General features: G+C 43.7%; 1 protein-coding gene across 2 annotated transcripts; it reads right to left on the bottom strand.

Moving 5' to 3' along the window:
• Positions 1 to 49,642: 49,642 nt before the first annotated feature.
• PREX1 (phosphatidylinositol-3,4,5-trisphosphate dependent Rac exchange factor 1) lies at positions 49,643 to 272,779 on the bottom strand. 2 transcript variants are annotated; one of them, XM_073309488.1, is made up of 40 exons: positions 272,388 to 272,779; positions 178,834 to 178,905; positions 173,149 to 173,271; positions 166,597 to 166,701; positions 162,922 to 163,023; positions 146,557 to 146,718; positions 141,413 to 141,546; positions 137,700 to 137,815; positions 136,075 to 136,224; positions 131,619 to 131,766; positions 123,838 to 123,938; positions 118,976 to 119,079; positions 117,746 to 117,795; positions 113,866 to 113,941; positions 109,566 to 109,638; positions 106,620 to 106,762; positions 98,060 to 98,152; positions 90,148 to 90,296; positions 87,321 to 87,406; positions 83,292 to 83,428; positions 82,449 to 82,620; positions 79,488 to 79,654; positions 78,470 to 78,631; positions 77,646 to 77,856; positions 76,061 to 76,340; positions 74,123 to 74,323; positions 68,871 to 68,959; positions 68,277 to 68,359; positions 67,462 to 67,552; positions 65,343 to 65,471; positions 63,923 to 63,964; positions 61,154 to 61,371; positions 59,792 to 59,891; positions 58,448 to 58,591; positions 57,567 to 57,681; positions 56,964 to 57,030; positions 56,115 to 56,299; positions 55,282 to 55,384; positions 54,554 to 54,621; positions 49,643 to 51,938 (listed from the first exon to the last, which is right to left on the bottom strand). In XM_073309488.1, the coding sequence occupies exons 1-40, from the start codon at positions 272,538 to 272,540 to the stop codon at positions 51,896 to 51,898; spliced, it is 4,947 nt and encodes a 1,648-aa protein (XP_073165589.1). In that variant the 5' UTR covers positions 272,541 to 272,779; the 3' UTR covers positions 49,643 to 51,895. The 2 variants fall into 2 exon arrangements, with proteins under 2 accessions (XP_073165589.1, XP_073165591.1); XM_073309490.1 differs by having other exon boundaries at positions 76,061 to 76,337.
• Positions 272,780 to 288,358: the final 15,579 nt, after the last annotated feature.

Raw genomic sequence — 288,358 nt, 5'->3', positions numbered from 1 at the left:
TAGAGGCTAAAGTGTTCTATATATCTACACAGTAGTACAGTGCTGGCAACTGTAATGTAAGCGTCCCATGCATTACCTGCATATCTGCTTCATATCCTCACATGGATGCAATACCTCTAGGGATATTAGAGACAGAAAAATACGAGGACTTTACTATCACTCACTATTTTGTATCCATCTGTTGCCTCTTGTCTTATATTTAGAGTATGAACACTTTGGGACAGGGACTGTCTTTTTGCTCTGTGTTGGTACAGCACCTAGCTCAAGGGCCCTGGTCCATGCCTGCGGTTTCTAGATGTTACTGCAGTACAAATAAATAATAATAATCGTTTGTAGTGGATTTTAATTTTTACAGGTGGGCATGGGGGCCAGATCATCAGCTGGTATAAATCAGCCTAGCTCCATTGACTTCAGCATTTTCCAGCTGATGATTCTGATTCTGTACCAGTTTTATTGCAGCATAAATCCACTAACTTCAGTGGAGTTGCTCCCGATCCTCACCTGTGTAAGGGAGCATAGAATCAGACCCCTGCCCACTAGGAGCTGGATTGAGTCTCACCAGTTTCATTTCACAGAGGTCCTCAAGCAAGTATCGCGAGGAAATAATGTTCCGTCACTGCTGTCTTGGCCTGGGTTCAACCAGCCAGCTAGCACCGAATGAGCACCATTCAGCAGAGCCACTCACTCAGTTTTCATCCTGCCCATTCTTTATTCCAAATGACAGCACCTAGGGGACCTGCACATTTCTTATATTATTTTCTGGGCTAAAGAAATATTGCTGGTTTCTTCAAATCAATTTATATTAATTGTTTTGGGCAATTACAATGATAGAAAAATCATGCTTTCCTTTCTAAACATAATCACCTTTTTATCCCAGCAGTGGGAATATGGTTGGTGTGAATAAATTCTATCTGCCATATATCAATTCTCAAAATGATCAGCTCCAATCTTACAGCTGGATCTGCCCCCGCGCCCCCCGGTCAAATCCCCCTTCCCCTCTAAAGCCCCAGACCTACCTGTCTCAGGGGTGCCCAAACATCTTTTCTCCATTAGCACAGACCCAAGAGTAGTAACTCGTATTCTGCTAGGGAAATGCCTGTTTGCTATATATATCCGTGCACTCTCTGAGCCAAATTATTGCTGGACTTGAATGAGTGTCCTCAAATGGGGAGAGGACAAGGCACCCTTCCTCCCAATACATCTGTGGAGGGGGCTTGGGAAAGCAGCAGGAATACTTTGGCTGGCTGCACTGAGGGTCTATAAGGGAGGTTAACATAGCTGGCAGCATTAGAAAGGGGGTGTCTCTGCAGTGTGTATGGCCATGGCCTTGCCGCCCTACCTCCCACACACTGCCAAGCACCAGGGGTGAGGACAGTCTACACTTGTCCAAACATTTCAGCTCAACTCTACCACACTCCTGATCTGCAGGAGCCCCACCTCTTCCAGTGTGGCAATCCTGCATAGCTCCATCACTGTATTCAAACCCAAGCTAGAGCACACAATGCTGTTCTACTCTTGGGGGTTGAACCCTGCACCAATGTTAATGTACCTCACACTTAGCCAGCAGCATCCCCTGCTAATCCAGTCCCAAGAGCCCTCACAATGTAAGTCTAGTGGAATTTGAGCTGGTGATGAATACAAGCTCTCTTCACACTCACTCTGGTTTTGCACCCGTGCAACTCCATTGACTGTGGTGGAGTTACTCCTGATTTGCACTGATGTAAGTGAAAGGAGACTCAGTCCTGAGAGAAATAGAAGTGCCACTGAACACTGTGCTCCCCCTGGGATCCTTAGAGGCATTTACCATTTAAGGTGTGACCTCCCTATTCAGTGCCACTCCCCATGCTGCTGGGGACCATCGGGTGTTCACCCATCCCCAGCATGACTCAGTGCACAAAAGCAAAATTCAGGCCTATAACATTTTTGTGTTTCATGTAAATGTTTCCAAGAGCAAAGAACTACTTAAAATGTATGCTACTGATACAATATTGGTTCTAAATAGAAGTCTAGATTTACCGAACTATATGTCACCGTACATGGCAGCTGCACTTGTATTCCCCTTTTGTGGGCACTTCTCTGTAATTATTCTACACTACCTGACAGTCCAATTTAGGCTCGACTGATACCGTAATTCATCAGTGCTGGGGACACTGGAAGCTCTTGAAGAGTTGCTGGGAATTTGTATACTTTCATGGCATATAGCCTGGGAGACCTCCACTGTTTTCCTGTTGAATAAGAAAACTCCTGGTAAGCAGAGCAAGCTGACACAGGAAATAATGTGTGTGCTGGCTTTCTTGCTATGTGCCATGCATTAAATTACAAATCTCCTTCTTAAAGAAATTGAAAAGTTATCTTACCCAGTAGGTTCACCCCTGCCTAAACTTACAATGGCCCATATGAAAGGAAATGAAAGCCCAAGCAAATATTTCAGAAGGAGGTTGACAGAGATTGATGATGGTCACGAGGTGATAATAGGTAGATTTATAGTGATGTGATATTGGAGGTCAAAGAAGGGTGGAGCTGGATCTTCCAATTCCTGACAGAGGAATTGGACATGGAGGAAATTTGGATTGAGGAGCAGCGGTATTGGGGTGACTATATAGCCAAAGTTCAACAGTACTAGAAGCTCAGAAGAAGAAAAAACTAGAGAGTCCTCCTATTGTTGCAAGGGACGGAGATCTGGAGGATCAAATAGTTGGCCTGACTCATCAAAGGCAGGAGGACTCAGCAAGCCGTGAATGTGTACACTGCTACATACATTTATATACTTAATTTATTACAGGTACTTGCTTTTCATTAAGGGGTTTTTAAACTTTGTCTTTTTACATGGCATATAGTCTTTGCATCAAGTTCATCCCTGGGGTTATTCTGCTGGTGTGTTGTTTTTTGCGTCCGTAAAGATGTTGGGAACATGAGTAAAAAGGTGACCAAATTATTGGCAACACTGCTGTCCTCTGGGAACTAGGCTGAGACCACCATCTCATTTCAAATATGTCTCCAAAGAACCATCAGATGGTTCTGACTTTGGTCGCTATTGACCTGAGACTAAGTTCAATCAGTGGTCTACAGTAGAAGTAAAAGTCTCTGTGTCCCATTGCCAACCCCAGAGTCCTCCACTCCCATATAAATTCTTGTGGAGTCACAAAAAGCTGAAAAACAACAGCTGTCATATTTCTGATTATGGTGACAAAAATTCTGTAGTTTATTTTTCTTTTTTTTTAAAGTCCAATGCCCCTAAAGTAATCAGATGAATGAGAGTCTTTAATGGCTGATGATTGGAGGAAAGCTTCACTGATTAAAGACCAAACCTGACAGAGTATCAATCACTGCTCTTTTTGATTAAGTACTAGACTAATCTCTGTCACTGTATAATGACTACCCTGGCAAACAGTCTGATTGCTGCAGGTAAATCATTTACATTAATCAAATAAAGTCAGACAGATAGTGATGAACTTCACTGTACAAGACAAGATGCTGGATATCTCATTGCTAAAGAAGCAGGCTGGATAAGCATGCCCTTTATGTATTGTAGAACTCTTTAGATGAACAAAAACCTCCAGCTGAAAGATATTGTAATGCTCCTTTGTTCCAAAAGCAGAATATAGGAGTCCTGACTTTTGCTTTCACCCACCCAGAGTGATTCTATAAACAATTCATCAGCAAAGCAAATTTTAATAGGGAAGGAATTCCAAATATAAATAGCAATTAGCAGGAAATTAATATTAAAAAGAAATCATGTTTTTTTCACAGTGCTAGATTTAATATAAGGACAACCCATTAGAAGACCAGTCCAAAGGAACAGCATTATCCAGTAGATTTCTGTGCACTGTCATGATTTTTGAGAGTCACTTACTTAAGATAGTAATTGTAGTAGGGGAGTATAATAGGAAATTAATAGCTTTTGTACTTGGTTAAACACCAAAATAAAACTATAGCTCCACTCCACAAACATTATTCCTATCACACTGTGCTATTATCCCCATTTTAAAGATGGGATGAGGCACAGTGAGACTAACAGTACATCTACACCACAAATTAAGGGGTAATTGTAGAGCAGGTAGGCATACCCAAGCTAACTTTAATCTAGCTACAGGGGTAACAATCATAGTGAAGGCCTGGAGCAACAAGTTTCAGTGAAGGCTCACTGACCTAGTACAAGCTCACGAGGGACCATGAATATGAACTTGGGTTGCTAGCCTGCAACAGAGTCTGTGCAGTAGAGACTTATCCTAAGTAACTTGCCTAAGCTCATGTAGGAAGTCTGTGCCAGATCACAGAATTGAACCAAGGTCTTCCAATTACCAGGCTAGCATTTAGGCTTGAAATTAGATGAAGGTTTCTAACCATCAGAGAAGAGAAGTTCTGGAACAGCTTCCAAGGAAAGCAGAAGGACTAAAACCTAACTGGCTTCAAGACTGAGCTTAATAAGTTTATGTAGGGGTTGGTATGATGAGACTGCCTACAATGGCATGTAGCCAATCTGCAACTGCTAGTAGCAAATATCCCCAGTGACTGGACACTAGATGGTGGGGAGGGAAGGCTCTGAGTTACTAGTGAGAATTCTTTCCCAGTGTCTGGTTGTTGGGTCTTGCCAAAATGCTCAGGGTCTAACTGACTGCCATGTTTTGGGTTGGGAAGGAATTTTCTCTTGGGTCAGATTGGCAGAGACCCTGGGGTTGGGTTTTTTTGCCTTCCTCTACAGCATGGAGCACGGGTCACTTGCAGGTTTAAACTAGTGTAAATGGTGGATTCTGTGTAACTTGAAGTCTTTAAATCATGAGTTGAGGATTTCGGTAACTCAGCCAGAGGTCACGGGTCTATTACAAGAGGGGATGGGTGAGGTTCTGTGGCCTGCAATGTGCAGGAGGTCAGACTAGCAGATGATCATGATGGTTCCTTCTGGCCTTGAAGTCTCTGAGTCTATCCTAAGTGCTGTACCATCCTTCTTCTCATGGCATTGGCCATGAAGTTGTGATGGCTAATTGTGAAAGGGCAGAAATAAACAGTGAATAATTCTTTGAGAAAGTGGTCTGTGTGAAAAAGGAATGGTGGTATTTGGGCACATAATTCATCCCTGTTGTAAAGCCATTGAAATCAATGTAGTTGTGATGCTGGTAGACCAGGTGCCAACCCATGCCAAGGCTGCAAGCCTTTCTGATCTCTAACAAATGTACAGCTGAAATTAGTCTTGCTTGCCTGTGTGTTAACATTTAATATCTATCTATTTGATAATGCTAAGTTAATAAGAATGTGTTTAGTGTTTAGACTAAACAAAATGCTTGTAGGATGCTATATGTATTGATTTCACTTATAATCTCTATAACCCAAGATATAAAGTCATATTGAGTGTTTGCATTGTAAACCTCTGTAATTGTGTAACTCACCAAATAGAAAAAGAAACATTAGTTAAGGTAACGTGGTCAAGCTGGTCCATTGAAGGCAAATGAGGTATTGTGTAGCATCAAAGGAGAGAGGCCCTGTTGATTGCATTCCTAACTCTCTACAGGAAGGAGAGACCTATGGATGAATTCATCCCATCAGTTTGGACTCTGGAGTGGAGGGGATAAAAATCCCTGTTTGGACTCTGACCATGGCTGGAGCTAAGAAACAAGAAGTAGAGATTCCCCAGGGTCAACCTGGGTTAGCCCTGAAAAGACATTCAGTGCTGACAGATTACTACATCTCTGTCACCTTTTGGAACCATGGACTGAGCTCATTTTTGTATATATGTTGCCTGCTTTAACCTGTAAATACTTCTTTCATTTATATTACCTAGTTATTAAATTCTTAATTAGTTTACTGTAGGATTGGCTACCAGTGTTGTCTTTGGTGCGAGATCTAAGGTACAAATTGATCTGGGATAAGCAACTAGTCTCTTGGGACTGGAAGCAATCTGAATATTTTGTGACCATTTATAACTAAGTCCAGCTTGCCTGGGTAGCAAGATAGACGGGAATGTCCAAGAGGACAGTCTGTGATGCCATTATAAGACTATTGTAGTACTTTGGAAGTTCACATTTGTTACTGGGTTGGTGAAATCTAATGATAGAACATATGACCGGTTTGGTGCGTCTGCCCTGCTTTTTGACAGTCTGGCTTGAGGTTGGCACTCACAGTCATGAACCACTCCAGATAGTGTGACTGTAGTTATGCCAGGAATGAATTCAGCCCAATGCTAATAAATATATCCACTTTTGTTGGAGCAATGGCATTTTTGTTCTGGGCTGTGATTGACTGAAATCTTTCTCCTGTCATATAATTGGTGATTGTAAGTTGTTATGTACATTGATGGCTCTATAGAAATAATAAATTACTGCTGAACAAATGATATATGGGTAGAGACTATGAGAAACCAGTGGCTTATTTGAAAGAGCAATACCTTATTAGTTTTTAAATTAACAACACAAGAAAAATGGGTTCCATGTATTATGTGACAGACCTACTACAAATATAATACATAACATGCTTTCGTGGCCAAAGATGCTTTGTCAGAGGGAATAAACCACAGCAAGGAGCTCAGATAGAAACTTGAATTTAAAATCAAAGGCCTTGATTTTCATCACATCTCATGCCAATGGCTGCATGCAATTGTGTGCTTAATTTGCAAACACAGTTACTGCACCTGTATGAGCAAACTGGGCAGTTACACATGCAACTGGATATTCAATTGGCCACTTAGTGTGCACAAATCAACACCCAATTTGGGTATGCCATTGCCATAATTGTGTGCAGCCCTGTGTTTGTAACATTTTCAAAATCAGATCCCTGTAAGTGGAGAGGGGAATTGGAAGAATGAAAAGTGCAGAAAAGAAGAGGTCCAATAAATATCCTCATTTTTAAGGGGCATAGTCAAACATTTGAGGTTTGCCCACTAGTAGCTATTATGGATTTTGCCCAGGGCTTCCAGGCAAATGTAAGGAAGCCAAGCAAGCCACTAAAACAAAGTATAAAATGTATTGCGAGATAAACATTGATAGTGGTAACAAAATTACAGCTCATTACCAAAATTACATATTGGTAAATTTCAGGTGTGGAATTAAGATGAATATATAGGAGACCTAAGTCATAATCAAATAATAAAATCATAATTTGAAGGAGTCTGGGTGGGATTTTCAAAGCATCTGAATGATTTAGGAACATTTTGGACATTCCATCCTGTGTCAACTTGGCCCAATTGATACATACTGCACCCCACCACGAAAAAGAAATGAAAGAAAGAACAGGAGGTGAATAAATGGAGAGCCTCTGAAAGACTGAACAGCACCACCAAGAGCAAATTTATTTTCCACTTTTAAAAAAGCATTTGTCCAACCAGCTGTGAAAGTTGGAACTTATGGCAAAGGATAAAAGGCTCCACCATCTCTAGAGGGTTGTGACAGCCAACTTTTAAAACAGTCTGTGTTCAGTTTGTTTCTGTATAGTTTTCAGTATGCCCGTGAAATAGAATATTATAGGTGCTGCTGTTGTCATAATAATATACTTTGGGAACAAGACGATACCTGTGATTACGCACTCATGAAATAACGCATTTTTATAACACTGATTATAACAAGAACAAAAAACTCTACCGAGAAATCCATTGTTTTGACAGTTTCTCCATTTTGATGGCAAAGATTTAACAAGCATAGGAAAGGGTATAAAAAGAATATTGATGTTGTGAGATTCAAGATTTAATGTCATTGCTCTCAGTAGAGGCTGCAGAAAGGACTGGGGGAAAGCAATTGATGAACTTACACTACAAAGAAAACCATAGAGACAACAGCACAGTTCTTCAAAGCTAAACTGGGCCAGTATCCATCATCTTAAACTGTGCCTTCCTCATATTTATGCAATTAAAACAGGAGGTGATTTTTGACTAACTAGTAACATAGAGTTAAAATAATGAAATAAACAAAAGTCACAACCCAATCTCCAAAAAAATACCTGTTTCTTTAATATCACCTGAATCCCAGTTTTCCTTGGTTTTTTTTATGTTCTATGTTAGTATGTCTTGCAGTTAATGTTTCAAGTCCTCATTACCATCTTATTACAACTTCAAACATAGGAACATGAAACCATAGCAATTACCAGACTGGATCAGACCCGTAGTCCAACTGTCTCCAACAGTTGCCAGCTACGGGGGACAGTTCAAGAAACTGTGAAACAGTCAGATGTGGGATAATCTGCCACAATAGGATCCCTAATAATTAGAGATTAGCATAAACTTGGAAGTATGAGGTTTTATATCCCTTCTAAAAATTTTAGCATTAACTATTTATAACGCTGCATAGTCTAGTTTTCCAAATTTATATGGAATCTTTAATCTTGCTAAATTCTTAGCCTCAACAATATCCTGTGACAATGAGTTCACTGTCTAATTACATATAATGTAAAAAGGTAGTTGCTTTCATCAGTATTGAATGTCATTTCTCATTTTCATTGAATAACCCCTTTTTCTGTCCATCAAAGTGCCAGATTAATTTCTTCAACCTTGCCTAAAATAAATAAACATTAAAAAAGTTCTCACATAATTTTCCCTCTAGAGAAGGTAGAAAGAGAGAACCAGATGTGAGAGATGCTAGTCACATTGCTTAATGCATTTTTGGAAAATGCTTAGATACCATGGAGATGGCCATGGCTTAAGAAGGAGAATAGAATAGAGTTATACTCATTTGTTCTGTTTTTATAGTGAATTCTATACTTCTGGATTACATTTGTTGTTTGTCTTCTCAACAAATATCTGGGCAAGATGGCCTTCTTACTATAAAGGAATACATTTCCAAAGGGTCTCCAAAGAGGCACCTGGGTCATTTTCAAGCATTCCTGTCAGCATACATGCTATCACACATTTGAGTATTTGTATATATAAATGTCACCTTTTCAAAATTACAAAGTCTGCGTCTCATAAAACTAATTTGTCATAAGGGGACCAGATCTATTTACAAACGTCACACTGAAAAAGTTCATTCAGTTTTGAAAGATTCTACACATTTGAGTGACATGTCCTAAACTTAACACAGGGAATCTTGTTGAAACCAGAAACATCTCTAACAACAGAACCAACCTTTAAGTGTGACCCAGATGAGTACCTGAGGATTGCTGACCCAAACTCACAGTAAGCAATAAATTTGGTGTGCAAGGCTGGCCCTGTTCATTCCACACTGATTAATTATGATCCCAGCTATAAGATTTATACTCTGATACAGGTGGACCCATTAGATAAGTGGGTATACTTAGACTACCCAGTTTTTTCTCAGAGTAGCAGCCGTGTTAGTCTGTATTCGCAAAAAGAAAAGGAGTACTAGTGGCACCTTAGAGACTAACCAATTTATTTGAGCATAAGCTTTCGTGAGCTACAGAAAGCTTATGCTCAAATAAATTGGTTAGTCTCTAAGGTGCCACTAGTACTCCTTTTCTTTTTCCAGATTGTTCTGTCATTGAGCTGAGAGGCTGAAACTGAGACTGTATGGCAAATCTTAAGGAAATCACCTTTTTAGCATATATAACATTCAGCTTCTAATAGTTTGGGAATATTGCAGGGTGACCTTCAGAATGGTCAAGTGAGTATGATACTGGGTGCATAAATGCAAAAACTGAAATGCTGTTGACAATTAAGTGGGAGAAACTCATCTAATGCCGTATAACATAGCTTTCAAGACCCAGTGATCTAGGAAGAGTTTTAGCTTGTGTATGGTACACATTCCAAATCCCCCAAATTATATTTTAAGAAGCTTCTATAAGCTGATCTGACTATAGCAGACCCTGTTGTTAGTGCTTCATAGTTGTTAATGTTGCTAGTGCAGCTTTTCTTGACCCTCCAGCGTTAGCTACACTAGCGGAGAGTGCAGCATGTTGATTAAGCAGCCCTCAATGTTAATCATAAAGAAAGATTCCAGGCTCAATTCAGTGGTGAAGGCACTCAGCCAGGTTTATTACAGGTTTAATCACTAGGACCCTGTTCCCAGACTAGTACAAAGATGCCCCTCCTATGATTTCTCCTTTTATTCATTGATACAAACAAGTTATGTATTACACTCCAGATGTTGTTAGTTACCACCCTTATCCTTGTGCCTGGTAGTTTGAACAAAACATCCTCATCCATTATCCTGTCATTCCTCTCTTTATCATCATGAGGGGTCGGTATGTTCTTGTCTCATCTTTTGAGAATGTGTTTACGTAATTATCTGAGAACTCTGTGTGTCTCTGCACCATCCTCTCAGGTCAGGAATGTGCTTACTTGCTTAGCTGACATCCAGCATTACTATTCTAACAAGGCCTACCCTAATGTAAGGGGACTGTTGCCCCCTTACTAATATTCAGTGGAGGTGTTTTGGTTGGCTAGCTCCCAGTACTAAAAGGGGGAAGGGTCGATGGGGAATCAGGACCCTGAGACTGACCGCCCCCAGGTACAATGGGGAGAGGCCAATGCTCCAGGTCAGCCTGAATGACAGGGCGAGCAGGCTAATCAGAGAGTCAGGAGGCCAGGGAGGCCCTGTCCTCTGTGTGAGCTGGATTTGCCTGGGTCAGACAGAGGGGGGCCCAAGCTAAGCTGGGGAGCAGAGCTGGGCCAGATCCAGAGGGACCAGAAAAGCAGCTGAGAGAGAGCAGACCCTGTCCTGGGAGCAGAGCTGCAGCCCCAAAGCCAGAGGCACAGCCCAGAGAGAACAGACTTCCCCTGGGAGGAGAGCTGCAGCAACCAGAGCCAGAGGGACCAGAAAAACAGCCCAGGAAGCAGGTCAGTGCTGGGAGCAGAGTCACAGAAGCAGCCTGCAGAGCAGACCTGTCCTGGGAGCAGAGCTGCAGCAACCAGAGCCAGAGGGGCCAAAGAAGCAGCCCAGGGAGCTTGGAGGCAGAGCAGTGCAGAGACCGAGTGGTGGAGCTGGGGCTGGAGCGGGCTGGAGCTGGGTGCGGTGAGCAGCTGGGGAGACCGAGGGGGACCCTGGGCAGCAGGCCCAGCACAGGGAGACGCCTCAGCCAAGAGGCTCTGCAGGCCAGTCTTGGATCATAACCCCGACAGGGCGGGGGCGACACTGGGAAGAAGGGTCCTACCACTTAGAGCCTGAGAGCGTGTGGCCACCACCAGAGCAAGTGTCCAACCCACAGCATCCCTGCAGCACAGCCAGGGCCTGAGAAGAAGGCCTGGGACTTACAAGGAACAGACTGTGAACTGCCCTGACATTCCAGAGACACTGTTTGTGATGTTCCCTGCCACAGAGCGGGGTGATGTGTTTCCTTTAACCTTTCCCATTTTTCCTTATTCTTTTTAAAATTAATGGTTGATTAAATAACTTGCATTTGCTTTAACTTGTACATAATGGTCAATGGGTCAGAGAAGTGCCAATTGCAGAGAGAGTACCGCGGGAGTGGGGACACCCTAGCCCCTGTCCTAGGTGACCACAGCAGGGTTGGGGGTGGAACCCCCCAGGAATCCTGGGCCCAGCCTTGTTGGGATTACGAGGACTCTGCCGGACAGGAGAGTGGAAGGGGAGTCCTCAAGGGCAGGGAGGCCACTGGGTAAAGGAAGTGGGAGCGAGGACTCAGATCCTTTCGCTAGCCCACTTCACCAGGGTAGTGCAGAAGCCAGGAAAGTTCCCCACAAGAGCAGGACTATTCCCCCGCTTACACTAATACACAGCCATGCCTAGAGCTCCAGCAAAGCCTACGACCCTATTACGTCCACCCTGTAAATTTTCAATATTGCAGTAGTTTTTCTTTCTTTCATATCATACCTGACTTTGTGGCAGTCTCCAACTAGTCTAGAAAATGAAGTGCCAGAGCAGAAGTCTGAAAGTCTTAATTCTGCAGATAATGCATTTTCCCCCACCGATAGTGAGACATCCTGCTCAGACACACAGAACTGGGAGCACTGTGTTACCCCTCTACCTTAACAAGAGTGAGAGCATTGCTGCTGGGAAGGTTCTCTGACACACCAGCCTATCTGCCGTGCTCACAAACTCTTCAAGACTCTGCAAGTCTAAACTTTGCCTTGCAGACAACCAGTGAACCCCAGTTCCTGAGTTCCCCAGAAACATCCCCTTGCAGTGTCCAGTCCCTCTTACTGGACACACACAGAGAAACTGTTAAGTTTGCTGCCTCCAAGCTCACAAAGGGCACATCAGCCTGTTTGGTTAGCTGAAAACTCACACTTTAAGACACAGCACTGAGATGGTTTTGTAATGGAAGAATAAGTTTATTAACAAAGAACAGAGAGTTAAGTGATACTAAGCAAGAGAAAAGGAGAGAGTTATGGTTACAAACAAAATAAAACATGCTTTCTAAAACTTAATCTTAGCAAGTTACAGGCTTTGCCCAAGCAGTTTTTGTACATTGTTATCCGCATCTCCAGCCCAGGAGACCCAATGTTTTTGGAATCAAAGGGTGCTGGCCCCTTTGTTCGCTAAGTGAGGGATAAAAATAATGTCTCTCTGCTCCCCTTATATTACTCAAAGTCCATTGTGTCTGCCTCAAGACCCTGGAGGGATTCCTGGCTTCCAGACTCTGACCCCACCCCCCCAGTGTTCTTGCTAAACTGCTGCTTCTTAACTTGATAGCTTTATTTACCATATGTGTAAATGTACTTTCCTTGTCCTCTGCCAGTAATCAAGCTAGTCAGACAGCTAAATACACATTCCTTTGCCTAGGGCAGGCTGGGTTTATGTGCTGCCTCCGAAGCACATTTTAAGAACATATTTCCAGCCCACATATATAACTCTTTGTACTCAACCTATACATACATCATGCAATGATTTTTCGGGACCAGTGTATCACCAGTTGACATATGATACCTTACAAGACACCTTTAAGATATGTATTATTAGGGTGACCAGATGTTCCAATTTTATAGGGCTTTGCCTTATATAGGTGTCAATTCCCCCCCACTCCCTGTCCCGATTTTGCACACTTGCTATCTGGTCACCCTACGTATTATGACAACAGTGTGTTGAGACTAATGAGTGTGTCAAGCCTCATATGAGCTACAATATGTTGGGCCCTCTGTCAGGTAGCACCAAGTGGCTCTTAAGGACACAGCTACGTCCCCAAGGTTCATTACTCCCAAGTTCACCTTGAAATGATCCTGCACCATTTGCTTCAGTGTATTGGCCACATTTCCCCACATCTCTGGCACATGTATGTCACACAGCACTGATGAAAAGCAATCTAGTCATGAGGTCTCGGGTTGTCTTAATTAGGTGCAATGCAATATACCCCAATGTATGATTCATGTCAGGAATAGCCTTCATCTGCTTTCAGAGTAAAGCATAGGCAGGCTGTGGCTTGTGACCAACAACTGTTGGTGCCAGTGTTAGGTGCCAAAGGGTGTAGTTCATTGCAGGCCAACTGTTTCAGGCACCTAACGGGTCTGCACACTCTGCAGTTTAGAAATATAATCAAGTTATTTATTAAGCTAAGCAAAGTCAAAATTAGGCTCCAGTGATTGTATGTTTGGGGTCTCCTTGTCTTGAATCGTTTTGCATGCTGAGATGGCTGTGGTGTGTTATGCTTCTCATCAGTCATGGGCTCTGTTGTTGCTTTCAGTCTCTGGGAGTATTTTACAAAAAATGTCTATTGGCAGCAGATAGTATTATATGATCAGCTGCACTTTCCTCATTGGTACTGGCATATGTTTTCCATAGGTTTCTTACAGGCAAAGACGCTGATTTATTAGATAGCTTATTAATAATAAGAAAGCCCCAAAGCACATGAAAAAGAGCCCTTTCCTGCACTTCTTCAATTTGTGTGATGTGTTTACAATATCAGTTTTTTGCAGGGGAAACCACAGTCCCTTAGCTCAGTTCTTTAACGGTAACAGCTAACTGTCGAAGGAAATGGTTTTCAAATGTCCTGTTCAGAAAAGGCAGGGGTCTGACTCAAAACTGTGGATCCAGATATCCATGGACTTTGAGAAAGTTTCTATATTAAATGTTGGAAGATCTCTATCTCTAAACTAGGTCAAACCAGAATCCCAGATCCAGATGCCCCCAAAGTAGAGAAAAGTTCACATCTTGTTGGGACCATCTCTAATTTTGTGCAATTAATTAAATGTGTGTGTCTAATGAAAATACAATTATTACTATTTTAATTCTAAACCATGATTTTAAGGAATTCACACACAAAACTCCATTCATTTGCACATATAAGTTGTATATGCAATAATCATAATTGTGTTTGCAATGTAAAAATCTGGGCCTTACAGTCAGGACATCCCCTGACTCTTCTCCCCAAAATATCAGCTTTACTCTGCTGCAATTTCATTGATTTTAGTAAAGTTAATTCTAATTTACTCTGCTGTAAGTGAGAGTAAAATCAGGTCCATGGTCTGTTCAGGCTCAAATGTGCCTTGAAGCACAACTGTGAGCAAGAGGTGGTGGCTGAGCTGCTGAGAAACTGAGTCACAGTTCCCTCCCTGTTTCCCTTTTGCTCTGGTGGCCGTAAGCTGTAGCTGGCCTATATCATATGTGACACCACCCATGCTGATTCAGCTGTGCTGGCTTGCAAGTTGCAGAAGAAAAAGCTCTGCCCACTCCCTGCTCCTCCCTGACCACTCCCACCTGTTCTGGGCAAGGCGCAGAGCAGTGGGCCTGGATTGCTGACTTACTACTGAACGGCTGGACCCATGGTCAGGGTAGCTCACACAGAGGTGTAAGGGTGTTCTGATTTTTCCTTGCACCCCTTTGCAGTTGGATAGTCTTAGTCAGAGTCTAGCCCTTATATTATGCTAAAATTAAATTTATTTTATTCAAAAAATTTTAAATTAATGCTATTCCAGTCATGTTTAACATGCCTGGGATTACAGATTGAACATAGCAGTGGCATTATGTTAATGTTTGAATCTGCCAAACAGAATCTGGAAGAAAATACCACTCAGGGTCTGAACAGCAGCAGTATGATGGTAATAGAGACTTTCCAGTTCTTTGTGCAATCAAGATCTATTCCAGCTTTCTGCTTTCATGCAAAGATCAAAGGCTGCACAGCAGAGTGTCTCACATGTATGTCCCTTTTCATGCTTTCTCCCCAGAAATGCTCTCTCACTAGAGACACAGTGATCAGATAATCAAAAACAAACAAACTCCAAACCCAATGAAGCAACCTGTTATTGTCTCCTTCTGTTCCTTAGCCATACCTGTACATGGCTTGATTAATTAAAAACAGTTTGCAGGAGATGCACAGTGCTACCAATGACTATTCACACATGCGTAGAATTTGTATTGTACGTTACTGAATTATAAAAAGGAAAGGACTTATGTGGATACCTTCTGAACTCTCCAGGCATGAACTAGGTTTCAGGAATCTGCATTGATGAGAGAAATACCCGTGTGAGCCAGGGAAATAAATTATTTCTGGACATAATAAATAATTGGCCATTTCTAGCTAACATCAAAAGATTCCCAAAGCAATCGTCTGCAGAGGAGCTGACATGCAGGATACTGCAATTGTGTATGTGCTTGGAGTAGAAGAACATAATAGATACGTTTTTCCTCTCAATGAGTGACATGCCTGCTAAACCAAAAAGGTGCTGCCTGTCAATCTCTCCTTCCCAAGATGGTTTTGGATCTCCCAGCGGTCTCTACAGATGTGACTGCTGCATTTCAAAGAGAAAACAGACAGATTGTTGCATATGTACATGGACTGTAAAGGGAAGCAGCAGACTATAATTAGCAGAAGGGGGAGGGCAGGGGAGCAAGAAACCATTTGGCAAACAAAGTAGTAATAGAAACCACTTTAATCAATTAATAATTCCACAATGGTATGGGCCGCAGCCCCTGGTTAACTGAAGAAAAAGAGTCTTAGAAACAAAGAATATTAGGATGGGCATACCAGGGATCCATAATGTGTATCTTCCTACTTTGCCCAGATTATGGGATGCTAAACACACTTTACTTTGAACACATTTATTCTACCTGTTTTCACTTCTTCCAAATTCCAAGGATCCTTCCAGAGAGGAACATCCTTCCTAATTTCTATAGCCTTTTCTTATTATCTAAGTAGGAAGAGAATGGGGGGAAATCTTGCCAAGAGCCAGGAGTTGATAGAAGGATATAATAATTTTCAAATACCATTTTCCCCTGAGATAAAAAACACAATCCACTCTAAAGTTAAGAGATCCCAGTTCTCCCTAAGTAACTTAATTCCTTTATGGTGTCTGGCTTGGCATTGAGGTCCATCAAGACTATAGGACATCATGCAGTTTGACCTGGCTACTGGAACAAGATGGAGAACTGCATGCTGGTCACTGAAGTCTTCAGGGGACACAAATTGATTTGAAGGATGAAAGGAGCTGCAGGCTGCACTGTATAGCTCCCTAAAAAAAATAGTTTCTGGGCCAAACTGTGACCATCCCTGCAATAAAATCTCTTCTGATTTTTGCACACAGGTTAATGCTGGTACCAGGGACAGCTGCAAATGATTTCTCTCCTCTCAGCTAAGGTTTCCAGCTGCTTTTAATAAACATGAGTACTTACTGCAAGTCATGCTATATCTCTGTCTGACGCACTTCCTAGTTTCATACTGAACACCTGTCTGGTGTGGAACAGATAAGTAGTTATGGGAACAATAACAATTAAGGCAAGGGCCTTCCTTTCGGATTAATGACCAGCTGGGAGAGTCTTTAAATACTGCCATTTCCAGCAGAAATATATGGTACCTTTTTTTTTTTTACATAAAGGAAAATATTCAAAGTCTCTTACCTTTTTGTGAAAAGTGCTGCAGGGAGACAGAGTTTGAAAGCCACTATAAGGATGTTGCCCTACAGGAATCATGTCTCCTACAATAGCACCTAGACATAAAAGGTGTAGGAATTCCTTAAGCTTCTGAAGGGCTATACTAGCTGACACAGAGGGTTTTGGTTATCGCAGTCTGCTGCATTGTAAAGCTATGTAATATGGGGTGCTGGATTCATTCAAGAGCTTTGGGCAAACCTAAACAGAGACTGTAGGGTGATCACTTTCACACCTGAATAGCTAGAGTTAGGGACCTAAAACATATGTTGGCACCTATATTTAAGTGGAATTTTTTTAGGGATGCTGAATGTTAGCAGTTTCCACTGACTTCAGGGCTTGAAAATGGAAGTCACCCAAAAATGAATTCATTAGGAACTGTGGGTTTTCAGTGCCTCTGAAAATGAGGCTGCTTTTATTTAGGTGCCTAACTATGCATGTAAGTGTTTAACTAAGATGGCAAAAATGTGGATCTGGATTTAAAATCCCCATAGTTCAGGAACGGTTGGTTTGAAACACTTTAATGGCAGGATCATAGAATATCATAGAATATCAGGGTTGGAAGGGACCCCTGAAGGTCATCTAGTCCAACCCCCTCATCTAGTCCAACCCCCAGGATGTGGTTGTAAATTTCATATGTGGCATTCACATTGGGGTAGATCAGATCTGAGGTTCTAGCTTGGGTCCATTTCTCACTTCCTAGGCCTGGCTCCATAAAAGTCAATGCAATGTCTGTACATTTCTATGCTAAGTCTCTTGAGGATTGCTCTTGAATCTGGTTCAGCAATACAGCTCTTCATTTATTTGCATGGGAAAAGCTACAGTGCACCTTAAGTGCCTGCAGAGATCGTCTGACTTTTAATATTTTTGTAAATTTCAAAAACATAAACTTCAGTGAGTCATTTAAATATCCACTAATTAACTGACGTTCAGTTAACGTATGTATTCCTCTAACAATTAACAGATGTACATCAGTGCCAGTGTCAAAAACTGGAAAGGAGCCAGTCTGGGGCTCATTATCCCACCAGAAATCCTTGGTCGCTAATCAGTACTTGATAAAGATTAGACAGTTCCCCGCTGACGCTTGGCTATTAAATTCCATTTATACTGTTGCCCCATAAATACTATAAATTCTCTTGCATTAGTACACTGCTCGCAAAACCCTTTGAAAATGGAAGTTTCATTTGAGGATGACTGAACAAAATGGAATTTAATTAGGCCAGAAGACCCCCAAACCACCATCGTTTCTTAGTGTGTAGTAACTCCTCAGTAATTCTTTTAAAGCTGTTCTGCTACAGTATTTCAAAATAAACGTGTGGCATTAAATCAGTAGGGCTTAGCAAGCTGGGACACACAAAGGTTTTGGTCTAAAGGACATGGATTTACAGATACCCATGAAGAGAGTTGGGATTTTCTAAGTTGAATTGCGCCCATTCCACACTGCTATTGTGGGAAACAACCAGTTTTGCTTCACAGAATCCTGATGAAAGTCAATTTTCCAGCTGTAGAAACTATGTCTGTGTTTTTGCACACAAATAACTTGAGGGGCATTAGAAATTTAGAACTGAAGGACATAATGCATTGATCTAGAATCTGAAGGGTTGTGTTGTTATGAGTTCTGGATGCTCCTCCTTTCCTATTGGGTAGATGGGCTCCTATTGGGAGCAATATCTTGTATATTATGTTATTTTATAATTTGGTTGGAGAATAAGAACATAAGAACGGCCATACTGGGTCAGACCAAAGGTCCATCCAGCCCACTATCCTGTCTACTGACAGTGGCCAATGCCAGGTGCCCCAGAGGGAGTGAACCTAACAGGTAATGATCAAGTGATCTCTCTCCTGCCATCCGTCTCCACCCTCTGACAAACAGAGGCTAGGGACACCATTTCTTACTCCATCCTGGCTAATAGCCCTTAATGGACTTAACCTCCATGAATTTATCCAGTTCTCTCTTAAACCCTGTTATAGTCCTAGCTTTCACAACCTCCTCAGGCAAGGAGTTCCACAGGTTGACTGTGCGCTGAGTGAAGAAGAACTTTCTTTTATTTGTTTTAAACCTGCTACCCATTAATTTCATTTGGTGGCCCCTATTTTTTTTGTGGGAACAAGTAAATAATTTTTCCTTATTCACTTTCTCCACACCACTCATGATTTTATATACCTCTATCATATCCCCCCTTAATCTCCTCTTTTCCAAGCTGAAAAGTCCTAGCCTCTTTAATCTCTCCTCATATGGGACCTGTTCCAAACCCCTAATCATTTTAGTTGTCCTTCTCTGAACCTTTTCTAATGCCAGTATATCTTTTTAGAGATGAAGGGACCACATCTGTATGCAGTATTCAAGATGTGCGCATACCGTGGATTTATATAAGGGCAATAAGATATTCTCCGTCTTATTCTCTATCCCTTTTTTAATTATTCCTAACATCCCGTTTGCTTTTTTGACTGCTGCTGCACACTGCGTGGATGTCTGCAGAGAACTATCCATGATGACGCCAAGATCTTTCTCCTGATGAGTTGTAGCTAAATTATCCCCCATCATATTGCATGTATAATTGGCGTTATTTTTTCCAATATGCATTACTTTACATTTATCCACATTAAATTTATTTGCCATTTTGTTGCCCAATCACTTAGAATGAGCTTGCAAAGACCAACTTGAAAGCCCACTAAAAATAATGTTGTTGCTCCTAAGCTTGTTAGACAGCTGTATTAAAGTCCAAACTCGGTGCCACCAAGCCAGCCTGTCCTTTGTGAGCCATTTACACATCAGCAATGGAAACCTGCGTGGTTGGTGAGAAATAATATTTCAGGATCTTGCATGCCAAGACAGACTGACTCTCCTTAGGGTTACTCTACAGCTGATGTTATGAATGATCATTGTGGTCAGGGATACGCACTATCGATGCCCTAAGGTTTTTTGTAGAACACATGGGGCCTTAATAATGCTGGTAATCTTTAAGTATTTTTTCTGCCTTTCCATCCCTTACCGTGTACCCATCTTACTCGGCCACCAAGCTACCTATAAGTTCTTCAGGTCCCCTTCCCCATTTTGACCTATTGGTGAGCCTTTAATTGATTTTAAAATGTCTTACATTTGGTTTCAATCCAAACTGACTTGGTGAAAATATGGCAGCTATGCCAATGACATAAATTTTAATTTCTCTGAGGGCAGCATTTGTTTGTTCATCAGGTCTTTTATCAACTTGCTGCTAAATCTCTCTGATAACTGCACCCACTGTGCTAGTGTGTATGATGGCAGGTCTATCTTGGGAAATTATAGGTATATATTGCAGGCTGTGGAAAATGCATGGGCCAATAAACCTAAATATTATTAACTGTACCATGCATCTAGGTACTACCAGTCACTAGGTTCATCTACTACACTGATATTACTGATTAATAGCAGCCTTGAAACAGACAACTCTCCTGCTTATTTCAGTCTGCGTGAAGGCTACTCATTACTGGTAAAAGAACTTAATGCCTATATGTTTGTGATTTAAGAAATTTCAAGTAATGGGGCAATAGAATCAGAGAGACAAGGGACACCTACACAGTCTGGTCTCCCACCCAGGAGCATTTAAATTTTTGTAGTACCTTGATATTTGGAAGTACTTAGAAGACATATTTAAAAAACAAAAGGGTGAGGTGGGAAGTTGCACCACACAAGTGTGTTAATTATGTGTGCAGATGTGCCCACTTAAGTAGATGATCCAATAAGTCTTTTCTATCTCTGACCTCCATAGAGAGTCAGGTAGAAAGGGATTCAGCCAATCAGAATGACTATCTTTAGCAGAAGAAAGGTGAGCTTGATGGGGATGCATTTATGCGGTGTAACTAACTTTAAAAAAGGACAGCAGCTTCCTGTTTGGGGTTGCAATGTCAGAAGATGGAGAACTTTATGAAATGATCTGAAAAAAACCCGATACTAATCTTTTCCTACCTTGCCCCATTGCATTATTGCATTAGCAAGAACCCTTTCTGAATCAAACTTGACATCATTAGTCACCTGCTGCCATCTTCTGTGGTTGTAAACAGTGTAGCAAATAGAAAATGAAATTTCATTGTGCCTTTTCCTCTCGGCAGATGATGGTCCCCTCCACCCTTCTTGAAATGAGCTCTGGGCAAGTGGTTCGGCTGGAGGAACTATTTTGTTGACAACATCTGGAGTGTGTTTCACCCCCAAACGACTAGACCTTGTCAGAGCCATTAAACTCTAGATTACCAGAAAATAACCTCTTGCAGGTTCTTTCCTCTCCATTTCTTCAGCAGCAGCAGATTCCTAGCAGTGCAGCTTTATCACTCAGTGTTACATGTACACTGAAACCTGCCATTGCCATAGAGTTTATCACATGCCTTAGAGACAGAACAGTTCTGATAGCAGATAACCCCTACAGATGTTAGAAATATAAAAAGACCTATTGTATTACCCAGTCTCTTACCTACGGTGTGTTTTCTAGTGTTTGGTGCAGTCTAGTGCTGGTATGAGATGGAAACCAGATTGAAATATCTTATCAAACATGTTGTAATAAATCTGTAGTCACCAGGGACTGCTGCACACTATGGTAGACTGACCTTCACATTGGCAGAAGTGACCAAATTCTTATTCTTCTGCACCAAGAGCACAAGCCCCTATCACTTGAACTAGGGGAGAACTTCCATTAGCCCTTCATCTGGTCCTGATTTGGCTTCCAATTAAGTCAATAGGAGTTTTGACAGCAAACAGACTCAGGCCCTCTATTGCTCTCTATCTATCTATGGGTACAGTATGTTATAATACATATGGTACATAGAAAAGCTTATTTTTATATGACGGGAATTGGTCATTTTAACTTTCATTGATTTCAGATTCTTAAATGACTTTTTATTTTGTTGCCTTGCTCCCACCTGGGGTTGGTATTTTTATACCAAAACACCATTTGCTTTTATTTTACCAGCCTGTAGACTATCACAAAAGTAATAAATAAGTCTGTTCTATTAAAAACCCATATTTCTTAATGATAGTGTCAGGAATAAGAGCGCTGCTTTGAGAACTATAGATTACACTAACAGGATCTCAATATCCATTGCACTTACAGTGAAATATATGGCAGATAGTGACAATGGAACATCACATTCCAGTGCCTCATAATGATAATGGCGCAAGTGGGCAATCCCAGCAGGGCCTGGAAGTAAGCTGGTATCTTTCACAAAAGCAGACTAAGCCTGAAATTGTACTTTTCAGATCTGTTTTTTTCCCTTTTCTTGTTCTGTAGGGAGAGGGGGGAAAAGGGTCATGGAAAGTTGCATCCTCCCTTCTCCATGCAGCTCTTTAAAATCCAAGATGGCTTGTGTTGTTAGAAACGCCAGAATATTGTTGAATAATAGGTAGCCTTTCCCAGCCATTCAGAGATATTGTGAGTTTTGTCTGAGTAATTACCTCCTGTTTCGTGTGTCTGCTACATACGTGTCCAACTGACTAATGGAGGAGGAGAAGGGATTCTGACTTTCCTGGCCTGTTTTATATGGATCATATGTCGAGCTGCCCCAATATTTGGGGTGTTTTTTGTGATTTTTAAAAAAAAAACAGTTTTTGTTTAGCTCAAAATGTTTCACTTTTAATTCATCTTTCAACAACAACAAAAAATCAAAATGGAAATTTTCAAAATGTAACTTTTTTTTATTTTTTAGAAAATTTCATTTAATTTAGAAATATTTCTTTTTAAAATGTCAGGGATTTTTCTCCTTTCTCTCACTTCTTATTTTTTCTGCTGGAAAAGTGTGAATAAATTTGAAAAAAGGGAGCCAAAGAGTTACTTTCTCTTACTATTACAAAAAACTGCTTTCACATTTTTCCAGTAGAATAAAGGGGACAAGAGAAAAATAAAAGTGAGAGAAAATGGGTTTTTTCCAATTCATTTCCAATGTTTACATTTTCCATCATTCCTAGTGGGAAAAAGTCAACAAGGAAAAGAAAAAGTAGAATTTTTTCCTTCACTTTCTCTAACATTTTTACCGCCCACCCCCAGTGGGAAAAAAGTGTGTGTTTAAAAACAGATCGGTGGGTAGTGATTGATCTGTCGGGGATCGATTTATCGCGTCTCGTCTAGACGTGATCAGTTGATCCCCGAATCGATGCCTGTACTCCACCTTGGCAGGAGGAGTAAGCGGAGTCGATGGGGGAGCCACCACAGTTGATTTGCCGCCATGAGGACAGCCAGGTAACTTGAACTAAGATACTTCGACTTCAGCTCCGTGAATAGCATAGCGGAAGTTGAGTATCTTAGTTCGAAACCCCCCGCCCCCGGCAGTGTAGCCCAGGCCTAAGAGTGGGAATTTCCCCACTCATTTGAAATGGAAAATTCATAAAAATTCAAAACCATTTTGAAATTTGTCACTTTTTTGTGAAATTTTTTGAAAGCCGAACTATCGTAACATTTTTTATTTTTTGTGAAAAAAATTATTTTCAGTAAAACTCCATTTTTTGTCAAAAACACTTTTCATCAGAATAATTTTGACCAGCCCTAATCTTACCATTAGCCAGCAAAGACAAATCTTTGTTTGAATTTTTTAAAAAAAGACGTTTACTGATTTCACAGTCTGATGTGAAGAAACTATGTTCACTTGCATGATACTGTTACTCTAGAACCCATTCATCCAGGCAGATAGGCGTGACTCCATAGAGGGCTAAATCCTGGTCCAACTGAAGTCAGTGTGAGTTTTGCCATTGACATCAATGGAACTATGTGTTGTGTGTTCTTCAAATCACTCTTATTCCAGCTGTGTGTCTGATCTGTCTCAATGAGATACCCATGCAGATACACTGATACGAGTACAATTGTTTGGAGCACACTGATGTCTGTGTGGAACTTGCAGTGACATCAGTGAGATATACCACAGAGAGCCATCCAGATACACTCAGAAAAATAACTACAGAAATATGGAAGAAAACGAAAGCTTTCCCATAACAGGGAAGAGTTCCATGCCAACGATTGCTGTGTGTGAATGAACTGGATGTGGGTGCTGGCTGTGTGGGTCAAGGGTATAGGTATCAAATACATGGCAATTGGTGCAAGAGCTCAGGTACATGGAGGTATTGGGTCCATGGGTCATGACTGAGTAGCCTGGGTGTGGGTAAAGTCAGCAGGATTTAACCTTTTGGGTTGGGAAATTAAAGCCTCTAGGTCCTTCACCAGGATAGGGCTTAGATCTTGCTCACTGTACCCATCAATTCAAGATGACCGTGGGGGTAGTTCTTAAAAACTTGCTGTAGAGAAAGCACCACATAATACCGCTTAAATGCTTACATTTGCTTCTCCAAAGCAATCTTCAAAGCAGCCACTAAATCCATCCCACATGGCTAACAAAAGGCTTACATACCCTGCTTAGAAGAGGAATATGCAGAACTTTTAAAGCAGTGTGATGAATTTGGTGACTCAGAGATAGCAAAGCACCTCACTGATGGACTCAGTGCCTATTGCAGGGAATGTTGGGAAGAAGTTACATCAAATATGGACATGACAAGATCTAGAAAGAAAGCATGGTCACTTATAAGGAAGATGGGAGCAGCACAGAAGTCACCACCTATATATCAGTTTAAAGTGTCACCAAAAAGCATTGCCACACAGCTAACATGGCAAAAGTCAACAAGGACAAGTTTTTTGAGGCATCAGTATACAGAGAATGGTGCAGATATAGATTGGGCCCACCTTGGAGTGAAGAAGACATCTTCTAGCCTTTCTCCAGTGAGGACGTGGAGAGAGTACTGAGTCACATGAAAGCAGGAAAAGCAGGCAACTTTATCAAGATTTTGCCAGAAATGCTACTACACCTTGGTAAGGAGATCATAAAATGGCTGTCAATTTTTATATCCCAGGTCATCCAAGAGAACAAGATGCCTAAGATATGGCAGAAAGCCAGAGTGGTAGCTATAACAAAACTATGAAAAAATTACACCCTTCCAGCTAGCTACTTTCCAATATCACTTCTGAGCTGTGTTTACAAACTTCTGGAGTGACTAATTCCACAATGAATCATGCCTACAGTAGAGTATTCTCTGAGTGTTGCCCAGAGAGGCTTCAGACCTAATAGGAACACTTGTGACCAAGTTCTTGCTCTTACCCCCTTTACAGAAAATTGTTTTCAACAGAAGAAGATGGGGGCTGTGTTTCTTGACTTGACAGCAGCATATGATACTGTATGACACACTGGTCTGCTGGTCAAGATGTCAAAGATGTTACCTTGATGGGTTATTATGGCTATGGAAATGATACTTTGAAACAGACAATCCCAAGTGATGCTAGGCAGTAAACTGAGCACGTGGAAGATCCAGAAGAACAAACGCCCTCAGGGAGCTGTTTGTGCTCCAACTTCTTTCAATGTATTTATGAATGATCTGTCTCCAACATTTCAAGACCAATCAAGTATACAGGAGATATTGGCTGAGCTTCAAGAGTCAGACTTCAAAAAAAATGGAGAAAAACCCGAACCAAGACATGGCAGCTATCAGTGGCTATTTCAAGAAGTGGAGACTTAAGCCCAGTGACATGTTTCCATCTCAATCTCAATCATGCCAGTACTTCATGAGAACTCAATATCTTCTTGAATGAAGAATGACTGGCAGAAAACCCAAAGCCAGTGTATCCAGGGGTAATTCTAGCTCACACGTTACCTGCAAAAACCACCTCACCAATGTAGCTCAGGCGCTTAAAAGCAGAAATGGCCTTTTAAATAAGGATGCAGGCCCAACTTGGGGAGTTAGTGCACAAACACTGCACAGCTTGGCACCCTATCTTTACTACTCTGGTGAAGAATACTGCCCTCCTGTGTGGTTAAACGCTTCCCACATAAAAGCTAATTCCTATAAAATGGAATCAAATGAAGAGAATAATAACAGGGACTATGAGACTGACAAACATCAAGTGGCTACCAGTCCTCTCTAATATCCCATCTCCTAACATCAGATGCTATATTGCAGCAAAGAGCCCCCTTGAGAAATTCTGGGAGATGCCACAACTGTCACTTTTCAAAGATATATATAGGAAACACTTCGCCACTGACTCATCAGTAGAAAGCCAGTTTGTATTATGTTACTGTCCACCTCTATGGCGGATGATACCATATTGTGGCGAGCAGTATGGGAACGAGCTGCTCCCTCTGTAAGGAACTCCTTCCTCATCACTCTGATGAGAGACCACCTGGCTTCACCTGAGGTGTGCTGCAAATGACCACACCTGGGGACTCAGGAACAGCTCTCTGTGTAGCTACAATGTGACTGAAGATGCTACGCATCAACTGAATGGCTGCTCTTCTCATGCTGGTCTATCAGGAGGACTTTCCAGACTCCACACTGTTGACTCCCCTTTGACACTTTTGAGTTTTTCACTCCTGTTTTATTTCGCTACTTTATATTTTGTGTTTTGAACTTTTTTCCATCTTTATTGCACTACTTGTGCATTCTCCCATAATAATAATAATTAATAATAATGAGTTATATCAGGGTCACAGCTGATACAGGTGTTCCACTGCATGCCTAATAGCTGATTTCATAAGGAGGATAAGATTAAGCCTCCAACAGCTCCCTCCCTTCTGTTATTCTACATGCCTGACTCCTTCTGCTCCCAATCCTGTGTAAAGCTGTACTTACATGCTTAACCTTACTTCCATTGAAATCAGTGGCAGTACTCACATGTACTTGTATAAGTCTTTGCAGGATTGGAGCCAATGTGAGCACAGGGTGACGTGAGCACTCAGTGCATTATTTTCAATATGTTAATTTCACTTGTTCTTTGTGAAAAGCTTAAAGGCTCTGACTTCCTCTGTTCGCACTTTCAGGTTTCCAAGTAATTAAAATAGTGGCAGACATCATTTTACTACATGAGCAATGAGACCAATCAGATCATATGTCATTTGTGATATATGTGGTTAGTCATGTGTGAACTACTGTCTCACTACTTTATGAAGTGGTTCAGTCCAGGAGCATTTCTGAGTCTTATAGAGAAACCCAGGCATCTTTCTCATATGCCCTGCAGAATCAGGCTGGTGCATAGTTTGAAATCAGTGCACCAGTTAAAAATACTGGTGACCATATGTTTCCTTAACTGGTGCATTGATCTAAGCCTGTAGTCATAACCAGAAAGAAGAATAACTTTTTCATATTGGGTGGTTAAATTTTCAGCTATTTGGGGCAATCCAGGAATAATCAGTATATTTTCTGACATCTTCAGTACTGAAATTCTGAAGCTAACCCCAAAGGATTTGAGATGTTGTATGTAATGAATGGTCCATTTTCTTTCTTTCTTTCTCTCTCTCTCTCTCTCTCTCTCTAAAAGTTCCCACCCCCAGATATCACTGGAGAAAACAACTGGTTATTTTTTCTCAGAAAAAATTCCTTGCCCTTGACTTGAATAACAGCCCAGCATCTTGCGCTGCTAGTGCCTTTCCCATCTCACAGAGATGTGGATCACTTTTGCATTTCACCATTATGATGTCATCTAAAGAGACAGCAAATATTGCAGATGAATCCTGCCGAAACTGAAGTAATTATTCTGTGAAAAGTGACAGGCGTGTTATTAAGGCCATATGGCATTACACGTAGTTGGTATAATCACTAACTGGAAAGAGCAGTATTTCTAGGACATAAATGTTTGGCAACATAAACTTGACTAATAATCTTAGTATTAAACATATGTGCACTTCTTGCCAGGAAACCAAGGAACCATCTATTCTTAGGGGAGTAAGCGCATCTTCTGGGTAGCAACACAAATTATTTCTGGGACTCAAGATAAAAATGATACTTGCCATCTATTTTCTGGTCAATTAAGATTGAAGATGGCCATCATAACCCTTAGGGCAGGCTGGCTAATCCTTTCTATTAGCATTTTTTGTTGTGGTTGTTGATAGTGAATGCACTTTGTGTATAGGTGATTCAAAATGTTCCTTTATCATGTCTGACCTCCTGGGCAGCTGGTGGTCATCGTCAGTCTCCTTCCCACCCCCCACCCCACCCCAACTGGAGTGGTGAAATCAGCTAGAAGGACAGTACCAGTTTCTGCTGGAAATAGTTTGTTTTCCTGGTCTGGCTCTAGGATTTACAGAATAAATATAAAATGACACTGGAGAGTCTCATTTGGCTCAGGTGGGCCTTGCATAGTTCTTAATAGCCTGCTGGTTCTGGGAGTGTTTTGTTGCCACAGTAATGATGGGAGAGGAGTACAGCAGTAATAGTTCCTCTGTTACTGCTGGAAATGTAACCGTGCAGATCAACATTAGGCAGGTTTTGCTAGAGCTAAGGAAAGCATGTCTGAGTGCTCGGTTTTGCCAGGAAACTCTTTACATAAAGTCTGATCCAGGCACCCTCCAGTTGATAGGAATATTGCTCTGAACATCAATAGACATGGGTCAGGCCCTGGTGAAGAAAGCTGGGTCAACTGAAAACTGACGAAAGCCTCTAGGTTGAAGCTAGCTGGCACGGGGGTGGCACTCACGTTCATGAAGAGATATTCCGTAATGCTCTATGGTGAGGTGAGGATCATATTACAGAGGCCTAGAGGCCCCAAAACCTCAGGGGCCCATTGTGCTAGACACTGTGTGTACACAGTTCTGATATGGCACTGGGAACAGTCAAAGGGAATGGTAGGGCATTGGTATACTGTTCTCCAGAATTATACTGCTCACCTTTGCCTGCTCCATTAATGATGGTAGTTGGACAGTGCAATAATAGTAAACTACAGACTTGCATGGCCTCCACTTTTTGAATTTGACTCCCCTATGCTCAGGAGATACCTGCTGATTGATCAACAAGAATGTATAATATTTTTGCTGTTGCATTATGGGTTTCATAATACACTTTGCAGATGCTGAGACCAATTCATCCCCAATGTAATTCCACTGATCTCAGTGGCATCACACCAGGGATGAATTGGGTATATTGTATTACAAAAAATAGCTTGGTAATGGTTCTGATAATGATAGTTGAAATCCATGGAATGGCTCATTATTCTGAATATATTGAAACTCCTCCCCCACTGATGGTAGTTGTGAATTCTCAGTGCCTCTGGCCCTATGTGTGTCAAGGTGGGTACTCTAAATTGACGAACATCTTTGAAAATATTGGCCTTAATTTCTCTGGCCCAGATCCTCAAAGGTTCACATCTATGGGACTTAGGCATCTAAACACCTTTGAGGATCTGGGCCTCTTGGCCTCTATTTCACCATCTGTAAAATGGGGCTAGTAATACTTCCCAGGATTGTTGTGAGGATCAGGTAGGTACTCTTAGTACAGCAAAGAAGAGCCAAGTATTATAATGAATGAGGCATATATTTGTTCATTGGACCCATAAACTTCTCTCCAAGCCCATAAATGGATGAGACTTTTCTGGAGCAGATAGCACTTAGCCTTTAAAAAAAATTATTTTTAGTAAAATATTTGTCGTAATAAATCTTCTTTAATGTTTTTATTTTGAATGCCAGTTTCTAAGTGGTTACATTTAAGCTCTCCGAGAGCTCCAAAATATTTTCTTGTTCCCACAGAAATGCCACAGTGAAAAGCCTCTGGTGTTACTTTGATATTTATCTCACGGTTCTGTTGCTTTATGGTGTTCAGTTGCAGAGTGTTTTTTGTATTTTCTCATGTTTATAACATATATGGCTCTCAGTATCCCATTAACTGGTACATAGGCATTTTAAATACAGACTGTCCTTAATTTTGTAAGTTCAGAAAAAGGGAACAAACATGGATTCACCATTGTTAAGAAGATACAGAAGGCTAAATTAATCTCTGGTGACACTTTATGATTTCAGTGAAGTAACATCAGGGATGTAGTTAACCCATAGTAATTGACATGGTGAACTTCAAACATGCACAGAGAATATGCTTTTTCTTTCATTGACCTTTGTGTGCACTTGAGTGTGATTTTACTTCTTTTAACATGTCCCGAGGATCAAAATGGTGCTTTATCTGAGGAGGAAGGAAATACATACTCTGGCTGGGAAAGTCTGTGAGCGGGATACTGTCTCTTTTAGTTTAGAGTCTAAGACTGCAGTATATTACTCAGGATTGAGGCAGAGTAAACAGAGAGGAAGGCAGGGAGAAAAGCAAATCCTCCTGTCCTTGATAGGGGTAGAACTAGGCAATGAAAGTCTCCACTCTGAGGAAGGAACTTTTAATCCTCTGTGTAATGAGTGCCACTGGTGTTCTGCTTGAATAGGCTGTCGGGTTGAATATGCTTCTGGAATGAAGCTCCTGGCACAGCCTGTTTAATGCATAAGTAATGTATGTATTCAGTGGAAATAAAATGAAATTAAATGTGCATTAAAAACACTTATGCCATTTTTATTGCTAAGGTTGATGAGCTTATGCATAAAGCAGCATCCCCTAGAGCTGGGCGAGAAGCCCTGGGGCACCTAGGGTTGCAGTGCACAAGGACCTTATGTTTGTTGTTCTGGGAGATGCAAAACAGAAAATGTGAGATGAATTGTACGATTCCTCCTTCGTGGGTAAAGGGCTAAGTGGCAAATAGGCTATAGCTGTCACAGGGCCAGCACGCAGTGGTCTTCATGCAGTTGCAAACATGCCCATTCAAAGCAAAGGCAGCCCTACATGGACAGGCATGTCATTACGGGCCTGATCCAGGCAGGGCCGGCTCTACAGTTTTTGACGCCCCAAGCAGTGAAAAAACTTGCCGCCGTGGTCAGCAAAAGGGAGAAGCTGCCCCCGATCTGCTGCCGCAGCCAGCGAAACAAAGAAGCTGCAGCCGAATTGCCACCACAGCCGGCAGGACAGAGGAATTGCTGCCGCAGCGGAAACACTGCTGCCCCTTTCTAACTGCCACCCCAAGCGCCTGCTTGGAACGCTGGGGCCTGGAGCCGGCCCTGGATCCAGAGCCCACTGAAGTCCTTGGGAATCTTTCCATTGACTTCAATGGGTTTTGGATTGTGCCCTATATAAGTACTCTGAGGCACTGTCTGTGCTGGGGTTTAGCCCCTTCTTCAGTTCGTGGTGGCCAGTCACCAGTGTAGTTACCCTGGTGGAATTCCATAGTGTAGATAAGAAAACTTGCAATTTGCACTAGTGGAGTTTACCTTGATCTCAAGCAGGGGGAAACTTCTGGTATGGAAACTCTCTGAATAAGGCAGACTAACTGCTGTCACTTCCCAGAAGGTGAAAAATTTGAGTGCTGGCTGCGCATGATAGGACAGGGAAGATGAAAAAACCCCCAGCAAACAAGATTGCAAAAGTGAGGGCACCTGCCGTTTAAGGACAAATCTGGTGTAATTGGAGTAGTTGAAATGTGGCTGAATCAGGAAATAGGCTGTAATATTACATTACTAAGACTCACAGTGCACAGACAGGCTAAGTTCAATGAGAGGGGCAGGAGGAGATATGATAATATAAACAAGGAAGGACATTATGTTTGAAGAAAGAAATAACATTCACACTGGATGGTAAATTGAAGACACCTTGAGCTCAAGGCTAAACACTGACATGGGAAAACAATGATAATAGAAAACAATTACTGATCTCCCAGGGCAAGGTGAGAAGACAGATCAGGAAATATTTATGCAGATAGAGGACTGTACCAGGGTTAGACCATTGATCATAGGAGAGTGCAATTACTCTGACTGGAATGAGAATTATGGAGGGATTTAGGAAGCAGAGGGTATATTTATTGACAGATTTCCTTATCCTGCGTTCTCAGCAGCCAACAAAATCAGAGGCCCTTTGGAAAAAATTGCAATAGATAGGTGAAGGGAAGCATCTGCTGACTGAAATAATCAGATTCGAAGTGAGTCAGTCAGCGGTTAGGACAAAAGGAAATTGGTATTGAATTAGAGTCTGCCTCTGATTTACAAATGCACGAGGACATTGGAGGACCTTGTTATTTCATTTTACTTTTATTGTAGCCTTTGGATGAGCTGAGCATCATTCAAAGGACAATACATCCTCTTTCAGGGCTCTCTGTCCTGCCCTTGACTGGAAAAGGACTCCGTGACCCAGGTGGGTCTTTTTGCATCTTCAATTATCCTAAACAAGTGCTGGCACGAACACTGGTGATAAACTCATCTTCAGGAGAGAAGTCAGAGAGGGAAGTGTGTAGTTAAGAGCCTCATCTGCAAAACCAGTAGCACACTGAGGCCTCTACGTCTTCACTCTTCAGAAACGCCCATTCTCTGCCCATGCTCCATCCCTTTTATACCTTGCATTGCTGAGAGGAAGGGAGCAGGTGCATATGGGTCTTGGGACTTATCTCTCCTCACCCTCGTAAAGCACAATTTTTAACCTTGCCTGCTCCCACTTGCAGTATCCATTCAGCCTTACGCTCGAGCACAGCAGCCTTACATTCCCTGCTGGGCATCCATACAAGGATGTGCAGGATCTCCTATAACTCTGAACAAAGTGAGTCCCAGCAGCACTATCTCACAGCTGGGCCCCAATCCTGGGCCTGGAATTCCAGATCACCCTTTGACTTCAGTGCAGTGTGGGTGCTTTGCAGGGCATAAACTTGTCTATTGGACAATGCAACCACTTGAGTCCTGGTGTGATGGCTAATATCTTGGCTGAAATTTTAGGGTCCTCCAGAACTAAAATCTTGAACTAATTTTTCTAGATGGGGCTGTAAGAGACTGACATAGAATGGGTTGGGTATAGAAGAAGAGCTGTAACACACACTCACCAGTTAGTTACAAAAGCCTTTCCTTTTGTGAGATCTTAGAAGCACCTGCTGTCAACATTCTTTTTACTATAAAGCCATGATGAAAATAGCATCCATGGTTCACTAATGTAAAATAAATTTTCACCAGTTTACCAGCTCCTTTGTTTTCCCATCCCACATTCTTTGCTGCGAGGACGGAGCCAGCTTTAAAAGAAAAACTAAGGAGAAGAAAAACCTGTGTTCATTCAAACAAAATTAAACTGTCAAAAATGACAACAAAAGCCCAGTGGGAGGAAGAAAATAAGCAAGGAGCAGTATTAAATATATACAAAAAGATTGTAAAAGCTATTGAAAAAAATTCCCTGAAAACAGGCAGAATAGGTAAATACAGGCTAATGGCAGAAAAAATATGAGCACTAGATATTCACCAAATAATGTACAATAACACTTTTTAAAGTGCATAGAATACACTATACACCAGATAAATATTAATGCAAACTCTGGCATTTCTCTCACTGAATTCTAATGAGACAGGAGGCTATAAATCCAGCAGAGAGCTAATGTGGACTCCATTCATGCTGTTTTATTAAGGTCATGGCAGCATACGTTTGAAGTCAGGTGACACATGCAAAAGTGCCCAACCCAGGGGTTCATTTTCAAATTGCCAGGGGACTAGGGGCTGGCACCAAATTTGTATAGCAAGCTGTAGCTGCCCTCATACTTAGTACCAAATTGTTCAACACTTACATAGACTCATAGAAGTCATTGGGATTACTCACATGCTCACTACTACAGGGGTCACACAATTTGGTCCTTAAACCCTAATCTAATCCTCCCCCCTTCCTCAGACATTCTTGTCAACTGCTGGAAATGGCCCACCTTGATTATCACTACAAAAGCCTCCCTCCCCCTCTCCCCCCCCCCCCCCCCGCTGGTAATAGCTCACCTTACCTGATCACTCTCTTTACAGTGTGTATGGTAACACCAATTGCTTCATGTTCTCTGTGAATATAAATCTCCCCACTGTATTTTCCACTGAATGCATCCGATGAAGTGAGCTATAGCTCACGAAAGCTCATGCTCAAATAAATTTGTTAGTCTCTAAGGTGCCACAAGTACTCCTTTTCTTTTTGCAAATACAGACTAACACGGCTGCTACTCTGAAACTTTTCTTTTTGCTAATTCCCCTTGGAGTCAATGGGAGTCCGTTCCCCCCACCCCCCATTTACTTCAATGGGAGCTGGATTGTGGCCTTAAAACTGAGCTGCTCAGCCTGCTGAAAGGAAGGGGGCGCATTGGTTGCTGAGACCTGTTGTCTCTGTAGGTTGCACCTTCATGGCTCAGGTGTGGCCAGCCATTGTACAACTCCAAGGGCCACAGCTAGACAAGCAACTCCTGATGTTCACTCCCTGGCGATTTCCACTCACTGGATCAGATTCTCAGCCAGTGTAAACTGGCATAACTCTACTGGCCTGAGGTCCATGGAACGATGACAATTTACACCAGCTTAGGATCTGTCCCTGTGACTGAACGTTTCTGACACAAATACGAATTTGAAATATGCTTTCTGTGAACACGCTCTAATAGTCACAGAGTGTTCGCTGTTTCTGTGAACAGCCCTGCCTGGTTTCTCCTTCACTAGAGTATTGTGGACATGGAACAAAAAAGGGGAAGATGGGTAAACACAGAAATTCAAAAGAATGTTTATGTGTCTGTGCACATGTGTGTGTGTGTGCATACATACACACACACAAATATATATACAGTAGTTGCAGCATGTGCTCAGGGCATAAGGGCTATGGATTGGGCCCAATATTCCTACTGGTTGTTTTAGAAGATAAGTAGTGCAGGAGGGATCCAAGAAGGATGGGTAACGCTGTAGTAGAGATAAGACAGCATATCACAGGCTCACATATGAGGATCACGCAATAATTGACCCTGTCTATTCCAGGTAAATGAGAAAAGGCAACCACTGAAAAATGTCCAGCTAGGAAAAATAAATTCATGTTTGTTTAAAAAGCTCAGCTACTCATATGAAGTCAAATCACTTTGAGACAAGGTGGGTGAGGTAATATCTTTTATTGGACCCACCTTGCCTCTCTGATATCCTGGGACTGACATGGCTATAACTGCACTGCATATAACAGTATTAAATAAGTTTCAGTTCCTGAGGTAAATCTGCTTATGGGGAGGGGTTGTGATGTCTGAACACCCCAATGGATTCAAGCAACTAGATCCAGGGCTCTCACTGTGCTGTATAGCATGTATCCCTACATGCTGTATTACCATGAAAGCACTACAGCTAGCCATAGCCACAACACAAAAACCATTGTTCTTTCCGTACTGTGAAAGTGTGATTAGTGCTTATGAGAAATCCTGACTTGACAGCCCTGGTGAATCTTGTATCTATCCACCAATTTGTCTCTTTCTTAGACACAAAGAGAAAGTAAAAGAACACCAAGAAAAAGAGTATAGCTATGTCTCTTTAATTGCATGGAATTTAATTCTCTTAATGTGGCTATAATATGCTGTATTTCCTGCACACCGCACAACTAAAATGGCTCGATACCATACTGGTGGCCATTATTTCAAGAAACTTTCACATGCAAAGAGACTTAGCACCATCTACTGGCCATATGAAAAATACATCCATTCGTTCGGTACAGCAAACCTTCCCTCCCATGGAAGGAAGCACACTTCAGCATTGTTCCTCCTTTTCACACTGCAGGCTGTTCAAGCATGTGAGTAGCTGTAGTACAGGCTATTCACTTTGACACTTGGATAACAAGGTGATATTCACTTTATAGAGGGGAGGCAGCATGGTCCAGCAGATAGGGCCCCAGACTAGAAATGTGAGTGCTGTATCTGGCTCTGTGATCGGCTCAGTGTGTGACTGTGGGCAAGGCATTCGCCCTCGCTTTGCCTCCGCTTCTCCTTCTATAAAATAGAGATGACAATACCTATGCTCCTTTTTACTGTATATTGAGATCTCTGGATGGAAAGTACTGTGTAGGAGCTAATCATTATTACATGTCTAAAATAGATAGATTAAAATAGACAGAAATGGTCCTTACAGACCAAGTGCAACTGCATCACCCCCTTACAAAATCTGTCTTTTCATGTCCAGCTCATCCCACCAATCACAACCTCAGCACACGACATCCTGGAGTTCAGAGACCAAATGGGGTTAACAGCTGGAGGAACAGCTGAGGGTCGTCAGCCCTTTTCAGCTAATCATTTATTGCCCGTAAATGCCTTGTGCTGTCATTACTGCTTAAGTAACATCCCTGCCACTGCATATGAAAGGGGATAAAGAGATGGCCTTTGATTTATAGGATATGATCATTTCTATAAGGTATTTATGTGTCCCTCAAGAGTATGATCTCTGGTAGCATTAGTTCTGTGATTGTTCTTTATCAGAATGATTTGCCATGGCCAGCTGAAATAATTTGTTTCAAAATATGTTTGAATATTTTCACAAAAATTTATTTTCAAAAAAATGAAGTATCATATATTTTAACCCTTCAACATCTTTCATTCACTGTGATCTCAAAGCTCTTATACAGCAATTATTTCAGCTACTGCTTAAATGCAGCCACCTCTGGGGTGGAATGTGTCAGCTTTTCAATAGCACACAGCATTGCTGCAAAAATATTTAGGCCAATGCACAGTGAAGAATTCAGTATCTAGTTGAAATTGCAGGGGGAATTTAGGGAATGTGGATGTCTTTACCCCAAGTGGAATTTAACCAAAGCCCTGGGGCTAGTACTTTCAGTCCACTGAAAAATGTTGCAGTAATAATTAAAATAAATAATGGTTGATTGTCTACAGTGCAGGTGTGGAATGTTGCATATCTAAGTACATGGAACAGAGTAATGGACAGGAAGGAGAATGCAGGGGACACCAATTCTGTGTTATGAGAGTGTGACTTGTATCTCATTACAGGAGTGAGTCCAGAGAGGGAAGTATATAGCTAGCACCTTGTTAGCCTAATGAGGATCATGCTTAAATCCATGTCCTCTATAGATGCATCAGTTCGGTGCCCAGATCTCACCTCTTTCTTGACCCACCCCACATGCAAGTAGCAGTGGTCATTCAGGGTTTTGAGAGTTCTGCTCAGCACACAGGATTAAGCCTAGTGCTTAATTTTACTCATGCTTACATGTAGCCTCTATGTACATTTGCACTGAAGTGCAACAGTCCTTTGCACCATGCTGTGCACTGAGCTAGGACTTGCAGGGTACAGGGGTTTGCCTTTAATATTTTTTTCATATTCCTACCACTTTACAAGCAGTGAGTAATTAATGGGAGTTCTTTCTACTTTGTATTAGATGGGACTTCATGCCATTTTACTTCTTGACCTTCAATAGAAAAGATAAACCCAGTTTAGAGTTTTGATTCTTTTTAGGAACAAAGCCTGCTGAAGGTAAACAGGAAAGCAAAAAAGGCAGTGGAGTTAAACATGGGTTTATGTACTGAACATCTGTGCTCCACAGGCCGGGGTAGGCACTCAGCTCAGAAATAAGCTTTCTTCTTACGTGATTATTTACCCCCCTCTGTGAAATCCACTTGCTACTTCCTGGTTCCCTGAAAACATCTAAAGAACGCATTATGTGACACCACAATTGAAACTCAGGGTATCAGAGAGGTGCTTAAGGTTTCATTTTAGCTTTGTAGTTCACCTTCCACCTCTCTTCACATGAGTTGTTGACCTCTGTCAGGTGGGAAGCAGTGAAGGATTACTCTAGTCGTTTGGCTTACTTCATTCAAAAGTACCCTGCTTCTGTTTGACAACAGCTCTGAAAGGTGAGAGAATCACGCTGTTATCATTGGCTTCATCCATTGGCTATGTTATATTTATCTGAATCTCTAAACATGCTGGGAGTCATCACGTCTACAACAGGACTCAAAGAAGGTGCTTTTTGGCTGAAAAATAGCATTGTTGTTATCACCCTTACAAGAAGTCCTTCTCAGGGGTTTTAGCCAAAAGAACTGAGATGGGCAAAATCTAAGACTAGCATCCATGAGCTGATAACAGGTAGGCTCTCGATTTTAGTGTAATTCCAGGTTATATAGGACCAGATTTACAAAGGTAGCCTAGGGGATTTTCAAAAGCACCTAAGTGAGTTAGGCACCTAACTCACATTTGACTTTCAATTAGCAAAACGTTTCAGTTGACCTGAATGCATATTTTGACGAAAAGAAGTTAAGCCAAAAAATGTAGCCAAGCTCTATGTTTGTGTCAACTGGTGATTCCTTCTGGGAGAACACTTGGTTAGAGAGGCAAAGAGGACATCCAGAGAGAAACCAATAAAGCAATCGCCTCTTGTTGTGGTTTCAAACAGGAAATGAAAGAGCTGCTCAAGCTTCACTCTAACTTTTCCAAACTCTCCACTATGTGCAACCACAGTAAAGAAAAAAAAATCAAGGTGATTAAAACATAGCGTGGCTTTTAGACTCTGTTCTTGCTGAGGCTTTTAACATTCTCATTTTTTATTACAAGCAGTGACGACCTGTTAGTGATTGGTAAGAGGGAGGATGGATTGTGCACTTAGCTTTACCATCTGACTTGGTTAATCTTCCAAGATGCAATTTATTCTCAGTGAATGTAATGGAACACAGAATTAAAATTAGAAACCTGAAAAGCAAATATGGTCTATTGAGAAGCCAATCAATAACTGAACAATCTGACTCTCCAAGACCTGAGCCATCTTAATTTAATTGGAATGTATGGAAAAGTCATTACATTCCAGGGCCTACTAGCATCAACTTCCATTACTGGTGACACTGCTCTAAATATACACACGCCTTTCACATGCAATAATGTGAAAGGAGTGGGATTGGGGGGTTGTGCTATGTATTTTAAATCTATTTTGAGTGATTTTTGTGGTTTTGTAAAGAATGCACTTTCCTGCACATGTGGAACTTCTCAGCATGTCTGAAAATTTTTATGGACTACAGTCTACCTAAAACTAACAAGGCTAAACATCTTTGAAACTAGTTACACTGAGTCACAAGAGTAATCCATCAGCTGTGGTTCCCCCAGATGAGCAAGAGTGGAACAAAAGTAATATTACCATAATGGTATTGTACAACAAATCACATGAATGACATCACATACAGAAAGTTATATACAGTGAAATTTGTTTTAATAATCACCTTTAATACTGATCATTCAGCTGTTTTGATCAAAAATTGCTTTCCAAAAGCCAGTCCCTGCAAGTGCTGATATTTTGCTTCCTGCTCATACTAAAACTGGGGTACTCAGAAGGAGCAGAGTGGAAGTGATCCCTTTAATTTTCTTTGACTTTCAAAGATAAACACTTTCAGACCAGTTTGAGGGTCATACAGGTAAAGAATGTAACAGTTTGTGGGAGAACCAGTTTAAGGTAGCTGCAACTAACTCACCTTGCTTTGGTATTAAAATGCCTGCCAGGTCTCATTCTACCTTTGCTGGGAAGAGGTTTTGGTGCTGTATGTGTTCAGTTGAGAAAGTTCACCCTTTTATAACTCTGGCTGTGTATGTATAGGGATGATTCCACGTATATAATGGACCAGATCCAGAGCAGGTGTAAATTGAAATCAAGAGCTGATTTATACCCACTGAAGAGTTGGCCCAATATTTACATTATTGCTGTGGCCCATTAAAATCAATAAGAATTGGGGATTCATATTCATAGCCAAAATATAAGGCAGAATTGCTAATGCACCCATCATTGTGTTATGCACGGGCACCATTATTGTAAAGCTATTTCCATGCATATTTTTCAGGAGATAACTGAAAAGTCTTTGCTGAACAATTATTTAGGTTCAGGGTCTCCCCTCTCTTCCCCTCCCCCCCCCCATTTGGAAGAGCAGAGAATGTGTGGTTTGGGGTCAACGTACACACCCTGTTATCACTTTAAATCAACCCTTCCTTGGAGATGAGTCCAGCAGTATAAACTTAACAGTAAGGAATAAGTAGAAAAATATGAATATCAGATAATATTCAAGTGCACAGCACTATGGAGACAAAGCACCCGCCACATGAACTGTGTGATGGAAGATATGGGCTTTAATGGGATCTATAAGGAGGGAGCAAGGGGACAGTGCACCATGCTAGGAGGAAATATGGGGTATGTTCCAGCCTCTGCCATTGACATACACAAATCACTTACCTTCTCTGCACTGTTTAGCTGCCTGCAGATGCAAAGCACTATTTGGTTGCTAAGGATTATTAATAGAGAGTTCTCATGAAATTACAGCTGTGCAGCGGTTACTGACTGGGAAGTGTAGCCAGTATGTTTCCAGAATCTTTATTGAGAAGGGTCATAAAAAAATGGGATTGCTTTTGTGCAAGTGGCATCAATTTATTATGAATTCTTTGCACTTATTTACTTTAGTGTCTGAAAAAAAGCTTATTATTTCACTTGAAACCAACAGGGTTTTTACCTAGCAACAGGTAGTTCCATAGATTTCTTTAATGTATTTTACAGTTTTACTAGTGCCCACAACTAAAACTCTCTGGTTATGAGGAGTAAAATGAAAAAAGTATTAGTCAGCTATGAAGGCTTTATGTGGCTCTGAAACTACTGATAATAAAAGCTATTTCTGAACAATATTTCTGAGGATTCTTAATGGGTGAAGACAAAGAAAACATACTAGACGGGAGGAGGTGCTCAGAGCTGACCATGAGAAGCACGTGTTTGAGGAAGGGCAGCAGCATCTGGTTCATTAGATTTGAGAGAGTGGTTAGTACCAGCCTAGGGCTTAGAATAGCTGGGTTCAAGTCTCCACTCCACCACAAACTTACTGTGAAACCTTGGGCAAGTCACTTAGGCTATGTCTACACTGTGAGCTAGTGATGTTATTCCCCGGCTTGTATACACATACTCACACTGGCTCTTATCAAGCTCCCATGAGTATAAGTTGCAGTGTAGCCACAGTAGCTCTGGTAGCAACAGTGGAGGCATGGCAGAGCCATGCCTGCCTTGTACAAACCCACCTGAAACCAGTGATCTGAGATCAGGAGATGATATGGGGACTTGAGTCTGCCCTGTTTTGATTGGCCAGTGGCAAAAGATTTAGATGAGAAGTTCACTGACTGTTAAAACCAGAGGGTGGACTGGTGTTGGATAAGAAGCAGATTGTAAAGTGAAACGGGCTTGAAACAACCCCTACACCTAGACAACATTGACTTTGTGGAGGTTCAGATCTCTTACTTTCTGTCTGTGTAACGGGCCTAACCAAACCTATGAATACGAATCACACCTCAAAATCCAGATCTGAGTTTTATAGACTGAGTCAATCTTTAATCCAAAATTTAGATAATTGTGTCCAAGGAGTACATTCTGTTGATCTGTGAAGAGTTGGCTGGTCATATGGTGCTGGCTCCTCGTCCTTATTTTCAGCTGTTGCATTAAATTGCATTAAAAGGCAGATGAAGTTACATTAAATACTTTCCTAATCTTACCATTCTGTGTAAGCAATTGATCTGGGATGATGTTATCCTGTTACAAAGGGGAAGGAAGGGGATTAGTGTAATTGCAAATAGAAGGGCAAGTGCTCCATTGGACTACTAAAGTGCAATCCACACTGTTTAAAATTTTGAGAACCACTGCTTCATTCTTGCTGGGCCTGAGCTAGACACTGTTCATACTGTTGTGACCCCCATTGAATTAATTGGAGGAACACCTGATTTATTCTAAGGTAATCTCTGTATTTGGCACTGGGGCGATTACTGCTGGAATATTGTGTCCAGTTCTGTGTTCACAATTTCATGATATATTGGAGAGAATTCAGAGAGAGCCATGAGAATGATTACAGCATTAGAAACCCTGCCTTATAGTGATAGAATCAAGGAGCTCAATTTGCTTCTCTTAATAAAGAGAACCTTAAGGGGTTACTTGATTACAGTCTATAACAGGGGTGGGCAAACTTTTTGGCCCGAGGCCACAGCTGGGTATGGAAATTGTATGGCAAGCCATGAATGCTCACGAAATTGGGGTTGGGGTTTAGGAGGGTGTGAGGGCTCCAGCTGAAGGTGAAGGTGAAGGCTCTGGGGTGGGGCCAGAAATTAGGAGTTCAGGGTGTGACCTGGGGCTCCAGGCTGGGGCAGGGGGTTGGGGTAAAGGGGGGGGGGAGGGCTCCCAGCTGAGGGTGCAGGCTCTGGGGTGGGGCTGGGACTGAGGGGTTCGGAAAGCAGGAGGGGGATCAGGGCTGGGGCACAGGAAGGGACGGGATGGGATGGGACTCATGGGTGCAGATTCCGAGTGGCGTTTACCTCAAGCAGCTCCCAAAAGCAGTGGCATGTCCCCCATTTGACTCCTATGCAGAGGCACAGCCAGGTGGCTGCGTGCTGCCCTGTCCATAGGCGCGGCCCCCCGCAGCTCACGGAAGCAGCGGCATGCCCCTTCTCCAGCTCCTACATGGGGCCGCAGCCAGGCAACTCTGCAGGCACCACCCCACAGCTCCCATTGGCCACTGTTCCCTGCCAGTGGGAGCTGCGGGGGTGGTGCTTGGGGAAGGGGCAGCATGTGGAGCCCCCTGGCTGCCCCTATGTGTAGGAGCTGGAGGAGGGACATGCCGCTGCTTCTGGGAGCCACGCAGAGCCACGGCACGTGTGGAGTAGGGCAATCCCCCGACCCCGCTCCACGGCTGGAGCGACGGAGCAGGGCAAGCCCCAGACCCTGCTCCCCAGTGGGAGCTCAAGGGCTGGATTAAAATGTCTGACTAGCCAGATGCGGCCCATGGGCTGTACTTTGCCCACCCCGGTCTATAAGAGGGGAACAAATATGTAATAACTGGTTATTCAATCTAGCAGAGAAAAGTATAACGTGATCCAATGGCTGGAAGTTGAAGCTACACTAATTCAGATGGGAAATGAGGCATCAATTTTTAACAGTGAGAATAATTAACTATTAGAACAATTTACCAAGGGTTGTGGTGGATTCTTCATCACTGACAATTTAAAAATCAACATTGGATGTTTTTCTAAAAGATCTGCTATAGGAATTATTTTGGGGAAGTTCTCTGGCCTGTGTTGTACAAGATATCAGACTAGATGATCACAATGGTCCCTTCTGGCTATGGAATCTATTCTATGAATCTATAAGCGAAAGGAAATAGGGCCCAATTTGCATATTATCCCATGCAGCAAGATACATTAGAGCTTGTAGGGCTATAATGTTGCTTATTATTTCACAAAACTATAATAAAAACAAATTAAAAAAATAAAAGAGGGCCGAGTTCATGTGCGATCAGAGATATACGATGCATCTTTTGCAAATCCTTCATTTCCAAGCACTGTGTTCATGTGGTGGCTTCATTAACTCTCATGCAATAATTTGAAAAGGAATTCTCAACCCAAAAAAAGCAAGTTTTCAAGCTCTGCTAATAATATGAATTTGATTTTACGCGAATTTGATAAAACTGAGATAAAACCGTGCTAATTGTTTTTAATTATCTGAAGACAAAAATGCCTCACTCGTGTAACTAATTGTGTACGTAATTTAAAGCTGATTAAATAATAATGATTCTCTGCTCATTGCCCTCAAAGTGCTTTTAACCAAATTTAATTTTAAGAAGGATCAAGAAAATAATGACTTGATTCAAACATTAATTACTCATTTTAATCCTAATTCATTAAAAAACAGACCTATTTTCTCCCTGCAGAGTTTACGGGGCATTAATCAGCATTTCTTAAAGTGAGTCATTTCTTTTTATTCTGGAGTAAACAGCCCTGTCCTAGAGAAATAGAGAGTATGCGGGTGGGAGTCAGGAGTCTTTCTACTTCCATCTTTCCCATCACCTGAAATGGGAATTAAAACTTAGTAAGGATTTCAGGATTTGGATATACACTATCTAGCCTTACAAGTGAAGGATTGGTCCTTGTGATATATTTTATGGGTTTGATCTAGTCTAATTAATTATCGACTTTCTCACCACCAGCCTGTCTGTCTGTCAGGCCCACGACCTGGGCATCAGCTTCGATTCAGACTTCTCTCTCAATCCTCACATCTGGGCTCTATCTAAATCTTGTCCATTCTTTCTGCATAACATTTCCAGAATACCGCCATTTCTATCCATCCATACAGCTCGAACTCTCATCCAGGCTCTTTTCATTCTGTGTCTCGATTATTGCTACAGCCTTCTCTCTGGCCTTGGCAAATGGAATCTTGCTGTGCTCATGTCCAGTCAGAATGCTGCTGCAAAGAGCATTTTCCTAGCCCATCACTTTGACCTGTTACTCCTCTGTTTGCATCATTCCACTGGTTTCCCCTTCTCTAGCGCATCAAATATAAGCTGCTTGTCATCACTTTTCAAGGCCCACATTACCTATTGTTCACTATCTCTCACCTCCAGTCATCCCGTGATGCCAGCTTCCATGGACCACTTATTAACTTTTCAATCAAACGCCTTTGTGCTTTTCTCCCATGCTGCTGCGGCCGCTTGGGATGAGCTCCTGTGAACATCCTCAAAGCTCTCTTATTATCCTCCTTCAATCAAATCCCTCCTCAAAACTCTCCTTTGCCGTGATACCGACAAAAAAACTTGTCAATGTTTAGGCTGCCGATGTGCTGAGACCAATGCCAATCATGCTGACCAAGACTGTCTCACTGTTTCCTTGCATTCCCTGTCTGTCTGCCTGTCTCCATCTGTGGGCTCTTGTCTTATACTTAGATTGTGAGATCTTTTTGTTCTGTGATAGTACAGCACCTAGCACAGTGAGATTCTGCTCCATGACTGTGGCTCCTAGGCACTCTGGTAATTAATAGTAATAGGCTCTTAGATTTTAAGGCAAGAAGGGACCATGATGGTTAGGCTTGAGAGGATTCAGTTTCTATTGGTAAATGTAAGTAAACATCAATTTCACCGTACACACCTAAACTGACAAAAATATTTCCATTGATAATAAGAGGAATTTATAGATAGGCAAAGTAAGAAAAATGCTGCTTGAGACTTTATCAGAGTCCCATCTGAATGTGTATAAAATGTGTTGTAATGCCAGGGATAAATAATTATTGTCTGATCCCCCTCTTCACACAACTGTACAAATTTAAATAAATAAAAAAATCTAAAAAAAATGTTTAAATGACAGTTGAAATTATAAAAAAAATAAAAATCGAATTATAACAATCTAGCCTGACCTCCTGCATTACACAAACCATAAACTTCTCCCAGTGATTCTTGCGTCTAACTCAACTAACATGTGGTTAAAGTAGATCACCTCTAACTGTATTTGTACACTCTATCTAGTGCTATAAGTACCAAGTGATATGGGCTTCCACCACTTCCCTTGGGAGACTAAAAGACCAAAGTTAATGGATTTCACCATTAGCCAGTTTTTCTTAACATTGAATTTAAATTTTTCCACGTGTGAATTTCACCGCCTTTCCTCTCCCTTCCTTTCCCCATAGAACTCATGATAAGCAGAGATAGAACTGGGTCAAACTTCTTATGGTGGATACTAGAGAAACTGCACCTTCCAAAAGGAATTATTTGAATGATAGAAAACCAGCTAAAAAGCTGCATTTTCCCATTTTGCTTTACATATAAAACCTGTTTTGTATTGACCCAAAGTGCTCTCTGTACTTCACCAAACCCTGGCACAAGGAACATGTACAAAAGTAGAAACTGTTAATTCAAGTGTATCAATCTCACTGGCCACACATAGCCATTCTGGGCATAAACGTAACAAGAGATGGCACCACATGACATGGTTTTATTGACTCTGTGTAAACATCAGTGCAACCCGGCCAGGTCTCTATAGTAATTAGAAGGTGATAGTTCAGAAAGAAAAAACACAATGTGTTAACTGAATGGCCAGTGTAAAACAGAGCGACCTGCACAAAACAGACAGCCATTTAATTTAATCATAAGAAAAGCGAATTAACTGACTCAAGGGGATTGCCAGTATTTGAGGGAGCACAGGGGCAACTCAGAAAGGGAAAGGAAATGAAACCGAAAGTTAAGACCCTTTTCTTGGGTATAGCAAAAGAGAGCATTGCACTGCTGAGGGGTAGAGTGGGGGAGAAGATGGCCTTTAGACTAGGGTGACCAGATAGCAAATGTGAAAAATCGGGATGGGGTTGTGGGTAATAGGAGCCATATAAGAAAAAGACCCCAAAATCAGGACTGTCCCTATAAAATCGGGACATCTGGTCACCCTACTTTGGATGCTTCTGAAGCTGGGCTGGCCACGTGCCAAGTTGGCCCCTGCTGTAGTCAAAGTGAGACTGAGGAGTGTGCAGGAAGCACAACATCCAAAACCTGATGGACCCAAGATCTGTGAGCCACTCAGTCATGCTCTCCTAAAGGTCCCCACTAGCTGTAGCAGCATGGCTCCTGTCTGGCTCACTGCTCCCTGTGAGGAGGGATCTATGTTGCACTGAACTGGATTTGGTTTTTCCTTCTACGTTTTGGAGCAGGGAATAATCATCCTAGCATGGCTGCCCCCTGCTTCTTCCTGGCACACCTCAATCACCCATTTATTGTGTAGTTTCTCATGTGCGAATTCAGCACACAGGGCCTCAAAGCAAGATGCTATGATGTCATTGACTTTCTCTGCATGCTGGCCAATTTCAATGGGTCTGGTCCTCCTCACACTGTACAGAACAGATGAACATCTGGGCCTAAATAATTAGAAATCACTGATAACATTATAAACATAATAAACAGAAGCGAGAGCTAATGGAAAGGGCTAATGAGAAATGCACTGATGGTGCATTGGGCCTCACAGCTGATGCACAAGACAAAGGGCTTGGTCTGGAATGCAACAAGAGAGCGCAAGAGAGCTGCCAAAAGGCACATTTAGTCAGGCTGACGTAAGCACCATTGATATTTCAGACACAGACATCAAATATGATACAACAGAATATAATCAAACAAGGGGAAGACTCCTGGAATAAATAGTCTAATAACTAACATGCTGGAAGAACTGTCCCTCAGAAGGGGATTGGCAGTCACACAAGGAACCCTGAAAGAAATGTGAAGAATCATCAGGAAGGAATATATTTCTCTCTAGGGACTGAGATGAAGCCATTATACATGGTTTGTACCGCACACAGAGAGACAGAGACTCTGCAGGTGTGTGTATCTATACACTAATACACCTGCTACACAGAACTCTTTTTTCTGCCTTGTTGCAACTAGGGCAAGCTGAAACAAACATGCAGAGGAACTTAAGTTATTTTGCTAATTTTCTAACTAAGGGGGGGAAAAATAACATTGTTAGGTGTTGCTGTTTTCTAATTTCTTGTAATGGTGGCAGACTTGTGAGAATTCCAGCATTTTGTAAGAGTCTGACTATTACCAACATAAAATGGAAACAGTTGCTAATTTCCTGTTGCTGCTTTGAGAAGACAGGATATTAATCTACATCACATTCATTTATTCTAGTCTGAAATTGTGTGCACTATTGGTAGACTATTGGTAAAACTCCTCATCCCAGAGCTTCATTGGTTTTAAGTACCTAACTTCCTGTTGAAATCAATGGGAGTTAGGCTCCTAAATACCTTTGAGAATCTCAGGCTTGCCTTCTGATACCACTTTCTATTTAGAAGTACCATTGTCATATTGGCCCTTTGCTTTAGAAGGCCTAAGGTATAGAACTGGCTCAGTAAAATCTGTCTTTTAGAGAACATTGTGAAAAGCTGCAGAGACCTTACCTGATTTCCAACAAGCAAGGAGTTAACTCTCTGCTCAATTACTAGTTCTCTGCTTAGGTGATCAGGAGTAATGAAGCAGGGCTGGGGCAAAAGGGCCCAATCAGGAAAGGCAGGGAACTCTATAAAAACAACCGCTGAGGCAGAAGATGGGAAATGCTTCTATTAAGGCAGGGTTCCCCACCTAAGTGCTACAGGGCTAAGCTGTACCTCAAGAGGGAGGAAGGTTGTTTGTGGTTCTGAATTATATTAGCCTATTTTTGTGTCGTCCTTGCTACCTACCTATTATAAATCCTTGAAAACAAAGCCCTGAGAGGGGAAACTTGCTGACTGAATTTCCTATTGCTGAACCCAAATGCCTAACTCCTGTTATCCCTTGTTTTTCATTTTCCCTCCCTTTTTCCTTCTTTCTAAAGCGGCTTGCCTTATTGTTTGAGGCTAATTTTTAATGTAGTGTAGTTTGTAATTTAGGATGAAACAATTACACAGCTTCACCTAGTATGTTGGCGGGGAAGAGGAGGTGTGTGTTATCTTCATCAACCTCTGTTAGGTTAATTCTATCCATATACCACAGCAAACAATAAATACTGTCTGGAGATTAATCCATTATTTATTAATGCTACCTATGGAATTTTAGTGGCAAATACATCCAGGTAGATGCAGCCTTGTTGTACTCACTTGTGTGATACATGTTTACTGGAACAACCCCTTAGAACACTTTTTAGCAGACTAAAGAAGGTCCTTTGTTCAGGTGCAGACATTCTGTAGCTTCAGCAGAAGGAGCCCAAGCATTGTTATTTACGGAGCCCATGGCTTAGCAGCATAATGATAGGCTTTTTATGTGCACATTTAAGTTCATTGCAAATGGAGTGGGGAATGGTAAAAACATACCAACATTAAAAATCTCACAATTTGCAGGCAATTACAATTTTAGACCTAAACCACTTGACAGGCTAGATTTGAGTAAAGCTAGACTCCTACCCTACTCTGTTGTGCAGTAATGGAACAGAACTGTGTTTTATTGCCCATCATCACAAAGGATCCCTCCTGAGACCTGCACTTCTCTTTAGGCAACATTTCTTTCTGCTCCTATGAATATCAGGGAACCAAACAGTTAGCTCCTGGCCAGAGGCATACAGGAGATGATTTTTACAAGAGCTGACTCCATCTCAGTCTGCTTCCCCTTACTGGGAGCCTGCAGAAGTTTCTTCAGATGTGCAGGTGTATGCTGCTAATAATAAACACTGCAATAGGGATGATCTCAAAGTGCCATGCAAACATTATGTACTGTAAGTAAGCTTCCCAAGCCCCCTGGGAGATAGGGAAATGTTACATTTCCCATTTTACAGATGTCTAAAATGAGGCACAGAGAGGCTAAGTGATGCATAAAATCAGTGACATCTGGGAGTAAACTATAGGGACCCAGTCAGTCTGTATTTCCACTGCTCCAACTACTAGGCTGCAGTATCCTGCAGTATATCAGGTGATGCCTTGGGATGTGATGAGTGCTGTCATTTCTTTGGGGATTTGGGATGAACTGAAGGATAAATAGTTACATTAAAGCATGTAGGTTAGTTTGAGGGTATGTCTAGCACCTACCAGGGTTCCAGGGGAAAGGAACCAAAGGAAATTGTAGATGTCAATTCAGGCTTGAAAGGCACTAGTCCTCTAATTTTGTGGTTGCAACTCTGTCCATAAATACTTGCACTACCCATTTTGTACATGCAATGCTATCAGCTAATTGGACATTGAATGGCTTGTTTACAGGCACAGAGAAAGCAGATGTTCAAGTGTTACCTATTGTGCCTGTAGTTTGCTGTGAATGCTAAATTGCAAATGTGGCATTTTGCCTACAGAATGAACGGCTAGGTTGAGAACTACCTTAAAATTGGGCCCATGAAGTATTTAAACTGGATCTCACAGTCTTTTCAGATGTGGAACTGCCGCTGACTTCAGTGGGAGTTATACCTGTAGAAAGGCTGCAAGATGGATCCCACCAACTCTAAAATCCAGATCCCATGCCTGCTTATTCAGAAGAGCTAGGATCCAATGAGCAGTAATAGTTTGTTTCTTTAGTTCCAAACAGAGAAGAGCCCATTTAGGGGGACCCTGCTCCGCCCCTCCACACACGCACTGATACTGTAAAGTGACTCTCTATGATGCATCATGGAGAGGGAGGCTGCTTGGCCAGTGCTTGCACACACAGTGCAAAACCTCATGGACAAAGCAGGAGACGACTTCAACTATTTGCTCATCCTAGCCAGCCAGAACAGATGTGGCCCAGTTGCAGGGATATCCTGGGGTTGGACTCTGACTTTGGTTTTAGTCCTGAAGATTCTATAGCCTGAGCCTGCTCTGCTGACTTCAGTTGTAGTTTAGCATGAGCATCACCTTCTGACTCTAACTCTGCTCACTTTTTCAGGCCTGGCCTCAAACTTTGCAATTATTCAGCCTCAGAACTGCTCTGTTCTATTTTTAATAAGAATTCTGAAGTGAAACCGCATCTGTAGGTGGTACTGCACAAACAGGAAGAGCTCAGCACTGCCGAGTCAGTTTGATCAGATATCAAAACACCTTCAACTTTTGACCTTTCATAGCTCTGCAAAGTCCTAAATTCTGTCCAACAAAGAACTAAAGGGATAACTTATATAAATAAAATCATATCCTCTTTCATTGTAATATAAACCAACTTTTAATAATAAAATGTTCTAGCATGTATTTAATGAGAATAACACATACATTTTAATGTAAAACAGTGCACAGTGTAAATGCCCTTAGATCATCTTCTATGCGCCTTTGTCTGTACAAACTGCATACATGTAGGTCAGGATCCTCATCTGGCAGTTTAAATCAGATCCACTGAAGTCAACAAAACTATGCTGATTTACCCCAGGAGAGGATACTGGCCCCTATGTTTTTACTTCTTGGGTGTTTCAATAGTTTTTCTTTACATATCATTACAGTTAATTTTAAGTTAGGGGATTTTTCAAGAAATATCATTCTTTTCAACAGCAAATGGCAAGATTAAGTCTTCCAAGATTATGAAGAAGCACAAACTGCTTTGAAACAATGTTCTGCTGATCTGACTGCAGTGCAATGGATTCTACAGTAACTGATGCCTGTGTCTGAGATGTAACAGGAGACTGACTCACATAAGCCTCAGCTGTGGACTGAGGTGGGTCAGAAGGAATACTGAAAGTAAATAAAACAAACAAAAGTGTGTTCTCTCCTACTCCCCCCCCAAAAAAAAATCAGTCTGAGAATGAAAGAAACAAAAATGTTAAAAACATTTAATAATTCAGGAAGCCAACACAACCCCTCAAAACTTGTAGTAAGTTATTTTGTGCTAGTTGAAGAAATCAAATTAAAAAAACCTTCACAGTCAGGTGGGAAGAGATGATTTTTAACTTTATATTTGGGATGGATTGGATTGTTAACCAAATAAAACTGGAGTTCATTAATGCCCTGTTCAGCACAAAAAACAAAACGAAACAAAAGAAAACCTTCATTCTCTAGAATGTCCCTCACGCCAAACAATTCCTGGAGTCTCCCAACAATGAATGGTTTTAAAAGAGACTATGGCTTTTCTATAGCGAGAGACAATAATGTTAGGTTCCCCCACTGCTGTGGAATTTTGTTAGATATAGGTGAATCATTATTAAGGCACTCACTCCAAAAGAACATTATTTCTGGCCTGAGACTGCTGACATTCTCAATGAGTATCAGCCAGTAATTTGGAGAAAATTACTGCACTAATGCTAATACTGATAGAATGGAGAACAATTTTGAAATAGGAAAAAAATAAAGCACATTATATACATGATTCCTTTTTCTTTTAACTTAAAAGCCTTCCTAATACATTTTAATAACTGTATTAAAGACTACTTAAATATTGAAAGATTTTAAATAATGTAGAATTGTTTCCAGTAAACTGGGATTAGCTGTGTAATTGCCAGCATATTGGTCCCATTTTAAACAATATAATTTTTATTTAAATCTTGTATATATAATAACATGATCCAAAACAGATACTCTACTCCACATAAATAATTATAGTTCTTCTGACCTGGTTTTAAAAACTACATCTGTTCAAATAATCAGAGTATAAGACTGCAATTTATTTTCTTTGTAATTTCTCCTAAAAAATCCTTCATTGCCAAACTCTCCTGTAAAATATTATTGTATTTCCAGAATACATAATAGACCATTAGTAAAAAATGTTAATCCCAAACGTGAACGCTACAGTAAGTAAGAGGAAGTAATGGTAAGAAGTATTATGGAATGTATACTCTGCAGCATACAGAGATTGGTTCTCACTGGGCTGAAGAGGAAAACGACTCTAGAAGAAATACTTTATATTCATATGGAAATAAACCAGAAACTTGAGCTACTCATGGTTCAAAAGTGCAGGTCAGTATGTTAAATCAGTGGTATTTCTGATGCTGTTACTCAAGACCACTGACCAAAATTATGCTGGCAATTAAATGGATGCCAGATACATTATTGGGATAGTAGATGTGCTTCGTCTTGCTTTTGCTTTACGGATCCATAACTTGAAGGCCACAACTTTCAGCCAGTAGCGCAGCTGAGTCATTAGTAAAGCTGCAGTTTCTTGACATGGAATTGCTATTCCTTCTGGGCATTCTGGCAGAAGGCAGTTCGTTTGTCTCAGCTCAAGAGTGTTTATGGTTAGAGAACTTCTCCAATAAGCCAAGGAACCGTAAGAATCTTTGCCCATATACTGTAGGAGTTCTCAGCAGGTGCGCGTCACAGATTCATCTCTCACCGAACACGAGACACCCAGCACCATATCCTCCCATCTCCATTTAACACCACCGGTGTCAGTTGACATGGTCCTCGGGCAGGGTTGCTTTCAGCTGAACATTTTATTGACTCCATAACATGGGTGTCTCTTTCATTTTTATAAGTCCCCATCTAAAGGTGGCTGACACAGCCTGTAGAGTCTATAAGGGAGGATTAAAAGTTGGTGTTACATGGAATAATGATAATAAAAAGTTGTTAGAATTAGCATGTGACATTCAGCTTCTTTATCACTCTAAAAAGCACTCATTGACCGGATTGACAGGAAAGATTCAGCTCGTTGTAATTATTAATCATTTCACAAACTAAATGTGCCACTAGAGAATTGCTAATTAAACCACAGAGGTGTTATCTTAAAAAATGTCTTTTATTTTTGAGACCTTACTCCACCCCTGTGCAACCCAAGTCAGATTTTGGCCCTTAGCAGTTGGCAATCCATAAATTATGATTTTCACTAAGTTTTTTATTATTTTTCCTGGACCTTTTTAACCGAGACATGTCTCATTCCACTGTGATGCCTTTCAATGTACTTGTCAATAGGGTTTGATTTCCTCTTGTTTACAGAGACATTTAAAAATACTAGAAATTGGAGATGAAAAAATCCCCACTTTCAGCATCTTGTCTAGCTCCCAAATACATGACGGTTCCCTGTAGCGTATTTTCCAGGGCTTTGGACAGTTTAAGTTTAAATAAGTCAAATGATGGGGCCTTCCATAACTTCCCTTCCAAGATTATTCCACAATCTAACAGGCCTCACTGCTAGGAAATGTTTCCTGATACTTAGCCCAAATTCAGTTTACCTGAAATTAATGTACTTTTGCTCATTTTCGTTCCATTTAGTCTTATGCACTTCACACTGATAAAACCAAATAAGAACCTGTGTCTCTAGACTTTTCAAATGCAAGTTTTCTAAAATGAACGGCTCTTTAAAACCCTAAAATCAAATATGAGGCTTTTCTCTCCTTCACTCTACTTTGTAAATCACAAGTACAGTTCCAGTGTTATTTATCCTGAATTACTTCAAACACATTCCACCTTTAGGATCATAAAAATGGATAATAGGTAATGAATATTCATTAAAAGGGGGAAATGTCACGGCTGCTTGAATTGTGATGCTTGACATTTGGGATATGGCACAAAGTCACATGTAGACAGTGCATATTCATTCCTTAGGGAGCTGGTACTCAGAATCCGAGAGGGGGCGAATGTAGTAGAACCAAAATATTGTTCCCTGTGAAAGGTCTCTGAGAAAGCAAAACGAGGCCAAACTGTGTTACAGATAACTTCACCTCAACCACAGTTTTGATGCCACATGCTTGAAATAACTTTCTACAAGCACCTAAAGCAGTGGTTCCCAAACTAGGGGCACCGCTTGTTCAGGAAAAGCCCTTGGCGGGCCGGGCCGGTTTGTTTACCTGCTGCGTCGGTTCGGCCAATCGCAGCTCCAACTGGCTGCGGTTCGCCATTCCAGGCCAATGGGGGCTGCGGGAAGCAGCAGCCAGCACGTCCCTCAGCCGGCGCCGCTTCCTGCAGCTCCCATTGGCCGAGAGCGGCAAACTACAGCCACTGGGAGTGCGATCGGCCGAACTGCAGATGCAGCAGGCAAACAAACCGGCCCGGCCTGTCAGTGGCTTTCCCTGATCAAGCGGCGCCCCTAGTTTGGGAACCACTGACCTAAAGGGTGCAGTTGCCACCAAAGGTGTGGAATTATTTAGGGTGGTCCAATGGGGTATAGGTCAGAGAAACTGGATGAAAAGGAAAAACTGACACTGAAATATACTATGATCTAAGCCCCATCTCATAGGGTTTTCAAAAGTGGATCAGATAAAACACTATAATAGAATAAACCTGCACTATCAAGGAGGAATGCTGTATACCTAAATGATCTTTTCCACTGCTCATTTCAAGGGCCAGAGCTGACTTGCTTTCCTCAAATGAATCCCATTAACTTCCATAGGAGCAGATGACTTCCATTGGCTACTTGCCTAGCCGAGCAGGATTCGGCCCTAGCATTCTATGAATGTTCAATGAAGCTATAATGGAACCCTCCTCTCTCTCCTGGGTCTGTTTGGGAGGAGGTGTGGGGGACAGAGAGAGGGGAAATGGGTTAAAAAATCTCTCTCAGAAATAAAGATAGTAAAAACCACCTGAAATTATGTCCTTCAGGGAGACACAATGAGTATCTTCAGCTCCTATTGGAGTCAATGGGATTTGCAGGTGTATAGCACCTCTAAAGATTTGACCCTCAGATAACAGAATGGCTATAACTTTGGGCAATTGATTCTTCTAGAAATTGCATCACCATAAATTCACTCTGATCTGAACTGCTTGCTCTTAAACCCACTCTGCAGTAAATCATGAGACACTCAGGCTACTCCAGACAGTTCATGGGCACTCTGGCCAAAGTATTAGCTCATGAATTATCTTTACATAGTTGCAGTCGGATCTGCCGTTCAAGAATTTCTGCTCCTCAGCATTCCACAGATAACTGACAGCCACTGAGCTTTAGCAACGCATTCCCATTGTCAAAAAAAATCAGCAGTGATGTTTTATTTAGACAACACAAGTTAATGGTGAGTGACAGGGGATTTGAAACAAAGCTTTTTTAAATACTGGTGCACTTGGTTTAGTATAGTGATGGCTGGGATAGTTCTGTGTATTGCTGCTGAAGAACTTGTCAATTTGAGAAGGAAATGTCACAGCTGGGTGCAAAGATGCATCGCAAATACTCAGATAACATATACTGTATATAACCTACCGGGGTGCAGACTGCGGCATCTGATCCATCACTTTGAGATTTTTAGCAGAGATTTCAACCCTGGGTCCCTAAGGAAACACAGAACTTATGGCATTGATAATATCAGTAAAACATCTGACCCTTAAGGGAAAATATTGTAACAGGAGTCTGATTTCTATCTGACAATCCATTAACTACTTTTAGTAGCTCTGGAATCCACTTGGTAGGTACATCAGCCATCTGCGTTTACTTAAGATGACAGAAGTCCCAAAGCACTTTACAAGCACTGCTGTCTAACACTAGGAGATTGCCACCATATAGCGTTGTATGCATGAGAACACATTATGGAATATACAGGATGTATATAAGTACACTATATGGCCTACATTTCAAACACCGGCCTCCTTTTCTTTTGTACGTGTTTATACACATACTTTACAAGGGCATATACCTGCACATTCTGTACATTTTTCAAACATCTGTGCACACAATTTAAATAATGTAACCCTAGGTATGAACTTTAAATAGCCTAATGTCCACACATGCAAATGTTAGAATTTGCTCCTGCAAAGTATGCATGCAGTTGTACATATTTTACAATGTCTGGATGTGGGTGTGTATATGCACAACACACATCTCCACAGAGAAATTAACTGGTAACTCCACAAAAAGAGATCCCAGGGATTAAGATAGTGGCATGCAGGTGATCCAACTAAGGAAGTAGTCATAGGAAGAACCTAAATACTCACTTGCTTTCTCATGATGTCTGTAGCCTGCATGATACATTTGGGTAAAAGTCCATGACTTCGAGCCAGTATGGCTGCTTGTTCCAGGGACACACTCAATGTACTTCTGGACATGGGTACATAAGGGAATGATAATTCACAAACCATTTTTTAAAATTACTTATGAGTTTTAACAAAGTCTCGAGTTACGACTTTTGACAAAGCTATTTGGCTAGTAACTGCAAATTAACTTGGCCACTACACCATTTTTATGTTTACTTTCTGGCTTCCCATATAAAAATATATAACCAGTTCTGCAGCCCAGCTCATGACACCTCTCCCACACCAGGTAAGCTCAAGAAGCTACACTGTTGTGATTTCAGATGGCGCTATCACATGGCTGTGTCTCATTGCTGGTGGTTCACATCAGTGCCTTCCATGAGCTAAAAATCTTCTGAAAATGAGTTATTTTTAACACACAAATTTTGGGCCATTTAATAAAATGGTTTTATTAGCATGTACAAAAAAAGATTTTAAAACGGTTTATTAGAGGAGGTCACCTCTGTGATCGAAAACTGTGTTGACTGAAAGACATTTGCTCTATGCCCACCCAGCAAAGGTTCTTAGTAGTTGCATTGGGACATTGAGTCTCAACCACTGTACGGCAGTGCTAGAAGTCACAACCCCCGGAAAATAAACCTTGCCAACAGAAGGGCTTCTTTCATTCTCAGTTGTAGGGGCCCATCACTCGCTAGCCGTATGTAACTGGCTCAGATGCGTTGCTTAGATGCTTAGATTCTTATACAGAAAAAAAGTTAGTATCACAACAGTACCATGGAGGGTTTCTTAAATCTCACCTCTGCATCCCAGTGCCACACACGGCAATCTGACAGGCTCCGAGGCGGTAACAGAGCTCTGAGGATATAGGCAGCAGCCCAGCTCCTGGGGTGTTACTACTAGAGTATCCTGACTGGGTGGGTTTTGTAATAAAGGACTTCATCAGTCTGCACAGCTCATCCATTGCATTAATGGGGCGAATAAGCTACACAGGAACAGTGAACACATGCATCAGTGGCATATTTACTCCTTCATTTATATAGACTCTTATAAGAACTTTTTTCCTATGTCTAATACTCTATGGTAACAGCTCCTTGGTAGATCTAAAGTAACAACTATTCACAGTTGATACGATTTTCTGCACAAAAAAGTGAGGACTTGGCAAGGGTTTGAAACAGTCTGTTGCAAGTGAACACAAATCATATCAATCTACTTTCCAGTATATGTTAATAACTGCACTGACAGGGGAGTCCCTGAATTGTCTCCACTATAATAAAAACAGCCAAATCTTGGTTTGCTTCTACAGCATGCTCAAACATTTACATGAAGCATCTGCCCCAAATACAGACTGTGTTTACTATGGAATTGAGCTTTAGGTGAGGGCCTGGGAGATGTTGCTTTTATTGTACTGTATGTTGTGAACAAAATTCTCAAAAAAAAATAGACTTAAGTGATCATTTCTAAAGTGATTGCAGGCATCAGATTTCTGGGTGACAGAACTCTAACGGATCCTCAGATGGTCTGATTTAAGATCTTTGGGCAGGGACTGTCTATTTGTTCTGTGTTTGTATCACACCTAGTGCTAGAGAGCTCTAGTCCATGACTGGGGCTGTAAGGTACTGCCACAATATAAATAATAATAATAATACCTGGTCAATCTTCACTGCTGTTGTATTGGAATCAGTAGGCAAGTTGGATCTCTCAAGGTAAAATGTCCTGCAATTAGCCATTAAGAATTAGATTAGTTGGTGAGCATCTCACTTCACTAAGTACTGCATAACATCTCAGATGGATATGAAAGGGAAGTCCTGTCGTCCAAGATGGTGTATTTTCTTACTGAAGCACTTGGATTGTTTCTTTCTATAGTGACTGAAGACGAACAAAAAGTCTTTTTAGTTTAACTTTAGCTCCAGTCAAAAATCTGAAGTCCCAATTGGATGGAAATTGTTTCTGACACATTCCTATATTCCAGGAGGAGTTTACAATTAAGGCTATTTTTTGCTAAATAATTTAAGAAGTTTTCTATACACCAAAGATTAAAAAAAACACCTTCTGATTAAAAAACAACATGTGAAACTTAAATGGAATATCTTCTTTCCTAGAACTCTCCTTTCCATATCACTGGCTTCTCCAAATAATCACTGTGTAGAAGACATGAGGCCACCAGGAAAGAAAAATCTGTCTGTGAAAGGTCATGAACAAACAGCACCTTTTTTTTTTTTTATTAGGGGATGGGCGGAGAGGCACATTACCTGAGTTTACGGTAATATTGCTGCACTTTTTCAAGTGAGACGCCATTAATCTGTTGCAGGAGTTCTTCTAGAGATGAGTCACCTGGCTGTGGCTGGCTATCTGGGCTTTCAAGAGCTGGAAGGAGACAAGATTTTTAATAAATATATTACTCTGATTGTCTCTCTAGTTCATCCCCCTACTAGGTAGCTTGCATGCACTAGGTAGCTGCCAAAACACGTCAAAGACCAACCATGTGAAAAATAAGATGAATTTATTTCCCTCAGTAGGGATGTCTTCTGTGAACCACAGTTTTCATTATGACTCCTCAAAGGGCAAGGGGTACTATGGTACCAGATCACTGGAATATGGTCATAGTGTTGTTGCATTGAAGGAAGTATCCTATGCTGGACGCCGCAATGCAGGACAGTGAATTAGCTGGTCCACAAGAGGTCCCTTGATTTTCAGCCCAGATGATTCTATGAATACACACATACGTGTGCACAGAAAATGTGTCCCTTAGAAATCCCAGTCTGTAGCATAGGAACATGGACACTTCCAGACTAGATCAGACCCAGGGTATGTCTAGTCCAATATCCTGTCTCTGATTAGATGCTTCAGAGAAAGGTGCAAGACACCCCACAGCAGCATCTGTGGGGATAATCTCCTCCCCACGAACATCTCAACCTAACCTTCTTACAGCATATTAACCGCCCACCCCAGAATATCAGATTATTATTCTGGGGAGAAGTTAATTTTTGCCTCTTAAAATATTTTCAATGGAGTTGTCAGTTTTGTTTCAATAACAAATTTATGGTCATTCCTTAATAATGAACCTTAAAATGTTTAGCACCTAATTAGATTCACATCACTTGTTTTTCTTGGTCAAGAATTTCGTGGGCACCTTTTGTAAAGAGCACCGTGTGCAGCTTCAAGCTTCCCCCATTCTGAAAGCGAGACGGCAGTTTGGAGAAGTAGTAGCTGTCAAGGTAAAAGATAATCTTCAAGGCCTGCCGACTTCCTTCAATGTGGTAGAAGACGTGAGTATCTGGGGAAACAAAGATAAAGACGTTTGTGTTTTTCCAAAACAGCTGTGAGAGACTAGCAGTGTCTGCGCATGTCGATCCATTTAATAACATCTCGTTACTGAAATGTTAGAAGTGGTAGTAAGCGAAGGAGATGCTGTGCTCAGAAGAAGCATGTTGTTTACAAGACATGCCATCAATTAACATGATGTTTGATACCATCATGCTGATTGTTTTGCTTGTACGTCAGATCCCTTTTCCCCACTGTGTGTCTCTTCTCCTCGATCAGATTTCTAAACACTGTGGAGCAGGGACTGTCTACTACTCTGTATCTGTACATCACCTAGCACAATGGGGCCCTGTTCTTAGCTTGTCCCTAGGCACTACTGCAGTAAACATGGTTAATCCTGTCATGTGAGCTTGTACTGGATAAACACGGAAAGAGTGTGTGTGTCCGTTCTCTTGCCGAAAGGCTGGTGAATTATAAACATCTGTCTGGAGCTGCTTGCCCCAGCTGTCGTCTTTCCACATGCTGGGCAAGAAACACAGGCAGGGCCCAGCGGTTCCCAACTGTAGAGAATTTACAAGTGGCATCATTAGATGAATGTAGGCAGTGAGGCTGACACTACTAGCCCTACTATCGTGCAGTCAATTAACAGGTCTGGAGGCAAGGTCCTCAGCAGTTACCCGCAGTTATGATTATAATTTCTGTTACATTTTAGCCACTACAGTTGACAGAGACACAAATACTTACTATTCCAAATGTCAGACTTAGAAGGATAAGGGGCTAAGGAGATGGGATTTGAACCTGCAGTTTAAATCTAGATATTCCAAAATGGATAGTCAGTCTGATAAAAGATAGCAAGGGATACTCATCTCACTAAGTCTCTCCTCCTTGCTCATATGAGGCAAGTCCTAGCAGTAGTCCTGGTTATGAAGAAAGCTGATTGGCTATACTGCTTTCCTACCTGGTCCAGAGAACAGGGAGAGCGGATGTGAGTGACCATTTTAGGGCCCAATCACGCAATGTACCCTTGGGTGTGGTGCTGCATGGCTTTAACTCCCATTACATTCCGTGGAAGTTGTGGGAGTGCGTCACTTCACAAGAGATGCTCAGCACCTTTCAGGATTGAGCACTTCTGAAGGATTTAATATCATGGAGTAAATTAACCAGGAATACAAGCAAGATAGAAGAGTTCATAGAAAAACCTAAAAAATCTCACTTGCTACAAGGCTTTCGTCCAGCTGCTTGAAATAAAAGGCAACCTTATCCAGCTCAGACAGGGTGACTGGGATGTCTTCTAGCATGATGCGCTCTTCTTTCTGAGGTAGAGAGAAACAAACATGAATGGGTAATCTATCCAAGGGGAGAGTTGAGGCAGAAAAGCAGAGACATTAGAGGTGTGGAAAACTGGACGGTTCAAGAGACTGAGAATAGGGAGGGGAGAGCAAATCTTTCACCAAATCCAGCCCAGGTCAGTAATGAATGAAGATTGTTTCCATTTGACAACTGTGTGAAATGAGCGTCGGTTGCCTCAGCCCAGTTCTTAGTGGACAGGGGTTCACCACTATTGGTAATATTGGCCCCCTTCTTGGTAGACTCTGAAGGAAGTCAAAGCAATGAACGGATCTTGGAGAGTAAACTCCCTTCTCCAAAATGTACCCCCTCCTCGCATACTACCCTGAGGACGAAGCCAATTAGTTAGTTAGGGTGAAAAATATCTGTGTTCTCACATCTCCTGCAATTTCAAGGAATAATACAGATGTGCACTGGATTGTATTTAATTTAACACATTGTCCATCATGTTTCTATTTAACAATGGGCATAAAATGTGTCTCCCTCATAGCTCTTGCTTTTGTCAGACCTGATTTCCCTTCATAGCTTCACACTCATTTTCCTTCTAAAATTATTATTTTAGCTTAGATCCTGCAGAAGTTGGTGGCATTTGCCTGAGAGCTTCCTACTCAACACAGGCCAGTGGATTTTACGAGTCCTGCCCTTCTCAGACCTAGATGTGGTGCCTCCAGGTCAGGCTTGGTGCACATAGTTAGGGCAGCATGACAGGAAGCTTTTAATACCACTGCCTGGGTTGCCCCTTCACTCAGCACATGGAGAAAGGACCAGATTTGCAGTTTGCTCTTAGCTCTGGGAACACCAAGAACCACTTTTGTCTGCTTGTTGAAATTCATTTTCTCACCAGCAGAGGTCAGGTCACACACGCTTTCCCAGCAACTGTGAAATTAGTCCACAGTAAAGAAGGCAGCATTACTCCAGACAAGGAAACCTCTCTGGCAAAATACCAACCTGCCCCTTCTCTATGGGGCAGGCTGTCTATTATCTTTCAGTGGTGAAATGTGTTCACCTGGCCCAGGCCAGTAGTTTAGCATTTGTGGGGATCAGTGTGTGATGGGTAGGACATTAGGATGAGGATAACAGCAGATTCCTTGAGGGGGTAGGAGTTTCCATATAGATAAACCTGGCCAGGAGGTGAGTAGGAGGAAAGTGTCTAGGTGACCTTGAAGAGGCCAAGAGAGCCAGCATTCACTGTGGAACTGTGAAACCCATTCTTTAGAATCTCTCTTACCACACTGGGGGACAGCAGGGATTGGTAGTGGAGTAAAACCCCAGTGGCCGCTATCTGCTCCAGCCATTTCCTGCTGGCATCCCTGCTGCTCTCTTCATACTCCCCATTGTTATTGTATCTGTAGTTGAGAGCAGCCAGCAACTGCTCGGAGAAAGTGCAAATAGCAGCCACGAGGGACTGGCAGAAAATGACATCTCGTCTCAACTGCAGCTCAGTATCTGCCAGAGAGAAGGGAAGAGAGTCACAAAGGAGTCAGAGGGAGTTTGTCTGAGATGGAATAGAAGGCAAGCTCTGTATGACCTTTGATTTGAGCGGTCACCTTGCACGGGCTCCTGTTATCTGTCTCCTATTGGGAGTGGGTAGAGGGGGTGTGTGTGTGTGAGAGAGAGAGAGGATTTTCCAGCCCAGTCTTCCTTTTGTTTCTCCCAGACAGATGCCCTGTGGCTATTTATACATTTGTCTGGATTACAAGGGCTAGATGAGGCTCCCCTGTGTCATCAATGCCAGACCTGGCCTGATCCCCTTCATTGACAACTGCATTCATGAAGCAGGGTCTCCACTATTAGCGATGCCACTTCCCTTACCTCCCACGTTAGGAAGGTTTTCCAGACATGACCGTCCATGAATGGTACCATTTGGTTCATGTTTGCCTGGGGGAATCTCCACAGTGTTAACTGTGCTTCCACTGAGCTTGCCAGTCAGTCTTATGCTGGCCAAATAAACTGTGTCACACTTCAGGGGACTGCAGATTGTACAAAGAACATGCAAAGGGCAGGAAAGGGAAGCACATGAATAAATGAAGAGAGGCTTCCTAGGCACCTTGGGTTTCTCCTGATATGCAGTAGGTAGGTTATAGCAGCCTCTCTTGTTTCCAAGAAAGTGTCTTCTGCAGAACGAAGCTGAATACATCACACCGAGGCTTTGACGATACAGACTATTTTTATAAAGCACAGAATGCAACAATGAAAGAACTAAGACAATCAAGACCAAGGGCCAGATCCTCAGCACAGGGCAAGTCTCCTTTGCATCGCTAGAGGTGAAGCAAAGAGGGCTCAGGGCTGCACTACAGACAACGGAATCCGTAGAGGACGTAAAGGTGGCACAGCCAGCTCTACACCACTTGCTCCTCCACCCTCTATGAAGGGTGTTCCATAAAGGGCTGAGGAGGAGGGATAGGATGGGGCGGAGCCAAAGCCATTATAGCTGTACTTTATACCAGGGGTCGGTTTGGACCCCAGCCGGCCTCAGGATTGGGGGAAGCACAAAGGTGGCTTAGAGCTACCTTTGCCTCCCACCCTCACTTGGAGCAGCTTAGAATCAAGCCTCAGATTTTCAGCCATCTTTTAAAATGATCCAGCAAATGATGAGGGTATATTGTTTGTTATTATGGATTGCCTTTTTTACAGATACAAAATATGGCTATTTAAATGTGCCAGTGAAGTAACTGCATAAATAGGGAGAGAGAGTTATCTGATTTGCCAGTGTGTGTTTTTTCCCCTTGTAACAATGATGCCTGCAATGTATACTGGTACAAACTTAGGGTACGTCTACACTGCAATGTAAGTCCAGGGTTCAGATTCAGACTCAATGGCTAATCCCACCCCCACCTTCCATCTACTCACGAATTGCACTAATCAAGGGTTCAGGCCAGGGTCCCAGGACAATATAGGGGGGAGGAGGGTCCAAGCCTGAGTCAAGTCAGGTCCCAGAGTCCAAGCCCAAATTATTTGCAGTGTATACACAGCCCCACTGGACTCATGTTCTAGGAATCTGCCAAAAGTGTCCCCCAATCCCAAGGGCTGACTATTTTGTCCTCTGGACAGTCAAGTTTGGTGGACAATCAAGTTTTCCCACACTACACCATGAACAAAAAACTAGAGTGGTCCCATTTTGGGAGGGCACAAGAAAGTCTAGGATATGGGTGGTTGGACTCAGGGCCGTATAATGCAGCGTAGATGCTGGGGCCCCATGTTTCAACAGGTCCTAACCTAGGTTACAAATGACTGTAGACTCTCAAGCATGAGGTTAACAAACCCAGGGTTTACTACCTCAGTGTCTTCTAACTCTGGGCTTAGATTGCTGTGCAACATAGCCTTAGGGTCTTAGGCTGCTCCTATTAAAATCAATAACAAAACTCCCATTGTCTTCAGTAAGGCAGAATCAAGCCCTTAGGACTTTGATATGTAAGTTTGGCTCTTGTTAACACTAAAAGAGCTTATATAGGTGCACTGAGGAAACAATGAGCTGGTTAAAGAGGAAATGCACATCCTGAAATTATACACAGGGCAAAACCCAAACGCCTTGTCTCGGTAGTCTGCTTGAAAAGAATGACAGGCCCACAACCTCATCATGAATTGTGCAACAGTGTCTCATTTTTTGCTGCATGTCAACTGAGAATGAGAATGGCCAACTGAGAATGAGGCTTACACAAGGGAAAGAAGATGAAGAAAGGGCAAAGGGATATGGTGTCTGATGACATTTACAACATGCTTGGTGATACAGGAGCATAAGCAAGACTGAGCAAAAAGTAGGTAGGAAAAAGCTGCCCAGCATGAGGAGCACAAGAGATGGCATAATGTCATCAATAGTGCGGTTGAACCAGATTTCCAAGCACACCACTAGTTGGATAATGTATTGTGATCTCTAACAGGAGAGAGCGATTCAAACATAGGCATGCATGTACACGTGCCGGCCAAACTACACACTTTAGGACATCTGTCAGCATGGCAAAGTTTTCCACCAACAATACCCCAAACCAGAAGCCCTTACCTGTGCATTTTAGCAAGGCCAAAAGCAGTTGATTCTTCCCATCTAAAAGAGTAAAGAGAAGAAAGGACCTGATAAACATGATGCAAAGGTGGATTTGATTGTACCCTGCTGACACCTCTCTCCATTTCTATTTTGTCTAGAGTTAATCCTCACTAAAAACATTTGATAAAACAGGGAGCGAGGAATAAATCAGGATCCTTGATAGATTAAATGCTCCATCAACTACCATGAATTATGGGGAACAAATTGCACATGTGGAGGAATCCCTACAGAGGTGACTACAGTGCTGCGACTTGCACTTGAGTAGACACCACCAGACTCAGTCATTCTACCTGAATCCTACTGGTGCTTTTTAAGCAAGACGTTTTTTAAATGTAATGGTTCAGGGAGTTACAGGGACTGATTACATCCATCTTCTTCACTCATCTCCTTCCAGAATCTGCCTTTTTTCTATTTCATTTTCTTCCAATGTTTTTTAAAATTACACCAGCAAGTAAGTCACTCTGACACAATTCAGTCCCTAAAGACTTCGGAAGTAGACTAAGACAATTATAAAAAATTCCTCATGATCATTCAGTCACAGTTGTGGTGCTGCAATACATCATCACTGGGAAGAATAATAACCCACTCTCCCCACTTCCCTCTAAAATCCAGGTCTATTTATAACCTATATTTCAATTACCATATTAAACTTAGGGGACAAAATTAACCGCCAGACTGGATGACCAGAAGTCTACCTAGCACAGCATCTTGTCTCTGACGTGGCCCCTATCAGCAGCTTCCAAGGGAGGTGCAACAAAAACAGTGCTTAATTTGTGCCAGGGCTTGCCTGGGCTGAGCACCTCTAGGCTTGACAGTTAATAGCCCCAGCACCTCTGGGCTTGCCGCGTCAGTTATCAAAGTGAAAAAATTCTTGAGCCCTAGCACCTTATTGCTTGAGCCTTGGCACCTCTTTCATACAAATTAAACACTGAACAAAACTGTGCACTAGACAGTTACAGAATAACCTGCCCCTTAGGAATGTTTCCTCCTGACCCTGATAGCTAAGATGTTCGCTTATGCTCTTTAGCATGAGGGCAAAAATAAAGCAAGAATTGGATATTTCAAACCCATGCCATTTTAATATTTTGCAAAGTTGCTGGGCACTTAGGGAAGGAAGATTTTTCCATAGATACAATTTGTACCTTAACAATCAGGTATGGGCCAAAACCAAATGTCAGAGCAACCCCAACCAGTGGAAATGTTTGGCTCCAAACTCTGCAACTGGTTTTTAGCTCCCTAATGAACTCAACAAAAACGTCAGATCAGGCCCCTCCCCCTTTTTATTCACTTCCATGAGTTTTACAGTTTTGCTCATCTCTAGAAACAAAACAATCCTTTAACACTGAAACTGATAAATGACCACCCCGCATTCACAGACCTTCCACATGTTTTTGAATGGTTTCAACAAGGTTCTTGATACGCAGTGGAAGGTTCCAGGGATCTTCTTGGACACTGAATTGAATATTATTCCGGCACCTTATTGTGGTTTCTTCCTTCTGTTTAAATTCTGCCGCAAAAGAGAGAAATTAGTCCAGCCAGTGGAGAGATGCCTCAGAGAAGCTCATTAGCTGTATAATTTTCATATAGGCCTAACCAATGAATACACCAGCTACAACAACCATCACCAGTGAGGGAATTTCTTAAATGGGTCTGATACAGATGGAAAAAAAGATTGCTATTTCCTATAGTCTTGTCAAAAACAGAGTCCTAGCTTGTTATATTTTCAGCATCATACACAAAAATTAGGCATGCGACTCACATGCACAATACACTGGAACTGTGTGATTAACTTCTTTTGCAATATATTACAAATATATCCCTGAGCACCACAGCTGCAGAACTAAGCTCAGCATTCCCCTCTGGTTCTCTCTGTCTCTTCTAATGTATAGCCAAGTGTGTCTGTGTCACCTCCTGGGGGAAATCAGACCAACCCTGAGATTGACTGTCACACCTACTTAAGGCTGGTTTCAGAGTAGCAGCCGTGTTAGTCTGTATTTGCAAAAAGAAAAAGAGTACTTGTGGAACCTTAGAGACTAACCAATTTATTTGAGCATAAGCTTTCGTGAGCTACAGCTCACTTCATCGGATGCATACCGTAGTGAGCTGTAGCTCATGAAAGCTTATGCTCAAACAAATTGGTTAGTCTCTAAGGTGCCACAAGTACTCCTTTTCTTTCTACTTAAGGCTGCAGCTGCTGGGAAAGTATAAGCTAGTTAATATTCTGCTTTGCTTCACCAGGTAGAAATCTATGTATTTTGAACTGAAGAGGGTAAATTCTATTCCTTATGATGCAGTTATGCACTTTAGCTAAACACTCTGGTGTCAGTGATATTGTGTGCCAAATTACTGTCTCCAAAAAGAGACAGCATGATTTGCAAATTCTCACCCATCACTGAGATGTGACCATGGTAAGCTCTCCTTTTCATGCTTATTTCCAACTCGGGACTGCATTAAGAAGGTAATTTGGGAAAAGATTCCAGCTGACTATAATCAGGGCTTGTCTATTCCTGTAGTGTGATTCCCGGTGATTAATATGGGACCATCCTGAAGCTGCAGTGAACTGAAAGGCTCTTTCAATGCAATTGATCCAGTTTGAATAGACAAGTCTGTGTTTAAGTGAAACAAACAAAATAAAGCTTGAAGGAAATATATGCAGGGTGGCTGCTATTTCCTTACTGCATTCAAAGAACGTGAGGGCAGTGATAGGTACTCTACAGCTGTTTAAATGTCACAGGAACATGGCTTTTCAAAACATTTCCACAGCGTTCACAGGAGCCTCTCCTAACTCTGAAGAAGAGTGACCATGCAAGTTGCCAATGTAGCTAAAAATAGGAGATAAAAGAAAGAGAGAGAGCCCTTGACCAGAGCACCTGAAGATCAGCCAAGATAACAGAAGAGTTTAGGTTCCAAGAGGAAAAGGAAATGTAGCAAATATTTAGGAAATAAACTCCTCTCTTTTTCAGAGAGAAAAAAACTCATTCTGGTCACCAAACTCACGAGGCCTAATTCCCATCAGCCTCCTTGAGGAAAAGAAACACAGCATCATTTGTGCTCTCTTTAGGAATGGGTTGCTTTCCAGAATGTGTATTGGTGTTATGTGTGTGGTGTTATTCTGGCAATTATCCATCCCCAAAAAGATGTGGAGTAGTTCCTTAAGCAAACGTATGCAGAACTTTTGGGTGCCACAGAGCTGCAGTACTTGACCCTCCATCAGCTTGTTAGGGTTGTGCTACAGAGGTGAGTCCTCCAGGATAATGTGTAGAGATCCCACTGAACAGTACAGAATACCAATGGTCAACACGTCACTGGTCATTTATATGTCCAGTTATTGTGACTGCATACATAACTGTTGTAACTGTGTGTGCAAATTATCTGTGCACAATTTTGTACATGAACTCGGGTGTACTGACTTCTGAACCTCTAGTTCTTAATGTTAAGGGCTTGTTGTATTCTGGGAAATTACATTATTTAATACAACCAAACTGTTTTTCTTTTACCTTGCAAACTGTGGTCCATTGGAAAGTGCTTGGTTTCTTCAAAGGCCTTGGTTATGACTGATCCTTTGAGGAGCGCATTGATAGCATCCACCTGGAGCAGGAATTATATTAGGTCACTCTTAGTAAAACTCCAGGAGAATTTTTGAAGAGGCCACTTATTGCGAAAAAGTGCAAAAAGAGTTGCATTTGCTGCATGTTGGCATTAACATATTCACTTAAGCTAAGCTGGATGCCTCCACACCAGTCTAGAGCTATTAATTTTGATGGAAGTCTCATCCTTAGCAAACATAATTAAACCATTCCAGCCCTCATCTCTCCCCAGGAGCCTAGTATGAATTATGTGTATGCAGTATCGGCATGAGAGTCATGAGCTGGGCTCTGGTGAACAAGGGAGACAGAGAAGAACAATTTAGCTGAGGTTATAAATGTGTAAAGACATCTTTTGGTTACATTCTTTTCCGCTAATAGGAGGCTGTTTTTCCAAAAATTATGTCGATGAGATCTTTTCTGACCACTCATAACAGGAAGATTTCACTCATTGTTGGTTTTCACTCATCTGTTTTCAAATCTCTTTGTCATGAATCCAAAGCTGCAGGTCACCCTTGTCCTAATCACACAGAGCGACTTGAATGTTGGTGGAGACAAAACTGTTTCCTCAAACTATCTTACATCCACTTCCTCGCATCTTATTCCAAAACCTTGTTAGCTGGATCTCTACTGAGATATGATTTAATAACGCAGACTCTAATATTTCTGACATCTTGTTCTGTGATGTAGCGTACGCTGCTTCATGTAACTGTGCTAGTGTCCTGTACCTGGTTAAAAAGATGCTCAAGACAGCCATGGAGTTTGTCTTGTTTGTCCGAAGGAATCCTCATGTCATTGGGAAGTTCATCACCTAATAAAGGAAAGATGAATTTTTTTTTTTATAAACCATCTAATCAATTTGGGTCTCTCACATCTTGTGATGTGGTTACGGCACAACCAAAAAAGCACTGTGACCGGGATTTTCACAATGAAGAATATTATTGCAATATAATCACCTTGAAGAGATCAATGAAGACAAATTGAGTGGCTTGCGAACTCTCCTTCCCCAGTCCACAGATCAAAATATTTTTCAGACTACGCAAATACCCTCTGTAAGCAAATCAGCAACAAAGGACTCTAATCTGGCCTAATTTCTCCTCCACACACCAAGAGTACAATGGTCCACTGAGGAAAGAGCCGACCTCTAACTCTTTAATTATCATGTGACTAGTTTGGTCTGTGTTCCTTTGAATGAACCGCCTTTGCAGCTAAACACCCTGGTAATAACAACCAGCAAAGCTGTAGATGTTTAGCCTGCTGTGCCATCTGATGTTGGAAAGCTTCTTTTATTACGCCTGGTTGATAGCCAGGCACTCACTCACCTGATCCCATCTCATCGCTGCCCAGGTAAGAGCTGTTACTCCGTACACTGGTGTAGGAGAGCACGGAGTCCCGGTTACTGTTACACTCACTGGAAGGAGAAGAAAGGAAGATGTTGAATATTTTTCCTTATCCGGGGCCTTGACTCAGTTATTACTCGGTTTATATTCAACCCTACAGTCCCTCAGGGAAATGTCCTTATTCATTAATGTGAGCTGACTTGAGTAGGGACTGAATAATACTAAGTGAGGCCTCCTGATTTGGCTAGTAAATGTATGTCTACACTGCAATTAAAAACCCATGGCTGGCCTGTGCCAGCTGACTCGGGCTAGGGGGCTGTTTAATTGCAGGGTAGATGTTCCGGCAGGAGCTGGGGCTCTAGGATGCTGCAAGGTGAGAGGGTCCCAGAGCTTGGTCTACACCACAATTAAACAGCCCCTTAGCCCAAGCCCTGCAAGCTCAAGTCAGCTGGCTCTGGCCAGCCGTGGGTTTTAATTGCAGTGTAGACGTACCCTAAGAGGACATCCTTCAGTTCTCGGGACTATTGAAGCATGATTGTGAGCAAGTCTCTTATAAAGGATGAACGCTGATTTCCCAGTGAGTGTCTCATCACTATCAGGGCACAGAGAGTTAATTAAAGATGCTCCTGGAACACCCAGAGGGTTACCAATACAAAATTAAACTCTGTGGGCTTGATTCTCCACTGAGCCCAAGCACAGGGGCCTGGTCATGTATTCTCAGCCATCTAACTCCAGCATACGTTACAAAGTTGCAGGGGCAGAGCTGAAAGGGAAGGGAACCTTAAGGACCTTATGCCAGTGGAGAATTGAGCATAGTGGAGCCTTGCACTGTCATGCCCACTCCCTTCTCTTCCCTTACCACACTCCCTCCCCTCCCGCCCCTGCCATGCCTCTCTTCAGAGCTGGCAAAGGAAGCAGGAGAGTCACTTCAACCAGCTTTACCCCAGAGAAGATTCCTGTACACAGGGGGAATTCTCCAGCACAAGTCTCCTCCTGCTTCAAGTTCACTGCCCCATACTCATGGTGCAAAGAGAACTGGATGGACTGGAGAATCCAGTTCACTGTTTTTATCTAGCCTTGGCTTAGAATTTTTCAAACCTTAGCTTTGGAAACTTACCAGCACTGATTTTAAAAAATGTAAACCTAAACCAGAAGGGCTCTGAACTTTGCTATTGTAAGAATGAAAGTAATTTCCCTCATTAATAAAAAGGACCTACAGAGTCCTATTTCCCTGAACTGGGTTTTGTTTGCCCTTGATAATAGCTCTTACAGTCAGGTCTGTTTTCTCCTCTTTCTGAAAAAGTTTAAAGGGAGATAACCAGTACTGTTGAACTGAAGTACAAACCCTTTGGGAGAAACACCACTTCTGAATTAGTTCTCCCAACAGTCAATGAAAAAGGAGTGTGGTTAATGCAAACAAGGCATATTCTTATCTGTAATTTGCTCATTTTTGTAGCTCGTCAGTATCCATTTTCTGGATCAAAAACTATCAAAATACATTTGATTCCCCCTTGAGTAACTATCATATCTGTTACATGTACCTAATTGTTTGCCTCTATTTCATAAAGATAAGACAGAATAATCTTTCCTATTTTACATTTATGTGTAAAATTCTAAAGCAAGTCACAGCCCCACGGAGACTCTATCTTTGATCTCACTGTGTTACCCATAATAGATTAGGCTCAATTGTTGAATCTGTGTAAGTAAAACAGGATTCAAAAATGGGCTTCCTATTAAAAGAGACAATTCTTTGTATTTCATTAAAAGACCTTCAAAGCACATAAGCAGGTTTTCATATTGGGGTGGGCAAATGTCTACTAGGAACAAGTTTGAACCCACCAAAGTCACCCTACTTGGTACCTAGACCAGGGTTTAAAATAAGAAAATGCATTTTTCTACTTGTAAAAAAGCTCCAGTGTTAGAGGAAATAAATATTAATTCCTGTGAATGAGACTCTACAGCTCATGCTATCACTGTTTTAAAACAAGAAAGTAAAAGAAATAGCACTTCTAATCAACTAATCAACTGTTGTGGCCTATTTTTTTCCTTACTTTGTAGATTCTAAAATACGTTGAGGCTTTCACATAAATTAGCATGAACACTACCCAGTTCAGGGCTGTTTCTTAGTACCGTTTAGTGTTCAGTAGTCATTGCTGCTATCAGACTCATGCAAAGCTCTATCAAGCCACATTTCCATGGCCAATAATGCAGTGGACACGCTGAGCCTATCTAAAAGCCATCTACGTGCCTTACCACACAGAGCAAGAAGAGATCATATGGACTGTTGTGAAGAATTCCAGATGCCAGCATCATCTAATGTAAAAAAGCTACAATTGCAAATACAGTTTTTGTAGGCTGGATGCTCTGTTCAGATACACTGGTTTAAATCTGGAATAACTATTGTCTTCACTGACAGCTGGTGTCACAGAGATCAGAATCTGGACCTTTTCATCCTTCAGGCCCAGGAACAACCAAACGTGCTAACTCTCATTTGGGGTCACCCATGGTCAAATCACGACCTCCGAGAGTTTATCCCAACCTAGCACATAAGCAGATGCCAAAAGGTTAAACAGTTAAAGCAAGGCTTCTGATTTTTCACCGCTCTGCATCTTGTGTAGCCACTTACATCAGTGCACAATGAAGATAACATGCTACCATTCTGATAGAGTAGCATTTTATACCTCATTTGCATCAATGTAAATAGCAACAAGGAGAAAAGGTCCATACTGCACAAGCTTCAGTGATGCGTGATTAGACTGAATTATTCTGATTTTTATAACTCTCTTTGACAAGACTGCTCTGTACTAGAGCAGGCCTATAACATGCACATTCTTCTCCATTAGAAGATGAAAAAGGCAACTTGTTTACTCTCTTCTGAAGTCCTGCCTTAAAAAACGTACTCTTCCAAGAAAGACGGCTCTTGTGGAGTGTGTGAGATTTCCTTCAGCAGCAAATATTCCAGGAGAAGCAGCAAGTCAATCTTGTCTCAAAAACAAGATTTTGAGACACCTGAGCAAATATTTGGGTTTGTGGTTTCAAAGACCCATTTTTTTTAAAAAAGGCGGGATGTCCATTTCTACTTCTCAGTGTTTTAGGCTTCTGGGAAAATTGTTCACAGACTTGAATGGAAAAATCTTCTTACAATAGCATCGATTATAAGATCAAGCAGCCTACAAACTCTGTCGAGCTTCTGTGGCTCACAGTTATATGGTATAGGAGGGGAAAAGTCACATTAAACTTTTTGATGTTCCAAGATAAGTAAATTTTCTAAAAGCCTTGGATTGGAGGGGTTGTGAGTGGGGGATGGGGGAAGGAGTGTTTGCTATGCTTATCTGTGTGATAATAAGAGCAGTGAGATAACTTGAGCTTAATAATGTATAACTGACTACAAAATAAAGCACTGACTTGAAAATAATGCTGTTTATTTCCTAAGAGAAATATGCCCCAGAGAACCTAGTTCTAACCTTGAGCTGCACAGCTGGGTTCTAATCCCAAAACACATAGACTGGAATTTTCAAAGGACCTAAGGGAGTTGGGTGCCTAATTTCTTTAGGCACCTTTAAAAATCCTAGCAGTAGTGGGCATTGCTGTCTCTCTCTAGGGGCACTCACTGTGGCACTGGTAATTATGCTGGGCTGTGCACCTCAGACCAGAAGCTGGTTCAGAGTGCTAACACCTGAGAAAAACCCTGTCTCTCTTCATTCTACTCTGAAAACCTGAAAGGGGACTCCCAAGAGCTGGCCAGAGGCTTCACAGGACTTCCTGCAAGAAGTCATATGGGAGCCCTTGCACCTGCTGAAAGTCCATAAGAAACACACTACTTTAATATTTGCTTGAAGTGAGGACCCCTGCAAGATCTTCTGGTGCCCATAGTAGGTCTTATTGCTTTGTCCTAATAGATGATAAATGTAGAGTGAACCCCAGGGTATTTGGGAACCTGAGGCAGGTAAAAATTAACATTATTGGAGGATCCTAAATGGAGTAATTTGATGGGGAATATTCCAATACCATTCCACTTTAAATGCTATACTGGTCTTATAACTTTCCCAAGAATAGAAACACTCTTGGGACCAGAACCATCCCTGGTGTAATTCTACAAACATGACTGGAGATACACCAGGGATAAATCTGGATGTCTGTGTTTACCAGGGGAAATCCCATGGTGGTTAATCAGCCCACAGTGCGTAACTATACTAAGAGTGGTTATCCTTGTAGCAAATCACCACACCCATATTAATATCAGGAATTACAGTCCGGTACATGCTTTTCCTTTGCTTCCTTATCATTCAATGTATTGTCTAGAAACTGTTCTGCTTAAGACCTAAAATCACAAAGAACAATACAGCATCATTACAATCCTGCTGGTGAGCTCTCCTGACAACTGGTGCTACATTAACATTGTTTAGCCTAGAAACCTCAGACTGGAACCAAGATACAACCATCGGCATAATCACTCCCAAACCCTAATTAGTCTGCATTTTCTGTGGACAATGTGTTTGTACACATGAGGCACTAAACCATCAGGATCAGATACAGAAGCTGCTGAGTAGGTCTTAAAGCAATGGGCTACACCTCCTGAAACCCTGGAGAATTCCCTCCTGCAGCTGCCGCACTTCATTGGAGAACAGCCTTCTCTCTGACCTTAGATGACTATCTGATCTTTTGACCCTGCAGTAAATGGATCCTGTGGTAGCCTGTGTGACATGTGAGCCATGTCAAATGGATGAGACGTTGGGAATCCTGTACTGGATACACTTAAATGCATACCATATGAGCAGGAACTGGGGCCCATTCTTACATTCCCTGATGCTGATGGGAGTCTTGCCACAGGCTTCTGTGGGAATGGAATCAAGTCCTAAGTGTCCAGACCTATAGGCCCATTAATTAGGTAATGGGGGGAACACTGAAGCATGTACTCAATAATAAAAATTGAAGTTACTTCAAGGACGGTTTTGCTAAGTAAGCAGTAAGGATTTCAGGATATATGCTACAGTTTGTATGGCACTTTTAAAGTGTAAGCATAATGTATAACTACCACATATTAGTACTAATGTGGTACTAGGTACTAATTCATTAGTATTATGAATTTCAACAGCATTATCCTATGTATCAGTTACTTGACTTTCTGATTATTAATCTCTCTAATTACCATCCAGCACTGTAATATTAAGATTAAATAGCCTCAAAGTACACTGCCGACCAGAATGGAGAGCCATGTATATCTTTGAACACACCTGTAGGAGTCTCTGAAACTCATTGTGTCATGTCCTGAGTCTTCCTGGTCCTCCTCAGAAACTTTGAAACAAACCTTCTTACTCCCACCATGCTCAGCTTTGTCAGTGTCACTCTCTTCAGCCCCCAAGGAAGGTGGGGATGTCTCCTCACTGGACAGATGTTCACATGTGCCAGTGGGTTCTGTTATGGTGGACAAAAGCCTAGAAAGGTAAAACACATTGCTCTCAGTGACTGGTGAGTAATCTTGTGAGTTATGCATTCACTACTGTGATCTGAACTCAAGTGCACTTGAAAACAAAAGCAACATTTCTATTACTTCAGCTATATGTAGATGGGAGCTACCTGAAACTCACTCAGTTTGATTCGCATGCAAATTTTTTTTGGTTTTAGTTCATGTGAACTCACAGTAGGTGAATTTTGCATTCATTCAGAACCTAAAGTGCAACATGAAACTTGGCTAAAACTGCCAAGTTCTGACTAGTTTAAGGTTAAAAGCACTGACTTTCAGATAGCTTGTACAAAAGTATCAACCCAGGTTCAAAAACCTAATCAAACATGCCCTGCAAGAACTCTCAAAACCAGGTGAGTTTTGGTTATGAGAGTTTTGAGCAGGTCTAGATGATCCCCTCCCCATTAATAGTGTTTGTAATAAAAAAAGACAGCAACACAGAACTGTGGCAGTATGGTAGGAATAGTCATCCACCCGATTTTCTGCAAAATACTGTGAGACTCTTAGGCACATTTTAAAGTGTAATTATTTGCTAAAATAAATTATTCTGCACAAATAGTCTCACTTCCATCAAGAGTGAAGAAATGTCCCCACGTTTGCATCCTTTTTCCTGCTGGATTTTTCCTCTAGACACTAACTGGCACTCCAAAAACCACAGAGTATACATCATAAATTTGCCTTTTATTGGCCAGTGGAGGAAGAATTCTAGTCAGTATGTGCTAACTCTTTCAGGAGATCTCATCCTGCTGAGACTGGCCCAAAGCCTTGCAGATTTTCCTGCGTGCTGAGTCTGCCAAACTGCAATCACATTTATAAAGAGTCCTTTTTACTTGACCTATTAAGCTGACACCCATGGTTAAAGCCAGAAAAAGAAGGACAGAAGGGGAAGACTGAGCCCCTTCTGCTGTTCATCTTAGAATAAGAAAACATTATCCCCCACAACCCAAGTAGGGCATGTATCATAACAGTCTATGGCCTGACCCACACACACAACCACCATGGTCACGAGTTAAATGCACACACATGGGGCATAAGCAGTGGCCTTTGTAATTGATCCAACTCCTGCCATATCCCACCTTCCCTCTTCATTCCACTAACAATGTCAGCCTCATTGTTCCTTTCTTCTCCTGTTACAATTTCTGTACCTTCTCCCTTGCTTCCCCTCTCCATGGAATGAACTCTCAGTCCTAGTCTGCCAGGCCCTCCTTATTCAAATCCCTTTTGACTACTGACTTCCGATCTAAAATAGCTCCCTCATCTGGGCCTCCCAGTGTATTTTTATGTCAGTCTTATAGATAAACTCTTCGGGGCAGGGATTTTCCCAGTGTCTGTGTCTTGTACAGCACTTAGCCCACTCTTGGACTTTAACAAATAATAGGAATCAGAACCAGAATGGACAACCTTTAGTTCTAACATAGACTTCAAGCCAGAGAGTGCAAAGAGCAGCTACACTAGCTCATTATGTAAGTGGAAATGACATATAGGTAGATGGATCTCCATTTGAGCAAGTCCGGCCGCCTCCATCCAGCAAAAGGCCGTGGTGCAGTGCGGGGGCGGGGGTATGCACACACATACTAACATATTATAATTTGTGCTAATGGACACAGAATATATTTCTGTGGTTGCATATTTCCATTTTCTCAGATAGCGTGTCCCTTTATTTAGGACGTGCCCTCAGCAGCGCACACACAGGGGTCTCTTTACTCACTTATTTATCTGAAAGACGTATTGCTTCATTTCCTTCACTGCAATATCTAGTTTATTAAAAAGTTGAAGGTACGAGTCCTGTATCTCCCGGTCTTCTTCTTTCAGCAGAAAGCTGAGTCCCCTTTCCTCCTGGTTTGTTCCCCCATTCTGCTGGCCAAAGCTACCCTCATATTGTTCATGTGGGTTGAGTTCTCCATCTTCTGGGGTTAGGCACTTCCATGATGGTGCAGCCATGGTGGTGATGCAATGTTGAGTGTATGAGACTGGATTCAGAGTACCTACTAAACATTGAAGGAAGTAGTTAGTATGGCTCTAGTGACTGTATGTATTACCTCTCAATACTTAGAGCAGGTTTCTATGGAATTTAACAGGAATTAAACCAACAGGCTCATACAGAAATTTAAATAGGTTAGTCTACAGAAATTGCTCTAAAATCCTACAGTGTTTAATAGAGAATGTGCACTTCCCTATAGGAATCTTGAACCTTCTTTAAAACATTGTGGCAAAAATATAACTTTCTATTTATTCTATAGGACTTCTCCATGGCATGCAAACTAAATTTTTTGCCATTACTGTAGTTCATGATCATGGTAACTCATATAACTAATAATAATACATTGCCCATTCATAGCACTGACCATCTGAGGAGCTCGATGCAACCAATTTAAGATTGAAACAAACCTGTTAAGTCAGTATTATCCCAGCTTTACAGATGGGAAAACTGACCCCTGGGAAAATAACTATCATTGTCAGGAAAAGTAAAGAATAATTATTTTCATTTACAAATGGTGGCAAGGAGAATATCCGCAGCAGAGCTGGAACATGACTGTGATACTGTGATTATCCCCTCCTACTCTCATGAAAAGTGCCGTGGGATCTTTAAAAAGTACAAGTGGGCAGGGCTTCTCTCGTTGGCCTAATTTGAAAAGGGTCTCCAACCATTCTTCAATATTTGGGATAGTCCAGATTTCCATGGGGCTGTCCCAAGTCCTCTTGCACACTCATCTTGTTGGACACTGAATGACTCAGAAGTATATTGTGAGAGGTACAACAGTGAAACATTGCAGCACAAGGATTTACCTGGCAAGGAAATCTTAAGTAGTAGCCATATATCTGAAAGATAGCACCTCCAACATTACAGAGCCGCCTAGTGCCAATGTGGGGGATTAGTTTAGTAATGGCTCAGAGGGAAGAGCACTACTATCTGATTGGCTACTTGAGGTTTCTCACCCTTGCGATTATGATACAACTTCACATTATGGAACCACTTAGCCCCATCACTTTTTTCTTCCACTCAATAAGACAACTCTTCTAAGTGGAAAAAACACCCCAGGGCATTTTAGGTGTGATGAGAAAGCCACATTACTTCGCTGTTAAAGATGTTTGACTTCAGGCCATACTCTGTGCCCAAGGCATTGAGTTATTTTACAGTAACTGCATACTGCCTGCCACTTTACTATGAGCATTTTAAGAAGAAGAAAAAAAGTATATTGTCAAGGCAACATTTCTTTGGATTTGTCTTGAACTCACTGAAAATACAACTCCTCTTTTTACTAAAATAATGCCACTGAAGCACTCATGAGCACCTTGTTCTGGATCAAGACCAATTATAGATGGCTTCCGTCCAATGCGAATGCTGAATGACCTTCCTGTTGAGGTAGTGTTTTTGGGGTAGGATACCTCCATGAGGTTAATGTGGCAGTTGGTGGGGCAGAAATCCATGCTGTTGAGGGGGTGAGGCTCCGATGTGGCTTGTTTGAAGGCTGGGCTCACCTTCATTTTGAGCTCATCTGCAAACTGGGGCATAAAGCAAGTTTGTGAGATTTCATTTGCAAAAAAAGATGATGCAACACAGAAGATCCTTATTTTTCCCTGCCAGTCTACCATTTCCACAGCCATCTCATCTCTGCTATACTGGAAGGTACTGTTCCAAAAATATCACTGGAAAAAATGACATTTTAATTTCTTTGAGAATTGTTTAAAAAGTTCTTCTGAGGGTCAGATTCCAAACATGTCAGATAACTGTACCGAAAGCATACTTAGTTTGTGCATACAGGTATACAGTGTGCTCATGCAATCATAGTAACTTGTGTGCACAACACAGACATGTGACAGCTCTTGTCATTGATGGGGAACGGGGTTGGGCTCCTCATTTGGATGAGCAGGATGGATCTGTCAGCAGAGGCATGCATTCCAGCCCATAGAGACAACAGTGTGTAGATGCTCTAGAGAGAAGTCCTTATCCCACAGAGTTTGCAATCTACATAACTTCTAGTTCTGTGCTCAGATCAGTAGAACACTTCTCTCTAAAGCAATTAATGGAGAAAACACAGCAAAGAATACTCAGACCCCACTATTTTGACAGTATAGGACTGTCTAGATACGCCACTGAGATCTAATAACGCTGCACCTTGTGGTAGTTGGTGAGCCTTTTGCAGATGCTCTCCAGCTTAGTGTCACAGGTTTGCCGGAAATCATACTCTGGCATGGTCTCCACAGCTCTGCTTTGGGAGATGAGCTTCTTGCAGTTCTTCACAAAGTGACTGTCATCTGCAGCAAAGGCTTCTAAAATCTGAAAAACGAAACAAAATTCCAATGGTAAAGGGCTGAAAGCCAGGAATACTGCAATATCCTTCCACTGCAGTATACACCCCACATTTTGGCATGTTTCAGGAAAGTGGCATTCAGCACACATCCAGCCCTCTTTCTTCCCTAATTAGCCCTTCTGAATCATTGTCATGCCTAATCTCAACACTTCAAAACTTCAGCCAGAAGTTTTAAAAATATATTGGATGTGCTCAAAACAGTCATTTTGCCACAGGGAATGTTCAGTCTCTGGCACATTTGCTCTGTCTTGTTATTTCTGCTTTGTCCCAGCATGGACACGCCAATAATGTTATTGTTAGTTGATGCAGACATTTATTATTTGTCCATTGTAGTGCACACCAAAACATAATACCAATCATTCCTGCCCACACTAGGCAGCAATCAAACCCATGCTTCATATCAACCAACCCAACGCATCTGATGGGGAAAACCTCCATAGTCTTACCCCAAGGGGCAGCAAATGTTTCCCTGAAAGGATGAACTTCACATTTGCCCTGAGAAGCAGCAAACTCCTGCTCTAGTGGACAGACAAAAATGGGAGAGTTTCACTGGGAGAGTTTCCCAGCTGAGGACCCTCCTTCAAGAGTGTCTTGACTCAAGTCCTCAAGAGTTGAAATGAAGGGAGAGTCAGTGCAACTTGCCTGTACCAAACAGGAGTTAGTTACTCTATACTGGTGCATTCTAATGAACTAGCCTAAGCTCCAGGCAGGGCCAATAGCATAACATGCCGTGTCACCAAACAGACAAAGCGGGTAAGCCTGGCTCATTGGTTTCCCTTATTGTGCTTGGAAAGGAAGCTGGCAATGTATGGTGGCGGGTACCTTTGCAGTCAGATTGAAACAACCCTTTGGCTCTACGGTTTTCTCCAAGACATAACACTTGATCCCAGCAGTGCTGACGTATTCATACACCACCGCGTGTTCCAGATGGACATTGTCCACAGTCAAGCTAATGAGATGCATGTCTTCGCTCATGATCAACGGAGAGACTAGAACCAAAGGCAAGCCGTTAGGGAACCAACACTCAGAAACACACACACTCACAAACGCAGGTGTGCATGTGCACACACGCTCAGGAGACACGTATGCCCAGCATACATTTATGGCACAGATCATGGTACCTGGCAGGGACTCTCAAATGGGAGGTAAATTACATTAGCTCTCAATGTCCTCGATGAAACACGAAGCAGTTTACTGTTCCTAACTGACTTCCCTTGAAGCCCTGTCACCACTGTACTCCAAATTGCAGTTAGTGCTGCAGGTTCACCCTGGTGAGTGCACTTCACATGCAGCTGTGCCAGAGGGAGAGTCGTCCCAGGGAAGGGCAGTCCGTGCTCTCACCACCTCCTCTGCAAGGCAGCTGTCAATGCCACTCAGCACGAACTTCACCAGCAGAGGCAGTCCAGAGGTGCTGCAGTGCGTCTTGCAGTGGCCTATCCTTGGTTTTTTCTCGACCAGCCCCTACCTTTTAGGAGCAGGGGCATGCACAGGAATTTAAATTTGACCCCTTCTGTGGGGGGGCACAGAAGATCTCTCTCCCCGCTCCCCACTGGCCCCGGGAGGAGCTTGCTACCCTCCCTCCCCTCCCAGTCCTGGGAGGAGCTTGCTGCCCCCCCTCCCCACCTCGCCCCAGGAGGAGGTCACTTCCTCCCTTCCTCCCAGGCCGGAGCTTGCTGCCCCACTTTCACCCCCAAAAGGAGCTCGCTGCCTCCCCTCCACCCAGCCAGAGCTCGCTGCCTCCCCTCTCTCCCTGGCCCCAGGAGGAACTCACAGCCCCCCCTCCCTGGGAGGAGCTTGCTCCCCCATACAGCCGGAGCTCACTGCCCTCCCACCCCCGGGGAGGAGCTTGCTGCCCCCCTACCAACCCAGTTCCAGGAGGAACTCGCTGTACCCCCTCCCCACCCAGCCCCAGCAGCAGCTCAATCTCCCTGCTTCTGCAGCCCTGGAGCTGGAGAAGTTCTGTGCCTGCAACAATTATTGGGGCGGGGGGGCATGCCCCTGCTTGCTCCCCCTTGCACACACCCCTGTTTAGGAGATACAGTGTTTGGCTTCAGATCCCCTGGTGCATTAGGGTCTGCATGCAACTTGCATTGCTGTACACGTGATCCCAGATCTATTGTTAATAGGGGTCCAGTGAGTCTGGATTCAACTTGCATACCCCTTGGAGTGTTCTTTGGGAATGTCCTCCCACATCAATTAATTTTCTCTATCAATATCTTAATATGAAGTAAGTCAGTCTTTTTACTTATACTTAGACTAAGGGGAGGGTTGCCTGTAGAAAGTGATGTGCCCAGAAATGTTGCTGACACAATTTGCACACCCTCTGAAAATTTGGTCCAGAATATCAGTCACTTGAATTACAAAAAAATGACATTATTCTAGCTCGAGTTATTTGCAGACCTTTAGTTTGCAGCCATGTCATCCACACAGCTCCAGGGAACACTTCTCCCTCCCCCTGCTGCTGCCGCCATCACCCAGCCCTTCCTTTGTGGGAGATGATACCACACAGCTACCAGAAGTGCTCACTCCAGAAACTTTAATAATGAGCAATTGTCCTGGAGGGGTAAGACGGGGGATATTGCAATCTGGTTTCATTTGGCATAGCAGGCTAAGAAACACAGACAATATGTGGAAGAGATAAACATGGTGGGCCTGAGTCTTGCTTGAGCCCTAGTCTTGCAAATGCTTTGTGTACATCCTTCACTGTATGCATGTCAGGAGTACCTCTGAAGCCAATATGGCGTAGATGGCTGCTCAATGTGAATGGGGCTATCAGAATCTGCCCCTAAAGGTTAGATTGTACCATGCCAAAGAATCATGCCCAGGGCTCTGTTACATTTGGATTAAATTTTCTGTTAAGTATAAATACCATATTTGTTTTAGTCATAATCTAATGCCCACAATGGGAGCCACATGGCCAAAATGCCAAATGGGGGCCAGATGTCTCAGAGGAAGAACTTCCTTTCTCCTGTCATTTTAGCCTTTCATTTTCATCTCTCAGCTTTAGCTCACCCTAGGGAGGCCAGTAAACCATATCCCACGGTCCCTTACTATAGTTGAGACCCGACCCCTTACAGGGCTTGTTGAGTATCCCATATTCCAAGAGTGAATCAGTCCCTGCTTTCTACTGAGCAAGAGCTAGGAGAACTATCCAAAGAAGTTGAGCTACACATGGCACAGGGGTGGGGCTCACTTCATGAAAAGTGTTTTCCAATGTGATGCATCTTGACCCAAAATTCAGACACCGTGTAATTATGCTGGGTTGTGGCTTGACGTCACAGCTACCAACTATACAACTCCTATTAGTACATACTTTCCCAGCATGTGGGGCCCCAGTCATTGACTGTAGGGCATGGCATGCAAGAGAGAATACTAAGCAGATGTACTGCAAAGCGGAGGGTTTTCTGCCTACCTAGCTTTGTGACTTTCGTACTTATAGAGATTCCCAAAGGCGCCAGCAAGAAACAGGCTCTAAAACTCCACAATTAATTAATGCTGTCTCTTCTGTTCAGAGCAGGGGACATTCCTCTCTGTTGAGAGCCACAACAGCAAGATTTCCATGTTACATCCCAATTTCATGTTCCTCCCAAATAAACTGGAGCATGATAATATTTCACCGGGGAAGCTGCAGCTTGTTGCACATTTTGCTAGAATGAGAGATTTTCTACAGCAATAATTACATTTCACAGTTCCATCACCCCTTTTCTCCCGAGTAATCAGAAAGTGTCTGGCTTGCCTGCCTACATTTCCTTCCTTCATGAAATTGGGTGGGCTTTCCTTTACCTGCTTCCTGTTGGCTTTTATAAAGGGGATCCAGTTCTGCACTTCCTTCCACTGAGAGCTGTCCTTCGCTTGACTCAAGATGGCTGCCGTTCAGGTACGAGTTAAATGTTGGCTGCTGAGCTCTATCCTCTTCAGCGTCTTCGTGTGTTCGGTACACCCACTGGTACAATCCCTTTCAAAAGAACAGGAACACTATGAAGAGCTGCCTCAACTTCATCAGGGATACACCTGGATTTCACACACTCTTCTCGCATGGATTTTAAGCCTTTTGATGATGGCTGTGAAAAGTTTTTGTCCTCTAGTCAGGGGTTCTGTGTCATGTATGTGAGAGCTGAGTTTAGTCTACTGGCAACTGGAACCTTGTTGCAACCATAACCTAAGAATTAATAACTTAGATACAAACACCTGAACACTCTGAAGAAGGGGTGTAGTTTGGAGTATAAACCTGGATGTATATGTGAATTTTGCAGCTCATCCCTATCTCCAAAGTGGACTGGAGTAGAATCCAGGTCCGATCCCCCCTGAAATTTAGGTGTATGAAATATGAATCTGGGTTTAAATTTTGGTAGCACAAACCTACCTCTGCTATTAGCTGGGAAGCAATCTTTAGAAGTCTATGGACTGGAATACTTGTGATTCATACACATTTTACAACTAAGGGGTAAATTCTATTCAGGGTTTCACCTCAAGCATCTCCATTAATGACAGTAGGGTCCCATGGCAGCAGGCAGATAAGTTAAAACACACTTTTTAAGGAGCAGGTGTGTATAAGACTATTATATTATTTTTCCCTCTCAAAACGTTATGTTAAGTTCCATCCAGGCCTCACATCTGTGTACTTACCAGCAATTCCTGCTGCCTGTTCCTGTATGCTGTGAAGTGCTCCAGAACTTCTGTGTAATTTTCATTCATCATATTATTCCCATTAACTTTCAAAATGCACTGCCCTGAGTGGAGTCCCACAGCCGCAGCCTTGGAGCCTGAAACAAAGACAGACCAGAGGGGAGTTCAAACAGCTCAGCAGCCCAGCTATGGAGAAGATTAAGAGAACAGAGGGAGTGAAAAGCATTTCTGGCTAAGATGTGTGGGGAGTCAGGATGTTTGGGAGCTATCTTGTGGTTTTGCTGGGTTTGGTGAAAGAGCTCTGGAAGAGCTTTGTCATGTGAGGCAAATGTATATAACCTTCAAACAGAGCCTTTCCTTTGGGCCCTCAGTGCACACATTATTACATCGTAGGTGATGTGCAAGATGAGGTTGTAAATTACACTCTGGTAAGTTGCTGTGTGTCTGTCTGATTCTCTAGTACTTTGCACTTTGCCTAGTCAGTTATTCCAGTGCACATGCACATGTGAATACTAAGAATTTAGGACTGGAAGGGACCTACTGAGTCATTGAGTCCAGTCCCCTGCTATCACAGGCACCTACATCATCTAATACTATTCATAAACTTATCAAGCACTGGCTGGCCCAGGATCAAGAGAACAGAAAAATAGGTCCCCTGCCCTCATTTACACATTGAGTCCAGAGTGTCTAGCTTCATTCTAGAGGGCACAGAGTATACATCAAAGGGCTAGACTGGAGTGTTATACCCTGGAAAAGTCCTACAGATTTCACTGGAGTGATTTCTGATATACACTGTTGAAAGAAGAGATTCAGGCCCTTTGTGTCTGCCTAAAACACAGTGATTCACAGAATATATGTTAAGACTTGTAGGGTATGTCTATGCAGCAATTAAATACCTGCAAGGGGTGAGGGTCCCAGAGGCCAGGCTCCAGCCCAAGCCTGAATGTCCACACCACAATTAAACAGTCCGAGTCAGCTGATCCGGGTCAGTCGCGGGTGTTTAATTGCAGTGTAGACCTACCCATAGAGTCCCTGTTTTGACAAGCCTGTTTCCCAATTTTCAATGTTCTACAGTGAAAACAGAATCCATAATAAAGCAATGAATTAGTACAAAGAAAATATTGATGTTACAATGCATGAACAGTTGGTTACTTTATGCAGATTTTCTGTCAAACACAATATTTTATCAACTGTACTGAAACTGGGACTTTCAATCTTATTTTGCAAATTATAAGAATTCCACAAGTCATTTTAAACGTTTATTTTAACCCGCTCCCTCACTTATCACTGCAAGTTAGTGGTTTTAGCTATCAAACCAGGTTTTCATAATGAAAATTATAGCAGGCAGCAAGTATGTAACAATTGTTTCATGTTATTGATGCACTTTGGATCATTGTCTAAAGTAATTCATTACAAAATTACAGAAAATTCAGATCAGCTACAGGTAGCTCCCTCTAACTCACACATGTGGACATATAAGGTATGATTTGCCTCTGGCCTCAGTGGAGTTAATCCTGATTTACTGATTCAAAATTCTTAGAAACCAATGGAAAATCTGCTATTCACTTCAGTGACCTTTGGAAAATGTCCTAGTTAAGTGAGGGAGGGGAATCCGGCCCATTTAACAATGCAGAGTCCTTGTCTTTTTGACTGAAAGACAAATGTCTTTTTATTTAAGGACCACTTTTAAATCAATATGAATTTAGGGTTTACCCCTTCATATAACACAAAAACTAGAGGTTACCCAATGAAATTAATAGCCAGCACATTTAAAACAAACAAAAGGAAGTACCTCTTTACACAACGCACAGTCAACCTGTGAAACTCATTGTCAGGGGATGTTGAGAAGGCCAAAACTATAACTGGGTTCAAAAAAGAATTAGACAAGTTCATGGTCCATCAATGGCTATTAGCTAAGATGGTCAGGGTGTCCCGAACCTCCAGCTGCCAGAAGCCAGGTCTGGACGAGAGGGGATGGATCGCTTGATAATTGCCCAGATCTGTTCATTCCCTCTGAAGCATCTGGCATTGGCCACTGTCAGAAGAGAGGATACTGGGCTAGATGGACAATTTGTTTGACTCAGTATGGCCGTTCTTATATAAACCTGGATACAGTCACAGCAGAAACCTAATGAAATTCTTACGGGGGGGAAACTTATCTTTTGGGAATCTTTGACGATCTTTTCTTTCTAGTCTTAATTGGCTAAGATGTTGTTTAAATTTGCATAACTATACAGTTTGCAGACTGTCACGTGTTAATTGAAAGAAGCTGAATATTTCCCCATTAGGCAATTTGCCAGAGTCTAGGAACAGCATTCTAATGTCAGTTACACCAGAGTAAATCCAGAGTAATTCAACCAATTTGAGTAGATTTACATGAATGAAATTCAGATCAGAATTTAGCCCCTATGAGCCTACATTAAAGTCATAATTACTTTTTAAGCTCAATTATCTAAGATACAAACAATTTTAGTCAGTGTAATTAGTCCCTTTTCTAGTAAAGGCTTCAGAAATGCTAGCTAGCACATTAAGGAAATGCATTTGTACTTTGTCTTAAAAATTATATTTTGTGCTTGTTTGAAGGTATGTAATGAAAAGGTGCTTTGAAGTAGGGTATTGTTGCCTGTATATGGGATGATAAGTCTTTGCATTGTTTCTAAATACTGACATTATATATTTGTACATACACACAATCCTACTGAAGGAAGGAAGCCATATACAGTTGAAAGGTCTTACCCTTTGTAACTGCCAAAGATAAAGGTAGGAGCAATGCTTCATTTGTGGCTCATTTGACATTTACTCCTGAAGGCATTCTGTGCCAAAAAATTAAAATTCTGCAAAATTCTGCAAATTTTATTGGTCAGATAAATGTGGAGGCACAGGCCACTGGCTGCTGTGTACCTCGATGGAGGAGCAGCTCCCTGTACAGGGATCCCTCCTCCTGCAGCTGAGGAGCGATGGGTGCAGGAAGCTGGGGGGCAGTGGGAAGGGGGAGTTTGCAGAGCTTCCCTCAGCCAAGGGAGAAATCTGGGGGTGGGTCTGACCCAGCCCTGGATGCCGTGCAAGGGAAGAGGAAGTCCCATCCTCCCCAGCCCAGCCGGGACTAGCAGTTGAGCCTGGAGCTGGTTAGCAGCCACCAGCCAGATCTTCTCCAGTCCTGCCTCCTGCCCCACAGTGATTTACCTCTCTGCTGGCTGCTCTGGGCCTCCAAAATATACTGCTGGGGAGGGTCGCATGACCACTCCTGTGGCTTCCCTTTGCTTCCCTGTCAGAAAGTCATTTTTCTGTGTGGAGGCAAAGAAATCTGTGAGGGACATAAATTCTGCGCATACGCAGTGGCACAGAATTCTCCCAGGAGTATGTCACATTGCAGTCACAGCACTAATGAATATCTCTGTGTCACGCCTTATGCTTTCTCCTTTTAAAAGAACCGAAGGACCCAATTCTCCTCTAACTCATTCTAGTGTAAATTAGGCATAACTCCATTAAAGCCAATGGAGTTATAGCAGTACAAACTGGTGTGAAGGAAAAGCAGTCCCCAAATCTGATATAATGCATTGCAAAGTTCATGAACATTGAAAAGATGATCCATCCACCTGAAAGCATCAGAGTGATTCCTATTGGACATTCTCAAGTGCTTTATCCAGCCTGCAATGGCTCAAGTGATGATGCTTCCTCAACATCCCTTCCCAGTCTAACAACACATTTCTCCTGGCATTGAGCCAAGTCACTTTTTGCTTCCTGTAGGTGGGAACAGTCACCCAACACCCAGCTTTAATAGTGAAGCAATACTTATACTGAATTCAGATTGCAAACTCTTTGGGAAGGGCACTCTCTTTTTGCTCTGTATTTGTATAGCACCTAGCACAAGGGGTCCTGCTCTGTGATTGTGGAACTTAGAGACTTCCACAGAGTTTTTTTAGGACCTTGGGACAATATAATGTGGCTCTTGTTCTGTCAGAGGGATGTACCTGGCTGTCTATATTTCAATGTTTCACGCCTTAGCTACATCACACACCCCTTGCTTACCTCTGCCCACAGCACGGACATAGGGTGGCGCTGTTCCCCGTATCTGGAAGCAAAGAGCTTCGTGACAATCTGGTATTTTTATAATTCTGCAGAAAACATGAAAGAAAGAAAGCAGCATGTCAGATTAGACTGCTAGACCCATGTGTACTGCTATCAGTTCTTGTGTAAGATCATACCTCTGTGTGTTTGGGGCTCAATAAAATTCCTAGACTGTTTACAAACAGCTTTAAATATACCCTAAAAGTTTAATAAGAGATGAGTTAACACCATGTAGTAGCTCTTGTCACATAGCAGTAACTTATTTTACCACCTCAGCTGTCCTTCTGTCAGATGATAATTTGACCTTTATTTTATTTTAATGTGGGTTATGGCCGGACTGACAACCCTGGAGAATGAAGATGTCTTCCCAGTACCCATAGAACTTGTGCAGTCTAGGCAGCACCAGTGCAAGCTTCCTCCATGCTGCCCGACTTAGAAGGAACCTTCTCTAGAGCTGAGGGAATAGATTAGCTGGCAAGCCCAGTCACTTGACAACAGAGGTCGCAGTTAGTGCCAACGGAAGGGATAGATTTTATGCTGTGGACATCTGCGCTCTTGGAACTGGATTGAGACCCACCACACTCACATAGGAGGCCACCAAACAGTCTCTGATGGTAACAACTTTTGACCCTGAACTGGATTTGAATCAATGGCCTTGTGGTAATATGTACCGTATGCAATAATGAGGCCTGTGATGAACCATCTAATCCTCATATGCAGGACAACGTTGTTTTGCAACTGATTAGGCTAATTCTAGGAGCGTGTGCTTCATAGGACCTGAATGGAATACAATATAACCCACTCTAGTCTGTGTTTCTTGTTGGGCTGGTCCATACGGAGAGCCAGTGCATGGCAAGCTGGAATGTAAACCTACAGCATCCTCGCATGCTCATCGCTAACTGTTTCAAACAGCAGTAGGTCAAAGTGCACTATGGAACTTTTAGTGTGCAGTAGTAGGGCCCACATGGTCAATTAATGCATGGTGTGCTACAGCACTGTAGATTTACTTCCCAGCTTGCTGTTCATTAACTCTCCGTATGGACATGCCATTTATTAAAGCGACAGTAAAAGTGAAGAAGAAACAAACACTAAACCACATAGTAGTTAAGCTCTCGTGAGCACAGAAGTGACTGTCACTAAGTAGTTTTGCAGATTGTGTTTCTTTCTGGAACATCATCACAGTCTATGCAAATTAAAAACTAAAGACAGCTGCTGCACATGTCTGAATGCAAAGCGCAGGAAAGCTGAACATATGGTGGGTCAGCCCCCTGCATGGAGACAGACTCAAAACCCAGGTCTAACGAAGGCTACAGCTAAGTATAGTGTGCAGGGGGAGCACACAGGACATAACCCCTATTATTCTCAATTCAAAGAAATGAATTCTGCTGAGGTTTTCCTAGGAGCCAGATACTAACAGGTTTTGTTGGCTCACGTCCCTGTTGCTCAAAATGAAGTTGCAGGTTGTATACCCCAGAAACAAAGACAGATGGCGTTATCAATATGTACCCCACAACTAATTGGGCTGGACCAACATCCAGCCTGGGTTCTGTAGCAATTTGGTCTGGGAGATAAAAATTATGTCTTGCTAATTAAAAATTGGTGTGTTTAATGTATTTAGCTTGAAAATGAATGATACAATCAGTACAGAAACCTCCATGTTGTTTATTTTTATATTAAATTCCATTTCCAGGATGACTTCAATGCAGCTGTTCTGATTTACATCAGCTGAGGTTCTGGCCAATTGTTTTAAATAAAAGCTTAGACTCTGGTCCATAATTCCACCTCAAGGGGTAGATTACATGGCAAAGTCTGTGGCTATGTAATCCAATAATACATGGGACCCTGATTTACTATGGGCCCTCTTTCACAGGGTATCTGACGCTTTAAGGGGAGTTGGGGCCCAGCAGTGACTTATTAGCTATCTCTCAGCTGAGATTGATTAGCTAGGAGTCAGCTAAATATACAACCAGCAAGTACCTCAGCTGAGCTGCAAACCTGCAGGGAGTAGGAAGGTTCCTGCAGGGAACCCTAGGGGCAGAGCTGCAGGAATTGGATTTGCTCCTGTGGCAGGCCCTTGACTCCTAGGCAAATCGCTTGCAGGAGGATTGAAAAAGAGCTGCCAAGAGCAGAGGGGGCTTTGGCAGGAAGCCCTTGGGTCACGAGGGGAAAGGGCACATGTTGTGGATGATTCTCAGACAGCTGGATATAGAGGGGAATCTGCAGAGAAGAGAGAGCTCCTGCAGAAGACCCTGGATTGCGCGGGAAGAAATTATAGTTACTAGTCTTTTGTGTAGAAGAAATAAAGTTGAGGCCCTGATAAGAAGGGCCTGACCCAAGAGTCTGGGTGTGGTGTCAATCCTTTCTGGACTAGGGAGAAAGACCAGCAGCCGACGCTCTCATTATGGAGCACAAAATTGTATGAACTCAGATGGAAAGACCAGTCCAACAACAAGCAGAGTGATACCGTAGACTGAGGTGCTTTCTCTTAAGCAAAGACCTACTGCTGAGCAGCTTTCTGCTGCTGACAAAGTTATACTCCTTGTAACTCAATTTCATTTGTGCACATGAGGGCCAAAAGTTAACTCTGATGCACAAAGGATAATTCACAGCTGCTTTAAGAGATGTAAGGATCACTAACAAGCATGATTCACAACTTCTACCTCTTTTAACAGCGTATTGAACTGCAACTTCTGATGGGTAACATGTTTATGTAGTTACCTTACCACAGGTAGTAAAAAAAGTTAATGTCTCTGGATAACCCTCTATGTCTGTTCCTCTGGGCACTTACTCTTTAGACTTGGTGGCCACCAGAAGTCTAAGTGGCCTCCGAGAGCAGAAAGATTGGCTTAAGATGGCCTCCACTTCTTGAAATGGACGCAGGAATACCAGGTCTTCATTAATGGAGTAGATCTTTCTTCCAACCTGGAGGCTGGCCATCTGCAAATGAAACATAAATACCACACAAAGCTTTAGGTCATTTTAAAGGTCTTTAACAGTTCAGGATGCAGGGAGGGTTGGCTCTTGTAATACTCACTGATAATCACAGAGATTTATGGGGACACTGCAAGTATTAACACCAATACACACAGACAGAACTGAATGTCCTGCCAACACCACAGGTGAGATCAACAACATACAAGACAACAACTTAACAGTAAGATACAGATATAGTGCCACCTCTTGCTGGTGGTGCTGTCTACACTAAACATTGCAGTTCACAGGTGTGGATTGATAACTTCGACTACTCCTTGGTTTGCAAGCTACTAGAATTATTAATGTTCAGAAGATATACACAAAGTTTTTTTTTTCTTTCCCCAGGTCACCAAATCATTTGTCAGTTACATTTAGAGACCCTACGACTGTCCACAACTAATAAAAGAATCTCTATCCAACAACAGTAACATGAAGTGATAGGGGATACCAAGAAAACACTTACTTCCGAAGACTTTGCATTTCTACTGCACTTTTTGTTGGAGGATTGCAGATTGAGCCTCACTAACCCCTGTGAGATACGGAAATATTGCTATCCATAGTTGACAGGTGGGGAAACTGAGGCACAGAGACCAACATTTTCAAACTTGAATGACTGAATTTAAGCATATAATCTATAGTTACCTACCTAAATAAATGTAGCCTGATTTTAAGTCGTGCAGAGAGCCTGCCATGGACTTCAAAAGGAGATCTGATTGCTCAACATCTCTGAAAATCAGGCCATTTTTATTCAGTGCCAAACTTTAGTCCCCCAAGTTTGAAACTTTTGTCCTTAGTGACTTCGCCAAGGTCACATAGTAAGTCAGAGGCAGAACAAGGAAAAGAATGCAGAACCTCATTCTCTAACTATTAGATAATAACCCTTAACAATTCACTTACTAATCCATCCACATATCAGCTCGTTTTAAATAAGTGAGATACCAGGGGTTGGCAACCTTTCAGAAGTGGGGTGCTGAGTCTTCATTTATTCACTCTAATTTAAGGTTTTGTGTGCCAGAAATACATTTTAACGTTTTTAGAAGGTCTCTTTCTAGAAGTCTATAATATATAACTAAACTATTGTTGTATGTGAAGTAAATAAGGTTTTTAAAATGTTTAAGAAACTTCATTTAAAATTAAATTAAAATGCAGAGACCCCCCCGGACCGGTGGCCAGGACCCAGGCAGTGTGAGTGCCACTGAAAATCAACTCGCATGCCGCCTTCAGCATGCGTGCCATAGGTTGCCTACCCCAGACCTAGACTGAGAATCACAAAAACCAGAATCCCCCTAATGAAGTTAAAGAAAACAACATGCTACGGGTACAATTTACCACTCAGCCCCCAGGTTATGAGTAACTCCCACTGATTTTAACATCTGTCTTGTTCTATATCTTCTCTGACTGAAAATGTAATTGAAGCTGATGCGGTTCAATGCTTTTGAACTTAGCCAGTTAAAAATTTCCCAACACCTGAAGATGGTTTTACTCTCTTAGGCAAAATCTCTTAGGGATTGTACTGGGTTGCTGTTCTCAGCTTAAGTGTATTGCTCTTTATATTACTTGCACTTTCTGTTCATAACATCCCTTTAGAAACCTGTAAATGGCATTTCATTCCCCTCTCCTCTTGTATCTTTCCATCTGGCAAATTTTAATTCCAGAATTGGGCTCTATAAGACCTTGGCTATGCTGCCCTGACCGCGAGCGCTTCGATGTTCCATTTGAAATCTACAGATAGTTTCACTGACTTACAATAAAGGAGGTATACACATTACTTACTTCACAAATCCACTTCCAGGTGTGAAAATTAACCTCTGGCATGAGAGAAGTTGGAAGCCCTGATTTGCCTTAGCCTATGAATGGTTTGGCTCATCTTAAATTAGCACTGCGATTTTGGAAATTAGAGCTCAGTTTATAGTCTAGGGTTCATTGATTTTTTTCATTAGAATTTAGGAAGTATAAGTGCTTGGTTTTGTTCATTTTATCACAGAGACAACAGGAGCTGGTGCAGCCTATTGCCTACTAAACTATATATTTTTTTCAACCAAATTATTAAAGGGAGAAACCATCAAATGCTCTCTATATTACTTGCACTTTCTGTTCATAACATCTCTTTAGAAACCTGTAAATGGCATTTCATTCCCCTCTCCTCTTTTATCTTTCCATGTGGCAAATTTTAATTCAGCCTAATCCTCCACCTGCCCCCAGTTTCTAACACAGCTGAAATGAACATGACTCTTTTGACCTCCTTTGCGACTGGTGTATCATCATTATCAACTATGAGAGTTCTGTGACTAAAGTGAGGAGGACAGATTTTGTTAATATTTTGATTTATAGTTAAATGGAAAAGTTTGTGTCATTAGTAGCTATTTATACTGACAAGTTTGCAACAGGGGATGGAGGAGTTAGAAAAATAAATTCAGATTTTCAGAATTGTGCCTTTGCATTTAATGTTTGCACAGTTACTTCAAATTCATGCATAACCGCACTAATTCCATGTGCAAATGACTACTTTAAATTTCTAATTGTCTGTTTATACACACAACAGACCAATTTAGACAATCATGGTAAATCCATGTACAAATTAGGTGCAAAGTTTCATGCCAAATTGAACAAACTAGGAAAAGATATTTTCTTCCATGGATTATAACAATTTAAGCAAATTAAAATTTGGAGTCGTGTTTCTTTAAGAGTAAAATTCTACATTGTAATGGCTCTTGCATTTCCTGAATCATGGATGTTCCTTATGATAACTCCATACGGTTGTCTGGATATGGGCCTCTGGTTTTTCTGAAGAGCGAGCAGCTCACTGGTTGCTATCCATCAGATGGTTGTACGTTGGACATGGTTTGTTCAAATATCATACATCTGCTTGTCAGTTGGCTGTTTGAAGTCGGACAGCAAGCACAACTCTCAATGGGGTAATTTTTTCCCTGTTGTTTCCTTCCTATGTGTCTGAATGTACGGTTTACAAACAAACTCCAGGATCAAAACACGTGGAAACAAGTGTTGCTGGAAATATACTAAACATGGAATGGGTTTAATGAGGCACACAGGAGATACATACAGAAGACAAACTGCCACATGCTGGAATCAGTTTCACAGGTTTTAATCACAGAATGATGGAACTGTAGGGCTGGAAGGGACTTAAGAGGACATTTAGTCCAGCCCCTAGTGCTGAGGCAGGACCAAGTATACCTAGACTATCCCTGACAGATGTTAGTCTCACCTGTTCTTAGAAAATTCCAGTGATGGAGATTCCACAACCTCTCGTGGAAGCCTATTCCAGGTTAACTATTCTTATAGTTAGAAAGGTTTTCCTAATATCTAACAAATTTCCCTTCCCGTAAATTAAGCCCATTACTTCTTGTCCTACCTTCAGTGGACATGGAAAACAATTGATCGCTGTCCTTTGGATAACAGCCCGTAACATATTTGAAGACTGTTTATCAGGTTTCCCCTCAACCTTCTTTCCTCAAGATGAAACATGCCCAGTTTTTTTAACCTTTTATCATTTTTGTTGCTCTCCTCTGGAGTCTCTCCAATTTGTCCACATCTTTCCTACAGTGTGGCACCTAGAACTGGACACAGTACTCTGGTGGAGGCCTCACCAGAGCCAAGTAGAGCAGGACAATTACCTCCCATGTCTTACATATGACACTCCTGTTAATACAACCCAGAATGATATTAGCCTTTTGACAATTGCATCACATTATTGACTCATATTCAATTTGTGATCCATTATACTCCCAAGTTCCTTTTAATCAGTACTACCATCTAGCTAGTATTCCCGATTTTGCAGCTGTGCATTTAATATTTTCTTCCTAAGTTTAGTATTTTGCACTCATCTTTTATTGAATTTCATCTTGTTTATTTTAGATAGATTCTCCAATTTGTCATTTTGACGTCTAATCCTCTCCTCCAAGTGCTTGCAACCCCTCCCAGCTCAGTGTCATCCACACATTCTATAAGCATACTCTCCACTCCATTATCCAAGTCATCAATGAAAACATTGACCCAGAGCAGATTCTTGTGGGACCCCAGTTAGATCCGTCCTCCCAGTGTGACAGAACCATTGACAGCAACTCTTTAAGTATGGTCTTTCTAGCAGTTTTGCACCCACTGTATAGTAATTCAGTCTAGACCCCATTTCTCTAGTTTGCTCATGACAATGTCAGATGGGATCGTGCATTACTAAAATCAAGATATATCACATCTTCAGCTTCCCCACGTCCACTAGGCCAGTAACTCTGTCAAAGAAGGAAATGAGGTTGGTTTGGCATGATTTGTTCTTGACAAATCCAGGTTGGCTATTACCCTATTATCCTTTAGGTGCTTACAAACTGATTGTTTAATAATCTCTTCCAGTATCTTTCCATCTATGGAAGTTCGGCTGACCGGTTTATAATTCCCCAGGTCCTCTTTATTCCCCCTTTTAAAGATAAATACTGTGTTTGCCCTTCCCCAGTCCTCTGGGATCTCACCCCCTCTCCATGAGTTCTCAAATATAATCTCTAATGGTTCCAAGATTGCTTCAGCTAGTTCCTTAAGCATCCTAGGGTGAATCTGATCAGGCCCTGATGACTTGAATACATCAGACTTATCTAAATGTTCTTTAACCTGTTCTTTCCCTATTTTAGCTTGTGTTCCTTCCTCCATGTTGTTAATATTAATTGTTTTAAGTATCTGGTCACAATTAACCTTTTTAGTGAACACTGAAGCAAAATAGGCATTAAATAAGTCAGCCTTCTTGATGTCATCAGTAGCTCTCCCTCCCCGCTAAGTGGAGGACCTACACTTTCCTTCATCTTTCTCTTGATACTAATATATTTATTGAACCTCTTCTGATTGCCTTTTATATCACTAGCTTAGATGTAACTCATTTTGTGCCTTAGCCTTTCTGATTTTGTCCCTCCATGATTGTACTATTCTTGAGTATTCATTATTAGTAATTTGTCCATGTTTTTACCTTTTGTAGGATTCCTTTTTGATTTTCAAATCACCAGAGAGCTCCTGATGGATCCATATTGGCCTCTTACTATTCTTCCTATCTTTCCTTACATTGGGAGAGTTATGCCTTTAATAGGTTTTAGAGTAGCAGCTGGGTTAGTATGTATTCGCAAAAAGAAAAGGAGTACCTGTGGCACCTTAGACTTACAAATTTATTTGAGCATAAGCTTTTGTGAGCTACATGCATCCAATGAAGTGAGCTGTAGCTCACGAAAGCTTATGCTCAAATAAATTTGTTAGTCTCTAAGAAGCCACAAGTACTCCTTTTCTTTATGCCTTTAATATTGTCTCTTTGAGAAACTTCCAGCTCTCCTGAACTCCCAGCTCTCCTGAACTCCTTTTTCCCTTAGATTTTCTTTAGGTGGGATCTTACCTACCAGTTGTGTGAGTTTGTGAAAGTCTGCTTTTTTTACATCCATCTGGCCTTATTCTGCTGCTCTCATGCCTTCCTTTTCTTGAGAATCATGAAATCTATCATTTCATGATCACTTTCACCCAAATTGCCTTCAACCTTCAGATTCACAACCAGTTCCTCCCTGTTAGTTAGAATCAAGTTATTTTCCCAGTTACTTGCTCCACCTTCTGAAACAAGGAATGTCCCAAGTACATTTCAAGAACTCACTGGACATTTTGTGTTTTGCTGTATCATTTTTCCAGCACATGACTGGGTAGTTGAAGTCCCAGTTACCAGGTCTTGTGTTTTGGATATTTCTGTTGTTTGTTCTAGAAATGCCTCATCCAACTCCTCCTTCTGATTTGGTGAGCTACAGTAGCCCCCTACCGTGACATCACCCCTGTTCATTTTCCCTTTTTATCTTCACCAACTGACTGTCAACTGGTCTGCCTCTCACCTCCTTCTGGAACTCAGAACAAGTGTATATATTCTTGATGCACAATGCAACACCACCTCCCTTTTTTCCCTGCCTGCCTTCCTGAACAAGTTATACCCCTCTATAGCAATATTCCAGTCATGAATTTATCCCACCGCATTTCTGAGATGCCAATTAAGTAATAGTTTAGTTTATGTACTAATACTTCCAGTTCTTCATGTTTATTCCCCATATGCCTTGCATTTGTAAACAGACATCTTAGATGCTGAGTAGATCCACCCATTATTATCCATCTTATTGCTCCTATGACCCTACTGTAATTTTCCATTCCCTCCCCCTCCCCAATATCTAGCCCTATGTTAAGGTCACCTTTTTTTACACTTAGCTGTGGGCTTTTGTCACCTGTCCCCTTTAATCTGGAGTAATTCCCCACTGAAGTTGATGGAGTTATTCCAGATTCACACTAGTATATCTGAAATCCTAACCTGGCCTAAAGATCGGTAATAACATCCAATGAAGTGTGGTTGGGCACAATGAAGTGAAACTCGTTGCCCTGGTTTTGTCCCTGGAGTGTTAAAACAGGCAGAGGATTTCCAAATGGCCTAAAGATGCTGAGCTGGCACAGGACCATATGCTATATCACTATGTATTTTCTAAAAGCAATTAAATGAAATGCATTACTGCTAGGCTTCAAATCTTGGTAAATGGAGTTGACAGCTTTCCAGTTCAGTGAGATCTTGATTTGGTTCCTTCAAGATTTTAAAGCCAAGTTGAAAAGATGGGCAGATGGTCACCGCTTGTTTGTCTTGGACAGTGAAGAAAAAGATTCCTTAGAAAACTGTGTGCTCCTGTTGTCTCAAAACACAAACAGATTTTCAATGCAGAATGTTCTACAAGCAGCTGGCCAAAGAAATGGCCGAGGGATTATCTGTCAGGCAATGGTTTACCCTAGAGGTTTGCATTAATAAAATATTTGGCCAATTTATGTTAATTTGCGTTTGATTTTAGGCGTGGGCCCAGCTTTGCTGGGGGCTACAAAACCAGGAAGAATAAGATCATTTAATTCGAATATTAAACTGCCTCTTAAAGTTCCTATTTGGGATTCTCTCAACATGTCGAAATCAATCTGGTTGCTTCCTCTCCTTAGATCATTAAGGAAGCACAGGTAGCCCAGAACAGTACACATCCAAGCAATCTGCAGGATCGCCAGGAAAGACAGCCCACGGATAGAGGTTAGGCTTGGATTTGGGAGATTCCTGTGTGACGCTGGGCAAGTCTCTCCATGCCTTCGTTCTGCAGAATGGGGACAACAGCACTTCCCTACCAGGGGGTGGGGGGAGGGAGGGGAGGAGAGGGAGAGCGAGGGGGAGGGGGAGGTTTGTAAGGATAAATACATCAAAAGGTTGTGAGGTGCTCCGATACTGTGGTAATATAACTACTTCATATAGATTCATTTAATATATGTGAGAATCCAATAAAGCTGATTAGTGCTTTTAGAAAACACCAGGGATCAAGGAAGAAATCAGTTTATATATGTTTGAAAAAAAACAGAATTCAAATATGCCCACTCTGTAAATCCAACTACTGTCTCCCTGCTCTCAGCTTTGCATCTCCTGACACTGTCCAAGCTTTGCGATCATCACAAAAAAGAGCTGTCTGTTGTCTTCTCACTTAATAAAAATGTTCAGCAAGAATGTTTTATGCAAAGCAGCCAAAAACGTATCAATGTACAGAGGCAGTTTATGACCAGAGGAACTGCAGACAATCCCCAATTTCCTATTAGCTGCCACTAACATGAAACAGGCTTATAAAGGATATTGCTGTGCCTTTTCAAAGAAGAAGCTTCTTCCCACTGCCAAAAGGGAAATGTTTATAATTGTTAGAAGGTCTCACCTCTGCATGAGATCCTCGCTCAACAGACTTGACCACGATTGCTTTGTTCTTTTCTTCAATGTCAAACCCGTAGTCGTCCTCTCCAGGTAAGATCTTAAAAATAAAAAGAGCACAGGGTAACGTTTTACAGATATGGAAGCGTGTTTTGGAGGAACTGGTGAGCTGAAAGGAGACAGAGCTGGGCTTTTCACTTCTTAAGTCATTGTTGTCATAGATTCATGGATCTGAAAGTCAGTAGGGACCATTAGATCATCTAATGTAATCTCCTGCATAACACAGATTCTAAAATTGTATCCAGTTACCCCTGTAGTGTATTGAACTTAATAACTTGTGATTTCAGTCTCTAATTGTACTGAGTTCCATCAGAGAAGCCTCATTTCGTGAGCTTAACACATTTAATACACATCTAATGAGAGAAATAAATCTAATAAATCAGATGAAAAGAAAAGCTGCCTATAATCTAACACGTGCCACTATGACAAGAAAATTATAGAAGATTACTCCCTTGATCATTCCGACTTCTACACTGCTGAAAAGCACTAGTCTTTCCATTACAGTCAATGCCATTAATGTATCAATTTCCTCCTGTTAGTGGTTCATCACTGCAGAAGATTATGAAAATAGAACCTTCCTTCCCTGAAGGAGCCAAAATCTTCAGGTGCAAAATAACTCACTACTCTAGGAAACCTACAAGAGAAAAAAAACCCAACAACCACCTGTTCAGGAGATATTCAGATAAAAAGGGAAACACCAAGGGGGGAAGATTCAGTGGAAAATGTGCAGTGGTTCTGTCTAACAAAATGCTTTGAGAACAATGCTACTCAAGCATACTCTGTACAAAGAGTTCATTAGAAAATGAGCACAATGCTAGTTAGGTTTTGGCCTTGCACTGTTACAAGTGGCATGAGTTTCAGCCCAACACAATGCGTACTTTATCGCCTCAAGTTTGGGATTCAATTGAAAACTACTTGGGCAGCTCTCCCATTCAACTTGTCATTTTCCATGCAAGGAGGCTGTGCAGTTCCTCTCCTGCTGGAGAAACATGCTCAGGGCTACATTTTCAAAGCACCAACTGGGGAGTTAGCCTTAAAATTCCCATTTATTTTAATGGGAGTCACGCGGCTAAAGGCAAATGCAGTGTTAACCTTTTGGGGAAAAAAATCAACCAACAGCGCTGAGACAGGTTGTTGGGGAATAGTGGTATTTCAGATAGCTCTACTGGAAACAACACTAACTCACCATCCTTGTATTCCCGGATAACACGGTAAAGTTGCCACTCTCTATGACCCATGACCACTACTCTGAACAAAACCTTGGGTGCTTCTGAACATTCACATGTGGCATGACAAGACCATATTCAGCTTTCAGACAGCTGTGGATGGCGAAACAAAATGATACAGTATCTTAAACGTTCAGGGCACATCTACACAGTGAGCAGCAGCCTGTGGCCGCAAGTGTCAAGCCCAGATCATCAGACTCGGGCTCATGGAGCTTGCACCACGGTGCTAAAAATAATTGTGTAGACATTGCAGCCTAGGCTGAAGTTTGGGCTCTGAAGCCTAGGGAGAAGTGTAGGTTTCACAGCCCAAGCTATAATGTCTACACTGCTATTTTTTTGCGCTGTAGCCCAAGCCCATCCGCCTAGGCTCTGAGACTCACTGCTGTGGGCTGCTGCTCGCTGTGTAGATGTACACAGAGGTCTGGATTTGTAAAACCTGAGACGCCAAGGGCTACACACCATTGAATGTCTAGTTTGTGTGCAAATACCATGACTGCACATGGAAATCTCTTTCATGCCCAGTCATTTCCTAATGACCTTCCCGCCCTTCTCAGTTCTAAAACTGAGGGCGAACGGAATTGTTTGTAAAGTTTTTAATGTGGGTTGTTTTCAATGAAAGTGATGGTGATGAAACTAACAGTCCTACATTTCTGTGCCACTTTTCAAGCCAAAGAATCCCAAAGCCCTTTTATAAACGTTTATGCAAACTATAGTCAGTGTTCATTTCATCTGCTGCTGTGCAACACTTTGAGAAAGCGGTGATGTGTTTTCCACATAATAAAGCAGTAATACCTTGCATTTCAGTACAGTACAGCCTTTCATCCCAAAGGATCCCAAAGCAATTAAGAGACTTTCCATACACAGCAATCATTTCTGTCACCCCTGAAATGCAGCCACTTTGGGAGTATAAAACGGCAGCTGCTTAATATTGAACAGCAGCATCACACAATTATACAGTCCAGGATGTAAAGAAGAATATTCAATTGAAATTGCAGGGGAAGTTTAGACAGGCAGAACATCCTCAAATAGAATTTGGCCAGGACACAGGGAGAAGAAATACCCTAAAAATAGCCCATTATATTTGTTTCTATCACATCTGCTTTGTTTGCAACAAGTGAGATATGAGTTCCAGCACATGTATCGCCATTTATTAGTGACTGAACTCTCTCCCAATAACAGCTCGTTACCGCCACAACGTCCATCGTAACGGTTATATAGTTCTTTGTTTTGCTAGTCACTCTAGCACACAGGTTTCCAACTATGGTCTGCAGAGTAGTCCATGCTGAGCAGGCTGGTCACATGATGCTGGCTCCTCTTTCATTCCTAGCTGCTAAAACCTATTAAAAGGCAGCTAAAAATACTGAATTAAATATTTCTTGTGTGACACTTTCCCACATATGCAATTGCTGTAGTGCCACAGGGAAGTCATATGACTGTGAATGGTGGAGCGATGTCCATGATACAATGTCTATTAAAAGATGGTCCAGGCTCTGAAAAAATTGTAGACCCTCTACTTAATGTAATCAGTATAATAGATATGTATAAGGGACTGTGCCTTTAAGGGCTGATCTTTCCAGACAAAGCCACGCTATTTAATGGATGGCTCTTGGCAGAAGGGAAGATGGCTATTTGGGTTATGACAGAGAGGCAGAAAGTATAAGCTTTAAGCTAAGGAGAATTTAAGTAATTAATGATCAGTTTCTGCCCTCAGATTTCCATGGACAGCTCCCCACTGAAATCAAAGGGGTCTGTGTGCCACGATGGACCAGCAGAACTTGGCCACAAGCCAACATTAAAAAATGGTGACAACAACGAGTGAGATGATTCAGTGAACACGGAACTATATCCCTACTGCCCTATGAAACTGCCCAATCATCTGGTAAGGGACTTTCCTCCAACATGGAAAAACACATGTTAAACCATTGACAGTTGCCAGCACATTAGAGTGCAGTATGGTCTGTCTGAATAAACAGTAACACCAAATGGATAGCTTGTGGCTTCCTTTATCCCAGGTTAACCTCTATTTCAGCCATCTTCAGTACACAAATGCACATGGGCCAAACCAGTGTTGGGAGGGAAGCAATGTTATATCTGCTACTCCCCTCACATGCTTTCCAGTCGCTGGCTGATGGTGGCTATGCATTCAGAAGGCTTGGAAGCACGCAGAAGGCTGAAGATTTCTCCCCTCACATCTGCTGTGTTTTCGCTTCAGCTCAGTTTTCTTCGGGCAAATCACTTTCACTGAGACTTTGTTCCAGTTTTCAGAATTTGGCCCAAAAACTGTATTTTTAGGTGTGCCTTAGATGTATTCATTGTGCTCCTTGCATGCAGGACAGGTCTAACAAAGAAAATAACAGAACGCTACTAGCCGTCACCTTCAGCCCCCAACTAAAACCCCTCCAACGCATTATCAAGGATCTACAACCTATCCTGAAGGACGACCCATCACTCTCACAAATCTTGGGAGACAGGCCAGTCCTTGCCTACAGACAGCCCCCCAACCTGAAGCGAATAATCACCAGCAACCACATACCACACAACAGAACCACTAACCCAGGAACCTATCCTTGCAACAAAGCCCGTTGCCAACTGTGCCCACATATCTATTCAGGGGACACCATCACAGGGCCTAATCACATCAGCCACACTATCAGAGGCTCGTTCACCTGCACATCTACCAATGTGATATATGCCATCATGTGCCAGCAATGCCCCTCTGCCATGTACACTGGGCAAACTGGACAGTCTCTATGTCAAAGAATAAATGGAGACAAATCAGATGTCAAGAATTATAACATTCATAAACCAGTCGGAGAACACTTCAACCTCTCTGGTCACTCGATTTCTGATCTCAAAGTGACTATCCTTCAACAAAAAAACTTCAAAAACAGACTCCAATGAGAGACTGCTGAATTGGAATTAATTTGCAAATTGGATACAATTAACTTAGGCTTGAATAGAGACTGGGAATGGTTGATTCATTATAAAAAGTAACCTATTTCCCCTTGTTTATTCCTCCCTCCCTCCCCCCCCCACTGTTCCTCAGACGTTCTTGTTAAACCCTGGATTTGTGCTAGAAATGGCCCACCTTGATTATCATACACATTGTAAGGAGAGTGATCACTTTAAATAAGCTATTACCAGCAGGAGAGTGGGGTGGGCGGAGAGAAAACCTTTTGTAGTGATAAACACCCATTTTTTCATGGTCTGTGTGTATAAAAACGTCTTCTGTATTTTCTACAGTATGCATCCGATGAAGTGAAATGTAGCTCACGAAAGCTTATGCTCAAATAAATTGGTTAGTCTCTAAGGTGCCACAAGTACTCCTTTTCTTTTTGCGAATATAGACTAACACGGCTGTTACTCTGAAACCTGACTTAAGTGTGTGATCTTAAATTCAATCCCCCTAAGGATACACATCAGTAAAACTTGATTGCATGATTGGAAATCCAACTCAACAGAGAGTGTGAACATGGTTGAAGTGAATAAATTGAAAATGTCAAACATACACTAGTGGGGAAAACGTTTGCAGCATAAACCCAGCTCTGCTGTAAGCCTTGACAAGGAAGCCTTTGAGCCGCTAAAGTCTTTGGTGTTACATTTCGCCAATCACTAAACACAAAAAATAAAACACAACAAAAATCAAGATCCTTTTGATCCATGACCTCCACAGTGAACTGAACATTCTGAATAACTTAACAATGAAAGATTTACAGTATAAGAGAGACTTATTTTCACTTCAGTGTTTGCTGGGGTTTTTAGTGGCCAAATCCACTCAAAAATACCCTTATCATGGCGTCTGGCTACACCTGGATGACAGATGCCTCTTGTTATTGACTTGCCAGCCCAAATCCTTGGGAGTTCAGAGATCCCTCTGGGACAGACTCTCATTCGTGACTCTGTTCCTGAGGGTATTTTTAATCAATGATTTTGAATTCTCAAGCCTGAATAGGAATAGGAAGTGAGCTGTAGCTCACAAAAGCTTATGCTCAAAATAAATTGGTTAGTCTCTAAGGTGCCACAAGTACTCCTTTTCTTTTTGCAAATACAGACTAACACGGCTGTTACCTTGAAACCTGAATAGACTTTGGGAGGCTAGATTAATGAAAGGCAATGAGGCAGCCTCTCTTTTGCAGAAGCTGTGAAGAATGAGATCATTTTATATTAGCACAAGACACAAGAATAATTCTCCTGAAACGAGTAAATAGTGAAGAGATTTTATTAGGGAGTGAGCAGGACTTTATTTTAACAATGCAAGTCACTATTTAAGCTCTGAATAAGATAAATGTGTTTTGCAATGCCATAGTTTTATCAGCACATTTAAGGGGGTTGCCTTGTTCATTGAAATGGCTCTTTTAAAACTGTAGTGAGAAACATGAATGAGTTATAATGCTACCTAATATCTACACACTTGAGACCCTGGGATGGGAGGGTGCTACACTATACAGAGTAAATTCAAAGTGCTATTATTATTAATTATTATTTGATTTAGTGCCTTTCATCTTCAAAGCCCCTTCTAAATATGACAGAGGTAGCAGGTAAATATTATCCTCATTTTGCGGATGGGAAAACTGAGGCACAGAGTGGTTAAGTGACTTGCTTAAAGCTATACAGTGAGCTCATTTCAGAAACTGGATTAGGACCCAGGTATATTCCTCATTCTTGTGCTCAGACCACTAGATGCCACCTTTCTCCAAAACACCTACAATGCCAGAAGGCAGCCATGTTGGTATTGACTTTCAATGGTGGCTAGGCTCCTGAGCTCCTACAAGAGCCTAAGGTGCTTTAGAAGCTGTTCCCCAAGATGTTTGCAGGCAGTATCTCTATAGTGACGGGAAAAGCTCTGACACCTTCCATTTAAGATCAGACAAATGATCCTGACTCGGTTGGTGTCCCCCACTGATAGACAGAACTGAGAGTGTGGGAAACTTCTGGTGGATCCTTCATGGATGCCCATCTCCACAAGCACATTTGTCTGTCTGAGATTTGATTCTTTAAGTGCTGGGTCTGATGAGCTGAAGTGTAGAACAAAAGTTAACAGGGGAATGCTGCAACACGGATACAATCCCTGTAGCTGGAGGCAGTCAGAAGCCCTAATTCTTTCTGAACTATGCAAAGAATTTTGTGTATGTTTTCAGCACATCAAGATTTATGTCCATAAATCAAAAACAACTGCTCTTGTTGTTTCCCTCCTTACAGTGCAAGGTTGTCCAAGATAGGGAAAGGGGGAAAAACCTAGCACCAGTTGGTGAGTGGGTTGAGTTTTTTCCCCTTAGGCAACGCAGGTTACACTGTAGTGATACAATACAAAATCCAGCAGAGTGGAAGTTATGTTACCCTAACTACAATGTGGCTTATAGGGAGCCCTAAGGAATGGAGTGATGTACAAAGGCCCAGTTAAAGAGGAGCAAGGTGGGGTTGTTCTGCAGACAGGGAAGCACAAGGATTCCAGCAGCTCCTTATTGCTAACCAAAAAAGGGAGGCATGAATGTTGTCATGAATAAATGTGATGCGTTTCCAGTGCTTGTATTTGTGGGATTGTCTATTTCACAAGTATTTAGGCAGCTCTTGGTTTGTTTGTGGAAATAGCAGTGAAGCCCAGAATTTTAGCACAAATAATTAATTATTCATTTGAAAATCTGTACCAAGAAGCGTGCTGTTTGTTATTTGCTATGCATCGTTTGTTATTCATTTTGACTGTTTGCTCTTTGGAAGGGGATTGTGTTTGTTTAGGAACTACAATAACAGTAATATAATAAATATTTCTCCTGTTTTAAATCTTTCAGTTACCCAGAGTCAGAGAGTAGATGTGACTCAGGTGCTCTGTCATAAACTACTCGTAATCAATAGCAAAAAGACAAAGTGAACAACCCAAGAGGTTGAAATTTATTCACATAAACTCTTTGGTGAATGCTAATAAACATCCAACGCATTAGCAGAAGGTAGGATCAACCAGGTCTACTGCTGACCTTTAAAAGGCTACCTTATTTCAGGGGTAGAAATAATGCTGTTGTTAGACACTTGAAATTTTAAATAAGGGGGAAGAAAAGTGGACGATGTATGCTGGTTAATCTGTTTCCCCCAAAAAGGGACCTCTGTCCACAGGGAAGAAAATCCAAAGTAGCTTGAGTGATGACAGTGTCCTATGAGTGAATATGAAGATGATCTCTGAGTGCTTTGCAAAATGCAGGAATCAAGCCCAGAGTTTCAGAGTAACAGCCATGTTAGTCTGTATTCGCAAAAAGAAAAGGAGTACTTGTGGCACCTTAGAGACTAACCAATTTATTTGAGCATGAGCTTTCGTGAGCTACAGCTCACGAGTGTAAGTTCTTGGCAGTTAAGTAAATTATTCCTTTAGCAGCTTCTTTGTATCAAATGACTTTATAGGAGGATGAATATAGACACACAGCTCACTAGCACTGGATGCGCAGGTGAACGATTTTTATGGAGAAGGAGGGAGGGACATCATTGTATGGTGCTTTAAATATCACAATTAGCCAGTAAGACAAACATTGATCTCCCTGGAGGTAGAATAGCAGCAGGAGGGTGCAATTTTGGCCATCCACCAGGAAAACTCTTTCCTCCTTTAATGGGCCTCAGGATCCTTTCCAGCAAAGCTATTTTTTGTTGTTAATGATGTGGGCTTTCTTCCTGCTCCTGCATTCTGCCAGTGCTCAACAGGAGAGGAGTATGGGCTCTGGGCCACTGGTACTAATGAGGTTTCCTGGACAAATGGCATGCAAGTCCAAACAAGGGTAAAGCAGTCCACATGTAATCAAGAGTGTGATGGTATTTAACAGACTGGGGATCATGGGAAATAACTATTTGAATCAACATGGAGAACAATACTATTGCCTGGAAAATGGTTTTCTTGGATCCCAGCCATGATATTGGAACTGAGACTTGAACTGGGTATGTTCTGTATAGGAATCCAGCCTATCTACTGTATTTGGAATCACTCTCACAGTGACTCCCAAAAACATATGAAACTTGGGGAGTTACCTGACTTTTACCTAAGTACATCTACCATGCTATTGATGTCACTCAGTGTTTAACTTCAGTCCGTTTGATGCAAGGCCTCCTTTTGAATCTACCTCCCCCATCTTGTCTCTCAAGAAAAAGAAGTCTTGCAATGAATCAGTCAGCTGCAATATCTGGCTACTGTCTGTAATTTCCCACCCTGTTTTTTTTCTACTACACTGTAGTATAAATTTAGTCTCTTAGAAAGCGAAAGATCACAATGCCTTATGTGAAATGAACACCAGACCAGCTCTGTCTTACCAGCAGGCGCTTTGCTAGGATGTTTTCAACAAGCTTGAAGTCATTACGCAGCTGCTTGCTCTTGAAACTTGTACCCTCCATCTCCTCATCAGCATAAAAACGGAAATATTGGGATTCATCCTTGAATTCGCTCTTCTCCAGGACTGAAACCAAAGGTGGAAGACACACACACGTGGACAGAGAGAGAGCGTGAGTTAGAAGTAAATCTAAAAATATCTGTCCAACCTTTAGAAAACCAGAGACCAATCAAAATCCTGACCACCAATTCCAGCCAATCATTTATTTAGCACACTTTGGGCACACCTCTCCAAGCTGCATGGTGGATCGTGGTCTGATCTTCAGTTCTTCTGATCATAGGCATAGTTTGACTTCTATATTTGGGGGTCAGCTCCAGTCAGGCCAACAGGGCTGTGTGTGTGTGTGGGGGGGGGGGGGCGCGGAGGCAAGCATTAGACAACTATGTATTAAGAGGTCTCATCTCTGGAAACACCACTTGGAACCTGGAAAGTAAATATTACTTCCCCACTGAATCAGCATTTCTTCATTGGTCAAATGCTGATTTATCTTTGGCAGTTTGTCTAATGGAGCTGAAACACATATGGATGTGATTTGTTTACTTCCCTGTCTTGGCACCAGCATCATGGAGGAAGACAATGGGCAGATTCACAGCTCTGGGAACAATATTGCTCTTGAACTGCTTGTTAGAGGGATAGCAAGGGAGTCCACACGTAATGGTTCAGCGTGTATGTGGAATGAAGGTATTAAGAATGGATAGGAGAGCTGAAAATGGAAGTGGAGTTCCACCACATGGCTCTGAGAGAGGAAGGCTGTTGTATGTGTGTGACAATAGCTTTATAAACCAGAGTAAATTTGGGTACTAGTGCCCAAAGAGTTCCATGCTGGGCCCCATGATCCCTACCCTTACAGTTTTAAAACCATGCCCAATCCCCATGCTCCTGCTTACTCATTTTCAGTGTGCCTCTCCCTGCAGTCAGATATGGGACACCTTTTCATGCTATTGGTGCAGAATCTGAAATACTCAAGGGAGGATGCAGTGCTGCTTTTTCAGCCACTAGCTGGAGAAATTTCCATCTGTAAACACAGGCCCATTGTGAGGCTTCCAAAGGCCAGTCAGCTCCACACAACAAAAAATGGCCTCAGAAGAAAATTTAAAAAGCTGCTGAAGGAAAGAGACTCTCTTGAGAAGTTAATCACTTGTCTGGCAGGGACTTGCAGAACCAGTTTGGCCGTGGTGTCTGTTTCCCAATGTCTCTTTCATCTTCTGGGGCCAGGTCAAGGGTGGTTCTGATTAAAGCCTATGGGTAAACACTGCAGAGAAATCTACAGATAGCCTCTGATCTGGCCCAGAGCAGCAATACTGGGTGCTCGCCACACTCTTCCTCTCCAGTCCCTGACTCACCTTTTCCAGGAACATTTCATTAAAATTTTTGCAGCCATTTCATTTATATATGTATAAAATATATCTATATAGTCAAAAGCCTGCAGTTGTCACAAGGCAATGTATCCCAAAATCTAGGCAATGGCTGGGGCACTACTTGAGGGTCTGCCAGAGATGGGGGCTCTACAAGGCACATTTTCCAGCTCTGAGCTCAGGTCTCCATCACCCAATCACCAGGCTGGAGGGAAGGGATGAAAGTTTGGACCCTCTGCTTCCCTGGGGATTGCTCATCACTTGTCTCCTTTTCATGATGGGCCATATTCTGAGACACTTGCTCATGTTGAGTAGGACCTTGCTCTGAAAGGATCATTGGGGCTCTTTGAGAAGTAAGGGACTACACAATGTGAATAAAGGGATCACAATCTCACCCTCCCATCCCTCTTCCTCCAGGTTTCCTGACTGGGGCCATAGCTGCCAGCTGAATTGAAAGAGAACGAACATGCTAGTGATTTCCATATGGTGAGTTCCCCCAGTTCAATAAACTGAGATTAACAGTTAGACTCTGGGAACAGGCTGTGCTTGCTACAATGTCTGTTCAGGGATGGGCAATGGGGGCAGAGAATTTAATTCAAACTCTAAAGCCCCAAATGGCCACAAATTCTCAGAATCCATGCTTTTACCGCCGATGTGATTTTTCCATTGGCTTTGCCCATCTAAAATGCCCATTGGAGAAATGGTACCTTTTCATTTTGGGGCACAAATTATAATGATACTCCTTCACATCCCCTCACTAATTGCTACTCCTATATTGCACTGGGTTTTTGGATATTTCCACTGGGTTTCCCACATGCCGCATCTTGATTACTATGAGGACATGGGAGATGGCAGAATATGGGGTCATTAAACAGCCAGCGCTTTTATTTTAGAGCAAATCTTCACTGTCGGAGGGGTGCAAAAACAATCTAAAATAGCCATGAGAAATTAAAGAGCAGGGCAGACCTCAAAACACAGGGCTGAGCTTGAGAATCTGGCAGCTCCAGCCGCTCAGCTCTGAGGGCTGCCAAGGCAGATCCAAGAGGCAGAAACTGGACTGAGCAATTTGGCAATTCCTTTAGAATAGTTCAGCCTAGTGTTTGGAGATTCAGCACAGGTTAGACCAGTGCATGCCATGTTATTCCTGAGACCCACTGAGGTACATTTCAGGACAGTACTTAGCATGTGCAGCATTTCCGATGGCCCAGTCATGGCACTGAAACACATGGCGAGAAAAACATCTCCCCTCTAAACTGGCTAGGTGCTGCAGTGCTTACCAAGAACATCATCAACATGGGGACCCTATTGGGGAGCTATTACCCCAGTATAGGCTCAGTGCCTGCAGTATTCCCCATGGCTGCATTTCAGCTGGATCCTGCTGGGACCTCTGCAGCTGTTTGTATATCAGCATGTGCGGCACAGCCTATAGGAGAGGGATTTGCAGATCTCCCCAGTTAATGAGACTGAAGTAGAGCTCTGTTAACTGGCTATGAGATGGGTTATTGATACATTACCATGATGCATGAAGCCATTATTGCAGAGTCCAACACCCAGTGCGACTGCTTCCTCCCGAGTCTGACAGTCTCCCTAGAAACAGGAGGATAAATGTTACACCTCAGACTACTTCCTAATCTAAACAATTTCCCCTCCCTGTGCTTGCAGCTCTGAAATTAGCAGACTGGCAGAGAACAATAGCAAGCAATTAAAATAGGCCTCCCTTTGCCCAAATCCCATTCATTCCTATATATAGTACCCCTTCCCTCCCACAGGAATTGGGAGGACAAAAGACCAGGCCTCTGGAAAGCAGCTATTTTACCAGCACAGACGCATAATATTACCTCAGTGTGGAGACATTTTTCTTTATTACTGGCAATCGTGATAAAGATTGAGTTCAGTACCCATTAGCCACAGACAATACCACTCATTCTTAGAAGGAGAGAGAGATTTTTATCTATATCTAAACCAAGAAAGGGAAAACGCTCTCTGCATAATCAGTTCAAGTGAACTCCCAAAGGTTGCATTTAACTAAACTTCTATGGTACTCTGTGTTCTCATACAGCCAAATCTGCAAAAAAACGATTCGCTCAGTTAAATATCATTTGAAGCCCTCAAGCCAACATTTCAAAGTAGGGTGCAAGAGGTGAGTCTGCAAATGTGCCTGTTACAAATCATTAAAAAGTAATTTGCATGCAGAAAATTGGTTATTTGCAATAAATGCCCAAATTCTGCATTGCAATAGCTTATTTGGCATGCAGAAAGGAAGATTTTTGCAGATGTGCCTGCTGCACCCTCTCTTGCTCACTGCCAGACCTTGCAAGGTGCTGAGTATGGTTCACAGCTCTGAGTGACATCCCACTGAATTCTGGGTGCTCAGCATCTCTCAGGATCAGACCCTATTGAGGTGCCTTTATTTCTAAAATAAAGGCCACAATTGCAGCCATTTGAGGTTGTTCTCAAGAAAAAATACAAGGAAACAAAAAATGAAAAATGTATGAAGAATGATGAGGCTCCACCCTGCAGACTTTACCCATGCAGCCTGGGATTTAGCACTCAGATTAAGCTCACCGTTTGAGCACAGGTCCCAACCTCCCCAAGCCCACACCCTGCAGTTGGCTAAGAATGACTGACATGCTTAGAGGTAGATTCTTATTACCCTGCCTGACTCATTTTCATTTAGGCTCCCTCCTTTTTACTTCCTGATCTTCTGCATATGCTGCTCACTGTGAGATGGTATGACTGCCACTATCTGACAGCAAGACAAAACCCATGGTGTCTGCAAAACAAAAAGCAATGGCTGTATCCCTGCCAGGATACAGTGCGACTGCTCCAGGGGCTGCCTGAGTCTATTTCAGAATCCCCCAAGGATAGACAAGCAGTAGGTATTAATAAACATTAAACTCATTTTTTAACTGTAAACTAATTTCAAGGCTTTACAATGCTCTTCTCAGTTTCAACATCCTGCCATGTGACAACTCCCAGCTACCACTATGACTTATTTTTTAGGCTAAATGGATAGTTCATTCTGCATAGGGGCTTGGATTTAAAGTCTAATTTAATTCTGTAATTGTGAATAAATTGAAGGGGAAATGCCTTCTGACACCGTTCTTAAATTAGCCTTTGGGATCTGGTTCTCTTCCAGCAACTGCACATTAAAATCTCCAAGTGCGGGGATTCTAAAGCAAACTTGGCTACTCCTGTTGACATTAGCGTGGCCTCAGATCACATCCCTTGAAAACCAGCACTTTTTAAATTTAGGAGGTAATTCAAAATAGAGCATTGCAGATCCTCTGTGCATATTTCCAAATAGTAATCCCTCCAACTGCAAGAAGAGCAGTAATAAAAAAAAAAAAACCTTAAAGAGAGACATCATTTAACATTCTACATATAATTTTAGATGTGTCTCTTGCAGAAACTGCACATGAAACTCAACACCCCACCATGTTACTCTGGTTTTATGCCAGTGTAATCAATGGATTGCCCTCAATGGAGCTACACCCCGGGGAAACAATGAGCTAACATAGCGGTGAATAAGGCCCAATATCCCTTTATTATTATTTGTATTGCAGTAGCACCTAGGAGCCCCAGTCATGGACCAGAACCGCACTATGCTAGGCACTGTACAAACACAGAGCAAAAAGACATTCCAAAGAGCTTGCAATCTAAGACTAAATCAAGAGACAACAGATGCAGACAGACAAGAGTACAAGGAGACAATGAGACACTATTGGCCAGCATGTTAGGCAGTGTTCTCAATACACTAGTGGCCAAACCATGGCTAAGTCTTTTTTTGTAGACATCACTCTAAAGGAGAGTTTTCAGGAGGGTTTTGAAGGAGGAGGAGGAGTTAGTTCTGGGGATGTTCACAGGGAGCTCCTCCCAAGCAGGAGGGGCATCATGGGAGAGAGCACAAAGGCCCCTGTTTGGAAATTTAACAAAGGGGTGATGGATGGTGGCATCATGAGCCAATCGGAGGTGGGGTGCTGGAACAATTTTTATAGTGGGGGCGCTGAGAGCAATTGAACCAAACTGTAAACCCTGGATATAATTGAAACCACTTCAAGTTAGGGGGTGCTGCAGCACCCCCTCCCCGCATCCCTAGTTCCAGCACCTATGATCAGAGGTGGGAGTCTACATCTCAGTAGTGAGTAAGAGATGAAAGGTAGAGTGGGGATAGGCCATGGAGGGCTTTGAAAGTGAAGACAACACTATAGGTTTCCATAGCATGGAAGCAATTTTCTGTTAAATTTTATGGGAAAGTTAAAAAAAAAAAAGAAAAAACAAACTATAGAAAAGTGATAATTTACTATTAAGTTCCACAGGACCGATTCATAAAGCAAGGAATGACATAAGTAGCAGGAAGAATCCTGATGGATTTTGATATCCATGGAAGAATTTGTAGTGCCACCAGTTAGAAAAAAAATCATATTTTTGATTTAGCAAATTTGGGACTCAATCCAACTCCCACTAGAGTCAAAGGAATATCTCCCAATGACATGAATGGAAATTGGGCCCAAGCCAAGATGCAGAAGTTAAATGTTGACAATGTTCCTATTAACTAACTGAATACATCAGACATTTTTTCTTATATAACACACACACACACCAATTTAGTCTCTATACACAGATGATTCAAGCCTAATGCATGAAGCATAAAGGAAAATTCAGTGAACAGCAAACCTGCAGGCTGGATTAACCGAAGAGAATGAGGAAAAGGAGGAAAAAAATGAGTTCACTTTCACCAGACCTAAGACTGATCTTTTATTTTGACCTCTGAGTCAACCTCTTGCCTGCAGGACTGTGATGAACTACAATCATGGCTGCATTAGATTGATTAAATTGCTCCCTTTTGGCCACAGCAGCTTCTTTCCCCCCCGTTCTCCATGGACCCTGTTAAGCCACATGGAACAGATTCAACAACCTGAGCTCTAAACTGCCTGTTTTCCTTCTGCCTTTGCTAGGCGGGAATAGGTAGCCCCTCTTTCAGCTGTTTCATTTGATAAATGGGGTCCCACAGTGTCTCTTCAATCACATTTGTTTCCTTAACATAAAAAGATGTCAAATGCAACTGAAGAGAACCTTTCCGAAGAAGAACATTCCAGGCCTAATGCTCATTTACACAAAGGCCCTTTTACGTCACTTTGGCAATATCATGATACCTAGCTCTTATATAGTGCTTTTCATCAATGAGAACTTAAAATAAAGGGGTCTTTATGTAAGGGAGAGTCAGGTTCTAGGGCTGTCCATTAATTGCAGTTAACTCAGGCGATTAACTGAAAAAAATTAATTGTGATTAATTGCAGTTTTAATCACACTGTTAAACAACAGAATACCAATTGAAATTTATTAAATATTTTGGATGTTTTTCTACATGTTCATATATATTGTATTCTGTGTTGTAATTGAAAGCAAAGTGTATATTATTTTTGATTATAAATATTTGTACTGTAAAAACGAGAAACAAAAGATATAGTATATTTCAATTCACCTCATACAAGTACTGTAGTGCAATCTTTGTTGTGAAAGTGCAATTTACAAATGCAGATTTTTTTTTACATAACTGCACTCAAAAACAATACAATGTAAAACTTCAGCGCTTACAAGTCCACTAAGTCCTACTTCTTGGTCAGCCAATCACTAAGACAAACAAGTTTGTTTACACTTACAGGAGATAATGCTGCCCTGTTCTTATTTACAATGTCATCAGAAAGTGAGGACAGGCATTTGCATGGCACTTTTGTAGTGCCATTACTCAGAAGCTGTCAATGATATCATGACAGCAATATACATAAGTACTATTTATCTACATTTTCCTACCTGTGCAATCAGCCAATCCACTAGTTTACTGGCAGGGATGACTGATTTGTAGGTCTTCAAGTGGTAGTCTCGGTCTCTTAGGTCAAAGAAAATAAGAAACATCAGTATAAAAACATACACATTTCAATTAGGCTGGATAAATAAGTAAATTATTGCAATCTGTATTTTATGCAGGAAGAGGAATTATAGATGGGAAAGACCTATGAGGTCAACTAGACCATCCCTGTTTTGTGTAGCATTGTAACTAAATAAAAGAAGAAAAAAAAAAGTAGAAGGTACTCTGCTCTTCTAGAAGAAAGGACCGAGATTTAAACTAGGGAAGATCTCACAGCCTGGATGAGAAACATATTCCAGATCAACAAAATGTCCAGATTCAGATCCACATTTTTCTAAAAATTTGGCATTTAGATTTTGTTTCCCACCATACCCAGGGAGAAGAGGTCAAATACAGTGTGTTCTTTTTAGTTGCTAGTACTTAAGTCTTCTAATATGGACCAGCACCATTCTTGAGACAAAGAAAAGATACATTTATAACTCAATGGTCCTTAGAGGCTTTGTCCATTCCAGTTCAAGATCATGGAAATAATTATGTTTTGGGTCTTTATGAAAATAAATTTGTCTCGAGTCTCTAAAGCAAAGGGGATTAGGTGGCTCAGGTCATTGGGATATAAAGCCTTTTTCCTTTAGGTCACTGGATCGAATACATCCCAGGGCAGTAGTGAATGAAAGCTGTTTCCATTTTATGGCTATTTACTGGCCTGGGTGAAATGAGTTTGGTGAACTTGATCCAATTCCTAATCCCACATTGCAAAAGCCATTACTGCAACTAATTTGCATTAATTGGCTCGCTCTCGTTGGCAGGCTCAGCAGAGAGGCCAATTGCTGAATGGACCATGTAGGATGAATTCCCCTCTCAACCCAGAGGTGGTCCTTCCAATTCAGGTTTGAGGTCCACTGGCACAGCTTTGTGGGAGAAACTTTCACAACCACTGCCAGGATGTACCTATTCTGTAGCTCAAGAGAAGATTTTACTCTCTGGTGCTATCAACTCAGCCCTTTTCATTAGCACCAAACTATACAAAAGTTTTTTTTGAAGACAAAGAAGAAAAATCTAAAATTAAAATTCACCCTACCCACATTTTTCCTTTACTGGTCACTTACAGATGCGATTGTGCTGTGTCTCGCTGTTTTAAATAACTTCAACCTGCATGTTTGCATAACCCAGAGAGTAAGAAATTAGAAGGGGAAGTAGCATTTCCAGAACTTGAAAACACAACATAACATTTCCAGAAATGTGTGTCCTCAGAGCAAAAGCTTTCCCCATAGTGCTTACACACATTTTTTGGCCTGGCTTCCAGTAATGCACTAAGTCCAGCACAAAGCTGTGTGAGTTCTGAGGGCACCTTCCCCCTCTCACACACTTATCATGAGCAAATGTGCTTTGGAAATGTCAGAATAATAAAGCAGAGCATGAAAATATTGAGCTCTAATGAATAGGGTTTTCCAGATTGTCAGAGGGGGCTCCTCACATTTTAATGTTCGCCGGCAGTGTACAGGGACAGCTTTGACACTGGGATGAAAGGGCTGACATTTCACTGGCTTTGGGCTCTTGGTCCAAGGCCCAGTTGCTCACTGCTGCCAGTTAAATACTTCTCAGGAAGGAGATCTGGACCTAAACTCACTGACCCATCAGCTGCAGGTGATGCCACGACATGGAAACATATCTGTGTGATGTCTGAATCGCAGCCAGTCGCCCTGCCTCCGACAAATTCAAGTAGCATGATGCCTGCCGCCCCCATAACACAGGGAAGTGTTTTCTACCACTCACACGTTCGTGTCAGGGGAATAAACAAATGCTCCTGCTATGCCCCTTACCATCATTAGCCAGTCAATCACCTATTCCCCGTCTTCCACAAATCTAACAATTTTCTGTTTAGACGCCCTCCTCACATACTTTGCTGTTAAAGCAATGCCCTCCAAAATAAGACATGCTCTGCTGCCAGTGGGCCACCATCATATTTTGCCCCAGGGCTTCGTAAAACCCTTGGTGGATGGGAACAAACTGCAAAGGCAGATGCTGTGTTGAGGCCACTGTGTTTTCAGTAAAGGGAATGGATTAGGATTGTGATGGAGGGAATATCTACCGAGTCATAAAATCAGGGACTTCCTGTTTTCCCCCCCAATACTTCTTGGCATTTACACCCAAATATTCCAATTTCAGCAGGTTTCCCAGCTTATTAGAATGCTAAGCATGCTCTGAAAAGTGGGCTTCCTCAACCAGGAGCTTATGACAGCAGGAACGGTAGGCTCAGATGTTGCCAGACAGAACAGTGATTGAAAGGCAGAACAGTTGGGTATTGGGGCAACGAACAGCTGAATAGTGCCAGGCTGCTGCCTGCTGGGACAGGCTGAGACTTGTCATTGAGCAGGAAGATCAGAGATTCAGGAGTGGAAGACATCAGTCCACCCTGGGCAGACGGTAGGAAGAGTTTGTTTGAAGGACAGTGGGCTTCAAAGAAGAATCTGAGAGTGTTGACGGTCTAAGTCTATTCATGGAGAGCCCAAAGTTTTCAGTGGCTCTAATTTTTCACAGTACCAGGTTATACTCCTTTTAAATCCATCCCTATCATAAACTTAGATTAATTTTGAAATAAAAGAATGGCTAGAGAATCTCCTGGTAGCAAAAATAGTGCATTGTTAAAATGCCATAAAATAGACCCACAGTGGTTATTTCGTCCTTGCTGATCCTTATCTCATGAGACTGCTGCATCCAGCACAGTCTGTCTGATGTTGTAGGGACCCTGAGGTAAGGGACATTTTTTTCTCAGCTCAAGTTACTATTAGCTTTTTCTGCTTTACATATGAATTACTTTCTTAATGGATTAGGCACACACACATTGCCACTTTGCCTACTCAAAGCTGGATCACCCTCCAGGGTAATTGTCTTTTCAGTTAGGCAGAATTATGATTGATTAAGTGTGTCCATACTGCAGATAGACCATTGTCATGCCAAAAGTATCTTTTGCCTTGGAGCATCTTCTGAGCAACTCAAGGACAGGAGGTCAACTCTGATCAAATTGGGACTCCAACCGGGCCCCATATTTGTTTTTTCCAGGGGTTAGTCTTTGTCATCAAAATTGTATGAACCTTAAAACAGAAAGTTCCTGTGAGTGAAAATGTCACATTCTCAACCATGGGCAGCTGAACAGGACATCCAAACACTTCATTCCAAACCTCAAATAGGCTCATGACACAGGCTTCAGTAATTGCGAATCTGGACGTTAAGGCATTAAGGTTTAAAAATCCCGTGTCTTGGAATCAGGTTAACTAGTGCACCTCGATTAGTTCTGTGCCTTGAGCTGATATTTATTTACACAGGGTCAAATTCCAAAGCCCCTAGCCAAGCTATCCTCCTGCCAAAGTCAGTAAGAGTTTTTTGCCAAAGTCAGGATTTATCCCTTCGTGGTTTTTTATGAGCCCTTTAACTTAACAAAACAAACAATACTGCCTGTAACAAGCAACAGCAACAGATGCACCTCCGTGATCTCTCCTGGTTCAGGCATCACTTATTAATATGACCACTCTAACCCCAAACTCAGGAATATACCTGGGGTAAATAAATGCTCTGAAGCTAAGGGTTGTGATGAATGGGTAGAGAGAGCAGACTCCAGAATGGCCCTGAAACCAGCCCTCCAGAATTCAGTTCCACAGTCCTTCAGCAGAAGCACCTCTGCTATTCCCAGCTGTGGAGATAGGATGGTAGCAAAGGAGCCCGGATAAACTGAGCCAACTGTTTCATTACAGGTTATAGGGAGAAAGAGAGAAGGTTTCAAATGGCAGCATGTTATCCCCTTAAGACAGACAGACAAGCGGAACTTACTTTATCACTGGAGTGTAAAGACTATGCAGTCGGCAATAGAGCCTCACACCCTAAGGAACAAAACAAATGTGGCTTTATAATTATGCACCAGATCCAGTGTTTTTTTTAAAAACCATACTCTATAGCAGCTCTGGAACTACAGTAGCATGGCCTTGGACATCTTCTCATCAGGAATCAGACTGATCAAATATTTCTAGAAACTCTTTACCTTCTCTTCTCTTTCCCCTTCCACTTCCAACCATCTCTCTCCCATCCCTGGCACTGAGGTTTCACTTCTGCTCTCTACCTCTAATATCCTCCTTTCCAGCATCCACCCCCATTCCAGCCCATGCAAACTGCAGCTGCTAAGATCACTCTGACTGAATCAAACCCCTGTTTGAGTCCCCCTTCACTGGACCCCCAGTATCATTTTACCAAGTGTGAGCTTCTTGCCTTCACCTTCAAGTACTTCCTCACCTCTCTCCCAGCTTTTCCACTCTTGTCTCTTACTGTGTCACCCCACCTCCTTTGCTCTGCCAACAACAGCAGCCTTGTACATCAGCTTGTCAGCTTCTCACACAAACACCTCAGCTTCTTCTATGCTGCTTCTTACCCATGGAATTACCCCTCTTCTCCTCCTCCTGATCTTTCCTCAAGAACCACCTCTGAAGTGATAGCCATGAGAAATCAGCCAATTAATAATGGATTGAGGAGCACATGGGGATCACTGGAACTCACCTTAGATATATGTAAGTATCTGGAAAAAAACCTAAACAACTACACACCATTGCTATATCACCTCTCTTCTTAAACTGGAAGGAGGCCTCGGCTAGTACAAATTAGTCTATTGTGATTTTACAGAATTCAACACCCTTATCCTGACTGGGGGCTTTGGGTGCAACCATAATGTACATAAATAATAATAATAATTTACCACGAGGCCTCCCTTTCTCTCCTAATCAATAGAATAATAAATAACAATAATAAATAAGTAATAAATAATGTAATTAACTAATTTATTTATAATAAATAAATAAATACACAATAATAAACAAGTTGGCAAGATGGGGAATGAGAGGGAGAATGTCTCCTACGCTACCATGGTGGCAGACTGATACCAATCAGTGGTTCTGCTAGCTTTGGAGAGTATGCTATAGTGCTGGTCACAGCCAAACACATGTAAAAAAGACACTTTTATAACTATTATTCAGAGTTATTACCAGACTCCAACCTGGAAGGGAGATTGAGTACCTTGGACATGATATCTTCCAGTTCGCTCCTTGGTTTATACGTTCCATCATCATACCGAAATCTGTACATCACCTGCTCATTCTTAAAGTGGTGCTTATCTGAAACTGAAACCACCAGCACAGCAATTCATAATCAGTCAATGGCTCCTCCCATGCCAGGCATTATGACAGCACAGTATTTCTGCACGCAAAGAATCTACCATTTTCTACAGTCCCTCTGATGACAAACGCTCACATTCTCAGGTTTGCCCACACACAATTACCAGTCCTGCTGTTGTGCATACCTTGCACAGATACATTTCTGAATGTCTGGCCGCAAAGGGATGGTTCTTCAAAATGTTGCAATTTCAGTCAAGTGAAATACCCTGCAAAATGCTGTTCTCTTCCATCAAACCTGTTTCAGTTGTTTACAGCTTTGGAACCAGCTCCACTGAAGTCAATGGGAGTCTTTCCAATCAGCTTTGAATCACGCCCTTGCAGATTCTGTAACCCTACAACAGTCATGCTAACATGAATGAAATGATTTTTGCAGCTGCCCAAGGCTCTGACATAGGGATCTGCTGCAATTCCTAAAGGAGAGAGCATGCTGGTGAGATGAACCACAGATGTTGGATGGATTCTTCCACCAGAGCACTTGTTTTTAATAAGGTGTTAATGGGCTCACTGATATAATTAAATGGTGCTCTCCAGACACCACTTACTTTGCTACAATGGCCATTCTGCAATGGTGCAGCTGAGATCTGATTGGTCCTGGCTGTATTATCATGGTGACTCGAGGCGAGCATAGGAAGCGGAATATGATTCATTGGGGATAGGGACACACCCCAAATGGAAAGATGAGTCCAAAACTGAAAGCAAATACAGAGGAAGGAGAAGGGCAAGGGAACAGAGCAACCAAAGCATCAGGTAGAGATGAAGGAGGGGAGTGAGCAGTTCCAATCATCCTTGTCATCTCTAATGAGTCATATGACCAGGGCTGAAAGTAAGCTGGTACAGGCCGGGACAGCATACCGGTAAAAAGTAGCCACCGGTACTGGCCCGTAGTCAGCTGACATTAAAGCGCTACTGCGGCAGCGCTTTAACATCGCCACCCCTTTTGTGCCCCCACCCCCCCGGGCCGCCGATGTGGGAGGCAAAAGGAGCAGCTGCCCCAGGGCCATGATTTAAAAGGGCCCGGGGCTCCGGCTGCTGCAACCAGAGCCCCGGGCCCTTTAAATTGCTGCTGGAGCCCTGGGTGGCACGGGCCAGGCAGTGTGGATGGGCTGGCTGGGGGACGCTGACCTCCCAGTCCCACCCCTTCCGCCCGAGGCCCCGCCCCTTCCAGGGGCCGGAACTGGCCCCCGTACGGGTAAGTGTGGAATGTTACTTTCACCCCTGCATATATCTGACCAAAACTAGCTGGTAGCCCCATGCCTTTTTCTGAAGCCCTATATTCTGGGCTGGGAACCGTGCTTGATGAATTGACTTAAAATGTGGTTTAAAACTGTTTGAGACTAGCTCAATTTAGATGCAATTTGGCCAACCTACAAGAATGGGGATTCATTGGCTGGCCAAAGCTGTTTAAACTGAGTTAGCCTGAGCCAATTTAGTCCCGGGTTTTTGTCTGAGCTGCATAGTGGACGGGCCGCACCCTTAAAAGGCAAAGATTGTTCTTTTGTGGATATTTGGGGATGGGGCAGAACTACCTATAATCTACCTCCTGTCCTGTGGGTGTCTAATGCTGCTTCCTCTCTTTGGCAGGGAGGAAAGATTGTATAAAATTTCAAAGGGTGAAGCTGGTTCCATGTTGCAGAATCTAATCACCATTTTAACATAGGACAGGACATAGGACTGGAAGAGACCTGTAGGCTCATCAAGTCCAGCTGCCTGGTACTGAAGGCAAACTCATCATATAATCCTGTTCAGAAGTTTCTCAAGTCCTTTCATACATGGGGAATTTTTGATGCCCTCTGTAATGGCTGCTGACTCTTCCTTCATTGAGAGTTTGAATGCTCTGGGTCTGATACTTCTGAATCTGACTGAGAACTGGTCCTGCGGGGAGATCCCTTTGATCCTTTGTGCCTGGCACAGGTTAGGACAAAGTTCTGATGAAACTCCTTGAGCTCGCTGCTATGCGTACCATGCTGTCACTTACACATCAGCAGCCTCAGATAAAGGAGCCAGGATTAAAGGAGATGAGGAAGCAAAGTGATAAAATGCACAAAGCTCAGCACTCCTGCAAGTCTGATCTGCCAGGGTCTGTTCTGCCTTGCACAGAGCCCTGTTCCCAGAGAAGGTCAGGCAGGCTGGGAGAATCAGCAGTTTTCTCCCAACAGTCACATTATACCAAGTGAAAAACAAAAGATAAGACACATTGCCTAATGTGGGGCTACATTGTGGTGTTTTGGTTTTAACTCAATTCAAGATAAGGAAATGGATATTGTGACTCTCTTCATGTCAGTAAAACTCATAGCCTAATTACAGGGGATGTTTCCTCAGCTAAAAATAGGGTTGAAGGTGCCTTCTAAAGTATACCAATTGTCACCAGGAGACAGTGACAATAGGAGCTCTAGATACGGGCAATATTTTAAACTCTAGGGATCTGCTCTTTGTCAGGGGCCTCTGGTGGAATGTAATATTTAACTATTTTTGTTTCTCTGTGCTGGGAGATTTTGTTGGGATAGTTGCTAAATCACATCTAAGAACATCCAGACCAATGCCAGGGTGGTCAGCTATAGCAGCTTGGATAGCTGTAATAAAATATCAATACTGGATCATGCAGTCTCAGAAGAGCTTCTTGTGCTGTGCAAGTGATTGAGTGTGTGTGTGTAGAGTATGCGATATCTGTATGCATATGCACATGGGGCCATAGTTTCAAGGTCTCAGAACCCACAATTAGGGCTCCATTTCTATTTAGGCAAGTAAATAAGACATCGGTGTCACAACGGGAGCTCCTGGGTACTGAGCACTTTTGAAAATTTGGCCCCTTATTTTGTTGCCTAAATGGGAGTTGAGCATTTTTGAAAGCCTGGCCCATCGTGTGAGTGCAAACGAATGACTGTGTCTGCACGTTGGTGGTGGAAATGCATGTGCATGGGGAAACCTGGTGCTGCTGGTATTAGCACACAGCAAGGAAAGGCTTCCCTGTGTTGTGATTAAGAGAAGACAACAGACATCATTTCTTAACACTGTTATAATCACCTGGAAAAAGCCCTTGTGGAGCTGTAATGCCAACAGATTAGTCCTAAAGCAATACAAGTCTAATTAAATAGCTCCCCTCTTTAAACGGGATTAGAGATTGCACAGACTTGTGGACAGCTGGTGACTTAAGACCTTAAGGAAAAAAATTCTTATTCCCTTCATGAGCATTTTCCAGCCACATACACCTAATGGCTAGAAACGGGGCACCTGCTGTTTAAATTGTACATGACTGAGTTATTCTGCTTTCTGAAACGGAAAAAGAATGGGAAAGAACAGGAGAAATCTGGGTTTTGAAGGGTACAAAAAGCAGAAGAAAAATCATGCTTGACTAGAAATACGGGGAGTGGGTCAGATTTTCAAACAAGTCAGGTGTGCAAACGCTCACGCAACCACTCATACAAAGAGGGCTCAGAGCCTTAAAAATCTGCCCTAGGATTTCATGTAGAAGGGACATTTCCTGGGCTTCATCAGCAAAGTCACATGACACTTTTAAAAAGATATGCTCTTGGAAAGTGAGCTGGAGGGGACAGATAGTCTCCCGCCCCCATTACTACCTCACTGTATGGCTAGGAATCTCACGGTGTAAGGAGAATACTGTGTGTCTACCAGAAAACACTCCTATCTTCTGCAGCTCCTAAGGCTGACCCTCATTTTTGAAGGGAAATTGTCAAATGTCTCTACACTCAGTCAGCCACAGCCCTCCCTGTTACTCAAGTCTCTGGCCCTTTCCTGACTTGCACAACTCGGCTCTCCTCTCTCGCGTTCCATAGCAGCCATCAAGACTGAAATTGTTGCTCAAGGCTGGATTTTTAAAAATACTAAGTGCAAATGAACACACCATTTTTAGGCCTGTGTGTGCGCGCGCACAACTACTGAGATGGTACACGCAAGTCAAGTAATTACAGGCATAAATGGCCGACTAGGTGTGTTTGTGCATCTAAAGTCTGAAAATCTGGCCCTCAGAGAAGACATGTGCCTGGATTGTCATAGATGAGGGCACTGCGCCTGGAATACTGTCCTTCTATTCCCTTGCTCAGTAAAACAGCTAAGAGGCATGGAGAAAGGACCCACTTACTCTGTAATGCATTTGTCTCAAACTCAAGAGTCACTTTTCCTCCATATGCCACTATGTTACCCAGTCCTAGATTCAGAAACGGCCTTGATTTTCACAAGACCGTCACATAGCCTGTCATTGGAGAGATGCGGGCTTTTCCTCCATATGCCACTATGTTACCCAGTCCTAGATTCAGAAATGGCCTTGATTTTCACAAGACCGTCACATAGCCTGCCATTGGAGAGATGCGGGCTTTTCCTCCATATGCCACTAGGTTACCCAGTCCTAGATTCAGGAACGGCCTTGATTTTCACAAGACCGTCACATAGCCTGTCATTGGAGAGATGCGGGCTTGCCTTAGGATGGATGCTGAGTCATTGTTATGACACAACTACCACAAAGGTGGCCCCCTCATGGGAATAACTCCCATTAATGCTAGTTGGAGTTAAATGCCCTCTCACAGTGGGACAATGAGGATTTGAAGCAAACGTTGAAGGAAGCTGTTTGAATGTCATGTGGTTACAGTTAATGTGTGCAGGTAACAATGTGAACAACTGCAAGTGCCCTTAAACCAATGTCTCCAGTATCTTACTAAGATCTGGCACCTTGCTATGACACAGAGCACTCACCATGATGAATGATGCCATTTTCCAACAGAGCTTGTCCCAAGTTGACCCCTTCCTCCGGCTTGCTTATCTCCCCAATCTCCATGAGCCAGGATACAAACTCACTGCAAGGGGAAGTAGAATAGCAAAAGCAATTAGCTCTCTCTCCCTAAGGGCAAGCAAACATGTCTCTGCCAGACATTAACCAACCACTGGTGACTCTTCTTGAAGCACCGCATTAACATCTACATGACATTTCGGCTACAGTACACAGAAGGGAATGACGGCGCCTCTTCTAGACAGCTGGATTTCCTACATTTCTGTGGGAAATGGTCTGCAGATGAAGCATGTTTCCTGTGGGAAACATTTCCCTTAATTCTCCAAAACTAGCAGACTTGGAGGGAAAGAAGATCCAATTGGTTCAAAAAGGGCTACAACAGAGACTTCTTTTAATGAGCGCTCCAGACTCCCAAATGAGAGCAGGAAAGGAAGGTGTACTAATGCCCTTAAAAAACAATAAATCACTGATAGGGAAATGATATTTTTACCCTGGTATCCATCAAAGCAACGTACATGGCTTGAATTGAAAGATATATTCATCTTACTTCACTGGGTCTGATTCACCTCCCTCACTGGTTTTGCACTGGGGTAACTCCATCATCTTTAATAGAGTTACATCATTGTAAATTAGAGTAGACTCAGATTGAGTTCAAGTCCTGTTGATAGGCTAATTTAAGGTCATTGCATTAAAGCTGGTGCCTGTCTTATAATTAAATGATTATCAATCCCTCCTACCCTACTAAAAGTTGGTGGTATGTGGCATACTAATTCTGAATGAGCAGGTGAATCACAGTGCTTTGACACATAGCTTGTTTCTATGATGAAGGCAGAGCTGCAAACAGGGCAGAGGAAAACGTCTGAATACAGTTAGCTATGTTGTGTGTGATTCAAGAGTGACAGTATGTATAGAAAATATAAACATTGCCAGCCTGATGAATGGGACACAGGCAGTGCCGTTGGGGGACCTAGCAAGTTTGTCGGTTTAATCAGGGACTACACCAGAATATGTAAAATTCATCGAAAAGAACAAAAGGAATATTTGAAAGCAGAGCAACATATGGGAACTCTGAGTTCAATAAACCAGTTGAGTGCCTGCCAATTTGTGTAAGGCTGTTGCTTATCAAAACCAGCATCCATGCCTCCAATTATGGGCTTTTAATGCAGCATTTTTAGTCTTTCTGTGTTTATCACAGGCTGAGTCATCCCCGCCCAGGTAGCGTAACTGTTTTGCTTTTAGAACAACAACAATAAGAAACAGCTTCAGCTTGTTGAGGGACTACCATGGAATGGTAATGGCAAAAAGAAAGCGGCAGAACTGCTTCGTTACACCAGCGTCATCTCATAGAAACCAACAGTTTGTAAAAAGACCAGAGTAAAACAGTGATGTACCAAGCCCAACATCTTAGAAGGGTCTCCCAGTGATTCTGAATAAGGAAATAAACTATCAGAGAGATGGGTGGGAATCAAATGCTCCACTCCCATTACTGGGAATAGGAGTTGTGCTACCTAATTATGTGCCTGCAGAATCACATGCATGTTCCATTGTACCTCTCTGGCATAGCTCCCAATAAGCTTTGCAGGTGCAAACGATACACTTGTGTGCTAACAGGTGTTAGATTATTTAAAGGGCATGTACAAACATTAGAATGTGCAGAGGTGTTTGCAGCTGCAAACTTGCCAATGCATGATTTTGTGTGTGCACAAGTAAAAGCTGAGGGTTGGAAGACTGGCACCTAATACTTTAGGGAAAGAGTAGAATCATAGAATCATAGAATATCAGGGTTGGAAGGGACCCCAGAAGGTCATCTAGTCCAACCCCTTGCTCGAAGCAGGACCAATTCCCAGTTAAATCATCCCAGCCAGGGCTTTGTCAAGCCTGACCTTAAAAACCTCTAAGGAAGGAGATTCTACCACCTCCCTAGGTAACGCATTCCAGTGTTTCACCACCCTCTTAGTGAAAAAGTTTTTCCTAATATCCAATCTAAACCTCCCCCACTGCAACTTGAGACCACTACTCCTCGTTCTGTCATCTGCTACCATTGAGAACAGTCTAGAACCATCCTCTTTGGAACCCCCTTTCAGGTAGTTGAAAGCAGCTATCAAATCCCCCCTCATTCTTCTCTTCTGCAGGCTAAACAATCCCAGCTCCCTCAGCCTCTCCTCATAACTCATGTGTTCCAGACCCCTAATCATTTTTGTTGCCCTTCGCTGGACTCTCTCCAATTTATCCACATCCTTCTTGAAGTGTGGGGCCCAAAATTGGACACAGTACTCCAGATGAGGCCTCACCAATGTCGAATAGAGGGGAACGATCACGTCCCTCGATCTGCTCGCTATGCCCCTACTTATACATCCCAAAATGCCATTGGCCTTCTTGGCAACAAGGGCACACTGCTGACTCATATCCAGCTTCTCGTCCACTGTCACCCCTAGGTCCTTTTCCGCAGAACTGCTGCCTAGCCATTCGGTCCCTAGTCTGTAGCTGTGTAGTATGTGAAATAAATCCTGTATGGAGACACATAGAATCATAGGGTTGAAAGGAACCCCAGGAGGTCATCTAGTCCAACCTGCTGCTCAAAGCAGGACTAATCCCCAATTTTTGCCCCCAATCCCTAAATGACCCCCTCAAGGATTGAGCTCACAACCCTGGGTTTAGCAGGCTAATGCTCAAACCTCTTCCCCATTATGACAAACACTATGAACTCCTCTTGTCGCCCCGGCGATCCTTTGCTTTCCCCCATGGATTAATGGTGAAGAAGGTAGGATATGTCTTTTCTTTGAGCCAGTCAATGTTACTCCTTGTCTGCCAGAAGGGGTCATTAGCAAATGAAATGAGGAACTAAGCCCCAGGGACTCATGGAAGACCGAATTAGACACTCAGGGTCTGATGTTAAAACACATTTAGTTCAAAAATTAACATGCAATTAAATTGTAGGCGAAGTTACCTGCAATATTATTACCTTTGTGCCTGGAAGTCATGAAAATCAAGTAACTGTGTGTGCAAATGATCACTCAGCTGTCTACCTGGCAATTTGCACGCCCACCCCCTCCTGCTTAACAAATGTATGAGGTTAAAATTCCATCATCCTGTAAACTCCCAATTGTCCTTCTTTGGCTTCAAACAGATGTTTTTTTGGCAACAGTCCAGCAGCTGCCAATATTTCTGGGTCACATACTTCTCAGAGTTTATTAAGTCTGCAGAGCAAACACTTATTTTGCTTGAGAACCAAATGCCATAGAAATCTTAAAGTAGTACTTAAGAAAACCATCTCACTTTGCTAAAGGCTTCAGGGTCTTTGGAGCAGCATTCAGTTATTTTTCTCCATCAGTTCTTAGTTTTATACTTAAAGAGAACTGTTTTATATTGGGGAGTCCCAGCAAACTCCAGGGATCTAGTTCTACACAAAAAAAGCAGGAGCTGGAAGGGCTGTAGCCTCCCTCTCAGATCTGGGGGCAGATCCGCAGAGGGTATAAATTTTCATAGCGCAAATCAATGAACAATTTGTACCAACTGAGGGTCTGCCCCCTGGTGTCTAAACACGGTTTCACTCCCTGGTCTGTATGTCTGGAATGGAGTACACCACTCTAGAGCTTAGCCAGAAGCCCAGCACACAGCAAAATTTCCCCTAAAGGTAGGGTTGCCAGGCATCCAGTTTTCGACCAGAACGCCTGGTCAAAAAGGGACCCTGGTGGCTCTGGTCAGCACTGCTGACTGGGCCATTAAAAGTCTGGTTGGCAGTGCAGAGGGGCTAAGGCAGGCTCCCTGCCTGCTATGGCTCTGTGCAGTTCCCAGAAGTGGTTGGCATGTCCCTGCAGCTCCTAGGCCCAGGGGCAGCCAGAGAGGCTATGCATGCTGCCCCTACCCTGAGCGCCAGCTCCGCATCTCCCATTGTCCAGGAACCGCATCCAATGGGAGCTGTGGGGGTGGTGCATGCGGGTACGGGCAGCGTGCAGAGCCCCCTGGCCACCCATGTGCCTAGGAACCGCAGGGACATACCATCCGCTTCTGGGAGCCACCTGAGGTAAGCGCTGCCCAGAGCTTGCATCCCGAACCCCCTCCTGCACTACAACCCCTGCTCCAGCCCTGAGCCCCCTCCCGGAGCATGCACTCTGCACCCCTTCCCACACTCCAACCCCTGCCCCCTCCCAGAGCCCTCACCCTGCACCGTCTCCTGCACCCCAAACCCAGCCCTGAGCCCCTTCTCTCACTCAAACTCTCTCCCAGAGCCCATACCCTGCACCCCCTCCTGCACCCAAACTCCCTCCCAGCATTCAGCCCCAGCCTGGAGTCCCCGTCTGCATCCCAAAACACTCGTTCCTTGCCCTACCCCAGAGCCTGCACCCCAGCCAGAGCCCTCACCCCTCCCACACCCCAACCTCCTGCTCCAGCTTGGTGAAAATGAGCAAGTGAGCGAGGATGGGGGAGAGCAAGCAATGGAGGGAGGGGGATGGAATGAGCAGGGGCGGGGCCTCAAAAAGCAGGCAGAATACGGGCAGGGCCTCGGGGAAGGGGCAGGGCAGGGTTGTTTGGTTTTCTGCAATTAGAAAGTTGGTAACCAGTGCCTACCACAAATGTGTTAGTTAATTTGGTGCTATTTGGGAATGTCGTTGAGTCACATTCTACTACATACATGATTTCAGTGTTAGCTGTATGCACCTGTGTGAGGGCAGAATTTAGCCCTTGGTATTTAAACATAATCTCTCTGAGGAATTGTCTATAATCCTGCCTTTCTATTTCAATAAAATGCACTTTAAAGCCCTAAATATATGGTCATCCATTTCACTTGTCACTTCAATCGGTAGAAAGTGGTATAGATGGCCAATTTAGGTCCTGGGGGCAAGAAAGTGCTTGGACACTTTTGCCTCAGCTTAAATAGGGACCACGGGCAAATACTCAGCTCTGCTCGGCTCAGGTGGGGTTGGGAGATGGGGTAAAGCTTGTTATAAGCCCCCTTGGCACTTGTCGGATCCCTGGTTTGTACCCAGCATAATTTAGATTAGTCTTAATTCTAAATTCTGACAGCCACATCACTTCTCCCAACTCCTGAAGTTACTGGGTTTCTGCTCCTCAAGAAATACACAGAAAAATCTTTCCAACCCATTTAGGTTGCTCCAATCTGCCCAGACACATTTGAAACTTTCTAGGGTTGCTAACCCCTCTACATTGCAAAACTCAGGGAAAAAAGTACAAAAAGCAACCCTTGTGGCAAATGCATTCTTGGCACTAAAGCATCCCTTTCACAGAGTATGATTATTTGCATACCTGGATGGTCTGCCAGTGCACCTGAAGAGAACTTAGCAAGGTGGATTTACTCTCTAATAAATCATTCCTTGGAATCCAATTCCAGGGAGAGTCCAAAAAATAAATACACTTGATATTTCTATAACTCATAACATCAGAGTGTGGGAGGCAGTTATGGCTAGTTCACAGCACATCAGTGTTAGCTTTTTCCTCCACAGCCACACTTTCTCCCTTGACTCATTTAGAGCTATTGCTCTAGTGCAGTAGGATCCTGCGAGATAGTCTAAGGGCAAGAGTGAAATGAGTTTAGCAGCCTCAATCTTATTCTCAGCTGACACATGCTTGTACCTCAAAACCACCAAGCACCCACTGGGAAAAATTAGTGGGTGATCTGCACCCACTGGCAGCCAAGACCCCCTCCTCCCCACCCCATCTCCTCCTCCGCCACCTTCTCTTCCCCCGCCGAGCATGCCGCGTCTCTGCTCCTCCGCCTACCTCCCAGCACTTCCCCCCGGCCGCTGCCAAACAGCTGTTTGGTGGCGTGCTGGGAGGGAGGGAGGGAGGAAGGGGGAGGAGCGGGAACGTGGCATGCTCAGGGGAGGAGGCGGGCCGGGGATTTGGGGAAAGGGTTGAAATAGGGGCAGGGAGGGGGCGGAGTTGGAGTGGGGACTTTGGGGAAGGGGTTGGAATGGACTTAGGGCAGGGCCACATGGAAGGGGTGGAATGGGGGCAGGGCCGGGGCAGAGAGGGGGTCGAGCACCCAGGGGAAAGCAGGGAAGTTGGCGCCTATGCACACAATTCAACACGACAGTAACTTCTTCTTTGAGATCCTGGGCTGGAATGGCCCACAAATGTGCAGGTCACCACTGAAATGAATTGTTCAGGGCAAGCCCAGGAATGGAATGGCAAGTCTGCAAAAAGGCTAAGATTGAAATGCATTGGCTGAGCTGTACTGGGGAACCAGGACTAGAATAGCAAAGTTGCTTTAGGTAAAGGCTGAAGTGTACTGGCAAAGCTACTTTTTATGGAGAAGAGTAGCATTCTGGATGAAATAGCAGTGACACAATAGTTCAGGATTAAGGTGCTTTGGTAGGTCATGGGTCCTAGGAGGGATCAGGATTGTGGGACATTGGCAGAGCTGCATCAGGTTTCCAAGACTGGAATATCAGGCTTGTTGCCAGGCAGGACTGAGGGCAATGAGCAGAAGAAAGTGTGAAACATTTACAATACCAAAAAGAGTATGTTTAAAAAGAAAGAGCTTGACCAGGAAATTCCATGACTCTTGAAACTAGATAAAATACAGGGACTCAGCAAAGGAGGGAGGGATAGCTCAGTGGTTTGAGCATTAGCCTGCTAAACCTAAGGTTGTGAGTTCAATCCTTGAGGGGGCCATTTAGGGGGATCTGGGGCACAAATTGGGGATTGGTCCTGCTTTGAGCAGGGGGTTGGACTAGATGATCTCCTGAGGTCCCTTCCAACCCTGATATTCTATTGTGAGAACACAACCCTTTGGTCTGGCACTTCTGGTTGCCCATAAACTGGGAAATACTAGAACTTGCCTCACGTCCAGAGCCAAGCTTTCCATGTGAATGTAGCAAAATAAAAAGGAGTCAAGCACTTTCACTCTACCAGGAATACCAATCTGTCCATCAAAACTGCTGTCTGTCAGGCATAAAGACAGTGCATCACTTCCACTTCACATACACCCAAGGGCTGCTGCATGCAAACCACCTCGCTACAGTGATTGGGAACAGGAGGGAGGGGAAGTATCTGGATAAGCTGTCTCTCAAAATTATTTTTTCCCAGCTGATAATTTCAACTATAGGCAGTCGAGTCGGAAAAGTCTTCTCAGGTCACCAACTCTGACTCCCTGTGAGCTGTGCAGGACATTTCCCTACAATAGTCCCACTAGTGCCTTATCTAATCTCTCCTTGACCACCTCTTGTAATGGTGCTCTGGCAGCTCCACAGTGTCTCTTCCAAGACATAATCTCTGTGACGGTTAAGAATTATTTCCTAATGTCTAGCCTGACTGAGAGAGTTTTCTCCCATAAGAAGGTCCTTTTTATCCCTTACTTCTACAAGACATGAGGTCTCCTGTTCAATTTATGTTGTCTCTGGTGAGCAATAACTAAATGAGCACACTCTAGATTTGATACTGAGGCTGGTGTAGCTCTACTGGGTTCAAACGTTGCTCATAAAGCATCCCCTACAGGTGGGCTATCAGGAGGTTAGGCTCTTTTCCTTACTCCTGTTGCCGATCTGAAATAATTGTTGTGAAATATTCCACAGTGGAATGTGCTGCTATTGTACAGCCTGCACAGAGCACTGAATAGAAATTAATGATTAATTTTAATGAACTGCAGCTGTAATGGGGGTTATGGCCTTTCCGATTAAGCCCTGGCAAAGCACAGCTGATCTACCCTCACAATACCATCCACAGAAAACCCAGTCCCTTTGGTTAATTGGCATGAAAGGGCCTTTTCAAACCAAACACCACTTACTTGCCAAGAAAGCACTTGGGAACAGTGCTTAATTTTCTCCTCCTGTCTTTGATAAGGTTCACTTTCTTGGTCATCATCATGTGATACAGCTTCTCTCCTTTCTCCGCAATCATGACGTACGCATCCCGCTCCATCCCCAGTTTCAGACCTGGAATACAAAGCAGGGGTTCCCTCAGATCCTGGCCATCAAAGCATTCGCTCAAAGCCAAAAGTTGAGGCCAGACGCATACACAGAGCACCAGCAGCCACACGGGACAATAAGAGTTTATGGCAGTGTCTTATTTTACAAGCATTGGAAAAGTGGGCCCCTTCACAATCTGGATGCAAAACTGACGGGTGGTTCAGTGCGCAGGTGAAGCTTGCAGCCTTTCTTCTGAGTTTCCCATGGAGATCATCAGCTCAGAAACAAAGGACCCCAAACACGAGGCTTCCATCACATCCCACATAGTGGAATGTTCTCAGAAACATGCACTGAGAACATGCGCGAGTTGGAACGAACAAACAAACAAACAAACAAATCATTCCCCATTCACTCCTGGTGCTGCTGTAACCCTCACAAGAATTAGTTCAAGATGACAGAAATTTTGTCAGAACAGATGATTTTAAGAGACTTCCATCATTGGGGCCAAAATTCTGTTGACAGTAAATCCAGACCCTGACTTAAACCCAATCTAGATATGAATGCTGATTCCTCGGCTTACCGCCAGTAAATAAGCTGTTTATAAATGCCCCTGTGCTAGACGATACACTGTGGCTACCATATCAAGCAGCCAGCTGGAGAGATACTGGATGACTTAGGCAAGTGGTGATGGGATATAGGAAGGGTGTCACCTTCCAGCTCTCAGTTTGCATGTGGCCCAATTTAATCATGACTGAAAGTTGCAACAACCAGACGGCTAGTCTGAAATCAGCCTATTGGTCTGACTCCATCTCCTAGTGAACATGCATCCATGTCACAGCTGGCCTTTCTTATCTTATGAAAGACCATGGAAACTATCTTTTTGCCCTTGCCATCGAGGGTTAAGGCACTTGGGTGGGACAGAGCATGGAGGTAGCACACACTGCTGTTGTCTGTGCTGTACCTGTCTGGCAAATGAACAGAGGACTTCATTTTCCAGTTATTTTATTCTGGCACCTTTCACCAGCAGTACATTCACTTTATAGACTAAAGCAACAGCCTGAAAGGCTAGTTAGATAGAGAGATACATAATTATCTCTAAAGGATGCCGAGTTTACCCCTTCTAGCCTTATTTTATGCTTGAAGAAATAAAGTTGAACATAAATTAACACCTCTAATAGCCACCAATTATTCACCACAGTGCCTTTGAGTTTTTTCAAACGGTTATTGCATTTGTTTCATAGGTTTGGTACCTGTGCTTAAGAAGTGAGAGTCTTATGCAATATTTCATTCTGCAAAGGTAGCATGTTTCATGTATCCAATATCTGCCTAAAGGTTTTGGTTCTGCAGACCTCCTGACTTAGTATTACTTCCCCTATCCTATGATCTGATTCAAATATGTATGCTGTTATGTGTAGCCAAAGCTAATTTGCAATGTGAACTTGTGATAGAAAACAGCCAGTGTAATAGTACACATGTTTCATTCTGGTCTGACATGACCGAATTCCCCACACTCCGATGTAAACAGCAGACTAGAATGAACATTCTACACAGCTCATTCCAGGATCACACAGAATTGGGAAGCTCACCAAGGTTTCTAATCCAAACACTGATAGCTCTGTGACCTTGCAAGTACTGAGTCAAATGAAGCTTTCCAATAAGGTCTGGAATGTCTGACATGATAGTCGTGTTTATCCAGAGTTCCTGTCATCGACTGCCACGTCATTAACCAGGATGATGAAAAGCAGCCGGAAAAAAAAAGACTGAGTGGCTGATGCTGCACATAAAATTTTGAGAAATTTTCCATTTAAATATAATTTCGCTTCCTTCACCAAGATTTTCTGTATTTTTTTCCTAAGGATTTTGTTGTGTATTTTTATTGTTGTTGTTGTTAAGAGTTCAGCTACCCCAACAGATGGTTCCTCACCTGAGTCAGAATTCTCTGTTTGAAAGGCACAATAATAATAATTGATATTTCTCTGTAACTTTCCACCTGAAGATCTAAAAGCATTCTACAAATATTACATTTCATACTATGGCCCCAAAGTAGGAAAGTATTGTTTCCCCTGCTTTACAGAGGCACACACCGTGGCACACAGTGGATGAGGTCATAATTATCAAAAAGTAACCAACAATTTTGAATCAAGGCTGTAGAATTGGAGTCCGTGTCTAAGCAGAATGGACCCTGGGCGCCGGACAGCAGCAGAGCATGGGGTGGCAGCCAGGACCCGGGGTGTGGGGCGGCAACAAAGACCTTGGGCGTGGGGTGGTAGCCGGGAGCCCGGGGGTGCTGCAGCACCCCCCGCACCCGTAGTTCCCGTGCCTATGTATACCAGCAAAGAGCCTGTATCATTACAATACTCTAATTTTTAAGTGTTCTTGTGGTTCTGCTTTGTCCCCAACCATCCCGATGGTTGTCTCTTCTCTCCCCTGCCCAACCATTTATTTAACCATGGTTCTGTTTGTCTCACCCTTTCTCTTTTGTTTCTTATTAAACCTTTCTCTCTTTTTTATTTTTAACCTGATTGCACAAAACATCAAGCTGCCATAAAACAAGAATTTCATCTGCAATGAAGATTTGGAGTGACTTGGGCTAGTGTTCTGAGCATAGGCCTGGGAGCAGGAACTTCATTTGAATGAAAAATGCTAAAGTAGCACAGCAGGATCCCTCTGTTAGAATGTGATGCAGAATTGATTAGTGAGCAGAGACCTCCCAGCCTCCAATGGTTTGAAACATTCTTTAAAAAGGTAAAACTCTCTCACTGGCCTTCAGAGATATTCCTTCTCGTATTGATTTTGGCCTGAGGTTAGGAGTTCACTTTCATTTATGCTATGGCTGGACAGTATTCTGAAGCTGGTTTCCCTATTATTGGCAGGTACCTTGGCATTCAGCTATGACAAGGCATGCTATCAATGATTCTTGTATTCCAAGATAACAGCCCACATTGGAATTTGTATTGTATTACACTACTCTGTACTGCATTTTATCATGCCGTAAAGTATTGTATTATAATAATTAGAGCTGGGATTTCCAAAGCAGCCTGAGGGATTTAGGCACCTAACTCCAATTAAATTTCAGTGGGATTTTGGTGTCCATCTTCCTTAAAATCCTTTGAAATTCCTAGTGAAAACCAGGATCACTTAACATTTATAGGGCTTAGGTAAAAAAGGGGTCTCAAACTGACCTAAGTTTGTGCTGGCAGAAGTAGGTAGTTACAGCTGCAAATGAGGCCAACTGCACAAAACAGTGCACAACCCACAAAACAGTGCCTGCAAAATGGGAGGACACTTCTATAGGTCAGGCTCCTAATCTCCAAAGTGCTTTGGAAACGTTAACTGGCCACACCTCTGCCAATGAGTTATTGTTCCCATTTTGAAGATAGGGAAACAGGCTGAGTAGTCAAATAACTTGTCTGAGGCTACAGAGGGAGTTGGTGTCAGAACCTTTTCACTCAAGGATTCCTGGCTCCCCATCCTGTGTTTAGGCTCCATCGACATTACCTCTCTCTTACAGAACAGTTCGATCAGACAATCATGTGTTTCATTCAGTTCCAGAAAGATAAAAGCGACACAAACATTTGCACAGATTTGTCAGCATTCCTAGTCTGCGAAGTCCAAACAGTCCCAAAGATGTTCTCCCTGAATTGTTTTATTTCAATGCACAGCCCAGAAACATTTAGGTTGATTCCTTGTGAGGATGAGATTGTAGCACCGCCTGGCAAAAGGCTGTTTTTTTCCATCTTGCAGACTCTATTTACAAATAAAAGACTTAAAAATCGATTAAGTGTAGACGTTTCAAAGTGCTTCAATGCACAAAAGAAACTGACAATTTGATTCCTGTAAATATAATGATGCATGGGGATTAAAATGCCATGGGGTAAATTAAGAAGTAGATGCTTCCAGTCACTTGATTCTCTTGTCATTAAAGTTGGCCATTAAAAAGCCACTGTCATATGGAGGAAAACTTTAAGAAACTAAAAAGAAAAGGAGTACTTGTGGCACCTTAGAGAGTAACCAATTTATTTGAGCATAAGCTTTCGTGAGCTACAGCTCACTTCATCGGATGTAAGCTGTAGCTCACGAAAGCTTAAGCTCAAATAAACTGGTTAGTATCTAAGGTGCCACAAGCACTCCTTTTCTTTTTGCGAATACAGACTAACACGGCTGTTACTCTGAAATCTTTAAGAAACTAGAACAGCTTCTCTCTCCCTCTGACACATTCATAGTCACCCAAACATGTACGCACACATCCATGTATGCCTACACACGTGTTCACATACACAGTGTCTCTCCTGTGTGAGTCACTCAGTGCTGTTAGAATATATGCCATTCACTTACTCTCTCTCTGTTCCCTTTCCTTGATTATAGCATCCAGCCATTTCTGTTTGTCCTCTGGAGTCTTGGCCATACAGACAAACCATTTGTTTTTGGCAGTGTTGTGTATCTTCCAGCCATTAGTCACCGTGTAGCCATTGCTGTGGTAATCTGCTGCAAAAACACAAAGCACAGCCCAGACAGTGAATGGAAGGCCTGGCCCTTTAATGAAAACAAATTAACCTTGGACAACTTTGGACACAATTTCCATATTTAAATGCCCTGAATTTCACAGGTGCTGGACACTTGCAGCTCTCTTATGGAAGTCAATGGAAACTGAAGGTGCTTAGCTCCTCTGAAAATCTAATACTCATGTAGGTACCTATCTTTAGTGTGCTAAGTTTGAAACTTGGGTTCTTGTACATTATGGGCCTGAAACTGTGACTGCTCAACAATCAGAAATCCCACTGATGGCAGTGGGAGTTCCATGCCTGAGGAGCAGTCCCTCAGTCAGCAAGAGTCTGAACAAGTCTCATTCCAAGAGCCATGTTAACAGTGGAAGTCCGCAGTGGACTCACCGATGGCTTGAGTTCCAGTGAAAATACACTGATGTATTTATGTTTTGTATTAGACAAATCCCTTAGTGCAAGGTCCTGCCAAGGAAAGTGAAAAGTGTCAAAGTACAGCCTTAGAGGCTGAAATTCTCTCATCACCCCAGCATAAATGACATATGGCAGGGAGTGGCAGTGCACACCTGGAAGTGACACACACTCCCTCACACATGGACACATATACACACCGTGTTTTCCCAAGAGATCTCCTCTAGTTCAAACAGTGATTCATTCAGGGCACTCCTTATGGCCTGTGTTATATAGGAGGTCTGACTGCCTGATCACAGTGGTCCCTTCTGGCATTGGAAGCAATGAATCCATGAACCATCCCCTGGTTTCTCTGCTACAACCCAGACCTACAGCAACCTATAGTGTGAATCCTTTTCAGTCTCCATGCTCCATGTCCATGGCCTCAGCCCCAAAAGGGGCCTAATTAGTGATGCTTTATAGCTTGGCCTCATCGTACTAGAAGCTTTCAAATGAAAATCCTTTAAAGAAAATATCTGGATCTAAAATGCTGAGTGAAAAAGAATCTGCTCTTTGTCAATATTCTCCATTCTGAGCCTCCTGGGAATCCACTAGTTCCTCCCCACAACTTACATTGGGAGAATTTTTGCATTAAGAACATAGGACTCTTGCATTGTCCCCTTAGCCTGCCCCTGGCCTCAAGGACAAAATACCAACCCCATGACCCAGTGCAATAGCAAGAGGTGGGCCACTGAGGATTTGAACTGAAACCCACTAGTTCTTTTCTATCAACGCCAAATTCCAGTGCCAGCCCACAAGGACAGTAATATCTGATCATATTTCATTCATGGCAGCAAATCCTTTATAAATGGCTTGATTCTCAGGGTAACAATTGACAATATTTCAGATGACAAGAGTATATAATACTTTTTGCTGCTCACATGGGGCCTGAGTCAAAGGCCCAGGGAAGGACCCAAACTGCAACCAGATGCAGTACTTTTGTACTTTGCAGTTTACCAAGAGAGGCTATGGACCTGCTCTGTCCTTAGAGGGAGAAATCTGATCTCTTACCTGTCCCATCTTCCACATTCTCCACTTCCATGACCTCTGTGTTTATTCGGCCCCTGAAGATATAGAGGGATCCGTTGATTGACTTGGTACGTTTAGACGCCTTTTTCCCAGCAACTCTGCAATTAGGAATCAGAAATGCAGTTAATAGCTCTCCTTTATCTTTGCCCAGAGGAAGAGATTGGAGTTTGTAAATGTGTTGGCTTTCTTTTAAAGATCTTTAAAATAATTTGCAGTAATCCTGTTTCAATTTACTTTATTAGGAGCTGGGAAAGTAACTATTAATAAGGCAGTAAAAATAATATACTAAATGCAATGAAAACCTGGGGCTGATGGATTTATATTGTTACCAATTCTACATGTGAATAAACAAGTGTAGCTGATAACAAATATCTTGCTTTAAATCTAGTGAACACTAGAAACAATAGTTCCACTCCGTTTGAGATATATTAAGACTAAAAAAAACCACCATGCCAACTGCATCCACATTATTCCAATTTCACTTTTCATGGGGATCTGACCATTTAATATAGTAATTCAATTATTCTATTGCACAACATGTCAATGATAACTATGCCATGTTGTCAGCATAGCAAAAAGATCTAACAGCTGCATTTTGCAAGATTTAATGAGCATTTTGACCTCTCTGAGTTTTGCTTTGTTGTGGGTTTGAACCAACCAGAAATGTCAGCACAGATTTCAGTGGACACAGCTGAATTCCACATGTTATTTGATGAAACCTCCAGTTTCGCATGATTTTGAGGTAAAAAGTTAAATTTGGCCTCTGTTTGGTTGACAGTTTTTGGAAACTTTCAGAACCTCCATTCTGAGTTCCTAGCTGGCAGTGAAACACACAGAGGCTAGTGTTACATGGTTTGCTATATGCATTTTGAAAGTCTTTGCATGTTGCATTCATACTATCATTGTTTGGTATAACAGCCCCATTGATGCAACCTTTGCATCAGAGTTTGTACCCTGATCATTCAATTTACAGAAGAATCTCTGTTAAAGTGTCTTGTTAAAAAACCTAGGAAAGGCCTTTTCACTGTTATGTCCTGGGCCTTTATGCATAGAAGATGTTTAAAACTATCCAGCTGGCACCTGCTGTGCTTTAATTGGCTCTCATATTTAAAAATAACCCCACTATATGAACCAGCACAAAACTGGCCAAATGAGCATTGTTTAAGATGGCAGGTGTTCAAATTCTGTGACATTAAGGGGCAGCCGTCGTGACATGCCAGGAGTCCAAGAGACATAAATAATGTTGCGATAAAAAGAGCTAGTCATAGAATTTCTGTTGAAATGAAAAACAGGTGTCAGAGGTCGGGGCAGTAGAGAATCAAAAAACTTTTGTGAACATTATCTTTCATTTTCCAGCTAGCACTGGTGATAAATACAAGTTGGTGATGATCAGATATTTACATGCAATCAGATTGACAAGGGTTGAAATCTTAGAGTCATTAGATCATTTCCTCAAGGGGACTGAGTTGATTCAAAAGAGAAGCTCTCCAGACAGCCCTGATGAAGACCTTCGGATAGACAGCCAATTTCCCCAAATGAGGCATATTATTCCTGACATCAGGACGCAATTTGAACAGCAATCAAAGCGGCTTCTAGCGTAACAAAACAATACTCAGCCCTGAAAATCTGTGTCATCAGTTTGTCAGACTTTGCTAGGCCTCTGTAAAAGATCAAACAGCAAACCTGCGTTTAAAAATCTGGGTCCGGACTCTGATCCCAAACCCATTTTATGGTGGTGTAACTCCACTGAGCTTAACAGATCAACTTCTGATTTACACCAGAGTGAGAGTCCATATTTTCCAAAACAGAGCAGCAGCATTTTGTCTTATTGTTGACATTTTACTGAAAGTTGTGGGCCTGATTCTGATCTCAGTTACACTGGAGTAAATCAGGAGTAATGCCAATGGAGTTAGACCAGTTAAAATCAGCGTAAGTGAGATCAGAATCAGGTGATTAGGCTTTAAGCCAGGCACCACTGTAGAAAGTGTTAACTTTCACAAAATCTGCATCCCATTAATGTGTCAGTTGTTTTCATGCAGCTGGCTGACAGACAATGCTATCACTTTTGCATAGACTTTCATTTCCACTCAGGACCAAATTATAAATAGCAGCTAGACAAGGGAAATATCCAAAATTAAAGTAGCCTTTTAGTCCCTAAATATATCTTTCATATTATGCAATGCCCAAAGGCTTCTTTGAATACTCTGCTTTTTAATGGAAATCATATTCTGGAGATTTGGACAGTCCATGTTACGTTATTGAAGAAAGAGAAACAACACTGATCCCTTGGGGGAACTCAAAGCGTTGGAGCAGCCTGGTCCGATCCCACGCCAGAGTACAGAGTAGCTCAGTAATGTCTGCTGTGCAAAAACACAGACACTTGCTTAAAAGGCAGTGGAACATTTTGTTTCCTAAAACTTAGTGTTCCAGGAAGAGTGCAAAAGGGGACGGGTTGTACCAACCTAAACTACAAAGAGAACCAGAGAGCGAGAAAGCTCTTAGGCAGGCCAAAACTGAGCAGTAAAAGGTCAGATCCAACATTCTGAGTGTGAGGCTTCCTTCAGGAATGATTTGTAAAGGGGGAAAAGGAGCACTTTTAGCAGAGAGAGGAGAGGAGAGGAAATTGGTGAGGGTTATGAGAGGGGATATAATAGGAAGCAAGGAACGAAGAATGAAGGGAAAAGTAGGGAAAGGGGAAGGTGTGGGGATGAGATATGAGCCATGAAGGAAGAAATAAAAGTTGAAAGGAGAGTTAAATCAATATAACGTGGACTAATTGCTGTAGTAGCTATATCTGTGAAGAGCCTTGCACACTGTCAATGCTACATTAGTAATAATAGTTTATGCTAATAGGGCTATAAGGTGGCAAGATGGGAGAGTTAGTGTTACCAGGAAAAGAAGGGAAAATAATGAATACAGTTCTGTGGCTGGGAGCCTGGAAACCCTGGGATCCCAGACCCTGGGGCAATCCTCATAGGGATGTTGCCCCACAGCCATAGACCACGGAAGCCCTGGGGTCCCTAAATCTGAGGCCCATGCTCCCCAGCAACCCACCAGGGTTCCATGGACACCAAGCCTATGTTTCAGCGGAAATTCGTCAAAACTGACACATTTCTAGAGAATATTCCAGTTTCAATGAATCTGCGTTTTCCGTCAAAAAAAACCTCTGTTCCATCAGAAATTTCCTAACCAGCTCTACTCCTGTGGCCTGTCTTCTCCTTCCATTCTCTCTGGACTCCTCCTCTTGTCTCCTCTACCCTCTCCTGATTTCACATCTTTCAGTTGGCCCCTCTTCTGCTTGGAACAACCTGCCAATGAATAGTGGCGAATTGCCCTTCTTCACAGCATTCCTGAAGACTCACCTGCTCTATGAAGCTTTTCAGCTGTAAGGGCCATACCTTACTCTGTTTCTTCTGTGCTGTATCAATTCATGCCTTTAGATTATACATTTTTCAGAGCAGGGACTCTGTTACTGGTCTGCACACTTATCCTGGTGTATAGCACTTTGTATGTCCACCCGACTGAATGAACAACAGTAGTAAAAGCAGATGAAAGGAACAGATAATAAACCTCTGACTCAGTCCTAGAGGCTGATGGGAGATAGCATAGATGATCGGCTGTTGCTGTTTTTCCCCTGGTGGAAGAGGTACATTTAAGAATTATCCCATAAGCCTGTTAATGCCTCTGGGGCTCACCTGGATTTCCGCTTGCAGTAGACCAGAAGGTTATCGAACAGAAAAAATGTTCTCTCCTGGATGTTTCCTGCTGAGATTTTCAACAAAGTCCCTTGGAGCAGGAGTTGTGTGCAGATATCAGTCAGATTGGACCCCTAGAGCAGAGAGAGACCATTTTATTTATTTTACCTTTTCTATTCTGAGGGTTCAAACATCGTTACTAATAATCTATGCATTTGTTTATCACATCTGTCACAACTAGAGCTGGGCAACATTTTTCAGACAGTTTATTGCCCCAAAAATGCAGTTTCGGGTTGACTGAAACTATTTGTGAAGCAGAGTCAGATTTGGCTAATAGTTTTGGCAAAGAAAGAAAGAAGGGAGAGTAACGCATACAGCTCTGTGATATTTGGTTTTGCCACTGACCTGAAAAACCAATTATTTACTCAGCTCTAATCACAACTACTGAATGGTGAACTTATCATAAGTGAGATGGTAAATCTCCTCTTTCTTAATTTGGAATGTGACTATTTGTACTGTCCTCTCCCTGGAGTTTAAAACATGTCCTTATTGAAAACCTTATATACCATGATAAGAGTTCCCTGTTCAAATCAATGATCCTTTCTTCATAAGAAATCCCTTTGAGTCCCAAGACTGTTGTATTGCCACCTGTGTACTCTCTCCAGAACATCCGTTAGACTCTGTGCCCAGCATTGCAAATACTACAAGTTGTAGCCTTAAGAATGGGCAACGGAGCCTCCCTGATATTGCAGCTTTGTCATGTTCTCTGTTAACCATCTTTCTAGAAGATGAACTTACTAGAGATCCATCTCCTCAGTCCTGCTGTCAGTAGCATAGATAGCTGCTCTCCTTCCTCAAGTTCTCAACAAACATGTCCAAGTTAGAAACAAACCCGTGAAAATCATATGGTTGTGTCTTATATGGGCCAGGTTGTGCTCTGCGACAGTCCATGTGTACAAAAAACAATCACAAAGCTGGCTGAGGTAGCTGCTCAAGGATTCCCCAGCACAGTGGAGTTCCTAGGAGACACAGGGCCGCTGTAGCTGGTTCCTGGCCATCCTCTCCTTGTACCATTGTACAGAGTATGGATGGAGTGTCATTGTACTTGGTTGATTCCCAGCTAGTGAAACAGACCGTTGAGGACTTTTACATTTGGCACAAATTAAGTGGTAGGAATGTTCTAAGTTGCACTGGGGGCTGAACCAGTTCCAGCCAGCTCCATGATCAGAGGGTATAACCCTCTCTTCTTCCCCCTAAGCCTGCACCAAGTACAGTTTGGCCACTCCCTAGGGTCTAGCCCTATGGTCCTATGTTTAGCATTATTTCACAGGCACCGATAGGCTTGGAAGTATTCTATTTTTATCAGTAAGATGTGGGTAAACATCAATTTCACCATACACACACAAACTGATGAAAAATATTACTATAGATAATTGAAATTTGCAAATAATCAAAGTAAGAAAAATGCTGCTTGAGAATTTATTAGTTTGATTTACGGTTATTTACTTTGTATATTCTGACATGATGTTTGCAATTTGTGTTTTAACACTTGTAAACCTTTAACTTTTTGAATCTCAATGCCTACTGTCATGAAATAATTATTGTCTGAACCTCCCATTGTCTAACCCCGCCCCTCATAATTTCCTGCAACTGTGAAAATGTAAAATGATAAAAATAGAAGAAAATGCTTAAAAATAAACATTGATATTATCTGTCAAAATATGAAAAAACCCACTGAATTCAAATTACAGCCAATTATAAAATGATTGATCTGCCTCAGCATTAACACATCTCTTTACGATTCCTGCTGTTCTTTTAAGATGGGAATTTTGCTTCTCTGCACATATCAGATTTGGGGGGAACCTAGGGTATCAGCATGTAGTGATTGCACAGGGAAAACAGTCTATATGGGGTGTCCCTAACTGATTACTGTAGAATATCTTCCATTGTTCTTTGCAGTGTTGTTGCAGCCATGTTGGTGCCAGGATATTAGAGAGACAAGGTGGGTCCAATAAAAGATAAAAACCTCACCCACCTCATCTCTCCCCTACAGAATTGTCAGTATGTACTAAATTGAAACAGTGTATGAACTGGTTCTGTGCTAAACAAAAGCCCCATGTAAATTATAAATTATACTGCCCATGATTTAGCACAGTTCCCACTGAGAAATGAATGTGAGCGGGGTTCATCCTGGCAAACAGACCCTGCCCTCAAAGTGCAGCTGTTTCCCTGTCCCTGACATAGTATAGTGCATCCCATCATTACATTATGTCTCGGAAATGGATTGAAACAACATTAGGCCAGGACTCTGTCCTGTGCATGGAACTGAGCAGGGCTGTGGAGGAAACATAGAATACTTGGTGAATATGTTGCAAATAGAGGCATAAGTGAGAAAAGGCTTTTAAAAAATGAAAACAGTACCCAATGATAAGCTGGATTGAAGTTACACGAGGGTTACAGTATAACTACAGCAAAGAAGGCATTTCATAGCGTGGGTACCCATACCCTTAGAAGGAAAAGGAAGAGAGAGTACAGGAGCAGCAAGATGTCACCCTGTTTCACATGCTGGAAATAATAATGGCAGTGCAGACTGCAAGTGGGATGAAGACTGGAGACCCCACTTGGACATCCAGCAGGACAGGCAGAGTCAGGGATGCCAGTAAAACTGCCCTGGTTTATTTAATTAGACACAATCGAAAACGTAGAGCTCCTCCCAAATTAGGTGTGCAGATTTAAACTGAAATGAACAAATTTAAACTGAGCTGCTCTCAGATTCTCCAGAGAGCCATGCAGCTTTCTTGGTAATCATAAAAAGCCTATCTAGTATATCAAGGTGATATTTGCTGGCTTTTTGACAATGTACGTGTTGTGGATTAAGCCTGCTAGGAGCAAAGGCCATTGTTGATCTAGAACAGGGGTGGGCAAACCTTTTGGTCCGAGGGCCACATTGGGGTTGCAAAACGGAATGGAGGGCCGGGTAGGGAAGGCTGTGCCTCCTCAAATAGCCTGGCCCCCACACCCTATCTGCCCCCTGACTGCTCCCCTCAAAACCTCCGACCCATCCAACCCCCCCTCCTCTTTGTCCCCTGACCACCCCCTCCCGGGACCCCCCACCCCTAACGGCCCCCCTGGAACCCCACACCCTATCCAACCCCCCCTGCTCCCTGTCCCCTGACTGCCCCGACCCCTATTCACACCCCTGCCCCCTGACAGGCCCCCTAGGACACCCGACCCATCCATTCCTCCCCCACTCCTTGTCCCCTGACCATCCCCTTCCAGGCTTATTTGAAAGCCTGGGAGGTGGGCAGGTGCAAGCCCCGCGGGGGCAAGACTCCCTGGCTAGGAACTCAGGGGCCGAGCAGGACAGTCCCGCAGGCCACAGTTTGCCCACCCCTGATCTAGAATGAGTGATGCAGGGAGCTTATATACATGATGCTAACATTTCAGGGGCCACATCAACACCATTGGAAAGGGAAGAATTCGTATTTTAAAGATGAGACTGTGATTAAAAGGTTAACTGAAAATGAAGGGGAAAACCTGTCCATGTTTTTTCTCTTTCCACACCCAACCCTGGAGCTGATATCACTGCACTGTTAAAGGAAAACATTTTGCTTAGTCCAGAAGTTGAAAGTTGCCATAGGTTGAGAGCCCTTCTCACTGGGAATAAACTGTGAAATGTAACTGAAGACATGGTTCTGAACTGCAAATGGTATCTGAGTCCCTATCACTTCTAGGGATGGCTACGTTGCTCAAATGTGACATCATTCTGTGAGACCCTGGCAGTGTTGAAGCCCAGGGTAAGGGACTACAAATCAGTTTCCAACTTGCTTAAATGTACATCAGAAGAAATGACACGGTCAATATTGATTTCTTTCTACAATATGTGAAGGTACTGCAACCTTCAAACCACCAGTAGGAGCCTCAGAAATGTATTTCATAGCTTATTGCTAGTGAAAAACACTTCTGAACTTTCAAACTGATGGGCTGAGTGACCTAGGTAGCATTCTTGTACAACAGTGCAGATAAACAGATCTCAAACTGTTCTCCTCCCTACAATGTTGCTGTGGGTTATTTAAACCCTAAAAAAATATGTGCAGTTTAGATATTGTTTTATATATGACATCATGGACACTTGCAGAGTCACCAGTGAGGCTTCAAAGTTCAAGATATGCCTCTGGACTAACTGACCCCCAAATCACATCAACGCTGTAAAGGTTTTAACTGCTTCTGAGAGTCTTGCTGTACTGAACTTTATCTGGCTTTGTTTGCTGAGCTTGCTATCCAAAAACCACACAGCTGGATATCTGTGTTGCTCTCAGGTCTTCAGCTGGATGCCAAGAACATCCTTCGGGGGGAAAATGAGCAAGGTTTAAAACAAACAAACAGTCCTGGAGCACACCCAAAAGTCCGAACATGAGGAAGTTTACATGACCTCTGGATAGATGTCATCAGCGAAGGAATCCTTAGCTGGCAGCACTCAGCCTGGATATTTTAAATGTCTGGCACACGAAACTCCTGACTCCTATCTCCCCATGAAGCCATTTCACACCACTAACTCCCTATGGTGGAGTTAAAATAAACTGTACATCTCCCTTGGGTTTGCAGCACTGCTAATCCCATGGCCTCGGCTAAAGACATCAAATTACAAAACTGACAAACTTTTTTGGATTAAATCTACTGCCAGAATCTACCACTGGATGGCTCCTTTCCAGACTGCCTTTCCCCCCAAATTTCTCATTCTCTCTCTCTCAGTCTCTCTCTTGCCGTTCTCTTCCCAGCATCCACTAATAAATACTTCACTAGAATCCCTTCCCTGAATTACCTAATCACAGCAAATATAGACATAGCAGCCCTAGCTCGTCGTTGTTTTGGGGGGAGAGGGCAGGGGAGACAGAAAATTTTTATTAAGGCAGGTGGGTTAACTTCGAAAGCTCCCAGGAAAAGTCAAGACTTGTAGGAAGAGGAATTTAGAACACCTTCAGTTTCATCCTCTAGACTTCCAAGTTCCTCATTTATATATACCACATAAGACATGCAGAGGTACCTGTATACAATGTGAGTCATTGCGCTCCAGTCCTTTGTGCTATGCAGCATAATTAACTGCCTACAGGGGATTTAGCAGCCCCACTGAGCTGCCACCATACCTCCCATCCTTCAATGTGGGACTGCAGCTGCTCAAGGGCTTCCAGCTTCTCCATCTGCCTCTTGGTTTCATTGATATTGGTGCAGACGGTCTTCATCGCCTGCAATGCATTCTGGACCGCTTGGTGATCGGGATGCTTAGAAGGTGTCCTCTTAGCTAGTTCCTAAAAAAGGTACATTGTAAACATGTGTGAGGCCCTGTCACTAGCATGGGATTCGAGTGCAGTTGCATAAGAAAAGCACTCAGGAGCTTGTTCAATTGAAGAAAATCATACGTCTGCTGCTGTAAATGCTGGTCTCTGAAAGGCTGTTAGCCAGTGGAGGGGTATTGTTATATTGCTATGTTGCTAAATGAGTGCAGCCATTGCATGCTGATAAATATGTTGTCAAGGCTGATTCCCCACTCTGGCCCTTCGAGTGCAGAAGGTGGGGGCCCACAAGGATTCTAAAAATTAATACTGGCCATTCCAGGCTTGTATTAAACTCCCAAGGTTACAGTTTTTCTCTGATGGGTGAGTAGATGCTACCACCACCCAAGTGCAAAACTCCTTTGAGAACCCAGTAAGGGGCACTTGGGAATTCCTGTGGGGTACCCTCAAGACCTTTCACCCCACTTCCCAGGAAGAGCTGAGAAAGAAAACAAAGGAAATCAGCTGTTGCCACCAGCTAATTAAACAACATGTGCACAAATCTCTTAGGACACAAAATCTACTCCTGTTCTTAAAAAAGGTAAATTTTATTAAAAACAAAAAAAAAGAAAATACATTTGAAAACTCAGGCTACTGCTAGATTTAAAAAAAACCCACTTACAAGAATTAAGCATCAAGAATAACCTTCTTGAGATCCAGCTTAAAGGTTACAAGCAAAACAAAAGCATTTGGGGTTAGCACAGAGGAGTCCACAAGCCATAAAGCAATAAAAAGAAATAAACCTAATGGCATCTTCCTCAACATTTCCTGATCTATTTACATATCTGGGGGTTTCAAGTGAACAGTTTCTAGGTATGATTCAGATGATTTTTCATACTTGGCCCCAAGCTTCTTACAGCATAGTTTCAGCCCTGTCTCTCCTTCTTCCCGAGAACAACAACAGACAGACAAAAGGGGAGTCTTGTTTCAATTTTTAAAAGTTATAGCCTTCCCATTGGCTCTTTTGGCCAGGTGCCCACACACTTCCTTTTACCTATGCATCGCAGTGACTTTTAACCCTTTACAAGTAAAGCAAGTAGAGAGCAGCTACTAAGAGGGATTTTATAGCTAACTGGCTGGCTCGTTAAAAGGGAGCTACTCCCCCCCAGCTTCATTTATCACATATGTCAAAAGAGGAAAGACATACAAAGCGTGTTGTGCTGTGTCACATGTTTGGTGCTAACAAGAACCACGCTAAATTGCATTAAATAATTACATAAAAAATAAATTATTTTCTGCTGCACATATGCAAACAGACATGTTCTCACGATAGCCCTATCTATGGGCTTGATCCTGTTCCCACTGAAGTCAGTGGTGCACCTCCCGTGATGTAAGACCTATAGTCCAGATTTTCAAAACAGCTCTGCCCTCAGCAGCCGACAGAAGCTGCATTCTTTTGAAAAATCTAGCCCTGTACGTGCAGGTAATAGGTTGGGTATCCCCATGTGCAATACTATAAATAACAGTGATAGTAAAACTTTGGAAATCCTGGGTTGCAAGGCATTGTACAAGAACACAGCATTAATTCATCCTTCCAACATTTCTGGGTGGCAGGTGCTCATTATACCATAGGGGAATTCAAGGCACAGAAGATTAAATGACTTGACCAATGGTCACAGAGCCAGCCAGTGGCTCAACCAAAAAGTCCTGACTCTCACAACGTTGCTGTAACCCCTAGACAATCCCTGATGAGCCAAAGGCCTTAGTGGCCCCCGGACAAGCACACAGTGATCACAGAGAGGTCCCAGAAAGGAAAACCCTACCAAAGAACCTAGGGTGGCAATGAGAGAGGTCCAGATAACAGCAAGAGCTCAGCAGTTCTTCTCTGGATGAAGTGTAGTCAATGGGCGTGTGTTGTCTGGACTGATTAACATAAATATGAACAAACTGTCACCTGTAAAGAATTCCTGAGAGACTCCAACTCACATGGTTCAGATCAGAGCAGCCCAGCTAGCCACTGCCTGCTGGGGCACAGCCATGGGGATACTTTGGAACCTGATGATAATCACCAGTGATTAGGGTTTGGCAAATAGTGTAACCACTGTCAAATCATAATTCATCATTTTGCAGACCAATATTATTTTATTGCCAGCCTCAATTGGATAAAAGACTAAAAATTAAAAAAACCTTAGTGAGATTCACTGTTTCCTCTTGATACATAATATGGTGTTTAAGAGACACATTTTGAGCCCAGCTGGAATATTTCACGTTCTCTCAATATTCTTTTTCTTTTTCACATGACGTTGGTTGTTTTTAAGTTCTGTGACTGCATGGTAAACTGCTGCTGAGCTGCCTCATTCCACATTTCCAGAAAGGAAGCTGGAGTGAGCTTAAGTGCAGCAGGGCGGGCTGCAAACAGAGCTAAGAACTGTCACTTCAGGGCTACAACACCCAGACTGATGGTCTTCCATTTAGGGTAGAAGATTGGCTAGGAGACCTGGGTTCAATTCCTTGCTCCTCCAGATTTCTTGTATGACCTAGGGACAAGTCATATAAGGTATATCTACACTGCAAAAAAAACAGAAGTGAGTCTCAGAGCCCACTGACTCAGGCTCACAGAGCTCATGCTGCTGGACTAAAAACAGCAGTGTAGATGTTCCCTTTCAGGCTCTGGAACCTGGTGAGGAAGCTGCGTCTCAGAGCCCTGGCACCAGCCCAAGTAGGAGCATCTACATTGCTTTTTTTAGCCCTGTAGCACAAGCACCGTGAGGGCTGGTTGGTTTGTTGGTTGGTTTTTTGACATACCCTTAGTCTTTTCTGTGCCTAAGTTCCCCATCTGTAAAATGGGGATAACAGCACTCTCTACTCCACAGGGCTGTTGTGAGGAAAAATACATTAAAGAGTATGAGGTATACAGATATAAAATTCGTTGATTTCTGCAAAATTGTTTAAGAGCCGATGCTACAGAAGTGCAAAGTACTGTCATTACTTATTTACTAACTAATCAGTTTTGTGTAACCTTTTAAAATGAAATCCACATCTTGAGGCTAAACTACTGTTCTCATGAGAATCATGGTGCATTGGTATTGCATTTTCTGGGCTCTCTCACTCTCATATGTTGGGTGCTGTATAATGAGACTATTCATCTTTGTACAGTAGAAGGTAAATTTACAGGGCTATACAGATTTGCAATAATAATTGACCATCAAATTCAAAACTGATAGTTTTAAAGAACAAAGTCAGATATTTCACTCCCTTGGATTATTTTTTTCAGTTTATCAAACCCCGTATTGCCCTTTTGCCAGGGCCCCTTTTTGCATCATGTATGGAACAAGCTATTCTAGGAACTTACACTCAGCTACAAATTTTCCTTCCTGAAAATTATAAGTGGTGACTAGTAATGGCTGTTGACAGGTGGATGATGGAGCGGAAGCATATTGTGCTGACAACCAGGAGTCCCATTAGGGGAGTAGAGTTAATTATCCTAGGCTCCAGGGTGATTTCCAGACTGGGTAACATATGCAACAGGGAAACGAGCTGGCTCCCCAGTTTTCACCCTGCCTATAACTGTCAATCAAAACTCACAGAAGGAGATCCCATGAGAGGGCTGTTCTTACTCCCTGTAGGCTCCAGGTAAGGCAGGAGATGAGTGTTCAAAAAGAAAGGAAAGGATAATATGGTCATACATTACAGTCATCTGTCTCAGCCTCACATATTCAAAGGGGTGCACGACATTTTTGTTGCATGACTCTCATTAAAGTTAATAAAAGGTGTTCTGCAGCTCAAAGTCCCAAGTGCTGCTTTGGAAATGTATATGTATACATTAGTGCTCTCTATATACTTTCCGAAATATCATTGAGAGGTGGAGAAAATGGCCCTCCACTCCCCTCACACTAAACAGAAACAGGAATTCATCTTCTTCCAACAGAACGCCTGCCTGTGTGCTAGATCAATCTCCACAGCCGGCATATGCGTAAAAAGGAATGGCTTGCCACAGACTGACAGAAAAGCAACTCCCGCTCAAGCTTGGCACAGAGCTGAGAGAGCCTCCTGAGCCTGTGCTCTGAGATACCCCTCCCCTGGAAAAAGAAAAGGAGTACTTGTGGCACCTTAGAGACTAACCAATTTATTTGAGCATGAGCTTTCGTGAGCTACAGCTCACTTCATCGGATGCATACCGTGGAAACTGCAGCAGACTTTATATACACACAGAGAATATGAAACAATACCTCCTCCCACCCCACTGTCCTGCTGGTAATAGCTTATCTAAAGTGATCATCAGGTTGGGCCATTTCCAGCACAAATTGCCACAAGTACTCCTTTTCTTTTTGCGAATACAGACTAACACGGCTGTTACTCTGAACCCTCCCCTGGAAAGGCAGTGCCCAGGACTTCTGAAAGGCAGCTAGGTGCTTTTTTATTTTAGCAACAGATTTATGAATGCGCAGAGTAAACGTTTGCCAGCATGCTGAAAAGCACTCTATAGACAGTGACCAGATGTCCGACCATGGATAGACTGTCCTACCCTCCATAAATCCCATATATGTTTTGCCTGGCCTGAGTCAGGACTGCCAAATGCCCTGCGTATTATCATTTATGCACTACTGGCCTTGCATGGGGAAAGTAAGGCTGCTGCTTGCAGTAAGCATGCAGCCACACAGGAGTCCTTAAACAAAGTAAAAAATACACCAACTTTCTCCCAAACCTGCCTTCACTGGGGAACTGAAAAGCCCGAGCTTTTCTCACAGCCATTGCTGTCTGAGTCACAGACCTTGGGTTTCTGTCTTCCATTTGAAAAGTAACTATCATTTCAAATGCATTATTTTAATTTAAATTAAGATTAACTTCCCTCTTTAAGAGAATTGAGATGACAGAGGGGACTGTTTCCCTTGGGTCTGACAGGACAGGCCCTCTCTGGCACTCCTCCACTGTACTCCAACATCACTTTCACAGTTGCACGGCCCTACAGACATGCCACCCATAGCAGCCCACCATGTTCTGACTACACAGCAGTGGAGACAGAAGACTGCTTTAAAACTCAGTGAGGAAACAATGATTAGCCACTCCATGTATTTACTGAACTATAAGTGTAAGCTAGTACATGCAACAAATGTTAGATATCTAAATAAACAAAGCAATGAATTTTGCTTGTGATGCATGGGTATAATCTCATTCCTCCATGCACCATGCTTGAAAACCACCTTCCCAAAAAAGTTAGGGTCTGACCAGATGCTCATTGAAATCTATTTAACAACTTCCATGAATTCAATGCAAGCAGGACTGGATCCCAATGTAACTGAAATCAAACCTATTTTGCTACACATATGCACCACTTCATTTGGAAATGGCAATTTGTGTGCTTATTTTTGGAAGAAACAACATAAAAGCGCCATATTAACAGATGCATCTGCAGCTTCTGTACTGTATTCTAAAAGCTTATTTTTGCTTGTGATTAACCTGCAAACATATCAGAGCCTAAGTAGGATTGCCAGGAGTCTGGTTTTCAACCGGAATGTCCAGTCGAAAAGGGACCCTGGCGGCTCCGGATAGCATTTCCGTTAAAAGTCCAGTTGGAGACACAACAGGGCTAAGGCAGGCTCCCTGTGGCTCCTAGAAGCAGCGGCATGTCCCCACTCTGGCTCCTATGCATAGGAGCAGCCAGGGGACTCCGCACGCTGCACGCTGCCCCCTTCCCAGGAGCCGGCTCTGCAGCTCCCATTGGCTGGGAACCACGGCCAATGGGCACAGGCATCAACTTTCGTTGGCGCCAGTGGGTGCTCGTCCCCCCCATCGCCCGGCCCTGCCCCAACTCCACCCCTTCCCTGCCCCTATTGGGCCCTTCCCCAAATCTGCGCCCCAGCCCCGCCTCTTCCCCCAGCGCACCGCGTTCCTCCTCCTTCCCCCCTCCCTCCCAGTGCTTGCCGCACAAAACAGCAGTTTCGTGGCACAAGTGCTGGGAGGGAGGGAGGGAGAAGCAGGACGCGGCGGCCACTCAGGGGAGGAGGCGGAGGCGGAGATGAGCTAAGGCGGGGCGGGGCAGGGAGCTTCCAGTAGGTGCAGAGCACCCACCAGTTTTTCCCCAGGGGTGCTCCAGCCTTGGAGCACCCATGGAGTTGGCGCCTATGCCAATGGGATCTGTGGGGGCACTGCCTGCGGATGGGGCAGCACACAGAGCTGCCTGGCCCACCTCCGCATAGGAGCAGGAGGTGGGACGTGCTGCTGCTTCTGGGAGCTGCTTGAGGTAAGCGCCACCCAGAGCCTGCACCCCGACCACCTCCTGCACCCCAACCCTCTGCCCAAACCCTGATCCCCCTCCTGCCCTCCGAACCCCTTGAACCGAGCCCGGATCATCCTCCTGCACTCCAAACCCCTCATCTCCAACCCCACCCCAGAGCTTGCACCCCCAGTAAGAGTCCTCACCCCCACGTACCACAGCCCCCTGCCCCAGCCCTGATCTCCTTCATGCCCTCTGAACCCCTCAGTCCCAGCCAGAGCACCCTCCTACACTCCAAACCCCTCATCCCCAGAGTCTGTAACCCCAGCCAGAGCCCTCACGCCCCCCCCACACCCTAGCCCCCCTGCCCCAGCTCAGAGCCCCCTCCCACACCCCAAATCACTCATCCCCAGCCCCACACCAGAGCCCACACCCCCAGCCAGAGTCCTCACCCCCCACACACACACACACTGCAATCCCCTGCCCCAGCCCGGTGAAAATGAGAGAGTGAGTGAGGGTGGGGAGAGCGAGCGACAGAGGGAGGTGGGAATGGAGTGAGATGGGGCGGGGCCTCGGAGGAGGGGTGGGGCCTCAGAGGAGGGGTGGGGCAGGGGGCGGGGGCAAGGGCGCTCGGGTTTTGTGCAAGTAGAAAGTTAGCAACCCGAAGAAAGCCTAAGAAATGTGCACACAGGGAAAGCCTGTGCTGCCCAACACGCATTTTCTTTTGAACTGTACCATTCTTTCGGTGAGATTGTACTCTGAATATTCTTCACATGCTCAGTGCAGCGGTTTGCCCCAGAAAAGAGAGAGCTCTATGCCCGACAAGCAGAGATGCCAATCATGGACCATGCAACACTGCAAAAGGATTTCCGACTTAAGTCAAGCATTTCAGTCATAAATGCCGGTCACATAGCTCAAAGCTAAAAGATTTGCAAACATCCGATAGAATCCAAGGGTAAAAACTGAATCACGCAGGATGAAAACCATAACATCGGGCAGCAGAAAAAGCATGTGCTACTAATTGTGCGTGCCCCCATAACCTTAAAACGAAAATAGGGTGGCGAGGACTCAGTGTAAAGTGCGTTTTAAAGGAAGGTACAAACCCTGAGGGGAAGAACAATGCAGATTATTTAGACAGAGGAAGTATGGGGGTTTTCAAATATAAGCCCAGCTGTAACACTTCCTAGCAGAAAGGATGTTATTCGGCTAAACTGTTCTCTCTTGTTTTTTTTTTTAACGATTAAGTCTCTGCCAGCCTTTTCTCCACCACCCTCAAAATGATTATCTCTAGCTGTATGCTGTAAACTGAAAGCTGAGCACATATTTTGCAACTGAAAATTACAAGTATCCACATAAAAATATTCCCATGCTTCCTCCTCCATATGTTCGAGAACACACACATTTATGGCCATACACTACATTTTCCACACTGGAATGTCTACTCTGCACATTCATTGCAGATGCAAATCGTTGCCTAGATTTGCACAACCCACTAGTGCACATGTAAAATATAGCTTTAGGTGGGAATTCTGTGGGCTACATATTGAAAAGCTTAGGGCAACAGATAAAGATAACAAAGACAGCAGATTTCCTGATCTAATCTACTTGGAAAGGCGCATTAATAAACAGTTCAGCTCCAAACTGTATGTTTGCAACAGAACCTAATATGAATAGAAACGATTCCATGATTTTAATGTTTGTGTGATTCTGTATTCTTTTCCTTAAAGTAACTCAAATAATAATAATAATAATATTGCACTCAGTCAACTTGAAATTTAGTCTCTCTTTTTTTTAAGTTAAAAGTCACTTCAGGTTGCATTTCTGTCCCTGAGTCTGCCTGCCAATGGATGTGATTTTATAATCCTATTTTTTAAATGTATTTTCCCCCCTTCTGCTCTGTGAAAGACTCTCACAAACAGTGGGAGAAACAATATCACTGATTATACACAAAGTGCTGTAACATCCACAAAGTGAACAATCATTAACCATGAGAAGTAATTTTTCTCTTTTTCATTGATAGGAATCTTAGCTATCACTTGTGAAAATAGCAGATAAAAATTACTTCGTGCATAGGTGGGATTCTTAAATTGAACAGCATCCCTGAACAACAGTATATCATTCATTTATGAACACATGTTTTTAAAATTTCAATTCATTCTGGACAGGGGAATTAATTTAAATGTTTGATGCAATGTTATGAATCCAAATACAACCCCATTGTCTCTCCAAAGTGGGAAAGTTAGATGGTAACACATTAAATGCTGGCTAATTAGAGGTGTCCTGTCTTTTAAACAACTCTGAGGGGAATAGAGGGGAAGTTAGCTCCATCCCACTCTGTATCTGCATCATTGGCCTCATTATTCCCCATTTCAAAATTCAGGCACCATATTCATTAGGGTTTACATATGCCTCATTGTTCTGCTTTATCTTTCAAATGGATTATGAATCTGGCAGCTCAGCTTTTGCCTCCAGGTCCTTCTTTCCCTCTCAGGACCTAGAACTCTTCCATCACATGAGGCAACAGATAATTACTGCCCTGGCTTTTCTGTATAGCTATGCATATTATGGGGCGTGTCAGAAACAAATAGATAGGGACTTGAGTGTAAATGTCTGGCTGGGTACTTAGTAACTCCTAAGCAGAATATGCATAAAACAGGAAACATTCATAACCTCTGTGACATGCCTTCAGAGATCAGATGATTCCAGGGTGTGGTTATCATGTGCTATACATTCCTGATATAGTATGAAGTAGGGGAGAAGGGGGTTAATGCCTCTAATCCCACCCCCTAAGGGTGTGATTAACTCATGGTCACCACTTCCCCAGGTTCTCTTCTCACTGATATAAATGCACTTTCTTAGAGGGAAATGGCTATTTTTGCGCTGGGATTAGCTAGCACAAGAGCTGCTTCTACTCCTAAGAAGTGTAGCAGTTCCCACTAATTAATGTAGAGTTATAGGATTGTTATCAGCCAGATAGAGTGCTGCTTTAATACAGATCTTCTACTAATATTTACTCAGTGAGATTTCCAGCTGACACATCCATGCTGGACTCCACCTCATTGGCAGAGTGTGCGCTACCAAGGTCTGTGGTGTGGGTCTTTGTTTCTTCTCCTCTTAAAGGATCAGAACACTTGCCATAGACAGCACATTTCTCCCTGTTTAATTTAAGCCTTCACTGAGCCCAATCCCATGCTTAAAAGACGATCCCTGTTATTTCATGTACATGATGAAACTCATTGTCAACAGACAGATGAATAGTGGGATAGTCTGAATGCCAACCTCCCAAATAGAGACTCTAAATCCTTTGCCAAAATGCAGCACCAACAAGAAAGAGAAGAATAGAAAGTAAGATTAGAAAGACTTTATATTGAGGATCATTAATGTGCAAGCCAACAAATTCTGTGCTTAGTCCCTTATACGTTAGGCAAAAGCAGTATCGGGAGGAAGGGGGCCATTAATAGTAGTATCAGAATTTTTCTACCTATACACAGAAGCCTGGAAACCTGTGTTGAGGTTTGAGTACCTTTCCACACCTGGGATAGGAAAACTGGGGAGAGTTCAAAAGAAAAGCAACGCAAACATTAAAAAACTGCTCACACTCATCTCTAGAGCTGCTGCATTTGATGGACAAACTAGGAAATTTTAAATTATCATTAAAATAGCAACCATCATCAACATTTGAATTCACTTTTCCATCTCTATTTCTATTATGCATTGGTTCAGACACCAAGTGGCCTCATCAGATGAGAAACTATAGGAGGATCCACCACTAGAATCCTACTACACACAGGGAATCATAGAAAATATTGGTGATACCTGCTTACTTACTATTTCCATAGCATCTTATCAACACTAACTACTTATCTATAGCCAAGTACCTCAGGAGAGGCTCAGCATCTTCAGTGGTTTTATTTTCCTTTTCTTACAAAAACATCTATAGCACCGTACACCTAAGGAGCTTAAAGCAATTTGCAAATAATTTATTAACTTCACAGCACCCTCCTGTGATGAAGATGATTCTCCTGGTGGTAGAACTGAAAAGAGAACCCAGAAGTCCTGATTCCCAGTTTGTAATCTAATCAGAAGGCAAAAATGCTTCTCAGACTAATGAGAGGACAGAATATTGGGTAAAACCTGACTATACCAAGATGATGTCTAGGTTATCTGAAAATCCTGAAATTCACAAGCTCTTGTTAAAGACAAAATAAAAGAGAAAGGAGGAATAACTCTTGGCCTATGATTTTGCTAATCATCAGGAATACATTTGTGTCAGAATGGCCTCGGAGTAAGAGAAAACAGAGCCCGATCTCCAATCACTGCAGTTCAGCAGCTTTCATTTTATTTGGAAGTTGCATTAACACCAACTTTATTTTTGGGTTTGGAGAGTTGGTTTTACTCAGTCAGCTTTTTTATAATCACTCAAAGTTCTTTCTCAGTTATTTCCAAGACTGAAACACTCATGACTACTTCTGAGGAACTAGGAGTACTTGTTAGAGACTAACCAATTTATTTGAGCATAAACTTTCGTGAGCTCCAGCTCACTTCATTGGATGCATACTGTGGAAAATACAGAAGATGTTCTTATACATACAAACCATGAAAAAATGGGTGTTTACCACTACAAAAGGTTTTCTCTCCCCCCACCCAACTCTCCTGCTGGTAATAGCTTATCTAAAGTGATCACTCTCCTTACAATGTGTATGATAATCAAGTTGGGCCATTTCCAGCACAAATCCAGCTTTTCTCCCCACCCCACCCCCCCATAAACCCACTCTCCTGTTGGTAATAGCTTATCTATTACCAACAGGAGAGTGGGGTTGTGTGTGTTGAGGGGGGGAGAAAACCTGGATTTGTGCTGGAAATGGCCCACCTTGATTATCATACACATTGTAAGGAGAGTGATTACTTTAGATAAGCTATTACCAACAGGAGCTCAGTGGTTTGAGCATTGGCCTGCTAAACCCAGGGTTGTGAGTTCAATCCTTGAGGGGTCCATTTAAGGATCTGGGGCAAAAATTGGGGATTGGTCCTGCTTTGAGCAGGGGGTTGGACTAGATGATCTCCTGAGGTCCCTTCCAACCCTGATATTCTATGATTCTATGAGGAGAGTGGGGTGGGGGGAGAGAAAACCTTTTGTAATGGTAAACACCCATTTTTTCATGGTTTGTACGTATAAGAACATCTTCTGTATTTTCCACAGTATGCATCCGATGAAGTGAGCTGTAGCTCATGAAAGCTTATGCTCAAATAAATTGGTTAGTCTCTAAGGTGCCACAAGTACTCCTTTTCTTTTTGCGAATACAGACTAACACGGCTGTTACTCTGAATTCTGAGGAACTGGTATGAAAACTTTCCATTTTTATTTTATTTTTTCTCAGTAGCATTAACTGAGATTTGGAAGGCACACAATGTATCCATCATAAACTCATCCCCCTAAGAAACTATCAACACGTGTAACTTCTGAAGATTAAGGACATTTTCGGAGCTGAAAGACATTTCCACTAATGACATAGACTCTCTTGATGAGGCTGACATGTTGCTGGATGGACACTGAATTGCCTTCAGCATTTTCCAGTAGATCTATTTCATGTCCATGAAACTTTAAGAAATGAACAGTGATTTAACTGGGATGTGAAAGGAACCCCATAAAGTAATGACATGCAACAAATAAGAATTTCCACCCAGAACATCTTTCCCGATAATGCGTGACAGTTCACTCTACTACTGTTTCATAAGTAGATTTAATACTGGTGAAGAGTTCTACATTGGCAACACTGGTGTCCTCTATCCAGAAGTCAGGCATAACAGGGACATCAACAGTGCATGCTTGACCCCATTCTTCCAGTGTGTCTTCCTATTGACCTGGAGGGACCATTTCTAGGTAGGAGAGGCTATTTCAGTCTCCAGGCCTAGTCAGTATTTAGTCTGCCTTCAGAGAATGGAGATTAGTGCCAACTAGGATTTTTATCACATACACACCTGAGTATGAGGGAAGGAATTGAAACCACCAGACCATTTCAAAAAAGGCCAATAAATGATCAACACCTAGTGGAATGACTTAGGTTGCAGCTGAGCTGGGTTAGATTTGAACTTGTGGCTTAGAGGCATTTATTCAAACGTCTTTTCGCTTTTCTCCATTTATAAAGCAACACATTCTTTATTAAAGCAAAGCAGGAGAAACTGGCCCTATGGAAATTCCATTCATAGGCACTGCCATCTCTTGGCATAGAACCCATCACTAGCACTCAATGCCATGCACCAAAAGCTATGTAAGAGAAGAAAAACAGAAGTGAGAGGGTGCTAAAATTCCATCGTATCACTAGAACTGCTATCTGACAATCAAAAATGTCTGTCTCTGTCTGAGATGTTGCCATAGCAACTATGGTATTTAAATAGTGGCACATATCCCATCTGTCTTTGAATGAAGGCACTGAGGTTTCAGGATTCGCTTTAATATTTGCAGAATATGCTGTTCTAATATATTGATGGGCTTTTAAAATAGAACACAGACTTCTATTCGCATGTCGTTAACTTGCAGCCAATGGATAAGTATCTCCATAGATCAACACAGACTAGTAGAAATCCACGTTAAAGTATCATATTTTCCAAAGACTTAGGAATTCACCAACCCCCAGTCAGCACAGGCTGACTCAGCAGGCGAGACTTACCAGACATGGATGGAAAAGCAGAAGGCACGAAACCAGGGGTGGGCAAACTTTTTGGCCTGAGGGCCACATCAGGGTTCCAAAACTGTATGGAAAGTCGGGTAGGGAAGGCTTTGCCTCCCCAAACAGCCTGGCCCCCGCCCCCTATCCGCCCCCCTCCCACTTTCTGCCCCCTGACTGCCCCCTCAAAACCCCCCTCACCCATCCAACCCCCCCTCCTCCCCGTCCCCTGGCTGCCCCGACCCCTATCCACACCCCCGCCCCCGACAGGCCCCCCAGGACTCCCACGCCTATCCAACCCCCCCCACGTTCCCCGTCTCCTGACCACCACCCCTGCAGAACCTCCGCCCCCTGCTCCCTGTCTCCTGACTGCCCCCGGGAACCCCTTGCACCTTATCCAACCCTGCGACTCCCTGCCCCCTTACCATGCCGCTCAGAGCAGCAGGCCTGGCAGTCATGTCACCCGGCTGGAGCCAGCCACGCCGCCAGGCTGCCCTGCAGGAGCTCGCAGCCCCGCTGCCCAGAGCACTGGTGGCACGGCGAGCTGAGGCTGTGGGGAAGGAGGGACAGCAGGGGAGGGGCTGGGGGCTAGCCTCCCTGCCTGGAGCTCAAGGGCCGGGCAGGACAGTCCTGCAGGCCGGATGTAGCCCGCGGGCCGTAGTTTGCTCACCTCTGCTCTAAACTGTCTGAGAGAAACTTCAAGCATGTGGTCTGAGTGAAAGAAAAGGTCAACGGGGGGAGGAGGAAGGCAGCAGGACAAATCTAGGCATAGAAAACCAATGGCCTTCCAGAAGAAATATCTTTCATTCTCTTTTAAGGCTAGATTCTCTGCTATGTCCAGCTTCCACTAGGTGCAGTAGAGGAGATCACTGATTCTCTGTCATAGGTGAAAACAGCCCAGAGACCATTCTCCAATTGGGGATAGTTAGACGATATCATACACTAGCCACTCTGGCCATCCGCATCCAGCATGTCCCCAACATGCCCACCATGCTATGCGAAGGCAGGTGTAGGAGCCAGCTCCACAAGCTCTGCACCTGCTGGGCACTCCCCCATATAGGCAACCTGCAGGAACTTTCCTGAGCAGTGCAAAGAGAGTGGAGCAGGAGCAAGAATCCGGTCACTACTCTCCTGTGTGTGGCCAGTGTTTTGAATCCTTTGGAAACTCCAGTGAATCCAAGGAACCTCAGATTTTCAGTCTCTACCACTCTGCATTTTAACTGTCTGATAAACACAGCTGGGAACCAATAAAGCAACCAGCCACAATGTGGAAACAAGGAAGCATAAATATTACTAAGGTCCTTGATCAGGAATGCAAAGCAACCACATTTTTAGATCCCCACTTCCTCTGCTCTGTTTACCCTATCAGATACCACAGCAATCATCCTTCTATGCACAGTAATGTTGCTCACAGTCCCAGTGTAAATTCAAAGACTGAACAGACATCCAGTCCTCCCCAAACTATCCCACATAAACAAATATATATATATATATTGCAGGAGCTGAGACACCATTCAAACCAGGCTTCACAAGGTCTAGATGTGACCAGTATTATGTCCAAAGGTACACCAGAGCTGGTGGCACTGTAGGACAAAAGCTATTGTCTTCTCCCAACTATTGCTAGCAGTAAGGAAGAAAGTATCAGAGGGGTAGCCATGTTGATCTGTATCCACAAAAACAACGAGGCGTCCGGACTCCCCGTTGTTTTAGTAAGGAAGAAATGTTCGTAGCAGTCTTCATTGGCTTCCATTTCTGCATTTATGCTCACACTCTCTTGTGTATGCAAACCTGATGTGAACTCAGCCCACACTTGGTTTGCACACAAAACTGGTTCAGTGTGTGTAAATCCTAACAGTTGTGTCCACAAATGATAGTGTGTGAAAACCAGCATGTACATGTGATTGGGCGTGTGCAAAGTTGCACAAGCACAAATGGAAAGCATGTTTGAAACACTTGACACTGAAAACTCCAATCAAGTATCTGGAGGGGAGGTGAATTAGAGAAAATACAATAGGATTAAATAAACAAACAGAGGTTTAATAAAAGGAGAAAAAAGGCAAGGAGTCCACACCTAGGTAGTGATAGTTTTCACGCATTTGGGATTAATGGACACAGTAGTACAGTAGCATTCTGTGGCATACAGTGGCGGTACAACATTATGCCTGGCAAAGGCAGCTTCCCCAGCCCTGATTGGGACATATGTTTTCTTACTTCACTCCCCACAAAGGGACCTTTCTTTAGAGATGGAAGGCGGTTGTGTCTTTTATTTTTTGTATTAATAAATGAATGTGATTCTAGTAGAAGGCATGAGACTGGCAGCCCAGGAGACTCACGACTTCTGTTTTAACCACAAAACAGGTACATCGCGGGCAGTGCAAGTTCTCCCACACCGGCCTGCTTTGCCTATGTGCCTCAGTCCTGACCTAGAGGGGCCACTGCTAGGGATGAGAAGTAAGTGCAGTTCTCATTGCCCATTTGTTCCTTGGCTCATCTGCTAAGATTGCCAACAAGGAGGCCAATTAGTGCTAACAGCAGGGGTGGTATTTGCAGTGTTACCTGTCCATTGGGAACTGAGCTGAGACAACTGAACACATCTCAGACAAGCTGCCAAACAACAAGAGGCTGTAATCCCTATAGACATACGTAGATTCAAACCAGTGACCTAGAGATGAAAGCCTGTGTAGCCCATTACTTGTCCCCTGAGACCATCCAACACCCTCAGAATAATGGTGTGGCTGTGGCTGTGGCTGTGTCTACACTGGCATTTTCAGCACTAAAACTTTTGTTGTGCAGAGGTGTGAAAAAACATCCCCCTGAGCAACAAAAGTTTGAGCGCTGAAAAGCACCAGTATAGACAGAGCTTTATCTCTGGGAGCCACACTCCCAGCGATAAAGCTACTACTGCTCATTAGAGGTGGGTTTTTTTTATCGCCGAGAGAGTTGTCCCCCAGTGATAGAGCGTGTCTATACTGCCCACGTCACCGTGCTGCCGCAGCCGTGCTGTAACATGGGTAGTGTAGACACACCCTGTGTTTGATCACAGCTTTTCAGGAAGTGGCTAAAATAGCACTGACTCTTCTGAGTAAGCATAAGAGACTCTCAAGCAGAACGGCATTACATAGTCCGTACATCTCCTTTTCCCACCTACCCAAACCACTGCAGTAATCACTCGTCTGTTAAGACTCGAGCCAGCCTTTGACTACACCTACAAAAGTCATTCAAGCACATAGGGTGGAAGTTAACTTTTAGATATGCAAACTGGGAGGGCAGAAGTGAGTGCACACAAGCCAAGGCTGAAAATCTGCAGAAGCAACCCAGGAACAAAGCAGCCAGCTGGGGAAATTCTATGCTAAATGGTACCTTTAGGAGAAGTGGATATTTGCAAATTCTCTGAATTGGTGTCAGCAGATAACCCTCCAGTGGAATGTCTGTCGTCTTTCTGCCTCCCAAAAGCATGCAGCTCTGTAAACAGAAAGGAAAAGAAACATCATCATTGATACAAAGCTCCTATACATTCTTGGATAATGACTTTATAGTTCCATAGCACAGTTCACACATTAGGATCCCTCACCATATTGTACGGGAAATAGAAGCACTTCATCACCATTGAATAGCAGCCACCCCATGAAAGGCAGCAACTGGTTTTCTGCTGCTGTAACACTCAATAGCATTTCAGAACAAGAAGTGCAGGGGAATGCTGCACCCTGTGAACACTGCATGCACAAATCCAGGGAGACAGAATGTCATTCCCAAACAGCGGTCAAGAGCTGCCGGAGGAATTCTGATAAATTTTCAGGACAAGTCAGAGCTGGGGGCCAGTCGATTGTAAATTGTATTGTGGTAGTGCCTAAGAGCCCCAGTCATGGACTAGGACCCCATCGTGCTAAGTGCTCTACAAACAAAGAATGAAAAATTGTTCCTGACCCAAAAGAAACAATGATACTAATAGCAACTGAGTGGGAGTGAATCCTGCATAACAGGTCCCATCAGCCCTCTGCAATTATGGGGGTGAGGGGGTTCTGCCATATTTTATATCCTTTATCCAGTGTTTTCCTTTTTGGTGCTGGAGCCCAGCTCCTTCTGGAAACCAAGAATTGGTCTTCACCTCCTAAAATTACCTGCACAGTTGGAGCACTGACAACACCAGGAAAAACCCCCAACATGCAAGTCTTGCTTGAAACTCAGTGGATGGAATGTGAAAGGATGGGAAATGCTCCATGAAGATGCTACTATCCGTGGTAGGAGATTTATATGTGCAAGTGCTGATGACACAAAGGAGGGAGTTCGATGCCCAAAGCTCTCCAGGCATCAATAGGAGATGAGCCATTATGGGTAAAGATGGTAGTGTGGAGGGTTCTGAATCCAAAGCTAAACATTATACTGCCTGAAGTTCAGAAAATGTCAAACAATGTGAAGGGAAAAATGTGCAATCAACAAAAGGAACCCAAATAGCTCATTACTGTCATTACTCAATAGTCCTGTTGAACTTAATGTGACCTCTCATGTGAGTTAGTGCTCACCTATATAAGGCTTCCACCACTGGGCCCCAAAAATATTGAACCCAAAGGGCTAAAATAAGATGCGCTCATTAGGAACAGTATAATAAAGTTATGGCCAAAGTTTGAGTGCAGGAAATCAAAGTCCACTGCATTCCAAAGACAGTCTCACAGCCTAAGCATCATGTGTGAACCCATCGTTTGGTTCCAGGGTATGTTTCGTCTACCCTGTGTGAGATCCTGCAGTTTCCAAACAGAAAAGCGTGCATGAGCATGTCTGTACCGACGATAGGGCAAACCCACCCAGTTTTGGTTAGACATAGTTAAATGAAAGGGACAATATAAACACTACACAAACTCTAGAGTCAGCATAGTTATTGCTGATACAAGAAGTAAGAGAAGTAAATCCAAACCCAACCAAGTCCAGGTAAAAGGGTCAGAGTTGTTCCATAACTCATTCGAAGTGTATTTGAAAGACTCACAAAACCCTCCAGTCAACCAAAGCTAAGTTTTATTTATTTATTTATTTATTAAATATTAGGGTTGGAAGCGTCCTCAAGAGGTCATCTAGTCCAACCCCCTGCTCAAAGCAGGACTAATCCCCAATTTTTGCCCCAGATCCCTAAATGGCCCCCTCAAGGATGGAACTCACAACCCTGGGTTTAGCACGCCAATGCTCAAATCACTGAGTTTGTAACGAAGCCCCAAACAAGCCAAGCTTCACCTGCTTTGTCCATTGAGAACATTTTCCCAGTGCATCATTCATTCTAGTGGCCCAGAAGCACTCTGAGCACTGGTGCTTTTTTGGCTGTAGGTTTAATCATCTCTCTATTTTCAAACAGCCCTCACAGACACCATTCATCAACAGCCCTGAATGATATTTTTATGTACAGTCTCCTGCACAACAACCACTCTCCAGGCTATTCTTTATCTGTGGTGCTTACTACCAGCTCACAAAGCTCTCAGTTCAATTTTCCAAGAGTCTCGTCTGATTCAGTCCTTCCCATGCCTCTTCTCCGCCCATCGCTCCAACACTGGATCAAAATTGCCATTTAACTCTTACTGAGTTTTCAGATATATTCCCAGACCTTCTGAGGCTGGGCTCTATATTTCACCAGCCGTGAGGAGGCACCCAGGCCAAATCCATTCACACAAACAATGCTTTGTATTCTAATGTAGCTCTCGTTGCAGAGTGACATTATAACGTGGGCTTTCATGGGAGATTGAGGGTGGAAGAAATTACAGCAGCTACAGCAAAGCGCAGGCTTTAGTGCTTTCCCCATACTTACAGCTATTTTAAGAATCTTTTGAAATCAGGTGCTACAGAAAACGACAGTTGGCAGCACATTATCTCTTACTCTGGGCCTCCTGCCCAGTTTGCCAGCTGAGGCCAACAACCTGGCTAATGCTTTTTCTCTGTTGGCACAATTAGTAGGTGCAGAGAACACTCTAAAACATTGGCTGGGAACAGCGAACTGCGGCCACTGGGAGCTGCGGGGGGCCTTGCCTGCGGACAGTCAACGTAAACAAAATGTCTCGCGGCCCACCAGCAGATTACCCTGATGAGCCACGTGCCGAAGGTTGCTGACCCCTGGTCTAGACCTTCTCCCAAATAATTTTTCCTTTGCAGTGACACACAGAGGAGCCAACAGGCTAGAAGACGACACTTCAGCGCTTCAAAAACACAGTGACATTATGGGACTAACTCAAACTCACAAGAGTGAATAGGGCCTGAATATTTAAGGGAATTAACTCTTGTTCTCCATGCTTCCTGTTAGGTCTAGGAATTGTGGCTGAAAAGTGCCCAGAGGATAAGGGCCTACCTGGAAGGGATATTCATTCATAAGGGGCTTCTGCTTCTCTATGTAATCAGGAAGAACTAGGCCTTTGGCAGGCGGGAGACAAGTCAGGAGTGGAAGGGAATGAAGCCCCCATATGAAGGGCCACATTTTCAAAATGGCAGCCTCCTTTCTACCTCAAGGCATGCAGTAAGAACTTGGCCTAACATCCTGAATCACTCTATCAGCTGGTGGCAACTCCCACTCCCAATGTCTGTGCCCATGGTTGGGAACAAAGGAGAGATGACCTAGAACCAAGGAAGAAGGGAGGAGGATGTTGGAGGGAAGAAATGCCACCAAAGAAACAGAAAATAATCAAAAAGTGTAGTTCACTTTTTTGGGGGGGAGCTCTGTCTGTTGGCTAGAGCATGGAGTGGGAAATCAGATCCACTGGGGTTCTACTCCTAACTCTTCCACTGACTTGCTGGGCAACTCATTTAATCATCTGTGGGTCAACCCATCTTTGGCCTAAATGGGAACAACCTCCTATTGAAATTGCTCATTCCAGGGCTGAATTTAGTTCTGTGACTCAGTTTGCCAATCAAAACAATGGGCATATTAATATCTACCTTACCAGCAGCTGAAAGGCTTGAATGGTTCATGTCTGTAAAGTGCTTTGAGCCCCTGGGACATGAAAGGTTCCTTGTAAGTACAGTACAAAGTTGGATTGTTCAGTGCAAGATGCTAGAGAAGATGCTCACCAGGAGGAATGCTCTCACTGCTGGAATCTTGTTCAGTTCCATTAGGAGCCTGAGTGCTTTCTCATGGTTGCTGCAGTATTCCTCATATACAAAGAACTTGTCTTTCTGCAAGAAAAAAGTAACACATGTTGACTCAGAATGTGATTGCATGGACAGAACTGGTTTGCATATTTTCTCTCAGAATAATACAAATTAAATACTTTACAAAGGAGTCTGAGTTTAGGCACAACATTAACAATAAATGGCGGTGCTCCTTTAATTTCTCATCTACTGTGCTGTAAATATACACAATCCCTCTGGCCATACACCTGATGTCACGCCCACAAACTGAAATGAAATCTCCTTGTTAAAGTACAAGAAGCAGCTGGTAGTACCATGTTCTACTTTATTTAAACCACAGGGTGAGAGTGATGGTAGAATTTTTTCCAGTGTAATAGATTAGAGATGCTGAGTACACCGCAAACATCTCTTATTTGGAGAACAACATGGAATATTTGACAGAAAAGCAATAAAAACCATTTCCAGCACCTTGCAGTTTAAAGGCCCTTGTGCCCTAGGGGGACGAAAGCTCCATGCACCCTCCCATATCCAGGGACCAGACAAAATCTGCCCCAAACTATGAGAAGGGCACTTTTAGAAGCAGTATCTTGCAGGTATTAGTCCATATAGATCTTCCTGTGCAAGCTGCAGATTAGATACTTGCAGACTTTAACAGCTTTATTTATGTAGATATGCACAGATCCATGTAAAAACTGTGGCTGATTGAAACAGTTAAGTAACATGGATCCGGAGAAATACAGCTGCATTTCCTATGACTTCATGGAAGAGAAACTGTGTTTACACACTGATACAGGAGGCTAACTCAGCATTCAGGTCAACAGCTTCAGGGCTGGACACGTGCTCATGAACTGAGTAAAGTGCTGCTTGTTTTTATTCCAAAGGATCACTGATCTGATGGGGCATTTGTTTCTCCTTTTATTGATGGGTGTAGAGCTAAGACTAAATTGATTTCTCCCCAAACACAGTAATACCAATGGCATAAGGCAAACAAAGCAGCAGCCACAAAGAAATTGCAGTGAGAAGCTGGCAAGTAGATGCTCTGGACCTTTATCTCTCAGCTGCATGGCTCACATCAGTATATGGCTTTAATCCTGGGGAGTTCAATAGAAAGGGAGGCTCCAGACCACCAGACACAGGAAAAGGCAGGCTGAGTGCATGACACACATGGATGGAGGGAACTGGGAATCATGCTGATTGTGTCTTTAAAAGAGCAAGTTAAAGAAGGAGAAGCTGCGCATGTGAGTTCCTCAAATATTTGCTCTTCTTGACTCCCTCATGCAGCTCCAGATGCACAGGAGCAGCATGCTTGAAAACTAGCTTCCTAGAAATAGCGTCCATTAACATGACAGCATCTGTTTCAGATCAGGAGAAGAGCTTGTATCAATGCAACATGAGCAAATGTCATTGCTCAGGTTACTGACTGCAGCGTCATGCGTTCAACATTCTGAGAGGTTATATTTGTATCATGACAAAATCACCCTGCTAAACTTGACTCAATATAATAATTATACACACAGCAGAGTGCTTTCATCCAGTCCTTTCCAGCTGCCTTTCATGCATAAGACCCACAAGTATGAGAGCTATGCTTTAAATTACTCAGTATCTGAAGTGTTTAATTTCCTCTCTGGGTGACGCTGAGGTTTCCCTCCTCCCCATCAATGAAGAAATGATCAGTTCCATAATTAGAGATGTTATCTCCTGGAATGCTGAGCCTACAGTTACCACTACCTTAAAGTGCAATTATGGTCAGAAAAGGGACCATGTAAAAATGGCACCTTCTTACTCAGCAGATCTGCTCCCCATGTGCTTCCAGAACCAGAGATGCTGTAGTGACAAAAATAAATTTTTACTGCTCTAAATTGGAATATTCCTAAAAGCCTTGTTCCCCCATATTCTCTCTGAGCCTTGCATGGAATCCTTGGAGTGGGAAGAGAAAGAAATTCCCCTCAAAGGAGCCTCTCAGTTTTTGGCCCCAAATCATCAAAGCATTTAAGCACACATTTAATTTTAACCATGCAATCCTTTCCATCCTTATTCAGGAACTTAAGCACATTCTTAAATGCTTTGAGATTGCTTGATTCCAGTGTACTGGGGAGATCCTGCATTAACTTGCCTCATCCTTGAGACAGCATTGTCTGATCATATTCACACAGCACCAGGCAATCAGCAGATGTATCTAATTCAAATTAATAAGAGCTCAGAAAGCTGATGGAACCAAATAAACCAGCACTGCTGAACTGGAGGTTGGAGCTACACGTGGTGCATCTCTTGTTGATACTCTTCCTTTCCGTCAGCCAGTAAGACTCCTACCTAGACCTAGTGGCTGGCTTAGTCAGCAACCTGTCTTGTCCTCATCACTCCTGATCCAAGGTGGAATGAAGGCTAAGGCTGGCCTACAGTGCAGGTCAGTTCCATAGATATACAGCAATAGATGTTGCTTGGCTGACTTGTGCCTAACTGTTGTGACATTGATGGGAAGCCCCATTGTTCCAGCAGGGAGGAGTCAAGTAAAAATAACAGAGAACTCAAAGTCCTATGAAAGTACCTGGGTGTTGTGGGGGGCTTTTGGGGTGGGGAAGGGGAGTTCTGTGTTTTGTTCAGATCATAAGTTACGTGGAGGCAGATGCTGCTTGGCCTCTGAGGTTATATCACTGTCAGCAGGTAGTTCACTGTGATCCAGGAATCTGCACACAGACTTCCTGTACTGCTTCCACCCGACATGAATCAGCTCTGGCAATAACAGAGAGACCAAGCTCTGGCCAGCTCTGTGCATTTCTGGTCCGCAGACAGCCTGATGTTTCCATGGCCTGCACAAAAGAGCCTTTTATGACAAGGAAACTCAGGGAAAACGTTTAGAGCTTAGAAATTCAAGGCAAATGTCAGAAAGAGGGCCCTTGAGTCCTGGGATTCTCACTCTATTTGCTGAATTTAGGAGCATTTTTTTAAAATAGGTATCTGCTGCAGGGGGACATCTGTGCTAACATCTGGCAGGTGACACGGAAGTGGCACTTGTAATCAGGAACAATGATGATCTTGCTAGTAAGTCAGGTGATCATGAAGATACACGGGCACATTCAGGTCACAGGCTTTATCTAATTTCCTCACCACTAACCCCTTTTGGGTAATGCTGTGACTTGACCATAATGAAAAACAATGTGGTGAGAGTGATGTTTGGAGTCACAAAACCTTTAGTGATTTTCATATGCAATCCAGGGTGGGAAATCCATCTATCCATTCTACTCTATTTGCTAGGGGGACCCAGAGACTTGCAAGATTTATTTTTAGAATATTTGTTAGCTCAAAGTTTCCTCCCTCCCTGCATCTAGGTTGTTTGCTCACTTGTCAAACTGTCTAACAACATGTGCTATGGCAAAAGTATCAGCTCCACAGCTATGCCCCAGAACTACATCTCTTGGAGATCACCATTGGCTTTTTCCCTTCAAAACCCAGAGTGTTCCATCCTTTATTCTCCTTGTGAAAAAATACTGCCCACCATTTTGCTGAAACTATGCAACGACTCCATGGAAAACTGCTGAGAACAACAGTAGCTCCATAGTACAGCTTGCTCGCATGTGCTACCACTTCACTAGAACAGTACCAATTACAGACATGGGACACTGGTACCCTAAGCAAAGAGGGGAACTGGAGATCTGCTTTAAACCCAGGCCACTGCATTAGAAATCTCACTGCCAGTTCATTATTTAAATGAGCTCATTATTTAAATCTGCATTGTGGCAAGACACAGACCGCTGAGAATTAGCCCTTTCTGTCTTCCACATCGCTGCACTTCAGGCTGTATATTATCTTCTGAGCTCCAGCAGGACTCCACATACTAAGAGATTGCTTTCTCCTCCTTTGCTAACCTTCTCGTGGTCCTTGCTTGCCTGGAACTAAGTGGCTAGAGTGCCTCCCAGCATTATTCCTGCATCTCCTTAGATCTGGAGCCCTGGGTGGACACATATAGCAATTATGGTTATGACCAGTCTTGACTGTATATTCTGAAATGGAAGGAGTTTGCCTCACTGCAGTGTATGGACTGCAGGCCTTTGTCTCTTGCGGGACTGTGGGACAGAATCATGTAGACATTATGAGCAATGCATTGTACAGGCTTCAGTGCAAACTGATGCAGAAGGTGCCAGTCCATTAGACTCCAATAGAAGAGAAATTTGCAGTAGCACGCATCCATCTGGCATTACTGTCTAATCAGTGGCTCTCAACCAGGGGTCCGGGGCCTCTTGGGAGGCCACGAGCAGGTTTCAGGGGATCCGCCAAGCATAGCCAGTGTTAGACTCGCTAGGGCCCAGAACAGAAAGCCAAAGTCCTGCCGCACGGGACTGCAACCTGGGGCACCAAGCTCCACCACCTGGGGAAGAAGCCAAAGCCTGAAGAACTTAGCTTTGTGGTGCCCCGTGCTGTGGGGCCCGGGGCAATTGCTCTGCTTGCTACCCTCTAACGCCGGCCCTGGCTTTTATATGCAGAGAAACAGTTGTTGTGGCACAGCTGGGCCGTGAAGTTTTTATAGCCGGGGGGGAAGCTCGGAAAGAAAATGGTTGAGAAGCCCTAGTCTAATAATTTCTCTATTGCACATTTATGTATATTTTAAGGGGTATTCGATTAAGAATTAATTACTAAACATTTCAATAACAAATTATACATCAGTGGTTTTCAACCCTTTTACATTTGCGGACCCCTAAAAAATTTTGAATGGAGGTTCAGACCCCTTTGGAAATCTTAGACATAGTCTGCAGACCCCCAGGGGCCTGCAGACAGCAGGTTGAAAACGACTGTTATATTATATTACTTGAAGTGTAGTTGTGGCCATGTCAGTCCCAGGATATTAGAGAGAGACAAAGTGGGTAAGGTCTGGAAGAAGAGCTCTGTGTGGCTCGAAAGCTTGTCTCTCTTACCAACAGAAGTTGGCCCAATAAAAGATATTACCTCACCCACCTTGTCTCTCTATACCAGGGATCGGCAACCTTTGGCACATGGCCCATCAGGGAAATCCGCTGGTGGGCCGGGGCGGTTTGTTTACCTGCAGCGTCCGCACGTTCGGCCGATCGCAGCTCCCACTGGCCACGGTTCACTGCTCCAGGCCAATGGGGGCAGCAGGAAGCAGCGTGGGCCGAGGGATGTGCTAGCCGCTTTATCTTAATCCTGCCTCAACACAGCGAGGTGGACTAGATGACCCCGTGAAGTCCAGTCCAGCCCTACATTTCTATGATTTGTTGTTCTCCTCTGTGTTTGCACAGCCTTAACATGGTGCGGCCCCACTCCTCACTATTGCCTCTGGGCACTACTACAATATAAATAATATATTATACTACTAGTAATAATATTTACATGATTGTCACATCATAAATAAAGGTTTCAGAGTAGCAGCCGTGTTAGTCTGTATTTGCAAAAAGAAAAGGAGTACTTGTGGCACCTTAGCGACTAACCAATTTATTTGAGCATAAGCTTTCGTGAGCTACAGCTCACTTCATCAGATACATACTGTATGCATCCGATGAAGTGAGCTGTAGCTCACGAAAGCTTATGCTCAAATAAATTGGTTAGTCTCTAAGGTGCCACAAGTACTCCTTTTCTTTTATCATAAATAAACAAACATATGCAAAGGGAGAAGGTGCTGTGGTTCTATGAATGTAATGAATGGCTGTATAAATTATGTGCACTCAGACAGACCCAGGTACGCTATAAAGTCTGGATCACCACAGATTATTGAAGCTTGATGGAATAGATTTGAATGGAGAGTTGCTGCTGTTGAATATAGTTATTAGAGTTCTCAGCAAAGATGTTATGTGGGAGGTTTCTGATTTTCAAATGCCTTGGGAGTGCAGTTGCACACACAAAATGTCCATGCAATTATGTGTTATTGTACGCAAATCATGTGACTTTGCATGCAAATGGCACATGAGTGAGATGCTAATCAAGTTGTACACATTCATAATTACTTGTCTTGCATGCACAATTAGTGTATTTTATGCACAAATTAGTCATGGGATTGCACACCTAAATGTTTGAAAATCGGGCCTTCATTGTGTAACCAAGTTATTAAGGAGAACTGCTACAGTAGGTGCCTTGGTTTTGAATTTCCTGTCTTTTGTGGGTTTAAAATCTCTATCTTATTTTGCATTAAAACATAGAGATTTTTGCATTGATTCTATTTAGAATGGAGATGCTCTTTTGAAATTTTTAGAACCAAAGAAATAAACTCTTAGCAGTCAAATGTGATCAGCTGGATGAAAAGAAAAGAAAAAAGAAATTCTATGCAAGAGGAAAAGGAAGAATTTCTAAAAATACCTCCTTGTTTTGCTGGGTTTGATCTGGTTTCCATTGTTCCAGTCTCATTCACAAAGGTTTTTCCCACCCCACATAGTACGTTCATAAAAGATACACATTGTTATGGTACCATTACCAAAGCTAAGAGATTAGGACGTGGGAGCATGTGACAGGAAGCTGCATTTACAGATAGCATTAAGTCATTGTACTCACAAATTTTAAGAAAACATTTCCCAGTTCATGCTGAGATTGAGGTTCTGGTTGTAAACAAAATTCCAGGGCAGCCAAGAACTCCTTGTGAACGTCAAGAATGTCTTCGATGTTGGAAAACAAGATCTGAAATACCAAGAAAAATCCAGCGTTAAACCTTGATGAAGGCTGGGGTGTCTTATTAAAGTAGAAGTGCCTAAATACGGTGCCTATCTACTGCTGCCAGGAAGCAATCATTTTAAAATGTCTCTGGGGTATGAATGATTATGTGTCTTTCACACTCTCGGCATTCCCCCAGGGAGGATCTTAGTTTTGCTTGTGCCATTGACCTATGTAAATAAAGATGAACTTTCCAAGTATCTAGGCCTGATAATCATCATCGGCCTTTGTCAGTTCTATAGAAGGTTTCTCACAAACTCTCAAGAAGGTAAATGGAAATACCATGTGGGCTCACAAAGGCCAAACTCACATTAAAGGAGACGGGACAAAAAAAGTCTTCTGCTTTCCCCTCCCACTCATGACAAATCAATTTTTGGAGGAAACAGCTGTAAGAGGTCATTTGAACACGTCAGCACTTGTGGTCATTAAGGATCCTGTGGTACTTTTTGCACAACATGAGGGGCTAGCAATAATTTTCTCGGCAAACTGGAAGGAGTTATTATTCTTATCCTTTAAATAATTATGATACTATTCACTTAGGTATACCATTTTGTCTGACCCTGCAATGCAATGTTGCTGTGTGCTGTGAAATAGCAGCCATGTTGCACACCTTTAGTGTATTTTACTAGTGGACAAAGCATTTTCTTAAAACACAGGACCTAATTTTTCAGACCAAAATTTGGCATGTATTTAAATATGCACAATTGCACATTAAGGGCCTGATTCCCAACTTGCACATACAGATACACACACAGAAGTGCATGTGTAGATAAAGGGGCTCAGTTCTCTACTACCTTGCTCCTTGTGTTGCCATTTACTCTAGAGCAAAATCAATAGAACAATGCTGCCGAATCAGAATAGTAGCATTGTACTCCCACTTTGCACAGATGTAAATGGCCACACAAGCTGCAGAGTAATGGAGAATTAGCCCCCTAATTTGCATATGCACTACTGTGTGTCGGTGCAAGTTGGGCATTTGTGCACCCTTTTACTTGATAAGTATCTTGCTAGCCATGTGCGAACACAACTTCTGACTTTGTGTGAGCATCTATGGGAGTGAGCATGCACAACTGCTGATGTGCAAACACACATTCAGTTCAGGTCTGAAAAGAATCCCCTGGGGTGTAGTGTGCTGGCACAGTTCTCTGGGTGAAAGGTGCTACAAACATGCAAGCTGTATAGTATTTAGTAATCACCATATGAAAAAGGAAGAGAAACCGTGAGTGGAAGTGCAGGGGCTGGAATTCTGCCATAAAGAGAAAGGAATCCCGACAAACAAGTGACCCAGCTAGACTATGAGCATTGGCAGTCACTAGAGGACAGGCTTAACAGGCAGGCTGTATACAAGAGCCTCAGCTGGGATATGTGTGTTACACTATATTTTCCAATCCTTTCTTCTAACCAGGCCAGTGTCAAAAGGAAAGTATGCGGTGAAGTCAAACCATTTCTCACGCTGCAAACAGCCTCCTAGCTCTGGCTTCATCAATAAGTGACACTCTTGTGATGTAAACAATACCAAGGAGAAATGGCTTCCAGTTTCCAAACATTCACTGGGTGAAGTGCAGGATACTCAGAAGGTTCCAGCACTTCCCACCCCACATTTTAGCTATCAGGCATGCTCTCGGGTTGCAATATTGTGCATTGGATTTTACCCATTGGCTATGAAATCACATGCTTCAGCCTGAGTTAATGCGATATTAGCCACTCACGGGAGGAACCACCTTGAGCTCAAGTCCTAACTCTCCCCAGGACAGGTATGAAGTCCATTTCCTCCTATAGCCAGTTTGTGTCTGGCCCCTGCCAGCATGTGCAAGATTGAGGATTCAAAGAGCCTTCCACTCTACATTAAGGATAGACACAACTGTGTCCCTCTAAGGCACTGGTGGACAACCTGCGGCCCACACGCGGCCCATCAGGGTAATCCGCTGACGGGCCACAAGACAGTTTGTTTACATTGAGCATCCACAGGCTCAGCTGCCTGCAACTCCCAGTGGCCGTGGTTCGCCGTTCCCGGCCAATGGGAGCTGCAAGAAGTGGTGCAGGCCTCAGGGATGTGTTGGCTGCCACTTCCCACAGCTCCCATTGGCTGGGAACATCAAACCACGGCCACTGGGAGCTGTGGGCAGCCGTGCCTGTGGATGCTCAATGTAAATAAACTGTCTCACGGCCCGCCAGTGGTTACCCTGATGGGCTGCATGTTGCCCACCAGTGCTGTAAGGTTCTCAAGGGGGCAGTGCCATAATCCTCTCCCGCTCCACACTTGCTGGCTGGATGTGCAGAGAAAAAGCACGCTACATCCTCCTCTCGGAACAGCATTGTACATGCTTTCCCCTTTCACTGCAGGAGGCTCAGTGCTTGCCTTAGAACAGGGGTTCTCAACCCTTTTCTTTCTGAGGCCCCCTCAACATGCTATAAAAACTCCATGGCCCACCTGTGCCACAACAACTGGGTTTCTGCATATAAAAGCCAGGGCCAGTGTTAGGGGGCAGCAAGCAGGACAATTGCCTGGGAAAGCTACATTTCTCAGGCTTCATCTTCAGCCCCGGGTGGTGGGGCTCAAGGCCCCAAGCTTCAGCCCCATGCGGAAGGGCTTCGGCTTTCTGCCCTCGGCCCCAGGGAGTCTAACCCTGACCTTGCTTGACGGACCCTCTGAAACCTGCTCACGGCCCCCAAGGGGCCCCGGACCGCAGTTGAGAACCATTGACTTAGAACACTGTAGCCCTGCACCATCCCCAATGCAGGCCTGTGGCTTAAAGCCACCATTTGGCTCAAAAAGAATCAAGCATTCCAACATGGCGAATTTGCACTGTTGGCCTTTGAACAGTTCTCTGTGCTCAACCAAAGAAAGCAGAGGAAGAAGGAGAGGAACACAAGCTTCTCGCTCCACAGAGGGACTGTTTGTTTGCTTGCAGAAAATTCCCAGTGCAAATCCTAGCAGAACATACCACAGCTCTCCAGCTCAGCTGTGACTGATGTTATGATATATTAGCCTCTGTTGCATGGCCAGGAGGAAAGTTATGCCAGAAGGAGATTAGCAAGGAAGAGGAAAACATCTGTTAGGCATGACTTTACCCTACAAGGAGCAGTCTTCAAGGGGGTATTTTATGATCCAAGGAATATCTGCTGTGTAATATACTGTGTTCTGTGATGGTCAATGGGATCCAGGCGCCTTAGGTAACAAAGGTCATCTGAGGCTAAAGGGGGCAGAGGGACCTTCCCTAACTTTGCTAAAAAGTCTGTTTGTTTGATATGAAGTTTCTCTTTCCCAGCACTATGTCAGGGATCTGCAGCTGGGGACCTGTCTACACACAACGGTTGAATCACTTTAGTTAGACAGGTACAGTAAAAGTGGGACAACCATCATAGTGTGGCTGCAGTTATAGCCATATACCCAGTGCTTTATACTGGGATAGCTACTCCCATATGGAAAGGTGAATAAGCTGTATGTATTTGAGGCACCTTTATGGTACTATAACTGCATCCAGACTAGGGGTTGTATCAATCTAATTATTTCAGTAAAACATCACCCCTCAAACCAAAATAGTTATATTAGTACAAAAACTGTGTGTAAACCAGGCCTGGGACTGGTAATTTTAGAGGTGACACAACTGGTGCCCAAGGTTCCCTGAACTCTCCAACCACCTAAAATGCCAGCTGTAGGAGAAATCTACAGGCCCAGTACTGACAGTGTTATCCTAGCTGGTCCTAAAAGACATTTTCTTCCTTTGCTTTGCAGTGAATAACAGTCAAAATACTCTAAGCTTCCCTCCAGACATTCCCACTGCAGGAAGAGGGAGAGGAGGAGAGAGATTCATCTTTAAACAGGCTTCCAAACCATTTATACACTCTCCACAGTTCGTGCCACCAGCCAGCCAGGATGCTAGCTAGCTCACAGCTCCCTAGTAACCAGAGATACAGAGCACAAATGGGCACGTGCCTGTACAGAGCACCAGCGAAGAACACCATGGGGAGGCTACGAAGGAAAAGATCTTGGCTGCAGGAAAGACACTGAAACTGCTTCTGGTGGGAACAGAAAGGAGGAAATGATGTTCATACTGTGCTGCCATGAACCGGCCTCCACTGTAACGTAAACAGGCCCTTCATTTCCAAAGGGAAGCTCTTTTACTGCAAGCTGGTTAAGATAATAATAACTATTAATAAGGAAGAACCTTTAAAAACTGCATCATGAAAGCCCTCTGGGCACCTAGCGAAAGAATAAACCAAAAATATAATGGTGCATCCCCAGAGAGGTGCAATGGAACTTCAAGCACAAATCCATTTAATCAGCAGAGAAAATGAGTTTTCTGGATGGGCCAGTGGTTGTTGCATTTGATTACGGAACAGTCATAATTAGCACATGTTTTAGTACTAAATGAATAATAGCAGCAAGAATAACATTCAGCAGCATCTTTGTTCATTCGTCAGATCTGCAAATTGGTGTGTGGGTTTATTAGTTTTTTACATATTTTGCAGCACACAGGATCTGTAGTCACTAGTCACTGCATGTGTTATTCCCCTGAACACATGCTCTCCGCTGATGGGTGACACTTCTGCCTTGCTAACAGGCCACGCTAGACTGCACAGGGAATGCTTAGGGACTCCAGAGAACTCTTGCCTTCACTCTGCCAACAGTGGCAGCCTCAGTTGCCCACGTGTCCGCTTTTCTCGCAAGCCTCTCCATGCTTTCTCCCCCTGACCCCCCGATGCACAGGAAAAACTCCCTGGTAAAATCTGTGCCCTTATTCTTTAAAATCCCTCCTTCAAACCCACCCTGATGTCTCTCAATCATTCCCATGTGGCATAAGTGGACTAAGTGATGAGCTGTGACTTCTACTTTTGGGGTAAATTCTGTTCATTTTATTGTTATCTCATCTTGCCAACCCACCCCCACATTGTCTGGCTTGGTTTGTGCCATCCGTCTGTCCTGTCTGACATGTAGATAGTGAGTTGTCTGCAGCAAGGCCTACAGTTACTGACTGCACACCGCATAGCTCAACAGAGGTCTAAATCATTGATTAGGGTCTCTAGACATTACAGTAATACTAACATATGAAAGGGAGGAACCAACTCTGGGGAAAACAGGGGGTGTTAACCTCCTTGTTCATGTCATGATGAGGATGCTGCTGCTGTTCCCTTGTTCTATTACTATCAGATCCTCTGCCCATTAAACCTCATGGCAAAGCTTCCATTGATTTCAGTGCTACAGGAGCAAGCCCCAATTCAGTTTATAAACCTTAGATTAATGGCTGAAGCTCAAGTACTTCCATTTCTGCCTGCCACAAATTTCACTTGCCTACAGGTCCCAAAAATTGTTTTTAACTAAAATTCCTACAAGACAAATGTCACTCACAAAATGTTCATGAAGAACAAATGAAAAACAAATGTGACTATGACCTATGCATGTTTGGTTTCTCATTCATTGAAATGTTCATGAATAATTTTCCCCAGGACTCTCTAATGCCACTAATTATGAGTTCTTCACATAAACGAATAAAACTGCCAATAAAAGGAGAAAGCTGGAAGAAGTACCTTGATATTCTCCTCTGTTATGTATTTCTCGGCTTTGTCCACAGCATTCTGTCTGATTCTGTGCAAAAATGCCTGAAGGAAGAGAAAAAGAGATTATTTTCAAATGGCTTAATACTGGTTGAGTTCACTGCTTGTGCCTTCTGGCTTTTCCCGAGCATCCAGCCACACAAGTACGATGTTCTAAGACAACGAACCCATCACTTCTGAGACTTGAATCTAAACCTACGTCATGTCATTACTAGGACTCTTAGACTGAGCTTAGCATTTCAGGTACATAAAAGGCATTTCCTTAAAGATGTTTGGTTTTTGCCCTGTGGCAAATGTCTTTCCTCAGAAGTTCCACTTACTCTTTTGGACTTAAATATCTGTTAGCACCGGCAGACCAACGTGAGGAACTGTTTGTTTATTCTCTTGAAGGCTTCCTCTCTCTCCTCTGACTTGACTTTGGGAGGCAAAATGCCTGTCTCCCATCAAGATACATGTAAGGAAAAGGACTGCAAGGAACAACAAAGGATGTTCATGTTGCAGAAGCTGAGCGCATGTCAGAGCTAGGAACTTGGGCTATGGACAATCTCGGTATACCCACAACTTGGGGAAGGGAAATGGAAACCTGCAAAAAGTGCCTGGATTGCATTTTCATTTCCATTTCATTTTACTTTGACTAGTTTAAAGGTGCAGTCAAAACAACGTCAGAACTTTTCACCCTTGCCTAGGCCCCCCGACTCAGTACATCTTTGACTATAAAAGTCCCAATCCAATAAAAAGCTCAGGTCCAGATACAAAAGGACAATGATTCCAATACCTGTCTTTAGAGTTCTGTTCAGGCTACTGCTAGTGAGGGACCATCTGTATTTACACTGAATATATATGACCACAGCATGTTTGATCCAGTTGTAAGGATTTAGCAGAGGACATTGGCGACGCAGTGATGGGGTTAAAAGCCTCCCTTAAGGTGAGGAGAAGAGAATTTTACTCTTCCCCTCCAAGGCATCCTGGCAGACACAGACAAGCACCTGCAGGGGAGGCAGACTGAGGGAGAACCCAGAGGAGGGAATCTGCTGGGATCAATTAAAGCAATCCAGACATAAAAGGAGAAAGGGTTTTTCCTGTCTGTCCTTGTTAGTGGTTTCTATACTCACCTCCTATGCAAAGGGCTGAGTCCTGGGGAGTGTTGCAAGCAGGGGAAGAAGAGGCTTTTCTTACCCACCTGAGACGGAGGTGGATTTGTGTCATTCCTTTGTATGTATGGTACAAAGCTGTCCTGTTACTGAACGATAAAAAGCCTTTAAAAGCTGGACTCTTTCTGAGCAGCGTCTATGTCAGCTGACGCAGACCCAGCTAATTATTGATTCGGCTTCATGTGGAGCTGGCAACTGCCCACAACACCACAGGGAGCTGTGTTGCTGAATTAAACCTGTGGCCTGTGACTGTCTCTGCCTCTAGTTTCTTGGCTTGAAGAGTCTGAGCGTGAGCCATTTATTTGCCCTTCAGTACTGCATGGACACTACTATATTCCTGCTCAGCCCTGGCCCTCTCTCATTTGTTACTGCTGGACCACAAGGGAGAAGAGAATCAGAAGGTGTTCAGACACTACAGGGATGGATGCCAGTACACAACTGACAGTTAGATGGATGGAGAGACAGATTAGGCTCATCGTATATATATATAATTCCCAGAGTATGGATTCTCAACCTGGGGTTCACAAAGAAATGTCAGAGGTAACAACCACCTTGCTTTTCCCATATGGCTACATGAGAAGAGGATCCTGGCTAGATCCCAGCTAGCTGTGGGGAGTTGGGAGCAGAGTCCCAGGATGGGAAAATTTTTGAGAACCATTATTTTTAGGGGACAGAACATTTTTTTCCACATGACCCAGAAGCCAGTTTATAAGAACCCAGCCAATAACCTTAACCAGTAAGTTTGCTGAAGTCACCCAAAATGTTCATGTGCTTCCAAATGTCCTGGCAGCAACTGGGGAAGCCACTGGGACTGTTTGAGATGAACTGTTCAACATGATGAGCAACGGCACCAGGATCGACAGGAAGTATGGGGGGAAAGGAGGAGTATGATGCCCCCCCTCCCCATCTCCAGCACTGGGTGTGATATCTGAGCACTAATTAATAGGCTTCAGATTTATATGAGACAGAAAAGCTGTTCCCCTAATTCTAAAACGATAAGCCAAGCAGGGACTCTTGGCTTGCTTTAATACAGGCTCCTCTCGCTGTTTGGAAATAACAAATCCAATTGGAATAATTAATTAATCTACACAATTAGCGAGCTCCACTGGTGACTAATATTTACCAGCATCTAAGTCCCAGCAATGTATATTTCTAATAATAGAAAGCTGGTAAGAAGAAGGTGCAAATCACATTAGCTGTTACAGTCTAGTCAATAAAAAGCAGAGCCTGTGTTAATTTAAAAAACAGCTTTTCTGTGACGCCTGTCTGAAAAGATCATTTAATATGAGTGTGAGACTGAGAGAGCGAGGGGCACACACAGAGAAAGTGAGATGAAAAAATAGAGAGACACAGAAGGAGAGAGAGAGAAAAGAAAGAGGGAAAGGCATGGTAGGGGGAAGAGAGAGAATCAGCTTTGTAGACAGACTGTCTACTGTTCCAACCTTCTGATCATCTTGATGCGTATAAACAACAATCTCTCTAGTGTCTCTGAAACAAGACAGTTGTTAAATGAGATTGTTGTTGTTTTTTGTCCTAGAAACCTAATAGCCAACTTTTCAAAATGTAACCATAAAAATCTGGACTTACTGGATGCAAAACTATCTGTTCCCTGGTTTTAAATCCCTTTTCTTCTGAAATCAAAGTCTTTTGCAACAGTCACTCAGACTAAAGAAAACAATCCAAGTGGTTAAAGAACAGCCCAACAGCTAATGTTCCGTGCTGTGTTCATATGACAATGCTGCCTTCCTTCCAACCTGCTCCCAAATATGCTTGGGAAAATAAGTCCTTCTCTAGAGACATTTTGTTAAATGCTTTGAGTCAACGTTTCCCATCCTTTGCAGGTAACTCTTACCAGTTTTTACCTGGCTTAGACCACACCTGTACCAGCATCGTCTCCCATTCAGCAGTTGGCATAGGCTCAAGTGCCCGCAATACACTGATGGCAGCCAGCTCTACATATCTTCTTTAGCATCCAACATCATCAACAGTACCATCACCCTAGTACCTGGAGATGAAGAATAACTGGCTGAAGTTGAGCCCTGGCATGACAAAGGTGATGCTGGTGGGAAGAAGGGAGCACTTTGAACAACCTGCCATGTCCATAACCTCACCCTCCATTAAGGGCATCCGCTCTCTCAGCATCCAAATAGGCTTCTGCTGTGGCGTCCTTCTAGATTCCTAAAGATCTGGGAATGCAGAAAATGGCCTCTTCCATCTCTGACTGGCCGGAACTCTGTATCCCATCCAACTCTGATTTGGCCACAAAGAGCCAAACATTAGGGACCCCTTCACTTAATTAAAAAAGATTCAGTTGGTTCTGAAGTCAGCCACTGGCTACTCAGAATCCAAGGCTGCAAAGAGCCCCGGCTCCATACTCTGCACTGGCTATACCGTGAATTCAAGGGTTTGGTCCTGATGCCTTAGACAGATTGTCAGAGGAACTGTCTCCCTCAGCACAGTCATGTTCACCTATAATAGCTGTGCTTCTCTGGGATAGCAGAACCATCAATCACAAGGGCGAGACTCATAAACATAGGGAACTGAGCTTTCGATGGTGATGAAATTCATTCACACTAGGATGGCCAGGAAACTCACCCTTTCAGAATCAAAGGCAAAACTCACTTATTTGACTTGTTTTAGCCTTCCCCAAATTATAAAGAAAACGATGGGATGGTGGGGGAAGGGAGAGCAGCTTAAGACATACAGTATAAGAAGGTTATAAGTAGGGCTGGTTTCAGAGTAACAGCCGTGTTAGTCTGTATTCGCAAAAAGAAAAGGAGTACTTGTGGCACCTTAGAGACTAACCAATTTATTAGAGCATAAGCTTTCGTGAGCTACAGCTCACTTCCTCAGATGCATATCGTGGAAACTGCAGCAGGCTTTATATATACACAGAGAATATGAAACAATACCTATTCCCACCCCACTGTCCTGCTGGTAATAGCTTATCTAAAGTGATCATCAGGTGGGCCATTTCCAGCACAAATCCAGGTTTTCTCACCCTCCACCCCCCCACACAAATTCACTCTCCTGCTGGTGATAGCCCATCCAAAGTGACAACTCTTTACACAATGTGCATGACAATCAAGTTGGGCTATTTCCTGCACAAATCCAGGTTTTCTCACATCCCCCCCACCCCCATACACACACAAACTCACTCTCCTGCTGGTAATAGCTCATCCAAACTGACCACTCTTCAAGTTAAAATCCAAGTTAAACCAGAACATCTGGGGGTTACCAGCAGGACAGTGGGGTGGGAATAGGTATTGTTTCATATTCTCTGTGTATATATAAAGCCTGCTGCAGTTTCCACGATATGCATCTGAGGAAGTGAGCTGTAGCTCACGAAAGCTTATGCTCTAATAAATTGGTTAGTCTCTAAGGTGCCACAAGTACTCCTTTTCTTTTTATAAGTAGGGCTGCAGATTTGTCATGGTGGAAAACATGTCACAGATACTGTGATTTTCCCATTTGTCCATGACTCATCTTTGTGTCTATGATTTTAATAAACTCACCCTGCAGCAACAGCTCCTGAGGTTTTTGTTCCATTGCTTTGGCTCCCTGCTCTGTGCCTTGCCACTGGTGCGTGAAGTCACAGTGCTGCTCAGGTTTGGCCTGGCTGCCTCTCCACTGTCATGATGGAGGGCTGGCCAGGCCAAATCTGAGCAGCGCTGTGACCCCATGTGCCAGGTTGAAACACCTGGAGTGGGGATCTGGGCCCAACCTTGCAGGACAGGAGCTGCAGGAACAATCGCTGCGGGGTGCATGCAAGGTGGGATCATTATCCAGCCCTCCCCAGACCCAGAACCCTCCTCCTCATTTGTTATTGCACTTTTTTAAATCAAAAATCACTTCTACTAAATTTCCCATGACTGCTCTGTGATTTTTTATTTAAAAATTCTGTGATAAATCTGCAGCTCTAGGTATAACCAAAAGTTAAACCATAAAGATGCTCAGGTCCCATGGCAGTGAGCCTGGGATGGATGGATAGACAGTAGATAGATACTGTTCCTATTCTATCTGCCCATATACCTTGGTCTTGTGCAATCATTAGGCTGGGTTTTAGAACAGCTCAAGCTCAGTGGTGGATTGCTGCATGCACAACAGAAAAGAGGGAGGAAATGGTAGCACACCAGCACAGAGAGGTAGAGCCTAGCTCAGAATACTAGGACTACACAACGTCTAGAAGCAAATGGAGAATCACTCAAGTCAATAGCACAAGCCAGATCAGTAGGGCAGATTTTCCTTCCCCTCCTACTTTTCTTGAAACTCAAGGTTCCTTCTTCCCTGTGTGCGTGCTAATTGCTCGGAAAACAGCCCATTGCAGAAAAACAGCCCATGGAGGATTTGTTTTTGTTTAAAACTCTGCTGCTGCATCAACGTAATATTTATTTGTGCACTATGAGTCTGTGACTCGTTGCCTTAAAGGTATGCTCGCTCCCCAAACACAGTAGGCCATGTCTGATTCACCACACATCACGCATGTTTACTCAAGGTGCAAATGCCTCGCAGGATTCGTGAAAAGCTATAATAAGCAGAAGAGACTATGAAGTTAAATGTTTCCTTTCTGTACCACATCACAGGGCAAGCTCATCATGCATCTTTATAAGGACAGGAAAAATAAGGTCCTCTCCATCCTTACACAGACTCACAGGGAAATGCACACACACTCTTGGAATATGTAAACAATAGTTACATGGATATTTTCTTTTCACCAGGCCAGATTTTTTTAATGCCTCCCTTTGCATTCAAGTCTTACGCCATTCAGTCTACTACACTGACAGTCTACTGTCACAACTGCAAGTCATTTACTTTGAATTGTGCAACTCAGAACTTCCACTGCATGTGGCATTCAGTTTAAGGCATGAATTTGGCAGACAGGAGTCTTTCACAGATGGATAATCACATTGGATTCCCTCTGAAATGGGTTCTGAGGGGTTCTTGTTCGGGCTTAAATACTTAGTCTTTGTCTCCACTAGGAAACAAGGTGTGTTTTTACCACTTGTTAGTGAATGTGTTAACTAACACATGGTAAAATTCTAGTGTGGACAAGGCTGTTGTAGTTTTAACATGTATTAGTACGTCAAGTTAAACATACCTTAGTGTTTAGTTAAAAGATGTTAGGTAACATGGTAAAAGGACACTTATTTTCCTAGTGTGTACATGCCCTTATACTCAGCTATCTTCCCATCTCCCCGTTTTCCACCACAAACCACTAAGAAGGCTTGTTAAAACCACACTCCAAGAACTTTTCACTCCCAGCCCTCAACAATACTAACTTCCAGACAAAGTATCACTGCAACCACATTCAAAACTGAGTAACACTTAAGGAACTAGCCCTATCCCTAAAAAGAACAGCACAGTGTTTGGGGTTAGCAGAGTACCTGGATTAGCAGATGCTGCATCCCCTGCGTTAGCAGCTCAAGTGTCAGCTGCACTCGAATGTCAACCCCTCCGCACCTGATGGGCCAGCTAGGTCCAGTTTGAAGCACCACTTCCTTCGAGCTAGGACTGAGCTACACTACAAAGTTCTGCCAGCACAGCTGTGTTGGCTAGGGAGGTAAAAACTTCACACCCCCATAGGACACATAATTATGCTGGCAGAACCCCCATGGTAGACGCAACCACACAGCTAGGCCGACATAGGCTCTGTAGTGTAGACATAACACTACAGATTTTTGTGTGTGGATGGGAGTCAGGTTAGAGGTCAAACTTGAGTTATAGCTCTGGCTAATAATGCAGTGACAACAAGTGTTACATGACTACATGAAATATACAAAGCAAGGACAGGCTCTCACCAACTCTAAACTCAGTGATCGCAAACTAGAAATAAAAACAAGTAAAACAATCGAAAACAAGTGGGAATGACTCTGTAATCAAAACAACAGAGCAGAGATTGCAACGAGACACATGCTCAACTTCCCTACCCAAAACTCAAAACATACTTCCTCAAATGTTCAGGAATAGAAAGAGATTTCCAAGTAAATACAAGGAAGAGAAGCTGTGCATAACTCAGGGAGAAATGAAAAAGGGAACAGAAACAGCCAAACGGCATGGGACAGCCACAACCAAATCAGCAATAAACAGTATCTGAAAGTGCAGTATTATGAAGCCTGTTCCCTAGACAGGTAGCTGATGCCATATATTGGCTTGGATTGATATTTGACAGACTATTTTTTAACTTTGGTAATACTCAGGTTTGAATTAAGGCAACCCAGCATCCTAGCCAAGTCCTTATGCCTCCTCATGGCCCCACTCCAGCTGTGGGGGTGGGGGGAGATGAGCAAATTTCAGAGTTAAGATAAAGGGGCTAATTCACACTTCCTGGAGCTATTGTTTCAGGCTTCTGCAAACTCAGACATGCATCAGTTACACTCAGGCAGGGGTGACCCATGCCCTGCCAATAGTGAGGGGGCGGAGTGAGGGCAGCCGGCTTCAGCAGTGTTACTGAGCATGCTCAGTCCATGTGAGCATGCTCAGTACAAACCAAGCAGCAAATCGGGAGGGGAAGAGGGGGCTGGCGGGGGTGCGACCCTGCCTGCCCCTCCCCCCACATATCCCCTCTGGTGCAGGTCACATTTCAAGCTTTTCTTGGCATCTATGAGGAAACAGAAACACATTTTTCAAATGAAAGTTGAGATTCTGATCTCATCATGTGCTTTCAGAAAGTGGAGCCCTCATCACAGGCCTGCAGTTTCTATACCTTAATCTGGCCCTGGCAATGCTGGGAATAACTTCTCATTTCCATAAAAACCCTGTATTTGAATGTACAACACCTCCTTTCTCTTCTTATTGCTTCGGTGAGCACTGCCACTGCCCTTCGGTCTGTGCTTCGGATCAATTGGGACACCAAATTGACACTGTTATAACTCAATTGTCTTCAATGCAGTTGCTCACAACCTCTTTGGGAACATGGATATATTAAAATATTTGGATGGTTTCAAATGAACATTTGATGAAATCTGGGCTTTGAATTCAGGTGCATCCTAGTTCAAGCTGCTTAACTGCTAGCCCTCAGCCTCAGCAGAGTGCTCACATTCTTCTAGTGTGGATTAGATGCACAAATCATAACCAATTACCCTGCAGAAATTACAGGAAACATGAACATCCTTCATCCTCCATGTGACAAACACGCTGTGATATATGGATCTGCACTTAAGTCTCAACCACAACATAGTAAATAATCTCAGGATAATTTAAACAATGACTGCACTGGGGCTATTTCCAAATATTTCAATCTGTTATGAGACATATTTTCATATTAGCACATTCAAACTAAATATATAGGTCTAAGGAAAACCAGGTCTTTGGGTACTTCTTTCTAAGCATATTGAAAACCACCTAAAGAAATAACTTTTATGAAAGAAACTCTGCTACAGTTCTCAGTCATATTCAATCAGGGATCAAGTAATTTCAATTGGAGATGGAATTGTTCTCCTCTTGGTCACTTCTAAACTTTTCCATAGTGTTATGTGCTGTTAAAAAGCTACTGAGTTCCACCCAAGAGGAAGCTGTATTTTAGTAATGAATAAAGTGATTCCTGTCTATATATAGACAGTATGGTCTGTAAAACTATTTGGGCTACTTCAGGATGAAAGCCAGAATATCAATGTAAGATATTGGGCTTGATTCAATTTTCACATATACAGGTTTTACATGGGTGCAACTCCATTTACACCAGTGTAAATCAGGAGCAACTCCACTGATGTCAATGAAATTACACCAATGTAAAACTGGTGTGAGATCAAAACTATTTATTATTATAATTTACTATCATGCCTCTTATATTGCAGATAATACTGCAGCGATTTATTGTGTTAATTGTAGAATTACTGACTGCTGATATTTAGGCTTTCATCATGAGAAATTTAAAATCAGCAATTTCTGGTAAAGGAAGAAAAGAACATAAGTACCATCATACAAGCATATTGTCAATAAATACTTATGTGCGGTATTTGCCATATGAAGAGCATTTTCCATCTCTTTTTGAAACAATGAAGAGTCACAGCTGAGAGGAAGAATGAAGCTTTAAGAAAGGGTTCAGATCTAATTAATTCATTTGCAAACAGCTAAATGAGGCAGAGGTGTTTAGTGACAGGAAATAACTTCACAATGTTCTCTATTGCCCTAATTGTGTGCTTCCTGTGTATTACGTTGGCTTCAAACTCTCAAACCTCACTGGCACATATTTATATTTTGACCTAATCTCTGAAGAGGAACTGAAATGCTAATGACCTGGAAATGATAAAGAAGGAGAAGTTGAATAAAAGCTATGTATTATGTAAAAAAAAACCCTGCAATAGCCCAGTCAGTGCCTGGATCTCTGAACTGAGGACTGGCATTACTGCTTTTTTCTCAGTAGAATATCAAATCAGCTTTTTTATACAGTGTTTTCAAAAGGGCACTTTTTCTTCAAATGTAAAAGCACCTGCATAAGACTGGGCTTTGTTAGACATGTGATGAGGCGGATTAATAGTAATAATCACTTGTGCTTTGTGCTGTACATTTCACCATCGTTTGCAGGCATGTAAGAAGATCTCTGTGTTATGTGCATAATTCTACCCAGAAGGACATTGTCTCTTTCTTGCTAACGTACACTCTTTGTCTCCTCTATTATGAACCTCTTGCACATTTTAAGAACATGGACGTTAGCGCAAATAGGGTTACCAGGTTTCTGGTTTTCGACCGGAATGCCAGGTCAAAAAGAGACCCTGGCAGCTCCAGTCAGCACTGCTGACCAGGCTGTTAAAACTCTGGTCGGCAGCGCAGTGGGTCTAAGGCAGGCTCTGTGCCTGCCATGGCTCTGCGCAGCTCCCGGAAGCAGCAGCATGTCTCCCCTCCAACTTCTATGCATAGAGGCAGGCAGGGGGCTCTGGCATGCTGCCCCCGCTGCAAGCACCAGCTTTGCAGCTCCCATTAGCTGAGAAGGGGTGAGGAGGGAGCAGGGCAATGGTGTTCACTTTTGTGTTGAGTAGAAAGTTGGCAACCCTAAGAGCAACCTAAGGAACAAATCATCTGCTCCTATGAAAGGCCGTGTGAACATTTTTTAAAAAAGCCCTCCTGTGGAACTGGATAGACCACTAGAAAACAAACGCCAGAGGCAACAGCTGCCTCTCCGAACAAACACAGGGAGAAGTACAGTGAATACTGCTAGGGTTCCCCGGAGACCTGTCAAGTCAGGCTTACCTCCTCAGATCGGTAAAAACTAACTGTGTCTATATGTATTACAAAACACACACTGGTACCTACAATCTGATAAATATGAATTAAGCCTAGACACTGGCTACAAAAAACCTTGTGCTTCCACTTTTTAATGCAATATATGGGGAATCCCAATGAGGGCTGTGTGCACTGTGGAAAAGAACAGCTGTTTAAAATCCAGAAGTGTATGAATAAACTGAAGGGTTATTTCTTTATATTTTGGAAGTGAGAAGTGGCTGCTGCTTACACAAGCCAAATCCTTGATAGCATGGCATTTATCCTTTCGCTTAACTAATCCTGCATCAAAAGGACCACCCGAATATTAAAATGGACGACTGACTTGTCTAACATGTCTAACTGTAAGTGGGTATCATGCTGTATAACAAAGAAGGTAATCGCAAAAAGAAAAGGAGTACTTGTGGCACCTTAGAGACTAACAAATTTATTTGAACACAAGCTTTCGTGAGCTACAGCTCACTTCATCGGATGCATTCAGTCACGAATGAGTCACGTGAGTCAGTAGCTCATGAAAGCTTATGCTCAAATAAATTGGTTAGTCTCTAAGGTGCCACAAGTACTCCTTTTCTTTTTGCGAATACAGACTAACACGGCTGCTACTCTGAAACAGAAGATAATAAAAAGGATTGCAAAATATAAGTATTGCATAGCGCTGGGATTTTCAGTGGAGCTCAAGGGAGTTAGGCACTCAAATCCCATTTTACTCCCTTAGGCTCAATTGTAAATCTCAGCTGACATGTCTGGATTGTGTCAGCAAGTCATTACGTACCCAATGCGGGCTTGCCCGGATGGTACCAATCTCATAGTTTGTGCATGTACAAAATTCCAGGGCAACTAGTGAAATGTAAGAGAATCAGCTCAACCCATGAGCCACTGTCTCTCAGCATGTATCGGTGACAGCACTGTGGCTCTGCAAGCAGCAACTGGGAGTGTGATGCCTGCAACATGAATATGCATACACATGGACATTCTCTGTAGAGCCCTGCTCTGGATCTAGGACATGTGAATTTTGTGATCTCACCTAGCATAGCTTCCTGGGGAAAATCATTTACAGAGCAGGTTTGAAAAGGACCCAGCGTGTGTCTACATTTCCATTATACTAATGACACTGCCTGTCTGACGCTGCAGAGAGAGGGAGAGATTCCTTTCTTATGGAGAGTTTGTTTTCATTTAAATGATAAAGACTATTTCTTGAAGTGACAGACGGTTGTTGCTGCAAACCGGCTTATTGCCACTTCTGTACCTTTGCCGTGACCTCTACTGAAATCCTCTTGCCTTTGCACTGCAGCTTCCACCTGGCTTCTCCAAGTCCCAGCTCCACAGGCTGCCGTGTTTGTAGACTGCTGCTGCTGTCCATGTTCTTCAATGTACAAAGAAATTGGTACAATCCAGCAATCCCATCCTCAGGCAGCACTAAGGGCTTTCCATTCATTTTGAAAATTGCCACCTTCATTTTTAAAACCCTTCATGGGCATGCACCAGCATACCTCATGTCCCTCCCCTCCCCACCAATCTAACATCACTCACTCAAACCCCTACATGTAATCTCACCACTTTGGTGAAAGAGTCTTCTCCTTCTCCTGTCATCTGGGTTAGCCTTCCTATATATCTCCATCTCATTGCTACTCCAGCTCATTTCTGATCTCACGTGAAAACATACCAGCTAGTATTTTCAAAGGAGGCTATGTGCCTAACTTCCCTAGGCTCCTTTGAAAATTCCATACAACTGCTGTCGCTTTCCAAGGCCTCTTAATTTCTCTCTCCCTATTCTTCTATCGTTGGTTTATTTTGATGTTTTTGTTGCATCACTTAACTTGGCAAAGTGCTTTAGGGTGCCGTTTACATGGAAGGTGCATTGTATTCTGTCCCTCTTTTAGATGGTTTATGACACCATAGGGCCAAATCCTGAGGGCCTTACTCGGTGTTTATTCAGCCTTTACTCTGACTTCAGTGGGAGTAAGGGCTGAGTAAATACTGCGTAAAGATCTCAGGAGGCAACCCATATTACCTAAACTCTCACTGAACCCATACCTGAAAGGGGGCTGCAGACTAAAGCCAATTCTAGCCCACTGAAGTTTGTTCAGTTAAACAGAGCCCATCGGTACCAAGAAATTCTGAACCATTTTCCAGTATATGTTACATTACTCCATTCTCCAGGGGAAGGTTCAAGCATCAGAGTGTCCACAAACATCAAAAGGTGCTAAAGTCAAGTTTGGAGGAGGACCCACACACACACCAGTGTCCAGATGTTAAACTGATGCATACCAAACTGTTGGACCCTCTTGAGTTTATGTTCTGATTGTAAAGCTGTTGCTGACTTCTGACCTAACTAAAGAACTGAGATGATGGGGAGATGACTGTCTCCAACCTCTCTCTCTCTCTCTCTCTCCCCCTCTGCTCTTTCTCTTCCTAGTGATTCTTTCTTAGTCAGAATATCAAATACTTCACAGGGAAGTCTGAAATTTTTTTAGGGTAAAATCCTATCTCATTGAAGTCAATGGGGTTTTCACATTGATTTCAGTGGGGGCAGGATTTCACCCTCCTGGGTCTTCCCACAATGTGGAAGGGTCATTTCTGCTGAACAGAAATAAACCAGTGGGCCAGATGAAAACCTGCAGAAATCCGTGAAAGAGCCCAGCCTATCCTTGCAGATATTGTGCTCTGGCTCCAAGAAGCACTCCCTGATCATTTCAAAGCTGAAGAGAAGTTGTTCAGGGGTTCATGCAAACATAAGGCCCAGATGCTCAGCTGAGGTAATTAACTGTAGCCCCACTTCAGCAAAACCAAATTACACAGCTGAGACTCTGGCCATCGGTCTTCAGATTCCCGAGTTTCACTTTGATTTTCAAATGCAGAGGAAAGCTAGAATTAGCTGAAACAGGTGAGATTCTGTATGTTTCCACCAGTTTTACCACCAAGTTTACACAGTTTCCATGCACAGTCATCGTTCAACGCAGGCTTGCTCCAGAGTCTCATGAACCTGGGTGACCCACAAACCAGCTCTATGTTTTAAGCATGTAACAAAATCCTAAACGGAGCACATTCACCTGGTTTTGTATTTCATTAGGAACATGTTGCTCAGATCTAATTATCATATGGTTAGAGGGTCACTGAAGTAGCTTAGGTTCCAAACTGGATCTTAATATTGAGATCCTGCTGTGGGGCATACTCTCTATGAGCTATTTTTTCAAGGAGGCCTCACCCTGGTCTCTATTTGTGTGTATGCAAATATGTAATGAGCTGCATTCACAGTTTTGTGTGCTCTATCATTTGCAAGCCCAAATGGTAACATTTATGAGTCAGGCACCCAATTGCCCACACAAAATGCATCTGCATTTGTGCATCTACTTTGCATGTGCAACTACTGTACTGTTCTAAGGTCACCTTTATGGTACACAAAAAAACCAGGCCACAAGTTCTGTACTTTGATCTTTGTACTAGATTTTAAAAGGACCCAGAAAGATAAAATGATGGAACACAGAGCGCGGTTTCTGTTGTATTTTTTGAGCTGCTGTATTACAAAGCTAAAAAGGAACTAAGTAAAATTTTAAACTGGAGCAGACATTTCCATCTGGAGGGATTTCCCCCGGGACACAATTACCTGTGCAAGGGGTTCTTGTTGTCAAACTTTAGTGTTGATATAGAGAGGATAGCCTCAGTGTCTGTACATGCCCTCTACAGCCAGAGAGCTGGTCTTAGAATTTGGCAACAGTTGCCACGAATCCACTTCAAACAATCTGCTGAATTCCAATGAAGGTATATGGGGCACCAGAGTTTAAATAGCAAATCTTAATGACTGAAGTTAACAACCCTCTGCTCCCCATATACATTTTGAATAGTGGTGCAGGAATGTATCTATGGGACTTACATTGGTCGAGTTAATGTTTCTGAACTAGCCCATCCTAAAATAAATCTCTTCAGTAACAGCAGCCCCTCTAGTTAGTTCTCAGAATCATGTCAGGATGGCACAGCATCTGTCAGTTCACTACCAAGGGTTATAAAGACTTCTGGGATATTTGAAAAGTCCCTTCAAAGCTGGCGACCGGAGTTCCAGTGCTGAACACAAATGTTATAACTTCTGGTCTTCGGCGCTTCAAATATCCTGCCAGGAGAACTTTGCTAAGCGGCCGTGATGCGACAGCAGGGAGCTCAGCTTTCTTTGGAAGCAGCACAAACCCCACAAAGGGCTATGACAAGCTGGGATTCTCACCATCAGAGCCTAACACGAGAAGCTGTTTCTCTGCGGCCTGTGAGCAATTTCCAAGAAGTGCAGACATATGGAAAAATCTGTGATCTGGTGAAAAGGGCAAAAGCAGGAGTGATGCCACAGAGTCCCAGGAGGCGTGATGGGATTAGAACAGTCCCAAACTATCTATATGGAAGGCAGGATAGGCTGCCTCCCCTGGCATCTGGGAGGATAAACTCTCTCCCCTCCCCTTCTATGCCCCGGAGAGTGTGCAGTTAATACACTTTGGGCTGCTTTCAAAAAGCAAAATGCATGTTGAGCTTTCCCTGCTGTGGATTCCTCCACCTCATAAAACAAGCAATACTTGTGGCACCTTAGAGACTAACCAAGGTGCCACAAGTACTCCTTTTCTTTTTGCGAATACAGACTAACACGGCTGTTACTCTGAAATAAAACAAGCAGTCAGTGCATGTGTGTCTGTCAGCTGCAGGATTAACCTGCTCAGGATAAATGGAAAAGAAACTGAATCCAGAGGAAGACACGTATCAAAATCCCCCTAAGAGCTAAGAATATAGGGGCTGATCCTGCTCCCACTGAACTCAGGAAACCCAACATCGGATCCTTAGTTAGGGTTTTCAGGGAGGGAGGAGTGTCTGAGTTTAAATTAATACTCCCTTCTACAGCTTGCTTACAAATGCAACAAATTTGTCTGAAAGTTCCCACTTCCCCCTCCCTTTATTTGGCTGGAAATGAGGACAGAAAGAGTTAACTATGTTGTTGTTTTTTCTTAAGGTGCAACTTTGGCCAAGTCAAACAGCTAGTCTGAAAGATTTCAATGTACAGTGAAATATTTCTGTTTTATTTGCTTTTTCATATTTATTTTGCAAACCACTGGTCCCTGTGGCAGGGTTCTCGGCTCTCAATCCCAACACAGATTTGCTCACTTCCATGGCAATTACTGCGGCAAACTTCAGCTGAAGTTCCCCACCATTCCTCCTAGGCCTGGCACTAAGGACAGCACTCATTTGTTGTTCTTGTCTCAACATCTAGCCAGCAGGAGGTGCTCACAAGCAGCACAACTACTGCTACAGGGTCTCACCCATCCATTGCTGTGATCAGATGTCACCAGACAACATAGAATTAATTTCTAAGCTACTTCTAGAAATAGGATATAGTATATCCTGTCATAGAAATGTCCAGCCTTGCTTGTGCCTTGTACGGTAAGTGTGTTCACCTGAAATTATCAATATATTTATGTGGGATTGTTTCTTTTCCTCTAGGGAAGATCAACCCTGAATTACAAGCTGTGATAGGCAGGTCACTGACAAATAATCAAAGCCTGTAGGAGCCAAGGGCAGATATACATAATGGAGTGCTTTACAAATATTGACTTCAGTAAGCTCTACAACACCCCTGTGAGGCAAGTAGTAGTAATCTCCATTTTGCAGACGAGGAAAGCTTAGTGGACTTGCTCAAGGCCACACATGGAGTCAGTACCAAAGATAGGAAGTTTCTGATTCCCAGGCTTGTGATAAGACCATCAAATCACAACTTTGTCTCTAAATAAGGTAAAAACTTAGGTAGAGTTAAACAAGCCCTTTCCCTTCTTCAAACACTGATGCCTCCTCACTCCACTCACTATTCTAACACACCCACGGTGAGCTTGGCTCCTCTGAAGTCCATTGGGAGTTTTGTCATTGATTGCAACGGAAGTATCGTTCAGGACTGGTACTTCCATTTCTAGAGAATGAAGACAGGAAGTCTTCTGTGTTTAACTAAAACTCAATTGTCAATAAAGCTGTTAATGTAAATCATCTTTAAAAGAAACATAATCTCTTTATAGTTTCAGAGTTAGAAAATAAAAGGCCAGATTTTGAAGGGCTCAGTTTTGCATACTCATAATTTCTGAAGCTCACACCCAAGTTGTGGGTTGTGCGTACAGATCCTGGGACTTGCATGCATGTGACTCAGGCCACACACAAAATTGCACCTCTCAAAATCTGGCCTGGAGGTGGTTTAGTTTTCCAGCAAATAAGTTTCTTTATATGCAGGTTTTTAAAAAGGAATTAAAAGAACAAGCCTCGCAAGCCACAAAGCCACATTTGATGTCATTAGCAGGAACAAACAGTTCACTAATGAAAAACTGCCTGATGCTAGTGCAGTCACTGAACTGAGCTGCATTCTTTACTGAGCCCAACACAGCAGTGTCTCAGATCTCGCCTTCCGGGGAACAGTTAGCCATTTGAGTGCAGTGGGGCACAATGATGTGGAAATCACTATCACAAAAGTCAGCCCTTTATTTACCTCTTGGCACAAGGTCCCTGCACCACAGACTGGAAGATGCCTGTGCATGTCAGCAGCCTGCACTTCCACAAGAATAATGTGGTCAATGAAAATAATGCAGAGTTGGACAAACAGGCAGCATAAAATCCTCACAACACTGTGAAATGTGGCCCCAAATTCTGAACCAATCCAAAAATCTTCCTGGGGGTGAATTGCGCAGATTGTTTTTTTCCTCTTTTCACAGCTGTCTTTGCATCCCTAAATTCCATATAAGAAAGCAAGCATCAAAATGCTGTGAGAGACAAGCTCATCTACAGGGATCTCCAGATCACAGAACACACCAGCATATCTCACAAGAAAGCTTGTTCCTGAGAGATTTCCTGCCCAGTTTTACAGATTTAAGAAGTCTGGATTGTTCAGAGAATCATGTACAATTTGGGGTGCTTACAGAGACCCAAATTCAGAAAGCTGTCCCGTGCCTCCCAAAACAAAAAGGAAACAATGTGTCATTTTGCCTGATCAGAGAGCTAGACAAGAGCACAATCTAAATATCTGCTGCCCCACTCCCCCAAACCCACAAAAAGCTAGGTTTCATAGTTCCCCTTACCATACATTTGTTTTGTCTTGCTGATTCCTTCTCATTGCAGCATTTCTTCCCTGCACACATGTTCTTGCAGAACACAATCATATCACACACAGCCTCCAATGCCCACTTCCTCTGAATCAGGGCAAAGAATCATACCATTATGTTTTAAACATAATGGGGAAGTTAGGAAGCTTGCTAGCGTAACCTGACCTGAAAGCAGTGGCGGGCCGGGACACTTGTAATAAGGCATGCAATTCTACATGTGCATTTGGGGACCGGACACAATCGTCCTGAAGGCACAGCCAGTTGGAAATCATATTCAGGGCTTCCCTGGGCATCCAATGCACACCACTACCTGAAACGCACCAGCAAGTCGGCTGCCCTCCCCAGCATTCCCGTCGCCTGAGACTACATTCAAACATTTAGCAGGGCATATTAGTTCCACCCTTGGTATCCCACAGGATGTTTGGGGTTCCATCTGCCATTACACAGACTGTATGAAGAGGTCACCCTCACCACAGGCAGTCTAGAACCCACAGCTTAAAAGCCTTGTGCTGTGTATGCATAGGCATGTGTTAAAAATGTGCAAGCATTTGTGTGCCTAATTTATGAGAACATGCTACACATGTGGCTTGCTATTGCAGTAAATGCACCCTCAAATGCAGCTCTAACCATGTCCCCAAGGTATTTGTGTGTACTTTCTGTACTGCGGATAGAAAGAGGTCAATAAATGTATTAAAAGAGCTGGTCAAATTTTATTGACAAAAAATGGCTTTGACCAAAATGGAAATTTTCCCAGAACATTTTTATTTGGGTCAAAATCTTCTGAACAGAAGAAACCAAAATCATTTTGAAAAGTTAAATATTTTCAGTTTTCAGTTTTGGTCTTTCATGGGCAAACTAACAAATTTGCACTGGATATTTTGGGAAACAAAATGTTTTTACAGTATGTCCTGTGCAATATAATTGGCAGTTTTCAGTTTTCAAACAGCTCTATGGAAAACACTTAGCTGGCTCTGATGGTGGTTATTTATTGTTCAGTCAGGGTGATTAAGGGCCTTTTGTGTTTAGTGCCCCATCATGGGCATTTTCCTCCACTGCCCTTGGCATGAGGGCTATGCTATGATGTGAATCTGAATATGATCAGGTTCCAGGAGGGATGGGGGAAGAGGGGTTTTCCTAATATTTCCAGGCCTTCCTACATTCCAGAGTGACCTCTTTCCCCCCCTTCCCTATAACCTCATTTTCCATATTTATATTACATTGCATGCTACTCATAAAATACTTCAGTAAAGCCCCAGTGGCAGATTCTGATCTCACACACTCCAAGTTTTCTTTCCTTCATGTGATGGCAACTGAGTTTCACCAGTGTAAGATGAGAATCAGGGCCTGAGATTCCTCCCTGGGCTAGCGTTTCTGCAGCCAGTGCTCTTCCCAGCAGTGGTGCTGGCTGAATCCGCCTCTGTACTATCCACGTTGCTGGTAGGAATAGCTCAGCAGCGGTTCAAGGCACCTATTGCCAGGACAGGCCTCTGAAATTGGGACAGCCACTATGACAACAGACTATTTGACAACCCTAGATTTGAAGGTAGGATTATCCAGGGCTTTGGGACCCCAAAATATGAAGCCTTAAGAATGCCCCTGCTAAGAAAGGCACATTGACCATTCAGCCTATGTGCCAATGCACTGACTGGCTGTACTAAGCAGCCCATTCATTCAGGCTGCCATTTTCCCGCCTGAGCTGCCCTTTCATTAGCTGCTGCATAGTAGCACCTAATTTCTGGCCAAGAAATGCACACAAGGAGTTCCCTTTGGAGCTGACACCCCTGCCATTCATCCAATCTGTCACTGTGGGAGCTCTCCATCCAGGACTATCAAGCATCCTCAGCCACCCCAAAGGCTGCCTGCACTACATTCCCCACATGCTCCTTCCTTACCAGCCCACAGAACGAACTCAGGAATGTGCTGCCAAAGCCCAGGTCTCCCACCATAGTGTCCTGGGCCAAGGCAAATAGCTCATTTAACACTTCATCCACCAAGTTTACACACTGGATTGAATTTAGTCTTTGCAGGAGTCCTAACCGCATCTGTAAATTCAGCTGAGTGCCAGTCACTGAGGGCTCACACACAGCAGAGCAGAGACTTTATTTGCAATAAGATACTGAGAGTGGAAAAAAGACCCCAGAATTTAATAAAAGCAACACTCAGAGATTGCCAGTGACTTGTGGTGCATCTGCTGAGATGCTCAGAATTCCCTATATAAAAATGGTCTTTCAAGGCCTGCCAGTTTAATTAATTCTCCTTCTTTTCATCAGCATTTTGAATTGAAACAGTAACCAATTTTACTTGAAAAAATATAATATAATAAAATAAATAAGACTGGCTGTTAAGTGTGAGATCCTGATTTGTAGGGTGACCGGATAGCAACTGTAAAAAAACGGGACAGGGGGTGGGAGATAATAGGCACCTATATAAGAAAAAGTTCCAAAAAACGGGACTGTCCCTATAAAAATGGGACTTCTGGTCACCCTAATGATTTGTAAGAAATAGATTCTGCGATTGGGTGCGTTTGCACAGGGTTACGGGGCACACAACACACCCAATTTGCCTCTCCAACCACAATTATCATGCAGGTCAATTTAAGGGCCTCCTCCACTCCCTTGCCTGGAGAAGCAGTGCTTCTACATAATTCCTCCCCACACTTGTCTGAAACCTACTTCTGTTTCAACCTGCTCTTACCACTGCTGCAGCTAAACACAGTTCTAAAGCCTTGTCTAGATTAGGATTAAAAGAGTGACAGTAGATTGAATTAGTTCTTCTAACACCTTCTAAAACACAAGTCAATACAAAGCAATTCTACTTCAGAACATGTTAAACTATTCAAGTTTAAAGGGGTAGGGGGGAGTTTAGAAAGGTTTGTCTTGACTAGAGCTTAGAAGGTGGTAATTAGATAACATCACACCTTTAAATCCTAGTCTGGATAAAGTAAAATGATTTGGCCAGTCCATATAGATAAGGCCTCATGGTTTGTCTGCATTTGTTTACTGTAGTGTAGACCAGCCTTTGGACTGTAATGTAAATGCAGAGGCATAATGGTTTTACTATAACGTCCTGCATCCAACCACTGCTGGTGTGTGCAGGGAAAAAGGGTTAACTGAGTGGTAAGTGCACATAAGGGTTTGTCTATACTAGCAATTTACAGTACTGCAACCTTCTTGCTCAGGTGTGTGAAAAAACACCCCCCCCCCCCCGAGCGCAGCAAGTTTCAGCACAGTAAAGAGCCAGTGTAAACCGTGCACCAGCGCTGGGAGCTACGCCTCTCGTTGAAGTGGGTTTTTTAGAGCACTGGAAGAACTCTCTCCCAGCATTGCGCCGCGACCACACAAGCCATGTTACAGGCAGCCCTTTAGCGTTGCCAGTGAAGACTGGGCCTAAGTAAGGGACTTGTCCAAGGGCAACCTAAGGGCTGGGGGCTAAGCCTACACTTAGAAAATATGTTGCAAGCATGGAAACTTGCCTGAAAACAGCCTTCTGGTCCCAGGTTTCCCTATTCACTCAAGAATTCCCTATTCACTTCAGGCCAACTCTGTATGACTTCCTGTCACAATGGCAGCCTGTTTGTTTTTAAACTGAATTTTTTAAAGGGCAGTTAAGTGGCTTTACAGATAAGAAGATAGAATTCTAGAATTCCTGACAAACTGTTGTTTGCCTCTAATTACTGGGGCTTCCCTACTATTTATGCCCTGTTTTATTCCCTATTCTCCCCCACACCCTGTTCATAGTGTACATGGGACTACTGGAATGTAGAAAGAGTCCCACTTTAGAACTGCATGAGCAAGAACAGAGGACAGCATGCAAAGGGTCAATAATGCCCAATTCATTCTTCCTGCTTCCCCCACAGTAAAATTCTGGAGACATAATTAAGGCCTGGCCTACACAGTGATTGGCTTTGACTACAGCCTTCAGTGGCTAGGCACAAGTAATCAGTGTGGCTGTACCAGTGTAAATTTCTCATGTACACAGGGAAAACTGTTATAAGCCTCAAATGGCACCAATGTGCTTGCGCTTTTGTAAGCTGTACTGATGCAACTAGTGGCTTTGACTAGGAGTTTGCACAGCTGCAGCTTCACCAATGGCTCTTCAGGAAAGGCTGTAACTAAGACAAAGCCCCAGCATAAGCAAGGCCATAGGCTTCTGTAGAAAGTCAGAGGGCAGGGACTCAGTCAGGTGCATTTAGTAAAGAAGTTCTTAGGCCATCTGACAGAGGGGGGGAGCATCTGGAAAGCTGAGTGAAGAGCCCTGAAGACACTGAACAAAACCTAGATTAGACAATATACTGTCCTGTGGAAAGAGACCTGGTTGGGCCTCTGCCTCCCAGCTCCAACTGTAGTGACATGCAGGAAACATAGGCAAGCTCTTATCTGTAACATTATCAGTGGTAGGGCTGCCAGGTGTCTGGTTTTTACTGGAACACCCAGTCAAAAAGGGATCCTGGCAGCGGTGCTGACGGGTCCATTAAAAGTGTGGTCGGCGGCACTGCGGGGATAAGGCAGGCTTACTACCTGCTGTGGTTCCATGCAGCTCCTCAAAGCAGTGGCATGTCCCCCCTCCAGCTCCTATACGTATGGGCAGCCGGGGGCTCTGCATGCTGCCCCAACCCAAGCACCAGCTCCCATTGGCTGGAAATCACTGCCAATGGGAGCTGCGGGGGTGGCGCCTGTGGACAGGACAGTGTGCAGAGCCACCTGGCTGAACCTCCGCATAGGAGCTGGAGTGGGGACAAGGCACTGCTTCTGGGAGCTGCTTAAGTTAAGTGCCACCCAGAGCTTGCACCCCTCACCCCCTCCCGTGCCCCAACCCCCTGCCCCAGCCCTGATTCCCCTCCCATACTCTGAACCCCTCAATCCCAGCCCAGAGCACCCTCCTGCACCTCAAACCTCTCATCCCCAGTCCCACCCCAGAGCCCGCACCCTCAGCCAGAATCCTCACATACACCCTGAGCCCCAATCCCCTGCCCCAGCCCTGATCCCCTTCCTGCCCTCCGAACCCCTCAGTCCCATCCCAGAGCCACCTTCTGCACTCCAAATCCCTCATCCCTGGCCCCACACAAGAGCCCGCACTCTCAGCCAGAGCCCTCCCTCCTCCCCCGCCCCGCACCCCAACCCCCTGAGCGAGTTAGGGTGAGGAGAGCGAGCAACAGAGGGGGGTGGATGGAGTGAGCAGGGGCGGGGTCTTGGAGAAGGGCAGGGCCTCAGAGGAGGGGTGGGGTTGCAGGCGGGGGCGGGGCAAGGGTGTTCGGTTTTATGTGAGTGGAAAGCTGGCAACCCTAATCAGTGACTACAGAAAATAGGAGACCCAAAGCACAGAGGAAACCAGGAAGAAGAACCAGGGAAGAACAACAGTGTGATGCCACAAGTGAGTCAATAATTATTATTTAACCCTCCCTCTATTGGGGCACCTGGTGGCAACTACAGGGAATGTCAGGCTCAATTAAAGATAAGCCCCAAGTGGGGAGGAGCTGGGTGGCTAATCTAAAGAAAGGGCTTCCAGAGAGAAGGAAAAAGGGGATTGAGGGGTTGGGAGTCCTGATTCTGTCTCTTATGGAAGGACATGTCAGGGGAAAATAGGCCTTGGGGATCCTCTCCTGGGAAGGAGGTCTGGCAGGAGCAGGAAAAACTTAGAAGGGTTACAGGAGAAGTGTGAATCCCCGTGATGGGCCTGGGTAAAGGGGCAAGACTCCAGGGAGACAGGCCTGACAATTGGTATGCCAGCACTAATCTGCTAAAAAGCCTTCCACAGACTCCCTAAGGACTGCTCTACTGGCTTATCTTGGGTCTTTTCCACCAGGGAATCCAAAAGGCTTGCTGGTCAGCTTAGCCATGTTTAAAAGCAAGATGTAGGAAAAAAGCAATAGCACATAGGAGATGTCCCTGTGAAACTTCTCACTGTATGAATTTTAGCAACTGGAGCAGAAAGAACACTTGAAAAGCCAAAGCATTTTGCTATTGTATGCCAGATGCACGTACACTCTAGTACCTCTTTATTTATTAAAAAAACCTTGGGTCTCCTAAGTTATGAAATGCTTTAAAGGTCAGTGCGGGTGGACCAGCTCCCATTAGGGATCTGCAGTGGATGACCTGAAGGGGAGAGCTTAGTCTATCCTACCAACATCTGGAAGTAATAAATAAGGAGATCAGGGGAGAAAAATAGGGACACAGAGCAGGAGAACTCTTTGGAGGAACGTGAGGACACCTGATCAATATTTTCTGAGTTGTAGAATCCGCAAACTCCCAGTTTCTAATCTCCCTAAGGTTTCTTAGTCCTTCAGCATTTAGAGATAGATAAATGGGAGTTCTGCACAGCTTACTGCTTGGGCGTGTCTTTCAGATAATGTAAAAAACAAGGTTCTGACTGTGATGTATGGATGACAGAGATCCCTTTGCACCTTTCATCAGAGCAGGCTCTTCTCCCAGATTCCCCAGCCAGAGTTTCCCTTCTCTACAGGATGTGAGATGTGCGGGGTGCTCACTGTCGACCACATTGATGTTCTCCTTCCTCAGGTGTTTCTGCATGTCAGTGGTGCACACACATTTTTATGGGGCCCCTTTAGAGAGAAGGGGTGTCACAGAAATCTAAAATATTATTTATCTGTAAAAGCCAGGTGGTTTGGGCTGAGTTAGCATATCAGGGACAGTAACAAACCAGCAGCACAATCCCAGCTAATCACCCTAATTACACTAGACCTGCTATTTGTTGTTTTTCCCCTCCTTGGCTCCATGCCTTGTACAACAGATGATCGATCTTTATTTGAAATGTGCATGTTGATTGAACTCAGATAATTTTAAAGATATAAAAAATGCAGATCTCCATTCCTAAGGTGACAGCTCCGTTGCCTTTGACAGTGTCAGAGGCTCATTATCATAGTGTTAATTTACACAGCTTTAATCATGCTGTTTCTGATGCCTTGTCAATTATTGAACGTTCAGACAGACTGTTACCTCTTCTTCATTGTATCCCTTATGCTGGAGCTGTCAGCAATGCTTCTAATTACAGAGGGATTGTCACGAACCAAACTTCTTCTTTAGGGCAGAATTCTTAAAAGGCATACACCAAGAAGCGAGGAATGTCAGAAATCTGATGAGACAGAATTCACGGTCCTGATCATTTGTAGTTGTTACTTACAGATCCCCTGGCACATTCTGCAAGCTCAGTGTGCTAATCCTGCTGTCTAGCCAAATTTCAGCCTGGGTAATGAATTACACTGTGTGTACCTAGAACCTCTTCCCATTATCACTGTATTCACTTGTTTTAAAAAGGGGCTAAGTTTTTTTGTTTTGTTTTTTTAATTAAAAGAAAATAGATCACAATTCTTCTTACCGTATGGCATTAATTAATCAGCTCCTTCAAATATAGATCCTTCTTCCTCCATGGGAAATGATTAAATATTCCATTGTTGTACTTTATATAATAATCATTTTCATTTTGCTTGGCTAATTCATTTTTGAGATCTGAACACTGAAGCCACAGAAATAACCTGGATTTGGGGAAAACCAGTCTCCAGTGCTCCTTGGGTTTGTTATTTTTCCTGCAAATCCTTAATAATTGTGCAACATGGGGGTGGGGGGGAATGTCTGAAATCCTGCTAGATGTGAAGGGATTTGATGGGCTCGAGCAACCTATCTAAACAGTGCTAGAATATTTCCAAGCACCATTGTAAACCAAATGTTTACAGTTATGGTTCATATTAAAAAGGTCTGCAGTTAGTTCACTTTTGAAGTGGAATTTTGAGAGGAACCTGCTAACCTTGAGATTGTTAGCAAACTAAGTTACAGATCACTGTACAGATAGTTGGCAGAACAAAGGGAGAGGACTGTAAGGGAGGCTGTAGCATGTTACCGCCACCCACCACCACCAAAAACTGGTCTGATCATATCCTACCTAAATGTTCCCACTTAAATGGCTTTCTCTGGGGACAATGCCAACTCGTCAAGATGGTCTGTCAACAGCCAAGCAAGATGATATATAAGGTCTATCATGACATTCAAGCCTTCTTTTGTCCTCTGCCTCCTCCAGGAATAGCAGAAGGGTTAGAGGGACAAGGTGGGGGAAGAAGGAGGAATGGCTTCACATATTATATAGGCCAAGGATCGGGAAGACACTAAAGCACATGCATAACTTTAAGCATAAATCTCATTAGCTTCGATAGTAGTTAAGCACTAGCTTAAAGTTAAATATATGTTTAAGTACTGTCCTGTAGAGGGATGTTTTCCTAAATCCGGGCTAAGTGAAATCTTGGCCATGGTCTGAAAGGTACTACAGCAATACGGATCTGTACTGTGTGGAATACACAATCACACATCTTTGCCAAGATTTCTGTATTTCATTGTCGTCTTCTCTCTCTTTGATTGTCCCAGTTCTGAAAGGTCTCACTTGTGTATTCCCACTGTGTGGTATGATCTTATCCCCCTGCCGTATGGTGGGGAGAAGCAGGCCTATACGGCTCCTGGATCTGGTAGTGTTAACAAGGCACTGGGAAGTCAGGAGCAAATTCCTTTCTTGCTGGGAGAGTCTCTCCACAGGCCTCACACAGAGAGCACCCCAGACCGCTTCCACACAGTCAGTTCAGGGAGGTCTCTGCAGGCAGCTGAAGCATTTGACTGCTGTACTCCTTTGCTTTGCATTGCTCCCAGGTGCACCCTATTCAACACAAGGCTGCCTCAGAAGTCCTTCAGATTAGGAATTTGAATGTCTGCATTATTGAGATGCCTGTGTTTCTAGTATTTGACACTTCCGGTGCCTTTTCTCCCTACTAGTCTACTATAATAATACTAGATTCTCTGGAGCCACAGGTTCAAATTTTGCAAGGATCCCCTTGCACTTTCCCTTCTCCCCAACAACCCATAGGTTCTTTGATACCCATACAGAGCTTGGAGGAGCCCCCCAACTTTCCCCTTGATACTTGCTTCTCCAAAGGCCCACATTACACGGGCTCCCCATTAGCAAGGGAGGCTGGATGTAGCTCATTCTAGAGGCCATCAGTGAAGCTCCTGGAATGATCCGGCATTGACCCATGTGATCAGTGGCCACATGGCTTCCTAAGAAACTGTCACAGCCAAATTTGTCTTGGATCAGCTGGGGGTGTTTTTTTAGTTAACTACAAGTTGAAGCCAATGTATTTGGAAACAGCACAGGTAGGTCAGATATGTCAATCAACAGCAACCCAAAAGGCTGGCAGGGAATATTGTTCAGCTAAGTAAAGATGTCCTATGGCTGATAAAGAAGGGTCTTCTGCATTGTTACTTGTTATGTACCTTAATGACCCACATCTGCATGTGTGTGTGTGCACATGCACACACATGTACGCTATACACAATAATCCTCCCAGTCTTCCCCTCTCTTCAGTTGTCCAACCCAATACAATAGTTTTGCTTTGGGAAAAGAATTGCACAGGAAATGTCAGGAGACTTTTCTCTCCCTTACCTCTCTCTAGAGAATTCTGCTTATTTTTACACTCTGTCTCTTTTGTACATTGTTTCCAGAGACCGTCTCCTACAGCTACATAAAACAACACACCCAGCCCACCATGGCAATTACTCACTCTGGGCCAGGGTACAAAGAATTGTTTAGGGAGAAGTATTTTTGGTTTGATTAGAAATCATTTTCTTTTGGATTAGCTTTCATTGTTCTCAAGTCAAAATCTATTTTATTTTTGTTTGCCTTAAACCGAGGATGAAGAGCCAGAAACTCCTGAGATCTAATTCTATCCTTATAAAGACATTATCAGTAACCTGAAGCAAGTCACATAACTTCTCAGCCTTTACTTCTCCATCTGTAAAATGGGAACAATATAATTTGCCTGTGTCTTCACTGTGAGGATGCATTAGTTGATTTTGAGAGCAAAGTTCTGGGTGAAATCCTGGCTCCATTGAAGTCAGTGGGGCCATTGACTTAGATGGGGCCAAGATTTCACCACATATGTGTTATTGAGCATTAAACAGGCAGCCCAAACTCTGAGAAAGCTTCTAGTATTCTGACCATGCCCCCTTTGTGCAATCAACTATAACACACTGATGGATTTTTTTTCCACTTTGTTTCAATGCCTTTTTCTTTCTAGTGAACATATCAAATTTTTAGTAGTTTTTCCCACTTACTACCAAGCACCTTGAGTATCCACATTAGATGCATTTTATGAATTTTAAAATGATATATAAATATTTGGCTATAAGTTGAGAAATGTTTATATTTCAGACAGCTTTGAGGGTGGAGTCGTCAAACGGACTAATATAATTAGTGTAACAGTATGTTAGCCATCTGAGGCCTTCAAGGCTAGAGAGAGCGTGGTAGGCCAAAAATGAATCCTAAGCAGAAAATATCTTCAAACCATGTTGCTTTTACATTCTGTCTGACAGAGTATGCTGAGCGGACCAAGGGTGGGCCCAATCCTGCAGTCCTTACTTGGGCGAAATTCAGATTGACTTGAACTGAAATTATGAACACTCATCATCTCTGAAAATCAAGCCTTGTTTAGCTAACACTGGATAATTGAAAATGAAGGCACCCAAATGTAAAGGCCACTTTTGTAAATTTGGGCAGAGCTGGGTTAAGAACCTTCGAGTTCTTATTAGAAGCCTGCTCCAATCACTAGGTCGCACTCCCTGCTTGAATGGCTTGTATTCTTGCGTGACTGGATGGTGAAGGGTTTTGGTTTGGGAATAAGCTAAAACTACACATCCTTTACATTCAGTAACTCATTACTGCTGGCATGAAAGGGAACTCTGTATGGGGAAAATAAAGGAAGTATCTGGGAAGAGAGAAAATGAGTCTGTCATAGGAAAACAGAAGCTATCATACCTTCTGTTACCTGCTAACGATGAGAGAAATGTGTTGCAAATTTTATCAAATAGGCACTAAATCAAGGCAAGTGCTGTGTGGGGGGAGCACAAGTCCTTTTAACTCACAGATCCCTAGAAATGGACAGATACATCCTTCAATTGCCAGCTGGTGGAGATATAAAAGCTTAGGCATGAGGATCCTTCCATTCCTGGGATTTACTACATACTTTTAACTGAGAAACACAACTAGCCCTTCTGCAGGCAGATGCCGTTGGAGAAAGCTGCTTACTCATGACATGAGGAGCAGGTTTTGTGCTGGACTGAACTTGGAAACAGCTCTTTGCTCCTTTCCTTCTTTTTCACCCGTGAATGTGGTTCTCATTAAAGTGAGAGGACCAAGAATTCATAATAAATAATCATTTGAATTTCCTTTATGCCTTAAAACCTGAAGGGAACCAACCTCACACACTGTATACATACAGGGCTGTTTATGCAGCTAGCTACCTTTAGGGCAAAGAGGCAGCAGCCAACCAATGGAAGGCAGATGATCCACCACTGACATATGTGGATATTTTGTCCAAGGACACTAAAGGCAAACTCCTTCGCTGAGGGAACGTTTTGCCACAATCCTATTGCACCCCCATGGAGTAAACAGCATGGAAATCTGCCTTGATGGGAGGAAGGACTTATGTTTATTCTGTAGTTCTAGAGTGTAATCCCAACCAAGATAATAAGAGAGGTACCCTGTGTCCCGAACCTAGCTGACCGCTAACCATGAACATGTTTATGCCGGGCAATGCCAACCAGTCATGCCTGTGGCTTGCTAAGCGTTCAGACTCTCACTGCATGGATCTTCAGCCATCTCAAAATGTTCTGTCCTGATTAAAAGAGGTTCTAAAAAAGAGGCTGTGGATGTCTCACTGCAGGTATGTGATGCCTGATACTTTACCTGGACTGCATTCTCTAACAGCTGATCTTTCTCATCATTTTGATAGGAATTGCTCAGCAGTTGGCCTGCATGAACTACCCCCCAATAGTGAGAGCTGTTGCCATGCTTCTGAGATGGCTCTGCTGTCAAGGACTTGGCAAGTCACATTCCAGGAACAGAAAAAAATAATGAGACAATGTCATCAAAGATGGTAGAGATTTATGGCTCCTCTCACCATGTCAAGCAAAGGCTATTACAATCACCGGTTCCATATTCATCCTCTGGCGCATTGTTCATACTATGACCTTCAGATCATTGACTACTGAAAGGATGAGCCAACTGTGTCTTCTCCTGCTAAAGGTTTGTCAGTGGGAGGGGAATGTCCTATTGAACTTAGTTCACATCCTGTTCACTGTAATGAAGATGGAAATATCCTGACTGCAGACTAAGTGGATGTGGAGGGAACAAGATAGAATGATGACTCAGAGGTGATACCAGCTACTGGGACTTTGTATCCTGTGTTGACACTTCTAGAGGAGATTTCAAATTTGATGGCAGTACCAAAAAAAAGTTGCATTTATATTATATCTTTCATCAAAGCATCTCACAAGCATTTAATTAAATCTCACAACAATTTTGTGATGTAGATCCAACTCTGTTTGTACAGAACCTAGCACAGTGAGAATCTGGGCCAGGATTGGTGCTACTGGAATATAAATAGTAATAATAGGTAAGTGATACTATTGAAATGAGGTACAGAAAAGTTAAGCAACTTGCGCAAAGCAACATACCAAGTCAGTGACACAGCTAAACACTGAACCCAGGAGTCTCATCTCTCTGTCCCCTGATATAACCATTAGGAAAGACTCCAGTTAACCTGCTCTTTCAGTATTCTACAGGTATATCAAAAGATCCCAGTGCAGAAAAATGCTGATAATATTAATGATTATAAAAATCTTAGAAATCTTGGACTCAAACCTTTCAGCCTGCACAGTTGCAAGCACATCTGTTCAGCACCTTAGTGCTGTCGAAAGCAGGAGTTCTCAACCTTTTTCCTTCTGAGCACCCCCCGCCCCCAACATGCTATAAAAACTCCACTACCCACCTGTGCCACAACAAATGTTTTTCTGCATATATAAGCCAGGGCCAGTGTTAGGGGGAGCATGCAAGGCAATTGCCTGGGCCCCTGCCACACAGAGCCCCACAAAGCTAAGTTGCTCAGGCTTCAGCCTCAGCCTCAGGTGGTGGGATTCGGGGACATGGGTTTCAGTCCTGTGTGGTGGGGCTTTGGCTTTCTGGCCTGGGACCCAGCAAATCTAATGCCGGCCCTGCTTGGTGGCCCCTCTGAAATCTGCTCGCGGCCCCACAGGGGATCCTGGACCCCTGGTTGAGAACCACTGATCTAAAGAACAGTTATCGACTCTTCTGCAGCTTGATTCTGAGTTATTCCACCGGCCTTTCTTTCTGCAAGAGGGCTCTGTGGCTGCAAGTTATTGTGAGCTAAATCAGTTCTGTAACTGATACATTTGTATGCTTTTCTCCAGTGGGAGAATTTCCTCTGCAAAATAACATCTTGGGAGAGAATGGGTTAAAGGGCAGCATACTCCTCTGGAGCTACGTCTACACTTGAAGTTAGGGTTGTGATTCCCAGCTTGCTTAGACATACTTTCACTAGTTCTTATCAAGCTAGACGGGTAAAAATAGTAGGGGAGCCACAGCAGCACAGGAAGCATTGAGTAGCGGCATGGGCTAGCTGCCCCGAGTACATACCCTCAGGGTCCAGGTGGGTTTGGTCTCAGAGCAGCTAGCCTGTGCTGCCACTCATCACTGCCCATGCTACCCTGGCTACACGACTATTTTTAGCACATTAGCTCGACAAGAGCTAACATAAGTACATCTATGCGAGTTGGGATTTACCCCCCTAACTCCTCGGGAAGACACAGCCTGACAGTGAAGGGTTTTTTCTAAAAGAGACAGGCCTCTTCTGTCTCAATAAACTGGGAGACTGCTGATTTGATAATTATTCTGAAGTTGGTCTGAGATTTATGTTTACATTCTAGTTTCCCATCCCTTTGCCTCACTTAGGGCTCTCTAAAAGGAGTACTTGGGGCACCTTAGCGACTAACCAATTTATTTGAGCATAAGCTTTCGTGAGCTACAGCTCAGCAGCTCCCTCTTCCTGGGATCCACTGAGACTCTCAGCCAGCCAGTAAAACAGAAGGTTTATTGGACAACAGGAACACAGTCCACAACAGAGCTTGTGGGTACAACCAGGACCACTCAATCACGTCCTTCTGGGGGAGCAGGGAGCTTAGACCCCAGCCCTGGGGTTCCCTGTGTTCCTCTCCCCAGCCCCAAACTGAGCTGTAGCTCACGAAAGCTTATGCTCAAATAAATTGGTTAGTCGCTAAGGTGCCCCAAGTACTCCTTTTCTTTTTGCGAACACAGACTAACACGGCTGTTACTCTGAAACCTGTCATTAGGGTTCTCTGGCTCTCCCTTTTAAACCAAAACCAAAATCCGTGCTTAGATATTTTTAAAAGTGGAAAAACAATGGAAAGATGGAGAGAGTCAAATTCTAAATCATTTCTCTTCACTATTTAGTGTAACGGGTGAGTGTGAGTGTTTGTGTGTGTGTGTGCAAATATCAATATTTTTCTTGGTTTCATTTGTGGAGTGAACACACACACACACACACAATGCAATCAACTGCCATCTTCCAAAACCAACAGCTGCACAGCCAATTAGTCCCCCTATAATACTCAAGCAGATGCTTAGACTGCCAAGGACAAGTTTTATAGGAGAAGTGAAAGTTACTGAAAGCTGTTGGTTGTTCCTTTGCAAAGATAAATGCAGAGAGTAATTTACCTGCTGGGTAGATTTCAAGTCCAACACTTTTACAGGGTGGTCTGATGGACAAATCGGTCCCAGAGTATTAAACTTTCCAAAAAGATGCTGCTTTAAAAAAAAAAAAATTACAGCCTTTACAAAGGGCTTCAATGCCTTGTTGGAACAGCTTTGTGAGAAGCATTTAAAGGCTTACAATCCCTTTGATAATCTCAGAAGAGTCTGATTTAACTTTAATAATGCCAAGAAGAGACCAGCATGTCAGGAAAGGAAACTTTGCTTATAACTGCTTCTTTGCCAAGTATTAGCCACAGCTACAGTGCAGATTTCTCAGTAAGCAACACAGAGAAACACTGAAACCAGGGCTTGGTAAAAATAAAACCACACCACCAACAACCTGATCCTTTGGCCAAAACCTGAGCTGAAACTTTCTTCTGTACTGCATTTAGTTAATTTTTTTCTCATTATTTTTCATGTTCACACATCTCTGCTCTTTGGGGTTCCAAATAGAAGTGAAAGGACATGACAATACCACAAGAAATAACAGATTTCATACAATTTCCAGCCAGAAAAGCATTACAGGAGTAACTGGGTAGGGTTTAGTGGCCTGTGACGTACAGAAGGTCAGCCTAGATGATCTGGTGGTCCCTTCTGGCCTTGAACCCTGACTGCAGGAGATTATCCTGCTTTAACTGTATTATTATGTACAGCTTTAATTATAGTACAGTTAAAGTGGTACAACTAATTCAGAGTGTCCATGCAGACCCTTACACCACTTTAACTAAATTGGTTTAAAATCACACCCTAAATTAAACCAGTGTATCTCTGCATTTAGACAAGCCTTTAGAAACCCATTAAACATAAAAATGAAGATTTGCCAGCTAATCTATTTGGACTGACCCCATAGCTCAGTAGATTTCACAACTACAGGAAACACAGAGTTGTGGTTAATCTTTGACATCTCACAGCGCAGGGAAGGGGGCACCCCCTTCAAAGCTCTGGAGTAGCTATGGTTGAAAAGTAGATTTATACTGGAGATTGTCAGTCCTGCTGTCCAGCAAGAGTGTCAGGTGTGGCTAGTGTGGTGATGGCTGGTGAAGAAGGATATCACTGAAGAAAATACGACAGCCTCAATGGCTGGGATTTGGCTGGCAGTGGAGAAGCTCCTTGTACTGTACATTTGGGGTGATAGAAGGTTTCCATCCCAGTTGTACTCCCTGACTGTGAGCTAAAGCCACTATTTTGATAATTTGGAGAAGGGACAGAAGAAAGGTCCGAGGCTGGCATTGGGAGAGTGGCGAGATGAGGAGAGACACAATAGGAGGTGAGATGGGAAGTGGTCATACAGTCATACATGAGAACAAGACATTTAAACTTAATCCAGTAGGCAGAGGAAGGGAGTGGAGTGATTAAAAGTGCATGTGAGTAGACAAAGGGAGTGGGTGACGAGGTCTGTATGATGAGCAAGGGGGATAATTTTGGACAACTGGTGCATAGTGATGAGAAGATCAAAGAGGCCAGAGATGAGGCAGTTACAGTAATCAAGGTAAGGACATGTGTTTTGACCTTTAGGATGAAGAGGAAGGGTCAGATTTTTCAAATGTGGAGAAAGAAAGGGACAAGATTTAGGGTCTGTCTACACTTGAAATGCTACAGGGGCATGGCTGTGCAACCGTAGCATTTCAGTGTAGACAGTAGCTATGCTGACAGGAGGGGTCTCCTGTCAGTGTAGGTAATCCACCTTCACCTCTTGGGGTTAGGCCTGCTTAACTATGTCACACAGGGGCATGGATTTTTTAACTTTTTAGTTAGGCCTGGTCTACCCAGGAAAGTCACACCAGTTTAACCTAAGGGATGAAGTTAAACTGATTTAATTAAATAGGTGCAAACCTCTGAGTGGATGCTCATAGACTTGTCCCTGGTAGACTTCAGCTAAACCGAAATTAGAACAAACTAAGGGCAGGTCTACACTGCAGCTTATGTGTACACTACCAGGGTAAGTCGACCTAAGTTACACAACTCCAGCTACATGAATAACGTCTTCACTAGACTCACTAAATCGATCCCTGGTGCGTCAATCACCAGAATATCGATCTGGCAGTAGTGTAGACTAGCCTCAGAGGTGTGAAAAAGACACCCTCTGAGCAATGCCAGTTACAGCGACCTAAGCGCTATCCACACCAGCCCTATGTTGGCGGGAGACATTCTCCTGCCGACATAGCTTCCGCCTCCCGCAGAGGTGGAATAATTATGTTGGCGGGAGACGCTCTCTTGTCGGCGTAGAGTGTCTTCACCAGCTGTGCCGCTGTAGCACTTCTAGGGTAGACCTGCCCTCAGCATGTCCACAAAAGGGATTGCACCAATTTAACTGATTCTGGTTAAATTCACACCTAAGGTTAGACCAGTGCAACTCTGTGAATGTGTGAGGAGGTGGAGAGGGAGTCAGCAGTGACCCAGAGGCTGTGAAACAGGGAGGAGGGAAACAATTCAGGAGAGAAACGTATACCATTTTCTTTCAGGGTCATAGGAATGAGCAAAAAAACAGCCTAGGTCCACCCCCAGCTCATCCTGTCAATCTGTGCTGCAAGTCTCAGTCAGAGTGCCAGCTCCTTTGAACCTTTGTTAGACTCTCTGACATTTGCATAACATTACCTACAGCTCTTTTGATTCAGGATTCTGCTTTAGGCCCCCTTTCAGTGATTGCATTAACCTATTCTCCTGTACTGATTGCATTGACACTGACTCCTAAAGGGCACTGACTCAGACACTGGCTTGCTCTGTGCATGGGGTGAAATCTGGGAAGGTATTTTAAACCACCAGGGTACATGATTTTAATGCTTCAGTGTCAAAAACGTCAATGTAGGCAGAGCAACACAAGTCCTTGCTCTTGAACAGCAGTCACCCTAATTGACGCAACCCACAAACTCTCTCAATAAAAATACAGTTCTGTTTCCTCCTTTCTTCCCAGTGCTGTTTTCTTATTCATTTAGGGCCAGCTGTTGCTCCACTTACACCAGCTGAGGATCCATCCTCTTGTAAGCGATGAAGTGCAAGTTTGCCTCAGTCCTGGAATCTGTAGGGCACCCAAAGCTTTGTTCTCATTCATTTCACTTGCAGAATAATATTGTCAGAGATACAGGGTTGGACTTTGGGCTTGTATCTGGAATCAAACTCCCCAAAACTGTTTTAAGAGGGGGCCTTGCCAGTTGTTTGAATGCTCTTAAAGACACTGTATCTCTCTCTCTTCCTGCTGACGGAGAAATAATGACAAGATCAGACTGGTACTCTGGGATTTCTGATTGCTTCTAAAGAAGCTGCCACATTAAACAATGCTATCAGAGCTTACTTCTCCAATCCCCTCCTGAGAAGTATTCACCAGCTAAAGGGAACACCAGCAGTTTTAAGTCTCTTTCACAAAGAAAGAAAAGCTCCATTACCAAAGTGTCACCCAGCAGCATTAGCTTTCACTGACCCAGAAGCATCAATTTTACATTACAGTAACTATAGAACGACTAGGCAGGTCTCCTAGTGCAGGCGTTATTCTTAGCAGCGTGTCTGCACATAGGAAACTTCTTTTGATGGCTCACATGCTTCTCTTTATTTTTAAAGGCATATCAACCAAAAAGTACTTACAGATCAGCCCTGACATAAAAGCCCCAGGATGCCTGACAATTAAACACAAGCAAAATTTGCAGCAGATCAGAGCAGTTAAAAGCAGAAGCAGATGTATTATGTATATTTAAATTTCATTTTAAATGGGACACAAAATTGGACAGCACAGATGTCAATGGGAAATGAATTTCTGCTCTCAAGAGGCATGGTTACAAAATGTCCCAAGGTTATAACCTACTACAGAACAACCTGGTGATTCTAATCACAATGCACAAGAAGGTACATCAGCTAAAAAAATGCTTGTCAGATGCATATGAGGCTCTTAAGTCATTGCAGCCTGGTGTAATTAAAAGAACCTTGAAATCAATCTGAAATGTTACAGGCAGCCGATGCAAAGATTTCAGAATTGCAATGATCAAGGTCTTTGTTCCTAAGGAAACCACCCCTTCATCCCCTTCCTTTCATTAACATCTCCCTGAGAGATGTCAGCTCTGAATCCTTCCCAAAGCATTCAGGGACTCTCAAGCACTGGAAGCTTGCCTAGAAGGCTTGTAACCAGTCCTGAGAGGGAGGGGGGAGACTCCATCTCCAGGGAACTGAGATTTGCTTGGCTATCGAAAATTCAATCACCATGCTAGGAATATAAATCCATGGGAAGACTTGAGGGATGTGGGTGGAAGAAACCATGCCACCACTAGCCACAATGGGCAAGAAGCTAAGTCCCTTAGGCCCAGACTGATGGTGTAATAACCACATACTTCATATATTTGCCTTAGCACAATAATTCACAGTCCAGGAGTTAGGCCAACTGTCTATATTGCACTGCTTGTTTCTGAAACTCAGCTGTTGTAGTCACACCGTCTGCCCCAAAACTTATTTATATTAGTTATCTATGGCAATAGATCTGGCTTTGTGAAAAATAAAAACAGAACTGTGCCCTAAAAACCAACATAGAATTATGATGCAAAGGCCATTGTGTCCAATGCCTGCCCCCGCAGAGCCTTCAGGTCAGGGCTGCTATCCCCACACTGAGCAAAAAGGGGTTCTGACTCACCATTATCGTTAGAATGCAAATCTCCCCAGGCTCATAAGCAGAGCTGGTTGGAAATTTTCCGACAAAAAGGTTTTTCATCAGAAAATGGTGATTCAACTAAACGAAAACATTTCACAGGAACATATTGATTTTTGTCACCATTTTTGATGAAACTTTTATTGAATTGTTTCAATAAGTCAAAGTATTGCATTTTGACCTTATTCTGATATAATATAATATAGAAACAAAGTACGTCAACTTTACTGGAAAGACGTGTTTCGATATGGTCATTTTGACATTTCTGAGAAACTTTAAAAAATTGATTTTTTTCATTCTGGTTTGGGACAAAAGGAAATTTTGAACTGTCGGAATGTCCCGCAGAAAGGGGAAGCCCCTCAGTCTGCACAATCACAATACCCTATTGCATGTTTTTGAACTAGAAAGAGATGCGGCTCTCTCAGATTTGTTCATTCATTCAGGGAAACCTGCAAGGCTGTTGGATACAGGGTTTGTCAAACATGAAATACTGCCCATTCTTCAACCTGCCACCTAATGGTGGAGACCAATTGAGTTTAGTGTCCAAGAATCTGTTGGTAAAAAAATCTCTGTTAAAAATGTGTGCATTGACTGAAACTTGCAGCAGTCCTTTAGGTGAATGATCACTGGCAATATATATTGTAACTGCACTTGAAAAGAGATTTAGATTGATTTATAATTGTAATCTGGGGTTTTGATGAGAGCTTTGTATTGATGTTACTAATGACTGAGGTTCTTGTAATAAGCAAATGCAGCTGCCCTTGACAATGGCCGACAGGTCTCTGTGGGAGAGGAGAGGCTTGTATAGTGAGGTTAATGAGGTTAGTCTGGAATGAAACTTGAATTCTGTAAAACAAGCAGAGGAAGACACGCTGCCTTGTAGTGCTCTGCATGAATGCACGCTCAGCATATCTGCTAGAGAAGACTTCCATGTCTAAAGAAACATTGTCAGGCCTCAAAATAGGTAGGTTTTTTAAAGAGAAAAACCAGGTTTTCACTAAATCTAAGACCAGTAGAAACTTTTCCATATTTTTTTTATTTAGTTGAAAATAGTTTAAGTCTATACCAGACTGGAAAGCAATACAATCCCAATGTTCAATTTATTATTGTTATTATTTATTAATTATTTTCCAGGTGCATGAATGCCAGACAGTAAAACTGACTAGGTTATTTTCAATATGCTAACCTCATTGCAAAGATCAAGGAAATGCTAAAAATAAACAATAAGTATAAACAGTGACAGGTACATTATATTTTAATAGTCTTTAAGTTTTAATAATCTACAATTAATTAACAGCTAAGCAAATAATAATTACATAGGATAGAAAGTGATGTGAAGACTTTCAAAAACAGAAGCCTAACTTAAAGTTGCCAAGACCATATTTAAACACCTACCTGATTTTCAAATGTACTGAGCAACCAGCAACTTAGCATGGGAGCTGACGGGTGTTGGGCACTTCTGAAGATCAGGCAGGTACCCAAATATGGATTTAAATCGTGGCTGGGGTTTGTTTTTGTTTTTGTTTTTTAAAACATGGGACCTGATTCTGGTCTCTCTTCCAAGCTCCGTTCTTGTGACTTGCCATAAAAGGCTGCTGGACACACAATACGAATGTTATATATATATATATATATATATATATATCCTCCAAATCGGTTAGTAATTAAGATTGCGAGTTATCCTTTGAAGAAGCCAGATGTGCTCACGTCACTTTATCATTTTGCTTTGTTCATGTTGCACCCATAAAAACGGTCTCATTCAAATCACTGTCCATTGTGAACATTGCCACTGGTTTAGCAAAATCAGACTCAACTCCTGGGACCTTGTTTCCAGAGGAAATCGGAGAGCATCAGAGACCCACCGAGGAGAAGATGCAGTCCTCAGAAAGTATCTACCCTCATGCGATATCACACATAATCGCATTCTTGACAGGGATCTGTACACAAAAGTGCCCAGCTTTGCTTCATGCTCCTGTTGCTTTAAGAACACATGGGAGAGCCCCATTACATGGAGAAATGGGAATGAGACAATGTCAGGTGCCTCATTTTGGATTAGAATTTCACCAGCAGCAAGACCAAAATGAGCGGGAGGTAGAGTGAAGAGCAGCTCTCTCTGATAGGACAGAGACACAGATAACAGTCAGATCTCCAAAGAGGGCTCATCCTGCAGGCGAAGACAAGGAGTATCGTATCAGAATGACCAGCTGATCAGTTTGGAACTGCGCCGATTGGCTGAACATTCAGTGTTGCTTTATAGCGTCTCACCCTCACATATTGTACTTTGAGGCATTCATTGTTCTGAAACAAGGGTTGGTTGATTTTCTGTCAGGTTTCATTCTTATCTGCAGGGCAGTTATAATACTCACCTGAGGCTGCACATGATGCAAGTAACAAATATGGGCGGATACATCCTGCTATTTACCATTCATACAAAGTATGTTGCTACATCTGTGAATCAATTAGAGTACACAAAAGAGGGGCCTGGATGGTTCAGGGGACTGGTGATGGTAGACAACTCTACAACTGGTCACCAGTTTGAATCCAGCTCAGATTGGTAGTGCCCGAAACTTATTATCTGACAGCTAATTGGTGTCCTGTGTGAAAAGAGAGGAGTGGGTCTCAACCCAGTTCCTCCAAAGCCACCACCGCAGTTGGCACTAATTAGCAATTGTGTTGGTAATCTCAGCAGAGAGACCAAGGATTGGACGAGCCATTGGAAGTGCCAGGTTTCAGAGTGGTAGCCGTGTTAGTCTGTATCAGCAAAAACAACCTTAGAGACTAACAAATTTATTTGGGCATAAGCTTTCGTGGGCTTTCATCGGATGCATGGAGTGGCCACTCTCTTACCACTTCAAAAGTTACTTTTCCTCCCTTGGTATCCTGCTGTTAATTGATTTAACACATTAGACTGACCTCACACTTGGTAAAGCAGCCCCCCATCCTTTCATGTATTTATACCTGCTCCTGTGTTTTCACTCCATGCATCGGATGAAGTGGGTTCTAGACCACGAAAGCTTATGCCCAAATAAATCTGTTAGTCTCTAAGGTGCCACAAGGACTACTCGCTGTTTTTTTATGGAAAGTGAGTCATCCTTAGAGATCATCCCTGGAGGTCAGAGTTCAGGTATATTGGTCTGGTAGGGTGAGGGGAAGCTTGTTCTGCTAAACTGTGCTGTGCTGTGCTTGGTGTGGGGATAGCAAGGCTGTCAATCTATCACCTCCACCCACACTGAATACAGGGATATGAAATGGTGAAGGCAGCAACAACCCGTAACTGTCTGTTTAGGGAGATGTTTTCTGAGCTGGGCCTGACACACTCCCGTAGAGTTATTAAAGAACTGCCTAACTCCTGCAGTTAATACTACATCTCTTAATGCCGCTGCAATTTCAGCAATGTGTTTGCTTTCAAGCCATATACAAACAGAGAGAAGGAAGCTCACGCTGATCCTTAATGGTGCTGTAGAGGTAAGTTTCCAGGCCCAGCTAGAATTACAATATTTTGTGGAATTTAACACTTCTGGAAAAGCTGTCACTCTAGTGACACCTGTAAAAACCAAGCCAGGCATTCAGCCCACCAGGCATCACAGCCCTAAGCGTACAAGCAGACAGCATGGAGTGGAGAAGCATCGCCGGAGTGAATAGCAACCATGCACACATTGCAACACAACTGCCCTGGTCTCACCTCTGCTTTCAGCATTCTTTACAGACAAGCAAGTCAAAAATCACCTCCACTGTCATGTACTACTCAAAAATCTAATTGGCTTGATTCCTCACCAGGTCGCTCCAGGTTACACGAGTGAAACTCTGTTGACCCCAGGGGAGTCACACTGGAGTAATGCAGTGGTCAGTCATGCCTTGCATATTCTGTTCCCCATGCAGACCATGATCACTGACAGACTAATAGTAAACATAAAGCAGCCAAGTCAGCTCTTGCTCCATTAGAAATACAGGGAGGGACAATAATACATATTCTCCCACCACAAAAGGACAAACGCTGGTTGGGCTAAATGTTTTGAGCCAGATTCTACTCTCACCTATGCTGGAGTAAATCTGAGTAATTCCAATTACAACTGAGAACTAAATCTGACTCTTTAAAATTTAGCCTCTACAACCGAAGGATAAAGAGTAGTTTAGGCCCTGAACACCTTTCAAAGGCTCCCATCTTATAGAGAGAGGCGGTTGTATGGCCTGCTGATTTCTCCCTCTGCACTCCCTCAGGATTGTCCCTGATCCTCTCTCTCAAAGGTTTTATGTAGATGAGAGTTTGATATCTAGGGCCTATAGCCCACTCATCAATGTCTTTTTAACCCCCCTCAAAAGTAAATCTGACAAAAATCCCTTGTATTCTGTGCCTAATTTACTCGAACAAAACAAACTTCACCAGCATTTCCAGGGTTAATCAGATGTCCCCCCCTTCCCTCCTGCACTCTACACCCTTGGGAACTGCTTTACAGCCCTTAGGAACCACACCTCTAATTTAGGGTTAGCTGCTTAGGATGCTCTGGCACCAGAACTCCTTCTATTTCTATCACGGCTTGTGATGTGGCATTAAATATGCATATGTGAGTCTAAAGCATTGGCACTTTGAGGACAGCACCACCCACTACATCTGCTTCAGCAATCAGGCCACTCTGGCCTGCTTGATAAGGTGCTGAACCATCTGATGGTGGCCTTGTGTGTATCTTACCCCACCCCCTTGTGAACTCTGATCTAGGAGGCTCAGTGGGAAATCTATAATGCCAATGAGGAGCAGCATATCTTTGGCAGCTCCTTTCCAGGGACACTAGGTTCATCAGCAGAGGTGAGATGGGGAGCGAAAAATCCAGTGTGGAGAAAGAGCGTGCCAGAAAAGCTTTAGACCACTCAATGCTCTAAGCCCCATTTACAGGCTTCTTAGGGAGCTATATCCAGTCCTCCTCAGCAGGATGGACAGGCTGCTCCAAGAAGGAGGCAAAAGAGGAGAAAATAAACATTTAACCAAAAAGGGTTAAACACCGAGGGCTGTAAAATTATCCTTTGCACGTCTAGCTTGCTTTTCCTCATAGAGAGCTCAAATCACTTTCCTCTAGACACAATGATTGATGAACTCTCAAATGCCCCTTCTGGGGACGGAGGGGGCATTATTATCCTCCCTACACAGAGGGGGAAACTGAGGCATGGTGAGGGGCCATAACTGGCCTCAAGATGCCTAGTGACTCCCTGGCAGAGTTGAGAACAGAACCTGGGAGTTTTTGGCTGCCAGTCTCACTAAATTAGCCACAACACCCCACGCCTTTCTCACTACCTCGTAGCTTTATCATAGAGATTATAGACAGGAAAGGTCTAATAGGTTACCTTCTTCCTCCCCCAGTGTCATGGCCAGTACAGTTCCACGATACCAAGGAATATTAATTATTCATTCCTACCATCAACAAACACCAGCCAGAGAAGTGCTGAATGTCAGCACGCTTGGAATTGAGGCTATCTACAAAATCATCCTGCAGGCTGCGAGGCTATTGGGAATCCAAAACACCTTCTTTGCACTGGTCAGCTGCTGAAACTGCTCATGAAAACCTGGGATCCATCATCCATGTACATGAGCAATGGGACGAGAAAAGGGAGAAGAGGGCTCTTTAGGATGTACGGGCAACCTCCCATTTATCAGGGATTTCATTTAACCCTAGGAAAACAGTGAAATGATAGTCGGTGAACTGACGGGTTAATGACGGGGGAAATGTGATTGTCCCATTTTTCTCCCACTAAAAGCAATTTCTAAGTGTAAAAATCAAAGAAGTTTTGTAAGAAAATGACAATGACATGTTAGGTTAGTGCTGTGTGTCCATCTGCCAGTTACGTCATCATCATTCTTTGTTTAGCACCTACGATGTGCCTGACGCTGTACAGCATGCAGTATGAAGGCATTCCCTGCCCTTAATTACAGTCTAAAGAGAAGCTGGGACACATTTAAGGTCTTGTCCAGCACACTGTAATAGAAAGATTCCCACTGATTTCAGTGGGTGTTGGATTAGGTCACTCACTGCACTCAGCTGTAATCTTCCTTTTTCTATTAAGGACCAAAGCCTACTTGGATAGTGACCAAAGCTCTTTCATAGAGGCGAAGTACTGAATAAGCCATGGACCTGAGACACATTGACAGGGTGTGTGTGTGTGTGTGTAACATAAAGAGAAACAGAAATCTATAAGTACAGAAATAAATAACAACAGAAGGATTTCACTGTATGTATCACCTTCAAACTTGTTACTGCTCCCACTGAAGTCAACAGCAAAAATCCTAGTGACTTCAGCGTGGGATCAGGGGTAAGCCCTTTGTCCTTTCTGTCTATATTTCGCATAGATTGTTAACTGCGCTGGGCAGGAATTGAGCACTAAGCTGTGGGGGCTCAGTAAACAATAATATCTTTGCCGACACAGCTTCCAGCTTTGTGTGTGTTGCCCAAGCCCGCTACAGAGCAAGTTCCTAAAAAAATCCCCCCCCTTGTGTTCCTGAATGCACTGTGATATGGTGTCCATGACAAAAGAAACCTGAGGAGAGTCCAAGCCTTTTAGCAGCTCTGCACTGCACCTGATCCATGTAGAGAGAACTGACTATCTGCCAGAACTCTCTCCTGGAGATTTGCTCCCATTTTATTCCTGTGAATTTCTATGAAAGCATCTCCCTGCGCTGCCGCTGAATAACATTAGATAACAGATGAGCGACAGTGGGTGCCAGGGGAGCTCCATCTGACAGTGGCTAAATGAACCCTCTGCCTGGCTTCAGTTTTCAGAAGTGGATTTGAGATATTAGAACTACACAGATTTAGACATGAAAGGCTCAGATCATTTTAAAAAAAACCCGCATGTGTCATAAAAGCCAAGAATGTCATATGACTCCGAAAGGACTGGAACAGAGCTAATTCTCCAAGCCAAATTCTGCTCCCACTACCCCAGCAAAAGTCCAGAGTAACTTCCCTGATTTCAGGACTGCTTTCATGGTCCACTCTCTGCTCTGTTGTTTTGTACCCGGTCAAGTCAGCTGCTGCACAGACAGTTTTCACCAATTATTTTTTCTTGAGTGAATTCTAGTGCCAATGAAAGGAGCTGGATTCACAACTCTGGAGACTACGTCTTCTAATTGCCCATATAACGGGGGCCATATAGCCAGGGCAGCATTGTTGTAAGCATCCCCATGGCATGCACCCTGCAGATTGCCCAGCCAATCTGCAGCAACCCTGATCAGAACTTCAGGATGAAGGGAGGCTACTCGTTTCCATGCCCACAACATGCCTGGCCTCTCTGGTGCAACTGCCAACAAGGGAGACAATCAGGGCCATTTATGATGGAGGTCTGATAAGATGGCCATCTCTTCCCAGAGAACTGGACTAAGACAACTAAGCTCAATGTACACATGGGCCACTTGAGCAGGCATCAGATGGTAACAGCTATCGACCACTAATGAGCTGGGCGGATAGTTTTCATCGATGTACCCTATTTGGGTGCGCCTTCATCTCACTTATCAACCCAAAGGGATGCAAAACCCCTGGATGCCAGGAAGAAGTATGGAGAACTTGCTGGATATGAAACATGAGTAACACACAAAATGTATAACACACATACAGACTCGTGGTTCCATTCACCCCCAACAAATCCACACCTGAGCTAAGTGCAAAGCCCAATACACAGCTTATACAGGCTCTGAGATACCCAACCCAAGAGGCAAGCATGCCCCTTATACTATGTTCAGTGAGCAGACAGCATCTTCCCTCCAACATCATTGCTTCTGGCTACACTGGATACCTGATCCTGTAGTGCCATGTATCTCCACTCACATACCACATGCTGTTTATGGCTTCCACCAGACAACTATGCTTTGTTCTCACAGTGAAGAACTTGCTCCCTCCTGAAATCCTTGGGCCAGATACTCAGTTGGCTCCACTGAAGCCAATAGAGAGAGCGATGACAGTTTACACCAGCTAATGATCTGGCCCCATGTCATTTTATCCCTTCCAACTTTAATGCTTCCCCCTAACTTTCTCCATGGTGTTGGGCCATATTAATCAGTCTGTCTTTCCACCCTTGGTCTTTCTTTTATAAATTGCCCCTCCTTTGTTTTAGTGTGTTGGTATTTTCGGTGGTGAGGGTGGCATGGGGGGAAGGTATTAGGTTTTTGTGATGGTGTAGTTGTTTGCATTTGTGTGAGCCACAGTGGCCTGTTCGCAAGGAGCGGTTAATATACAGCAAGTTGTTATTGTGTAATTATTTATTCCCATTGAGTCCCTACCACCTTCATGTTCTACAAGAAACTAAGAATCTACCCAAGCCAGGAGGGGTCACCCCCACTGTTTATTTCAAATCTGAATAAAATGTGAAAAAGAGGGGAAAGGAGCATTTAGTTGGACGAGGGGGAAGAGAATGAGAGCCCAGCTGGAGTGTGTCTGACATATCACTCCTCTTTGGTACCACCATATGGCTGCTGGCGTGGGAAAGCCATAAAGGTGGGCTTTGATGCATGTAAATTCCAGCTGTTAACATGCAATCAATCTGTTTTTCCCCACCCCTGTTGGATTCCCACGTGACTCTAAAGCCTCATCCCCATGTCAATAAACTGCACCCGTCCCCATCGGTCTCAGTTTGTGCCCAAGCAGAGCACTACAGGGCACCGCTGGGCACCGGCAATACCCAGAGGTAAGTCACTGAACAGTCATCTCATTTATTTCATTTTCTAATCTGCAAAGAAATAGATTTTTGATTAAATCCCTCATTCTCCACCCGCCACCCCCCCAAGAGGATTTGTCTTATAAACAACAATTGTTCCAGTGGCTTCTAAAAGCTGAACAAGATAATTAGCACTTTGAGAGCAGCCTTTGACATCTCTGCCTTCTGTGACAGCAACTTAACCTCGCATAGGACAGCTCGCAACAACCTGGGACCATTGAATAGGGATGGTGATTGCATCCAGGAGACTCTGCTAATTGCCCCAACCCTACCAATACGCACAAACCACTAATCCATTCAACACAGGAGTGATGTGATGTCTGATTAGCAGTTTCTGAACTGAAAACCACCACCGAAGGTAAAATGATAGTGTCTTTGTTCCTGAGGTTTCACAGCCACCTGTCACTGTCCGGATGCAATGTGCCAAATCTATCCCTGGTGTAACTCTGTCAGATTCAGAGGAGCAGCACCAGGGCTGAATTTAGCTTAGGTTTATGGAAGTCTTTTCCAAAGCTGGACATAAGGATTACAGGTAAAAATTCTGCAGAAGGACATTCTGCTCTTGCAGGACGAGAGGATGGCTTCTCTGTGTGGCCTGAATTAAGCACCAGAGGCCCAATTCAGAGCCTGGCAAAAGCAGCTAAGGGGCATTTTGATAGTTGGAGGCCGAGAGGGAGGCAATGAGCTGTGAGAAATTCAATTTTACTTTAAACATTAGCACAATGTAAAGTAAACTGTTAAATAGCTCAGTGGTTTGAGCATTAGCCTGCAAAACCCAGGATTGTGAGTTCAATCCTTGAGGGGGCTATTTAGGGATCTGTGCCAAAAATTGGGGATTGATCCTGCTTTGAGCAGGGGTTTGGACTAGATGACCTCCTGAGGTCTCTTCCAACCCTAATATTCTATGGTTAAATAAATAGGGACCAACCTACCACTCATCATCATCCTCACTCACTGAGTTTGATGGGAGTTTTGCCTGAAGATATGGCCCCAGAGTAAGATAAAACCAAGTCATGGAACAGTCACAAAAAGCAGGAAAGCAGTATAAAGTGACAAGGGGCTGCCCAGTGGGAAATGGATGCTTGGAAACACCAGTTCACAGCTCCGAATAGGCTACACGCTACTTACACAAGCTTGGGGTGCCATATCTCCCGTGTACAGTCACTTATGTGGATTTCACTGATACTAATCCCTGCTAACAGTCCCAGTTGCGGGCTCAGTTGCAATTGGGTGTAGCAACCTACCTGGAACTTGGATGAAGGAGCACAGGTTGCAAGAGGGAAGAGTTTGGGGAAGGCATCATAAAGTCAATCTGTGGGCACATGGTTAGAATACTAACAGCAGCTGCGGGCTGCACCACTGTAAATAGTTCTCTTAATAAAGGTCCAGTTTAGTATTACAAGCATGGAGTGCCCTTGTGTTGTTACCCAGCCTGCAGTACATGAAACACTGGGGAAGGAGGGTGCAGAACCGAGCCACCCCATCCCAGCAGGAACTTTGCGAGACACAGGACCTCGAAGATGCAAAACGCTCACTGGAGCTCAGAGGGGAATGGGCCCACTGCCACACTTCTTAAAGGAGTGCAATGGGTGCTCCTTTCCATAGCCATTCAGCCTCTACCTAGCCTTGCCTCCTCCTCGCTCCTGTTAGGGTGCTAGCCTTGTGCTTGCACTTAGGGGAGCATGGAAACTGCAAGTCAACAGGGACTGCAAAGAGCGGGTCTCTTTGTGCCTTCCCACCCGTCCCTAATGCCGCCACACGGGGGCCAGCCCCAGTCTGGCTGTAATCATGGCTATGCTGTGTATTGGGGACAAAGCACACAAGCATGAGGTCGTTTAGTAAAGAGAAACCAGACTTGTCCCACACTTACAAAAGCCATAGAATGACAGTGCTGGAGCCCTGAGCTCATGTGACACTTTTAACACAGCCATTAGGATTGGCTACTTTAAAAAAAGCTAACTCTCAAATGGCTGGATGCCACAGGGTAATAATCTGTTCCAGAGGTTTGTTTTAGGCTGCAAAGACAATTCCTGCAGCCGCCTGAAAGGCCTTGCAAGATAAAAGGCTCAGCCAGGCAAAGGACAACACAGCCCTAGTTATTTTGTGATTAAGGTACGGAGATGGCTGTACAAAGCAAACCTCTTCCACACTGTTTTCCTGCAGATGGAAAAACACGTCCCCATAAACAAGGAGGAAAGGAACAAAAATTATAAACAGAGAAAACCTCCCTTTGAGCAGCAAGCTTTGCCTGAGGCCAAAACACCAGCCGGAGCAGCCAGACGAATGGTCTGAGCAGCAATGGGATGAGCCGCTTTAGGTAAAATGCCCAACAACTCTTTGCTCAAACACAAATGGAAACTTTTTGGAGACTCACAAGCAGTTCAGGATTGCTTGTTTGTTTTTTTAACTTTTGAGTCCCTCTGAGCAGCCTGGTGCTGGCAACAAGCAGCAAAATACATCAAGAAGAGCTTTGGGTGGGGTATTTCTGACCCATCCTCTTCTCAACAGATTTCCAGGGCAGGTTTTTTTGCAGACTGAAGCATTTCAGGGGGTTCAGAGAAGAATTTATGCTTCTCTAAACCAAATGAAACTTCACAACCTTCTGACATTAACCCAGCACTAAATCTTAGCCATTCATGGTTGAATTCTGCCCTGACCTGATGCTTGGAAGGCACTGGAGCTATCCTACCTGTGCAAGGTGACTCAAGGATGTGAATGAGACTTGCATGATAGGATGCACAGAGCTGCTGTTAAAAAAACATCCTGCATTCCCAGCTATGTGTGCTGCACAATCCAGTTGCCTGGGTGTCTTCATGCACCTCTAACCAGCAGAGCATAGTCACTGATGAGGTGCTGTGCCACTATGCACGACTGGCCCCCAGTAGTGTTCTCCTGAGTGCAGGTAGGTAACCTACCCTTCTGCTGCATAGAGTCGCTGGGGTGAGAGAAGCAGCATTCTGGCCACCTTCCTTTTCACATGCCCAGGCAAAGTAGAACAGGATGTGGCTCTTATTCATGAAAAAGTGACGGGATATACTGCCAAGACCTAATATTCCAAAGAGGTGTATAGCTCAACCAAGTAGCCCAAGACTTTTAAAACTAAACCTTAAGCAGTGTCTCGTCACCAGGGCTCCACTTTGAACTGGGCCCTCTAGCCCTTCACATACCTGGCATCTATCAGACTATAGGCCGAATACATCCCTGGTGTAACTTCAATGAGCCCCTTCCAAAGTGGGACACCGACACAGAGCTGCAATTTACAAAGGCCAGAGCACTGATTCCCACCTAGACCCACTGATGCATACAGAGCCATGCTTCTGAGAAACTCTATTGCCAACCCAAGTGTTCAAAAATCATGATTCAGGTCTCAAAATATCATGAGATTGTCTTAAAAGTAACACATTCTGACTTCCTTCAGTTTGACTAATTTTTTGGGGAGGTTTTTCTCATTGTATGGTTTTGATGCCCGCCCCCCGCCTCCCCACCAATACATCTTTTGTTAAATTTGCTATTTGTCGAAAACATGTTACACAGCTTGACTCATGATAAAATCATGAGAGATGGCAATTCTGGCAAATCACAGAGGCAGGGAAAGCTCGCAGACTGTAGTGAGCTTTCATCAGAAAACACTCAGTGCATCATAGAATCCTCTCATTAAAGACCCTTTTGGCCTCTGTGTGATCCCCAGACTTACAGCCACTCCAAGGCCAGTGATCAAAGCAGAGCCTTATGTTGACATAGCAGGTCAAATTTCCACCAGGCCTCCCAAAATGCACCTGCAAAATTTATGGGTGCACCTCAGCACCTGTTATTGTGGATAAATGCATGCACAGCTTCCCAGCGTGTCCACATACACGGTGTGCACAAGCCTGATGTTTGTGGATATTAGTCAGAGACCCATTTAAAAGCCTGCCCCTGTATATTTTTTTAATCATTAGGAATGTTTGGTTGGAGCAAAGTCACAAATGCATGTCAGAGAGTTATTTAACATCTACATTTACATTGTGGAGATAATTTGCAGACAATTGCTATCAGGCAGCCAAATGTCTCCTTTAAATGATGACTAATTCACACAGGGTTGTAATAACAAAAAACCATTGGCTTCGCAGCAGCTTTCTGGGTCTCCTCCCTGCTCAATGATAGCAGGATGGTGTGTTCGTTACCCCTGCCACCAGCTCAGATCATCCCCTGAGACACAGCTGCAAACACATACAGAAGAACTAATGTAACTTGTGTAAGGGGACTCTTGCCCCCTTACTAACATTCAGTGGGGGTGTTTTAGTTGCTAGCTCCCAGAACTAAAAAGGGTGAAGGGTCGATGGGGAATCAGGACCCTGAGACTGACAGCCCCCAGGAACAACGGGGAGAGGCCAATGCTCCAGGTCAGCCTGAATGACAGGGCGAGCAGGCTAATCAGGGAGTCAGGAGGCCAGGGAGGTCCTGTCCGTGTGAGCTGGATTTGCCTGGGTCAGACAGAGGGGGGCCCAAGCTAAGCTGGGGAGCAGAGCTGTGGCAGATCCAGAGGGACCAGAAAAGCAGCCCAGAGAGAGCAGACTTGCCCTGGGAGCAGAGCTGCAGCAACCAGAGCCAGGGGGCCAGAAAAGCAGCCCAGGAAGCAGGTCAGTGCTGGGAGCAGAGTCACAGAAGCAGCCTGCAGAGCAGACCTGTCCTGGGAGCAGAGCTGCAGCAACCAGAACCAGAGGGGCCAAAGAAGCAGCCCAGGGAGCTGGAGGCAGAGCAGCAGCAGCAGTGCAGAGACAGAGTGATGCAGCTGGGGCTGGAGCAGTCTGGAGCTGGGTGCGGTGAGCAGCTGGGGAAAGTGAGGGGGACCCTGGGCAGCAGACCAGCACAGGGAGACGCCTCAGCCAAGAGGCTCTGCAGGCCAGGCTTGGATCATAACCCCGACAGGGTGGGGGCAACACTGGGAAGAAGATCCTACCACTTAGAGCCTGAGAGCGTGTGGCCAGCACCAGAGAAAGTGTCCAACCCACAGCATCCCTGCAGCACAGCCAAGGCCTGAGAAGAAGGCCTGGGACTTACAAGGAACAGACTGTGAACTGCCCGGACATTCCAGAGACACTGTTTGTGATGTTCCCTGCCACAGAGCGGGGTGATGTGTTTCCTTTAACCTTTCCCATTTTTCCTTATTCTTTTTAAAATTAATGGTTGATTAAATGACTTGCATTTGCTTTAACTTGTACGTAATGGTCAGTGGGTCAGAGAAGTGCCCAGTGCAGAGAGAGTACCCCGGAGTGGGGACACCCTAGCCCCTGTCCTAGGTGACCACAGCAGGGTTGGGGGTCGAGCCCCCCAGGAATCCTGGGCCCAGCCTTGTTGGGGTTACGAGGACTCTGCCAGACAGGAGAGTGGAAGGGGAGTACTCAAGGGCAGGGAGGCCACTGGGTAAAGGAAGTGGGAGCGAGGACTCAGATCCTTTCGCTAGCCCACTTCACCGGGGTAGTGCAGAAGTCAGGAAAGTTCCCCACAATACCGGGACTATTCCTCCGCTTACACTTGCTACGGTGCTTCATTTAAGAAGAAACTAGGAAAGGAAACAGAATCATAAAGTTGGTTAAGAAGATTGGGAGCATCAAATCAGTGTATCAGCCTAAGAGGCTAATGGAATAGCCCTTCTGTAGCTTCCCTCCAATGTTCATATGTGGAGACAGCCTGGTGCTGAATTGTAACAGCACAGGGGAGCCTGGATGCAGAAGCAGGGGCACATCCTAGTCCCATTATTAATGGAATCACTTCAGTTTAACTAGATGTGCCCTACTCTGAACCCAGCCCCAGCTCTAATCAGAGTAATAAAAAACAGCTCATTTACCGAGCAAGTTTAACGCACATGCATTTCAGAAAGCTTTTCACGGATCAATGACAGAGAGCCAGGTCCTGAAGACCTTACTCAGTTTCCACTGAATTTTTATGCCAGCAAAATTTCCACTAATTTCAGTGAGTTTTTCCAGAGTAAGGATTGATGGTCTGGGGGAGAAATCCTGCTTTCAGCCTGCCAAAGGGTCCTGAATTTCTGAATATTCTGCTGTCCTGGGCTTTTACTCTTATAGTCAGCAAAGCGTCCCTGGTGATCCACAAAGGCCTGCAGAACCATCAAGAAATGCCCCTTTCAGTTCAACTACTCTGAGTCTCTCTAGGGGAGGAGGACATAAAATTGGTATATTCATGCTATCTATAGCTCCATCACAGCTAACTGCTTAGACCCATCTGTTATTTCCTGCACATTGCCCAGCCTGACCACTCTGTGCAGCAGCACACACTTTATTGCTTTGCAGGCCTCCATGACAACTGCCCGTCAGTTTTCCCATGCTGAAGTGGTTCCTCACTGACTGGCAGCAATCTGTGCATGCAACCTTCTATATTGAATCATCACTCGCTTCTCCACATTAAAGGCAGCTTGCTCATCCCGGTGGTTTCTGCACTGGCAGAGCAGAGGCTAGCTCAGCACACAGCTCCAGGATCATGGCCTTCTGCATCTTGAAGGTCTGGAGTCAATGCTTGTCCTCCTGGGTTTGTATAACAATCAGGTCCCACTATTCAGTGCTTGTTGGACACAACCCTAAACATCACTGCATTGAGTGCAGTTGCTCCGCAACCAGATCAAACAGGAGTCCATTAACCGCCTTCATGTGCGAGTTATCTTGTCAAGTCCATCTGCTCACAGGGTCCTTTCCAGTACACTAGGATCGTACGCCCTGTCCCAATGATGGACAAGAGCGCTACATTCTTCTATGCCTCATCCGTGTTGGTGGTAAGCAGTTCGGAATGCCATGTGGGTGAGTGATGGATTTTGGGACAGATCAAAGAGAAATCTGGGCATTTGACCCCCAGCTCCCACAACGCCAGCAGGTACCCCATAACACACTGCAAACATTTCCAACAAGACAGTGAGCCTGCAGCAGTGCAAAGGATACTGGAATACCCAGCCTAAGTTGCACTATACCAATAAATGCTATACCAGTGCAACGTTTGTGTGTAGAGAGCCCTTGGTAGAGACATCAGAACTAGGCTTACAGTGGTAAAATTATAGCATTACAGATGGACAAACTGAAGGACAGAGAAGAAGAGTGACTTATAGGTTGTACTGAAAATAAACAGTGAAGTTGGGAATAGGAGTCTGAAGTCTTGTCTCCTAGACCCCACTCTAACCACTAGTGAACACCTCCTCTCTAGACCCAGATTTTCCTAAAAATTGGGTGCACAATTGCCTGGGCAAAATTCATGCATGATTGTGCATGTAATTTGTGAGTGCAATTACCACAACTTCACATGCAAATCTGGTAACTGTGCTTGCAAATGGTCATAATTATGAAAGGCACATGTAAAACATGCTGGAGCTCTCCGAGGCGCAAGGCTGTATATAATCAGTCCAGGTTTTCAGGAAAGATGGGACTCTGCTGAGAATGATCTGAGACACATACAGGATCTTTCACTCCAAAGAATTCTAGTATGTGTTGCAAACTTTAGCTGATGTCCAAACTATGAGAGAGTCCAGTCTGGCTAGCGACTGAGAGGTGGGCAGACGGCTTAGAGCACTGGGCGGGGGTGTTCTCTCTTACCAGCCAGCAAAGGTTACTATGGACACACACAATTATGAGCAGACTATCATTAGGAGAGAAGCTGAGCTTTCACCCTCTGACCTGAACAAAAACAAGGGCATTCCAGGAGCCCTGAGGCAAACCCACAAAGTAAAAATCCTGATTCTTTCTGGTGTCTCCGTTCTGTAAAATAATCCAGAAAAAAACCCCTCACTGGGTACGTGTCATTTCCCATAGCAAAATAGGAACTAGTTGAGGTTATCTGGGCAAAAGATCAAGAAAAATTCAAGCTGCAAACAATGCATTTCCAAGGCAAACATCAATTGAGAGGCTCACAGAGTTTCTCTGCAAAGCTCTCTGAGAGCTTGGCCTGGGGAAGAAACCCTTCTGCTAGAAAGGGGCCTGGCGGCTCAGCGCTGTGAAACTGAATAAAACCTCCCTTTGTGGCAGCATCCAGCAGAGAAGGACAAAGGGCCTCTGCCACTGCAGCGTTTCTGAATGACAGGGGCCTCCAGCACCCCTCCCACCCACAGCAGATCCCAGGAAACTGAGTGTTTATTCATGACTTGGGCTCTGTTGGGCTTTCTGAGTTTCTCCCTGCATCCTTTGCGGCTGAGCATTTAACAATATCTTCTTTTAGCTCGTCTCTTGTCTGCCACTTCCGCCTTTAATTGCAAGTTCATGGGTATTAAGTGGCCTGTACAGCTGAACGAAGTCATCTTGATTTGAAGGCTCCCTTTCCTCAAAAAAAAAGAAACAGCTCTTTCTCTGTTCTCCTTCCCTCCCTCTCTTCTTTCCCTCCTTTTCCTTTCTCTGCTTACTTTTCCCCTTCTCTGTCCCTCCCCTCCAATTCTTTCTCTCTCCCCCAATCCTTTCCCTGTTCTCCCTTTCTTCCTCTGACTCTCCCTATACGTCTAATTCACACTGCTCAAGAGGAAGCTGAATTTGAAGGTGGGGGGAGGATGGCACTCTCAGAACACCAACTACCTGTCTCCTGAATTGCCTGTTCCCAGATTTCTGCTGGAATTTCCCGTCTGCATCAATGTTCGTAACAAAACAAAACAAAACATTGGTCTAACACATGCTAAATCACTACTTTGGTTTAACAGATGTGAATGGCTAGATGGCAAGCAACTGAGATCAGCAAGATGCATAATGTCCATCTGCAGAGGTGGGGTTACACCCTGAGTATAGACCAAATCCTGAAAGGAAGATGTATGGGCCTGGGTGTGACTTCTGTGAAGGTTACCTCATCTTATAGTCTGCTCTTTAGAGAAGTAGCAGTAAGGAAGGTTTCACTCACATACAAATACGCACTCACACACATACATACATATGGCAAGTTACATACCAACTCACAGAGATTTAAAGTGTAAAACTCCACCAGCACTGAGTGTTCCCAGTCACACGCATGGTACCAACCATGGTGAGGCTCTAACTTACCATCCCTCGCCCACTGGGATGAACTGACTTTGTGGAGTCTCCGCTGTAAACCAAAGGAATGAACAGGGCAACAGGTGCCTGACTGGAAGGAGCTGAAGTGTGTGCTGGACTCAACACACTTCAGCTACTGTCTCAGACAGGGAAAAAGCAAAGAGCTGGTGCCAAAACCAAAAGCCACAGCTAAACAGCAGCCTGAGCCCAGGGAAGGGGGGCTGACACCTGGGACATAGAATCCAAGAGCTAATTGTGACATATGTTAACCAAAAACCTCACATCAATCTTCCTCTTCCCCCATCTGCAGTCATCCATAGAGTCATGATTCCACCGGCTGGGTTCATGCAGCCAAACTTACTGTGCAAGCAAAATTCATACTTCAAAACCTAAAAGCCTGACTCCATGTATCGTTACTGCCCTATTCTGCAGGCACTCTGTAAATGATGATCTCTGCTCACTGAGTTCCTGGCTCACAACTCATGCTATAATACTAAGATAAATACTTACTGTCCTCCAGCACCTTCCAATGGCATCAAAGCGTTCTACAGACATTAATGAATTAAGCTTCAAATTCCTTGTGTTCGCTAGCTATAATTATCTCCTTTTTATAGAAACAGGCACAGAGAGGTAAGCTGACTTGTCCAGGTCATGCACCATGTCACTGAGAGGGCTGGGAACAGAATCCCACTGTGAAATATTGGCCCTATTCAAGACAATGGCAAAACTCCCATTACCTTCAATGGGACCAGGATTTCTCCTTCAGTCTTTGCAATCCCAATACCCTGCACTAGCCAATGTCTGCTCCGTGACAGAATTAGGGAGGAAAAGGACCTACTCACTCCTCCCCCTGCCAGGGTCACAGGTGGTCACCTGACAGAGGACATATCACACAGAGATGGTTGAAAGTTTCCTATTGGAAAGCTGAAATTTTCCACAGGAAAATGTCGATATTGATGAAAATGTTTTGATTTTCCAGCTGGGAAGTCTGAAACAAAAGATTTTGCTTGGAATCAACATTTTGAAACAGAACACAGTTTGTTTCAAAAATTCCCCAAATTTTTTGGTTGAAAAGTTTCGAAAGGGGGATTTTTCTTGCAAAATATTCAGCCCTTCCTCCCAGAAGGCTCAACAAAGTGGTGACTTCCAGGAAGACAGAAGAAAAAATGTGCTAGGGGCAATGAGCATTAACTGCCTGGATAATCATATGAATTCGGGAAACGGGGTGGGGGGGTGGGGGGAGAGTTTTCTTAATTTATTCAATAATTGGCTGCATTATGATTATGCAAAATAAAAGCAACGGGAGAAAATTCCTCTTTTCAAATGTGTCCAATAGTCAACATGGCAGAGAATGACCCATTGTGTGAAAACAGAGCTTGCCGTATTTTGTAATGGTGGATCTCTCTGTTTACAAGCCACGACTACCATGGAGTGAGTTCACTCTCCCGCTTATGGAAATGCATAGCCCAAAGCCGTTGTACAAATACATGCATTTTTAAAAATAGTGAAAAAATTTGTGTGCTCATCAATTGGTTGTTTTACATTGACGCACACTCAGAAAAGGAAGCCCAAGTCCACATTCTGAGCTACCCGCCTCAGTGTTCCACTCTGAGCTGTGAAAAAGCCCCCAGATCATAGACAGAACTGCAGGCAGAAAGAGGAGGCACAGGAAAAGATCCAGTCTATCCCGCTGCTATTTCCACAACCCTTTCATATCTCTAGACCGGGAATACTCATGAGGTGCATGTGATCCTTCATAGCTCAGCATGTGGCTCATTCTCCAGGTTGAGTCAGTCCACACAATGGCTAGTTAGAACAAAAACACTGAGACTAGCAGACAGAGATGCACACCCACAGACACATATAGGGGGTCATAACAATGAGAAAGCCAAACTCCTCTGATGACAGGCTGTGAATGCTAAATCTCTCCCTGAGCCCTAAATAACTCTGTGACCTTTATTTTGCTGTTTTGGTGGGTGAACTCTCACCAGCTTGTTACGTGCATTGTTGCAGACGGAGTAGGGACTGTGACTCACTGTGGGACTCGTTGACACACAGGTAGCTTTTGCCCCTGTTGAAGGTTGCGTGTCATTGCCCTGCACTAACTCCAGTAATTGATCCTCAAGATGTGATTCAAATCTTTCAAATAATTTTGATTCCACCATCTCTTTCAGAAGCTGCTCTTATTCCCTTGTTGCCTGAAAAGAACTATGCAAATCTCCAGCTTGGAGCAAATGGCTAAGGGCAAGTTAAACATGTCAAAAACTGTCAAAAGTCTGTGGCACCAGCAGAAGACAGTAGAATCTCTCCTGCTCTTTACCTATGTTAGTCAGCTCACACACCCCTCTGCCCACTCTCTTTCTTCTCACACCTGTTAAATGCAGTACAAAGGTTTTGTAGGTACTGGAGCAGGGAAGCCAGATCACCTCAATAGTTCATCCCATCAAAGCATGTTTTTGTTCTGCAGATGTAAATAGCAACCACTGCGAGTTCCCTGAAAAAGCAGGATTTTTAGGGAGACTGTTGTCCAACATGGACTTTGAGGTCAGACTCTGATCAGTTTGATACCAATGGTCAAAACCAGCTTTTGCCAAGTTTCCCACCCTGAATGTGGGGGACCAAGAAGCGTAAAGGGAAATTGCAGTTCTGCAGCCCTTTGTGGCGCTTTGGAAATGTAGCCAGTACCAGATGAACACTAGGCTTGAAGGCATCTCATAGATTTCTCCTAATGATCACAAGTTATCTGCTGTCCAGTCACAGCCACCTATGTCTGGGTCCCTTGACCTTTGGGAAGGCCTCAGTTCAGGTTTACAGCTGTAGAGGCAATGCCTCCCAGGCTACCGTTAATGGCACTGGGACATCTCAAGCGCTTGCTGCACAGCAGCCAGCATGACTTCTGGCCACACGGAGAGACAGCTCAATAGCATGACGGGCCATGTGGTGTAGTGAACTGAGCAAGGGACTCAGGTGTATGCCAAAGAACCCTCTCCCTAAGCCACCTCCAAATTCTCAGGCTGGCACTGTGCCTAGCAGTGCAATCACGGTAGACAAGAAACTTTACAAAATGGAGGGAAGGGGGGAAGGGCTTTGGGGGAGCGGAGGAGTGTTTTTCAGACCCACTCCAAAATGCTAGGGATTGTCCTATTGTAGAGCTTTCATACCAATGGCTGAAACAAATAATCCCCCTGACTTTGACCATTAGAGACTGACCAATGCGCTGCAAGACGAATGATATGGGCTACACTACTGCCAGCCCCTTTGAGTTCCCGTTACTTGCCTTACAGTTTCTGAGCTGTTAGGGTGCCCTGACTTCACATTTTCAAGCTTTTCCTAGAAATGAAAGCTGAGATTTTCCTGTAATCACGTGAGCTCGGGCTTTAAGGAAACACCAAATACGGCGAGATGCACCATAAAATCGCAAGAGTTGGCAACACTGATACTTAAACCTTCATCCCCACTAGCCTGTCTGAATCATATTATGAAGCCTGGGCTGTGATAGACTTACCCACACCCCTGTGCTGCTACACTGCACATTTTCCGGACTGTGCCTTCCGGAGATTATAACTTTCGGAAACTTAAACTGTTCAAGAATCCTTGAGCTCCTCTGGGATGGTTGCAGGCCTGGCAAAAAACTGCTAAGGCTAATCATGATGATGGTCCTCATCTAGCTTGGTGACTGAAGGAAGGAGCAAGGAGAGAGAGATGGCTGCGGGGAGAGGGGGAAGAGGTGCAGAGAGAAAGAGGTGGATGTTGAGAGCAGGAATTTCTATCCATAAAGCTTCTGTAGTACTGTTTGATTCACTGAAGATTTTTACTATAGAGTCAAATATAGTAAAAATCTTACATGAATCAAACTGTACCACAGAATCTCTGAGGACAGAATTTCCATACTTGAAGAGTATAGCAGTAGGAATATACTACACACCCCCTGACCAGGACAGTGACAATGACTGTGAAATGCTCAGGGATATTAGAGAGGCTACAAAAACAGAAAACCCAATAATAATGGGGGGTTTCAACTATCCCCATATTGACTGGGAACATGTCACCACAGGACGGGATGCAGAGACAGAAGTTCTAGATACCATTAATAACTGCTTCTTGGAGTAGCTAGTCCTGGGACCCACAAGGGAGAAAGCAATTCTTGATTTACTCCTAAGTGGCGCATAAGATCTGGTCCAAGAGGTGAATATGGATGAACTGGTCAATAATAGTGACCCTAAAGTAATTAAACTTAACATTCTTGGGGGGGGGATACCAAAGAACGCCACCATAGTAGCATTTAACTTCAAAAAGGGGAACTACACAAAAGTGAGGTGGCCAGTTAAATGGAAATTAAAAGGCACAGTTACAATTGTGAAATGCCTGCGAGCTGCACGGAAACTTTTTAAAACACCACAAAAAGGCTCAAACTACCTGTATTCTTCATATTCAAAAAATAGTAAGAGGACCAAAAAATGCCACCATGGCTACACAACAGAATAAAAGAGACAGTTAGAGGCAAAAAAGGCGTCTTTTAAAACAGGGAAGTCAAATCCTACTGAGGAAAATAGAAAGAAGCATAAACTCTAGTAAGTCAAGCGCAAAAGTATAACTTGGCAGACCAAAAAAGAATTTGAAAAGCAACTAGCAAAAGACACAGAAACTAACAGCAAAATATTTTCAAGTACATTAGAAGCAGGAAGCCTCCCAAATGATCAGTGGGGCCACTGGATGATGGAAGCGCTACAGGGGCACTTGAGGAAGGCAAGGCTAGTGCAGAGAGGCTAAATGAATTCTTTGCATTCGTCTTCATTGCAGAGGATGTGAGGGTAATTCCCACACCTGAGCCAGTCTTTTAGGTGACAAATCTGAGGAACTGTCCCAGATTGAGGTGTCTGTGGAGGAGGTTTTGGAACAAATTGATAAATTAAACAGTAATAAGTCAGCAGGACCAGATGGTATTCACCTAAGAGTTCTGAAGGAACTTAAATATGAAATTGCAGAACTACTAACTGTGGTATGTAACCTATCACTTAAATCAGCCTCTGTACCAGATGACTAGCGGATAGTTAATGTGACACCAATTTTTTAAAGGGGCTCCAGAGGTGATCCAGTCAATTCCAGACTGGTAAGCGTAACTTCAGTACCAGGCAAACTACTTCAAACTAAGTAAAGAATTGAATTATCAGTCACACAGATGAACACAATATGTTGGGGAAGAGTCAACGCTACATTTGTAAAGGAAAATTATGCTTCACAAATCTACAAACGTGGTCAAGGGAGATTCAGTGGATATAACATACTTGAACTTTCAGCAAGCCTTTGATAAGAACTCTCACCAAAGGCTCTTAAGCAAGTCAGCAGTAATGGAATAAGAGGGAAGGTCCTCTCATGGATCAGTTACTGGTTAAAAGATAGGAAACAAAGGGAAGGAATAAACTGTCAGCTTTCACAGTGGGGAGAGGTAAATAGCAGGGTCCCCCATGGATCGGTACTGGGACCAATGCTATTCAACATATTCATAAATGATCTTGAAAAGGGGATAAACTGTGAGGTTTATCAAGATAGTTCCATCCAAAGCTGACTGCGAAGAATTACAAAAGGATCTCACAAAACTGTGTGACTGGGCAAGATGAAATTCAATGCTGATAAACACAAAGTAATGCACATTGGAAAACATAATTCCAACTAGACATACAAAATGATATGGTCTAAATTAGCTGTTATCGCTCAAGAAAGAGATCTTGGAGTCATCATGGATAGTTCTCTGAAAACATCTCAATACGTGCAGCAGCAGTCAAAAAAGCCAGCAGAATGTTAGGAAGCATTAGAAAAGGGATAGATAATAGGATTGAAAATATCATAATGTCACAATATAAATCCATTGCATGCCCTCACTTTGAATACTGTGTGCAGTTCTGGTTGCCCCATGTCAAAACAGATATTGGGAAAAGTACAGAGAAGGGCAACAAAAATGATTAAGGGTAAGGAACAGCTTCCATATGAGGAGAGATTAAAAAGACTGGCTGGGACTGTTCAATTTGGAAAAGAGATGACTGAGGGCAGACATGATAGATTCTATAAAATCATGAATATTGTGGAAAAAGTGAATAAGGAAGTGTTATTTACTCTTTTATATAACTGGAACCAGGGGTCACGCAATGAAATTAATAAGCAGCAGGTTTTAAACAATCATAAGGAAGAACGTCTTTACCACAATGCACAGTTAAAGTGTGGAACTCATTGTCCAGGGATGCTGTGAAGGGCAAAAGTATAACTGGGTTCAAAAAAGAATTAGATAAGTTCATGGAGGATAGGTCCATTAATGGCTATTAGCCAAGAAGGTCAGGGATGCAATTCCATGCTCTGGGTGTCCCTAAACCTCTGACTGCTAGGAGCTGCGACTGGACGACAAGTGGATCACTCAATAAATTGCCCTGTTCTGTTCACTCCCTCTGAAGCATCTGGCACTGGCCACTGTCAGAAGACAGGACACTGGGCTAGGTGGACCATTGGTCTGACACAGTATGGCAGTTCTAATGAAAGAGGGAGAAGAGAGAGGGAGATGAATATGAAGAGAGATCGGCCTGGGAAACTGAAATGGATATGATGTGAGCTGATAGCAGGGACTGAGTCCAGAACAAGAAATTTGTGAGTAGTTTGAACACAAGCTCTCCAGAACATGCACTGTTAAATAAATGTGACTGTCTCTTTGTGGCTGGCATTTTGAGAAACCACATCCCCTATGTGTCTCTAGCGTGCACGAGAGTCATATGCTTCTTGGTGCAAAGCTAATCATTATTATTAATTGTGTCATTAATTGCTGTTTTAGCATTAAAAACATTTTATTCTTACCAAGATAAAAGGCCCAAGAATTTCCTGGAAATGGTTATGTCTGGTACGTCATCACCAGAGCTCTTTTTAAAATAACAATTGAGTCTAAGCAACTTTTAGACACTGAGCTGCTGTGGCAACCAAAAAGGATCCAATCCCACCTACTCTGGGCATTTATGGAAGGGTGATTTTGATACTGCACTATTAACCATGAAACCTGAAATGAGATCTCCTGAAAGCAGCCGATGGGGCATATGCTCATGCAGATCATATCTTGCAAACAGATTTCAGAAGCAGACTTTGGAAAACAGCACCATCTGGATTGAATTTGCAACTCTGTCCATAAACAAGGAGGGTTGGCTTATAGCACTTCTGCAAGTGTATTTATAAAGTGTGGCAATACCAGGCTGACGAGGAAGAGCACTAAGGGGGGAGGGGGGTGCGGGACTGTCTATGGGAGTGAAAAATACAGCTATACCATTGTGTGTGGAAATCACTTCCAAAGAGTAGTGATACTGATCAGGATAAAGAATACTGGAAATGCTGCAGAGAGATGCCAAGAACACTGAGCAAAGACAAAACTCAAGTTCTGGATCCAGAGTTATTTACAAACTATGGGCAAAATTCTCTGGGATCTGCCCATCAAAGCTTCACTCTGATCTGCTTCTCCTCCTACTTGTGCAGATCTCAGAGAGCCAGGCATATAAGGAGAGCACAGTAGAAGAGTCCAGCTCTGCCATGAGGAGTTGGGCCTTTAATGCATTTCTAAATTAGATCCCAGCCTTAGCAAAAATGACTGCAGGCTGAGTGTCAAAGAGGATTCCAGTGTAACTTCGGTTTGTTTCCAGCCTCATCAGTTTAGCAGATGTAGAGAGCTGCGTTGCATAGTTTTGCCTGATGTAATAAATCTCTGAGCCGTTCACTGATTTGTTTACTGAGCACAGGCTGTCACTTTGCCACCTGTCCCAACTTTTGTAAGATTGTCCCAGTTCCGATGGGACATTTCCACAGCCTTTAAACCAGGTCAGCTACACGCCAAAGTGTGCTTGGAACTTCAGACCCAGCACAATGACATCACCCCCAGCCTTGCACCACAATGTGCAACAGCATGAATCATTCTTTCATCCCCGAGGAGAAATCATTCGTGGTGGCACCCCTACCCAAATAGACTTTTAACAAAGGCTGGGCCACTGACTGGAGACTGAGGAACCGTTACACTAATTCCAAAGACACTGTGAAGAGTGCAGTACAAGGGCACAACGTTGTAAACCAGAGCCCAACTTTTCAGAAGGTCAAGCCTAATTTGTGCACAGAATTACCATCCCTGCACATGCCAATGACCAATTTATATGAATGTGCAACTTTGAAAATCCAGGTCAAAAACCATGTTGAATTTGGGAGGTTGAAATGTTCCAAGTATAGTAAAGGTTCACAGAATTCCAGGAAGGAAGGAAACCTTCATAAACCAACCTGAAGATTACCCTGAATGATTTGTAATTATTAATGTATTTAGTATCACGGCTGTACGAGGTGCTGTACAAAAACACTCCAAGTGGCAAATCCCTATTACAAGGCGTTTATAATCTATAGCACGTTCATTGGAAATTCTTTAAAATCATAAAAAGAAAAGAAGTACTTGTGGCACCTTAAATTTATTTCTAAGGTGCCACAAGTACTCCTTTTCTTTTTGAGGATACAGACTAACATGGCTGCTACTCTGAAACCTGCCTTTAAAATCATAGACAGTCAAACCAGGACACCTCTCAGATCTCACCTCATCTGATCCTGAGTGAATGATATCAGACTTTGACCTCCAATAGTCCCCATAGTGTTTTAGCTAATCTTGTCTTGACTTTCTCCTGTACCAGCTACCTCTCTGGAGTATGGATTCCAAATGTGGATTCACCTTTCAGCAGCAAGTTGAATTTTTCCTTAACATCTGACAACCTAGGGAAACGGTTCTGAACACTCTTCTCTCGAGTTGTCTCTCTGCTATGATCTTTCCCAGGCACAGAAGTGAAAGGGAACTGAATGACAAGTGTTCAGGAAGCTGGATGGGTGTGAGGATGAATGGGTCGGAGACAGACATGGGCGTTTAACCATCCCAGGGAACGAGAGTCACAAGTTCGCGTGCATGGATGGTCAGATCATTCTTTTAAATAACTTCTATTCTCTAAGGGGCTGATTCTGGCATCCTTACTCACACTTAGGGGAGCTGGGACAATTTTTACAGTGGTGGGTACTAAAAGCCGTTGAACCAAACTGTAAACCCTGTAGATGATGGTAGCCATGCAGTCAGTTGCTATTATTACTTCAAGCCAGCATACCAGCACCCATCGTGCCAGAACCCCTGCACTGAGCAGCACTTTACTGTTTAATGAGACGACTTGGAGGGGGAATTACTTGGCATAAGAGTGGCAGAGTCTGGCCCAAAGTGAACTTAGTTCTCATTAAAAAGAAAAGGAGTACTTGTGGCACCTTAGAGACTAACCAATTTATTAGAGCATAAGCTTTCGTGAGCTACAGCTCACTTCCTCAGCTCATTGAAGGTGCTGGAGGTAGGGCAACTCCTCTGTTTGTGCACAGAATAGCTAAAGCATCCGCAGTAGCAACACAGGAAACCTCTCATATGCCATGGGGCAGGAGTGCTAACTGTGATATAGGCACTTGCTATCTAGTAACTAGACTACACAATAACATCACATACTTCGTTACCACCGGCAAATTCACTCACGGTCTCTGCTGAGGAGAAGTTCAAGCCTGGAGATTGGGGTTGAAATGCACTGGCAGAGCTAGGAGGAAGGCTAGAATAGCTGGGGCAGCTGTAGCATAGCACACAGCTGAAGTGAACTGGCAGAGCTACGTGGGGGATCCCAGACACAGAACAGCAGGGTCTAGATTAAACTGCACTAGGAAAGCTGGGTGGGGCAAGCTTTCCCTGTGCCTCACCCAAGAAACAGCAACAAATTCATTGATAAAAAGCAAAGACACATGGCGATGCTGTAAACGAAGCATCTGTCAGTAAGACCAAGATAGAAAGGGAGAGAATTGTCTGGGACATTCACATTTTTAAAAAGTAAGTGTCATAATAATAACCAATGCCAACCAAATGTATCTAAGAGGCAAGGGTTCCCCGAACCCAACAGACTCACATAGGGGTTGCTAATGAATTATTAAGACATAGTATTTGCAGGAAATACCTGCAATTTATCTAGGTGGGTATCACTTCTGGAAAAAAAGAATTTCCCTAGCAGAAAACACTCACTCTCCAGAAAAACTTGGGCAAAATATTTACCTAGTTAACCACCTCAAGATGTGGAAATATCCGTCCAGTGTCACAGCATGTGACACACAAGATTGTTTCTGCACCTGTGGCTAGCGGTGGTATTTTTAAAACTGCAGTCCAACATCTGACACAAACTTAAGGGAAACTTCCAGTTAAAAACTTTCCTTCATTCCACTTGCTTTACCCTGAGATTTCCCAACATCAAAAGGCCAAGCCTTTCTACATTTGGGTATTTTTTAAAAATATGCGTTTTTGATTTAGAAAAGACAGGGTAAAATTTTCAAAAGCACCTAAGTCCCATTGACTTTCAGTGAGACTACAGGGATAGGATAAGATCAGATCAGGTAACCAGAAAGGGAAGCTGCCTAGAAGGAATGTCCATGCTGAGTGAAATGTATAAACAAAGAGCTTCAATGACAAAATGCAAATCAGACTTTAAAACTCTTTCCGTTTTAATAGCATATTAGCTGCACACAGATGAGTGAATTTGTTTTATTAACGGTGTGTGATTTTTAAGCAGGCACTGCCTGTCCCATTCTTTCATAAGAGGTCTTATATATTAGCTTTGCTTTATGACCCATAGGGCTTTTCTCCACTCGTTTGTGCTGTCTGTCTCCCAGCAACGTGCTCTGTCTGTGTTGTCCTCTTAGGATATGTCTACACTGCAATTAAAAACCCATGTCTGGTCTGTGCCAGCTGACTCAGGCTAAAGGGCTGTTTAGTTGTGGTATCGACGTTCGGGCTCAGATGGAGCCCAGGCTTTAGGACCCAATGAGGAGGAGAGGGTCCCAGAGTTGGGGCTGCAACTCTATGCTGCAATAAAACAGCCCATAGCCCAAGCCCAAGTCAGTGGGCACAGGCCAGCCACAGGTGTCTAATCGCAGCGTATCCATACCCTTAAAGAGTGACTGATTACTTCTGTCCTCAATCCAGCCAAACAAAAACCAGACAGAGCCATTCACCTGTTCACTCAAGGAATCACTGGGCACAGTTGGGGTCATCTCCTTTCGTGCTTCTCCCAGAAAAAAAGAGGGCAGCTTTCACCTTCAGGCACAGCCCCGAATTAGTGCGTTCCAAATCAGGTGCCCAGATGGGGAGCCTTGAGTTTGCTTCATGCTGAAGTGAGTGTTCAGGACAGAGGCAGCAGTGGGATAGGGGCAGCAGGAAATGTGTTGGCCAACTGGCATTTCTTCTTCAGCCCGTTGATTACTTGCCTTAAAAAACCAACAACCCTCAACTCTCCATTCCTGGGATTGGAATATTTAGTCTTTGTTCCCTCTTTCTTGAATCCTTTCTTCCCATTTTATTTCAGGGGAGAGGCAGTCCAGTGACATTTCCGTGCTTGACTCTCCCTGCTGTAGGCTGTGCTTCAGGCCAAGCTGCTCTCCAGCCAAGGCACATGTGTGCTGGTCACTCAGACATGAGAGGAGGGGCTTCCTCATCCTACCCCCAGGCCTGAGCATGCTGCTTTGTTGTAATTACTCCTGCCCTCTGCAAGATTGTTGCCTCAGTTTCCACCATTGCATTTGTATCTTTCATTTTTCCTTAATAAAATCCAAACCAGGCTCCACCATCACTGCTTCATTGTTCGTTTTAAAGGGACCGTCAGAAAACTCCCCCCCCTCCCAAATTAATTCTTAATCCAAGCTCCTAGAGGGTAGAGAAGGGAAACAGCAGTAATTTATCTCCCTCTGACTTCTTAGTCAATGAAACACAATTCTATTATGAATCAAAATGCATTTGGTGATGTTATTGTTGTTGTTTAAAAACCAGCCATTGCGCAAGCAAACAGCTGGAGACCTGGCAAGCCCATGTGCTTCATGTGAACCACTGGGCAGGAGCAGCATCACATAATAATAACTTCACACACTCCATGCATGAATGTTCTTCATAACTCACTCCAGACTCTGCTTAGATTTGCAGCTGGTGCATGCTTTAACAGTTGGTGCCACACATCAAGAGATTATGCATTTGGAGTTATGACTGCTACGTAAACTCATCAGAGCTCTACATTAATCTTCAGTAACATCCGAGCATTCACTGTCCAGCACGATGATGAATACCATAATTCTGTCATTGTCAAGGAGGTAAGGATAGATAGATGGAAAGAATATTCAGAGTTACTGATGTATTAGAATGCATTTAGAAATACCAAATAAACATAACAAACTATGAAATATACGATGGCGTGGTGTGGTACATAAGCTTTTGTGGCATGCATATGAGATGTCTAAGTTACACCCGATTTTTTCTCTGCTCCCCTCTTACTTCAGGAAGGTGGTCATTGTTGTTGCCCTATACCAGGAGCAAATTACACCTCCTATCGTCTCTGGCTCAGCTCTGCCCATTCCTCACCCTTCCCCATCCACCTGTCTCTGGGACGGAGGAGTAAGCAGACATGCAGCACCCCTTACGCCTATGTGCCTGGACCTAAAGTCCAGGTAGTCCAGCAGCAGGTGTCTATGGGACAGTCTTCCTTCCCTGTGTTGGTGCACAGACGGAGTCAGATTGTATCCCTTATCCTTTTATACCTCTTGTGTAATCTGCATATGCTATATATTGCATAGAAAATCCACGTTTTAGAAATGTATCGCTCCTGCTTTTGTATCCCTTGGTTAATATGAACACAAATGTATCCTCCAACTGGAGCTGAAGCCACATAGAAACATCGGAAACCTATTCGTTTTAGAATCCACTCTATCCCCAGGTCCTTTACTTTCTAGAGTATTTACTGTAATTACTTTATTTTGTATCACTGGGGACGTATACAGAGGGGGTGGGGGGAATATTCTATTTCCTAGCAGTTCATCTGCTTCTCCTGTCTACCTCCCCTGAGATTGAAACCCTGCATGGCACCACAGTCATTGCCAGAGCACCTGCTCCCCTATCCACCACTCCGGAACACGTGTCAACACACACCAGATTCTGGCTGCTGCTCGGGAATAAGCAGAAGAAGCAAATGAAGTCAGGAATAAGGAACCTGCTTTCATGCTGATATCTCCAGCAATAACAAAAAACAGTAACACAGAGGCAGAAAAATTCCCATTTTATGTAACAGCAGAATTTGTCTCCAAATGGGCTGTTTTTTTGAGTTCCCCATGAAACATCAGTGGATCTTTAAACAGTTATTTGCCTTCATTTTTGACCCTATGTCTGCTCTACAAAAGGGTCAGTTTATAAGCTGAAATAGTTGCATGTTTTAATGTCTTAGACTAAAACCCCCACACTCTTACAGAACAAGAAATGAAAACGTGGCGAAACTGGCATTTTCTGGCTTCACAGTCTCTCAACTGAAATATGTTCTTCCAGAAACCAATGAAAGCCTCTTCAGTGGTATGCAGAATGATGCACACCTAATGTAGATCTCATTTCAGTGCTGATTAAAGAAAGATGTGGAGAGAGACCTTGCTATAGGATTTCGCTCCTTGTCACAGCTTGGAGTCCATATTTAAAACTAACCTGAAACTGATATGTAGCTTCTCCTTCTCCCCTGCTCTAAGAGAAAGAAAGAAAGAAAAAAAACTCCATCAGCAAGGACAAAGAGAGTGAAGAACCAGCACAGATTCATCATGCCCGAACAAACAGAGCCCTCATCTTCAGAGGGAGCCCTCCATATCAGGAGGTCTCAATCCTTTTTCTTCCTGCCATACTAAAGTCAGCCATTCTTGCATAGATGCACCCGAGATTCTTTGCAGCTCTCATAGAACTTCAAATGAGATGTGATTTGATAACAATATCAGGGCTTCATGGGTTCTAGGCCTAGGGATGGTCTTGATGGATGTCATTATGCAAACTACCCAACAGTCTCAAAGGGCATCCTCAGATGTATCCAGGGAGGGGCAGGAAAGGTTGAGAGGAGGATAACATCAAGGGAGATAACAGGATTAGGAGAACTGTAAAAGGCTCAAGACAATTGATTGATGTGTAAAACGCTGGGGGAAAGAGGCCTCTTTCAATGCACAAGAGACCTTTCCCCTTTGAAAAAATATAAAAGGAAAAGACAGCTTTGTCCAAGGAGGAGGGAGGTTGGAAATGATTCACTTTGTGCAATTTAAGATTAACGCATATGAAAATGGCTGGGTTATCAATCCCTAAAGAAGAAGATTTGCAATGGAAAAACCAAGAGACCCCTGTCTCACCGCTGCTAGGGCTGGTATACATTTGAGTCTTATTATGGTCAGAGAGAGAATATGCCCACCCCCAAATCCTGCTTCACATTTACAACCCTGGGGCATTTGTTCCTGTTTCTTGTTAAAGCCTCAACCATTTGACCATATTTCATCAGTTCAGCTGGAACTGCTGTTTACACAACAAACATAACCAATGTCATCATGAGTTCATAAAACAGAAGTAAAAGGCAGCAAGATTTCTCTCTCCGCCCCCATATTTGTTTCTTTTGAAGCCATCTCTCAAGTATCTTCTGCACTCACCTTTGAAAAAAGAAAAAGCTAAGGGCTTGGGTCCCAGAAAGCAAGCACTGTACTAGGGTACGTCTGCACTGCAGAGTTAGCCCAGGTGACCAGCACCCAAGTCTGAGCATGAGCGTCCAGGTTAATTTAGTCCAGGTGTGAGCATCCACACCACAAAGCCCGACCCAAGTTACCGTGTTCTCACTGGTGTTGGAGTCTACCATGTGTGTGACTAAGGCTTTTGGGGGCATAGCCAATGTGCTGCAGTAAGCTGAGCCACTCTGATTCTTTCGCAGTGAATTCTGGGAGAACTTGTCTGTCCTGGGCACATGAGGGGAATTGTGGGACGGCACTGGAGGACTATCGACACTTGAGTGCACCCTCACTCAAAAGTGAGTTACCAGCCTCAAGTGAAAGTGGACCTGAGTCCAGCCAGGTCAGAGAGGTTGAAAACGCCACCAAACACGGTTAAGAGGGATGTGTGTGTGTGGACAGGAGGTGGGTTAGGGGTAACACCTGAGTCAAAGCTTGAATGAACTCTGAAGTGAAGACATACCCTTAGAACAATGCAAAAGAGAACAGGAACAGGATGCACCCTTGAGAGGAACAGAGAAGTTGAGAGAGATTCATAAACACACCGGAGATGAGAGACTCACAGCAGAGTCCAGCGTTTGTTTCTGAAAAGCTCAACTACTTCTCCACTCCTCATCCAAACTTCCCGAGCCTGTACCTCTAGGCTGGAAATCTCCTCAGAAGAGGCTTCTGTTTTGAGGCATCTCAGCATTTACATCACTAGCCAAAACCAGGAAGTGCAGAGGAAGCCACACAAATGAAGCATTCTCTATTTTTAAATTTAAATCTCCCCAGATTTTTTCACAGAAGGTTCAGTTCAGGTCCAAGTCAGCTCGTATTTTACTAGAACAGCTCTGCCCATCCCCAAGGGACACAGAGGGCATCCTGGTCAGATCTCCTAACAAGGCAAGCCACTGACATGTGCAGTTTGCAACTGGCATTGTGCAAGTAAGACTTGGTTAGAGACTTCAGGAGTGTTCTCACCTCTTAGTAAGAATAAGCAATTCCCTCTAGCACTGAGATCAGATTGTTTCCGCAACACGTGTGAGTACACAAACAGGTAAAGATCCAGATGTCCAACTGCTTGGTTGTGTGAGCATTTGCTGGGATTGCACTTTAATCACAACAATTGCTCACATAACTGTGATCAAGCAATTCTGCTAATTTGAGACATAACTTTATTTTATTATTCACTTAAGAGCAAGAAGGCGGCAGCAACTGACAGCCCTGAAGAATGAAGTCCTCCTTTAACCACCCAAAGAGCACTCCACAGGGTTGCAGCAAGGTAAACTTTCCACTTCACCCTAATAACAGTGCCTTAATTCTACCAGGGCAGACAATTCCTGAAGTGAGAAAGGAGTTAATCTCTCTGGCCCCATCAATTCTTGGTGTCTCCACTGAGAATGTCAATAAACTGGCCAATTAAGGTCAATGTGATGCAGACACTTCCTCTGGGAACTCCAGCTCATTTTGCATGGGCTGCCAAAGAGCTGTCAGATGGTTGTCAGAATAGTGAGTTAAAGTTCCTTCTTCATCCTTTTTCAATCAATGGGGCAAAAGTTTGTGTTCTGCTGTTTGTTCTGCTTAGTTTCCTGTAAAGGGTCCAGGAACAAGGGGCCAGGAGACTTGGGTTCTATTCCCAACTCTGCCACTGCCTGCCTGTGTGGCTCTTGGGCAAATCCCTTCACCTGTCTGGGCCTCAGTCTCTCTATCTGTTCCTCAATGCTTTTGCACCATGGAGGGGGTACAGATGAAAAAGTGCTGCATAAATGCAAAGTAGCAATATTCTCTCTTTAATGTACTTCAAAGCCAAATGTTCTTCTCTAAGTGACTTTTCCGGGATTTTTTTTTTTTCCCACTGGGCTAAACTGTTTCCTGGTATCACTCTTCCTGACAGCACACCCAGAACCACATTAAAGGAAAACCAACGTCATAAAGCACTGTCTCCAAACACACACCACCTGGACCCAGCAACTGCTGCCACTGCAATTTAATTCTTGCTGTTGGGTTGCAAATTTCAGTTCCTCTGGCTGTACTGAAGTAAAATTTTGATTCATACTTTACTTTCCAAATATTGTGGCTTTTTTCTTGTGCAATCACTTACGAAAGATGTAGCGTTCCTTTGTTGTGCAAAAGAAACCCTCCATGACACACACAACAGGCACAGTCAGACAAACAGTTGTTGTTTCTGGCCGTATTTTATGTCAAAATACTTATTAAGCTGTTTTTAAATGGCGGAAGGAAACACAGTTCAAAGCAAAAGTGTCTGATATGCCTTGCAGATTACAGAGCTTGCCATCTACACACATGATTCTGAAGGGTGCTAGGCACCTCTTGACAGGGGCTGAGCTCCCTCAACTCCCACTGGCTTTCACACTGCTCAGGATTGAGCCTATAGGGAGACCAGAATATTGGGGATAAGTTCTACCATGCTGGTCTCAGAGATGGATTTTATACAAAACATTGTTCGGGGGTTGGTTTGTTTGTTTGTTTTGCTGCTTCTAATGTAGCCTCAGTAGATTTCTGAGACCCTTCATTCCAACACAGACCCTCCCACAAGGCAAAGCTTTGTCAACCTGAGCTGCTCACCAGTTCAGAATCAACCTGCAGCTGATCATGTTAACATTGTCTTCCTTTAAATATTTGACAGCTGAAAAAAAATTGTCTTTCTTCAGGGAATGTTTTGTTCACTGTGTAAAACTATACAGAGCTTTATCCGGCTTGGCAAATGTACAAAAAATAAAGTAATAAAATAGAAAAACCATATGCAACTTCTAAGATTGTAATACCTGGACTTGCTCACAGCTGAGTTTTTATAGGGCACCATAATAATTAGTGAATAGCAAAAGGCTTTATTAAATGCTTCCATTGCCATCCATCTACTTACTCCAGTAATCTCACAGATCTCCTCTCTCTCTTCCTATTTCTTCCATTCATCCAGAATCAACCTCCTTTCTGATTACTCTTAGTACCAGAGCTTTCTCCTCTGTTGCAGCTTCATCGGTTCATTTTTCTTTCAAAATCTCTCTTCCCCCTGTCCTCTATCTCTGAACGATGGTTACTTTGGAATGTCCTGCGTATAGTGTTGGTACTGATGGCAAGCATAGAAAAGGAGAAATGTCAGAAGATGTAAAAAATGTGTGGGGTGGGACTTTCTTCCTTCAGAGCTTGTGCAGTCTTTGCAGGCCACTGGAGAGGCAATGGTAAGCCTGGAGTTTGGATGCACTGGAAAGCTCAGACTCTCAACCTAGAGGCAAAGCTGTAGGTCTGGCCCAGTTACAAGTCCAGATGCATTTTAAACCAGAGCCTGTGACATGAAATTCTGCATTTGGTTTTGTATCCTGCAGTGCAGTATCAGCACAGTTCACCTCACCCTCCAGGCTGCAGTGACTGATGACACCTGCTGCGATTTTCCCCGGACACAGCTTGTGAAGATTCTAAATATAAAGATGAGCTGTGCTTAATCTGTACCCCACGGCAGAAATTCAGCCCTGTGTACAGGGCCTGCACAAGTCTCAATCAACACTGAAGATCCACATTAAGGGCTTAATAGGACTTAAATGGTCCAAAAGGGCTTTGTACAAACCCTGTGCCCTGCAGTGACTTCCACCACACAGGCAAAGTGTCTAGAGAAGAGAGCACCTTCCTGCCCAAATGGCCTGCAACACTGATTTGCTCTGTTCAATGTAGTTCAACTGTTCGGGCCACTTGGCCTCTCAGCTTTATTTGGCCAATAGCCAGGCACAGGCGCAGATAGGGTGCACTATAGGAATGTTTGCACATGCAGTGCTTGTTTATATCTGAAGGCAGCATAGGGGCCAAGTCCTGGGATTTCTGATCCACCCCTTTTCTGTTTCTCTTGAAGGATCACGCCTCCATCCGTAGCAAGTTCACATCAGACGCAACTCTGAAGCTTTCTTGGGAAATGTTCCCTTGTTGTTCTTTCCTTTTTCTGTAAGCATCTTGACATAACCCCTTCCTCACCCCAAGCCACTCCCAGCCTCACCCTACATCTGAGCACAGACAGCTGGTGAGATGACACACAGAGCCCCCATTCGGGCATCCAGCTCAAGTGACAACATGTGGATGCCCAGCAATGATCATTCAAAGCCTCTGATTTCCCTTGATAAAATAAAAGGGATGGGGAATTGACAGATGTTCCCAGGCAGAGTTTGATGTGAAGGACCCACATCCCAACTCACAGACACTGGTAATGACTTTCAGAACGAGCCAACCACAGTCAATCTGATCTCTCTGAAAGAAGAATCTGGTCCCTCTCACTCTGTCCTGATCTAGCCCTGGCCCAGATCATCTGCATTCTCTTCCCGTCTCCTCTCACCCAGGCATATCAATAAGAGACCTGGCCCCTGGGAGGAGGAAGGTGGTACTGTTAGTAATGCCAGAAATTAGCTCTGGAAGCCGGGAAAACCCCTAACCCTCCGGCCGGGGACCAGAACTCAAACCCAGAATTCCCACATGGCAACACAGCCATGGAAATAATACCAGCCGCAGAACAAGCGGAGATCAGGACTAGTTATGGAAGATAGGCCTCTGAGAAATAATCCCAATCCTGCGGGTCCTATGTTCACAAAACACCCCAAGGCTGGGAAAGGAACTTATGCCTCTTACTCAGCAATACAGAGCATTAACCACTGCTACAAAAGGTCATGTCTACCCCACAAACTTTGGTTGACACAAGTTACATTGGCATAAAGCCGCCACAGTCAGTCTATCACTTGTGTGTGTGCACACTTGACTCCTTCTGCCAGCACTGTACTCACCAGGGGTGCTTGTGTCAATGCCAGTGTGCTGCACCATGGGTAAGTATCACCCTCACCCAGTACACAGTCTGTTGGGAAATTTGGGCAATGCATGGTGAGGCAGAAACAAGTTGTGCAGGAGTGACTGGGACAGAGGGGTTAAGTTTCCGACATGCAACTTTCCATATCCCATAATTTTTGCACCTTTTTTAAAAATCCCACAAACCCACATGGCCCTTCTCGCTGTCAGCCATCCCTGACAGGAGAGTGGAGTCTGCACAGCTCTGCACTATTGTCATGAGCATTGCAAACACAGGGCGCATGATCTGCCAGTACTTGCAGAGACACAAGAAGAACCACCGCAGCAGGGAACATGATGCTTTCGTGGAGGGCAGACTGGACACAATGGATGAGCCCAATGTAGTTTATCAAAGGACCTTGACTATTTCACTTCTAGGTCACACAGGGGAAGAATTATGAACCATGAAGGCAAAGGAGACCTGTCTGTTTATCCCAATCTTGTTTCAGGCCTGGTTTACACTACAAAATTAGGTCAATGTAAGCTGTGTTGCATAAAGCTAGCTGTGCATAGTCTCATACATTTCAATATGTCTCCTGCTGATGTAAGCACCCCATTATGGCAACTCAGTAACACCACCTCCTCGAATGGCATCGAGCCAGGGTTGATATACTTAGGTCGACACAGTGCGAGTGTAGACAGGGTGTGACTTATGTCAACCCTAACAGTCCTCCAGCAGCTGTCCTACAATGCCCGACACTGACCGCTCTGGTCACAGTTGTGAACTACACTGCCCAGGGGTTATGGAGACCGGAAGCCACACACCCCCTTAAAAAAAAACCTATGAATTTTTGAAATGCTTTTTCCTGATTGCCCAGCTTGGTGAGCACACCTAGGAGCTCTCCCTTGTTTTGTGCAACTTTCCAGTGGACTATGCCAGCTACATGCTCCAGATGTGGTCCTTCCTGTGTATTGGCTCTCCTGGGCCTGTGGGGAGAAGAGGCTGGGCAGGCATAGCTACAAAGCAGTCATATCTATGAGCAGATGGCATAAGAGTATGACAGGGATCAGCAGCAGTTCCTCATGAAAGTGAAGGAACTGCAGCAGGCATAGCAGAAAACCAGGGAGGCCATCAGTCAATCCGGTGCTGAGCTGCAGACCTGCCACTTTTACAACAAGCTTCCTGCCGTACTTGGCGGAGACCCCATCACCACCCCCATGGATACCTCCCAGGCCTCTGCCATGAACAGCGAGGGGGGGGGGCATGCAACTGGGGGAGTCCAGCTATGATGTGAGTCAGGACCTGTCTGAGACCCCACTGCCGTCCAGTCAGTCAAGCACAGGTGAGCCTGATGCAGGGGAAGGGATCTCGGGTAAATGTGTGAAGGCATTTCTCACTACAATGTTAAATGTACTGATGGCACCCGACGCCAGCTCAGTAGGACACAGCTATCGACTTTCCAGTAATGTACTCATACTAGAAGAGGCAGTGGGTACAACAAAGAGGGGTGGAGCTGTTATCTGCTTTCCATTCCCTTGCAGAGTTAGACGGGGGAGGGGGCCATGCTGTGTAGCTTGTTTATGTACACAGGGATGTCCCATGAGTCCTCCTGAGAGATCTCGATGAAACGTTCATGGAGGTACTCTGCAATCCGGCGCCAAAGGTTTCTGGGGAGGGCTGTCTTATTTCTTCCGCCGCAGTACGACACTTTCCCATGCCACTCTGGGATCACTTCGGCAGGCACCATTGCAGTAAACAGGCTAGCAACATATGGGCCCAGGTGGCTTTGGGATGCCAGCAGCAGCTGTGATCTCTGTGGCTTTGTTACCCTCAAGAGGGAGATTTCAGCCAAAACCACCACAACCTGTGGAAAGCAGTGCCAGCATTCAGTGCCATTGCCCAATGCTTGTTTCATGCAACTAAACAAGCATCACACAATTCCTAGCAGACTCCATAACTTCAGGTCTGGGTAGAGCACAGCCCACTACACCACATTACTGTGGCTGCTGGCTGCAGAGCTCCGTATTGAGCTCTTCTAATAGCTCTTGTGCCTGGCTGTTAAAATGCATCAGACAGCTGCTCCACCTCAGTCCTGCCTGGCAGGAGATGATTAATGGCCCTGCACACCTGCGTTACAACAGCCCGATCCACTGTGGATTTTTCAACTCCAAATTGATGTCCAACTGACTGGCAGCAGTCCAGCATTGCAACGTTCCACGTGCAATTGCCACTCGCTGCTCTACTGTCAGTACGACTCTCATTCTGGGGTCCCTGCTCTGGAGGGCTTGGCTGAGGTTGGCGCACAGATCCAGGAATGTGGCATTTTGCATCTGAAAGTACTGCAGCCGCTACTCGTCATGTCAAACCTGCTTATGATACGATCCCACCATGCAGTGCTTGTTTCTTGGTCTGAGAGGCAGCGCTCCACTGTCTGCAGCTGCTCCATGAATGCCACCAACAACTTTGACGAGATTTTTGCTAGCTACGTCCCACAGAGAGCGCAGCATTTTTGCAAGATCAAAAGTTTTACAACCTTCTGTATCTGCCCCTCCAAAGGAAAGGAGGGGGGCTACCCTCACCACCCAGTAACAACACTCGGAGCAAATGGCTCCAGTGAGGTGATGAATTCAAAGTAGTCAGATTAGGCAGCGAATCCCATAGGGCCAGAGGCTCTTTGCTGCATCACTGAATCTAACCCACCTAGCTGAGATAAGAACGCAGTAAAGTGCAGACCCCTTATTAGCACTCCATTCCTAAACCTTGGCCCCTACCAATTAGAGTCCTCTCAAGAACAGGGAACTGCCCTCATTATCCACTCCCCTCACCCTCACAACCCATTCTGGAGACCCTTCTGTTTCCTTATCCAGGCTGCTAGAAAAGCCATAGCACAACTCTTCATGCCACTCTCTGTCTTTCCAGACAAGCATTTCCCTCCTCTATCCTATCAGGGGTCACCAAGAGCTACCACAAGCATTTCCCAAAGCCATGCTAGAGGGCCTTTAACAGCAGCCACGCAACACTGTCAGGGTGACAGCACCAGCCTCAGAATGATTTATTGTGGACAACTTGATGTCTCAGGGGATTTAGAGTTTATCTATAGGACCCTGGTTCAAACCCAGTTCCGTAGTTAACATCTGCTGGCCATTCAGTGGCCCCTATGTAAAATGGGTTTGGTTTCAGTCTGTTTCATGTCCACATCATGTTGGCAGTCTCAGCAGTGAGGATCAATAGGCATAAAGACTGAGCTATCCCCTTCTATGTAGTAGTCCCTCTTGGGCGGGCCTGAGGCACACTGGCAGAACACTCTCAGAAGTAGCACTTATGTGCAGGATATAGCAACTGGAAGGAGGTGGGCCTGTGCCACTCAACCCATGCGGTCCTGCAATATCAAGTGCTTCTGTAATGCCAACAGACCCCGGTTGTCAGCGGGTGAGATTGAACCTGGGGCCTCTGGAGCTTAGTGCATGAGACGATACCGCACAAGCTAAAAGCCAACTGCTTGTTAGCTAAGGTTGCAGAGCAGACTCATTTTATCTCTCTAAGTGGTCTCGGTGCCACTAGACGGGACAGAACACCACACCCAGGAGGTGTGTGGGTTACACTTCCTCCAGCACTCTGATTAGTGCAAGCAAAACATTTACTCATGCATCTAATTGCATGCCCAAATCAGATAGCTGTGCACCTAATGTGGCCTATATGGAGCCTTGGAAAATGTGTCCCTAAACACTGGCAACTGAACAACTGGTGACTCACAGGGGAAAAAAAAAGTTCAATTCTCCGGATGTAAAGCATAGCCCCTCTCTTTGCTGAATGCTGCTTTTGGGGCCAGCTGAACAGCAATTAGCCTCTGTCTTTGCAGGGATAAATGACAGTGCCTGAAAAAGTGGATGTGCATCCATTTTACACAGGCAAACTAGGCATTTTGGGAAGCACAACACAACCTGTCTGCACAGATCAGGGATCTGCCCATGCAAAACTGGGAGTGCAAAAATGGAGGCCAGCTTGAGACTGGCTGAAATTTTACCCTCTGGGCCACTGAAGTCAGTGGAGTTACAGCAAGGATGAATCATTCTCCTCTGTGTAATTGATATGGTCCCTCAGTAATGACCTGCTGCAGGAAGTTGATAAGCTCCAGTCCACTAAGCAACCAAAGGCTTAAATGAACATAAATGGTTCCACAGCTCAACACTCCACGCCCTCTCCAACATCGCCTTGGGAAACCTGGTCTAATCCAAAAATGCCTGAGGTGCAGAAATCGACTGCCTCTTCCACAATCAAAGCAATAAAGGAAGTGGAGGGCTGCAGCTGTGCTCTGCATTGCACAGTCAGGCTGCCAACCAGTTCATAAGTCCCTGTGCTGCACAGTGGTGCTGGGGAAGAGGGGTCAGACCCTGTCTTTCTGTCATCAGGCTTCCAGTGGCCTATCAGAGCTGCCAGTCAGCCGCTGGCAATCACTATCTTATGGCCTGACATCTGGCTATCAGCTGTGTAAGCAGGGGGTTATTCTCCTAATGAGGAGGGCTCTGCATTTCCCAGCGGAAGAGGGAAGAAGCCCAGCCACAGAGCTGTTTTCTCTCACTCTGGTGTTGGCATCTGCAGTTCAAAGGGTTCCTGAGGCCTCACCAAGAAAGTGGCTTCTACAGCAGGAGAAGGAGGGAATGATCATCAGCAAGGCATTTTGAACAATGACACCTCCTGGGAGTTCTTTCGCCATCCAGTTCTGCCACCAGTCTGGCTCTCCCTAGCAGCGTGACTCACTCACGTCCACAGGAGGCAAGGCTGAGGTCCCAGTCAGGCCTTTGATCTGCAGCTAGATGCAAGTTCACGATTCTGCTCAGGTTGCAACTACAATGCTGGATGCACTCCAGAGACCAGGCCTCAACTTATGGTCCAGCAGGGAATGGGAGCGCTGCAGAGACACCAAACTGAGCCCCTACATAAGAGAGACCACGTGGCACTGCTCTTGGCTTTGTGGCTGATTAAGAACTGACATTGTTGGGCATTTCAATCCCCTGCCCCAGCCTCTGACTCGTAGGGGCTGGGAATGTTACACTCATCCCCAGGAACACTTCAAATACTAAAAGGCAACCCTTGCAAATAAATAAGGATTGACACGAAGGGAGCTCCAGAAGGGGATCATAGTCCCAGCCGATGCTCTGTGGACAGAAGGATGGTTGCTTTAGTGTGAGCTGGAGCACAGAATGTAAATTACAGGGGGAAACTGGAAATGGATGGACAGGAACCACCCCAGCCCCAGAGGATGAAAACAACAGTGAAAATCCAAGATGATGACTGTGCCCTGCCCCTGCTTTTTAGCTCTTTAATCCAACTGGCCTTCATGTGCCCTAAACCAGCACCACCTAACTGATTATATTAATGAAGGCATTTAACAATTCTGTCAATTCAGGGCATTTAACAGAAATACTGCTGTGTAAACATGGATTAAGTGTCCCACCACAATACAAAGAGGTTGTGAGTAAGCGGGCAGCACTAATGAACTGCACATTCTTTCCTGTCATCCAAAGCACAAAACAAAAGGCTCTGGCTTTTTCACAGCTGAAAGTCAGCTGCAGAGGAACCATCATGCCATGTAGCCAGAGAGGGACGAAGAGAGAGAACAGCCTGTGACGATTACAGAGATTTCCCTGACAAGACAGATTTTTTTGCCATCATGAAAACTGTTACTTGCAAATCAAAAGTCTCTCCAAAATAGCAGAGTCTGTGGAAGCCACCAGCAGCCATGCTCCTCCCCTTCCCTCCAGCACCTCCCACTCACCGGGGTTGGGGGGGCCCACTGATCAACTCCTCCCCTTCCCTCCTAGTACCTCCCGCCCGCGCTGTTCGGGGAGGGAGGAGTGGGGATGGGGCACACTCAGGGGAGGGGGTGGAACTGGACGGGAAGAGGCGTGGCAGGGGTGAGGGTTTGGGGGAAAGGTGGGGTGGGGGCAGGGCCTGGGACTGAGTGGGGGTTGAGCATCCTCAGAGAAAGTTGGAAGCCGACGCCTATGGTTTTATCTGCTAAGGCTCTTACACAAGGATCTGGAAGAATATGAGGAGCAAATGAGCCAGGTCACTGCCATCGGCAGGGCCTGCGTCAGGCAAGAACTCAGAGGTCAAATGAGGTCTCTGCAAAACTTCTACTCTTCTCCGTTACTGGATTTAATTTTTGCGGTGGTGAAGGTGGTGATGGTCCTTGGTGGAGGTCAAAGCTATGGGGAGTAGCAGAACATATCTGGGCCATCAATGAATTTCAGCTGATTTCTCAACTGGCAACCCACATAGACCTTCTGACACTGGACAACAAATTCCAAGAGCCACAGCAGTTACATCTCACATTTGAAAAATGGTTGTGACGGCTGCTGTAAGGCATCTGCCAAGAAAAAACTGAGCTCAGATAAAGAACCCAGCTCCCAGGATGAAGAGAAAAACCCAAGATGTCAGGAGGAGCAGGGAATTTCAGAAACTATCCTTGTTTTCAGTTCTCTTGTATTTGCTTCCAACTGCCTGAAGGGAAACAACAGCCAGGCACCAGAAATTGTTTATTTTTTAGCTGCTACTTTGACAGACTTCACCTGTCACCCAGACTCATTTGGATGAGTACAGACTCACTTCACTGGGGAGCACTCTACTCCTTAAAACAGGGGTGGCCAACCTGTGGCTTCAGAGTCACATGCGGCTCTTCAGAAGTTAATATGCGGCTCCATGTATAGGCACCAACTCCGGGGCTGGAGCTACAGGCCCCAACTTTCCAATGTGCCGGGGGGTGCTCACTGCTCAACCCCTGGCTCTGCCCCCACTCCACTCCTTCCCCTGAGCCTGCTATGCCCTTTCTCCTCTCCTCTTACTCCGAGCCTCCTGCACACCATGAAACAGCTGATCGGGAGGTGCGGGGAGGGATGGGGAGGCGCTGATCGGCTGCCGGTGGTTGGGAGGCACTGGGAGCAGGGTGGAGCTGATGGGGGGCTGCTGATGTATTACTGCGGCTCTTCGGCAACGTACATTGGTAAATTCTGGCTCCTTCTCAGGCTCAGGTTGGCCACCCCTGCCTTAAAACGTCAAATGCTAGGTTTTGCAGATAGTACTGAGGGCAGGTGATGATGACCTTGAAAAGGGAATCCAACTTTTGCAGATGTGCTTTTCTGACCATATTTCACCGTGGCTGCAAATTCTCCCAGTTCAGGATGAAATCTTCCTCCCCACTCTGGCCCCTTCATGCCAGATGGTAGGGCTGGAGCAGCATAAAAAGGTCTTAAAAGTCAGGGGACGATTCCTCCATTACAGCCTACAGTGCTGCACACATTCTGCACTCGGCGACAGCCCATAGGGCAAGCCCCAGGAGGCTGCTGTAATATGGACAACCCCCAGACTAAGTTACACCAGGACTCCTCCAACCTCTGGATCAGGAGAGAACAAAAGTGGCTTAAAGTTGCCTTAGCCCCTTCCCCCGGAGCTGTGAGATCTATGTTGTACCTAGCAGCACAAGACAGACTCTCACCCTGTATGTCTAAGTACTGGAACGCTGCGGCAAACCAGACCCTCACACATCTACAAAGCTAGTACTGGCACAAGCAATAAACTGTCTTAAAATTGTAGGTGCAAAATCTGTGCCCACAAAAACAGAGTGGGCCTGTTAAAAACATGAGTGATTTGCTATGATATCTATAAAAATTACAGAAAGAAAAGGAGGACTTGTGGCACCTTAGAGACTAACAAATTTATTTGAGCATAAGCTTTCGTGAGCTACAGCTCACTTCATCGGATGCATCCAGTGGAAAATACAGTGGGGAGATTTATATACATAGAGAACATGAAACAATGGGTGTTACCGTACACACTGTAACCAGAGTGATCACTTAAGGTGAGCTATTACCAGCAGGAGAGCGGGGTAGTGATAATCACGGTGGCCCATTTCCAGCAGTTGACAAGAACGTCTGAGGAACGGTGGGGGGGGGGATAAACATGGGGAAATAGTTTTATTTTGTGTAATGACCCATCCACTCCCAGTCTCTATTCAAGCCTAAATTAATTGTATCCAGTTTGCAAATTAATTCCAATTCAGCAGTCTCTCGTTGGAGTCTGTTTTTGAAGTTTTTTTGTTGAAGAATTGCCACTTGTAGGTCTGTAATCGAGTGACCAGAGAGATTGAAATTACAGGATCACACAGCTCACCCAATATGCATCACCTCTGCTCATACCACACAGCAACCGTGACCAGTTTAGGGCAGGAGATGAACAATAATAAGCACATTTGAAAGCGTAGGAAAAATGTAATCCCTCTCGTTATCTATAGAAAGCAAAATATTCTTAATGGATAACAACCAGTTTCCCATCATGCAAAGCCAGGGATTGGATGTTCCCTGCCTTCAGCCATATAGGCAGAGGGTTCACTCAAATCATGTGCCAGGGAAGGGAGCCAGAAACATCTTCACTATTAGTGGTTTGTTTTATTTTTCTATCCACAGGTCCTTTCCCAGGGTCTCTGCCCCTCACTTGTGCTCACCCAGCTGCTGTGCTGCTTCTGAAAAGGAGATTCATTGCAGAGGCACCAGAGTGGCTGGGAAACCATAGAACAATTCTCTGCTCCCTGCCCCCTTATAATGACACATGGGCAAACCACTGACATCCTTGTAGCGAGGGGAAGGATTGAATGGCAAAAGGGCAGATTCCTGGTTACTGCAATTCAGGGGAGAGATAAATAATGGTCTTCGGGCACACAGCAGAACTATATTCAGCTGAGACACCTTGATCTGTTGAGGTGACTAGCACAAGGACAGTGGGGTTGAGATAAACCACAACAACAACATTCCTGCATTGGGCTGGAATGAACCAAGAACAAGAGAAATGACGGGTTAATCCCCACCAAACTAGCATGTCTGGTAGCGAATGTCTGGTAGCGAACTGGTGACAAATGAGCTGTACACAACAATTAGTTCAGGGGTGTTTTTAGCATGCAATGGTCCCATGGGCTGTATGCGGCTCAGTAGAATTAGGGGTTCCATTTCTCTTCCCTTGAGTCCTGTTCATGCAGGAAGGTGTGGTAGGGCAGGGTGAGCTGGGCACACCCCCTTGCATCACACTTGAGATGGCATCTCAAGTGCAGGGCCTGCTCCGTTTGGTCACTCAGATTAACAGATGATGGCCTGGTCTTCAGAGGTGCTGAGCACCTATAGTTCACCTTGCCTTCAACTGGAGTTCTGGGTGCTTAGTGCTTCTACCAATTAGACCCTGAGTGAGCTCTTAGGGCTCCATCCACGTGCCATCTACTGTTTATAACAGCAAATAAAAAAAACAAGAGAGTTTTCCAAGCTGCATTCTGTGAAATAACCCCCATCCCAGTTTAAATGTCCCTTTGGCTGACTTTTTGGTTCCTTTTGGACCAATCCGCAGTCCCCAATGCCATGAGCTGAGCAGTCTGAGATCAGTTCTGGGCAGTTTACAGTGAACAGGATAGGATGAAGCTGGTCAAATCTATGCTCCGCGGTAGGCAGGGCTCTGCTATTCTATCCAACATGTCTATGGAGTAAAGGAGACTTTATTAGAAAGCAGTAATAATACATGGTAATTACATGGCTCCCTTCATCCAAGATATCTGCAGCACCTTTACTCCTCTTAATTAACAAAGTCTCACAACACCCCACGAGGTCGGTATTATTCACCCCATTTTGCAGATGGAGACACCCTTACCAAGACCTCAGAACAAGTCATTAGCAGAATCAAAAAGAGAACCCTGGATTCCTGGTTCACAATCTCCTGTTCTAACCCTTTAGACCAGGGGCAGTCAGTAGGCAGACTGCGGGCCAAATCCGGACCCTGATGCTTTTGAATGGACTGCAAAATCTTTTTACTTATTTACTCATTATTATTATTATTATTGCTATTGCTGTATGAAAAATGTTTCTCCGGAGTCTGCACTTTGTCTATACCTTGACCAAGAAATTTGGATCTAGACAAAAAATAATTGACTACCTCTCCTTTAGACTATACGCTGTTGCCTTCCAAACTATGCTGTAGAAGGAGGGTGAGAGGAAGCTGCTTACTGGCACATCGAAACAAGTAAAAACTGTAGGGATCTCTCAGCTCCATGACACATAGAGAGCTCAGTGTCATTAACATCCACACAATTCAGCCTCTGGAGTACCATGCTCTGAACTACAAAAGATGAGTTCCACAGGAGGCACTGGAAACATCTGAAAGGCATGAAGATACCATGGGAAAAAGCTAATCCCTTCCATTCTCTTTCTCCTCCCTTTCAGACATGCTAGTGCACACTTCGGAAGTACACCTCTTTTATCTTTGGTACCCCAGTTCAGCAGGGGGGAGGGGAAGGGTTTACCCTATCCTTTTGCCTAATAACCCTTTCATCGCTGCTAGGACATTATGAGCCAGATCCTCAGCAGGAGAAAACTGCAGGAGTTCCACTGACTTCAACTGAGCTACACTGATTTACATCAGCAAAGATACTGACTGAAGAAGAAACGGGTTTGCACTGGGGTTGGTTTGTCTGGTTTTAATTGCTTTTGTTTCATTCCCTACATTCAGGTTGCTTTCTGCAGTGGAAAATGCAAACTGCCTCCCATGGCTCGGCTGCTGCCTACAGATATTCTCGCTGCATACCCAGAGTGATCTGAAGGGATGTCTACTTCTAAAACACTACAGCTGCAGTGCTTCAGTGTAGACACTCCCTACAGCAACAGGAGGGATTCTCCCCTCGCTGTAGTTAATCCACCTCCCCAGCAGGTGGTAACTAGCATTGTCTACACCGGGGGTTAGGTCTGCACAGCTATGCCTGTCAGAGGTGTGGATTTCTCACGCCCCAGGTTTTCAGTGTAGACCAGCCCTGAATCTCTCCCTGATTCTCTATCTGTTGGTTTAGCTACGTCAGTCAGGGGTGTGAAAAATCCACACCCCGAGCAGCATAACTGAGCTGACCTAAGTTCTCGTGAACACAATGCAAAATCGATGGAAGAATTCTTCCATCAACCTAGCTACCATCTCTCAGGAAAGTGGATTATACTGTCTACAGTGTCTATAGTGAACCACTACAGTGGCCACCACTGTAGCATTTTAAGCCCTAGTCCTTAACAGTCAGTTTTGCTGGGAACTTACCCAGACTGGAAGGGAGGACTCTTCTGAGAAGGGAAATCTCTTTAACTAACAGAATGAAGTGTTGCCAACCCCAAATGTTCAAGCACCATGAGTCAGGCCCCTAAAAAAATCATGGGATTTAAAAAAGAATAATACACTTGGGAGTTTTTTCTTTTGCCTTCTGGAAGGGGGCTATCGCTTCAAATTTTCAAGCTTTTCTCTGCAACCTGGAGGGCTAGAAACTTTTTTTTTTTAATGAAAGTGGAGATTCCCATGTATTTATACAGCTCCAGGAGCTGGAGCTTTAAAAACAATGCTGAATATGACTCACAAAAAAAACATAAGAGTTAGCAATATTGAGAAAGGTAATGATTTTCGAAAGGAAAATAAATAAACCTGAGTGCCTCTCACACACAGTGTAGCAATACATTAAGCACATGGCGCTGATCCCCAGTAGAGGCCAGCAATGCTAATTTAGATCTTTTCCCAGGGAGTTCCTTTCCTCACTCCCTTCCGCTCCCCAGTTACTCCTTTAGCTGCCTCAGAGCAAAGAAACAACAGTTACCTAAACCACAGAGTACACTTTTCTGCAAGCAGAGCTTATCTGCATCTACTGAACCTGAAACAGGCGTAGAACAGGGCAGGACAGGAAACCATACCACACCTCCGAGACAAATGTCCTGTTTTCTTGACTCTGAACCCCAAAGCACTGATCCTGAATGCAAACAAGCTGGTGAAAATATGAAAAACACCTCTGCCTGTTACATCTCGAGATGGGTGGAGTGCAGAATTCAGAGATACCAGATTAATTACAATGCAAAGCAAACAGAAAATTCTGCAGGGTACGGAACAAAAATATTTTGAGTCTATAGGATGTGGGCTAATTTATGCGCTGGCACATGTCGTAACATATCACGTTTACACAAATGATAAGATATGATAAGATGGAGAAAGATGTCTTGATTCTATCAAAAAAGATTATGTAATACTTTGATCTAAAAACAGGCCAGGTGCAAATACTTACCCTACATGAAACCTGCCTTAGATAGGGACAGTGTAACTTAAAAATTATTCTCATGCCACTGCAATACACACAACAGTTGCTCATAATGACCAGAAATGTCAAATGTTACAAGTTAGTGATTTGACTTTACAAAGATGAAACATGGAGCCAGATTTTCATACAAGTTGGGCACAACTTAGCCCTATATCCTTGCAATTTCCTGATTTCAGGCACAATTGTGGTAGTTAAAAGCATAAGTGAGGGCTCAATGTTCAGCAAAGTTCAAGGTGTGTACAGAAATGTGCATACAATAGGGTACCTACATTTGCAGTGGGAGATGGGGTTCATGTAGCTACCACAGTTCCACCTGGAGATCAGATGTTTACACTGGCAAACTGGCCAAATGAACATGTAAATAACGATGTCTAGCTAACTATTTGTGGGCAATATTTGGTTTGCTTTTGGAGTCATAGTAAATGAGCATGCATGGAATTGCAAATGCATTTCTAAGCCAGCTTTCAGGTCTCCCTTACCAAATATCTGGCCCTTCATAATTGCAATGCTGCAGCTTTGATTACGGATTTTTGGAAATGAATATACAGAACTCTAACAAACACAGCTTTCTCATTTTCTTTTAATTTTGTATTGAATTTTAGTGCTGCTTTAAGATGGACAATGCTGACATATGAAGCATTATCTTTATCCACAGACTAGGTACAGCATGAACAATCAGTTGCACACATACAAAATGGGAAATGACTGCCTATGAAGGACTACTGCAGAAAGGGATCTGGGGGTCATAGTGGATCACAAGCTACATATGAATCAACAATGTAACACTGTTGCAAAAAAGCAAACATCATTCTGGGATGTATTAGCAGGAGTGTTGTAAGCAAGACATGAGACACTCTACTCTGTGCTGATTAGGTCTCCACTGGAGTATTGTGTCCAGTTCTGGGTACCACATTTCAGGAAAGATGTGGACAAATTGGAGAATGTCCAGAGAAGAGCAATAAAAATGATTAAAGGTCTAGAAAATATGACCTATGAAGGAAGATTGAAAAAAATGGGTTTGTTTCATCTGGAAAAGAGAAGACTGAGAGGGGACATGATAACAATTTTCAAGTAAATAAAACGTTGTTGTTACAAGGAGGGAGAAAAATTGTTCTTCTTAACCTCTGAGGATAGGACAAGAAGCAAGGGACTTAAATTGCAGCAAGGGACGTTTAGGTTGGACATTAGGAAAAGCTTTCTAACCATCTGGATGGTTAAGCACTGGAACGAATTGTCTAGGGAGGTTGTGGAATCACCATCATTGGAGATTTTTACGAGCAGGCTAGACAAACACCTGTCAGGGATGGTCTAGATAATACTTAGTCCTGCCACGAGTGCAGGGGATTGGACTAGATGACCTCTCGAGGTCCCTTCCAGTCCTATGATTCTATGAGCAATAGCAGTGCCCAGCCAACATGCTTCAGCCTCAAAGACAATAGCCCATTCTAAATTATCTGTTTCATTCTTGGCCTCTCTGGTGGGAATGCCAGCAAGGCTGCCATAGTGTCAACTGAGATGGTGAGTTTGGAATGTACCCAGCTGGGCAATGGATTGAGATTATCATTGGATTTTCACACAAACCCTTGATCACAGCTTCTTATTTTGTCACACAGAGCAAAGGACCTCGAGAAGCCTTTCCAAATCACAGTGAAGAACGTTAAAACGGACAGCAGTGATAGAACAAGTTAATTAAATCTTTAGGTTCTGGAGACTCTGAAAATTCTTAGGGTTTACAATCTCAGCAGACACCCAGGATAAAATTCTCTCTCTGAAGCCCATCTTCTGCCATCGGTAACTTTCAGTAAAGTTCCATTAGCCTTTGACATGTTTTCCATTTTATCTCCTAGTTGGTCAATATTCCTTTAACTACATTGGCATCCTCAGATTTTCACCTTCTCCCTCACTGATCGTTTAAAGAGCTGTTGATGGAAACTTTTGATCCCATCTACACCACAAATGGCTTCAATGAACTTATACTTGTGTAAGTAAAGTTAAGTTACTCATGCATGTAGGTATTTGCAGGGTAGGGTCCTGATCGTCTAATGCTTTACCCTGATGGCTACATCTACACTATGAACTAATGTGATTCCCAGCTTGTGTAGACATAATCATGCTAGCTCTTCTCCGAGCTAGCGCACTAAAATAGCACTGTAGCCGGGATGGCATGGGTAGAAGCAGCATGGGACTAGCCCCACTGAGTACAAACCTGCCTGAACTCCATGGGTATCTATGCAGCGTGGCTAGCCTTTGCTGCTGCTAGCCCTGGTGAGCGCTAGCATAAATATGTCTAGGCAAACTGGGAATCACACCTCTAGCTTGTAGTGCCGATGTAGCCTTACATAGCAGGATTCTTGTACATTGCAGTACCGTGCCTGCTTAGGAGTATGGAGCAGATAGGCAGATAAGAAAGGTGGTACAATGATACATATCCACATTCATGATAAAATCCGCTGCCATAGTTCATTAGTGATAGATTGCCCAGAAAAAAACTTTGACTTTTTATTCAGGGTGGTAGCCCTTAGTTTAAGGAAATTATAGGCTTTGCAGGCTCAGAAGGATAGTTAAAAGGACATTAAAGGGGTGCTATTGATTTAGGATAGGTTGAAAATCTAGATATTGTTTTAAAAAATTGCTGGAATTAAAGTGAATAGGAGCATTTTTGTGAGAACTTGAAAAAAATGTGATAAGTCACTGGTTTTATATAAATCTCCCCCTCCAGGATTCTGAAACATAATATAATGCTACCTTCTACAGGAGTTCCAGAAACAAGACAAGACAGGGACAAAACTGGCTAGAGACTCTTTTCATTGTCCAAAGCTCAATGAAATGCAAAAAGTTAACCAATAGCTAACTGGTGAAAAATTCATTCAATATTTTATATCTTGCCAGATTTATTAATCTTAGATTCTAAAGTATTATCAATAACACAGGACGTTGGCATTTCATGTATATGATTATTTTGGGTCAGTTACTTTAAATATTAAATATATTTTATTTAGATACATAAATAGCTGAAGCTTGACAACTTAAATCAAATGCCCCTTTCAACGTACATATTCTTATTCCCCAGGAGAAAAAAATCCAACAGTTTTCCGTGGTGACTGTCACAGTTTTTGTTGGGAACCTAAAAGATGCTCCATTCTATAACTTCCTTGATGTCCACTTGACTGAGCCATGGAAGCAAAATAAAGGCCATAGAATCTTTCATACAAAACAAATAAAGGCTGGGCCTCTGTGTGTATAGGGACCCCCACTTAGCTTAGGGGGAAAAGGTCTCGAAGCACCAAAAAAACAAAAATCCTTTCCCTTTACTGCTACATGACCATATACAAGTCTTTCTAAAAGAGATAAAAATGCTCTTAGTTACTTTGATTTATTGGCAAATCCATAACATCAAATACCCATGAGATTCCTTTACATTACCAGGGAAGACAAGGAGGTTGCTGGTAGATGGCTGTGTCAACACTGTGAATAAACCCATAGAATTGTGTTGTTTGCTTTTTAAAACATTGTTTATTGAGAATACTAAATGAGAACTAGGGCTTGAATGGCGAATGTTTAAAAGGGGGCACCAACTCCCTCTGTCTAACCTCCTTCTAGGCCCATCTGTGTTGTCCTTATTTAGGAAAAACTCCCACTGATAATTTTGCCTGAATAAAGATGGCAGGATTTAGCCCTCTTGTATTTATCAAACTAATATTTAATGTCATTAACCAAGAGAACTGTGCTCCCCCTGCCCTTGTGTCTCTCCTCTTAAGCACTGATGGGAACAAGTTGGCCTCAGACAAGGGAAATGAGTTTCTGTGGGTTTGCACAGTGAGAATACTGCACAGACTTTTGTTCCAATTGAGCCAATAACTTCTAATGCATATAGAAATCCACCTGATGGCAATAAAATTTGCAGCATCCAGTGAAGCCTAACATTTTCCTCAACAGTACTTGAATGTTTACTGGGTACGTCCCTCAGAATGGGAGCAGTTTATGCTCACTTTACACAGGGGTAAATGACTGGTCACACAAAGTGCCAGGCAGTGGAAGATCAGATCCACAGATGGGAAGTAGCAGTTCTTAAGCAATACTATCAAAGGGCCAAGAAAAAAAAGGAAAAAGGAATAAAAAGTGGACCAAGGCATTTGTACTTGGGAGCACAGGGTCATCTCTTGTTTTTATTAGAGCCACAGAGCAAAATCCTCGCCCGACAACCCTATGCAATCCCACTGACTCCACAGATCATATTATCCTAGATGTTAAAGATGGAAAAGACCGAATGGGTCACTCGTCCATCCTCTGGGAACCAGTGCAGATTGTTCCCTGCACTAGAGTCACAGTCACAGAGTTTAAGGCCAGAAGGGAACATCAGATCATCTAGTCTGACCTCTTGCATATCACAGGCCACTAAACACCTCCCACTCACCTCCACTCCAAGCCCCACAACCAGAATTAGAGTATTACAGCTCTTGTATTTTTAGAGCTTGTGCAGTCAAGTTTTGAAAGTACCAAGTCATGGAACTTCCACAACTTCTCTGGAGAGGATATTCCACAGCCTAATAGGATATTCATTCCTAATCATCCTTCTAATGTTTCACCCCATTACTCCTAGTTACCCTCATGCTCCACACTACATAATTCTTCTCCCTTATAGGTGCTCATACCATTCAAATATTTGTAGGGGGCTGCATAGGGGGTAGCCAGGGCAGAATCTGACCCATAAAAACTAGGCCCATGATTCAGGAAATCATCCTTACTCGGGACAGAACTTAAGCACTTAAACACATGCTTAAAGTTAAGCACATGCTTAAGTGCTTTCCTGAATCAGGGCCTACAGGTGGAAAAGACCTGTTAGGTCATCCAATCCATCCTCCAGGCCTGGATTCAAATATCATTACTGCAACTCAAACTTTTCAGTAGGGTAAGATTATATTGTAACAACCAAACCTCCCAAGATAATACCCAAGCCAATCAACACCCAGCAGCCTGTACGGCACAGAACGATGGTGAAAGACAGAGACTGCCTGCTGCTCTGTTCTGAAATGTGGAAATGAAATAAAGTGCCTTTGTCAGTGTTTTCCCCCTTCCATTACATAAGTCATAGTAATCACTACTGCTGTCCTGAAAACTAATGACAATAAATAAATTTGCTATTTTTAAAAAATAAATGAAAATCCCACTAATGAGACTGAATAGGCATTGGACTGTACATGTTGAAGCTAAAATACACTCAGCTGGATCGTGCCAGTGACTGACATTCCAGCCTGCAGATGACAAAATCGCAAATTCAGTACTTAGGACAGAGGAGTTTTTCTCTAAATGTTTTGTTTTGTTATGTCTGGGGCTGGGGGCAGTTTTGCTACTTGTAGCACTTTAGAGATGCTCATCAAACTGAAATCGAATTGTGTTTTTAAATGAAGCAAACTGACACTGTAATTGGGAGCTTTCAAAATGTACAGACTCTTCCTGTGTTCAACCACTTGTGAGAGAAAAGTAGGATTTAAGTAGGTACTAGCTCATAAAGCAACCACAGTCTTTTCATTTATCTTTTATGTTAGGCAATTTGCTACTTAGGAGATGCGGAAAAACCCTGCAGCCAAACTGATTAAAAAAAAAACAACGCCAACTGACAAGCTTGCCAGAAAGGACAACTGAAAAAGGGTTCAGGGTATAAGTCAGATGAGTCCAGGATTTAGGACCTGGCTAGCAATCCACCAGACAGAAAATTTCTGCCCTCTCCAATCCGTTAGAGGTCTCTGCAGGGATTCTTCCTCCAGCTTTGCATCTAGATCTACTGCAATCAGTGTATTTAGTCTCTCTCTCTCTTTGGTTATTTACATGAACCGATTAAACCCTTTAACTAAGTTACACAGGTGTGTGGTGGCATGCTGATGAATTCCAAGTCCAGATTTAAAAAATTTATTAAGATGATGTTAAAATAAAAAGAAAACGGTACAGCGTAGAAGTTTCTGGTTATCAGGGAATAAGTACACAGAAGGAAATGGAGCTTTTACTTCTGAACTTATCGGTGGATAATTTCAGAGGAAGGGTGTAATTGCCCCTGCATGGACAGACACACCCTGCCCCACTCCTCTAGTTATGTTTAGCGTTACAGTAAAAACCAGGCAACAGGGGGAGAATTTCCATCTGGGTGTAATAGACAGTCACTTCTCAACAACAGCGAAAGGGACACGACTCATTTTTCTACAGGTCCCCGTCATTATCCTAACAAGACACCAGACGTGAATCCCCCTCCCGCTCCACCCCAGGCTGGAGAGCAGCGCTCACAGATCCTGTGACTGTGGGCTACAGAAGGAGGCATTTAGATCACTTTGCGTTAAAGGGTTTTCTTAGTTTAAAAGAAAATTCTGCTGCTAATAGCAATGCTTTTCCCAAGCGCTCGCATGCCTCCCCCCTTCCCCCGCACCACACACACACACACCTCGCCGCCCCCCACACGCCCCCTCACACACACACACACACCTCGCCGCCCCCCACACGCCCCCTCACACACACACACACACACCTCGCCGCCCCCCACACGCCCCCTCACACGCACACACACACACCTCGCCGCCCCCCACACGCCCCCTCACACGCACACACACACACCTCGCCGCCCCCCACACGCCCCCTCACACACACACACACACCTCGCCGCCCCCCACACGCCCCCTCACACACACACACCTCGCCGCCCCCCACACGCCCCCTCACACACACACACACACCTCGCCGCCCCCCACACGCCCCCTCACACACACACACACACACCTCGCCGCCCCCCACACGCCCCCTCACACGCACACACACACACCTCGCCGCCCCCCACACGCCCCCTCACACACACACACACACCTCGCCGCCCCCCACACGCCCCCTCACACACACACACACACCTCGCCGCCCCCCACACGCCCCCTCTCACACACACACACCTCGCCGCCCCCCACACGCCCCCTCACACACACACACACACACCTCGCCGCCCCCCACACGCCCCCTCACACACACACACACACACCTCGCCGCCCCCCACACGCCCCCTCACACACACACACACACCTCGCCGCCCCCCACACGCCCCCTCACACACACACACACACACACCTCGCCGCCCCCCACACGCCCCCTCACACGCACACACACACACCTCGCCGCCCCCCACACGCCCCCTCACACGCACACACACACACCTCGCCGCCCCCCACACGCACACACACACACCTCGCCGCCCCCCACCACACACATACACCACACACACACACCCGGCCCCACCACACACACACCTCGCCGCCCCCCACCACACACCCACACACACCCCCTTAACTGCGCAACCCGCTCAAGTATTGTGAACGCGCCTCTGCGTAAACATCACGACCGGCATCCTGTAAAAAACACACCGGCAAAGCTGCAGCGTCCACTGGGCCAAGTGCCCCCCTATCCCGGGGACCCACTCGCCGCCTCGCTGCCCCCCGGAGGCGAGTGCATACATCGTGGACGCCGCACAGCAGGGCTGCATAGGGGGCGCCCACCCACGTGCCCCATGGCAGACCCCGGCTTGGAACTACTGTGTCCTCCCGGCTGCCCCGCGCCGGTGCCCCTTGGAGACCGCGCCCCCCGCCCTGCACCCCAGCACTCACCGACTGCAGGAAGCGCAGCGTGCCCACATAGTCCCGCTCGGTGCCCAGGATCTCGCTGAGGACGCAGAGGCGGAGCCGCAGCTGGCGGTCGGAGTCCTTAGGGAAGCCGGAGGGGTCCGGGGCCGTGGGGCCCCCCGGTGGCTGCGCTTCCATGGTGCTGTCGCCTCCCTAGCCGGCTGCGAGTGCTGGTGCCGCCTGCTCTTCCTGCTCCGTGGCCGGCTCAGGCTCCCTCCATCCCCGTGCGGTGCCTGGCGCTGCTGGGCACAGAGCCCCCAGTGCAGCCGCCCCGGGAAGGGGGCGCTCTGTCCGGCTACAAGGTCCGGCTGCCCGGGGGAGCTCGGCTCCGGGACATGGCGGGGACAGCGGCAGCAGCGCGCGGCGCGGGCAGCACTGAATGGAGCGGGGAACGGGAAGCCCCAGCGCCGAGGGAGGGAGGCGGGCGGAGGAGGGGAGAGGGAGGGGGCCTGAGCCCAGCTCCCGAGGCGAGGGCTGCACGCAGGAGGGGGGAGAGAGGGGGCAAGGCGCAGCCGGTGGTGCGAGTGCAGGGGAGAGGGAGACAGACACACAGAGACCGCAATTCGCACAACTAGAGCCACAGGCAAGTCAGTATCCGCCTAGATACACATGGAGCGAGACACACTCACACTCAGACTAACCAGTACATCCCCAGAGACGTACAGCGAGACAAACACGCAAACACAGAAATACACACAAATACACGGGGACACACCGACGTACGCAGCTACAGAGAGAAATACTCCTAGGTAAAGGAATGTGTTCGTGCTCAGAGAAATATACATGCACACACCCAAAGAAATCTGTACCGACAAACACACGCCGAGATAAACACCCACACAAAGAAATATACACCCCGAGAGGACACAAATATGAAGAGAGGGATAAATATATGCACACACACAGATTAGAACAAAAATACACGCAGACAAGCAAATACAAACAAAGAAACACAAAAGGCAGCACTTAGAGTACACGTACACATACACATGCTTGAAGAGAGAGCAAATGCTGAGCTGACACGCTGATAGACACAACTACCCCCTCCCCATATATATATATATGCAAACAGATAGACACATATACAAACATACACGCATGGAGAGCTCATCCATTTAAAATTGTGACTTTTGGCGTGTTTGTGGTGTGGACACACGCTTTTACCATCGCAGAGCACAGTGCACAGGGGAAATACTTTCTTAATGTGAACCAAACAAAATTTGACTCTTTAAAAAAAAAACAGTTGGTCTGGTGATTGTATGTGCAGAGTGGAACTGGGCAGTTGAGCCAGGTCATACACAGCACACACAATTGGGACACACCCTGAGCGGGTGCAAATTGGCATCATTCCCATTGACTTTAACGGAGTTATGTTGATTCAATGTCTCAAATGGCTATTGAACCATAACAAAACAGAGTAACAGCCAGGCATTCTCTGGGCTGCCCCTGTTAATACATATTTATTCCCCATTTAAGAATATTTTAACATCTCAAGGGAAAAATTATGAAAGAATGAAGAAATGTTCATTTGAGCTCTTATTAATTGTTATTAGTAGTCATATTATTTATATTTATATTACCACCAGAAGAATGGAGGAAAACTTACTAGATACATATTTAGGATCCCTCTAGCTTATCTACAGGTGAACCAAAATGGACATTACCGTCTTAATTTTAACAATAAGCTTTGTTCTTTCTAGAGCTCCTTTATTCTAATCTTTAGGAACATTTTCTGTTTAGCTGCAAAAAATGATGCCAATGAAAGATACACATTGTCATCCTGAGGTTGATTTGGGGTCCATATCATATTTCATGAAATAAAAAAACATCTATTCAATAAAGATACAGTTGAAGTTGGCAGCAGATTTCTGGTATAACGGAGAGATCTCTGTTGTTTTCATTCCTGTCATAGCTGGATGACAATGTCCATTGTAAGGAGGTGGGGATTGTTCAGGGAGAATAGGGGGGATATGTTGGTCTGAGAAGTTGCCTCCACAGTATGAAAACATTTGTTTTAGTTTAATATCAAACACACACATGCACAGATGCACACAACAGAAGGCCAAATCCTTAAATGCTGTAAGTCCCCTTGTGCCATCATGGTGCCACAAACGTATTTAAGGCTGTGCTAACAGCAAAGTAAATCCCCAAGCAAAGTAAAGTGAGCCCTAAGGACTACACCACCTGCTCATAGTCCACCACCATAGGGGCTGTCCCAGGAGGTTTGTCTAGAGTGCTTCTGTACTTGCTAATCCTGGACAGGTGTAATGGCTCCTACAGGGGCCTTTATGCCCAGTGTAAGTTAGAGCAGCCCTGCAACTTCTCTAACTTGTTCCAGCAGCCAATCTGACACATGGCTGTCCCCGGAACTGGAGAAGGCAGAAACGTGGCAAAAAGTCCGCATGCTCTTCCTCAGGTGTACGAACTCTGGTGCAATTGAAAATGGAGCCCAGAGTGTGCATTAGGGTTAGCCAGGAAACTGAATTTTAATTCTGTTAAAATTTTCACGTATTCAGACATATTTTTCATTCTGAATCATAACAAAAGGCCCAAAACTCAAAAATGTTTGCAACACTGAAACCCTACAATATTTCATTTTGGACATGTAGTTTCTGAACAGCAACAGGGTAGGGGCACAGCTTTGGGGATTTTGAGCTCACTTGGACCCCTCAGCTGCCCTCCTGGTGGCCTGCAGTGGAGCCAGGGACCCTGGAAGCTGTGGCAGCTACTGGTTGAGAATGACATGATCCTTGATGTTTTCACCACAGCCCACCACTGAATAGCAGCCATGAAACTGTGGAGACTCTCATTGTCAAGTTAATAACAATCTGGTTAGTTTCATGACTGCTATTTAGTGTTTGGCAGTGGGGAAAGCCTTGTAAGTGCCAGCTCCCAAATGGAAGGTTCCTGGCTCAGAGGGCTGCCAAGGAACCAGGTGGGCAAGCTGGAAGGAAACCAGTCAGGTTCTATGGAACTCTGACTGGCGTCCACCAGAAGACCATTGAAAAAGAACTGTTTCCACAAATCATTTTGATTTTCACCAATTGGCAAATTCCTACCAAAAATGTTTTGTCAGGATTTTGCCAACCTGCTTTAGACTGTCTATAGGGAGACAGACAGACACACACGTTTTATGTCTTGATACACTGCGACACCACAATCTGCCTCCATAATAGTAATATTAAGAGACCAGGCTTTTCTGAAGTGCATCGCCCCCAAGTGTCAATGCTCAAAGTGGAAAGAAAGATGGAGAGCTCCTGTAACTCTATAGGCAGGCGATCTGAGAGAGGAGCAGCAGGGGAGATGGGAAAGCAAGGGAAGTACTGTAACACTGCAATGCAGGTCTAAGCCATTGTGAAGAAGAGCACAGTAGGAGATGGGAGAACAGCTGCAGTGCAGGCCTGAATGTGGAGGTGTAGAGCAAGCACTGTAGAACGGATCTGATAAGACCCTCAAGTTAATTGCTCTTTTCTTCAAGTCTGATTTAATTTAATCTTATGTTTCTGTCTCAAAGTCACTGCGGCATTTATTTATTTATTTTCCTGTGGCCATAAGTTAAATACTTTCAGATAGTTTTTCTGTTCCAGGTAAATGACAGGACCCAGTCACTGATTCCTGACATAATTACAATTACATTGCTTCCCTCTGCTTCTTCTGCCTGGGAGCTCAAAATCCCCAAAGCTGCGCCCCCACCCTGTGGCTGAACCAGAAAGTTGGTAGCTTGAAAGTTGGTAGTTTGCCAATTTTGTCTCCTGTGTTCACCTCAAAAGTGAATTTCATTTCCCTTTAGCAAATGCTGATGCAGGAGAAAGTCATGCAATTGATGCAATGCTGTCTGAGTAATATTTAAACTACTATTTAATGTGGCTACCTTTTTTGTTGATGCTGCTGATGAACTACCCAGCTTCAAAGGCTTTCCTGATTTAGATGCTAACATGGGGAGCCGTGCTGTGACTGTGTCCTTACAAAGGTATTACAGTTGCTAAAGGGATGTTACCCGTGTCTGGAAAATTCAAAGTGCTAATAAAATGCTTTCCTTCTGGAATTTTTAGTCACTTCTAGAGGATTTCTTATGAGATGTTCATGTTAAAGTTTTGGGAGAGAGTTACATTTCATATGGTCAGCTGCACTGTAGGGACTGAATGGTTAACAGGGAAGGAATATGATCTACTCCTTAGAGCCAGTAATTGGGATTCAGGAGACCCGAATTGCGTTCCAGGTTCTGCCACTGACTCACTGGCCCTGTCTATGCTAGCAAATGTGGTGCCCATTTTTCACCACTGGTGCAACTGACAGGAATGGTGAAAGTACTAGTGTAGCCATGATGGCCCAGGTGTTTTTACTGCTACGTCATGAAGGGATCTACACTGCTGGTACCACTGGTATCAATCAGATGACGACTGTCGGAGTTCAGTGAACAGATTATGCCAGCATGTTCTGTCTATTGAGCCTCCATCAATTATCTCTACAAGTTATCGGGTACTTCAACTCCATCATGGCTTCCCTATTAGTCAAGGGACATACTTTTGCAAGGTGCATCTTAATCAACCGAGGAACATAATCAACTGATGTATTTAAAGGAGAGAAGGCCTGAGTTAGTCCTTCCATGCAAGTAGCATAGCTAGGCTGGTGATTTTTGAGCTGAAGATCCAGGGCTTTTTACTGACTGGTAATCTTAGTGTCTGTTTGTTTATGGCTGTGGGCTCTTTACACAAGACTGGCTTATTGGGTGTTTTCTTCATCCTAACTGCTCATCTGAGTTGCAGCACCCCAAGAAGCCATATAGGCCCAGAAGAGAACAGATAAAAGGAGTTTTAGTAAATCCAGAGGTGAAAGTAAGCCGGTACACCCCAGGACGGTGTACTGGCAAGGGCTTTCCCAGGCAGCAATTTAAAGCACTGGGGTAGCGATGGAGGGGCTCAAGCGGGGATTTAAAGGGCCCCGGAGCTCCAGCCGCCGCTACCGCCCTGGCCCTTTAAGTCCCTGCCGGCGCCCTGCTGCTGAAGCCCAAGGGTAGCAGCAGCGGGGCTCCGGAGAGGATTTAAAGGGCCCTGGGGCTCCAGCCCCCACTACCGCCCCGGGGCCCTTTAAATTGCCGCCGGAGCCCCGCCACCGCTACTGCAGGGCTCGGGCAGCAGGGCTCAGGCGGGGATTTAAAGGGCTCAGGGCTCTGGCAGCCACTACCACAGCAAAGCCCCAGGCCCTTTAAAGCTCTGCCAGAGCCCAGAGCCCCGGGATCACGGTAGCAGCCGGGAGCCCACAGGGCTCCTCAATGATTTAAAGGGCCTAGGGCTCCACTGTGGTAGTGGCAGCTGGAGTCCTGGGCTCTTTAAATCGCCCCCGAATCTGGGCCTCTGCAGCTGGTAGCTCAGGGGTGATTTAAAGGGCCTGGGGCTCCTAGCCACCACTACCGCAGCTGGAGCCCCAGGCCCTTTAAATCAAGATTTAAAGGGCCCGGGGATTTAAGGCCCTGTCTCTTCTGGTTGAGGCCACGCCCCCTGCTCAGGACTCCGGGGTACTGGTAAGTCCTTTAACTTACTTTCACCCCTGAGTAAATCACCCCAAATATGGAAGAGATAATGACTGAGGCCCAGTAATCCCATTACCGCACTTAAGCATACGCTTAACTTCAAATAGTGAGTAGTCCTATTGTCTTCACAGGTACTTAAAACTAAATCATACACTTAAGTGCTTTGCTGAATTGAGACCTGAGAAGAAAAAGTAAGATGTCTTTTTGATAACTTTTTTTTCCAAATAAAAAGTTTTAACATCTTCAAAACATTGGGGGATCATTTTTCTTTTTTTTATACTTTCTAAAAAGATTTTCATTAGTCTTTATACAGAACTTTAATTTTGCTTGGGTGAAGGTTTTTTTAATTCCTATTTTCTCCTAGCAAATCAATATTCCTTTATAAAACGTGTCTTCCTTTGCTCTTAAAACAGTGCATTTACTTTAGAATACCCATGATCCTTGCTTTAGACTGGAAATTTTATAGCTTGCCAGCATGGAATTTCATTTTAAAAGGGAAAACTTGTAGTTTGTCAGTAGGAATTTTCATCTTTAAAAGGACACTGTGTGTTACCAGGATGGTGTCTCAACTAAAAATTCAGTTGTTTTTGGACTGTTTTCTGTTTCTTTATTTAAAAAATGAAAATTTTGTTGCTTGACACAATTGCTGTTTAATTTTAAAAGACAATTTCGTTGCCAACATGTTTTTCCAACCAAAGATTGACAAGACAACCTGAAAGAAAATGCAACTGGCCACTTTGCAAAACATCCACCATGTCAAGGATTATCACTGGATCAAAGTATTAGATGCCATGAAATTCCCTGCTTTTCATAAAGATTGAATTAATTTGCAGTAGATTGTAAGATGTTTGGAGCTGTCTTTTTGTTATAGGTTTGTACAGTGTGTACCACAATGGCACAATGGAATTAAGGGCCCTAGGTGCTACCACAGTATGAATGACAAATAATAGTAATAATCCATTGTATGTCTATGTCCTTATTGGCCCTAGTCCACAACCAGGGTAAAGTTCTACTGTTGTAGAATGTTATGCAGTAAGGGCCTCATCCAGCACATATTGAAGTCAATGGAAAGGCTCCCACAGACTTCAATGAGGTTTGGATTGGAGTCCAGATGCTGAGGAATAAGTATTAGGTGATATTCGGGGAACTTGTTGTTGTACAAGGTTTCTTCCTAGTGAGACTTGAAACAGATGAGATGTTAAAACCAGGGTTGGTAACGGAAGCCCTTGTGCAACTTTAATAATGGCATTACTGATCTAATGGAAGAGGCATAATTATACCATCTTCCATGCACTTTGGTATAACATGCATCCCTATACAGTGCACACCACTTAAAAGAAATGGGAAATGAAAACAGATTTCTCACATATACGGCCAAATTCAGTAAACAAATGTGGTCTAAATCCAGAATATCTCCTTCAAAGTTAGTGGATTTACACCCGTATCAGTGAGAAGAGAATTCTGCCTAATATACTTTTTCTTTACTTACCTAAAAATAACACTTTGCCCCCAACAGTTCATTACATTTTAGGATTTTCAGGGCATAAGAAGTCTGATAAAAGGCTAACTGGTAGGTAGAGTGGGCAAATTCACTGAGTCAAAGATGCCCAGTTTCTGCTCTTCGTTACATTGGTGTAAATTCAGAGTAATTCCACTGAAGATAATGGAGTTACTCCAGATTTTCACAAGTATAACAGAGATCAGAATCTGGCCCACATATAGTTGACATGAATCTTCTTAAATTTACCTCTGTGTAATTCACAGCCAATTCATTGACTTCAGTGGAGTCATTCCTGATTTATTCCCCGGTAAGCAGCTCATAATCAGGCCATTCTCAGGCCTTTGTGTCCTACAAATTAATTCTCTACAACCAAGATAAAGTGTGTTAGTTTTCAATGAGCTTTGCAGAAATCATTTCTCGAGTTCTCACTCTCCAGGAACCATAGCTGACAACAGAGCATTTGCATTTCCTTTTTCAGCATCAGCATAAAAGATTCCTTGCAAAGAAAATGTTTTCCAGTTCCTAGACTGCAAAATGAATTTGAACAAATATAGAGAGCAAAAAACCAGACATGCTGGTTAGGACTGGATAAAAAAAATCTTTCAGTCTAGAATAAAAATAACTTGCACCTTTAACATGAGGATCATCAAACACTTAATTAATTTAGACTCACAACATTCTGCAAGGGAGATAAGTGTTATCATGCCCATTTTAAAGATGGGGGAACTGAGGCACAAAGAGATGACGTGACTTGTTCAAGGCCACACAATAAGTCAGGAGTAGAATTCTTGAGTACTGACCCTCAGTCCCCTCCTTTAACCAACATATCCCACTCAAAGAGGATCTGTTGCCAAAGAGCTTCCCATTGTGGCCACCCCCTATGTCATAAATATAAAGGGAAGGGTAAACCCCTTTGAAATCCCTCCTGGCCAGGGGAAAGCTCCTCTCACCTGTAAAGGGTTAAGAAGCTAAAGGTAACCTCGCTGGCACCTGACCAAAATGACCAATGAGGAGACAAGATACTTTCAAAAGCTGGGAGGAGGGAGAGAAACAAAGGGTCTGTGTCTGTCTGTAGTCGTCTTGGCCAGGGACAGAACAGGAATGGAGTCTTAGAACTTTTAGTAAGTAATCTAGCTAGGTATGTGTTAGATTATGATTTCTTTAAATGGCTGAGAAAAGAATTGTGCTGAATAGAATAACTATTTCTGTCTGTGTATCTTTTTTGTAACTTAAGGTTTTGCCTAGAGGGGTTCTCTATGTTTTTGAATCTAATTACCCTGTAAGATATCTACCATCCTGATTTTACAGGGGGGATTTCTTTATTTCTATTTACTTCTATTTTTTATTAAAAGTCTTCTTGTAAAACACTGAATGCTTTTTCATTGTTTTCAGATCCAAGGGTTTGGGTCTGTGGTCACCTATGCAAATTGGTGAGGCTTTTTATCCAACATTTCCCAGGAAAGGGGGAGTGCAAGTGTTGGGAGGATTGTTCATTGTTCTTAAGATCCAAGGGTCTGGGTCTGTAGCCACGTAGGCAAATTGGTGAGGCTTTTTACCAACCCTTGTCCAGGAAGTGGGGTGCAAGGTTTTGGGAAGTATTTTGGGGGGAAGGACGCGTCCAAACAGCTCTTCCCCAGTAACCAGTATTAGTTTGGTGGTGGTAGCAGCCAGTCCAAGGATAACGGATGTAATATTTTGTACCTTGGGGAAGTTTTGACCTAAGCTGGTAAAGATAAGCTTAGGAGGTTTTTCATGCAGGTCCCCACATCTGTACCCTAGAGTTCAGAGTGGGGGAGGAACCGTGACACCCTGTTCAACTCAATTGGTGGCAGCACTTATGTAGACAGGATCCCAAGCTGCTACTGGTATTTTAACCACCCTGATGTCCAGACTTTTTCTGAGCATGATAATGGCACGGTAGTTAAAACACTGACTGCTGCTGGGCGCACAAGCTCGTGCTACCACCAGTGCATTAGGGGACAAGTTCTAGTGTCAACACAACCTTATGTCAGAGGGGCTTCAGCACTTCCGGATTTGAGATAAGTAGCATTTCAATGTGTCTCTTAGCTGTACAGAACAGTATGTAAAATGCTACATTACAAGTTGGTTTAGCAAAGGACTGATGCACCCAGACTGTGCATCTGCATGTGGGTGTAGCTGACCGGGCTGTAGGTTGTCAAGCCTACTGGTTGAAACAAGAGTTTGTCCTACTGGTAAGAGCTGGTCCAAGATGGGCAGAGTCCAGGAGGGTCAGAAGCCAAAGCCAGAGGGTCAACCACCATCGTAAGCCTGAGACAGACAGGGATCGAAGCCGGAACTCAGAAGCTGGAGGGTAACAGGGCCCTAGGCAGAGCAGGAGCATGGCTGGAATAGAACAAGAGCAGGGACTGGAACAATGGCAAGCACAGCCGTGGGTATGGTATACAGTGAGCAGCCACTAATCTGCTGTGGGGGCCGGGCGTATAAGCAGGACTGCTAACCAGCAGTCAATCAGGAGCTGTGGCTACTCCATCAGTTGCAAGGCAGCGTAGAGGGGTCATTTGTTGCCTAGCAAGAAAGTCAGTCATGGAGCAGGCCAGCAGGTGGTCCTAGCTGGTATGACCCTGACTGCCCCTGCTCCCTTTGGGGTCACATTCTAGGAATCTTTGGGCCTGGTTTCTCAGGGTAGGCCTGGTAGAAGGCATGGAGGAGGTCCGGGGCATGGACATGTTTCACAAGTTCTCGAGACTGCTCCTCTGGACCACATTGCTTCCCAATCAATCAGATACTGGAGTCTTCCCTGGACTCGGCCAGAATCCAGAGTCTGCTGGACCACATATTCCTCTTGGCACAGGGGGAGGAGTAGTGCAGCATGGGAAGGGATTCTCAGCTAAAGGTTTCAGGAGGGAAATGTGGAACACGTGGTGTATCTTAGGGATTGTGGCAGCTCCAGTTGAAAGGTTATTGGGTTAAGTTGTTCCATGATCACAAATGGCCCTAAGTACTTCTGGTCCAGCTTTGCAGACAGATGGGAGCATCCATCTGAGCGGACAACCAAATTTTATCCCCTGCGGCAGGATTTGAGGCCCTGCCATGAAGTTGGAGGTTGGCTAATGTTGTCGATCGGTGTGGTGCTTGTACGCTGTCTTAGCCTCCTTTAACTGGTGCCTGAGTTCTTGATGTATTTGGTGGATGTGGATGGCGAGGTCAGCAATGGTGGGTACTGGAGAGTTGAAGGGGATTTTGGGTGATACCAAGGGTGGAACCCATAATTCACAAAGAAAAGGGTCTGGTGGGTCAGGATGTGTATGGAGTAGTAATAGACAAATGAGCGTCAGCCAGTTCTCCTGGTGGCAATTTAGAAAGCAGTGCAAGTACGGCTCCAGGACCCGAATGACCCTCTCTGCTTGATCATTGGTACTAGAATGGTAAGCAGTTGAGGTCTGAACTCCAATACCTAATCAGTGCAAATATTCCCACCAGAAGCAGGAGATGATCTGGGATTCCCAGTTGGATATTATGCTTCTGGGCAACCCACGAAGACAAAAGGTGTTGTCTTCAAAGAGATGCACTGCCTTGGCACTTAGAACTCACTCTCTGGCCATCATACACTCAGGGCAAAACTCTCTTCTGAGCTACCATTGCTCCAACTGGACTGTGGGGAATGATTAGGGGCACAGCAAAAAGAGGAGCCAGCACTGGTTTAGGAAACCTCAGAACGGACCACTCTGACCTCTAAACTTGTCTGGGAGTGGTACCTTCAACTCCCTTCAGAGACTGGGATGCCAGTGAAGCCACCTAGGCTTGCAGAGCCACATTCTGTGCCTGCAGGGTGGATGCCTGCGCCTGCAAGTCCTGTTACAGCCCCCGTCAGTTCCACAAGGAACAGATTGGCCTGAGTGGGGTCATGCCAGTGAGGTGGGCCCCTAGCCTTTGTATTGGGCTGCTCAAACTCGAGCCGACCAGACTGTGGGCAGCCAGGCCTAGTGGTTGAAATGAGAGTCTGGCCTGCTGGTTAGAGTGGGGTCCAGGATGGGCAGAGTCCAGGAACAAGTCGAGAGTCAGTACTGGAGGAACAGAAGCTGAATGTCAGACCCAGAGGGTCAATCCATGTTGTAATCCAGAGGCAGAGCTGGGGATTGAAGTCAGAGGTCAAAAGCCAGAGGGGAACAACCCTGGAGCAGAGTAGGAGTGGTGACTAGAAGCAGACTGGGGCAGGGAGTGGAACAGAAAAGGAGCAAGGACTGGAAGCAGAGACTGGAACAAGGGCAAGTACAGCTGCGGGCGTGATTAAAAGTTTCTAGTTTCTAGAATCTAGTTCCTAAAAATATGTTTCTTGTCTTTGTAATCTCTCATTATATACTTCTCTGCCATGTCTTGTCCTTCTTGTACCAGATTCAGCCCATTTGTTGTATGTTCCCTTCCTTTTGCTCTTCCCTAATTAACAGCTTCTTATGTAAAACTCATCATATTCCAAAAAGGGCATGATTGGATTTTTATGATGCTCTTTCCTGGCATAATAGTTTTGATGATGTGATGAAGAGCTCTCCTTGGGCTCTTGAACTCAGAGATTTTGGGTTTAATCCGAAGGCCTTGCTCAGTTCAATGTGTTGTGTTTTTTAAACCAGTTTAGTGCAAAAAGCACTTTCACATAAAAGAAACCACAGATTTTATCCCTGCCTTAATTTATGTAGCATTATATGATACCACGTGTTGGACTTAGGGTGACCAGACAGCAAGTGTGAAAAATTGGGACTGGTGGTGGAGGTTAATAGGTGCCTATATAAGACAAAGCCCCAAATATTGGGACTGTCCCTATAAAATTGGGACATCTGGTCACCCTAGTTGGACTTGACCCTTCTCCTGTTAAAGTCAATGGTCAAAACCCGCTTTGGTTTGAATGACATCAGGGTCAGGTCATTACTATCTGAAGCATAATAATGAGAGCTGAGGAAACAACATTCAAGATGCCTGAAACAGGAGGATTTTTGTATCTCATCGCTAGGGTTACCAGATAGCAACTGTGAAAAAACGGGACGGGGGTGAGGGGTAATAGGTGTCTATATAAGAAAAAGTCCCCAAAAATGGGACTGTCCCTATAAAAATAGGACATCTGGTCACCCTACTCATTGCAGATTTGAAATTGGTCCCATTCTCATGAAATGATCCCATTAAAAGGGGTCCTTTTCCAAGTACAACTGTTTTTTTCCTTCGGAATAATTTTATAAACTCACCATTTCATAAGTTTTGCTGCCAAATTAACATTTCTTGTGAAATTTCATGAAGTTTTTGGAGGAACAAAGAGAAGTATAACAAAAATTGCAAGAAATTTTGCAAAAACTATTGTGAAATATTTTTGTCCAGACCTGTAAATCAACTAAGCAAAAAGGCCACTCTTGCATGTTTTCACTTTTAAGTAAATGAAGCAATAATGAGCAGTAGCGATTGTGGTTATTTTTGTTTGTAAATAGCTCCCTTGTAGCTTTTTTTCCGCTGCTCGATTCATTTTTACTAGAAACCCCTTTTCCTTGGTGTCAGCATGACCAAGAAGATGTTGCATATATAATTATGCAGCTACCTCTAAACTCTGCAGTTTCTTTAAATAGAACCAGAAAAACCAATTCTCACTGATACAATAGAGAATTAGAGATCAGACAAATATTGTTTTAGTAGATAAATAAAACACACTCTCCATCTTTCTCTTGTAGGGTTATGCAACATGTATTTGATATCAGGAACTGCCTCTTTGTCTAAAAGTTCAGAAGTAGACTGGGCCCACAAAATACTAAATCAGCAGACGTTGCACTACCTTGCCACTTACAATTCACTCTCTGACAATCGTACATTCAGGGCAAAACTCTCTTCTGAGTTATCACAGTGCAAATCCTTTGGCATCAGTTACACTGATGTACCTGAGAGATTAATTTAACCCCAAAGACGTAACTTACACCACGGAGTTCAGCCCAGAGAGTCCCACTGGAGTTAAAGCTACTTATATCAGGACAGAATCTGAGCTAAGATCTCAAAGGGTGGGAGTAGAGAGATATCCTGGGAAAATGTCATGCAGCTTTAACAAAATACTAATCAACTAAAGAAGTCACACTAGGTAAAGTCAGAGACAGGGAATGATACATTTTCTGCCTGATTGATATCACTATGGCATGATTTATCTTTTCTCTTGCAAATTTCCCGCAAAAAGGTTAAAAGTTGATGAAGTACAAACCACCGATAAACTGACAGTATCACTCATGTACTTTCAACTGAATCTCACTGCAAATGCCAGACAAGTCATAATACGAAACCCCTGGCAGTAAATTAAACACGTAAGGCGAGGCCTGCATGCTCTGCTGAGGAAGATGTTACTGTATGTAAATGCATAATGACTTAGGCCCAGATCCTCAATGGGAGTTAGGCACCTAATACCTTTGAGGATCTGGGTCTTAGTGCAGAGCATAAAGGAGATGTAGGTATTTGCCGGAAGATGTAAGGAAACAGACCAGATATGTTCTTCTTACAGCTTTTTGTGACAAATCAGAGTTACAGTGAAGGCTGCAAATGTTGCAGCTATAACCCCTTGATTTCTGAAGTTCATAACTGTAAGGAGAATTTCCTTTCTAGGCCAAAACTTTCCATGCCTGATCTCAGCCCAAAAGCAGAAAATTTGAAGACATTTTGTTGAGACATTTTGAATTTGGCAAGGATGAAAACAATGCTCTTTCCATTCCTGATTTTAAAAAAAAAATCATCATGTAGACTTAACATTGCATTAACATCCCTTTTGAATGTGTCTACACTGCGAAGCTGTTGACAAAACTTTTGTCTTTCACGGGTACTTAAAAAAGCTCCCCCACGAAAGACAAAAGTTTTGCCGATGCAAGTGGCAGTGTGAACGTGGATTTGTTGGCAGGAGCTCTCTCCTGCCAACAAAGCTAATGCCGCTTGTGGGGCTGGAAGTATTTTGTTGGCAAAAGTGCCGACACAGTACCGACAAAGAGCATTTACACACGCTGACTTTTAGTGACAAGGCTGTGTCGACACAGCCTTGTCACTAAAAGCTGCGTGGTGTAGACAAGCCCTAAGTATCAAGTGGATGTTGCAAAGGCAAAGCTTTGGGTAAACAAAAAGGACCTGCCAGAGTTCCAGACACTTCTTGTTAACATGTGGTTTGATTCTTGTAGCCCTCAGACACTCCCCACTGTTAGGATAAGTGTAAGGTGAATAAAAACATGTGACAGGCTAAGAACTGTTTTGTTTCCTTTTTTTAGGATGTTGACTAAAGCCTGGCTTACACCTAACACTTTGATTGATTAGCTACATCGCTCAGGGGTATAAAAAATACACACCACTGAGAGGCATAGTTAAGCCAACCCAGCCCCAGTGTAGACACTGCTAGGTTGACAAAAGAATTCTTTTCTCTTGAGAAGATGGATTTACTACAGTGACAGAAAAAACCATAAGTGTTTACAGACTTACAGCATCTACAATTGTGCTGAGGTAGTGCTTGTAATGTAGATATACTGTAGTGGGGTGGTCACCCACTCCCGGCCCAAAGGGGTTAAAAGCCAGCCCTTGGAGAGGGCTGGGGCTGGGAGCCTTAGGCTGGGCTGATTGGGAGGCAGCCTCAGCTGTGGCCACGCCCCAAACAGACTCAGCTGACCCTATAAAGGGGCTGCTGGGCTGAAGCTTAAAAGACTCTCTCTAGCTTCTGAGAGGGAGGGACCTGGCTGCAGGGACCTAAGCAGAGTACCTAGATGAGAGCAGGGTTAGGGAAGGGCCTGGGGGGCTCCAGCCAGGAAAGCCCCAGGCTGCGGCCTAGTATTAGGCCCAACAGGTACTGCAGTTGCAGGGGACAGCCCAAGGTTAGACAGAGGCAGCAGGTTCAAACCCAACCTTGCCTGTGATGAGTGGCTTATACTGCAGTCTACCCCAGGGCACGGGGACTAGCTGGTGACTGGTAGTAGCCTATGACTGAAGTGAGGTAGGGATAGGGGGTGGGGGTTCCCCAGGGAGGGGAGACCCTGCAAGTGAGGGGTTACTGCCGGGGGCAGCACCCCAGTGTACAAGGGGCACCGTGTCCAGGAGGGACATGGGGGCCAGGCGTAAGTGGGACACTGGCCTGCAGAGGGTGCTCCAAGACTGGAAGTAGAGCTAATTCCCAGGACACCAGCAGGAGATGCTGCAGCGGTGAGTCCCATATGCTTGCATATACCCTTAGGCTTGACTGTGTAGCCACAAAATGATTCATCCCTCTCTGAAAGTCCACACCAAACTGAAATAGCAGCATTAGGGCTGGACTGAATCTTGCAAGCACTACCCCATATGGAGCCACACCACCTCACCTTCTTGGCTCACCTTCTAGAGCCCTCCGGGGTGCAGGGGGAAAGCAGCCGCTGCACCATCCCTGAGCAAGTGCGATGAGAACTCTCTCTTTGGACTGGCCAGCATTGGAGTGAGAGGAGCCTATTTCTTTCCTACCTTCTGGGGATAGTTAGCACCAATGCCCTGATGCAGTGCTTTGCATAGCCTTGCACAGCCCCACCTGCCCTGGGCACCTATACTGAGGTAGGGCCCAATTTAGCCTTTAGTGCAGGGAATTTAGAAAGTTGCCTTAGGCCTTATTTTTGTCCTTCATGCATCAGGCCACAGTTGCAAATAAGCTCAGGGTCAAATCCTGCTCAGTTTACTCTTCCAGATAGAGATACAGAAATCAGGGGGTTCCTGCTCCTACTGCAGATGACAGTTAGATGCAGTTAGCAGATGACACATGAATAATGTGGGCAGTGCTTGGTCCTGAGTGTATTTGGATGGTTACTATTGATTTATATAACATCTGGAGAGAAAATAACACCCAACCCTGTTCTTTTAGGTGAACACTCTGCAGAACAATTTCAGTTTCAAGTTCCTAATAACACCAAACTATGACATTTGTGGTTTCATTTCTCTTTT

The sequence above is a fragment of the Lepidochelys kempii genome, chromosome 13, assembly GCF_965140265.1.
Source record: "Lepidochelys kempii isolate rLepKem1 chromosome 13, rLepKem1.hap2, whole genome shotgun sequence".
Classification (NCBI taxonomy): Eukaryota; Metazoa; Chordata; order Testudines; family Cheloniidae; genus Lepidochelys; species Lepidochelys kempii.
The sequence above is the reverse complement of the archived record's forward strand: the minus strand, read 5'-3'. Positions and strand labels throughout refer to the sequence as shown.

Excerpts from the sequence above, each read along its gene's own strand:
- PREX1 (XM_073309488.1), bottom strand. The coding sequence starts at position 272,540 with ATGGAAGCGCAGCCACCGGGGGGCCCCACGGCCCCGGACCCCTCCGGC. Across the intron at positions 65,472-67,461 it reads AATGGACCACAGTTTGCAAG|AATTTAAACAGAAGGAAGAA; the intron begins GTAAAAGAAAAA and ends CTTTTGCGGCAG. Across the intron at positions 59,892-61,153 it reads CCCTGCTGTCCCCCAGTGTG|AAAGAAGAGCGCATCATGCT; the intron begins GTAAGAGAGATT and ends TCTCTACCTCAG.